Genomic DNA, 243793 nt, shown 5'->3' with positions numbered 1-243793 from the left:
GACCTTCCAAAGAACAGAAGCAGTAATCCAAATGCTCAAAAACCACTCACACCATGCAAATTGCATTTACACACAGAATGCAATCCAGAAGTTAATAGAAACTAAACTTCTGCTTCTTTGGAGTAAATTTAACCAAAAGATCAGAAGATAGAAAATAATAAATGATAACAATAAAGAATTTAATGAATCATGAAAAACTAAATGTATAATCTGATTAAAGAGAGAGAGAGAGAGAAAGAGAGAGAGAGAGAGAGAGAGAGAGAGAGAGAGAGAGAGAGAGAGAGAGAGAGGGGAGAGAGATCCTTTAGCGTAATTTTCCTTAACTCTCTGCACAAGGAGAAGATTCTGGGTTTTTAAGATTTTTTTTTCAATCGGACCAATACCTTTATTTATTTATTTTTCATGTGGTGCTGAGAATTGAACCCTGGGCCCCGCACTTGCTAGGTGAGTGCTCTACAGCTGAGTCACAACCCCAGCCCCAGTTTTTAAGACCTTTGAATAGGACTTTCCTGGAGGAAATTTGCTTTTGAGCACTGTATAGGGGTCCATTTCTGAAAGAAGCCTAAAATAATTGGAACTCCTTGGCCAGCTCCATGGAGAAGTACCTCAGTGGGAAGGCAGTACGGTGGTGGGATATAGAAATCCTGGAGCAAGTTTACCTGGTTCAAATGCTAGCACTTTCATTTATTAACTGTGATCTTTGGTAATTTACTTATGTTTTCTATCAGTTTTCTTGGCTATTTTCTCTTTCTTTCTTTCTTCTTCTTCTTTTTTTTTTCTTTTTTGGTCCTGGGGATTGAACCCAGAGCCTTGCACATGCTAGGCAAGCACTCTACCCCTGAGCTATATCCCCAGTCTAGTTTTCTTGGTTATAAAAGGGGAACACTAGCCATGCACAGAAGTGCACACCTGTAATCCCAGTGGCTTGGGAGGCTGAGGCAGAAGGATTGCGAGTTCAAAGCCAGTCTCAGCAACTTAGTGAGACCCTAAGCAACTCATCGAGACCCAATCTCTAAATAAAATACAAAAAAAAAAAGGTCTGGGATATGGCTCAGTGGCTAAGCCCCCTTGGGTTCAATCCCCAGTACAAAAAAAAGAAAAAAAAAAACTAATTGTACTAACCACACAGATGTAAAGCTCTTATAAGGGTTGTGACAAGGGAAGTACTCAATAAATATTATTACCTGATTGGAAAAAAAAACACTTAATGTGTGTTCATGTGTATCTTTAGGAAAAGAACAAGGCATCTTGCTCACCAGTTTGGGAGAGTGTACAATAAATAACTGGATGATTTGCTATAGTAGCTTTTTTTCTGACTTGGAGAAATATTTAAAAGTAAAATCTTAAATGAGACATATTTCTTGTTGTAGGCTTTTTTTCTCCAGAGAGAGGATTAGAAAGATTTTAAGAGTGAAAACATGAATTGGTGAGATTTAGTGAACAGACAACAAATGACTTCATTGGAGCTATAGTTACTGTAAGTGGTAGACAATGGAAACTAAAGTAAGTTTACTTATTTGTTAAAAATGGAAGCAGGATAATTCAAAAGTACAACATATTCAGTGGAGGGGGCATCTGTTCAAAAACATGTAGCAATTCTACGGCAAGGCAAATGCGACCCAAGGGGCAGGTTCCCAGGATCAGAGAGGAGCAAGAGTCAAGTCAGGAGCTTGGTTAGGAGTTCAGCCACCAAGAATAGTGGAGTTAAGAAACTCAGTTTTCCAAATGAGTGGTGAGGACTCTAGAAATGGCTTCCTGCTTCCGTCAAAGATTTTAAAAGTATATATCTCTTTGTGGACCTCCTCTAACTTGAGTCAGAAAATAAAAATGTATTAAGCACCAACTGTATTCCATGTTCTATGTCATTAAGAAATACGAGTCTTATTTCACTTATTACCAAAGGTTGCCCAATCTCTGCTCCTGGTCACTTTTCTTGCCATGGGAAAGGAAGAGGGGGGCATGTGGCTCTCTAATTTTCCATAAGTAAAGCCTTGTTTTTCCTCTTCTTTTTACAGAAGGCTCTCATCTTTACCAGTGGAGGTTAAAGAGAAAGAAAAGAAATAATTAAAGTACTTCCTTAGAGATGGGAATGAAAGAGGATCCAAGGAGTGGGGGCGAATCTCAGTGGCCCTGGGTTCTACCCCCAACTCCATAAAAAAGGAAAGAAAAAGGGTCCATCGGTTGCTATAGTACAATGGAAGGATGAGAAGATTATTTCGGACCCACCCTTCACCCTCAACCATAATACAAGAATGAGACATACTTTTGCAGCAAAATTATGCAGCTCTTGGGGGCTTCTGCCTTCCATAAAAAGGCTACACTCCAAAGTGATAGACTAGGTTTCTACTCTTATACAAACCACTTCTTGAGATGCAAATTTTTAAAAGGTGTTTCTACAGAAGGATTGCATTAACGTAGCCTTCTAAAATATATCCTTTGAAAGCCTGGGTTAAGACATTCTTCCAGCAGTTTTCTTACTCAATTCCTTTAGCTTTCAGTTCCTCCTTGACACGTTCCAGGTAGTGAGGATCAGGGTAGCCATAACTGCAGAAAGAAAAAAACCTTTTAAGCATCATCACAAATGGTTAATATCATCTGCATTTGAGGATTTCGTATTCAGGGTTGTGAACAATTATGGGTGATGTATAACTGTTCTTCAGTGTGCAGATGTTTTCTCATTTAGCTAGTGAGTGAGCCTAGCTGTCTGACCAGTATCTGTTTTCCAACCAGGCTTTAAAATTCTCAGTTTATTGTAGGCAGCGATTCTCATACAATTATAATCATATGCTATATTTTACAGGGAGTTGTAAGTTGAAAATTCTAGTAGGATTTTCAACTTGGGCAATTTGAAAAAGTCTCAGGATATTTTTCTTTTTGAATATCAAGGGTCTGAGGTATTCTGAGTTTCATAAACAACAATCAGATTTCCTGTAACGTAGCTTTTACCACCATTAGCCTCTCAAAACTAAAACCAAGAGAGTTTAGCTTCTCTGTGGACTGATGAGAAAAAAGGGACAGAAAGAAAGATGATCTTAAAAGAAAGCAAAGGAACACTTCTAGGATCTACCTTTCAAATAGACATGATGCTCAAATTTAATCAACTTAGATACCATTCACCTTGGTTCTGAAACCCTCTTCCCTTGGATGCAAAATTTAATAACTAATACTTTGTAGTTGGCAGGGTAGGTGGTTATAGGGACCAGTCTTTCTCTCTTTGAAATTATCATCCCAGATTAGCATTTCTCATAATACTAGGATACCAGTGCTATAAAATCTCCTTATATCCACATCCTCAAATTGCTGTATTTTACAACCTCTATACTTTGTTTAGGAACCACTATATTTCAAAAGGTTCTCACTTTTCTGGTCCTCCGGACCAGGATGTTTTGTGATGTATATCATTCCATGTAATGACATTTGAGATTCCTAATGTTCGAGACTGCCCCACTGTGAAAATCAGCTTTTGTTCAAAGGCTTTTGAAAGTAGTTCCAAAACCTTCTTTCCTTCCTTATTATCAGGCAAGTATGCAGTTCGCTGTATTCCATTATAAGGCCTTCCTGGGTTTGGATGCTTGTTCTGTATAAAGACAAGAAAATGTCAGGCAAAAACAGTCCCCTGTCTGAATTTTACTATATGCATAGATATGTTCATTTGTAGAGAGAGCAAATAAAAAATCAAGAAAAGCATTAAAGTGTTACTTATATTCTTAATAATTTATATTTCTCCTCTTTCAACTTCACACTGCAAACATTACCTATCTTCCTGACTCCTACTATCCTAACACATATTCTCCATTCATCCTTTGTTGATCTTAAGAAATATACATGTAGGGCCAGGTGTGGTGGTGCACACCTGTAATCTTAGCAGCTCAGGAGGCTGAGGCAAAAGAACTACAAGTTCAAAGCCAGCCTCAGCAACTTAGCGAGAGCCTGTTTCTAAATAAAAAATAAAAAGGGCTGGAGGTGTAGCTTAGTGCTTAAGCACCCCTGAGTTCAATCCCCAGTACCAAAGGAAAAAAAAGAAAGAAAAAAAGAAAATCATGTAGGGCTAGCGGTATGGTTCAGTGGAAGAGCACCTCCTTTGGATGTATGAAGTCCTGGGTTTGATCCCCAACACTGCCAAATGACATGCAAAACAATTCAAAACAAAATAAAAACCCATAAAAATGTGGAAGGAGAAAAAGAAAAATTAAAAATAAAAAGACATGAAAGCTCTACATTATATGCAGATGAAGTGACCTTCTTCACTGTTTCTGTCCCTTGCACATGACCATGAAATAATTCCCTGGGAAATCCATTGTCAAATAGGCAACAGGATAATCCCTCAACGTAGTGGAAAGAAACCCAGGGACCCCAGAAACACTTACCGTTTGTTTGCCTCCTGACATATTATATGTAATGACAATGGTGCCACAGGATGGATAACCCGGAAGTGACTGTTTTACAGTTCTGTGATTCATGGTTCCTTCTGGTTGATTCCCTTTCTGGACACCATAAGAAGTCTGACACACGGGGCAGACAGGCCTATAAGAAATGGCTCTATCTATACAAGGCCTGCAGAATTCGTGCTTGCACTTTGGTAGTACTTGTTTGTCACTCATGGTGTCCATGCAGATGACACAGATGTCCTTTTCCTTCTTGTCTGCTTCGGAGGCCACAGAACTTGCAGAGTCCTTGAATGGAGGTGAAGCTGCTTTTGAATTATTACTATCAATGTCCATGGGTGTTTCACGATCTTTGTTCAATTTCTCTCCAGCTGACAGCAACAGGTCCCCACTCTTTAAGACATATTGTTTTGCCTCTGCAACGTGATTTGGCAAACCAGTCAAAGTCATTGACTCTCGACTCAGCACAAAGTGTATATCTGGATGCCTCTTTCTAAAGTCATCAGCAAACTTAGTCCCATGTAACTGCTGTTTCTCCTTGCCCAAAGTTTTCAGTAAAAGGACTTCTTTTGTCAGCTGACAGGTGGCATGTTGAAAGGCATCGATGAAACTTGCATAAGCATGCACAGACAGATCTATCTCCTTATCCTTTGGATCAAATAGAATGCAGGTTTTCTGACCTTTCTCACTAACTTTACTATGACTATTGTACTTTTGCTCTATCTCTACTATCTTTTGGAGTAACTGAGCTTCTAGAAGCTTATAGTGAGCAGTGTCAATCTCAATTGTGTTCTTCATGCAACTGGGAGCAAATATTTTCACAGGTTTTAAGACAAGAAATTCGGAAATTTTTTGATTGGCAGCTGAAGTGTCATCTTGGGTCCCAAGGAGAGTGAGCACTCCTCCTTGCTCCTTTATCAGGAGCTTGGGAAACCTGTGACTCAACTCCTGTTTGATTTTATTTGCCAACTTCCTATCTTCTAAAAGGACACGTTCTTGCTTTAGAGATTCAGTGGTCTTCTGAAATTCGCAGACAAAAGACTCACGAGCTGCTTCTATGTCCTCTGAATGGCTGGAGGTAAAGTCTAAATAGACCGTATTGGGAGGGATATCTTGAATTTTAGTGTTTACACCAAATCTTTTCTCTATTGAGTCTATTTTACCAGGACAGGTATATCTGAAGTATTCAAATAAATGCAAGGGAATTTCAAAATGGCTGCCTTTTTCTTCTGACCTGGGTTTTGGTTCAGAAGGAAAAAAGCAGCTGTCACAGTCCTGCTGGTCAAGTGGTTTCCTCTCCGTGGTAGAAGGGGAAGATTCCTGATTCCTCTCATTCTCCAGGAGCTGCTCACTTAAGAAGTGATATATTTTCTCAATATCTCTGAAATCACCATACACCTTCTCAATTCCATTGTCACCCTCCAACTTTTTGACTCTGGGGCAGAGAGTGGTTACATGTGCCCTCTGCTCTTTGGAGAACAGGTCACAGTTCAGATCGGCTGTCACAGTAAGAAAGATCTGAAAAATTCAAAGGAACAGGAACAAATAAAATACCTCAGACTCCCAGCCCCCCAGTAGAACGTAGCACTCTTCAGAATGCCCTGAGACTACAGAAATAACCACTAAGCCTTTCCTTATGGGGGGCCACCTGTTCAAATCCTTTACGAGAATGCAGTATGCTACAGCCTAGAGGGTCTCAGGCCTGTCTGCATGTTAGAATCACCTGGGAATTTCAAAAAGTGAAAGAGAGAAAGAAAGAGGGGGAAGGAAGGATAAAGGGCCAGTGGGTCAGGGCTCAGGCTCATCTCCAGAGATTCTTATAAATGGTCTACAGGGGAGCCTGGGCTTGAACATTTTTTAAAAGCTCTATGTTACAAAAGAAACTGGGTTTTAAAGCTGCCCCTGTCTGACTTTGAGGAATGACAGTAGAGAGAGGCATTTCTGTTCTCTGGATAAGTTGCTGTGGTCCTCAGAAAATAGTCTGTGAAAGGAGCCACAAATCTGAGGATAATTTTTTTCTTATTACTATATTTTTCTCTTATTTATCCTTCCTCTTTAAAAAATAAATACTCCGTATGTGTAATATGAAGCGAATTGCATTCTGCCATCATGTATAACAAATTAGAATAAATAAATAATTTAATAAAAAATAATAAAAAAACAAAGAGTTGGGCATGGTAGCGCATGCCTATAATCTTAGCGACTCTGGAGGCTGAGGCTCCAGGAGGATCAAAAGTTCAAGGCCAGCCTTATCCACTTAATGGGACCCTGTCTCAAAATTAAAAAAAAAAAAAAAAAATAGGGCTGGGGATGTAGCTTAGTGGTAAAGCGCTCCTGAGGTCAATCCCAGTACCAAATAACAACAACAATAAATAAAACAAAACCAACAAAATTAAACATTTGACTTCCCACAGAGTTGCTAGGCCCTTCCTAAACTTTGACCTTTTAGAAGCTCAATTATAAGAAAGATATTCTAGTTTACAATAAAAAGGACAGAGGTGAATGAAATGTAGTAGAAAAGCAAAATTTCTAATGTTTGGTTCCCCCTTGAGGTCTTTGCACATGCCCTTTTCTCTGCATGGAACATTATTCCTCTAGAGCTCCAAAATGTTTCCTGAATCTCCTGTTCTTATATGTCTATGGGAACCATCCAGAGTCCAGGCCATTATCATCCTCCACCTGGCCCATTGCAACTTTTCCTAACTGGGCTCTAACTTTCTATTCTAGCCCTTCCTGCACATGTATTTCCACACACAGCAGCCAGATCGATCCCTTAGAAATGTAAACGAAAATGCCCACTCCCCTGGATCAAAACCGTCAGATGACTCTCCTGACATTTAAGTTGAAATCTGAAGTCCTTATCATCATCCCCTAAACACCTGACCTCTCTGAGTTCCCAGCACTCCTTCCCTTGCTCACTGTCTTCCCCTACTCTATCTTCTTTGTAGCTTGTAGAGTTCAGGATATAAGCTTTTGTGGGGCCTGTGCACATGTGCATCCCTTGGCCAAGGCCTAGAATGTTCTTCCTCCAGAAACCCACTCATCTAGCTCCCTTACTTTAATCATGTCTGTTCAGATGACTCTATCTGAGTGGTTCTTCTTGACATCCTATGTCAATAGGGTTTCTTTCATTAATCCTGCTTTATTCTTCTTTCCAAAATGTATAGGCATTTTATTATATTTCTATTTGTTTACATTGTTGGTTCCTCTCACTTAAAGGTAAGTGGTGTGAGGGCAAAGTCTTTGTGTGCCTGGCTGTGTCCCCAGCCCCTATTACAGTGCCTGGCATATAGTAGTCAGTCAATATCTATTTGTGGAATGAATCTTGCATGGCTGACTCCTCATTATGTCTCATGCAAAAATGCCTCCACCACAGAAGAGTTGGCTCTGACTTCTGGTCATAAGTAGAACCATCTTCACCATTCCCTTTCTTGCCTTGGCCCTGTTCTCTCTGAAGCAAAAGCTTATTTTATTTTTTTAGCAGGTCTCAAGCCTCTGAATTTTTTTTCAGGTTTTTACTTGCTTATGGTTTTTCTGTGCACCTCTCCACCCCAGTACCAGCTGCATGAGAGTAGGGACCTTGTCTGCTGTGTTCATCTCTGTGTCCTAGTGCTTAAACCAGTGCCTGACTCATTATTAGTCCCCAGCACTGTCTGCTGGGACAAAAAGGCAGTAGGTGTGGTAACCATGGAGGCACTTAAAGAACACAGCCAGCTGCTTTTTCCAACACTCACCTTTTGGACATAGGAGTTGACATTATTAGGAACAGGACCTTTATTTGGGTGTTTCTCCCCAGATTGTGCTTCAGCTTGTGACTGTGTCAATGAAGAACTTCCAGGTTTTGTTTTCTCTTTTGGCTTCTTAATGGTATCCAGAAAAATGGACACAGGTTTCTCATCAATCGAGATGTGGTGATCTCCTTTTCTCAACACTCCCTCCTTAGCTTCAGTGGAGACATTAAACACACATTCACAGGAGAAATTTCAAATAGCCCTTGGAATTCCCTGAAAATTGGTTTTGGGAACCCCCAAAGATACCCCAAATCCATGGATGCTCAAGTCCCTTATGTAAAATGGTGTAATACTTCCATAAACCTACTTTTATCCTCTCACATACTTTAAATCATCTCAGATTACTTATAATACCCAATGCAATGTAAATCTATGTAAATAGTTGTCTTACTGTATTGTCCAGGGAATAATGTCAGAAAAAATGTACATGTCCAGTACAGATACTATTTTTTTTTTCCTGTAATTAAGACAGTTTCCATCCCTGGTTGGTTGAATCCATGGGTGCAGAACCAACAGCCACAGAAGGCCTGACAGTAATCCCATTATTCTTGCATCTGTACACTGCCCAGTACCTCACTGTAAGACCGTTCCCTGCATGCTGGAATAGCAGTTTCGTGGGGAAATAGGGGGAGCTATTCAGAACTTTGAAGTAGGCAGCTTACATTTTACAATAAAAATGAAAACTTAATGATAATGGAACATCATTGGCCCATTTAAAGTTATGTTTCCAGTCCGCCTTTCAATGATATGGAATAATAGTCATTAAATAATTAAGTTTTTTTTTTAAACAGGAATCCAATGTTTTTCCTCAGATTGTTAGAAATGCATATGTTTTCTGACATTCATAGGAAATGGCTGGAGGGAGCTACATCAAAATGTTCCCATTGTTTATCTCCACGTTGTTTTCTTTTTTGCTCTTTTCTATAGGGAGCATCTGTTACTTTTGTAAACCTCAAAAGTCAGTCAACTGAATCATTATTTACAACATAAAACTGCAATGCTTAAACAACAAGGACAACAACTGCCAGGAACCTGGGGAGGGAAGGGGCAGTACTTATATTTCTGTGGCAATTGAAAAAAATATGTCAGTTCAGAAAAGCACTAGAAAGTACCATCCTTGAGGTAGTCAACCCGGATCAGGGACTGGGCACATCTGGGACTCTAACCTCCACTGTGGGGTTGCAGGAGATGTTGGCAACAGGAACTCCCGGTTCTTACCCCCCCACACACACACACACAGAGAACAGCTCCATACTTTTTCCTGCGCGCTCCCCTAGGTCAGACTGAATTGGGTCGCCCTGGAAACCCGCAGCGCTGCACGCCCCTCATCCCGGGGACGGCCTTGGCACCTCCGCTGCCCGCAGCTCACCTGCCCTTTCTCTGAATTCCACCCGGAAAGTGTCCGGGGCGCTCGGGCCGACGGGCCGGACCGTGCACTCCCCGCCGCCCGAGAGCCGGCTCTGAAAGTAGCTTTCCAGTTTCCTGTGCAGCCGGGGCATGGACTGGGACACCCGCACGAGCAGCGGCGACGGCGGGCAGGGGCTGGAGGCCATGGCGCTCGGCGTGCGGCTCGAGTGGGGCTCCGGGACGCTTCTGTGCCCGACGGGGCAAAGGCGCCTCCCGCCCCGCAGACTGGGGCCTCAAAGTTTCAGTTTCGCTTCTTTGGAAGTCCCTCCCTGTTCCCAGCAGAGCCGCCTCCCCTCTGGTCTGTGCAGTCCGCCCCGCAGCCAGCGTCGGGTAAGTGGGTCCAGTCCCTGGGGGTCCGCTCTCCTGCAGGCTCGAGCGAGGGCGGGCGAAGACGGGGGTCCCCGGGCCAGGCGTCCCCAGGTTAGGATGTTAGCCAGGCAGGGAAAATAAGTTTCTCATGTGTTTCTGTTCTTTTAAACCATTGTTGTTATTGCTGTTTGCCACATGTAATTCGCATTCCGAGTTCACGTTATACTTAACCTAATTTTTAAAAGGAAAAAAAAAGTTTTTAGTTTGTTTATCCGCATTGTTACCTGTGACGTGCTCCCTGCCAGCAGCTCTGTCCGGTAGACAGGCGCTTTTCTGCCCTCTTCCCTTGAGTTGGCCAACAGTACGGAATGGTTGCCGCCCTGTGCAGGAGGGGTAAGAGGTCCCTTAGCTGAAGGGCTGCAAAGGGAGGCAGACCTGTGAACAAGGAAGCAAATCTCTGAAGACCTCCAAGTGAAAGTTTTGAGCGGAATTGGACACTCTCTAAAAGTGTTGAGTGGGGGGCTAGGGAGGGAAGAGAAATGGAGTGCATCTGGGACCAGGAGTGCTGTGGTCTGAAACACAGAGGGCCCTGGGACCTGGAAGGGGAGGAGATGGACAGGGACATGCAAAAGGAAGGGCCTACTCAGATCTGTGCTGTTCAATAGAAATATAAAGGGAGTCACATGTTAATTGTAAAATTCTTCATCATATTATTAAACATATAAAGAAACTGGTGAAATTAATTTTACTGCTGCTATTTAATATATTCAAACTAATTATTTCAGCAGATAATGGGATAATTTATGATCTCTTTGGTCATTCTAAGTCTTTGCCCTCCAGTGTTTTTCTTTTATTTACTTCACATTTCATTTCAGACTAACCACATGTCCAGTGCTTGATAACTACATGTGCCCAATGGTCTACCTTGAACAGCACATGTCTAGATGGTGAAAGGTCTTGATGATAGAAATGGAAGAGTTGGAAACAAAGGAAGCCAAAAACTGATGAGTCAGATTGGTATCTTAGAAAGAAGGAGCTGACAACAATGCAAAGAACACATTTCCAGCCAGGGATGAATGGAGGTAGAGAGGCCAAAGATGAGATTTTTGCATGTGGAAATGACTAGTAATGGCCGGTCTTCATGGACAGCAATTTGGCACTACTATCAGAATTACAATTGCATATGCCGAATTTTTTCAGTACCACATCCAAGAATTTGTCCCATTGATATATTATGTGTTAAGCGACCTAGGTACAAAATTGTTCTTTTTTTAAATTTTTTTTAGTTTTAGATGGACACAATGTCTTTATTTTGTTTTTATGTGGTGCTGAGAATCGAACCCAGTGCCTCATGCATGCTAGGCGAGTGCACTACCACTTGAATCACATTCCCAGGCCCCAAAATTGTTCTTTATAGGCTTCTTTACAGTAGCTTAAGACTGGGAACTCCTTAAATGTCCATGAATGGGGAACAGCATTAAATAACTTATAGTTAAATAACTTATAGTATTTCTATTCAATGGAATACAATAAATAGTGAAAAAAAATGAGGTCCATCTCAATGTGCTACTGTGAACAGATCTCTGGCACATATTAAGTGGAGAAAGTAAAATGTAGAAGAGTGTGTATTAGATGCTACCTTTTGTGTAGAGATGTCCCTAGAAGGATACAAGAGAGGTTGATTGCCTTGGAGGGTGTTTCTTGAGGGAGGTAAGAGAGGACCTTCTACAGTTTTTGCACCATGTGAATACATAAATGTAATATGTATTCAGACAATCAAATGTAAAGTTAGATAGTGCATTTGAATCTTTGGAAAGAGTATACTGCCATAACTCAGGCAAGAGGTTTTGGACCCTAAAGTGCAGCAATATCAGGAAATAAGAAAGTTAGGGACATATTTGAGAGGAACTTAGATGGTCAAGACCCAGAGAGAGATTGGATATAGGACAAAAGAGGAGATTTAAGGATAATTCTTAGATTTCTGATTTGAGTGGGCAAATGTCATATTATTTGCTGAGCTGTGGAATCTAGGAGATAAAGCATGGATTTTTGTGGGGGAGTGGGGAGGAGGATATAAGGGTCAATTCTTGTAGAAACTGTATTTGAGGGGAATATGGGACATCCAGATAGAGTTGCAGGAGAGTAGTAGCCTAGAAATACAGATATGGGAGTTGTATTTACAGTTGGTGAGTTGAAGCCCTGAAGTAGATGAGATTACCCCCTGGGGAATATGTAGAATAAAGAAGTGTCTCTTAGACAGAATCTTGAGGCCAGGTGTGGTGGTACATACCTGTAACCCCAGCAGCTCCAGAAGTGGAGGCAGGAAGGTTGCAAGTTCAAAGCCAGCCTCAGCAACAGGGAGGCATTAACAACTCAGTGAGACCCTGTCTCTAAATAAAATACAGAAAAAGACTAGGGATGTGGCTCAGTGGTTAAGTGCCTTTGGATTTGATTAAAGAGTGAGGGGAGGATGCTGAAGTGAATTCAGGGAAAGGTCTATAAAGGCATAGGGACAAAAAAATACAAAGAGTCAAGAGGGCATAGGAAAAGCTAATAAAGCAGAGTTTCAGGAATCAAAGAATGAAATGCTATAGAAGGGGTCACGCAAAGATTAGGATAGTAGATAGTGCGCCTTGGGTTAACCACATGGAGGACACTGACAGTTTCAGAGGAGTACTGGGGATGAGATGGGGAGTCAGACTATGGTGAGCTGAGCGGGTGGGATGACAGGACAGTCAACTACTCTTTGCAGAAGTTTGACTGCCAATGAGGGACAGAAACACCATAGGAAAGGACAGAAGGAATATAGTGACAACAATAGCAAAACACTGTGCATCTCACCAATGAAATGAAAAACTTCAAGATCAGAAGTCATGTTCAGTTCTCCTATGGAATAGTCTTACCAAACTCCCTCAACTTCAGTGATGGAAATTTGAGAAGGTGTTTGTTGTTATTTAAATGGAAGAAATTGTTTTAGGCAACATTCTCTTTGCTTCTAATTTCTCTGGGGTTAAATGGATTCCAGCTCCACAGCCAAGTCCCTGCCTAGGCCTTTAAGGGCAGGTCTGAAGATAGAGACAAGCACAACAACATCTAAAGAAAAACCCAGCAGCCCAGCAGGTGCAGAAGTCTTCCTTCTTTTGTAAATACAGCAGTGCCCTCTAGAGGCACAAATGCTTCTCGTTCTTGCATTTTAGGTGTAAGAATAATAGTGCTCTGATGCTGTGGATGACTGTACAAAAATTTTCTATTGCAAACACAGAGAGATCACTCTAGGGACCTAAAGATAGCAGAAAGTGTTGACCATTGTATCTTTTCATCATCATTCAAAAAATGCACAGCCTTTAATTGCTGCCTACTTGATGGCAAACATTTCAAAATAATCTTCCCCAGAGGGTTATTTTTTAAAATATTATTATCCAGATATCCCCTATCAAATTAGGTAAAGGATATTTATCGTAAACTCTGCAAGGCACACCCCGTGCAGGCACAAGTATCCTCTTTCTTCAAACACTCTTCAGGGGTCTTCACTTGCTCGTAAGGCTGTTGTTCCTGGCTGTTCTGAATGCTGTGCTCAGTCTCACCATTTTGTTATCATCTTCCTCTTCTACATATGTGAAAACCTGATCCATCCTTCGAGGCCTGGCTCCAGTCTCACCTTCTCCATAAATTTTTCCTGTTCAAGCCCCTGTAACTTTTTCCCTTCTCTGAACTGCCATTATGGTTTTTATTGGAACCTGACCTGAAGAGGACAGAAGGTAAACAATAACAACAGCAAACCAATATGTGCATCTCACCAATGGAATAAAAACTTCTCAAGATCAGAAATCATGCTCAGGGGCTGGGGATGTGGCTCAAGCGGTAGCGCGCTCGCCTGGCATGCGTGCGGCCCGGGTTCGATCCTCAGCACCACATACCAACAAAGATGTTGTGCCCGCCGAGAACTAAAAAATAAATATTAAAAAAAAAAAGAAATCATGCTCAGTGCTCCTATGGACTATTTGTAACAAATTCCCTCAGCTTCTGGTCAATGCTTACTGTGTTGTTTCCATTTATTCCTAGAAGTAGGCCGCCGTATCTGGGAACTGCAGTCTACACTTTGAAACCCAAGAGGGATTAAAGACCCACCAGAGACCTGGATAATGGCCTTCTCCATGGTAAAATCTATATGTATAAATATATAAATGTCTATGCATTATGAACCTTGATCAGTACATGAAGAGTTTTTCCTATAATAAATAACAAGAAGTCTGGGCTCTTCAGTAACAGCTAGCATCTCATTTGGTTTTAATAGCCTAATAAAAGTGTTATTGAATCATTGGGAAATTGGAATTGAAAATATGCTAATTATCAACAATGTTAACTTGAAGATGGATGATTTTTTAAAAAAAATGTCACTTGCATATCATTTGGATTCTCTTCATTCATTCAGCAGTTCATTTTTTTTAGGATGGAGTAAGGAGATGATAAGGGAGGAATAAAAGCAAGGGAATAGAGAAAGAAACATCGTTTGCTAAATTTCAAAATTCTACATGAAGGCCATGTCATGAAATAGGCAATTGAAAGTGGGTCCTTACTGGTGGGTGGAAGATGCAGCTGATGAGGCTCATATCCTCATGTTTTCTGCTCTATCTAGGGAAACTCCAAGACACATTGGAATTGGAGCCTGTCTGAGAGTTTTGGATCTTTTTAGAGGTCTATGACTCTTAGGCCTTTTCAAGTATGAATCCATAACCCTTCATGTCATTTTAAATTCAATCCCTAGGCAAGTGGGATTGGGTCAATGTTTGATGGAACATTTAGTATTTTAAGTGTTTTGGGCACAAAGATAGAAAAATAACCACAGTGACAAATACATGTGTCCTTCTCTGCAAACCCAGCGCTTTGAGCCAAGTTGCTGTTGCTTTGTATGCGGTAGACTGTATCTGGAATCAGTAGCCTGTAGCTGTTCAGCTTAAATTTTGTTTTAAAGTCATTCTCATCTTTCACAGGATGTTGGAGCAGCAACTTCCAATGAAAAATCAGGTAGGATCACCTCACTCCCACTCTTATTTCAGAAAGGCTTTGCTCAGATCTTTTCTCAGTGGAGAAAAGGGAATACGGACGGAGACTGTCTCCCCCACAAGTGCTCAGGTGCGTGACTGTAGGCCCGTGTGGAGATCCTAGCTCATGCTTCAGAAGGAGGACTGTTTCAGAGGCAGTGTGGTACTACCAACTTGTTCCCTTAGGGCCCCCAATGATCCTTTCTTTTGTTCACAGATGTAAGACTCTTCTGACCACAGCCCTGCAGCTGACATTGGACAGAAGGGGTGACCAACTGATTGTCCCCTTGGCTGAAAGAGCCAAATGGTACCTGCCTAATTCTAGGAGTGGCCTATTTGAGATTTCAGATTTCTAATTAGAGCTCAGGCCAGTTAGGTCAAACTACTCACTTGCTGCTTCTTTTGGGTAACTGAGGCCACCAGAGGTCTTTATAGGTGGCTCCAATTAGAAATGCCTGTTGAAGTTATGTATATATGATTACCACATTTTATAAATTTAGGATGCACTTTTTTCACATTTAACATCTCTGAAACAAAGCTACTACACTTTAATTGGCATTATTTTCCCTTTCTCAGAGGCATGCAATAACAATGTTTTGGGCTCCATGAAATACACTATCACAGGTTAGGTTCTCCAGGATCTAGAGTTGGAGATGGAGTTAGTACAAAAGGTTCATTATGGAAGAAACAGAAGACGCTAGGTTGGGTGGAGTGGAGCCATCGAGTTATAATGAAAACCTGACAGTCTCTGGCAGCCTGAGATCCCCTATTAGAGAGTAGAGTTGTCTCTTGCTGAGCATCAATGGCCTTGTTCAGGTTTTGATGGAGAACACTCTGAGAATAGCATGACCTTGGCTAGAGAGCTTAGATGAACCCATGAGGGGGGTATTTAATAGCTACAGGTTGTAAGCTTACCAGATTTCCCACTTTATAATCAAACTGAAGGAGGATCTGAACAGAACATCTTTATTTATTTATTTATTTATTTTGATAGAACTGGGGATTAAACCCAGGACCTTGGGTATGCAAGGCAGGCACTGAACCAATAGAACTATATCCCAACCCCCACACATCTTCTTTTCAGCCATAATAAATAATTTTTAGTCAATCAGTTTTCACATTAATTTTAACTGTGCCATGCAACTAAAGTACTATGAAGAAATACTTGCTGTAGCAGACATTGTCAGTGCTCCCCCTGCACCTCCTAGCCAAGGGACAGCTTTGGCCAATGACCCTTAGAAGCTGGAGAAATATGTCAGCTCCTATAATTTCCCCTCTAGGGGTACAACTCTGAGGCATATAATCTATATTGCCCACCAGGGGAGTTAAACTTCATTTACTAAATAAGACACTCTATTCGCTTTTCTCCTTCATCTTAGTTTCTACCCTCCCTTCCTTAAGCATAACTCCTGGTGTTTGCTAGACTCACCTTTCAAATAAATTATTTACATTCAAATTCTCATCTCAGAGTCTGCTTCCAAAAGGACTCAAACTAAGACACTGACGAAAGCAAAAAAAATTAGAAATGTAACTCCCTGTACTTCTGACTCATATCCTTTCTAATATTCTTACATGCATTTAAAATATTCATGAGCTCTCCTATACACACTATCTTCTCATCACTATACACAGTAGTTACTAATTATGGGGTATTTAGTATATGCAGGCACAAGACTAAGCACCTTATGAGTGTGTCCTACCATTGAAAACTCTTGGATATTGTAATTAAATGTCTGAGTGAGAAGGAGAATCAGTAAGGGAGCTAGAGGAAGTTCATCTCTTTTGTAAATAAGAAACTCCGCCTCCTGGTGTGAAATGGAATTACATACTTTTCGAAGGGTACTTTGATCATTTCTTTATTGTTTATCTTTTCTCCTTTTCCAGAGACTGACTCTCTTGGAAGACACTATAGTTGGCAAATTCCTGTTAATCTCAATGACTTTGAAATTTTAAAAAATAATGAGAGTAGACTGTTTGAAGTCCTCCAAAATAGGTTTGGGTGTATCTCTACCCTGATGTCTCCAGCTCTGGAAGGTAATAGCAATTCTTTGGGCCAGCAAGTCTTCAGAAAGACCCTCGCCCCAGGGCTTGAGTTATCTGTCTGGAAGGGTGACCTCAGCAGACGTGCTGTTGATGTTGTGGTGAATGCAGCCAATGAAGATCTTCTACATGGGGGAGGCCTGGCCTTGGCTCTGGTGAAAGCTGGTGGCCCTGAAATCCAAGAGGAGAGCAAAAGATTCATTTCCAGTTATGGCAGAGTACCACCTGGTGAGATAGTTATCACTGGAGCAGGAAAACTTCCTTGCAAAAACATTATCCATGCTGTTGGGCCTCGATGGAAAGCAATGGAGAAAGGGAGATGCATTGATACACTGAAAAGAGCTATTGCAAATGTTCTGGAGTTTGTTTGTAAAGAAAAGCGCATTAAGACAGTAGCAATTCCAGCCCTGAGCTCTGGAATTTTCAAGTTTCCTCTGGATTTGTGTACAATGACCATTTTAAACACTATCAAGTTTTATTTCCAAAGCAAGCAAGTGGTTGGTAATTTGAAAGAAATTCATCTGGTGAGCAATGAGGACCCTACTGTTGCTGCCTTTAAATCTGCTTCAGAAAATGTCCTGGGAAGCAATGAGCTGGACTCTTGGGAGCGTCAAGAAACCACCCCTCCTTTTAATATGACTATTCAAACTCCTCAGGGCCTGACTCTCCAGATTGTCCTGGGCTACATTGAACTACAAACGGTAAGTTTTTGATTCTATTTTCTTGCACTTCCAGTAGGGGATCCTTGAATTGTTTGATACCTATTAAGAGGTTTTAAATATGTACCATGCATTGCTGTTTAGAAAGCATCTTCTTAGGGTTAAGAGTGTGGTCTTCAGAGCCAAGCCACCTGGATTTAAATACCTGTCTTGCCATTTACTATCGGGGTGACTTGAAACAAATTAGTTTATCTTTTAGCTTCCTTATCTATAAAATGAAGATAACTGTAGTACTTATATCATAGAGCTAGAATCAGTACTCACACAATGCTTGGCACATGGTTAGAGTAGTAATTATAATTATTATTGCTGTTGCTGTTATTGTTAGGCACTATGGAGAATTAGAACAACTTATGATCCTAAGGAACTTAAAATTTATTATGCTCTTTTTATCTAAAAAGTGACTTATTTGGAAAAATCTCATTGTTGAGACAAACCATCTAAACATTTCTGAGGCAACCTGTCAGTAGTGATGCAAAATAACAGTGGACCGAGAAAGATTGTTTCTGGAGATGTGAGTTTTGAATCTGACCTCAAGTTGTGATGGGTATGAATTGGCAGAGGGAAAGCTTTGATCGGAGACCTTCTTGAAACTTGATCAAAGACACACTGAGGAATTAATTGATAGAGGAAATAATGAAGTTGGCCAGAGTGAGTAGACACAGGTGGAGTTCAAAGTCATATTCCATATGGATAGCTCTGTGACAGACACTGTGGAAAATACAAGGTGTAACTTAGCATTTAGCTGGAGTTTATTGGGCACAAAGGCCAGGGCCCTCTGAGGGAGTTGAGGAAGTCAGAGAAAGAGCAAATCTAAGTGGTTCTGGGCTAATGCAGCTCCACTTCTAGGCAGAGAGCACCTAAGGAAGAGCATCATGACTTTCTCCTCTCTTGCAGTCCCAGAGCCTGATCTGTGCATGGATCTAGGTGTTCAGTAAATTAAGGATGGATAAGTGGAAGGGCAGTAGGAGCAAGAACTTCAACAGAAGAAGAGAAGAAATACAAGGCTGCATTTTTTTTTTTTTTGGACTGGGGATTGAATGCAGGGGTGCTTAACCACTGAGCGACATCCCCAACCCAACCCTTTTTTTGTATTTTATTCAGAGACAGAGTCTCACTGAGTTCCTAGGGCCTCGCTAAGTTGATGAGGCTGGTGTTGAACTCGTGATCCTGCTGCCTCAGTCTCCCAAGCCATTGGGATTATAGGCATGTGCTACCACACCCAGCCAAGGCTGTGTTCTTTAATTTCAGTGATGTCTCTTAGGGTCACAATCAAATCGACTTAACCACTAGTGAAACAAATACCACCTATTATCTTTTTTTTTTTTTAAGAGAGAGTGAGAGAGAATTTTAATATTTTTATTTTTTAGTTCTCGGCAGACACAACATCTTTGTTTGTATGTGGTACTGAGGTTCGAACCCGGTCCGCACACATGCCAGACGAGCGCACTACCACTTGAGCCACATCCCCAGCCCACAAATACCACCTATTATCTACAAGAAAATTAGAATAAAGACCAAGGGGACTATATGATTTGAGAAGGTATTAAAACACCAATTCAAAATTAAAAGGAAAGCATCCTAGTTGAATAACTTATCCCATTAACTGAAATTTTAGTGCATTTGTTTATTGCCAGTGGCATTAGAAACCTTAAGAAATTTAAAAGGATGCCAATGCCCCCAAATGGCAAATTTTGATTGCACTCTCAAAAGTAAAACACTTGTTAACATTTATGAGAAGTATCTAAGTTACCCTCAAAGAGAACCAAAGATGTCAGATGATTAGAGGCTTTGGTAGAGGAGAGGACACAACCCTTTAGCACAGATCTGAAAGCTAAGAGTTGAAATTATTTAAATACCACATATATGTATAGTCTTTTTCCAAAAAGATAGATCAAAGACTGGTAAAAATGATTGGGTATAGGATGAGGGAGTGTGTGGTTCTGGAGATCTCACCCAGAAGGAATCCTGCTTTTCATTGCAGATCTTTTTGCTTCATTTGCACTTTCTTTAACCATGTATTACTTATCTTAAAACAAAAACATTAGGTAGAATTTTCCTAAGAAAATTAATTTCTTCTCTGTTTAAAACAAACAACAACAACAAAAAACCTACACAGAAATAGCAAAAAGTGATAGTGGTACAGCAGAGAAGGAAACCATTTATTGATACAACTTAAAAAAAAAAAACACAAGGGGGGCTGGGATTGTGGCTCAGCGGTAGAGGGCTCGCTTAGCATATGCGGGACCCGGGTTCGATCCTCAGCACCACATAAAAATAAAGGCATTGTATTGTGCCCATCTACACCTAAAAAATAGATATTAAAAAAAAAGCACAAGGAATGCTCAGAATCTAGAAACATAAAAGGTGTAATGCAGCAAGAAGCTAATAGATATTTACAATAAGAATCATTTCATCTATTTCTGTACTTAATTTTTGAATAGGACAGAGAGTTTCATGGCAATTAAATGATTGCTCCTTGGAAATAAGAGTTTCTAGGGCTGGGGATGTGGCTCAAGCAGTAGCGCGCTCGCCTGGCATGCGTGCGGCCCGGGTTCGATCCTCAGCACCACATACAAACAAAGATGTTGTGTCCGCCAATAACTAAAAGAAAGAAATATTTTAAAAAATTCTCTCTCTCTCTCTCTCTCTCTCTCTCTCTCTCTCTCTCTCTCTCTCCCTCCCTCCCTCTCCTCTCTCTTTAAAAAAAAAAAAAAAAAAAAGAGTTTCTAACCATTATTAAATGAATTTTTGTAGATTTGGGATCCTCAAAAAACATTTTGAAGGGCCGGGGGTTGTAACTCAGTAGCAAAGCGTTTGCCTAGCATGTGTGAAGCACTGGGTTCAATTCTCCACCCTGCATATAAGTAAATAAAGGTCCATTGACAATTAAAAAAATATTTTTTAAAAAAGCATTTTTAAAAGCTTTTCTGGGAAATGAAGATTTAAATTAGGGATTTAACAATGAATCCTATGCCTTCTTCCCTTTTCAGACAGATGTAATTGTTAATTCTGTAACCCCACCACTTCTCAGAGTGGGACCTGTGTCAACATCAATTCTACAACGGGCAGGAAATGAAATGGAATGGGAATTCAATAAAAAAGTATCTAAACAGTTTTCAGATTCCCAGTTGGTACTGGTCACAGAAGGATTTAAACTGCCCTGTAAATACGTATTCCATGTTCTGTGGAATTCAGCACAACCTGCATCTTTGGTAAGTTCAGAATAGATTTACCTTTATGCAGCTCCATGGTCTAACCAGCCTGTTACATTTCCATTGTTTCATTACATTCATGAAATCTTGTCAAGTGTTTATGGCTCACATTTGAAGCCTGAAATGTTACCTAACCCTTGGCTAAATTTTAAGTAAGCATATTGCAAATGGACACTGAAACACAGAGCTTCCTTATCCTATTCACCCATTCACCTCACCGTACTCAGTGACCCTGTAGACTTTTCCTAAGTAGGCACGGTGTTCACTTCTCCATATTTTTCCTCTATGGATTAAATTCCAGGAGGAGCTGGGATTTCCCTTCTAGCACCACTCCAGTCAAATCTATTACCTGTAGTCTCTTCCTACCTGTGCTGGTGGTGGACATTGGCTCTCTAGCTACTTTGTCTCCTAAGACCCAAAACAGACAAGCTTTAAAAAATAGGGAAAGCCACTCAGATATGGAAAGAGAGAAGTTTAATCCCTTCTACCTTTGTTTATCTTTTTTTCTGCAACATTTCTTGTCCTCTTATGGCTAGACAGCTCTCTCGTCCCAAATTGGTCCTTAGTCTTTCAGGTCCTCCTTTCCACAAACAAACCTCTGTCACAGTAATTCAATATAATGTTGAAAAGTTGATAGACGTTTAAGTCTGCCAAAAGTATTAGTACTTCTCCAGGAGAAATCATATAATAGATCCCAGTGATATTGAATAAATGTTGCTTTTTTTTCTTTTAATCTCTATCTCCTTTATTAAACTTCTAAGAGCTCTTTATGCAGACTTGGAAGTGGCAGGTGAGCAGAGCAAACTGATAATTGAGTCTCTGACCTGGGAAGATGGGCAAGGCTACATAAACCAGCAGAAATCAGTGCCCAAATGTCTTGAATAGCCCACAGTGGCCCAATTATTCAGTTTCTTAGTCCTTTCATTTCTCATTAGCTAACCTTATAGCTGTAGTGGAATCTCTATGGATGGGGCCTATCCTGCCCTCAGAGGAGACATGGACATGATCCTTGGTAGAGGTTGGCATTGTAAAATATGAACAGAACCAAGGAATAAGTAAAGTCTTACTTTTGACTCAGAGTGATTTTAGATTTATGTTTCTCTTACAGATATTGAAAAATGCAATGAAGCAATGTCTGGAAGAATGCCTCAAGCCAAATATAACTTCCATTTCCTTTCCTGCCCTTGGGTCTGGAAACATTGGTATTGGGAAGGGTACAGTAGCAGAACTTATGTTTAATGAAGTTTTAGTATTTGCTAAAGAGCATTTGAAAAAACAACTAACTGTAAGGTTTGTGATCTTTCCAGAAGATCTGGAGACATATAAGGTGAGTTAATATCTTAGAAATGTTCAATGTTCAATCCTCAGCACCACATAAAAATAAATAAATTAAATAAAGATATTGTATCCAACTACTTCTAAAAAATAATTTTTAAAAAAGGCTGTTAAAGGGCTGGGGATGTGGCGCACGCCTGGCATGCGTGCGGCCCAGGTTCGATCCTCAGCACCACATACAAACAAAGATGTTGTGTCCACCGAAAACTAAACAAAAAATATTAAATATTAAAATTCTCTCTCTCTCTCTCTCTCTCTCTCTCTCTCTCTCTCTCTCTCTCTCTTAAAAAAAAGAAGAAAAAAAGAAATGTCCTACAGTTTGTCAGGCATAGTGAGGCACATCTATAATGCTAGGAACTGAGAGCCTGAGGCAGGTGGATCACAAATTCCAGGCCATCCAGCATAACTTAGTGAGACCCTGTCTCAAAAAATAAAAAGGGCTGGGAATGTACCAGCCCTGGTAGAGTGATCCTGGGTTCAATCCCTAGTACTGAAAAATTTTTAATAATGTGAAGGAAGAATAAAAAGGAATAAGAAACAGCTGCTTAAAATAGATTTTCTAGATATGGATTTTGGATTCTGCCTGTAACCAACATTCAAGTGAGGCTTCCCAGGAGTGTGTCTGAGTTTTAGATAGAAGGAGCTTGCTCAGTGCCTGGCAGAGAGTGGTTGTGGACCTTAGTTTTCTGTTTCTCTCTTCATTTCCTGGCCTGTTCCCCTTGTGTAGTGGCATACTTGTTCCAGCTTGCTCTTTCTTGGAACAATTGTAAAGGTTCTTATTCCTTCTGCTGCCCAATCATAAAAGGAGATTTGTAGCATTTGCTAATTTCCATGGCTTAAGCCATCAGTGTGATACCACTGCAGGTCAGGTTGGAATTGATGTTCCCAGTGGATGCTTATGAGCCAGTGTAAGCCACTCCCGTTCACTACTGTGCCTCCTCCACAGCTCCCTGGCAGAATTGTGGCAAATGACCCAGTGAAGTAGCTCACCTTTTTGACAAAATGAATCGTCCTGTGCTTTGAATAAAGACTGACAGTTTCCTTCATGCAGAAGACTATTACTGGGCCTACACAGGTACCCTGAGAACTTTCCGCGGTTCTGCATGAAGCACTATACCCTTGCAAGGGGAATTAAGCGCATTTAGAAAAGAAGATTCGTTCTCTTCAACATACAAATAGAATTGTACTTGGCAGTTCAAGGAAAGTGAAAAGATCAAACACAGACTGAGGGCTCCCCTTGAGGCTAAGCATAACAATTGCCATCATACATTGGTCTGCCAGACACAGTGCTAAGCAGAAGCTGTCTCATTACATTCACCCCATGATAGTGTGATGAAGCCACTATTAGCATTTCCATTTCACAGATGGGAAAACAACTCTGGAGTTAATATACTCACAGCTAGTAAAGGGGCTAAACCAAGATTCCAACTTGGGTCTGTTTGTTTGCCCCCAAAGCCTGTGTTCTGAACCACAAACCAAATATTTGAGAAATATATAATATGTCTTTCAGTTTTATAACTCAGTGGAGAGGATTCTCTTATCCAATAGTTTACATTATATAGTGACGATTCACCATTTCTCCAGGCTTTTTCAACATTACCACCTACATAATATCCACATAGAATTATGAGGTGTGTGCATGCATTTATTTCCACCTGTGGCTTTCTGATAAGCTCCTCTTTTCTTCCTAAATAAGTTTTACAGTGAGAGATGTGTGTATAGAAAGATCAATGGCAACTTACAAAGGTCCTCATGAGGATGTTACTTGATAGGGTCCCTGTATTCCAGAAAATGGATTTGTCAGACACTTAGGCCTGACTTAATCTACACCTAACTCACAATAAAGTGATACCCATTTTCACATACTCATATTTTTCAATTCAGAACTGAAGTGAAGAAGTAGTTCTCAGGTGACTAGAGTACTTGTGTTCATCAGTGTTTCATGATGGTAAGAGTCTTGGGTGGAGCTGAGTATCTATAAAAGGCAATGGATGGTTATTTAACAAATATTTATTGAATATTTACCTTGTGCCAGGCATTGTGTCTCAGAATAAGGAACCCTTTCTTGAACACATTACTGACATCTCCCAGATAAGGTGTTGGTCACTAGTGGATAGAACTGGAAAAATGCTGCCAAATTCTTGCCATTTGACTCCACTTTTCCAAGATCCTTGCAGACCATCTGCTTGTCATTCATACATTATTTCTTCAATGTCATCACTAATGATGAAGTTACAGTTTTTCCTTCACATTCAATTCAAAAGTCTTGCCTAATTTTTCTTTTTTTAAAATTTATTCTTTCTAGATATACTTGACAGTGGGATATATTTTGACATATTATACACACATAGAATAAGTATAACTTGTTCCAACTAGGATCCCATTATTGTGGTTGTACATGATGTGGAGTTACATTGGTCATATATTCACATACAAGGATAGGAAAGATATGTCTGATTCATTCTACTGTTTTTCATATTTCTATCCCCTCTCCCTTCCCCTCATTCCTCTTTGTTTAGTCCAATGAACTTCTATTCATTCCTCTCCACCTCCTTATTGTGTGTTGGTACCACATATTAGAGAGTTTGGTTTTTTGAGACTGTCTTATTTCACTTAGCATGATATTCTCCAGTTTCATCCATTTACTGGCAAATGCCATAATTTTATTCTTCTCTTTATGAGAATGAGTAATATATACTCCTTTGTGCATATATATACCACATTCACCTGTGTATATACATAACACATATCTGCTATAGCTTGAATCTGGAATTTCCCTCAGAGGTCAATGGTTTTTTTTTGTTTGTTTGTTTTTTAGAGAGAGCGAGAGAGAGAATTTTTTAATATTTATTTTTTAGTTTTCGGTGGACACAACATCTTTATTTTTTTTTTAAAGAGAGAGTGAGAGAGGAGAGAGAGGAGAGAGAGTGAGAGAGAGAGAGAGAATTTTTAATATTTATTTTTTAGTTCTCGGCGGACACAACGTCTTTGTTGGTATGTGGTGCTGAGGATCGAACCCGGGCCGCACGCATGCCAGGCGAGCGTGCTACCGCTTGAGCCACATCCCCAGCCCCCAACATCTTTATTTTTATGTGGTGCTAAGGATCGAACCCAGCGCCCCATGCATGCCAGGTGAGCGCGCTACCGCTTGAGCCACATCTCCAGCCCTATACTACATTCTTTATCCATTCTCCTGTTGTAGGGAATCTATATTGATTCCATATCTTGGCTATTGTGAATTGAGCTGCTGTAAACATTGAAGTGGCTGCGTCACTGTAGTATGCTGATTTCAAGTCCTTTGGGTATAAACCACGGAGTGGAATAACTGAGTCAAATGGTTGTTCCATCCAAGTTTTCAAAGGAATCTCAATACTGCTTTCCAGAGTGGTTGCACAAATTTTCTGTCCCATCATATAAATGAACCTTTTTTCCCATATCCTCATCAATATTTATTGTTAGTTGTATTCTTGATAAGTGCCATTCTGATTGGGATGAGGTGGAATCTCAGTATAGTTTTGATTCACATTTTTCTAATTGCTAGAGATGTTGAACATTTTTTTTAATGTATTTTTTGACCATTCATATTTCTTCTTTTATGAAGTGCTTAGTCAGTTCCTTAACCCATTTATTGACTGGGTTGTTTGTTTGTTTTGGTGTTAAGTTTTTTGAGTTCTTTGTATATTCTTGAGATTAATGCTCTGAGGTGCTGGTGGTAAAGATTTTTTCCAATTCTATAGGCTCTCTGTTCACATTCTTGATTGTTTCCTTTGTGGTGCAGAAACTTTGGTTTGATACCATCCCGTTTATTGATTCTTGATTTTTCTTCTTGTGCTTTGGGAATCTTATTGAGGAAGTCAGTTCCTAAGCCAACATGGTGGAGAGTTGGACCTACTTTTTCTTCTAGTAGATGCAGGGCCTCTAGTCTAATGCCAAGGTCTTGATCCACTTTGAGTTGACTTTTGAACAGGGTGAGAGATAGAGGTTCAATTTCATTCTATTACATGTATTTCCAGTTTTCTCAGTACCATTTGTTGAAGTGGCTCTCTTTTCTCCAATGTATGTTTATATCATTTTTGTCTAGTATGAGATAACTGTATTTATGTTGGTATGACTCTGTGTCTTATATTCTGTTCCATTGGTCTTCATGTCTGTTTTGGCGCCAATACCATGCTGTTTTGTTACCATAGCTCTGTAGGATAATTTAAGGTCTGATATTGTGATGCCTCCTGTGTCACTTTTCTTACTGAGGATTGCTTTGGCTATTCTGGGCCTCCTATTTTCCAAATGAATTTATTTAATGACTGCTTTTTCTATTTCTATAAAGAGCATTATTGGAATTTTAATAGGAGTTGTATTAAATATGTATAGAGCTTTAAGAGTATGGCCCCTTTGACAATATCAATTCTGCCTATCCAATAACATGGGAGGTCTTTCCATCTTCTAAAGTCTTCTTCAATTTCTTTCTTTAGTGTTCTATAGTTTTCATTGTAGAGATCTTGTACCTCTTTTATTAGATTAATTCCCAAATATTTTATTTTTTTGAGGCTATTGTGAATGGGATAGTTTTCCTGATTTCTCTTTCAGTTGGTTCATCATTGGCTTATAGGAATGCAACTGATTTATGGGTGTTGGTTTTATATCCTGCTACTTTGCTGAATTCGTTTATGAGTTCTAGAAGCTTTCTGATGGAGTTTTTTAGGTCTTCTAAATATAGAATCATTTCATTGGCTGCCTGATTATTTCTAACTCTATAAATACATTCTGACTTTTAAAATGACCTTCTAGAGAGAGGTGTTTTATTTATTTATTTTTGGTATTGGGGATTGAACCCAGGGGCAATTAACTACCAAGTCACATCCCCAGAGCTTTTTAATATATTATTTAGAGACAGGATCTTGCTGAGTTGCTTAGGGCCTCTTTAAATTATTGAGGCTGGCTTTGAACTCAAGACTCTCCTGCCTCAGCCTCCTAAGCCACTGGGATTATAGGGGTGTGCCACCACACCTGACTGGCAGTTCTTATTTGTTTATTTATCAACAGGTAATGTACCTTATTTGTTTTATTTCTGAGTTCTTGGATGAGGAGGGTGTTATAACCTCTCCAGGTAACTAAATATGGTAATATCAAGGACTTTTTGCTCTGAAAATAATAGCTGAAATGATAATTTATGAAGAAACTGTCTGGGCTGGATTGTGGCTCAGAGGTACAGTGCTTGCCTAGCATGTGTGAAGCACTGGGTTTGATCTTCAGCACCACATAAAAATAAATTAATTAATTAAGGTATTGTGTCCATCTACAACTGAAAAAAAATATTTATAAAGATGTCCTATAGAATATAATGCTAAGTGAAGTTAGCCAATCCCAGGAAACCAAATGCCAAATGTTTTCTCTGATATAAGGAGGCTGATTCATAGTAGGGTTAGGAGGAGGAGCATGGGAGGATCAGAAGAACTCTGGTTAGGGCAAAGGGGAGGGAGGGGAAGAGAGGAGGCATGGGTTTAGAAAAGAGGGTGGAATGAGATGGACATCATTACCCTAAGTACATGTAAGAAGACCCAAAGGGTGTAAATATACTCTGTGTACAACCAGAGATATGAAAAATTGTGCTCTATATGTATAATATGTACTGTAGTGCATTTTGCTGTCATCTATAACAAATTAGAATTAAAAATTAAAAATAAATAAATAAAAATGAATATCTGAAAAAAAGATATCCTATAGATTAAGAAACTTATTGTTAAAACTTAGATGCAAAGCAAAATCTAAACTTTACCTCATTAATAAATAGCACCTTTCAATAAAGTACTACCCATTGTATCAATTTTGAACAAGGAAGAGTACATATTTACAGCTTTAATTCATGCCTAATATTATAATACTTATAATAAGCAGGAAATGAAGGTCTATTGAATGAATGAATGAATGAATGAATGAATGAATGAATGAATAGGTGATTATTTTTTGCCTTGGAGTATACATTCTTCTTTTTTTTTGTACTGTATTTGTTTTTCCTTCCTTGTTGTCCCTAGGTGTTCTAATAGAGTATGGTGCTGCACTTGCTGTTCCCTAGGACTTTCCTTTTATATTTGTGGCAGTGGGGATGAGGATTGAGAGGCAGATGAGGTCAAGTGTGTTTGGTACAGATAAAGAGAGATTTTGGTGACAACGACTATATACCCTGCTCATGACTCTCTGCTTTGTTTTGCTTATTGTAGGCTTTCAGTCATGAAATGACAAAGAATTACAAGATGCTGAATTGTAACATTTACAATGGTGAGTAGGAAATTCACAGATCTAGAAGTAGAGTTTCCCATCATAGGTTCATTCTGTTCTTGATCATCTGAACTAATACAGGAAAGGAGAATAAGCCAATAGTTTATTGTGCTCCTACTAGACACCTGACCTGCTTTATACCTGACCATGATTCTATTTTTGCTTAATCTAATTTCATGATACTGACGGAGAAGTTAAGTTGCAGTAGATAATCCACAGTGGGCTGGGGATGTGGCTCAAGTGGTAGTGTGCTTGCCTGGCATGTTCGGGGCGCTGGGTTCTACCCTCAGCACCACATAAAAATAAAATAAAGATGCTGTTTCCACCGAGAACTAAAAAAAAAAAAAAAGATAATCCACAGTATGGGCAGTTCATTTATAAATAAGTGTTTATAATTTTTTTTCTCATAACAAAGCTGCCCTCCATAAACTGGCTAAGCTAGTAAGACTTTATGCCCCAAATATCTAAATGGGTTACTTATTACTAATTAGAGAAAACACCTCTGAGTAATACCAGATAAATGGGTTAACCCAACACTATCATGATGGAAATTTTAATACACACACACACACACACACACACACACACACGGTTGCAGAGGGAGGGGAGGGAGAGGTTCCAACTCTACAGATTCAGATTCAGAAACTTTGAGTGTGGACCAAGCAGATATTTTTTAATGCTCCCTAATAAGTTTTGCAGCTGATTTAGGTTTGGGATCCCTGGATTAAACCAATTCTGGTTGTTAGTGGCAGGCGAGGGTTAGCTTTGTCTCATAACTTTATTCCTTCAGTGGAATTTGAGTGAACTGAACAGGAATGTTCAATGACCCAACAGTTCTAAAATTGAAGAAGGAGGAATTTCAAGGGTTTTGGCCTGGGACTGTGCTTTTTATCAGCCTATCCATTTGTCTGTAAAATGATGATGATAATAATTGACTATTGTGAGAATAATTGGAGGTTATGTATGTAAAGATAGTCTGTAAATTACAAAACATTAAACAAATGCCAGGGGAACAAAAGATGAATGGGAAGATGGACATACTTCCCAGGTGGCCCAGAGGAGGAGGAGATTTTTTCTGACTGTGAGGGATCAAAAATGGCTTCATGGCCAGGAGTGGTAACTTGGGAGGCTGAGGCCAGAGGATCTCAAGTTCAAAGCCAGCCTCAGCAATTTAGGGAGTCCCTAAGCAACTCAATGAGACCCTGTCTCTAAATAAAATACAAAAAAGGACTGGGGATGTGGCTCAGTGGTTAAGTACCACTGGGTTCAATCCCCAGTACACAAAAAGAAAAAGAAGAATGGCTTCATGGATAAGAATGGTTCTATATTGAGCTTTGAGGATGGCAAGATTTTCAATAGCCAGTGTATGTGTGTGGTGGTGGTGAGGGTGACAGCACCCAGGAAAACCCACAGGAGCAAACCACAAGGAATACAGGGTAGCTAGGTAAGAGGAAGTGTTTTAGATGAGGCTCATGTGGAAAAGAAGCATAGTGACATGGACAAAAGTCTATGTCATTAATCTGATTCAGGGCAAGGGTTGCCATTTGTTTCAGTAATTCTTGAGGGTATCTGTAAAGTAATTAGATAGCACAGGACAATAATTGACAGTCATAATGATTGATCTTCATCTCAGTTACCAAGGAAAGGTTAAACTAGATAGAAAGGCAGAGAAGCATGTTTTCATTAGGATTATTTAGATAATAAATAGTTAAATGTGTTTTGGTGCTAGAGGAGTATCCTTTAGTGGTCTGAACAATTCTTCTTTCTTAATAATGGCAGATGAATGAAGTCCCATCTTGGGTGTTTTAAATTTTCTCTTAAAATGTAATATATGCTCCTAAACAAGGGTTTAAAACAACAAAAAGCATGCGTCCAATTAAAATATTTTCTTACTATTGTCTAAAATTTTAGCTTATAAATGGAAAAAATTCAAAAAAGTAAAACATGGGCTTTTATTTTTATCAGAGAGAGGCCTTCCTTTCCCTCTTACTTCTAGTTCTATCCTAGCTCTTTTTCATAGTTTCTGAGGTGAACCAAGTACAATATCAGGATAAAGATGCTGCTTATCTTATTGTTCCAGGGTCACTAATAATAGGCGTAATTGTGCGAGCACTGGAGTCAAATGTCCATACCTGTTGACTTCATGGCCACCACTAACTGGTTCCATAACCGTGGGCACATTACTTAATGACACTCTGAGTCTTACAAAGTTCTCCTTATTTGTACAATGGGAGTTTGGTCTTGAAGCTTGAATAAAATAATACATGTAAAGTCCTTGGAACAATGCTACAATATAGTAAGTGTTCAACTTACTTTTGTCCCTCAAAAATTGTTCTAAAATTTATTCCTGTAAAGCTCTGAGTTACATTGCTCTACAGATCCTTGCTGACAACTTGATTGTCAGAGTCAAGAATTTAAAAAAAAATTTGTAGTTGTAGATGGACAGCATGCCTTTATTTTGTTTATTTTTGTATGGTGCTGAGGCTCGAAACCAGTGCCTCACACATGCTAGGCACGAGCTCTACCACTGAGCTATAGCCCAAGCCCCAGAGTCAAAATTTTTTCCAGTTTGGTAGATGATTTTTCAATTCCCTCATTGCCGGTAAAGATAAGCATCTTTTTTCACATAGATACAGGTCATTCGTGTTTCCTTTCCTGTGAAACATTTTGCCCAAGTAACTATTGGGTTGTTTCTTTTTCTTAATAATTTTAGAGAATTCTTCATATATTGTAGATAGTGCATGATCTATTAATTTCCTCTCTTTTTTAAAAAAAAAAGAATTTGTAGTTGTGGATGGACAGAATGCCTTTATTTTATTAAGTTTATTTTTATGTGGTGCTAAGGATCGAATCCAGTGCCTTACATGTGCTAGGCAAGTGCTCTGCCATTAAACTATGGCCCCAGCCCTTAATTTCCTCTCAATTAGTCCATTCCCTCCCCGCACAACACTTTTTTTTTTCAATTTGAGTTTCAGAGTTGCCTGAATATCTCTATCATTTATGAAGACTACAGATAGGTGATTAGAATCAGGTTCCCTTTCTTTTTCTGCTAGAATATACCATCTTCAGCAGCAGTAGCTAAGCTTTAAATGCTTGCTGTGGAGATGAAGAAGCAAGATGCCCAACTCTATCCTTTAAGCAGAAGAAGGTCCAAGACGTCCTATTACACAAAGATAAGATATAATAAGGATTTTTGGATAGTAGAATTATAGGCATCTCTTCTTTTCAGTATACTCTGATAATTTTCTAGTTTTCCAGTTATAGGCATATGTTATTTTTATTATCAGAGATGTGGGTTTGTTTTTTAAAATAAGTTTTATGCTAGGCTCACACTGTAATCCCAGTGACTTGGGAGGTTGAGGAAGGTGGATTGTAAATTCAAAGCCAGCCAGAAACTTAGTGAGTCTTAGTGAGACCTGTCTCAAAATAAAAAGGACTGGGGATGTGACTCAGTGGTTAAGCACCCCTGGGTTCAATTCTAGGTACCAAAATCAAAACCAAAAACAATAAATTTCCCTCCTTGAATTGTATGGCTTTCAGAGATCTTTGATTTTAAAATTGGCAGAAGCAAGAGGTTAAGGAAAATTTCATTCATCAGGAAACAATACTTAGTTGATATCCAGATTGAGATCACAAGGTGAACTCATCTGTGAATTGACAAATGCCACATAGTAGAGGCCAGATATGATAAAACCAGCTCCTCCAGAGCTAAACTCTGTGCTCCCAAGGAGGCTCTAAATAATGCATATAGATTGTCTTTATATCCAGTGCAGCTTTCAAAGATAGGTTCTTAATAGGAGCTACTAGTGCTGATAATGGTGAAGATATCCTTGGGGAAAACACTAGCCATGGTGTTTTGTTGTGTACTATTTTAAAAACCACCAACCTTCCATGATTGCTTATGATAGTTCTTTCAGTCCCCCAGGGGACCAGCGAGGAGCAAAGAGAAAATGAGCTTGAAGTGGGGTCTCCTGCCATCGATCTGATGGGATGGAATAAGGAAGAGATGTGTGAGGCCAAAGCATGGATCCAAAGGATACTGACATCCCAGAACATCCACACCATTGAGAACAAGCATATTCTCCACCTTGGGAAAAAGGAACATGACATTTTATCTAAACTTCAGAAAACCTCAAGTGTCTCCATTACAGAGGTTATCAGTCCCGGAAAGGCAAATTTAGAGATCAGAGGAGCCAGGGATGACCTCATTGAGGTGGTTATGGACATTGAACATATGCTCTGTGAAGTTCAGGAGGAAGTGACAAGGGAAAAGGAGCAAAACCTTTGGATCTTATCAGGTGAGTAACTTCCTGTTTAGTTAAGAGTCAGCTCTACCAACTGTTTCTTCTTTTGGGTATGAATGGGTTTGTACAAATGTGGATAAGAAATAGAATGGAAAAAGAGAGAGCAAACTATTCTGGTTCTGTGTTAGGTCGTAAACTTTTTCGTCATAAACTTTTTCTTTTTCTTTTTTTTTTTTAAATGGCAATGGGGATTGAAACCAGGGCCTGGCATGTGCCAGGCAAGTGCTCTAGCACTGAGCTACACCTCCAGATCCTAGGTCATGATTTTTTGTGTGTGGTGCTGGGGATTGAACCCAGGGCCTTGTGCATGCTAGGCAAACACTCTAACAACTGAGCTGTATCCCCAGTGGTCATAAACTTTTATGAAGCAGTTTTGGGCTCTCTTTCTACCATCAGGGTTATTTGATAAGGAATGAAAACATACACACATAACACACATGCACACACTAACACACCCATTGGGTTTACATATAATGACATGGATTGCCTGAGAGGTGAATGAATTGAAAGCCTAGGGTAAAACCTAAGCCAAGCGCAGAGTAAAAACTGCACATCCCTATTTCTGCAAATGGAGCATTTAAACATACACACATTCCACTTGATTGTTTCTTTTATTGAGCCTAATTGTATTTATTCATTGCTGTCAGGATTAGGAACCATAAAATCGCTTACTTGGAACCCTGTCACCAATGAAAGTATTCACTGGTGCTATGAGATACACTTAAATATCTCCATTCAGTGGGGCTAAACTCATCAGGATAATTGTGGGAATTTGGTCTGGAGAGATTTTTTTTTACAGAACCCTGGAACTACTTAGAAAATTATGCCTTTTAAAATGCTACCTGAAGAAACAGCAGATTATTTCATTCATTTATTCAATGACTGCATATTGCTTCCTTGTTGTGTGTATGTGCCATGTATTGTGCTAGGTGCTCGTGATAAACAAGGTGAATATTTTTCCTGCTCAAAGTCTACTTGGTATGGGAACAGGTAAGTAATGATAGAGGAGGGTGAAAGTGCTCTGTGAGCAGTGAGGAGAGGCACCTTACCTCCAGACTTGAGGTGTCAGAGGAAAGCTTCTCAAAGGAGGTGTCATAGATGGAGAACTAAATAATATGTAGCAGTTAGCTAGGCAAAGAAAGTAAGTTTCAAGAATTCAGACTCCAGTAGAGCCTAGATTATATAAGGCCTTATAAATCACATGAGAAAATTCAGATTTTTTCTTCCTGGAGCCGCTAGGGATTGAACCCAGAGGCCCTTTTCTACTGAGCTATATCCCCAGCCCTTTTTATTTATTTTTTATTTTGGGACACTGTATTGTGAAGTCGTCCATGCTGGCCTTGAATTTGCAATCCTCCTGCCTCAATCTCCTAAGTAGCTGGAATTACAGGTATAGATGTTTTCTGTAAGCAAATGGGGGTACTTTGAAGTTTGTAATCAAAGATAAAATCAGATAAGATTTGTATTTTAGAAAGATTCCTGATTATAATGTAGAGGTTGGACTTAGTAAGAGGTTCAAAAACTCAAATGCTTGATTTCCAAGGATACCTTATTTTCACTATGCATCTGTAAAAACAAGTTAGGAAGTGTAATGCCAGATTTGTAGACCTCTAGGAGCCGAATCCGATGCAAGCATACAAGAGTCTTTATTGCAAGCTTGAACCTGGACTCAAAATGGTTTCGGATGCAGTGATCCTGAGGATGAGTCCTGACCCTTAGTTCAATGAGGATTTATAGTTTTTTGGGGGATACTCTATGCGTCACAGCATCACACAGCAAATCATTCCACACCATGGGAAAATCAAACAACAACTCTTAACATTGATTAGCACATTCACTGGTGGGAACAAGTTGGGTAAGGGTGATTGGTTAGTTCAAGTGGTGGATACATTTGAACTGATTGGGTTGCAAGAGTGTATACGCTAAATTGCAAGGTGGCCTAATCATGTTATCAATCACCAAAACTTCTGGGAGGGTCACCTGGCATTTTAGATATGTTCCCTGTCTCACTCTGATTGGTGGTTGCTAGGGGGTTGGTATGGGTCCTCACTTAGCATAACTGAGTCAGGGACACCTGGTGGCACAGATCCCTCCTGTTAAACAACTCTCCTAGGTATGTGCCTAGGAGCGTCTGTGGGTTTTTCCAAGGACAAGGGTCACGCCCCCTCCCTCTGGACAGGCTTTGAGGTAGAAGCTAGTTTCTCAAAAATGAGTCATATCAGTTTCTCAGAAGAAATGGTCAAAGTGGGTACATTTTTAATAAACATTGTATCCACATTCCATAGAAAACTCAGTGTCAAAAAACTTGGACAAAAATAATACATGGAAAAAAATAATAAATGATCATGAAAAAGATTATGATTTCCACTTAGATTATGAAACATAATGGATGTGGATAATTAAACTAACCCCTATCATCAGCTCAGGAAAACAGGAGACAAAGAAACATCGATCTGTATAACTTGTGGCATTACTTTAAATTAACTACATTCATGAGGTTGACTCTTTATCTCAACTATTAACGATTTAGAATCATGAAAGTTGCTTGTTCCACTGAATGATGGTGTTTTTAGTATTAGACAATTAAGCATATTATTTCATAGTAGCATTTCATGCAAACCCACCCTCTCTTAGATTAAAATTTACATTTTTATTAAAATGGATAATTTGACATGCTATCATTACAGGAAACATCGAATATCCATCAGAACAATCAAAGTTTAAAAAAAAAGGAGAGAGGCTAATGGGCTGAGGTTGTGGCTCTCAGTGATAGAGGGCTCGCCTGGCATGTGTGGGCCGCTGGGTTCGATGCTCGGCACCACATAGAAATAAAAACAAATAAAAATAAAGGTAATGTGTCCAACTACAACCAAAAATATTTTTAAAAATAGAGGTTAAACATCACCTCTGTTTTATGCTGTTCTTTAAATCCTTTGTGGTGGGTGCTTCTGACAGAAGTTTTATAGATCTTTGGGTCCCCAGTACCCCACACATGGCCTGGCATATAGTAGGATCTTGGTAAATGTTTGTTGAAGTAAACTCTAATATTATACCTTATAAATTCAATTGAAATAAGGCAAGCTTTTATGTTTGTTTTTTTCCATGTGGTCCACCTGTATATACAGTTCAATAAAGAACTTGTTTGGACAAAACCAGGTTGTCCATTGAGTTTTTGAAAGGAAGGAGAATGGGGAAGGAAAAGGAAAGGAATGGAGGGATGGAAGAAAGGAAAAAGGAGGGGAGACAAGGATGAGGTGTTGCTGAAAGCTCGGTCTTTGTCCTGGATGCCATAACGAGGATATGGTTTTGAGAAAAAAGAAAAATGTTTATTGCTTGGCTAGCAAAGGAGACACATGGGACTCCTGTTCCAAAGGCTATGATTCTACCCATCAGCAGGAATAGGGGGCTTTTAAAGAGGTGATTCAAAGGTGACATTCCATGTGTTCTCTTGGAGTTGTAATTTGCTTGTTTGGGAGAGGGTCCTTTCTGAGATCTTCTGGTACCATCCCCAAAATCTGGATACTTCATTTCTATGGTGGGTGTGTACTCAAGGACAGATAAATCTGCCTCAAATGGGTAAGAAAGGTAATCCTGTTTTCCCTGAGATTAGGGAGGGGGAGAGATTAGGGAGGAGCAGAGAGAGAGAGAGAGAGAGAGAGAGAGAGAGGGAGGAAGAGAAAGAAATTTTCCCATTTTAAAAATAAGTTGCAAAAAAAAAATAAGTTGCAGTGGCAGAGCAGCAGGGGCTATATTCAAAGTATAAAGTGGATCACTGTTACAGAGGAAGGAAGGAAGGGAAGGACACTGTAGACTTTTTTTAAAAATTCTATAGCATTTATTTGCCACATAATATTTATGTAGCTTTATAAAGACGAATTTTATTAAACAAGAGACAAGAGGGCCTGGTGCAATGGCACAGAACTGTAATCACAACAACTCAACAGACTGAGACAAGAGGATCATAGATTGTGTTACCTAAGGCTCGGTCCTAGTCCCCAGTGCCAATCTAATAACGAGAACATGATTTTGACAAAAAGGCTTATTGCTTTGCTAGCAAAGGAGAAACACAGGGACTCCTGTCCCAGAGGCTATGATTTTCCCATCAGCAGGTGTAATGCCAGATTCGTGGGACCCCAATAGACCTCCAGGAGCCGAATCAGATGCAATCACACAAGAGTATTGCAAGCTCCAGCCTGGATTCAGAACCGTTTCCGACGCAGCGGTCCCAAGTAGTGAGTCCTGACCCCTTAGTTCAGTGAGGATTTATAGGTTTTTTTTGGGGGGGGATACTCTATGCATCACAGCATCACACAGCAAATCATTCCACACCTCGGGGAAAATCAAACAACAACTCACTGGCGGGAACAAGTTGAGAAAGGGTGATTGGTGAGTTCAAGAGGTGGATACGTTTGAACTGATTGGTTTAAGCCACGAGGGGTGTATATACTAAACTACACGGTTTCCTAACATGTTATCAATCAAACTACTGGGAGGGTTACCTGGCATTTCAGATATGATTGGTTGTTGCGATTGGTTGTTGCTATGGTCCGAAATTAGGTCTCAAGCATTCTTTGATCTTGCATTGCTGATCAAGGCTATCTGGTCACTGCAGTTTGGACAGGCCCTGCTCTGAGGTAGAGGCTGGTTTTTTAAAAAATGGAGTCACATCAGCTTCTCACCGAAACGGGTTTTGTTTTGGGTACCAGGGATTGAGCCCAGGGACACTTAACCACTGAGCACATCTCCAGCCCTTTTTAATATTTTATTTAGAGACAGGGTCTCACTGAGTTGCTTAGTGCCTCACTAAATTGCTGGAGCTGAGTTTGAACTCACAATCTTCCTCTCAGCCTCTGGAGCCGCTGGGATTACAGGAATGTGCCACCAAGCCCAGCGAAACAGGGGGCTTTTAAAGAGGTACTGCAAAGCTACATTCTATGTGTTCTCTGTTGGAGTTGTAATTTGCTTGTTAATTTGGGAGATAGCTATTTCTGAGATCTTCTGGAGCCATCCCCAAAGTCTGGATTACTTCATTTCTATGGTGGGTGTGTACTCAGGGACAGATAACTCTGTCTAGGGTGGGGAAGAAAGGTCACCCTGTTTCCCTTGAACCATAGACTCTTAATCTTCAAATTTACTTCTTCTTGCTTGGGATTGTTTATGAGTGCTACACATTCCCACTATTCTCCTTGTCTCCTTAAAGAAAGCACTTGTGAAAGTCAGGTTTACTATCTTAGATCCTTACTTACTAGCTTTGTGATATTAGAAAAGTTATTTATTTATCTGAACTTTGATTTCCTTATTTACAAAATTGTGCTAATTATTTCAGTGGTGAAAGTGCTATTGAAAAACCAGCCTCTATCTCAGAGCAAAGCCTGTCCAAGAAAGGGGGCGTGACCCTTGTCCTTGGAAAGACTCACTGAGCACTCCTAGCACATACCCACCCTGCTGAGTTGTTTATCTACAAATAACAGGAGAGGTCTGTTGCGCTGGGTGTCCCTGACTCAGTCAGGCTAGGTGGGGACCCAGAGCAACCCCCTAGCAGCCACCAATCAGCATGAGACAGGGAAAATACCTGGGATGCCAGATGACCCTCCTAGTAGTTTATGGTGCTTGATAACATGTTGGGAAACCATGTAGTTCAGCACTACTCCCCTCGTGGCTTAAACCAATCAGTTCAAACGAATTTCCCCTCTTGTAGTAACCAATCACCCCTACCCAACTTGTTCCCGTCAGTGAATGTGCTAATCATGTTTTAGAGTTGTTATTTGATTTTCCCGAGGTGTGTGATGATTTGCTAAGAGATGCTATGATGTATGTGGGAGTCCCTGCCTTCCCCAAAGAGTGTATAATAAAGCTGCTGCAAACCCTGGACTCGGGGCCTCTCAGCGTCACCAGTTGCTGTGTGCGCGCTGAGGACCGAGCTAGCTCGCAATAAATACCTCTTTGCTGCTTACATTGATTTTGGTCTCTGGTGGTCTTTTGGGGGTCCCAAACTCAAGCATAATACTATGATGATAAAATGAGGTAGAAATGTGAACTGTCTTTGAAAACTTGAAAGTGTTGTAAATGTCCTATTATTTTCTACCATTTCTTCCTCTTTTTTTTTTTTTTTTTTTTTTTTGGTGGTTATGTTGAGGATTGAATCAAGGCCTGTGCGTGCTGGGCAGGTGTTCTAACACTGGGCTACATCCCCGGTCCTTTAAAAAAACTCACTAAGTTGCCTAGGCTGGCCTCAAAATTTTGATCCTCTTGTCTCACTCAGCCTTCTGAGTAGCTGGGATCAAGAGCTTGTGTCTGTCATTGGGCCTGGCTCCTTCATGTTTTTTTATACCTGTCTCTTTTTGCTGAGAAGCATCCTAGCTAGAAATACAAATATTTCCTCTGAGTAGCACAATTATATATCATCATACAGCATTGATTGTGGGGAAAGCATATACTTTTTTTTTCCTTATAATCCTTCAGCCTCATGATCCAAATCATTTGAAGACAAATTTAAAAAGAAAATTTAGTTGTATATATCTTTATTTTTATTTATTTATTTTTATGTGGTGCTTAGGATTGGACCCAGGGCCTCACACATGAGAGGCAAGCGCTTCTACCACTAAACTGCAACTTCAGTCCAAGGACAAATTTTATCCTGTGACTTTTCATTGTATTATAGCTCTTTAGATGAAAAACCAGCCTCTACCTCAGAGCAAAGCCTGTCCAAGTAAGGGGGGTGTGACCCTTGTCCTTGGAAAGACCCACAGAGCACTCCTAGTACATACTACCCTGCTGAGGCTTTTTTCTACAAATAACAGGAGAGGTCTGCTGCGCTGGGTGTCCCTGACTGTCAGTCTAGGTGGGGACCCAGAGCAACCCCCTAGCAGCCACCAATCAGCATGAGACAGGGAAAATACCTGGGATGCCAGATGACCCTCCCAGTAGTTTATGGTGCTTGATAACATGTTGGGAAACCATGTAGTTCAGCACTACTCCCCTCGTGGCTTAAACTAATCAGTTTAAACGAATTCCCCCTCTTGTAGTAACCAATCACCCCTACCCAACTTGTTCCTGCCAGTGAATATGCTAATCATATTTTAGAGTTGTTTTATGATTTTTCCCACCGTGTGTGATGATTTGCTAAGAGATGCTATGATGTATGTGAAGTCCCTGCCTTCCCCAAAGAGTTTATAAATTGCTGTAAACCCTGGGCTCAGGGCATCTCAGCATCACCAGTTGCTGTGTGCGCGCTGAGGACCGAGCTAGCTCGCAATAAACACCTTTTTGCTGCTTACATTGATCTTGGTCTCTGGTGGTCTTTTGGGGGTCCCGAATTCGAGCATAACATAGACAATATGAGGCATATGCTTTAAACTAGCCTATCTCTTCCTTCAAATTTCTAGGAATTGTTTCATTAAATCCCTTTACAAACTCTTCCCTTCTCACAGAGCGCTAAGACAAGGTTTTGTGTTACTCATTTTTAGGACAATGGACTGATCAGCAAACAAAAAACCAGGATGAAATGAAAAAAAAAATCACATTTCTACGATATCCAGCACCTTGTACTGAAGAACTTCTGGATCGAAAGAAACAGTTTGAAAAACATGGTTTGCAGGTTATAAAGGTATACCTAATCAAGGCATAGATTTGGCTTCTCTTGCTATTAATTACTTGGTTCTGTAGCCAGAAGAGAAGCTCGTTTAACAAAGAGTTAAATGCTCAATGGCCCTGAATCCTAGGAGTAAGACTGGAAGAAGGGCAGGCACAAGGGGTAGAGATGAATCAGTATATAGAAATGATGTTTGGCTGTTCAGAAGCATAGATTCAAGATCCAGGAAGCAGTGATCTCCCTATCTTTGATCAAAATGAAAGAAAATAGAATAGTGTTTATCATGCTATAATTGTTAACTATTTCTATCTCTCACTAAGCTATGAGCTTTAAAAGGGTAGACTCTATCGCCAGCTAGCTGGGCTGGCTACCTGAGCTGGGTTCACAGAGCTGGCCAAGAAAATGGTGAAAGAAGCACTCAACACACAGAAATACCTTTTGCTTGCAGGAATCAGGGACGTCTCTTGACCTTAAGGGTCCCTCGGAAAGAGAGACAGCACACCTGAGAGCATCCTATTTTTTGAGGGGAAGACATTCGAGGAAGTTCAATCCAAATAAGGCAAAGGATTGGGTTTCAGGGGGTTGCTTGGTGATGTCTTGTGCTCAGCAGATTGACTGACACCTGGAAAAGCCTGGTGCTGCGTAGGATCAAAGGCAGAGCGATGGAAAAGGACACATACATAACACAGCCCAGTCAGAACAGCAACATCAGTCCAGTCCCCTCATGTGCTCAAATGCTCATAGCTCACACATACAACCCATGACTTGCTCATGACAAGACACTGTGTCTGTTGTCAATGCTTTTGTTACCTGTGCCTAACATCGTGATTGCCCAGTGAAATTTTATTGCATGAATCAATTGAAGAAGTAACAGAGGATTTTGAGAGGTAGAAGTCAAAACTAAGAAAGGATTAGGGGCAGGAGAGACTGTTATGCAACTTTGTATAAAAAGCAAATTGCATGAAAGTAATGTGCATATAAATGCCTTTATAAATTCAAGAGGCAATTGAATAGGTGCCCAGTTTTTTTTTTTCCCCCTTTGGTTTTAGGTGGAGGCAATAGACAATGCGGTTCTTTGGGCTGCCTTCCAAAGAAAGAAGAAAACGATGGAAGGGAGAACTTCTACTAAAGAGCCTGTGAGCCACAGGTTGTTTCAGCAGGTTCCACACCAGTTCTGCAATGTGGTATGCAGAGTCGGCTTTCAAAGTTTGTACTCGGTGCCTTGTGGTAGGTGTCAGCCCTGATCATGTGGAAATTGGTGAGACCAGACATCAGCAGGTGGCTCACCACCAATAGCATTTGTTGCTTTGGGGAGGGGATCATTTGTGACTGCAATTGAGAGGTAGTCTTAGAAAGGGTTGTATTTTTAATTTTCTTTATATCTTTTGTTGCTATGTCTTTTGTTGACGATGGGCTTATTTTGACAATAATGTGAGCAGTAGGATTTTTGATTTACTGGTTTTTTCTCATTTCTGTTTCTGTGTCCTATATGCAGAAAACACTTTGGGGGTCCCCCTCCCCTTTTGGCTTATTTATCTTAATAAAATTATAATCAACACCAATGTATGATCCTCATCCTTTAATTAAAAGGATATTTTCCTAAATTTAGGATAGTTGGTCTTCAGCTGGGCTTGCTGGTGTGTGCACCCATAGCCACAGCTACTAGGGAGGCTGAAGCAAGAGATTGCTTGAGCCCAAAAGTTTAAGACCAATTTGGGCAACAGAGCAAGACCCCATCTCAAAAAAGAAAAGGAAAAAAGGACAGTTTTTTTTTTTTTATCCTCTTATTTCCTATAGCCTGCTAGTGAATGAATTAAGTATAACCTGGCAGGTGAAGTGAATAGTATTTTAGGATCCTTCTCAGAGTCCTCTGTGTAGCTTCCATGTCTCTTTTCAGTTGTACAAAATTAGATAATCTCTATATTGTACCTTTTCCTCTTCAGTTGCTAGTGAAAAATTCTGGCTTTAGATCTGTCCAAAGGAGGCTAAGAACTTAAGTCACAATCATGGATGGGTCTTTAGCAGTGTAACTTGGTTTTGTCTAGTCCATTAAACGTGATCTTTTGGGGCTAGGGATATAGCTCAGTTGGTAGAGTGCTTGCCTCACATGCACAAGGCCCTGGGTTCAATCCCCAGCACCAAAAAAAAAAAAAAAAAAAGAAAAAAGAAAACCAAAAACCATGTGATCTTTACCTTTAAAACTGTAGCATGATTCTTGCCGTGGAGCCAGTTCTAATAGTCTCTGTTCCTAGAAAGCAGAAGATCTAAAAATCACATTTCCTTTGTCCAAAAGAGAACATAGGTAATACCAGGAGTGAAAATTGAATATAGACAATTCCTGGGGTTGGAAATAGATAAATGACCAGGCACGATGGTGCACGCCTGTAATCCCAGCGGCTCTGGAAGCTGAGGCAGGAGGATCTCAAGTTCAAAGCCAGTCTCAGTAATGATGAGGTGCTTTGCAACTCAGTGAGACCCTGTCTGTAAATAAAATACAAAATAGGACTGAGGATGTGGCTCAATGGTTGGGTGCCCCTAAGTTCAATCCCTTTATACCAAAAAAAAAAAAAAAAAAAAGAAAAGAAAAGAAAAGAAACAAAAAAAGAAATAGATAATGAATTTCCACTAAGAATTTTTTTTTTTTTTTGAGTGCAGTCAGGGAAAGGGAAGCAGTAAGTTTCCTTCATAGCCACAGTCTTAAAGCTACAGCTTCCATTTGCTCCTTAAATGGTTTCTCTACACTCCCCATACCATTTCAACTACAACTACTCTCATCAAGATCTTCCTATTTTCCAAATCTGATGAGGACCCTCTTTTCAGTCTTGTGCCTGGCACTGCTAATTTCTAGTCCAACATCAATTTATATCTTTCTTCCCAAAACATCTAAGATGCACACCAAAACAAGGCCAACCCAAAGTCTTACCGGTCTCCTCTTCATCAGCCTCTAGCTCAGGCTGTTTTATTTTAAGGTGTGATGGGGAGGTATTGTACGCACGTGCTCATTAGATAATGATGTGAGAAGTAGCAGGAAGACTATATCGAAAACTCATATGAAAGAGGAAAAGGAAAACATGTCATAGTCATGTGCTGCTGGACGGGAATGTATGAGAGCTTCCTCTGGGAGTGGCATAAGACCCTTGTTTCACACTTGGGAAAAATCTTCCTTGTATGTTGTGGCCCTTGACCATTTTTAGGCCCACTGCCTACCAGGGGGGCCTGGATTGCCTCAAACTTTAGAACATTCTCAGGCTGATGCATCCAGACTTGTGATTTCTTCAGCAATATGGTTCCTTTTTTAAAAGCTTAGCAGGAATGGAGCTTATTCCCTTCTGTTCGACTGTATGTCTTCATAATCTAAGGAAGATCTTGTCTCCATATAGTCTTTCTTTCTTTTCTTTTCTTTTTTTCTTTTTTTTTCAGTGCTGATAGAAATCAGGCCTGTCCATGTCAGACAAGTATTCTACCCCTGAGCTATATCCCCAGCCCTCCATATAGTCTTTAAGCCTCAAGAATTGTTTTTTTCTATTGGCCTTTGTGCTCTTGCCCACCCGCTGCCCATTAGCTTCATGATCACTGCCTAGAGGTCATTCAGAAAGAAAACTGCCTGGGGAGACAGAACCCATAATGTAACCTGCACCAATGGACTCCTCTCTGTAGAGTTGTGAAAACTCTATAAACTGAAGGTTCTAGACAAGCCCAGGAGACACCCCTCTTATCACTACTGAAGCTGTTCTCATTTGGAGTACAAAAGCTTCTGATTTTTTCAGCCTTACAGTGTTCTAAATTGTGGGACTCTCAGTCAATTTAAGTGGTCAGCCATAGGCAGGGGAGGCTTCTGTTAGTAAAACTTTATTTTTTTTCTTTCTATACTTGCATTCCAGCCGGTCATATTCTGGGTTCATCCCTTGCTTGCAGGACTTGGTTGAATGCAACAAAAAGTAGCCTACACACGTGCAGTTCCCTTATTATCGTAATTCATTCATTGCACATTCATTAAGCACATTCCATGAATCAGGCCTTGGGCTGGGGTGTAAGAGATATAGCAGTAAGTGAAAAACAAAGACTTCTTGCCTTTATAATTTATCATTAGTGAGTCCACCCTTTAAATGGTGGTATTCTTCTGCATTCTGAAGGAAGTCTACTTTTTTTTCCTCCACAGTGTCCCCTGGGTGATGGCACCTATTCCCATGGCCTCAACTCCTCTTTCTAAGAGAATGACTTATAAATTTCTCATTCTAACCCCCATTTCTCCTGATGTGCAGGTCTAGATAGTTGACTGATTTGGGGACATTTTTATCTAGCTGTCCCATAGGCATTTTTTTTTTGAATTTTTAATATTTATTTTTTAGTTCTCAGCGGACACAACATCTTTGTTGGTATGTGGCGCTGAGGATCGAACCCGGGCCGCACGCATTCCAGACAAGCGCGCTACCGCCTGAGCCACATTCCCAGCCCCCACAGGCATCTTAAACTGAACTCTTTTCTTGCCCTTGCTTTTCCCTAAGAAATATGCCTTATGTTTTCTTACTTCCTAATTTGGCTAATGCCATCACCATCCACCTACCAGGTCTCCCAAGCATGAAAGTTATTATCATCCTCCATTCTTTCCTTTGCCTCGCCCTCATACTGGTCCACATGATTCAAGTCTCATAATAGTCTTAATCCAGGACTGGGGTTGTGGCTCAGCGATAGAGCACTTACCTAGCATGTGTGAGACACTGGGTTCTATCCTCAGCACCACATAAAAATAAATAAAATAATAGTCTCAATCCACTTCACCTCTCTATTCTAACTAAGATGCCTAAGTATTTCTTCCCTTAGGCTTAGACTATTGTCATTCCCTTGCCTCAAAACAAACCCCATTGTAGTACTAGGCTAGTTATGCTAAAAAATTATATTCTTGCTTACTATCTATATTCCTAGTTATCTATAAAAGACCAAACTCGGGCTGGGGATGTGGCTCAAGCGGTAGCGCGCTTGCCTGGCATGCGTGTGGCCCGGGTTCGATCCTCAGCACCACATACAAACAAAGATGTTGTGTCCGCCAAAAACTAAAAAATAAATATTAAAAAATTCTCTCTCTCTCTCTCTCTCTCTCTCTCTCTCTCTCTCTCTCTCTCTCTCTCTCCCACACACACACACATCTCTGTCTCTTAAAAAAAAAAAAAAAAGACCAAACTCCTTAGTAGAGCATAGGAAAATCCCACATTTTCCACCAGATTCATCACCCCTTGTTCCTTAATCCTCTAGCCATGAGCTTTTTTTTCTTCTCAGAATACTTAACTCTGAAAACCAGAATTCCAAGACCATATTCTCTTAAATAAACGGGATACTTCCAAGCCTCTATGCCTTTGAATTTGGAAGGCCTTCCCTCTTCAGCCTTTTGAGCTACTCAAGCTCCTATTCTTTCTTTAAGAGATAGCTGAAGGCTGGGGATATAGCTCAGTTGGTAGAATGCTTGCCTCATCTGTTACAAGGCCCTAGGTTCAATCCCCCACATCACCAAAAAAAAAAAGACCTAGCTCAAATGGCCTCTCCTGGTTGGCCCCTTCCTCTGTATTCCCATACTTCTTGCCTTTTTATTGCAATATCTGTATGTTTAATAACTACTATAATTTATAGGGGTGGGAATTATTTTCTTTATGGCTCTGTAGCAGAACTTCGCCTAGCTATCAAGCTTCCATGTTCAAAGATATGAAAAACTAGAACTTGTCAATTCAAGTTGAACTTGGTTATTTTGAGAAATTTCTTAGTCCCTTCAGGGCTTGAATTGAGTTCCTGCTATTTTGTCCTTTTTCTCCCTTTCTCTCTGAGACTGATCTAGATGGTGTCAGAGGCATTGTGGAGAGGGTTGCCTGTCTCTTGTTCTACCTGTCTCCATGCCCCGTGTCAGATAAGCCCTGTGGGCTATGGTCATTAGCCTCCACTTGTGCCCTTTGCACTTAGATAGTCTCTGCATCAGCCATTCTGTGTCTCCCCTGAGGAAATTCCTTTTCATGCTATATCTGTGCTTCTCCTGAAGTACTATAATTATTTGAGCGTGTTTATCCTCCAAGCTAAAAGCAGGGTCTCGTCTGGCCACCATGTATGGTAACTAACTCACCTGTTCTGGAGTCTTCCCCAGCATTGCTATGCTTTACTCAGGCATGAGGCTGGATAAGAGAGTGCACCCAGCACTCAGGCAATGTTCTCTTCTGTTCTGGGAATCCTGCGAGTTGTTCTGTGATTTCTATTGTTCAGCCCTATCTTGACTCCCAGGGCTCTTTTGAGGGAATGGGACAGTGAAATGAGCCCCTTCTCAAAGTTCCCAAGAGCTCCAGTTATATCTTTTATGATTCCTCTCTTTCAATAGCTGGAAGGAAGAAATTTTATTTGTCCTGAAGTGAGAAAATTGCTCTTGGATTATCTTATATTATTCTGTCTTCTTACTATTAGTAAATACTACATGCTTCGAATCCTTCAGATTTTTACCTTTTTTAATTAAAAAAAAATTTTTTTTAGTTGTAGATGGACACAATAGTTTTTTTTTTTTTTTTTAATGTGGTGCTGAGGATCAAACCAAGTGCCTTACACATGCTAGGCAAATGCTCTACCATCAAGCCAAAACTTCAGCCCTAAGAAGAAACTCTTGAGAAAGAAAATCTTTGATTTTTTTTTATCTCAAAATATTACCTTGCCACACAAAATTATACTACACTCTATTTGTTTACATGTAGGAATGTCCAGGCGCCTTTGTGAAATTTTAAAATCAGAAATCATATCTCAGTCACTTTTGAATTCTAGAGCTATACTATTCAATATGGTAGCCACTAGCCACGTATGGAACTAAGCATATTAAATATGGCGTGTCTGAATTGAGATGCACTTTAAGTATAAAATACAGGATTTTTCAAAGAATTATTACAAAAGAATGTAAAATATAGTTTGATATTGATTAAATGTTGAAATAGCATTTAAAATTTAATGGGTTAAATACAATATGAATTTTGTCTGTTTCTTCTTACCTTTTTAAAATGTAACTACTAAAAAATTTAAAATTATATATGTGGCTCATATTGCATTTTTATTTTTCAGTGCTGGTCTTGAGCCTAAAACAATATTAAGTGTAGAAAAAAAGGGAAGGAAAGAAGAAAGGAAGGAAGGAATGATAATACAGAATATAGCTTTTCAAAGAAGTTTTTTTTTTTCCTCTCAGTAAAGTTATTATTTTTTTCAGTGCTGGAGATTGAACCCAGGGCCTCTCACATGCTAAGCATGTGATCTATTCCTCCCAGGACCTTTAAGCAATGTTAGAAAGGGCATTGCACAGGGATTACCTTGAGATTCAGAATCTGACCCTCAGTCTCTTGGGTGTCCTTGAAATATTACTGTAAAGGTAATGCAGATTAAGGGGCCAGAGTTGGGCTCAGTGGTAGAGTGCTTGCCTAGCACATGTGAGGCACTGGGTTTGATCCTCAGCACCACATAAAAATAAATAAATAAAATTAAGATACTGTGTTCATTTATAACTAAAACATATATATTAAGAAAAAAGTAATGCAGATCAAAAACAATATACTAGAATGGAGAATATTCATTTTCAGTGGTTGGAATCAGGCCTATCCTTCTGAGTATCACAGTCTTCAGAAAGCCTGATGAGTGATGAGCATGTGGAGGATTCTTGGTCAGTTATTTTGCCAGGTCATGATGAGATCTGATGACCACACCTGCCCTGTAGTACAGAATACCTTACTAATGATTAGAATCTCTGTATCCCTCAAATTCAAGGTTGCTTTTCCTAAATAATGAGGCATTAACATTTTATATGCTCATCATTCCCCTTATTTTGACTTATTTTTCTTGTAATGTGTCCATGACTTTGACTACTCTTATTAGATGCTATTTTTCAAGCCGTGTTTTTCCAGACAGTACTGGGGATTGAACCTAGGGGTGCTTTAGCACTTATCTACATCCCCAGCACCCCTCCCCCTTTTTAAATAATTTTTTTTTACGTGTTGATGGACCTTTATTTATTTATATGTGGTGCTGAGAATGAAACTCCGTGTCTCACACATGCTAGGCTCTACCACTGAGCCACAATCCCAGCCCCCCAGCCTCTTTTTTTTTTGGTTTTGTTTTGTTTTGATTTTGAGACAGGGTCTCACTAAGTTGCTGAGGCTGGCCTTGAACTTGCAATCCTCCTGTCTCTGCCTCCCATGCACCACCTTACCTGGACTGAAGCCTTATTCTCAAGAGTTGTTACAGTTTATAGCTTGTAGAAGTCAGGCAATGTTCTAAGATAAATAAAACTTTCCATTTATTATGTTAGATGTCAGATGCTTGGTTAATGTTGACTTGAATCATAATTTCTCTGAATCTCAGATTTTTTTATCTTTGAAATAGAGATAATAATTCAAATCCTAGATTGATTGAATCTAATCAGCATAAAAATTCTTGGAAAGCCAAAGACTTCTCTAAAAACTGTAATGGTGTATTCAAATATATTCTATTATTATGTTGATATCAGTGATCTTTTGTCTCTGGGAACAACGTGGCTACAGACTTAGGGACTTGGAACAAGGAGGAGGTGATTATTTGAAGGACTAGAGAGAGAATATATTATAGTACCCAAATAGGCAATAACATTTGCCAGATCATAATAATCTTCTTTTTTCCTTTTCTCAGACTCAGAGTATGGAGCTGGCATATACTTCATCAAGAACCTCAAAAAACTAGCAGACCAAGCCAAGAAAATCTCTGATACAAACGAGCTGATCTATATATTTGAGGCTGAAGTACTCACAGGCTCCTTCTGTCAAGGTCACCTGTTAAATATTGTCCCACCTCCATTGAGTCCTGGGGCCATAGATTTTCATGACAGTGTGGTTGACAATGTCTCCAGTCCTGAAACTTTTGTTATTTTTAGTGGCATACAGGCTATGCCCCAATATTTATGGACTTGTATTCAGGATTACTCATCAAGACCAATGTTATTTTCTTCAAAGCAGCCTTGGAGGAAATTCTCAAATGGCAGTCCTGTTGATTAATCTCCAATTCATTTTAACAGCAGGCATGACCTTGCACTGGGTGATCTAACCAAATAATGACCACCAGTGATTCAAAGAGTGGTTTGAATATGTCAAATGAGTTATCTGTTTGGACTGACTGAGCATCAAGAAAGTACCAGCCACCTACTAGCATCTTAGAGCCTTAATCTTTGCCTTTATCTCTTGGGGTTGAAGTGGATAGATACCAACGAAAACATTCTTAGGACTGTTCCTCTTCCTTGCAATTGTTCTTTTGTCACCTTCACTGTAGGTAACAGCAAAAATGTTTTACATGTAATGAAGAGATTTTTCCACAATATAATCTAAGCCTTTTATTTTCTAAAAGGATGACAGTATAAAATATTAGGACAGCAGAATAATTTTAGACTTTTTTAGAGAGTCTTATAAAGTGCTTTGGGTATCAAAATAAATCACCTTTGTCTGAATAATTGACTCTGGAAAAATATGTGCAAAATGAAATAACTTGAAGTGGAAGGATATCAAAAGGATGATATTCAATTTGGATTTAGCCGTCTCAAGCAATGCCACTCAAGCACCATGTAGCCAAAATATTAATTCACCAAATATTTATTGATCACTGGAAGTGTTCTTGTTACTTTATGGGTGCTAGGGATATGACACTGGACAAGACAAATATTCTCACAAACTGTTTGGGCTGAATAATCAGGAAAACAGATATGGACAACTTAATGAGTGCATTTAGATATAACAAAAGGATGGTTATAGAATCTTTGGGAAAATCTAAGAGGAAAAAGAACACATTAATCAGATATTGGGAGGAGGACTCCAAAAGAAATGAAAATTTAAGCTAAAACCATAAGAAGTCTATCAAATCGGGAGCAGAATCATAAGAGTATTTTAGATAGAATAGATCTTACAAAGGTTGAATCCACTGTGACTATTGACTGTGCCCAAATTTGACTTCAGAGTTCTATTTGCAAGTTTGAGGTCCGTTAACCTCACCATGAATCTATTGCATACTTTCAAATTCATATTTCGCTGTACTCTCAAACTTTCCTGAACCTTACATCTTCAGCCTCTTGCATAAAACACTTCCTCCTCCCTAACCTCCATTCTCCTTAAAAAAGGTAAGCTTATTGTCTCATATGGTACTGTCCTTGAATCTGGGTAAGAGTGGTTTCTGCCTTGGACTCCTGATTTTCAAAGTCTGTTTTCTTCTGCCCCTTGTCTGAAAAAATTCATTCTGGCCTCTTCCTCCAGTGGGCCATCATCACAAGGTGAAGTCCCCCATGGGAGCCAAGAGAATGGATCCACCTGGAGTCTGTATTTACTCTTAGGCCACCCAGAAGGTACCTGGAACCCCACATTTTCTGCTTAAACAGTGCTGAGTCCACTTCCAGGTCTCTTTCTTGGGTCTCTTCCCAAGTATGGACTATGCCACAGTCTATATCAAGAGTGGTCTGGGGATGTACCTCAGTGGTAGAGCACTTGCCTAGTATACACAAGGCCCTGGGTTCAATCTCCAATTAAAAAACAAAAACAAAACAAAACTTCTCAATAGATAACTACAGAGATAGATGTGGATGTGGGGGCTGAGGTGTTCACATGCATGTGTATAAGGCCTGTAATGCAAAACTGAGAGGACAGATAGTCTTTGAAGAGGCCATAAGAATTGCAGAAAAGGAGAACTGACTTCAGTGTTATTGAAGGTGGCAAAAAATCTTCAAAAACAGAAAATTTAAAAAAAGAATTTCTTGAAAATAAGGGTTTCCCCAAACCTAGAAAAAGGCAACAAAGTTTAACAAAACTTTCTGAATTTCTTTACTCAAACTATAAACTTATTTGAAATCTAACTCCAATTTCACAATTTCATATTATGTTTGTGCTTAAAAACCATTTTCCCTGCAGAAAAGATGAGGACATGCAATGTGATCCTAGTGTTTTTAAAGTGAAGGGAATTTCAGATACAGAGAGCCTACATAGTCAATTTATAGATGCAAAGAACTCAATTGACAGACTGTACACACAAAGTGGATGGATACTTTGGAGTGCTGGAAATGAACTTCTGCAAGTGAAAAAACCTTCTGTGCTAGTAAATAAAATCCTAAGTATTCTATACTCAAACACCCTTGTTGAGAGAAAATCTAGCTTAATGTCATTACTTTGTAACTGACAACAGGAATCAGTGCCATATAGGCAGAAGAGCAGAGCTTTAAGTCAAATTAATTTTGTTTGTATTCAGTTTTACCACTATATTAAAGAAGGCTTCAGACAGTTCAGGGAAGTATTAATGGAAAAAGAAACAGAAAGTATAAAAATAATCATATCATGAGACAAAGAAACAAATCATTTTTAAAAATTTACTGTAGGTAATGTCTGTTTAATTAGATCTATTGTCTTCTCCTCCTCCTCCTCCTTTTTTTGTATTGAGGATTGAACCTTGGGCCTCATGCATGCTAGGAGAGTGTTCTATAACTTAGTGCATTCTCAACCCTTATTAAAAAATTTTGAGACAGGTTTCACTAAATTGCCCAGGCTGGCCTTGAACTTGTGATCCTATTGATTAAGCCTCTGGAGTAACCGGGATTACAGGTATGTACCTCCATACCTGGCTACATGCTACTTTCTTCTTTAAAAAATCCTCACATTGGGCTGAGGCTGTAGTTCATTGGCAGAGCGCTTGCCTAGCATATGTGAGGCATAAAATAAAGGCATTCTGTCCATCTACAACTACAAAAAAAAATTTTTAAAGTATTTGTGCAAATCATTTTAAAAATTCCTCACATTTTACATATCTTAAGAATATAGAGGGGCTGGGGTTGTGGCTCAGCAGTAGAGCACTCGCCTAGCATGTGCAAGACACTGGGTTCGATCCTCAGCACCACATAAAAATAAATAAATAAAATAAAGGTATTATGTCCAACTACAACTAAAAAAATAATATAGGGCTGGGGATGTGGCTCAAGCGGTAGTGCGCTCGCCAGGCATGTGCAGGGTGCTGGGTTGGATCCTCAGCATCACATAAAAAAATAAAATAAAATAAAGGTGTTGTGTCCACCAAAAAAACTAAAAAATAAATATTAAAAAAAAGAATATAGAAAAATATAGCCTACAAAATTTAAATATGCAATAATGAATTAAATTGCTATACCAGAGGACAAAAACATTATAAAAAATATTGTCATATTTTCTCACACCTATTATTTACTTAATTGGTATTTCTATTAATTATTACTTCTTGCCACTTTTAGTGCTATTGCTATTTTGTTTAATAGCATGTAACAGAATATATGATTTCAAGTAAATACCTATTTTTCATATTTCTACGTTCAAGTAATAATATCAACACAGTTTATATTATTTTAAATTTCCACCTCGATTAGGTTGGCAAACATTTTAAAAAGTCAGGCATTTCCAAATGTTAGCAAGGGTGTGTAGAGAAGAGAATCTTATGCTGTTTGTGGAGCATAAAACTTGGTACAACCACTTCATGAAATAATCCAGCAATATTTTATTATATTAGTTTACTTTTGCTGTGTAACAAGTTGCCATAAACCTAGTGGCTTAAAACACATTTACTATTTTTTAGTTTATGTGGACCAGGAGTCCATGTGCAGCTTAGTTCCTCTGCTCAGGGTCTAACAAAGCTACAATAAAGTGTAAGGCCATCTGGAGGCTTGACTGGGGATGAATCTGTTTCTAAACTCTCTCAGGTTGTGTTGGCAGAATTAATTTCCATGTGTTTTATTTAAGGACCCTGGCTTCTTACTGGCTCCCAGCTAAGGGCCATTACACTCAGGGCCTACAAGTTATCTGTGCTTTCCTGCTACCCTGCCCTGTGTCCTTTTCCATAAGCAGTTGACAACATGACAACTTGCCTTTTCAAGGCTAGCAGGAAGACTGCTAAGACAAATTCATATATAATGAAATGTCACCATGATAGTACAATCCCTTCATCTTTGCTGTATTCTAAGTCCCATCCGTATTCAAGAGGTAGGAATTACATAGGACAACACTATGGGACAGAAATCATGAGGGGTATCTTAGACATCAAATATGTTGTGTTTGAGAATATAGCAGGTTCCTTGTAGGTAGTAGATGTATAGGGATATTCATAAGAGCACTATGATAAAAATATTGTTCTACACTTTTTTTGAGGGGGGAGTACTGGAGACTAAATTCAGGGGCACTCGACCACTGAGCCACATCCCCAGCCCTATTTTGTATTTTATTTAGAGACAGGATCTCACTGAGTTTCTTAGCACCTCGTCATTACTAAGGCTGGCTTTGAACTCAGGATCTTCCTGCCTCAGCCTCCTGAGCTGCTGGGATTACAGGCATGTGCTCAGCATATTGTTCCACATTTAAAAAACTTTTCAAAATATAAAAACAATCTAGCTAGTTATAAAACACCACATGTGGTATGATAACATTTTCTATTAAGGTAATATATAGAGGAATTATGCTTTGGGCAATGGCCTTCTTGTTTTGGCCCAACACTGCCACCACTAAGAACAACTGGAGAAAATAGAAAAACATGAATGCATTTAAGAAGTACCCAGGAAGTAAGAATTTGGTGGTGCAAGAAAAGGGTGCCATGAAAAGTGAGCCTGTTTTCCATCACTTTTCCAAACCTGGGTTGACTGCTGATTCTAAGAACAGTGGCTAAAAAACTGAGTAGCACCTTTGACTGCTCAGGACTGAGGAGGCTCTGCCAAAGAGGACAAGCCCTAGTAAATACCTGAGACTTAGATTGGGAACCTACCTTGGAGTAAAGGTGAACTGAGTAAAGTCCAGCTCTGAAAAATCAGTCTTAGCTCCTGATTGGAATAGGGTGATGTGTCCTGAGCACAGCTGTGGCAGGCATGCTTGCCTCTAGGCCTCTCTCATAGAACACTTTTTTCCCCCTTTCTCCTTTCTCAAACTCAACTCTGATTAAAAAAAAAAAAAAAAAAATCCATGGTGTGTTTATTAGAACCATGGGTGGGGGAATGGTCATGCGGGGTTGGGGAGGGAGAAGGGCCCAAGGGAGGGAGGCGGAGAGAGGGAGGGAGGGGGAGAGAGGGAGGGAGGGGGAGAGAGGGAGGGAGGGGGAGAGAGGGAGGGAGGGGGAGAGAGGGAGGGAGGGGGAGAGAGGGAGGGGGAGAGAGGGAGGGAGGGAGGGGGAGAGAGGGAGGGAGGGGGAGAGAGGGAGGGAGGGGGAGAGAGAGAGGGAGGGGGAGAGAGAGGGAGGGGGAGAGAGAGGGAGGGGGAGAGAGAGGGAGGGGGAGAGAGGGAGAGAGGGGGAAGGGAGAGAGAGAGAGAGATAGATATCGAGATCGAGATCCTACGCGTACAAATGCGTTAATCTACCCCATCTCTTTCACCTTGTTTCTTGGTGTTTTAAAGTGATTCAGTAAAACTACCCCATTTGTGAGACTTTCCCATCACCTCTGCTTGGCTGGCTTTAGTTTTGCTTTTTTTGAAGCCACGACTCCATTTGCTTCTCCCAAAAAAACAATTCCATCAAATTTAATAGTAATAATTATGGAACCAAAATTTTCGTTTGAAAGCACTAATTGAGAGTAACACAAATATATATGTTAAAAATTAATTCTTAATGATTTCTGATACTACTTAAAAAGTATCAGGCAAAGAGGATGGAAAGAATTAAAAACCCAGAGGCTTCCTGCAACCGGGCTGCAAGTGAACCCTTTGGACACGAGGCACTGACGTCACTTTTTAAATAAGCCCTCAGCCTTCAATCACGCCATCCATCATTCATCTAATAAACATGAACTATATTAGGTAACTACCACGTGAGGGAGGTGAAGGGGATCGACCAGCCTTGGGAGAGCTTAGTAAAGACAGGTTTATAGACACCACTTTCCCACCCTTGTCCACGGACTGTAAACCTAAGCCAGACCCTTTCCCTGACCCCAACTCTTCACTAAACCGGCGCTAACCTCTAGCAACCGCTAGGGAAAGACCGTTGGAAGACTACTTTTCCCGGCAGGCTCTGCGGCGGGCGGCGGAGGGGTGCGCGCAGGCGCGCAGGCCGGCCCCCGCACGCAGGCGCACTGCGCACGCCGGCTGAGCTGGTCTCGCTCCTCGGTGCGCGGCGGCGGAAAGCGAGGCCTGAATACTGCTGAGGCGCGGGCCGGCTCTTCGAGGTTGTGCGCGGGAGAGGTACCGTGGGCGAGCGAGCGAGCGCCTCACTCTAGCAGTGGCACCGGGATCGGTTGCCTCGAGCCGGTGAGTGGGGGTGCCCCCGCGGCCGCGGCCCCTCCCCCGCCCGCTGGCAGATCCGGGTAGTCTCCGGCGTGAGCCTGGAGAGGCCCCCGGACGAGGGCCGGCGCCGGCAGTGGCTCGAGCTTGGGTGCCTGGGCCCGGACGCTCGCAGCGCGTCCGTGCGTCACGGCCCCGGCTGTCCTAACGGCCGTACGGTCGGCGGAGGGAAGGTGGGGGCGGGGAACGCTGGTGTGATCGCCATCAGGAACGCCGGTCGAGGCGGGGCGGGGCGGCGGGGTGGAAGCGGTGCCGGGGACTGCGGGGCGCCGAGGCAGCGGGGCGGAGAAGAGGCGAGCGCGGAGCCTACGCCGCGGCTTGACCCGGCGCGCGCGGGCGGGGGGCGGGAGTGGGCCGCGCTGAGCTAGTGCTGCTCTTAGGGAGGAAACAGCAGGGGTGGCTTGTAAAAATCCTAACCGCGCTGGAATGGACAGTCTGGGGAATTCACAAGTTAGAGCCCGGACCGGTGTTTGGACCGAGGTGTAGGGGGCGGGGTGGAGACCGTCGGCTGCAGTTTACAGATGTCATAACAACCTGGGCCCAGAGCGGCTGACGGGGGTGTGGTAATTATAGGAATGACAGAACTAAGTCTGCGCCGAGCGTGTGTAAGCAGTGATGCAAAGGAAACAGCCAAGTATTAGATTAAGCTCGAAGTGGGAGGAGAAAACTGAAGGCTCACTGGAGTCAGGCAGGTCATGAAAGGATGTTTTATGGTTGAATGGAAGTGCTTCTTGTTCCACTTTTAAATGAGAAGTTTCAAAATGATTGATTTTTTTCAGGCTTCAACTCAGATTCGGTAAACACTCATGAAATACTTCTGAAACTATTTAAAAACAATCACTTTTCCATCCTCCTTAAACAATTTCTTCAAAATCTCTGTTGGCATTAGATGAGTAGGTAATTTTTGTCTCCTTTTGTTACTTTAAGGCTTATTCTTGATAGTTTTTCCTTAACTTGTTCTTCCCTACTTTGGAAGTGATCCACAAGTTATTCTTACCTCCGTTTTAAAGATTGAAGATATTAAAATTTATTTTTTTCAAGGAAAAGTTTATTTTTACTGAAATAATTATTCTTGGAAGGGACTGTTTTATGTACATATGATTTTAAGGGAGTGAGAAGGTAAGAGAATATTTATTGAGCGCCTTTTCAAATAATGTGTTAAATACATATATATTAAATACTTAATATTTATAATAACTTAGAAGTAGTTGTTAATTTTTCCTATTTGACAGAAGAAGTAATTTCTGTAAAGTCATCCAGCTCTTGTTGGAACCGACCCTAGAACCCAGAGTGTACTGTTTTAATAATTATTTCTTCTTTCTTTTGTTATTTCTTGGTTTTACTTGCTTTATTTAATTCATTCATCCAGTGAATGCTTATGGAGTGATCATTTACCTGAAACTTGGGATACAGCCATGATCCAGACACACTGGCCATGTCCTCATGGAATTTATAATGTCACAGGGAAAACTAATAAATAATTCGAATGTTGTCTGCATGATACCTTATCAGTCATTATAATTGAGCAGAAACTGTAAAAAAGCTCTTTACAAAGAACAAAGAAAGTTCAAATGGAAATAGACAACATAAGTTTTGAGGATCTTATAATCCTAGGGGAACAAAATATATATTCATAAAAATCCAGAAGTGGGACTGGGGCTATAGCTCAGTGGTAGAGTACTTATCTAGCATGTATGAAGCCCTGGATTTGATCCTCAGCACCACATAAAATAAATAGAATAAAGGTATTGTGAAAAAAAATTGTTTTAAAAAACAAAAATCCAGAAGGGGCTGTAGCTCAGTGGTAGAGTACTTCCATAGTATATCTGAGGCCCTAAGGCTTGATGGACCCTCACACCCCAGGGTGCATGGAACCTGAAGCCATGAGGACAACTAGAATAAACTAAGTGACAGAAATAAATGTATCACCTGAAAGCAGTATACTTTTGTTTTATTTTTTCTAAGGTCTTATGTAAGCTTATTTACTTCCTAAGATATAGTGTTAGGCATCTTATCTAGAATCGATACATACCAAAGGGGGTCCTGAAAAAAATTTTTCTTTATTGCCATCCACAGCACTGTTTATAATTTTTTTTTTAAATTTGTCCTTCTAAAACAGAGACAAATTCTTAAGACCCTAGGGCTAGGCTTTTATTTTTATTATTTTTTATATAAATGACTGCCTTTCATTAGGCCATTTTTTGTTTTGTATGCTGGCCCGTTTCTTTTTACACTTGGGTTGTCAGGAATCTCATTGTGTGTTCAATTTTTGTAATTTTCCTTATTTTATACCAGATAATCTGGAATTGCTCTAATTTGTTTCTAATGACTTTGTTGCCATTGTTCTCTGTTGCTCTCAATTGTTTTGTCCTTTTTTCTTTTTCCATACATGTGAGAGTGGGATTATATCTTATTTTTTCATCCCCTGGGTGTTTGTTGAATTAATGATACAATCTTACTGATTTATAATGTCTGTGCTTTTGGAAATGTGTATGAGTACTGTATATAAAATCAATTAAGATATTTTGATTGGTCATGCAAGTAAAGATGGGTGACCTAGTGATAAGGACAGTCTTCTAATACTCTTTGTTTTAAGATATCTTTGTACTTTGTAGGGATTATGAATTTATCTGTATTAATGGAAGAAAACATTGGGAATGGTAAACAGTTCAGTTAACTGTGTTGGGCTGCTTTTTTTTTTTTTCCTTGTTTCAGTAAGTAGGAGGTACCCCCAGGCCAGCTGGGGGCCAGATAGGCTTACCTTAGAAATTTTTGAGGTTGTGCATTGAAAGAGCAAAGATGAAGACTGATGGGATGTACAGTTTGTTTTTAAATAAGTTAATGACCCTACAAAGGAGACCTCAGTGAAAAAAATGGTTCTGTCCTAGTGTAGACTAATTGGGACAATTTTTTGAGAGCAGGCAATAATCCAGAATGTGGATAATGGGGATAATCTCTTTCATATAACAAGAATAATACTGCCCTTCATATACAAAGATAAGTCTGCTTACTCATCATGATTGATTTTCCAGCATGAAGAGGGATATGTGCTGAGTTGTCCGTGTGTCTCTATCCTCTGTGACCAGCAAGGCAGCTTGGGGTCACAATGGGGGTTTATAGCTGGGAACAGAAAGACTCACAGAAAGTACCTAAGTCTGTTAATAGGTCAAGCCCTACAGATGCTTTCACTTAATTACCTTGCAAAACCACTCTACAGGTGGTTACATAGACAGGATGATTAGGTAACTTGCCCTACTTCAGAATAAGTGGTAGAGTTGGGATTCAAACATAGGGCTGTTTGTATTATGTTCACATCAATAATTAAACTTGATTTTATTAGCAGTTCAGTTTTTCCATCAGAAAAAAATAGAAGTAATTTAACATCATGAAATGACACTGTAAAGGTCTGATTTACTAACTGAAAGATTGTTCAAGTTCCTTGTTTTATCACCATTTTAAAAAGTGGAATTTAAAATTAGAGTACTGTATGCCAGGCACAGAGACACATGGCTATAATTCCAGTGGCTTGGGAGGCTGAGACAGGAGGATTTTGGGTTCAAAGCCAGCCTTAGCAAAAAGTGAGGCACTAAGCAACTGAGTCAGATCCTATCTCTAAATAAAACACAAAATAGGTCTGGGGATGTGGTTCATTGGTCAAGTGCTCCTGAATTCAATCCCCAGTACCAAAAAAAAAAAAAAAAAATTAGAGTACTGTATGAAAAATGCTGCTGTCCCTTGTTGCAGCTTCTACACTTTAGATGCTATCCTTAAGCTGTTTCCTCCTATGTTATTTATAACTCACTTTCTCTGTGCTTTCCTCCCCTTCCTCCCTCTACCTTCCTGCTAATCAGTGAACCCAGGGCCTTGGGCATGATAGGCACATTTACTTGCTCTTTCCATCACTGAGCTTTACCCTAACCCCTGTTGATATTTCTTGATACAACAATTTTAAACTTTATCTGTTGATTTTCTTCTAAGCAAAGTGTATTCCTTGGTGTTTCATAAATACCCACCTCACCCAAACACACGCCCACTGCCTCTCCCCTCTTCTCAATATAGTTATCACAGATGTTTATTAAGTCAATAATCAATGTTTACGGTATTATAACTTTTTAACTAGGTAAATATTCACAACAATCTTTCTTGGGTACTATGATATCATTTCCTCTCATCTTTTTCCTGGGAGTTAATACTTTTATTTTTGTTTCATTTCCTGAGACAGGTATCCTGGAACCCTTTGGCCTCTTTAATGCAGTCTGGACTCGTTACCTTTTGAGCGTGTTTCACAGTTGTTATCCTGGGATGTTTCTTTATATCATTCTTAAAATTCTCTTTTCCTTTCTCCTGTATAAGATCTCCTGTTTCTCATGCTTCCTCACCTTGGTTTATTCATTTCCTTAGAGTAAATGTAGTAGTTTTCTGAGGCATGATATGTGGGAATAAGAACTCTTGAGTTGTTAGTTTGAACAAAAAAATCTTTATTCTGCTTTCACATTTGATCAGTAATTTGGCTGGGTATAAAATTCTATGTTGAAAATAATTTCTACTCAAAGTACTCATTTGTATTCAAAGTTTAGAAGTCGTTGCTTTTCTTTCATTGTTGCTGTTGAAGTCCAAAGACAGTCCGATTCTTCTTCATTTGTATGTGACCTTCGTTGTCTCCCAATCTCTATAAGCTTTTTGGATATTATTTTTTAATTCTTGAAATTCCACGATAATGTGCTTGAGTGTGAGTCTTTTTTATTTAAGGGCAGTCAGTGGACCCTTCCAAGCTGAGAATTCATGTTCTTTTACTTTGGGAAATTGTTTCTTTTTTTACTTGACATTGTTTAGGATCTTTCTGTTGAGGGGGGTTGTGTATGTGTATGTAGTGTGTCTAATATGGAATTTCATCTGCCACATTTTACTTTTCATTCCCTAATAAATTGATGCCTGAGTTGCTTTTCTGCAGTGACATACCTTCTTGTACATCTTTATGGACCTGTGGGAAAGTTTTTTGGGTTTACAGTCTCAGGAGTGTGATTCCTGCAGCATAGAATGAGACAATTAGGGGCTGGGGATGTGGCTCAAGCGGTGGCGCTCTCGCCTGAGACAATTAGGGGTTGGGGATGTGGCTCAAGCAGTGGCGCTCTCGCCTGGCATGCGTGCCGCTCGGGTTCGATCCTCAGCACCACATTGAAACAAAGATGTTATGTCTGCCAAAAACTAAAAAAAATAAATATTAAAATTCAAAAAAAAAAAAAGAATGAGACAATTAGTTTATGTGCCTACCAGTAGTACAGGAGGGTTCTTGTTTGCCGACATCTTTGCCTCTGCTTGTCTTATCTTTTTAATCTTTTTAGTCTGATGGGTATAAAGTATTTCAATTTACATTCTCTTAATTATAATTTTGAGCATCTTTTTGATGATTGTTTATTTTGGGTTTCTTCTGTTTTTGGTATGTTGAAGTTCCTTGTGGAACTTTGTCTGTTGATTTTAAACTTGGAAAATATTTTCTCTAAGCTTGTCATCTTTCTGTTCATTTTGTCTTTGATTGAATATTCAAAGTTTTTATTGTTTCTTTGATAATCTCTTCATTTTCAACTTTTTGTTCTGTCTTTTTGGAATGTGTGTTATTTGGATATTGGACTTCTTAGGTGATTTAGATTTTCTTTCCTTTCCTCTCCATTCCTTAGTCCTTTTTATTTTTGTTTTATTTCTTATTGGTATATTATCATCCCTTAGGTCTTTCTTTTGTTTCCCAAGAGATTTCCTTCGTGTTTTTAGTCCTCTGTTGAATTTTTAATTTCTATCCACATTTTAAGTTTTTTAGAGCTCATTCTTATATTATCTATATTGTTTCATAGATGCTATAATCTTTTTTGTGAATGTTAATGATCAACTTTATTTTTTGTTTTGTTTTGTTCTATTCATTGCTCTATTTCTTCTGAGTTCCTGTGATTCCATTGCTGTCTTTTTTCTGTGTAGAGGCTTTCCCTAGATGTCAGTAATCTTATGGCTGTGCCAAAAACTGAATTGTATTCTCTGTAGGTGTGGCTTGTTGAGGGTGAACAGGGTTAACTGGTTGCCATTTGCAGGACACACTGATGTCTTTTCTCTTGGACTGATCAGTTTTCCTGAGAAAGAGAGCCTTTAGTCTCTTGCCTGGAAGATACACACTTGGCGGCCATATTTTGAAAACCCTTTTAGAAAAAGTTTTTTTTTTTAAATTTTTTTTTTTTTTTTTAAGCAACAAGGATTGAACCCAGGGGTGCTTTACAATTGAGCCACATCCCCAGCTCCTATTTTTATGTTTTATGAGTTGCTTAGGGCCTCACTAAGTTGCTGAAGCTGGCTTTGAACTCGATCCTCCTGCCTTAGCCTCCTGAGATGCTGGAATTACAGGCATCTGTCATGTTTCGGGGCCAAGGAACTGGAGTTCTTAATTGTGTTCATATACTCCTGTTTTCTTTCTTTTTAAAGAGAGAGAGAAAGAGAATTTTAATATTTATTTTTTTTAGTTTTTGGCCGACACAACATCTTTTTTTTTTTTTTTTTTTTTAAAGAGAGAGTGAGAGACAGAGAGAGGGAATTTTTTAATCTTTATTTTTTAGTTTTTGGCGGGCATAACATCTTTGTTTGTGGTGCTGAGAATCGAACCTGGGTCGCACGCATGCCAGGCGAGCACACTACCACTTGAGCCACATCCTCAGCCCCTATACTCCTGTTTTCATTGTGGTACCTCACTGAGTTTATGTTATGTATGTATTTATTAATTTTGGGGACCTGGGGATTTAACCCAGGGCTTTATGCATGCTAGGCCAGCACTGTACCACTGAGTATCCCTGACCTGCTTGGAACACCATTTTAAATTCTCCTTTTCATTTTCTTTGCAGTAATTGTCTCAACATCTGGAGGGGTTAGGGAAGAGTGATTATCTGGCTATGAAGAATATGGGAAAAAATCTGAGTATGTGATGGTTGTTTAGACTTTCAGCTGACTTCAGTTTTTAGCCCCAGTCCTCACTTTACCCTCTGAAATATCTGGGGGATCTTCTGTTTGTGAAGCAACCTGCCTGGTGGGCGGTGTAAATCATTTGTTTCTTAATGACTCTGCCTTTGCAGGTGTTTTATTTTCAGAGTTCTCCACTTTGCTAGTAAAATGTAATTTGACCAGTAGTTTTATAGCTTCTAAAATGGCTTATATATAAATCCACCATTTACTTTTTACTTTCTCCTGGCTTTAGTTTTTGATATTAAGTGCTAATCTTATATTTCTACAAAATGATATATAATTTGTATAATGGAATTAAGATAGATAGCTTTTCATCCACAAATACTATTGCAGATATTAAATGTTCAGAATATTTAGGGTGTGTTTGAGATTTACTGACTGTATAGGCTGACTCAGCATACTGTGAATATATAATATCTTGATTATAATAAAAATAGAAAAAATCTATAGTCGGTGTATTTGGGATATAGATTGGTGGAGGATGGAAATACCATTAAATTGAGATGAAGTGATCTTATAGGACAAAGAAGTTCAAACTTGATCTAAGAAGTGGCAAAGATGTAGGTTCTTATACATTGAAATAATACAGTGATAAAAGTATTGAGGTTAACCTGAGAACTTTGGGGAAGATAATTGAAAAACAGAATCTGAGGTTGGATAGAGTCATTTAAAGCTGGTACATTTATCTAAGTATATAGGATGACCTAGAACAGATTGATAGCAGTGGAAATTGATAGGAACAGATAAATATCATTTTGGATGAGATAAGCAAAGTTTAATAACTGACTAAATGGACATGAGGGAGAAAGTACAAAATCTTCTTTTGAAAAAAACAATATATTTCAGTTTTAACATCAGGAACTTTTTTTTTTTTAAATCGTTTTATTTATTGCTATTTTTGGCTTTACTTCTGTAGAAAAGAAGAGGAAAATTGGACATCATGGTTTTTATTTTAAAGTCTTCTGGGTCCTCAAAGTATTTTGAAAGTTATTGACAATAACCTAAAATGTTAATGACTTAGGTGATAATATCCCAGAAATGTGTGCTTAGGATAAGTCAGATTAATTTTCACATGCTATTTGTTTTTTCTTATATAGATTTTATTTCCTTCCTTTTTCATCAAAGCTCTTGTCAGTCCAACTTCAGCCTGCACTTTCAGATATATTTTGCATTGTACAGAACAGGTTCTTTTATATTGAATTTCAAATGCTGATGTAAATGAGAATTGATGATTTTTAAAAAGAAAACCCCCATACTTTAGGGATCTAGTTGCATTAAAAGAGATAAAATGGAAATACATATTTAATTCTGGATCAAGAAGACAGAATATTTTCTTAATCTCTGTATTGACTGTGGTTTGAAAATCAAAGGACTTTTTCTTTTTTCTTAACAAGACAAAAGATTATTTAGACCAATGGTTCTCAGATTCTTTGGTTTTAGAATTTCTTTTTATTCTTAATGAAAATTCCAAAGAACTTTTGCTTGGATTTTTTTTTGTTGTTGTTGTTATCTCTTAACATTTATTTTGTTCGAAATTAAAACAAAATTACGCAACACAGGCATACACAAGCACATTCCATTGAATGTCAGATGATGATGTCATCATACATCATGAAGTCTTTGAAAAACTTGTAAGAAAAGGACATTTGACAACTTAGTAATATTAGTATGAAAATATTTTCATCATGAGAAGTGTATTTTTTTGTGTACGTTGTTGAATATGTAAAAGTTGACTTGTAAATTCTTTGTTAGTGTGTGATGGGGAGAACAGGTACCTACCCTGGTACAGCATGCAGCATTTTAAAGAATAGCTTGACAGTTTCAAAACCGTAAATGCACATACATTTGGTGTCAGTGTTAGAATTTACTCATGGCTATAATTGCACAAATATGCATAGATGCACAAAAAATATGTTATAGCATTGTTTGTCATAGAAGAAAATTGGAGATAAAATTGTCAGTCATGTCTAGGGTCTGTAAAAATTAGTTATGATATTAGTAACCATAGTTTAAAAATTAGTTACTATATTAGTTGAAAGCTCTGTAGGATTGACAGACAAAGTTGGGTTTGATCCCTAGCACCCCCCCCAAAGTTCCTACAATTTTCAGCATAACAAATAAGGAGCTCTGTTCTGACCCCCAGTAAGTAAAACTGAGGAAAATTATAGTATAAAGCCTCTGGAAATGGTGCTGGGACATTCAGAAGTGAAAAATGAGGGGGAAAAGCAAAAAAAAAAAAAAAAAAAAAAAAAAAGGGCAGAAATGAAGGGATAGATGATTCAATAATAAGACTGAGGAGATGTTAATACCCTACTTTCTGTAATCAGAATAACTAGGTAGAATCATAACAACTAAAGTCATTAAGGAAACAACACCACAAATGAAAGATAGTAGTTTATTATCTGTGCATGGTACATTCTAATACTGTCAGTGGAAGTTTTAAACCACATGTATACTAAACCCTGAATACAAGCTGCAACAGTTGTATGACAGCTGAGATAGCCTCTAAGTGAATAATGGTTAGATAGCATACATAGCATTGGTAAACTGGATGAACATAGGGGTTATTAACCTTCCTGACAAGACAGTAGAATGGTGTGAGATTACATCAGTAATTAGAATGATGTGCAGTTTAAAACTTATGAATTGTTTATTTCTATAATTTTTCTATTTAATAATTTTGGACCATGATTGGTCACAGGTAACTGAATACTCAGAAAGCAAAACTGCTGCAGATGAGGGATGGACTATACAAATCAGATATGAAGAAGGACACATTATATGTGACCTTATAAAAATTAGAAGAATTATGAAGAAATTGAACCATTTTATCCCAATAAATTAAATGACTTTAGTATATCAAAACTGTCTCAGTAAGGAATAGACTATGAAGGCATCACAAAACTACCTACAAAGAAAAGCCTAGGCCTATCTGATTTCACTGCTGGATTCTACTAAACATTTAAAGAAGAATTATTACTAAATCTTCACAAACTCTTCCAAAAAGCAGAACATGAAGGAACACCTCCCAACATTTTTTTAATATATATATATTTTTTAAGGTGTAGATGGACACAACATAATGCCTTTATTTTTATGTGGTGCTGAGGATCGAACCTGGGTCCCGTCTGTGCTAGGCGAGTGCTCTACTGCTGAGCCACAATTCCAGCCCCCTCCCAACTCATTTTATGAAGCTTGTATTACTTTGATACTATAGCCAGAGAAAGGCATTTCAAGAAAACTACAGACCAATATTACAAATATGAACATAAAAGTCCTTGTCAGAATACTAGCAAACTGAATTCAACAGCATATAAAAAAGGTTTATACATCATGACTAAGTGGAATTTATCCTAGAAATATGATTGATTTTAAATCAAAAAATCAATTAATGTAATAGTAAAACAAAAAAAAAATGCTGTCATCTCAGTAGACACTGGAAAAAGCATTTGATAAAATCCATCACCTTTTTCTGATAAAAACAGTCAACTAGAAATAAAAGGGAACTTCTCAAAAAGACTAAAGTCCGTCATTCCTATTGATGAAATACTGGTTGCTTTGCTTGTAATAATCTGGTATAAGACAAAGATATCTGTTCTCTCCACATCTATTTGATTTTGTACTGAGGTTTCTAGCCAGAGAAATTTAAGAAAAAGGAAGAAACAGTATCAAGGTCAGAAAGGAAGAAGTAAAGTTCTCTCTCTTTTTTTTTTTTTTTTTTTAAGAGAGAGTGAGAGAGGAGAGAGAGAGAGAATTTTTTTTTGATATTTATTTTTTAGTTCTCGGCGGACACAACATCTTTGTTGGTATGTGGTGCTGAGGATCGAACCCGGGCCGCACGCATGCCAGGCGAGCGCGCTACCGCTTGAGCCACATCCCCAGCCCCAAGTAAAGTTCTCTTACACATGACATGATCTTGTATATCCACTAAAAAGTTAGCACTCATATAGCAAAATTGTAGTCTATAAGACTAATATGTAAAAAATCAGTTGTGATCTATAGGCTTGCGATGTACAGTCTGAAAATGAAATAAAATTCCATTTATGATGGCATAAAAATAAAATATTTAGGAATGAATTTAACAAGTCTAAACTTGTAGAAAGAAATTAAAGATGATCAAAATAGAAAAGTATCCTATCTTAATGAGTTGGAATTTAACATGCCTAAAGTGCCAATATTCCCCAAATTGACAGATTCAGTGCAGTTCTATTAGAATCCCAGTTGGCTTCTGTATAGAAATGGAGAAACTGATTTCTCAAATTCATGTGGAATTTAGGAATTCTTAATACTGAAACAATCTTGAAAAAGAATTTCAGTAGGAAGAATCACTCTTTCTCATTTCAAAATTTAGTATCCGGCAGTAGTAATCAAGACGGTGGAATTGACAGGATAACACCGTGTGTGTGTGTGTGTGTGTGTGTGTGTGTGTGTGTGTGTGTGTGTGTGTTTTTGCTGAGGATTGAACCCAGGGCTTTGTGCATGTGAGGCAAGCACTCTCCAACTGAGCTACATCCCCAGCCCAGGATAACACATATTAACATATAGGTCAATGGCATAGAATTGAGTATTAAGAAGTTAAACCATGAAAAAATATATATATATAATGATGGTCAACTGGTTATCAACAAGAGTGTCATTATATTCTCTTTGAGCAGTTTTAACAAAATACCAGAGACCAGGTGACTCATAAGCAACAGAAATTTATTTCTTACACTCTGGAGGCCAAGAAATCCAAGATCAAGATGCTGGGAGATTCTGTATTTAGTGAGAGCGTGCTTCCTGATTCATAGATGGATGATATTTTCACATGGCAGAAGAGTCAAGCAAGCACCCTGGGATCTCTTTTACAAGGGCAATAATCCCTTTCAAGAGGGTTCTATCATCATGACCAAATCATACTGGCCCCACCTTCCAACACCATTACAACAGGAGTTAGGATTTCACATACAGTTGAATTTTGGAGGTATACAGATGTTCAGTCTATAGCAGTTGCCAAGACCATTCAATGAAGAAAGAACAGCTTCACCAAATACTGTTGGGAAACTGCGGAGCCACTTAAAAAAGAAGTTTGACTCTTATCTCTCACCATGTAGAAATCTAACTTGAAATGGATTACAGACTTATATGTAAAAAATAACATATAAAACTCTTAGAAGGCAACATAAGTAAGGTCCAGGATTTTTTTTTTTTTTTTTAAAGAGAGAGAGAATTTTAATATTTGTTTTTTAGTTTTTCGGCAGACACAACATCTTTGTTTGTATGTGGTGCTGAGGACCGAACCTGGGCCGCACGCATGCCAGGTGAGCGAGGTACCGCTTGAGCCACATCCCCAGCCCCTTGATTCTTAATATTATGACACTAAAAGCATGGACAAGAAAAGAAAAAGATTAATTTGGACTTCAAAATTAAAAGCTTTTGTGCTTGGAATGATACCATTAGGAAAGTGGAAAGATAACCTATATAATAGAAGAACATTTACAAATGACAGTTATCTGAAATGGATAAAGAATTCTTACAACTCAAAAGTAAAAATAAACCAATTAAAAAAGGGACAAAAGAATTTGAATAAATTTTATTTGGAGATATTACAGTTAGCAAATAATTAGTTTGAAAAGATGCTGTATTTCATTAAGTCTTCAGGGTATTGCATACCAACACCACAATGAAATATTGCTTCATATGCACTAGAATGGTTAGGTTAAAAATCTCAATAGCAAAGTGTTAACGAGGATGTAGGGAAATTGCAACCTTCATGCTGCTGATGGGAATTTAAAATGGTAAAGCCACTTTGGAGAAACAGTTGGATAGTTCCTCAGTTGATAAACATATTACATACTTCAGCATTTCCATTCTTATGTATATAGCATGAGAAATAAAAGTTTGCATATGGGAAAACTCATCTACAAGCATTTCTAGAAACATTTTTCATAATAGCCAAAAGGCAGAAATAGCTCAGATGTCCCTCAGTTGATCAATGATTAAATATAATTGGATATATACATAGAATGCAGTATTTTTGAGCCATAGAAAGGCCTGAAGTACTGATATATGCTACAGTGTAAATGAAAATAGTTTTGCCAGATATTGTTGGGAAACTGCATAGTCACTTAAAAAAGAAGTTTGACTCTTACCTCTCATCAGTTAATTGAAGGAAGCCAGTCATAAAATATTGCATATTATATGATTGTGATCACATGATATGTCCAAAATAGGAATGTTAGTTAAATGATACAGTGTTCTTTTTAAGGTGATGAAAGTACTCTGAAATTCACTCCAGCGATGGTTGCACACAGCTGTGAATACAGTAAAAAAACAAAAACAAAAATAAAAAACAAAAAAATGATGCATTATGTATTTTAATAAAACTTTTAAAAATAATCAAATCATTTCTGGTGTCTCTTTGGGGTGAGTTTAGGCATGTATATGTTTAAGACTGAGCTTGTGGAATAGCAAAGCTTATGATAGTTAACAGTAAGCTCAGCTGCTCTCTCTCCACACTTGTAGAAATCATGACCACCCCAGGAAAAGAGAACTTTCGCCTGAAAAGTTATAAGAACAAGTCTCTGAATCCTGATGAGATGCGCAGGAGGAGGGAGGAAGAAGGACTACAGTTACGCAAGCAGAAAAGAGAAGAGCAGGTAAGTTCTTGTTTATTTCTTATAAAGAACTTAATGTTCCATATTAAGAAGGAAATCTCACTCCCATTTTTATTTTAATGTTTAATAAAAGTTTCCCTTCCCCTTCTATAAAATCAACATATTTTGAGGATAGGGAAGAGAAGGTACTGAAAAATGGATAAAAAAGTGGGTCAATCTCTCTGTTTCCTATTTTCTCAGTATAACTACTATTTAATATTTTGGCCTATATTTTTTCATAAATTAATGTTTCCTTCTTAAGATTTTGTACATGGATTGTTTCTCAAATGACCAAAAAACATTGCTTCTTGTTATAAACTTTAATTTGAAAATTTATAAACATAATACAAAAATAAAGAGATAATGAAGCTTATAAACCCGTACCTGCTGCTGCCTTTTTTTGGGGGGGGGGGGTGATGCTGTGGTTGAACTCAGGGCCTTGTGCATGCCAGACAAGCACTCTACCAGTAGAGCTATATCCCCCCAAAATGTGGCATTTATACACAATGGAATATTACTCAGCACTAAAAAATAACAAGATCATGGCATTTGCAGGGAAATAGATGGCATTAGAGCAGATTATGCTAAGTGAAGTTAGCCAATCCCTAAAAAAACAAATGCTGAATGTCTTTTCTGATATAAGGGGGGTGACTCAAAATGGGATAGGGAGGAAGAACATGAGAAGAAGATTACCACTAAATAGGGAAGAGAGATGGGAGGGAAAAGGAGGGAGAAGGGGAATTGCACGGGAGATGGAAGGAGACCCTCATCGTTATACAGAATACATGTATGATGTTGTGAGGAAAAAAAAAATCTAATATGTCCCATTAGACTGGGTAGAGAGAAGTGATGGGAGGGGAGGGGAAGGGGGTTTAGGAAGGGCAGCAGAATAAAATAGACATTATGTATATCCGTGACTGTATGACCAATGTGATTCTGCAACCTGTACAATCAGAAAAATGAGAAATTATACCCCATTTGATTCAAATGCATGAAGTGTCAAGATCATTGTACTGTCATGTGTAGCTAATTAAAAAAAAAATAGAGCTATATCCCTAGCCACACCATACCTGCTTCCTATTTGTTTACCTTTATATTCCTTTAGTTTTAAAGTAAAATTTCAGGGAATGTATCTTTTTATTCCTGAATGATTTCTGTATTATTCATAAGAACATTTATGACATTGGGTTTTTAAATTTTTTTCCTTTTTTTAAATCATTTTTAACCTGAGAACATCTTATAAGAGCATTGGGACTTAGCCTCACTGTATCTTTAAAAGTGCTTCGGACTAGGCTGGGGTTGTGGCTCAAGTGATGGAGTGCTCGCCTAGCATGTGTAAGCACTGGGTTTGATCCTCAGCACCACATAAAAATAAAACATAAAGGTATTGTGTTCACCTACAAAACTCAACACACACACACAAATGCTTAGGACAAATGGTTCATCACTTTCTTTTTCTTTTAATATTTATTTTTTATTGGACACAATATCTTTATTTTTATGTGGTGCTGAGGATCAAATCCAGGGCCTCACGTGTGCTAGGCGAGCGCTCAACAGCTGAGCCATAACCCCAGCCCGGTCTATCACTTTCAACAGACATTTAAAGGCCTAAAGCTTAGGTGACTATTTTTTTTCTTTTGCTAAGAATAGACTTTTGAGTCTTGAAGGACCTTTTGACCCCCACATTATAAAAACTTCATAAAGGTGAAGGCATATAAATGAGTGAGAACCCCTCATACCTGAAAAATAAGATAATCTGTCATAAATATTTTGCAGTTACAGTGAAATACTCATGTGGTGCTGCGGATGGAATCCAGGGCCTCGCACATGCAAGGCAGGTGTTCTGCTGCTGAGCTGCCATCTCAGCCCCAACACATACTCTTGAGAAGCACGGCTCTAGATAATTTAGGTGAAATCGAAGAGTACATTACAGTCTCAGTTTTTTATTTGTTAGGGTTGTAGATGTTTGAATCAAGCACTTTATTGTTAGCATTATCATCATCATTATTGATAAGGGTATTTTGTAATATTATGAAAGACTTTATATTGAGTATAGTGAATAAAGTTATAAATTCTATCTTATCATCATTGACAGTAACTATTCATAAAAGGGTTTCTTTTGGATTCTTATTGCCTCTCTGCATCTGTCTGATTGATGGTGGATTTATTATCCTTTTGTTTGGATTAATTTAGTAGATTCTGTTTTTGTGGTAAAGTTCCTTTTCTTTGAAATAAAAAAACGTATTGTTATATACTTATATTCACCTATATAAATGTGAATGTATGCATATATGCAGGTGAACACAGGTACTGATCTGAATATAATCTCACACATAGGGATTGTCTTTAGTATAAAGCCATTTGAAGTTGTGGTAGTTGTACTCTATCATTAACACAGTGTTTTATTTTGTTTCTTCTTGGCAATTGCTAGTTCATACAATTAAACGCTTATAAAATTTACATTAAAAATAAAATTTTCATATTAATTGCCTGAAGGTAGATGCTCAAAGTACTTAGTATATCAGGTGGCAAGTATGACCTTCATACATCTGACTAAAACAATTTTTTATTGGAAGTTTACCATATTTATTGTATGAGATCAGAAATTGCAATAGGGCTTTTATTAGTTTCTGGAGACTGCTCTATAAAATTTTAATTTTGTCATTTCACATATACTAACTTGTATGGCCAGAACTAGTAAGAGTAAACAGGCTTCCCAATACCAAAACAGTACTTACTTCACGCCTAATTTCTAAAATAGTAAACATCAGGAAAACACAAATTCATTCAGGGACTGTTTATCTTTGCACAATTGCTTTGTCATCTATCTGAAAAAGTAACTGGCTTACACCAACTGAGCAGTTAGATTTGAGAGTAATATAGGAGTGGATGCTGCCAAATATACAAAAGATATCCAGCTTTTAGGGCTATCCCTTCAGTATATAAGAACTTAATATTTGTTATCCAGCAGCACTGTATAAATGATCTTTGTGCAATTGGCAATGACAGACCAAACTAAAGTTTATTTTTGGTAGAGCATTTTACTGTTTATTAATGCATTTCTAATTGAGCTCTTACTTTCTCTTTTTCTACAGTTCTAGGGATTGAACCACTGAACTATTATTTCTAGCCCCTTTTCATTTTATTTTATTTTTTTTAAAGATTTTATAGTTGTAGATGGACAGCATGCTTTTACTTGTTTAGCTTTTTATGTGATGTTAAGGATTGAACCCAATGTCTCACATATGCTAGGCAAGCGCTCTGCCACTGAGCTATAGCCTCAATCCCTCCTTTTTATTTTTTATTTTAAAACAGTGTCTTGCTAAGTTGCCCAGGCTGGTCTAAACTTGGCATTCCTCCTACCTCATTCAGCCTCCTGAGTAGCTGGGATTACAGCTATCATGCCCTGGTGGTAACTTGTAATTCTTCACATACAGAAAGAACACTTTGTGTTTACTAATAAAAGTTTTTGAGCTACTTAGACTTGCTGGCTCAGTGTCAGTGGGTAACACAAGTGTTGCTAAAAAGTTCATAAAAAAACAATGATGAAGAATGGAGGCTTTCTTGATATTAAGAGTTAGAAGAAATATCTTCTGGAATAACCAAGATGATAAACTCTGGATAGCCAGTATTTCCCATTAATTATTTGACAGACTAGGCAACCTGTTGTCTGTACATAAGTGTATGCAAATCATGATTTTTTTTCCAAAAAAAAAACCATTTTTACTTGGAATACTTTGTGTACCAAGTTGAAAAAGCCCAGTAATGCTAAAATACTTGGAAATACTTGAAATAATTTTTCTGCTTGCTTTCTCAAATAAGCCACTGTCAGCTCTCTTCAGTGTTCAATGTGTCTTCAACTGTTAAATTTCTAAATAATATGTGTATATTACTGTATAACTTTTTCAATTTGAAGTATTATCTATTGATGTTCTTTTGTGGTAGTTGAAGATTTAAGTTCTTATATAACTTTCAATTTTTCTATTCTCCTAGTACAGTAATATTTCATTATGTATGTGTTATTCACAGCTAAGTAGTACACTGTGGTTACATTTTCTTTTTTGTACTTTCTTTTTCTTGGAATATCCTCCCCCCACTCCTTTATTAAACTAGTTTGGCTTTCTTCAGATTTTTGGACTAAATTTTTTTTCAGTTCTGAGTCTTTCCAGAGCTTTGTGTGGTTTATGGACTTCTCAACAGTAATTCCTCCATAGACTTTTTAGGTTTGATCTCCCATTATAGTGACTCATGTCTTTTCTAAGCCTGCCTTTTATTGTCATAGATATGGTTAGGGGTTACACGTGTCTTCTGATTTCAATAAATAAGAGTAATTTATGGTTTTTGTCTTATGATTACAGGGTGGTGTTTCTGAGGGTAGGCAGATAGAAAGGACTGTTATTTTTAATTGTATAACTCATCCTGAAAGGCAGATTGTTTTATTTTTTGTTACTAGTGGTATGAAAATTATATTGATTTAGAAAAGAAAAGTTGTGTGATCTATTTTAATTCTTCTGTTGTAAATAATAGAGCTGTATGATCTATTTAATTGTATGTGAATAATATATTGTTGTGAATAATAGAGTGTACAGTTCTAGAATAGTGCACTGGATTAATTTTAGTAATTTTGAAGTATGGATGATAATAGTTAACTATAGAGTATTGTATGTATGTCAGGTAAACACTTTATGAATTAATTCTGTCAGCCAAACTTCAAGGTGAGTTATTGTTTCCTTTTTTAATGATATTTATGTGTAGATTGAGCTTGTGAGCCACAAATGAAAAATTTAGATTTTATTGGATGAAATTCAATCCAGGTGAATGTCTTTAGATAATCTCTGTGATCCTGGGAAATATATAATATTTTTATAAAAAATTGAAAAGGGAAGGATTCATTACTGACATTTGTCGTAGTTTTTGTTTTTTTTTTTTTTCTTTTAATCTCCCCTTGTGGTTGCAGCAGTTCAGTGGAAACGACCTTGGTCATAAAGAATAATACTGTTTGTCACGTGAAGGAACCTTTGAAATCATCTACACCAGTAATGTCCAAATTGTGTTCTGTGGAACTTTCTCTCTCTCTCTCTCTCTCTCTCTCTCTCTCTCTCTCTCTCTCTTTCGTTGTAGATGGACACAATACCTTTATTTTATTTGTTTATATTTTTTTGTGTGGTGCCAGGGATGGAACCCAGTGCCTCATGCATACTAGGCAAGCGCTGTACCACTGAGCCACAACTCCAGCCCTTCTGTGGAACTTTTGAGATTCTGAATGTGTCTCCTCCTAGTTTTGTTTTCTCTGAGAAATTTGAAAGCTAGTATGGTAGCCACTACCCACAGGTGGCTATTGAGCATTTAATATGTGGCTTATTCAGATTGAGATGTCATGTAAATAAAAAAATTACACTTGAGTTTTGAAGATACAGTAGGAAGAAAGAATATGAAGTATCTTTTCTTTTTTTTTTTTAAAAGAGAGCGAGAGAAAGAGAATTTTTAAATATTTATGTTTTGGTTTTCGGCGGACACAACATCGTTATTTGTATGTGGTGCTGAGGATCAAACCCAGCGCCGCGCATGCCAGGCAAGCACACTACCGCTTGAGCCACATCCCCAGTCCATGAAGTATCTTTTTCAAATTGACAACATATTGAAACCATATTCTGGGCATGTGAATTAAATATTATCAAAATTTTTTTAATGTGGCAACAAGAAAATTTTTAAAATTTCATTATATTTCTATTAACAGATGTAGATCATCTGCTGTATAACAAAACTCTGGAGTTTGAGTGATTTGCCTAAGATTATATAGTAGATTAGTGGAACCAAAAGCCTCTTGCATCTGGATTAATGCTCTTTCCACAGGATTATGTAGCATTAGGTTGATCTAATGAAAGTTATTTGGTGACTCCTTGTGGCACAAATCTTGTGTTCATTTTGCAGGGAAGTATTAGAAAGAAAGCATATTTAATATTGATGGTCAAAACAATGTTTGGAGTACTTAGCTCACTCCTTATTAGTACTGACTATTAAGTGAAATCAGTCGTACCTTTTGGAGACTAGTAATACATCTCTGATTCTGTATGACCCCAATTCACTTACAGAATTATTTTATTATAATGGTTTTTACATTTACTCATGATGCTGGGAACTTTTCACTCGAACAGTTGCATAACTTGCATTTTCCCCCAGCATTCTATTGCTTCATGAATTGTTTTTTCAAATTGAATATGCCATACACTTCTTTCTTCTTTTGTGCTTGTTTTGTTTTGTGATGTTAGGGATTGAACCCAGGGCTTCTCAACGGTAGGCAAGCATTCTGCCAGTGAGTTACATCCCCAACCCCTTAACCTCATTCTTAACTTTCATCAAACTAGTTTTTTAGGAACTTTATATATGTATGTATGTATGTATGTGGTGCTGAGCCTCAAACCCAGAGCCTTGCACGTGTTAGGCGAGTGTTCTACTGCCGAGCCACAATCTCAGCCCCCATGAAAACCAGTTTTTGTTCGTGCTTCTTTTAGGTAATAGAAGTAACTGCATATTGGTCAGCTTTTTTCATTGTTCTTCCTGCTGTTTTGAAACTGCTACTAGAGTTTCTATCATTGCATTAGTATCATTTAAGATATCTTGAAAGTAATTGTGTTTTAAAAACAAAACATTTTATTGTATTTTCTGTAATAGACTTTTCCTCCAGTAGTTTTGAATGCTGTTGACTTAGCTTTGCTGTTCCAAGTCAGTTATCAGACCAGCAATTGTATTTTTCATGACCAGTTGTAATATTATACTAAAGACACTGTCTAAATATTTATAATGTCAGTAGATAAAATTTTTAGTGATTAAATATGATTTTGGGATCATGTGTTTTATTTATGTATTATATATATAATATATATATAATATATATATATATAATATTAGTTGTAGATGGGTACAATAGCTTTATTTTATTTTTATGTGGTACTGAGGATTGAACCCAGTGCCTCACATGTGCTTGTTGAGTGCTCTACCACTGAGCTACCATCCTAGTCCTGGAATTGTGTACTTTAAATAATCGTAAACTAAATAAAAATGAGGGGAGAAATTCATATAAACAATAAAAAAAAGTAAGGAAACAATTTATCTTTTTTTATTTTTTAAATTTTTTTGGTAGTTTAGATGGACAGAATGCCTTTATTTTATTTGTTTATTTTTATGTGGTGCTGAGGATCGAACCCAGTGCCTTAGGCATGCTAGGCAAGTGCACTGCCACTGAGTACATCTTTTTTTTTTCCCCTAAATCCTCGCCAACACTTAATTGGTATTTGTATTCTTGATTTTAATATGACAGCAGAATGCATTTTGATTAATTGTACACAATTGCAGCACAACTTTTCATTTGTCTGTACACGATGTAGTGTCGCACCATATGTGTAGTCATACATACACCTAGGGTAATAATGTTCATCTCTTTCCACCATTGTTCCTGCCCCCATGACCTTCTCCTCCCTTCCCCCTTCCTCTCTCCCCTTTGCCCAATCAAAGTTCCTCCAATTTTCCCATGACATCCCCCTCCCCATTATAGGTCAGCATCCACTTATCAGAGAGAACATTTGGCCTTTGGTTTTTTGTGTTTGGCTTACTTCGCTTAGCCTGATATTCTCCAGCTCCATCCATTTATCTGTAAATGCCATAATTTTATTCTCTTTTAACACTGAGTAATATTCCATTGTGTGTGTGTATAGAATATACATACATATATACATATACACACACACACACACACACACACACATATATATATATATATATATATATATATATCACAGTTTCTTTATTCATTCATCTATTGAAGGGCATGTAGGTTGCTTCCACAGTTTAGCTATTGTAAATTGAGCTGCCTCAAACATTGATGTGGCTGCATTACTATAGTATGCTGATTTTAAGTCCTTTGGATATAGACCAAGGAGTGGGATAGTTGGGTCAAATGGTGGTTCCATTCCAAGGTTTCTAAGGAATCTTCATACTGCTTTCTAGAGTGGTTACACCAATTTGCAGTCCCACCAGCAATGTATGAGTGTGCCTTTCCCCCACATCCTCGCCAACACTTATTGGTATTTGTATTCTTGATAACTGCCATTCTGACTGGCATGAGATGAAATCTCAGAGTAGTTTGGTTTGTATTTCTCTAATTACTAAAGATGTTAAACCTTTTTTTTTATATATTCATTGATTGTGTATCTTTTTCTGAGAAGTGTCATTTCAGCTCCTTAGCCCATTTATTGATTGGGTTGTTGAAACAAATGATCTTAACTAAATGTCATGCTTGTGGCAAAGCCACTTAGAGAGTTGTGTTTTTTTTTTTTTTTTTTTTTTCTGTACCATGGATTGAGCCTAGGAGTGCTGACCATTGGGTGACACCCCCAGTCCTTTTTCTTTTTTATTTTGAGACAGAGACTCTTTCAGTTGTGGAAGCTGGGTTTGAACTTAGGATCCTCCTACTTCAGCCTCCCAGATTGCTGGGATTACAGGCATGTACCACTATGTCTGGCCAGAGAAGCATTTTCAAATATGTTTTTAAACTCTATGAATTTGATTTAACTATCTGTATTGATGTATATCCTAAGAACCAAAGTAATTGTAAACAAATCTTCAAAATTGCTTTTAGCCATCATAAAATTGACAATTATCATGAAACTGTATATATGTATGTATGTATAAACTATGTTTGTGTATGTATAATTTATATGTAAATCAAAGAGGTTAACTAGATATGAATTGGTAATAACACTAGAAAGTCATTTTTTTTTAAGAAAACACCAGCTCTGTCCTGAAAGAGCCTAGAAATAGTGAATTACATTTAGTAGGGAGCATTCCAGCAATCCTAAGACTTAGTATTCAGAAATAGTTAGTATTTCCCAAAAGAACCAGACTCTTTGAAAAAAAAAATAACTTATTTCTAATCAAAAATAGGGAATACTCAAGATGAACTGTAATTTTTATATAACATAAAGAAGTTATCTGAGATTACTGAAATTATATCAAAAGAGTCAGGAGTTAACTTGAACAGGCTTCTTAGGCCAAAAAAAGGGGGGGGGGTATTTTGAGTATCGGAAAGGATACTATAAGGACTTCTGCTTTTGGCTAAAATGGGTAAGCAGAGCTTCCATTTACCTTCTTACCTCAAGTAACAAAGAATCAACAGTTAAAATACATGAAACAACAGTTCTATAGCCTATGTATGTTGAGATAGAGTTTAGAATATGAGAAGTCCAAGGCATGGGACGGAGTGTCAGAAAAGAAGACTTGTATATAGAAGCTTGGAGATCTTCAAGGTGTTTCCTCAAGTATTCAGTAGAGTATACTGGTCAGCATGTGTGACTGAGAAAACTACCCAAGGTTAAAGAAAATGCTGTTGGAAAGGATATAGTGCCCGGTGCTTATATTGGGCTGGGAATAGTTCCTGGTCCCACCAGCCACTCTAGGAAAACTCTTTACTTCATGGAGAATTAAGTATTTACGAAAGTCTTGATTTCATTAGTGGAAATTAGCTCTAGACTTAGCACTACTCACACCTACATAACAAATCATAGAAACAAGGTCCAAAAGCATCAAAACGTTTTAATATAACTTAGCTGCCTGCCAGAATAGAGATCAAGAGTATTTATATGAATACAAAGTATTTAACAAGGTAAAATTGGTAAGTCTAGCATCCAAGATAGCCAAGTATACAAATAAGCAGGAAAATATACCTGTAATGAGGAGAGATCACTTGAAACTGACAGATGGTAGACTTAGCAGAGAATGACATTAAGGTTATCATAACTGTATTTCCTATGTTGAAAGAGTTAAGAGACATGGAAATATTTTAAAAGACAATAATTAAACTTGTGGAGATGAAAACTGTGAGTCTGAGATAAAAATTATACAAATGGGATTGGTGACAAATTAGAAATTGCAGAAGAAATTGGTGAACTTCAAGGCATAGGAATAGAAATTATCTAAAATGAAAAAAAGGTAAAAAGAACAACCACTCCTTTGTACAAACATGCAAGGGGGGAAAAAGACTGTAATTGAGTTATGGGACAATTTCAAGAAAATTTATGAATAATTGGGGAGTTTCCAAAGGCAAAGAGGATAGAAGAGGAAAAAAATATTTGAAGAAATAACATCTTGGGGCTGGGGTTGTGGCTCAGTGGTAGAGTGCTTGCCCCTGGGTTTGATACTCAGCACCACATAAAAGTAAATAAATGAAATAAAGATATTTTGTCCAACTACAACTAAAAAATAAGCATTTTTTTAAAAGAAATAACATCTTAAAACTTTTCATAACTAATGAAAACTGTAAATTCACTGATTAAAGAAATGTAAATAATCACAAGAAACACGATTAAAACCACATATAACTAAACTACTCAAAACCAATCCTAAAGAGTCTTAAAAACATAGCTGGGCATGGTGATACATGCCTGTAATTCCAGTGGCTCAAGAGGCTGAGGCGGGAAGATAACAATTTCAAGGCCAGCCTCAGCAATTTAGCAAGGTCCTAAGCAACTTAGTGTGGTATCCTGTCTCAGAATAAAAAGGGTTGGAGATGTGACTCAGTGGTAACATGCCCTGGGTTAAATCCCCAGTGGTCCCCCCCCCAAAAAAAAAAAACCCCACAAAAACACATAAAGAGCACCAAAAACATACATTAAAGAAAGGACAGTTTTTTCAACAAATGGTGCTGGAAAAACTGGATATCCAAATGTAGAAAAATGGAATTAGACTTTCTCTCATCATGTACAAAAGTCAAAAATCAAAATCCGTCAAAGACCCAAATGCAAAACCCAAAATTATGAAACTACTGGAAGAAAACAGGAGAAACTCTTGGGAAAACTACTTGTTTTTATTCTCATGCAACAAGAATTTGGGGCTTCTAAGATCTCATAAGTTGTAGTGATTTCTCATCACTGACAAGCATTCAGTTCTGCAACTCTAGCTGGGTATCTTGGAATTCGAATTGGATTCTGACACTGTCCACCTGGAGATAGTGTAGGATCCCACAGGTTGAAGGCTCATCTCTAAGACTTGCTTGTTCCCCTCTCTACTTTAGATGCTAAGTTGTTTAACTAGTGCTTCAACTTCCAGTTATAAATCGGGGTTTCCACACTTCCTTCCTTGGGTTTAATTTATTTGCTGGAGCAGCTCAAAGATCTCAGGAAAACCTATGCTGGTTTATTATAAAGAATATTTATGAAGAAATGCATGGGACAAATAAACCAGTATGGGAGAAAGGGTACAGAACTTTTTGTTTCCTCTTCAGGCACCTCCATGTATTCAACTAGCTGGGAGCTCCCTAAATCCTATTCCTTTTGGGTTTCTTTGCAAATCCAATGCTGATAAAGTGAGTTCAATAACCCAGGCTTGTGTGTTTTAAATTCTCAGCCTCTCTGTGTAGCATTCTTCCATGGTATGGGGCAGGAAGCCTCTGGAATGAGGATTCTGTGACCTACTATCAGAGAAGGGTAGTAGAGAATTTATGGACAGCTCCAAGACAGAAAGGGGAAGGAGAGATTAACCTTCCTGTGACCCTTCTTGAGGAAGAAAAAATCTGGTTTCTGTGGGCTGCCTCAATGAGGAAGTTATGAGTCAGAAACCATAGAGTTGAACCAAAATATATATATTATACATTGGTAAAAAATAAGTATGTAAAAGATGCTCCATATCACAAATCGTCAGGGAAATACAAATCAAAACCATGAGGTATCATCTTATTCCAGTTAGAATAGCTATACTGAAAAAGACAAAAAGTAATATGTTGGGTGGGGGATATAGCTGAGTTGGTAGAGTGCTTGCCTCAAATGCACAAGGCCCTGGGTTCAAACACCAGCACCACACATATGCAAAAAAATAAAAAATATTAAAAAGTAATGTTTACAAGGATGCAGAGAAAGGGGAATTTTTGTACACTTTGTACACTGTTGGTGTGAATGTAAATTAATATAGCCATTATGGAAAATGCTATGGAGGTTCAAAAAACTTAAACTATACCATATGATTCATTTGTCCCACTACTAAGTATATAGCTGAAGGAAATGAAATAATTATATCAAAGAGACACTTGCACTTCCATGTTTATTAGAGGATTATTTACAGTTGCCAAGATACAGAGTCAGTTGAATTGTCCACTGACAATTGAATGGGTAAAGTGGCATATGTACACAATGGAACATTATTTAGCCATAAAAAGGAATGAAATTATATAATTTGCTGCAGCATTTTATATTGAGTGAAATAAACCAGACCCAGACAAATACTATTTTCTCTTGCTCATAGGTGAAAGCTAAAAGTTGATTTTATAGAAGTGGAGAGTAAATTAGTGGCCATTAGAAATAAAGAGGGTAGGGAGATAAGAGATAAAGATTGGCTAATGGGTACCAAAATACAATGACATGGAAAAGAATTAAGTTCTAATGTTTTATAGCATAGGAGGGTGACTATAGTTCATGAGAATTTATTATATATTTTGTAAAAAACTGGAAGAGAGTTTCCCAACACAAAGAAATGATAAGTGTTTAAGGAGATAGAAATTCATATTGTTCTGATTTGACCACTCAAAATTGAATATATGGGTCAAGTGATCAACACTATATATAACAAATATGTATCATTATTATATTTGATGAAGAAAATACACAAAAACAGGCCTATTTCCATATAAGAGGGCAAATAATAATGGTGACATCAAATTTGTTACTGAAAAACCAATAGGAGCCAGATTTTGGTGGAGAAATATCTTTAACAAAAGAAATTGTCAACTTAGAATATACCTGGCAAAAATATTTTTCAGAGATGATTGTGTAATGTAGGCGTGTTCAGAAATATAAAAATTGAAAGAATTTACAATTAGACCCACACTACAGGCAATGTCAAAGGCATCCTTTGGACAGAAGTAGAATAATAGCCACCATTACACTGAAGTAAATGCTAGACATCATATGTATCTCTAAAGGATAAAGACTTTTTAATTTAAACCAGAATAGTGTTATACCTTAAAAATAAACAGTTCCTTAATAACAAAATGTCTAATCAACGTTCAGATTTCCTACATTGTCTCATGATCTTTTTTATAATTTTTGAGAACAGAATCTAAACAGTTTTTGTCTTGCCTTTGGTGACATATTTTTAAGAGAGAGGAGAGAGAGAGAGAGAGAGAGAGAGAGAGAGAATTTTTGATATTTATTTTTTAGTTTTTGGCAGACACAATATCTTTGTTTGTATGTGGTGCTGAGGATCGAACTCGGGGCCGCACGCATGCCAGGCGAGTGCGCTACCTCTTGAGCCACATCCCCAGCCCATATTTCTTAAACTCTCCTCTAAAAAGTCTTTATTTATGGTTAACATCCTACATAATATGAAATTTACCCTCTTACCATTTTAAATGGACAGTTTGGTAGAATTAATCATGTTGACATTGTTGTGTAACAGATATCTAGAACTTTTTCATCTTGAAGCTATTACAGGGCTAGGGCCTTCTGGGAAATTGAGGCAGTGAGAGGACAAGCCCTTAAAATCCCGGTTCTTATGCTCAAGTCAGAAAGATTTCAGACGTGTTGCTTGGAGTAACAGGCATGAATTTATTAAAAGAGATGGAAAAGCAGAAAGGGGGCCACTCCCAAGGAAGAGAGTCATTCTTCTCAGAGAAGGACAGCATGCCTCTCCTTGACTGTAGTTTTATTGGGGTCCCAAGGAAGTTTCCAGAGTCCTACCCAGGTCCACCTCTTGACTTTTGAGTGACAATAGAATGACATGAGACTTTCAAGTCCCCACTGCTTTGACCACTCTAGATCACTTTGGCCCACATTGACATTCTAATTGGGACCCTACAGGTTCCAGTGTTCTTATGGTTGGGAGGAATTAATCCTTCTCTTCTTGAATTCTGGAATCTGGTCTCTGTAAGGGTTAAAAAAAACCCACTTCAGGATAACTTATGTTCCTCTTCTTGAAATTATTTTGGGCCTCCATATTTCTCCTGCAGATAATGGTAATTTGCTGAGGAATGTAACATATCCTGTCCACTTAAGCCAGGCAGGGATGTGGGCGCTACATTGCTTTTCAAAGGTAAAAGCAGGTGGGGTTAGCACAGTGGTCCCATTTTTTTTAGAATTACTCCTTTAATCTCATATTCCCACCAATCATGTCTTCGTCCCCTATAAAAGCTATAGAACATTAAAGAACTATTCCTAATTTCTTCTTCCCCAAGACCCCTGACAACCACTGTTCTACTTTCTGTTTCCATGTTTGATTATATGACAGTTCTGTTTTGATTTTTTTTTCCTAGCAATTTCTTTACTGTTTTCTGTAGGAATTGCACATTTTATGTTACATCCAGCAGTGTGTGAGGTGTTCCATTTTTTTCACATACTTGTCAACACTTGTTTTCTGTTTTTTGATAGGGGCCATTCTAATGATTTCTCACCTTTTTTTTTTTTTTTGTATCGAGAAGTAATGTTGACCAATTTTTCATATCCTTAAGGTCATTTGTGTATCTTTGGAGAAATGCCTATTCAGCTCTTATTTTAAAATTGGGTGTTGAATTGTAGGTTTGTTATATATTTTGGTATCCAAATCCTTATCAGATATATGATTCACAGTCATTTTCTCCATTCTGTAGGTTGCCTTTTCACTTTATTGTCTAATGTGCAGAAGTTTTAAGGTTTAATATAGTCCTTTTTGTTTATTTTTTTCATCCTTTGGGAGTTTGATGTCATATCTGAGAAATCATTGCCATATTTGGTGTTGAAAAGATTTTCTCCTCTAAGAGTTTTGTAGTTAGACTGAGGATTAAACCCAGGGCCTTACACATGGTAGGCAAATTCTTTATCAATTTTAATCTATTTTGAGGTAATGTTTGTATAAGGTTTATGGTAAGGATTCACCTTCATTCTTCTACACATAGATGTCTTGTTTTCTTGACACCATCACTAATAACTTTTGCCACCCCATTTTTCTGTTTTCTCATTTATTCCTTGGAAAGATGGTGTTAGAGAAGACATTTTCCTTGTGGAGCCTATGAGTCTGAATGAGTATGCCATTTAAAATGTTCCTTGGCTCCCATATTTCATAAGAACTCATAGTTAAATATAAAGACTTGGTTAGATACAGTTTTTTTTTAAACAAGGAGACTTTGTAGGTGACACTCTACTAGAGCATCACCTTTTTTAAAAATTTGTTTTAATTAGTTACACATGACAGTACAGTGGAGCATCACATTTAAAATCATTCTCTTTTTGTGATGTTATTGATATTGCTAACATGATCTATCTACTATAAAGAGACCCCATCAGCCTTTCACCACAGATTTTAGCAGCTTTTGATGATCACTGCTAAGGTCTACTACGTTAGTAGTAGCTGTAGTGATAATTCCCTCTACTTTTATTAGCTTGTACTTTTAAAAAAATATATTTTTAGTTGTAGATGGACACAGTGCCTTTATTCATTCATTCATTTATTGGGGGGTACTAGGGATTGAACTGAGGGGCACTCGACAATTGAGCCACATCCCCAGTCCTATTTTTTTGTATTTTATTTAGAGAGATGGTCTCACTGAATTGTTTAGCACCTTGCTTTTGCTGAGGCTGGCTTTGAATTCGAGATCCTCCTGTCTTTTTGCACAAACTGCACCTGGCTTTCAGGATTCTTGAGGATATAATGAAAAGCACTTTTATTAGGCTGACTTTGGAGAGAATATTTTCTTTGCCTATGCAAATTAATCATTTTTTTTTTTTTTTAGTACTAGGGATTGAACTCAGGGGCACTTGACCACTGAGCCATATCCCCAGCCCTTTTTTGTATTTTATTTAGAGACAGGGTCTTATTGAGTTACTTAGGGCTTCTCTAAGTTGCTGAGGCTAGCTTTGAACTCCCAAGCTTCTGGGATTATGGGTGTGTGCCACTGTGCCTGCCTCAATTCTTTTAAAATAGGATTCTAGTACTCTTGTCACTGATTACTGGAGAGCTTAAAAAGGTCAGAAACTCCAGTCTACTATTCTTGAGAGTTAAAATGGAAATATTAGTCATTCTTACCTTGTTTATATTCTCATTTTTCCTGATGTATTGTTAAGATGATCTTGTTGCTTACTTTATGAGGGAAATGGTCAAGTTTGCCATGTCCTTTTCCTTTCCTTTTTAAATTTTTTTCCCCATGTCATGTATTGTCAGGCCTCTTATATCATCAAGTATTGGTTATACATATTGTGATAGTTATTTGTATTAGATTATAAGACTGGAGCAATCTACAATTGTTCCTCATCAGTTAAGGTGAAAGTAGTACAAACTTCAGGGTTTTTACAATGACTTCTCAAAGAGTTCCATCCCCTTTTCCTTTTAAATCAAGTGCCTAGTATTTGGATGTTCAAGTCCCTTGTGTAAGAATTACATTAGTAACAGTCTTTATTTTTTCAGTTATTCAAGCGAAGAAATGTTGCTACTGCAGAAGAAGAAACAGAAGAAGAAATTATGTCAGATGGTGGCTTTCATGAGGCCCAGATTAATAACATGGAGATGGCACCTGTAAGTAAAATAATAACAACAACTCCTTTTGGTGTTTTTGTGATAAATATAATGAGAGCTATCGAGAGCGTGCGCTTGCGAGCTTGTGCGTGCTCTCTCTGTCTCTCTCTGCTAGAGATTGAACCCAGGGCCTCATGCATGCCAGGCAAGCAACTTACCACTGAGCTACATTCCCAGCCTTTATATCTCTTTTTGAGTTTAATAAAAAGGTTAAGTTAGATAGCTACAGAAATTACTTAGCATTTCATTTTGAAAGAAACTGCATATTTATTCTTCATGGTTTATTAAATGTTTATTGTATTTTGGACCGTGTACAATTAAACAAAATTAAGTTATAAAGATTAATTCAGCTATAAACTTAGAAAGAATATAGCTAATGCTGTCATCATTTTTGTGGTAGTTGCTTTTAGAGCTTTCACAAAGTTTTTCCAATTTTTAAAAAATGTGTATGAAATGAATACAGTGTTATAGACTATCAGCTTGGGTTCTTCAGAGAAAACCAGTGAGAGAGAAAAGACTATTTAAAGGAAGTGGCTCACTTGATTGGAACTGGCAAGTTTGAAATCTGTAGGTGGAAAAATTAAAGGAAGAGTCGATGTTGCCAGTCCAAAGGCTGGATTCCTTGTTTGGACATTCTTTGCTCTTAAGGCATCAACTGAGAGCATGAGGCTAATCCATATTATGGGGAGCAATCTATTTCATTCAAATGTAGTGATTTAATGTTAATCACATGTAAAAATAATGATATCTAACATCTAGACTGGTATTTGACCAAATAATTGAGTACCATAACTTAGTCAAGTTGACAGATAAAATTACCATACTCTATTTCTTGTCAATTTGGTATCTATATGTATTTTCCTGGCACCATATTGTGTCTCAAAGACATAAACAAAAGTTGTGTCTCCACCTAAGATGATACAATTCTCTTGCATATAGCTAAAAATATACCAATCCTTTCCCCTTGGGTAATAATGGTATCCTATAACTTAGATACCATGTTGTAAAATCTGCTTGGCTTTTAAGAGGATGAGAGAAAAGAAAAAGATAGTTGCTTACTATATATACATGTTTGAGTGTAAGACATGGTCATAGTAGTCATTTAGGTACCTTCGTTTATTCAGAAATTGGTCTTGCATCTTTGAAAATAGTTGCTTTTCTGACTTCCCAGCAGAATGCTTTATACATTCCCTAGTGGGAGTTCTTAATGTTACATATTATTTACCAACCATCCAACATTTACAACTCAGTTGTTGGTTTCTTAAAATAAGAATTTTGTATCATTGTGACAAATGATTTTGAGAAGAAAGTTAGTTGCTCATACTGGGCATGGATTACAACAGGAAATGGAAAAATAATAAAGCAAGAAAATAATGGGAAACTGCAAAGTTTTAATAAAGCAAGAAAGTAGTTTTAATGAAGAAGCAAGGAAATAAAAATTTTATTTATTTTAGGGTACTGGGGATTGAAATCAGGGGCACTTGACCACTGAGCCATATCCCCAGCCCTAGTTTGATTTTTTTTTTTTTTTTTTAGAGATAGGGTTTCACTGAGTTGGTTAGCACCTCACTTTTGTTGAGGCTGGCTTCAAACTCTCGATCTTCCTATCTCAGCCTCCTGAGCTGCTGGTATTACAGCTGTGCACCATCATGCCTGCCAGGAATTTTAAATAAGTTTAAAAGTCAGCTGTAGATTTTGACAGTGGCTAGAATCCACAGTCTATTTTTTAGTAAAGATTTGTTGAGCATCTACTATATGTTAGCCAATAGTGATCAAATGGTAAAATGGAGAGAGTCTTGATTTGAACATTACACAGTGTGTACATGTAGTAAAACATTACATGGTATCCATTGATATGTATTAGTTAATCCCCCCATCCTCCCCAAAAAGTGTGTGTGTGTGTGAATCTTTGGATTTCAAGGAGAAATATCAGGAAAAATGTCTAGTAATGATGAGATGTGCATGGAATTAAAAATAGGTGGTGTGAGAGCAGCTGCTTCAAGTTTAGAGGTCTTGAAAAACTGTCTTTCAGAACTTAACCTTTTAATTATCATAACAAAGAACAACCAGTCATGTATTAAGCAAGGAGACAAAGATTTTTACTACTGACATTATTTTTTCACTATTGTGAGATTTTAAATCAGAATGAGAATTTGGCTTCATTGCATTACTAATCTTACACATTTTTGCATGTAAAGATTTATCTACTTTTATGTAATTTCTTGAGAAATGTGACAAACTAGGTAACTTGGCTATAATTTATCCTAAGCTTTATGGTCCTGTGAATTAAGATAGTATTTTAAATTTGCTTTTTGTTTGTGTTCTCAGGGTGGTGTTATTACTTCTGACATGATTGAAATGATATTTTCCAATAGCCCAGAGCAACAGCTTTCAGCAACACAGAAGTTCAGAAAACTACTTTCAAAAGGTGAGCTCTGCATATATTGAGTCTCTTTTTTCATCTTTTTGTAAAATATTCTCATAATTTATTTTCACATCACAGATAATTTGTTTTGGAGTGTGTTTTATCAATAGAAAATAGAGACACACACAGACATATAATTGTGAGCAGTGCCTTTTCATTTTCTTATTTATGGGACTACCAAGATCAGGAGGCAGCATTTTTGAACTAAGTTATTATACTAGTAATCAACATCTTATTTTAATTAAAACTAAAGCTCCACCTTATTTATAGAAAAACTTAAATAACATTACTTGAAAAAGTAATAATTGCCAGTTTTCTTGTTTACAGTTTTACCAGTGTACCACTGAAAATATGGGTTTAATAGGTGGGTAAGATTGTACCCATTTTTGGTATTATTAATGTAGATCAGAGTATCATACTTGTTGTACACATGGGCAAGTAAAAATAACAATTGTATTAAAGTGTTGATAGCAAATACTTAAATTATGGTTATTTAGAGTCATTAGTGACTTAAAAAAATTGTACATCCCTTGAGATTAAATGTAATAAAAACCTACCATCATAATTTCTTTTGCCTGAACAATGTATTAAATATTTGAAGAAGTACACCTTTCTACCCCTCTAAAAATGTGTTTGTCTATTTTCAACAAGCTGAGCCTTATGATTTTCTCACAATATAACTTTTTTTAAAAAAAAAATATTTATGTTTTAGTTGTAGTTGGACACAATACCTTTATTTCACTTATTTATTTTTATGTGGTGCTGAGGATCGAACCCAGGGTCTCACACGTGCCAGGCGAGCACTCTGCAGCTGAGCTCTAGCTCCAGCCCATATAATATAACTTTTTAAGGCCTTTTGCCATTCTTCTATTTTCCTGCTTGTAATCTAGTTTGCCAACATCACTCTTAAATGATAATTAGAATACAGTACTCCAGATGGGTTCTTATTACTATAGAATATGGTGAGAGATTACCTTCTTTTTAAAACTATCCATTCCAGGGATTAATTCTAGCATTAGTTTTCTGAGAGTCATGGATTAGTAATATTTCATTGGAATTTCAGCAAACTAAATTTCCTACACTTTGTTAACTGTAATTAATTTGTGTGGGAAATTATGTAGACTTTAAAAGACACAGTTCATAAACTAGATGTTGTGGCACATGCTTGTAGTCCCAGTTTATTCTTGGGGAGGCTGAGGCAGGAGGATCACTTAAGCCCAGGAATTTGCTGCTAATCTGGGCAATTTAGAACCTGCCTCAAAAAAACAGAGGGCTGGGGATATAGCTCAGTTGGTAGGGTGCTTGCCCTGGATATACAAGGCCCTGGGTTCAATCCCCAGCACCAAAAACAAACAAAAAACCCACAACAGAAAAAAGTTGCTGAATTTTTGCTTTATTCTTGTTGTTTTATTGCCAATTTTTAATGTATTCTTTTTGCATATTATTTCTATAATTCAGCATATTACAAGTAATGTATTGTTACTATCACATTTGTTTTTTATATTTATTAGAGTGGTTGATAAAAATGTTGAACCAGATAGGGTTTATCATTAGAGCCTCCTCCTCCTCAAATCAACATTGCACCATTAGTCACTTGAGAGCCTCCTGTCTTAGCCTTCTGATTATAGGCATGGTTTATAGGCATGTGCTATCACTCTCAGCACATTAGTCACTTCTTTAATAAGGCTAAGGCTCTCCAGATAGTACTGTGATCTGCATTTTTCAGATATTACCACATACATTCTGTCAAAAACTCAGATCTCTTCCTGAAATTATTAATCTGATTTGTCTGACTTTGCTTATTTACTCACCCAATAAGTAAATAAGTTGAGTGTCTCCTTTTATAAGATAATGTTTTGTCATAAATGAAAATGAGATTAATTTGATAAATCAATTGTAGTGAATTTTTGTTGGCTTCTCTTTATCACTGCACTTGTTAAATTAAATCCTTTAAGCACAGAATCCTATAATTCAGCTTCTTAAGGTAATATATAATAACAGACTGAAAGCTCATATATAAAAAAGGGGCTAGAAGACAGTATACTAAAATACTAACAGTAGTTGTCTTTGGAAATTTTTTACCCCTTATGTTCAAAGTTTCCTAAAAAGTAGAGGCAGTAATTTTGATTTTTGCAAATTTGTAGGATTTGGGGGTGAAGTTTACCCAGCATCTCAGAAAACAAAATCAAAGAATTCTGTTCACTCTTTTATTTCCATATTGTGTGAAACCTTTAAAAACTACCCTTGTCCCAAAGTGTTCAAATGCAGTTTCACTTTTTTTTTTTTTTTTTTTGGTTTTGGTGGTTTTCCAATATGAAAGAGCTGGTAAATGAAGGGAGGAGTATTATAAATTAATGTTAAATTGAAAAGTTCTTGCACTGAAGTCAAAGGATTGTTTTTCTTCTTTCCTTTCATTTTATGGGGAAACAGAACCTAATCCTCCTATTGATGAAGTTATCAGCACACCAGGAGTAGTGGCAAGGTTTGTGGAATTCCTCAAACGAAAAGAGAATTGTACACTGCAGGTGCGGACCATTTTCATTTCTTGCCTCATAACTTAGTTTTCCTTGAACTTTTATTATGTAAACGATTTTTTTACATGCTTAACCTGTATGAAGAGATTGAGTTTGTTGATAATGAAATTTATGACAACTGCATTGCAGGCTTCTTTTCCAGCTTTGTTAACATGTAAACCCTTATTACACTCTTTCAAACTTATGTTTCTAGTCTTTAAAAAAGTTTTATGATGATTGTAGATGATAAAATATTTGTAGATTATAGGTAATCTAATAGGGAAACCTTTGCTGTAAAGAAACCATTATAAACAGGAATCAATATGTGAGCAACCTAAAATTTGGTTTTGAGGAATTTGTAGATTATATTTGTTGGCTTTCTCAAGATGGTAAGGGCAGGGGATATAGCTCAGTTGGTAGAATGCTTGCCTCACATGCACAAGGCCTTGGGTTCAATCCCTAGCAACACACACACACACACACACACACACACACACACACACGTATTACATACAGGGTCTGATCATATACTTGATAATCCTGAAATCTGATTCTGATGGTCCTTCTTTTACCCCAGAAGAGCTGACAAGGAGAGATATCTTTGTCAGGAATTATACTTTCTGGTATGTCAATTTAATCTTTCGGTATTGTGCTGTAGGAATTCCAAGAGGGAATTCTCCAATTTCTGGATTGAATAATTTTCACAGTAAAAGAAACCACTGTCAACTGACTAATCCTTGGAATTATCTTAAAATTTTTAAATAGTGTGTGTGTGTGTTTTTTCCCTCCTCAGTAAAGTTGGATTTTTGGTAAACTGGTGATTGGTCATAGCTAGATTTCCTTGAAGTAGCCAGCTGAATTACTACTTGTGTCATTAACTATACTTGTGATTTCTGAATTTTCACTGAAGTATCGAATCTGAAAGACCCAGACCCTTTAGAGAGACTCTGCAACTATAAAATTTGTTAGGTACCAAGTAGATCACAAATTGGAATTATTTTTCCAAGTAAATCTTTGCCAATAACAAGTTAATCATAAAGATAATCCCTTCCCACCCACCATGGACTTTTTGCCTTAAGACTGGTGCCATGTAGGGACTGGGACCTTTTAATGCTTTGTTGATATTTTCTTTCCTATCGTCCTGTTTTCCTATCTCTTTCTGTTTACATCATTATTGCGGTGATGAGTTTCTTCCAGAGGAAAAACAAGAAATCCAGAAAAGGTAGAGTACTTTGATGTCCCATCAGTTTTTCTTCTCCAGTTTGACATATATCAATCCCTGTGTTTATTTGAATTAAGATTCTGTTTTGCTAGCTGCCTCCTGGATTGTGATTCTGGTCCCCCATATAAGGCCAGAATCACCAGACACCTAAAATATCATGTTGACCCTGAGAGCAAGGGAAGAAAGAGACTTTTCTCAGAAAAAAGGAAATCCAGAAAACCAACACTGCAGAGAACAGAGCCTGAGCCCCTAAGCAAGCTACCAAGCAAATCAGAGGGACCAAATGAGGAGCCTTACTGCAGTTTATCATTTGAAATTCTTTTAGGAAAAGGGAGGTAGGGAAAATTATCATTTGTTCATGCTGAAAAAAAAAAAAAGTTTCTATCCTGACTGGGAATGAGAATAATTGAGAGATACTGGTTTTACTCCTGGATCTGGCAGTTTTTAGTAGGTGTTTGCAGAGGTTCAATTCTTCATGCATTAAAGAAAGAAAGTATAACCTAAAATGAAAAAAGAAATAAGTTGTTGCTTAACTCTGCATTGTCCTATACTCTATGAAAGTCTACATGTACATCATTTTTTCATTTAATACCTTAATCCTGGAACACACCTAAAGATGAAAGCCTTCAGAAACATCTAATTTGTTTCTATCTAAATTTCTAGGTACCACCCTCTGCTAACTAATAATTAGGCTGAAATACTGAAAAATTATTCCTCTGGAAGTGACCACCTCATGATTTTCACCTGAGCTACTCTAAAACTGAGAAAAAAAAATATTAAACCTGTTTGTTATCTAAGGGTTGTCATTTCCAGGTTTCTTCTGTGCATATTTAAGCACAACATGGTATTCTTTTTCCAGTGTAAGTAATGGGTAACCTTGACTTCCTCTGAAGCAAGAGAAGCAAGTTTATTATTTAGGGAGACATTAGAGCCAGGAGACTTCATGGTCTGCCCTGTCTTCAAATAATTAGGTGTGCTCTGGAAAGCTCGTACTCTTACCTGTTTTCTTGGAGAGAACTAGGGTGTACATCCTTGATACTACTGCCCGCTTACTAGAGAGATGAACAGTATATCTTTGGAATATGATTTTTGCCATTTCTCTTCCAGAAAGAGAGTCAAAACTATATAGAAAAATCAGTGGCTCAACCCAATGATAAACTCTGGAAAATCTTAATGTCTTCATTCCCATTCTGTCTTCCCAAATTGGTGAGACACCTTAAACAAGGCAGCTAAAAATGCCTGCTTTGGGTGTGGCTACTCAGTTACTGACCTGCCCTCAAAGTGGAGGTGAGCATGGGTAGAATCTAGGATGTTGGCAGAAAGCAATGCCATTAGCTAAGAGCATTTCTCAAGCTCAGTGACATCTAGGTCTTAGAGGCTTTGGCATGAGACTGGTCTGCTTTATGGTATGTTCTGTGGGCCCACTTTGTTTTTTTGAATCCAGGTTAGCATCTTTGTACTGTCTTTTACAGTGCTAAGATGTTCATTCCCAAACCTTATAGAAATTTATTTAAAAAGTCTAGAAATAATTAAATTACCTCTTGCTTAAAAGCACCAGACAGGTACTCCTGTAAAATTTGTACATTTGAATTAGGTTGGCTCAGTTTCCCTTTTTCTGCCTTTCTGTCCCCCTTAATGTGAGAAACTGCAGTAAGCCTTCATCCTCCTGTGACTTTCCCCATCTTCATTGATCTCTCTACCTTTCCTGGAAGGTTGCTCAGATGACTCAGGCACTGTTCTCTGCAGAGTTTGATATCTGGGTTTATTTTTCTGATGTGAGCCTTTCTTTTCACTTGCTCTCCAGGTGAGCCTGGCATTTGCTAGGAACCAGAGTGGAACCGGCAAAGTGGCCAGCAACAGAGTCCTGATCCAAATGGAGAAAGGGAACCAGGCGTACCTCAACCTGGAGTGGGAAACTTGATAGGAGGTCAGAAGTACTTCAGCTTTGGATTCTCATTTTCCTTATTTAAGGAACTGAGCGCCAGAAGGTAGAGACTTAAGAAAGGGGAGAGAGGAAGCATCAAATCTTCAGTGTGCAGCCTTCAGTTGTAGCCTTATTTAGCAAGATCCGAATAGTGAAAAATAGCAATTATCACTGCATGATAGGTGATTTTCCTTGTGTGGTACCATTCTTGGAATATTAAGAATTCAGTAGTTTAAAACAAGAGGAAGTGAAGGTTACAGTTTTCTTGGTCGTCTTTTTTTTTTTTTTAAACTTCAGGTGGCATCATTTATTAGATTTCTTTCCCTCTCTTTTCAGGTTACTGATTTTTTTTTCTTGTTGTATAATTAAACTTAGTTTTCGTCTACTTTTATCATAACTATGTATTTTTATTTGCCATCAGTTCTGGGTTTTTCCATTTCATAACTTTCAGGTTATATTCTAATCTAGCACCCAAAGCTGACACATTAAAAAACAAAAACAAAAAAACCTAAAAATCTCATGGAAAAACAGCTTAAATTACATACAGACTGTGATGAAAGGGAAGTTATATGGTTCAAAGCACATCCAGTTTTTAAAGAATATTCTTACATGTTAAGCATATTTGAAATCTGCTTCTTCCAACAGTAACAGGGTTTTATAGTTAGGAGTTCTTCTGACAAGAAAGACACACACACACACACACACACACACACACACCGTGATAGAAAATTTAACACATGCAGCTTTAGAGTTTTTAGAAGGTTAAAAACACCAGTGTAATTGGCACCCTTTGTGTGTATGTTTTTTATGGCTTATTAGTGCATGAGTAGGGTTGTCTTCCGTTGTCCTCTAATTATAGTTATTCATCTACTTCTGTCCTGGATAACAATAAAACTGCTTTTTGATTTCTTGAGTCTTATTTTCATTCAGAGGCTAGATCATCATTATGTACTTCTTAGTAGTAATCATAACTCTTTGACACGTTCTACTAAGATACGCTTGTTTCTAATTTTTTTACCATCCATGTTCAGACTGTTTTTCACTTCCCTAGTCACTGTCCCTATATTTAATTTAATTTCTCCATTTTATTCACTTGAATAGCTTCTGGAATTCCCTTTTATTTCCGCAGAGATCTTTGGAGCTTAACTCAGCAGTTTGTACTCTGACAAACTTAGAATTATTTAGTATTTTAAGTATTTTTTTCTCACTGATAACTTTAATATAATCTTTGTTAACCCAGGTCATCAGCATTTCTTTTGCATCAAAATCTTAATGCCATCCTTTTCCTCTTCTTTATAGTTCTCATTCTCTCCAGATAGCTTTTCCTCAGACTTCATTTCTTTTGATTTGATCTCTGTAGTATCTGATGACTAGTCACTGAACTTTGAGCCTGCCTAGGTAGGACAGTCTGCTTTTATACTGATTTAGCTAATCAATTTTTCTAGTAAAAAATTAAAGTACATTTTAGGCAAAAAAAAAAATTTTTACATAAATAATCTGGCATACCTCTTTGAAATTTCTTGCCCTAGTTATCCAAACTAAAAGCAATTGAAATATTCTTATGCCAGTGTTACAGGTATGTTACAGGAAACGTAGCATACTTGATTAGGCAATAGTAATCTAGTCCTTCTCTGGCTGACTGTATATATTACTCAAATCATTAGTCACATAGTTGGAACTTTTTCTGATAGCTTCTTCATTCATAACTAGAAAAAACAGACATCTTAACTTCTTTGGGTTGTTAAGAGGATCACCTCAAGAGTATGTGAATAATTCTTTGAAAAATATAAAGTACTGTACAAATGTAAAGTTTAATTCAGACAGATTAAAAAGTGTTTGAGCATTGCTTTCATTAGCAATTTAACTACAGAGATGAATCTGTAAAGTGGTTGGGAGTCATCCCCATCTGCCCCCATGATTTCATCTGTGTCTCCTGAACTTTGATTATAACAAAACATTTTCAGATATAGTTTATGTTCTGTTTAACTGTGGTACTCCTAGTCTGGGCCTCCCCACAGGTATAACATTAGTGTCTGGGTTGACTATCAAGCCATTTTATCACACCTGTGTTTGTCACTTTCATAGGTTTTTTTAAACATCCCTTTTTAAAATGGCTTCTGTGAATTTGCTGTCATTCATACAGCTTTATACTGTGCTGGTCAGATTGACTGCCCTCATCTCCTGTCTTCCTCTACCCCCATGATTGATAAGTTTTCCCTATGACTGTTGTTTTTTTACTTAATCCAGAAGCTTAGAAAAAGTCAAATGTACATTTTTGATGTTGTTATTGATCTCTTATTTAAAGAGATGTACTGAATTTTTTCCTGTGTATATACTTTATTAAAGGATTAAAAGAAGATAAGATGGGGGAGGGAATTAACTTAAAATCTAAGTAAGAACTCTTAATTAAGTGGAAATGCAAGCTTCACTCTTGGATTTATCAATATTAAACTGAAAAATCAAGTTACTGTTATAATTAGTAATATGCTATATTTTTTGTTGGCCATGATTTTCTTCAAATCTTCTGTTTGCCATTGCTGTAACATTCTATCACCTTTTCTAAGTTTCCCTTTTTTTCTTTTCCTATTAAGAATGTTTCTACACCTTGGTTTGGGTTCTTTTATGCTTGGGAATTATTAATTGGGAATTATTAATTATTAATTCTATGCCTGTTAACTCCTTTTGGCCTACTTAACATCACATCTCCTGCTTTTCATTTCATTTTGCCTATCTTACACACACATTTTTTTTAATAAATTGGATTATGTACACAGTAAAAGGCCAAAAGGAACATAGGAATAGGGCTTTTCGGTTAAAGTTGTTTTTCCTATCCTCGTTTCCCAGTCATCTAGGCCCTTTCATTGGATGCATTAAGTATTTAAAGATCCTTGTAACTCCTTCTGGAGATATACAATAAGTATATTAATGCATATATTACTTTTTAACCATTTTAGGTAATATACCATAATAATATATACCTAATGTCATAGTAATGTATGCGGTTTTGCATTTCATTGTTGTTGTTTTTATTTAAATATTGGGAGATCATTCCATATCGGCATATGAAAAACTCCCTCATTATTATGGTCTCATGTTAATCTTGATCTGACATTTTAAGACATTCTGAACATTTTTCTAGACTGAAGAATTTCTTCTGGAAATTCTTTTGAAATTAAAATGGAATTTAACTGATAGGTGATACATGAAAAATGATCTCAGACTTATTTTATTCATGTACAGAAAACTTTATTGTTAAAAGTAAAAAAGAAGTTTTAAAATTCTAATAAGATAATGAAAATTATTTTTATCTTTATAGTTTGAGTCAGCTTGGGTACTGACAAATATTGCTTCAGGAAATTCTCTTCAGACCCGGATCGTGATTCAGGCAGGGGCAGTGCCCATCTTCATAGAGTTGCTCAGCTCAGAGTTTGAAGATGTCCAAGAACAGGTAAAAAAAAAAAAAAAAAAAAAAAGGAAAGCATATGAAAGAATAAGTTTGCCATTTTCTTGGCCCGAGTTTGATTACTTGGCCATAATAATTACAGCAAATGTTCTAGAAATCCAGCCTTCAACAAAATAGAAATTTGTTTTAGTTACTATAGGCACAATTTCTTCTAGACACATAAAACTCTTTTCCCTTTTCACCCTGACATTCTTTAAGCCCTATAGATATAACTTTTTAGATCATGTAAGCAGTTACTGATATAAGAGCTTCTCCTTGTAGGAATTGTAGTGTTAGTATCAGAATAGCAGTGTCTTTGCCACTTTTGAAGTAAAAGACATAGAAAATATGTTGTTTTAGTACTGTCAACCATATAAAATTGGTAAAGATAAATCACTACTAAATGATTTTCTTTTAGAGTTTGAGGTATAAATTGACATGTTCTAAACTGTTTATATTTAAAGTGTACAGTATGATTCCCGTGGAAACATCATTGCATTTAAGATAAATATAGTCAGCTGGGTGATGGCATGCACCTATAATCCCTTTGACTCAGGAGGCTAAGGCAGGAGGATTGCAAGTTTGAGACCTGCCTCAGCAGTTTAGCAAGGCCCTAAGCATCTTAGACCCTGTTGCAAAATAAAACTAAGAGTTGGGGATATAGCTCAGTGGTAAAGCACCCTGGGTTCAATCCACAAGTGGGGGAAATAATACAACTTCTGAAAATTAATAAAGTTACTTGCATTTTGATTGCTCTTCAGTTTCTGTTTACTGTTTTGTGTTCTAAGATTAAAGTACATTTTTAAGTCAGCTGAGTAAGCCATTTGAATCTCTGTTCCGTACTAAGGGCTGTGTGGAATGTTACAGAGGGATGAGGATGGGGTCCTCTAAGAAAAGAATTGATTTTTCTCTTTAATAAGCTTTAATTTATTTAATAAATGCCTAGATGCCTATATTTCCTTTTGTTTATTGTACATTTTAGAATATTTTCCTTTTCCCCCAATGCCACAATTGTTTCATGTTGACTTCCTGATGTGTGAATTTTAAAATATCTGTAGTTAGTCCATGTGTAATATGTTGATTGCTTTATAATTTTATAAGGGATTAATGTGATCTGCTGGCATCTTTTTTGAAAAAATTTTGTGGGAATTAAAGTACACAATAGTCATTAACAAATACTTCTTTCACAGGCAGTCTGGGCTCTTGGCAACATTGCTGGAGATAGTACCATGTGCAGGGACTATGTTTTAGACTGCAATATCCTTCCTCCTCTTTTGCAGTAAGTCTCTATTTCTTTTTTTGAGTAACAAAACATGGGAAGTACCTTAGAAAGCATTACATATTTGAAAGTCATTTTTGGATTTCCACATATATTCTTGTTAACTCATTTAGGCCATTTCTTCAGGCTCCAGATTTTAACGCCAGTTCCAAACTTCTAAATTAGTTGCACTAGAATTTATGAAGTTTTATTTTGGAGAAAAGCCATTTGAATATATTTATTTTATCAGTACCAGTTGAGTATTTATCTTATGCTACCAGAGAATTAATATCTGCTACATAATTAGCTGTTGTGTCATCATACTTGTAGGTTATTTTCAAAGCAAAACCGCCTGACGATGACCCGGAATGCAGTATGGGCTTTGTCTAATCTCTGTAGAGGAAAAAGCCCACCTCCAGAATTTGCAAAGGTAAGGAATGTGCTTGTAGAAAATTGGCAGAAAAATGCAGTTAAAAAAAAATGTACCAACCAGTATTAATGAACACAAAATGATACTTTTTGATCAAATTTAGCATGTTAGAATTTTATTGGTTTCTAGAGAAACAGTTTTTGGTGGTTTTTATTTTGGGGGGATCCCTCTCACTGTCTGTAGAAAGCTTCAAATTCATCTTAGCATGTGCGGGGCGCTGGGTTCGATCCTCAGCACCACATAAAAATAAAATAAAGATGTTGTGTCCACCAAAAACTAAAAAATAAATATTAAAAAATTCTCTCTCTCTTTAAAAAAACAAAAACAAAAACCTTAGCTTATTTTATTCATAACAAGTTATCTAAAATACGGAATTTCCCAGCTTTGGCATTTTTGAAAGCTTCTTTATGTCTTTAGTCTTCAAAGTATAGGTTTTGATAGAGACTCTCAATCTTCAGAAGTGGTATATGTAAAACTTTTCTTCCCGAAATAATTTTTCTTAGATTCTGCCTACCATCAGCAAAGTAAAAATTGTAGGACCATTGATAGCATTCCCAAAGCTGGAAAAGCCACCCAGCCCTTTGCTAGTCAAACTCTAGAAATATAAATCTTACCCCAAGTCATCAAGTGTCTGCTTGTTAGCCTTCTTGGTTATCTTACTTTACTTCTGACTTGCATTCTTTTGAATTTCATTATCATATTATCTTCCTTTAACAGGTTTCCCCCTGTCTGAATGTGCTTTCCTGGTTGCTCTTCGTTAGTGACACTGATGTACTGGCTGATGCCTGCTGGGCCCTCTCGTATTTATCAGATGGACCCAATGATAAAATTCAAGCGGTCATTGATGCAGGAGTATGTAGGAGACTGGTGGAGCTGCTAATGTGAGATATTTTTAAGAAAGTGCTTTTTTCCCCTTGCAATAGTTTCCTAGATATAATACTTAAATATTAATCAGTTGTTTGTTTTACCGATTTATTGGGCTTTGGACTGCTGTCTTTTGTTTATTTTTGGGGGGTCGGGTGTTTCCGTTTTTTCTTACGAGATTTATGGAGAACCTCATATTCTTTTGTTATAGTTACCCTTTAGCTGAAACTTTGGAAAACTGATCTGTGTAATTCTAGCCCACAGTGGATGACCTATTGTGCCACTAAAAATATGCCACTAAAAATAGTCATTCTTGGGGCTGGGGATGTGGCTCAAGGGGTAGCGCGCTTGCCTGGCATGTGTGCGGCCCGGGTTCGATCCTCAGCACCACATACCAACAAAGATGTTGTGTCCGCCGAGAACTAAAAACAAAACAAATATTAAAAAAAAATTCTCTCTCTCTCTCTCTCTCTCACTCTCACTCTCACTCTCACTGTCTCTTTAAAAAAAAAAGTCATTCTTCATCGTCTATCCCATTTAGAGTTTAATCTAGACTGGGATCAGAGTTTTGAATCTTTATTTCACTCCCTTTGTAATGCTTTTGATGATGGGGTGAAAGATTTGCTTGTGATATAATGATTTGAAATTAATTAAATTTCTAGTTAAGACTATAGAAGAGGGACTGGGGTTGTGGCTCAGTGGTAAAGCACTTGCCTAGCATGTGTGAAGCACTGGGTTCCATCCTCAGCACCACATTAAAAAAGCAAAGGTCTTATGTCCGTCTACAACTTTAAAAAAAAAAAGGACTATAGAAGAAAAAAGTAGAGTGAAAAGACAACAAAGAAATGGTATACTTATAAGTAACAAGACATGTAACGGAAATACAAATAGATATAAAGAGACATTTTCCCAGACACGAGATGTGGAATGGATTAGACAAGTATAATGTATAGAAGACAAAACTCTGGGATTATAGCCATAGATTGGTTGTAGATTAGTAAAGTAGTACTATTGTGAGTTAAAAGCAATATGATGTTGTAGGAATTACAAAACATTCAAAATCTGGGAATTAATCTTTGCATCCTTTAGATATTAGATTATTATACATTTTAATCTTTTGAGCCACCCATCTTAAATGTGAAGGAACTGACAGTTTAAGAAAAGTGACTAGTATCATTAAAGAAGAAAGAAAATTGGACCTTTAAGAAAAGATAAAGGGTATTGACTTATTTACCCTAAAATCCAGACTACATATTTATATTTTCTATTTTTATGTTTATCTTCTATTTTAGACATATAAATCTGTCTTCAAATATGTAAAACAGGCTTTATGAAGGGTTTCTTTTGACCAGTAGGCAGCTTTTAGTAGGTTTAATAAAGTTTAGTATTTGAAAATTTTTAAATTTATTCAACTATTGACATGTCAGTTTTGCCTCCTTTTAAAATTAATTTATTGAGACAGGTGGATTGCACATTCGAAGTCAGACTCAGCAACTTAGGACCTAAGCAACTTAGCAAGACTTTTTCTCAAAATAAAAAACAAAAAGAGTTGGGGATAGGGGTTATAGCCCAGTGGAAAAGTACCTCTGGGTTAAATCTCCAGATGCAAAATAATTATGTTAACTCTTGGTCCCCATTTATCTCAGCAGCCATAAAAGATAAAGTAAAGAGGAAGTAAGCCTATAGTAAAGAATGAGAGGGAATGCTTGGACTCCATGTAATGAAAGTCTGGAAAAGATTGCTAGGAATGTTGTGTAATTTTTTCCAAAAATTCTGAATACTGGGGAAGACGGCTATTCTAAGGGGACATAAAACATTCTGTCATCATGGTAGGGTTCCTTTAATAATCACATTGGTACCTTTCTGTTCTGAAATCTTATTGCAAATTATTTCTTTTGAACCTCAGCCCTAAAGAAAAAAGATTATGGATAGAACTACTGGCTAGGCTGTAACATTTCTTTCTTTCTTTTTAATTGTTGCAGGCATAATGATTATAAAGTGGTTTCTCCTGCTTTGCGGGCTGTGGGAAACATTGTCACAGGGGATGATATTCAGACACAGGTATGAATAAATGGTAATATTTTTTTCAAAAACAAATTCTTCAAAAACAATACATTGAACTATGTGATTGTTTCATTATAATATTTAATACAATATTTTTTGTAGCCGACTGATACTTAGTTTTGCTAATGTTCCTTTAAAATGTTGGCTTTAGGCATCTACTTGCAAAATTTTTTAGTATTTGTGTTGACCTCTTACAGCAATTTTGGGTTCCCCTCTAATTAAGATTTATTTAGTTGGGCAGATTTGTTTCCTTCTACTTGTAATTGAAATGGTTTTGGGGAACACCAGAAGCCTGTAGTAGCCAGCCTCTTTTTCTCTTTCTTTAATCTTAACATCATCTTTTCTGATAGTTGCCTCCTTTGGTACATGACAAGTCTTCTATGTAAGGAAGGTTCTTCCTTCTGGTTCCTAGTATCCATTTACTTTGATATCAAGACACATTCTCAGTGGATTTTCTGGCCGGTTTTTCTTTCAGATGTCTCAGATGCATTGATAAAAATGTCTTAAAATTATCAGGCTTCTGAGTGTTGAAATTTTGCTTCTTTGCTTTATCAGCCATCTGTTCCTCCCTTTATCAAATTCTTTTTCCTGTTTTCGTTTGTTTGTATGCATTCATAAACCTTATTTATAATTTCAGTGATCACTTTTATGTGAATGGATTGAGAATTAGGAATTACGATTTATCCTTAGTTTGCTCTTAACTGGCTCCACCTTTTAGTAAAGCATTTAACGTTTTTACTTTTCTAATTTCTAAAATTAAGGAGTTTAGATTTGTTTTCTGATGTGTTTCGCTTGTAATATCTATTTCCAATTTATTCTGCCCTCGAAGGAACTAATTTCCTACTGCATAGTGAATCTCTGCTTCTGTTTCCTGTCTTGGTAAATGGCACAAACAGTTGTCCATGCCAGAAACCTGGGCAGCACCTTGATTCTTCCTCTCTTCCACCTGCCAGTTTCTAAGTCCTATTTATTACTCCATTTTTGTTTACCCCTTGCAGTGTTTAGTTTAGATATTTTAGACAAAAGAAGAAGAAAAGAATATATGATTGAATAAAATTTCTCTGGAAGGAAACAGGAAACTTACATTGGTTGTCTCTGAAGAGAAGTGGATGTTTTGGATTCAAGAATAGAAAGGTGTCTTTTAACTATTTAGTCCTTTATACTTCCTGAAGTTTGAACCATATCAGTGTATTTACTTTTCAAAAATAAATGTTTCTTGGTCTGAGGATGTGGCTCAGTAATGTAGTGATTTCTTCTCATTGTGAGGCCCTAGGTTTATTCACTGTGAGCACTCCCCCCTCCCAAAAAAGTTTCTACATCTCCCACTCCTACCACATACTCTTATGTTCTAGTCATGTTTGTTCTTGAACTCTTATCTCTGAGCTTTGATACGTACTTTCTTCTCTGTGCATAGAACACCTGCCTCCATCATCCACCCATGCCAGGAATGCCACTTCATACATACCCACACTCTGCTAGTAAAGTTTTCTTATTACTCACTTTTTTTTTTTTTTTTTTTTTTTTTTTTGTGGTGGTGGGGTGGGATACCGGGCATAGAACTCAGTGGCACTCAACCATAGCCACATCCCAGTCCTATTTTCTATTTTGTTTAGAGACAGGATCTCACTGAGTTGCTTAGCGCCTGGCCATTGCTGAGGCTGGCTTTGAACTGTGATTCTCCTGTCTTAGCCTCCTGAGCCGCTGGGATTACAGGCATGCGCCACCATGCCCAGCTCATTTCTCACATCTTAATAAAAGTTATTTTCTCTGGGAAGCTTTGATCCCACACTTTTCAGTTAGGTCCTTCTTATTTTATAAGAGCACTAATCACACTGTATTGTAACTGTCAAAGTTTTGGGTTGTAAGATGTTGGAGGTAGACTGTCAGTCATGTTCATTTGTAGAAAATATTTATTGAATGGAATGAAATTCTGAATCTATAAATCTAGTTCTGACCTCTTTCAAGTTGCTGTCTCATGTCTCCAGGTCCTGTTAGATATTTTTTGTATGTCTCACGTTGTTTCCCAGTGTATTCTCTTTCCCCTCCAAAGCAAGTTCTAAGTTCTGATTTTTTTTTTTTTTTTAACATTTTTAGTTGTAGTTGGACACAACATGTTTATTTATATATTATTTTTATGTGTTGCTGAGGATTGAACCCAGCGCCTCACAGGTGCTGGGTGAGCAAGCACTCTACCACTGAGCCACAATCCCAGCCCCAATTTTTTCTATTTTGATTAATTCTAAACTTTGTGGTTATTTTTAGTGTCCTCTCTCTCTGTTTACCTTGTATAGCAAATTACCAAGTCTTGTTGATTCTTACTGTTGTTGCTAGATTCACTTATGATTACCATATTTTGGTCCTTGTCCTCACAAAGGTTCTCTCTTCCTTTTTTCAGGAAAAGGTTTTTGACATGCCCATCTGATTTATCTTCCTACTATCCCAAGTTACTCTATTTATTCCCCCTAATAATAGCTTCATCTTTCCTAAAATAGTCTCCTTGACATCATTTATTTTACTGTTAGAAACAATGAGCTTCTTTAATGGCTATGAGATGAAGGACCTTCTCATTCTTTCTAGTTGGCATTTAGAACTAGTATTATTCCTACTACTAGTCTGTTCTTTTGTTCTCTTTTTTGGGCCTTTGATGGGGGTACTAGGATTTAATTCAGGAGCAATTTACCACTGAGCTACATCCCCAGCCTTTTTGTTTTTTATTTTGAGACAGGATGTCACTAAGTTACTTAGAGCCTCACTAGGTTGCTGAGGCTGGCCTTGAACTTTTTTGTTTTCAATTCTGATTTGTTTTTCAGACCACTTCTGATTTGTTATATGTGACATTAGAATGCAATTCAATTCATATTACACAAATAGAGCACAATTTTTTATGTCTCTGGTTGTACATAAAATAGTCACACCATTTGTGTTTTCATACATGTACTTAGGGTAATGATGTCTGTTTCATTCCACCATTTTTCCTACCCCATACCCCCTCTTCTCCCTCCCCTTTGGTCTATCTAAAGTTCATCTATTCCTCCTACACTGCACCCCTGCTGCCATCCCCATTATGAATTGGCTTCCTTATATCAGAGAAAACATTTGGCATTTGGTTTTTTGGGATTGGCTTACTTAGCATTATATTCTCCAACTTTATCCATTTACCTGCAAATGCCATAATTTTATTCTCTTTTAAAGCTGAGTAATATTCCATTGTGTGTGTATATATATATACCACATTTTCTTTATCTATTCATCTACTGAATGGCATCTGGGTTGGCTCCACAATTTATCTATGTTGAATTGTGGTGCTATAAACATTGATGTGGCTGTGTCACTATAGTATGCTGTTTTAAAATCCTTTGGATTAACCCAGGAGTGGGATAGCTGCGTCAAATGGTGGTTCCATTCGAAGTTTACTGAGGAATCTCCATACTGTCTCCAGAGTGGTTGCACCAGTTTGCAGTCCCATCAGTAATGTATGAGTGTGCCTTTTTCCCCCCACATCCTCGCCAACACTTATTGTTTGTATTCTTGATAGCTGCCATTCTGACTGGAGTGAGATGGAATCTTAGAGTGTTTTGGAGTTGCATTTTTCTGATTGCTAGAGATGTTGAACATTTTTTCATGTGTTTGTTGATTGATTATATATCATCTTCTGAGAAGTGTCTATTCAGTTCCTTTGGCCTTGAACTTTTGATCTTCCTGTCAACCTCCTGAGCCACTGGGATTATAGGTGTGCACCATCATGCCTCTTTTTTTTTTTTTCTTAACTGTAGTTTGTAGTACAGGCTTTTCTATTTCTAGTTTTTAGGCCCAGCATCCTCCCTCTTGTGTGCATTCCAAGGTTCCTTCCATGAAGTTTTTTTCTTGACTATTCTTCTTCAAGTATTCTGTTTAATTTCTGACATGTTTGTTTTCCAGACCATTTCTTTGGTAGTTTTTAAATTGCTTGTGACATCTCTTATACTTTTTTTCAAGGTTTGTTTTGATTCAGTGTAAAAAATATTTTTTCATTATAGGAAAATTATCAAATGAAAGTCACCCGTAACTCTACTATCTGGTGTTTTTATTGTATGCAGTCATATGTACTGCTGTACAGTTTAATATAGTGCTCTTTTCCTGGTGTTCACTTAACATTCTGTTACAAATCTGTAATTTCCTCTGAGTAGATATGTGGGTTATTTTTTTTTTTTTATCTCCCTTGCCTTTGTGAGCTATTTGATACCTGGTTCCATGTTTTTTTATCCTCATATTCTTTAAGTATGTATTAATTCATTAAGTATGTATTGGTTATACTTCATTAAGTATGTATTAGTTCATTGACTGTAAGATACAGAGTTAGCAGAGAATTTCAAAATCTGAGACTACTGTTCTTATCACTTAATATGTTTACCCATCCAGAAGACATACCTGTAGAGACAGGAGCTGAATGAGAATCCTAATTACTAATAATTACTAATTCTAACATTGTGTTTTATTAAGTATGACTTTTAGTAGTTGTGAAAGTGTACGATGAAGCTAGTTTAATAAGTCTTAGAAATTAATTTTTACTAATAGTAAAAATTACTTATTTTTTAGATTTCAAGGGGAGGTGTTATTTCTGTATCTATATTTTTCCTAAAGTAGCTCTGTGAATTAAAAATTTACTTACATTTGGAACAATACAGTAAGTTAAAAGTTTTTAAACTTTTCCTTTTAGGTAATTTTGAATTGTTCCGCTCTTCAGAGTTTATTGCATTTGCTGAGTAGCCCAAAGGAATCTATCAAAAAGGAAGCATGTTGGACAATATCTAATATCACAGCTGGAAATAGGGCACAGATCCAGGTAATCTCATAGCACCTTTATTTCTTACACTGTTAGTGATTGGTAAGTTTTTTGTTTTTTTAAATTCAATCTTTAAAATATCATAGTTTTTATTATTGCTTTGAAAATCACTACCTTCTGTTGCTATTTCAGAGTCTGCTTCTTATTTTCTTCTTTCTAGCTTACAAATGCTTATTCTTTTGAAACTTTTACTTAGGCCTTGGTTTACCCCTTTGTTGTTAATATTTGATGACTTACCCAACATCCAGAAAAAAGTATATTGTATTTTTGAAATATTTTAATGGACTTTATGTTATACAGATTGGCTTTACTCTTGCCAACTAAACAGTTATTTAAATGGTTTTTTAAATGGTTATCTACCCTTTACCTTTGCTTTTCTATTACTGGGAGAGTAACCTAAGAGGAAGACAAGCGGTGGGCTAATGTTCAACATGAACTGTGATCAAGGCTGCCATAATGGTTTAGAATACAGATTTGGAGGCTTATGTATCAATACAATTAAAAGTTTAAAAAAAATGATGAAGCTGAGGCTCAGAGAACTATAATAGTATGCTCAGGTGCATCTCCAGTAAATGAAAGGACTAGAATTGGGTGTCTTTCCACTGACTTCCTTCTGTTTGCTGACTTCCTTCACTGGTATCATAGAAGATGTTCTTGACCAAGAAAGCATTGTTGAATTAGGGACTGAGATTCATAGCTGTAGCAATTTATAGTGTGCCTCTGAAATTTCAGCTGTAGTTGATGGCCTGTTATCACCTGGCTCGTATATACCAGTTCTCAGTTTCTTGATTAGGAGAAATTATGGAAACATACTTCAGGTTTTTTAAGCCTATGTGGAACATGAAAAAAGCAATTTGGGGCAAACTATTTCAGTGTTAATATGTTAAGTGGGGTTGAATAAAAGTACAAATAAGGGAATTGTGGTAATTTTATTGGGAGTAGTAGCTTGGAATATGATGGTGACAGTGATCATAAAGGAAAAAGAAAAAATAGTCTTGGAATGTTTCAAAGTGAGAATGATAAGAAAACTTGGTAACTGACTGAATTTAGAATGAATACAGAAATAAATAGCCTTTGTGAACTAGAAACATTTAAATAGGGACCCGATAGGAAAGATGATGTGTTTGAGATGAATATCAGACCTACAGTAAGTTGATGGCTACCCTGGGCTATAGCTTCAGTGACAAGTGAAGGACTGGAAAATTAACAGCACACCAGCAGGAATATATGCAGTGAACAGAATGAGAGTAGCAGAGGAACAGAGAATCGAACTTTTATAAATTGTTACATGGGATAGAACAACAGAGGATAATAAAAAAGAAAAGAACTAAGGGAGATTTTAAGATTTTTAGACTCCGTAGAGGCTGTCATCTATGGTACTAGGGAGTAGCTTAACAGGAACAATGAGGATTGTACTCCTTCATATCTATAATTATTGTGTGTATATGTGTCTGTGTGTGTATACACATATAAACGTGTGTGGGTATGGGGGTATGTATATGTATATATTTATTCATTTATTTATTTTGCAGTCCTGGGGGTGGAACCCTGGAGGACTTTAAACCTGAGCTACATCCCCAGGCGCTCTTTGTGTGTGTGGGTGTGTGCGCGCACACGCCAGTATGATGCTGGAAATTGAACACAGGGTTTCATATGTGCTGGGTAGTAGCCACTTTACCACTTCCAGCCCCCTTCCAATTTATTTTTAACAGGGGAAGGGTGTCATTAATGAAGTAAACTTAAAAGTTATAATTAGTATTAGGAATATTTTTACAAATCTTATTTCCTTTTCCAATTTTAATTTTTTCTTAATTTCAGACTGTGATAGATGCCAACATCTTTCCAGCTCTTATTAGTATATTGCAAACTGCTGAGTTTCGGACAAGGAAAGAAGCTGCTTGGGCCATCACAAATGCAACTTCTGGAGGATCAGCTGAACAGATCAAGTAAGTACTAGCCAGCATCTTGTAAATTTAAGGAAAAATCATTGCTGTTTTTATATCTTCCCTCCCCAATATTACGTAGAATGAAAAAATAAGGGCTGGGGATGTGGCTCAGCGGTAGCACGCTCGCCTGGCATGCGTGCAGCCCGGGTTTGATCCTCAGCACCACATACAAACAAAGAGGTTGTGTCTGCCGAAAACTAAAAAATAAATAAATAAGTTAAAAAAAAAAAAAGAAAAAAGACTACATTTGAGGAATAAGGTGAAAGATGATTGTATTAAATAAGAATGCTGGGGCTGGGGATGTGGCTCAAGCGGTAGCGCGCTCGCCTGGCATGCGTGCGGCCCGGGTTCCATCCTCAGCACCACATACCGACAAAGATGTTGTGTCTGCCGAGAACTAAAAAATAAATATTAAAAATTCTCTCTCTCTCCCTCTCTCTCTCTCCCTCTCTCTCTCTCTCTCTCTCTCTCTCTCTCTCTCCCCCCCCCCCTCACTCTCTCAAAAAAAAAAAAAAGAATGTTTAATTCTGGCCTTTTGAATTATTGTTCATTTTGTCTAATTAGACTCAAATGTGTATTTAATTTCTTACACCTGTTTTATTCTTTTTTGCTGAAAATAATTCAGGGATAAGAGAAATAAGGCACAGTCAAGGTTTGATGAAATAGAAATACTTACAGGTGAGCTTCAGCTTGCTGTGGAGCTACTTGGTCAGAAGCATCTTAGATAGTCTGAGTTATTACTTGTAGAACGCAGAGCCCAAATATAATCGTTCACCAGTTCTTGATATTTCTACTTCAGATGTCTTAATGGTAGAATTAGATCATACTTGAAATAGAGATATGTCTTAGAATGAAGTACCATATTCGTAGAGGCAAGTATCTTCTAAAGTATTTTGGTGTTCAGTAAGAAGAAAAATTTGTTGTAGCTTGAGACTTAAATGATTTCCTTGTTAGTAATTTATAATCATGGTCTCTAGAGAATGCATAAATAAAATGGGAATCAGTTTTTCAAGGGAGCATTAGGCAATTAAACATTAAATTCTGGACATCCAATGAAAGAAAGTGGAAAATGAAACCTTTCTTTGCCCCACCCACTCCCTCCCTTTCTTCCTTATGGAACCCAGGGCCTGGAATACACTGGGCAAGGGTTCTATCACTGAGCTATATCCCCAACCCTTTTAAAATACTTTTTGAGCCAGAGTCTCCTTAAGTTGCCATGCTGGTCTTGATCTTCCTCTCTTCCTGTCTTAGCCTACCAGGTAGCTGGATTACTGACTGGTGTGTGCTACCACACGCAATTGCCTTAGCTTTCCCAATGGGGAGTTCAGATGAAGGGATTATGGTTCCAAAGAGTGTTAAAGCATTTGCCACTTCCTTATAAATGATACCAGACAAACATAGCTACTTTTATATTGTTGCCATGTGGACTATAGGCACTCAACACATGCCTAAAATCTCTGTTTGAAATTATAAAATAAAAATTACTCTTAACAAATTGCAGAAATTGTTTAGGTAGAGAAGATAAGAAATATATGTCTGAAATAATTTCTTTATAGTTCTATTATCTATATAGATAGCTATTTTGATGAAGTTCATCATAGACAGGCTATTCAGGTGTAAGGCTTTGAATGGTCTTCAGAAGCATAATTGTCTTTTTAAGGTCTTTTTCAAACCCTGGCTCAGGGTACTGTGATTTTAACTGAGCCACACAAATGAGAATAACATGAAGTAATTTAAATTATTATTTTCATTGCCCCTATGCCTGATGCACTTTCTTTCTTTTTTTTTTTTTTTTTTAAAGAGAGAATTTTTTTAATATTTATTTTTTAGTTCTCGGCAGACATAACATCTTTGTTTGTATGTGGTGCTGAGGATCGAACCCGGGCCGCACGCATGCCAGGCGAGCGCGCTACCGCCTGAGCCACATCCCCAGCCCTGATGCACTTTCTTAATGAAAATAATTAAACATGTGCTTCTAAAATATTGCTAGTACCATTCTATCTTTCATTATAAATTACTTTGGGAGTATTTTGCTCTTATAGAAGACTAGAGTTGCTACAGTTGGTTTTTAAAATTTGGCATATTTATAATAATAAAGTTAATTATTAATCTAATAGCAGTTTCTTTGTACCCAGATGAAGTGTTATCTTAAAAGACTGTTGAAAAAATATTAGTCCAGGGGCTGGGGATGTGGCTCAAGTGGTAGTGCGCTCGCCTGGCATGCATGAGACAATGGATTTGATCATAAAATAAAAAAATAAAGATTAAAAATAATTTTTTAAAAATATTAGTCCAAATTACAGAAACCAAACTGACTTTATCACCGATAAAATAAGTTTATTAAGAAATTGCTGGGGCTGGGGATGTGGCTCAAGCGGTAGCGTGCTCGCCTGGCATGCGTGCGGCCCGGGTTCGATCCTCAGCACCACATACAAACAAAGATGTTGTGTCCGCCGAAAACTAAAAATAAATAAATGTTTAAAAAAAAAAAAAAGAAAGAAATTGCCAGGTTGTCTTCCATATTGGGTATCTCATCTTGAATTCTGACCAGCAATAAGTTAATTGAGTTTCTCATTTTTCTTCTTGAGAGTTCTTTGAATATTTGTGATGGCAGTCTTTTTATTAAATATGTGTTTTGCAATTATTTTCTTTCAGTCTGTGGCTTATCTTTTAATTCTTACAATAGAATATTTTATAGAGCAGGAAATTTTAATAAAGTCCAGATTAATCAATTTTTTTCTTTCCATGGATTAAGCTTTTGGTGTTGCCAAACCCAAGGTTGCCAAGATTTTTTCCTATGTGATTGTCTTTTTCTTTTTACTTTTTTTGGGGTGTGCTGGGAATTGTCAGTTCTCCAACTTTGTTATCAGTGTTGTGTTAGCTATTCTGGTCTTTAGCCTTTCCATATAAACTTTAGAGTTGGTTGGTATTTATAAAATATCTTACTGGAATTTTAATTGGAATTATCACATTGAATCTATAGATCAAGTTGGGAAGAAGCGACATCTTAACAATATTGAGTCTTCCTGTCCATGATCATGATGATCATGGAGCATTTCTTTGTTTATTTAGATCTTAAGATTTTGATGTTTTCCTCATATAGATCCTGTACATATTTTGTCAGATGTGTACTTCTTTAATGCTACTATAAATGATATTGTTTTAAATTTCACATTATAGTTGTTCATTACTAGTATATAGGATAGCAGTAGAATTTTATTAACATTGTACTATCCAACCATACTTACTGCTTGTTAGTATGGGAGGTTTCTTGTTAAGTTTCTCTTCTTTTTTTCCCTCATTTCTCCCCCGCCCCCTTTTAAAATAAGTGTATTAGCTAGGACTTTAGTGCAGTGTTGAGTAGCAGTGGTGAGAGAGTACATCCTTGCCATGTTCTCAGTCTTTTCCATCATTAAGTATAGTGTTACCTGTACAGTTTTTGTTGAGGTTCTTTATCAAGTTAATAAATTTTCCGCTATTCCTATTTTGCTGCATCTTTTAATTGTGAATGAGTATTAGATTGTGTTAAATTTTTGCATCTATTGAAATGATCATATGGTGATGTGATTGATTACTTTTTTTTTTTTTTAATGTTGAGTCAGCCTTGCATACCTGGAAAAAAATCCCACTTAATGTATAATTCTTTTTACATATTGCTGGATTTTATCTGGTAACATTTTGTTGAGGATTTTTGCATCTATGGCCTTAATAGAGATTAACTTGTAATTTTCCTTGTAATGTCTGTTTAGTTTATTAGCAAAGTGAGTTAAGTGTTCCTCTGCTTCTAATTTATGGAAGACATTATAGAATACTAGTATCACTTTGTCCTTAAATGTTTGGTAGAATTCACCAGTGAAATCATCTCATTATAGTGCTTTCTATTTCGGAGGATTAATTATCGATTAATACATTTTAGTCTATTCTTATTACCTATTTCTCCTTGTGTGAGTTTTGATAGTCTCTTTCTTTCAAGAAATTGGTCCATTTCATCATCTAAGTTATCATATTTGTGGGCATAGTTATTTGTATTATTTCTTTATTATTGTATTAATGTCCATGGCATCAGTAATATTTCTCTGTTTTACAATATTAGTAATTTTGTTATCATCGTCATCTTCCTCCTTTCTCTGTTTTTGGTTTGTTTGGATAGAGATTGATTTTCATATATTTTTGAAATTGAAAAAGCAAAGTAATCTGAGAGAGAAAGTAGAAGGTAATAGAGTACACTAGCAGTAAGTTCCAAAATGACACTATTCACATCCACAGAATGCACCTGGATTCATTCATTCATTATCTCTCCCTTTCTATACATAACTTGGAAACCAGAATGATACAAAAATGACATTAATATATGCCGTGACTGTGATTTTTTGTGTGTGTCATAGGAGTAATTATTACGATTAATCCTAATTACCTGTTAAATTGTCCCTGAATTGGGGCTGGGTATGTGGCTCAAGCGGTATCGTGCTCGCCTGGCATGCGTGCGGCCCGGGTTCGATCCTCAGTACCACATACAAACAAAGATGTTGTGTCTGCCGATAAGTAAAAAATAAATATTAAAATTCTCTCTTCTCTCTCTCTCTCTCTCTCTCTCTCTCTCTCTCAAAAAAAAAAAAAAATTCTCCCTGAATTAAATGAACTATCAATACTAGCTCGAGAGTTAGTTTTATTCTCCTCCTAGTCTTCTCAGAACTTAGTAAAATTCTAATCACATTTGAATTATTTGGCCTCCTGGGTTTGTGCTGGCTTTTAGAACCAAAGGTTCATGTTTGGGAAGTGTGGCTTCCTATAGAAACAAAAAGACAGTCTATTAGAACTATGCTATTTTAATTAATTAGTTGCTTATATTCAAGGTAGGAAATAATTTTTATTTCTTACAGTCCAAAAATTGTGAAGAGAAAAATTGGAGAATTAGTTTTGGTTAATTTTTTAATAGCTTTTTTTTTTTTTTTTTTTTTTTGGTGATGAAATGTATAATTGACTGGGTACCTATTTTTATTTCTACAGTGAATTTGAGGATGACTCACCAGTTTCATAACAGTTTTACAAATTTAAAAATTTTGTTTTGACTAAATTGTTTTTTGTATTAATTTAGGTACCTAGTAGAACTGGGTTGTATCAAGCCGCTCTGTGATCTCCTCACTGTCATGGACTCTAAGATTGTACAGGTTGCCCTTAATGGCTTGGAAAATATCTTGAGGCTTGGAGAACAAGAAGCAAAAAGGAATGGCACTGGCATTAACCCTTACTGTGCTTTGATTGAAGAAGCTTATGGTAAGATGCTTTGAGTGAAGAAGATTGTGGCCAAGAATTAATTAGGTCATAGATGCAGTCCAATAATAACATTAATATTACTAGGTAGTGGAGGATGTGGTGACTGTTAAGGAAATTGCTATTTCTACAGACTCTATTGCTTACATATATATATTTAAGAAGTCAGTTTATAATATTAGCTTTTAGATATAATTTAGCAATTTTTCAGTGTCATTATAAAACATAAGAGAATCTTCATTTATATCAAGAAGACATGGTAAAATATAGTTTATTGGAAATTCCAATAAAGATTTTTCTTTATTCTTTGTTCTAGGTTTGGATAAAATTGAGTTCTTACAGAGTCATGAAAACCAGGAGATCTACCAGAAGGCCTTTGATCTTATTGAGCATTACTTTGGGACCGAAGATGAGGACAGCAGCATTGCTCCCCAGGTTGACCTTAGCCAGCAGCAGTACATCTTCCAGCAGTGTGAGGCGCCTATGGAAGGTTTCCAGCTTTGAAGCAATACTGCTTTCATGTTCCTGTGTCAGACCAGGCTACCCAGTCGAGTCTTCTTGTGGAGCCCACAGTCCTCATGGAGCTAACTTCTCAAATGTTTTCCATAATACTGTTTGCGCTCATTTGCTTGCCTTGCGCACCTGCTCTCTTACACACATCTGGAAAACCTCTGGCTCTCTGTGGTGGAATACCCTTATGATAATAGGGTAACCAGAATGGCCCACTTTAATGGAAAAATCCCTAGGCTTTGGAGATCCGCAATTATATTAGAGTCATGGGAATATATATATATATTAATGTGGCTCCCTTTTTTGTGGGGGAGAAAAAAGGACTCTTCCTCATTCCCTTTAAAGTGGGAAACAAATACTGACATTAAAAGATAAAACTAAACCTTTATCTTGACTTTCACACAACTACTTGTGACAAGGGAGATGTTTAGACTTGTTGTGTACACTTCAGAGTACTTTTCATGAGTTCTTCCACAGTGAACCCTTGGATTATCTGGTGGCTTTTTCTAGCCAAATTTGCATTAATTCTTACTAAGATTGGATGGTTTTCTTTCCTCTATTGGCACCATTCTTCAGATATTAAAATTAAACCATCCACTCCCTTACCTTCAGCCTTCAGTGAATGCTTTCTAGTTGTCAGGAATGCTGAAGAATTAACACTTTGACTCTTAAATGTGATACTGGTTTGCAGATTCCCTTAAAGCAGAAAAAAGAGGAGCACGTATTAATTTGTATGGCTTTTGCTTCTCTTTGGTCTTATGTGACTTAGGATTTGGAAGTGGTTCAGTTCTAATGCTGGTATGAAGATTTAGAGTTTTTAGTAATCAAAAAACATATCCTATAATTCAGTTAAAAAATAAGGAGGGAAAAAAAAGGACTCTAACCTTCCAATTTTCTCAGACTGAACCCAGATGACTAGAGGCTGTGTTTCTGCATTACAACAAATATTTCAGGCTTTGTGGTCCTGATCAAGGTCCTCAGTAAATTGGAGTTAACCCTAGGTGCTTTCCCCCTCTGTGACTGGCAGATAACACATTATTTTAAAGAATACTTAAGAATTTTTTTTTCTTAGTCAAGTGCAGCTTGATTCTGATATACTCCTGCTGCATATATGATCCCTGTAATGTAGCATTCTTAAGAAAAACAACCATTTTCTCAACATGACATGCTTAATTCAAATAAGGGCAGTGATCTTTTTTCTAATAACCTCATTGTTCCCTAACAATTTTATTTCATCTACTAGTACCAACTCCCACCCTCACCCCCAATAAAAATGGTGTCCACCTTCTGACTCATTTAATGATGACTGCAATCTATACCTGCAAATGGCGCTTCCAGTACTGTGTTCACTGATCCACATTTGTGCTTGGACTGGAATGAAAATATAAGCTTAATTGCCAAGATAACTGCAACTGAGTTCAATACGACTTCTCGGTGCTAGTTGGCCATCTTGACTCAATGTTGGGATATACTATCAGAGAAGATTTTCTTGATGATGATTCTGTTCAAAATGAATTCTGAAGGAAAAGTTGCTGACTTCTATTTCAGAGCATACCCTTTTAAACCTCTTTAGACTAATCCTCTTCTAGAATTCATAACCCCAAAGTGTAAAAACTATCTGGAAGTTGCCCCTGACAAGCTATTATACATCTCTGATAAATCCTGCTGAATGTAGGAGATTTTCAGAGCTTTCATACCTCATCATGATGTTATTTAAACAGCCAACTTATGTGACCTGATTTAAACTTTTAAAAAGCCCACTTCATTCAAACTAGAAAGATTCAAAGACAAAGGACATTTATCAGCCAAGAGTGACGCATTCTTCGCCTCTAGTCTGTAGTTGTGTCTGTGCTCGGGGATGGATACGTCTGATGTCTGTTGTTATTGATGGAGCAGCCACAGCAAAACTAGTCAACTCTCATCTATACTGTTACTTTTTCTAGTGCTGCTTTGTGCTGAGGAACTTTTTAGTTTACTGCACTTGACTTGTAAAAGACTTTGATTCTTTGTAATTTTAGGGATAAATTAGGTGGTTAATTTAAAGAAGAACTTTCAATGTTGCCTTTACATCACATTAAAATATAACTTCTTTCAGAAGTATAATAGAAGCACTGATTCATAGTAAAAATCTCATTTTTAGCTTTGATTTTTTTTTTTTGTGGCCGAGTTTTTTAAATTGTAAATTACTGGTAACATGTCATTTCTATAGGATGTTTTAAATTATGTATCTTCTATTAGATAGATAATTTTTTTTTCATTTTATAAGCCAATTTGAATGGAAAAGAATATAAAGCACACCGAGTGTATTGCCACATTAGTAAGAGTAGTATATGGTGGGAATTTTTGCTAACAATAGCAGGTGTCTCAATGAATGAATTAAAACAAAAAAAGTCCATTTAACTGATGTGATCTGTTTTGTTTAAAACAGAAGAATTTATCTTGCTGTGGTCCTAAAAGTTCATGAACCTTAAGATCTGAATTAAGCTTTTATTTTTTTAAGTATAAAAATTGAAATTGACTCAAGTTATATCACAGCATAATTCACATGTGCTGGTACTTATTGATAAATCAGCCTTTTTGGTATTAGAAATGGCATTTTAAGGGGTAATTGTAAATCCTATTTTATTTCTCTGGAAGATTCTATTTAGTTTGACTTATATTTTTATCACAAAAGTGTGTTACTCATTATAGAAGTATATTGATTTCAACAAAAGAAAACTTTTTAGTTTTATATGCTGATGAGGAAAAGTGGCTGTTTTTCCTCCCCTGACCCCTTCCTTCAAACTTTGAAAGTATACTCTTTCTTTCTTTTTTTTTTTTTTTTTTAAATATTTATTTTTTAGTTCTTGGCAGACACAACATCTTTGTTGGTATGTGGTGCTGAGGATCGAACCCGGGCCGCACGCACACCAGGCGAGCGCGCTACCGCTTGAGCCACATCCCTAGCCCAAGTATACTCTTTCCAATGAGAACTTTGGTGGGGAGAGAAAAGTCTTCAGAGAATTTGGGGTGTAAAAGCACCTGATATCTGAAGGACCAGCAGATATATAATGGTTGATTGGAAAAATACCAGGGAATGTAAAGATGGTGGACATAAAGAAAAGATTGAGGAGACAGAATTCTCAGTAGAACACTTTGTTGTCACTTATCAAAATCCTTTTTAGTTATTGCCTATGTCAGTAATACTGCTTTTGAAGACTGTTGCCCCTAGGATTGTTTCTTCATATACCTGATAAAACTGATTTGACTCTGGGATGTTTTCAGCCTTATTGTTACAGAGGAAAAATTATTCCAGGTTGCTGCTGATTTTGCCTAACAAAAAAGTATGTAAGTATATTTCATCAACCAGATATGGCAACTAAATCCTCTTGTCAATGACTGCCTGCAGGCAACTTTAAATTATTTCTGTAGTTCAAAATAAACATTTTGGCTGTTGGATTCCCCATCTTGGGGCATTATTATAAAAAGACTTTCTTCAGGTCAAAGGATTTATTTCTGTTTATTACTTGAGTGAAATTGTCTTATCAATGGCAAGTCATTATAGTTGTTTTAGGGATTGAAGCTTTTTATGTAAATTGGAAATTGTGATGTATTAGAAGGGGCTCACTTTTAGAAAGAGGCATTGTTTGCTTTCAACTTACATTATATGCTACCTCCTACATTCCAGATTTGCTCATTTGTAGAGATATGTGTGCCTATATGTGAAAGTCTCAAATTTAAGTATTTTGACGTACTAAATTAATAGGACCATTTCCTTCTATTAAGTGAACAGATTAAGTAAATATCTGTCCATTTGGGAAATGTTTTAGGTTACCTTTTCCTATCAAAAAAGTTAATTTTTTAAAAAGTAATTGAAAGCCAGATCTGACAAGTACAGTAAGTAGGCTGTAATGTGAAAAATATACCATAACATGCTTTATTGTCCCGAAGAGGACAGGTTTTAAGAATGGATACCTGAGCATCAGAATAATGTTTGGTAAAGTAAGGTATTTATATATGAATTAAAATTATCAAATTATATTGGGTATAAAATACATCTGAAAGCTTGAGGTAAGCAAAGGTAAACTTCTAGATGAAGTTCCATTCTGTTTTTAATTAAGTGTAGGTAAAGAAGTCTGTTTTTCTGAAGGTCAAGGCAAAGGCACTTTGTCTTTATGTGAGCATCTGTTATGTTATGGCTAAGGTCTTTCCCATTTTCTTAATCCTCCAACTGGTTTTGAGGTGGATAGTTATCACTGTATTATAGATGACAAAATAAGACACATAAGAAATTACTTTGCTCCATGGTCACAATCCTTAAATACTGACTGTCCAAGGGAGGAGAGAAGACTTGCCAAGTTCTATCTTAAAGAAAGCAGTGGTTGTGCTGTTCTGTGCCCAGGAACTCCACAACTAGACTTTCAGGAGCCACAGGTGGACAAACCCATTTTGTAGGACCATTCTTCCTGACTTCTTCATCATTGGCTTTCTGGCTCCCTTAGAACAACTCCATCTGATGTAAGTTGCTTTTAGTTTATACAGTCTGGTGTTGTAGGCCCACTCAACCCAAATATCTTTCCCCTCGTTTGGTGCTAAAACTCTGTACATCAAGACAAGTACAACAGAGGTTTATTAAAAAAAAAAAAAAATGGCAGCCAGATATGGTGGCATACACCTGTAGCCCCAGCACTCAGGAGAGGTTGGAGGATTGCAAATTTAAAACCAGCCTCAGCAATTTAGCTAGGCCCCAACCAATTGGTGAACCCTTAACTCAAAATAAGGGCTGGGGATGTGGCCCAGTGATTATGTGTCCTTGGATTCAATCCCTACAAGAAAAAGGAATTTACTAACATAATTGGGAGATTTTCCATTCAAATGCAAATAAAGGGAGGTGTTGACAGAAAAGGAAAACCTTTGAAATGAAGAATTACTCCCTGAAGCAGTGCCATGGATGTGAACTTAATACAGTGTCCTAAAAGAGTATCATCCCTTTGAGGTATCATTTTACTGTATTTTTGTTTACCTTATTTTGGCCACTGCAGAGTGTTCTAACACTGATTTTGGAAGGGCTGTAATGATTCTTTGTACTTGAAAGCAGTCTGTCAGGCCATGGGTGAGTGCCTTGCACATAGTAGACATCAATCAATAAATCAAGGAACATGCATTTTTGTGATGTTAGTAAAGGGTACTCAATTACAAAAGAAAATTCAAAGCAACTCTTTTATGCTATTGTTTGAAACTAGGATTAAAAACTTAAAGCAAGCGTCTCAACATCTGTTTTATATGTAGTTGCTTTTCAGAAAACATAATATGACCTGAAGTTTACAAAAGCAAATTTGCTAAAGCCAGCTTGGGTGATTGTTGCCCTCTTTCACTTGAATTTTGGAAAAGTAATTGTCTCTAATTTCCAATCAGTATATGTGGCCATTTTTGTGATCATTGATATTTTTGCAAAAAATAAAATTATTCATGACACTTTTTTATCAAGATCCACTTAACCTGAGGAAACCAGCAGAGTGCAGTGGAGGGTCCATAGTAAGAATCACAATACCTTATCTACCATTTGGGTTTAGGATTATTAAAATAAAGTGATGGGTACAGAGAAAATGAAAACTCAAAAGATCACAGTGGGAAGAGAATAGCACAGGATTTGAGAGAAGCCTGGACAGGCCTGGGTGTAAATTACCATATAAAAAGTGTGGAATTTTCCAAAATTAGGTTAATGGTTTATGAGAAGAGACTGCTCAACTCAGCAGTGACTGTACTAGTTTATTAGGGACAGTTCCAGTTTAAATCAGTGGGTCGTTTTAATATGTTGTATTTAAGTGTCTCCTGTTCATGGCAACATTTCTGTTTAGAATATTTGCAATTTGGTAAGGGGCAAGAGGAATAAACCTTTCAATTGAAGATTTGAGACTTTAAATTGTGAAACTTTTATGGTAAACTTAAGTTGGATTCCACAGGCAGGAAAATTTAAAATCACCTGTCTGATGAGAATTAAGGGAAAATGTTAAAAAAAAAAAAAAGGTGGGGGTGGGGATTAACCATGTGAGAGAATCTCTTCTTAGCTCACATAAAGTATGGTTTCTGACACTTTGGATTTACTTGTGTCAATATTCCTTACTCCTCCACTCTAGCCATCAATTTCCTCATTCGAAGGAATTCAAACTGAAATTCTTAGTTTTAATTCATAAGACTACATACAACATTACGACTAGTTATTAATATTAGAAAATGATTAATGAATAAGTTAACCAAAATCATAGTTGTATTCTTTATCATCATTACACAGCTTCCTGATGTTGTTTGTAAAAAATCAAAATTCCAGATCTCAAAAGTGGGTTTAGTTTTATCAAATTTTGGAGAAAATTCTTTTTGTTGGTTGATGGTTGATTTTGTGTCAGGCATTTAACCCAGGAGCAGATTACCACTCAGCTACATCCCCAGGTGTAGGGGTGTGTGTGTTTGAGACCAGGGTTGAACTTGCAATCCTGTTGCTGGGATTACAGGCCTGTGACACTCTCCTAGCTAATTGGCTTAATACTCTTAACACATTCTTAATTTTGTCCCTCTCCCTCATGCTTGTGGTATCTGTAGCGGATTAAATATATTCTAGCACCAATACTCCATTGAGCTTTTGTCAAACTTAGCTTATCTGTTTTAGTAGTTTCCCTAGTACATAAACAGTGATTGGGAAAATACAGATTTTCTTAACATTCTTTGAAACAAAAGCTTGATTTTTTTAAAGCTCAGCTGCTTTTAAATTGACCGTTTAATGAGCTAACAAAAATGGAAATAGATGCTTTGGTGGCACACACCTGCAAACTAGACTTAAGGAAGCTAAGCAGGAAGAGCACAAGTTGGAGGCCAGTTTCAGCAACTTAACTGAGACTTGTCTTCCTGTGTACCCTCTTCAGTACCACAAATAGATGAGTAATAATGTTTTAATGATGTTTTTACTATAGTTAGCCAGGTATGCCTGTTGTGCCTTATGAAGGCAAAACTTTCACATGTCTAATAAAGTACACAATAGGAGACCATTTGTTTCCAAATGAGTTTTAATTTTCCACAGAGAAATGTATTTGCCCCCTGACTTTAGCTTGGTTACCAGGAAAACCCTTTACACAGAACAACACCTACCTCAATCTCTGGTAGGCACCCCTTGGGACTGAGGATCGAACCTAGGGGCTCTGGGCTACTGAACTTCAGCTTTGATCCTTTTTATTTTTTGAGACAGGCTGTCGCTAAATTGCTCGGGCTAGCGTCCAAATTATGATCCTCCTGTTTCAACCTCTGAAGAAGCTGGGCATAAGAAACTATGTTCAGTTCCTTTCTAATTGAGCAATCACAAGGATGGAGAAACTAGTCCGTTTACAGTTTCTTTGTAAACTATTTAAAGTATTTATTTATTGGTACCGGGACTTGAACTCAGGCACACAACCACTGAGCCACATCCCCAGTCCTATTTTGTATTTTAGACAGGGTCTCACTGAATTGCTTAGTGCCTCGCTTTTGTGGAGGCTAGCTTTGAACTAGGAATCCTCTTGCCTCAGCCTACTGAGCAGCTGGGTTTACAAGCCTGCGCCACCACACCTGGCTAAGAGAGTATCTTAACTAGTTTACATACTTTCATGGTCATGATAATTTCTTAAAACTATGGAAAGCTCTCAACAGCATATTTAAGAATAATCTTATCCATTTCTTACCCCATTGCAACAACCTCTGTCCTTCTCTGAATCCCCTTTGAAGAAATAGGAACTCTTAGACCAAAAGTGCTCACACAACGTTTGCTGGGTTTTCCCATTGACTTCTAGACTTATAACAAGACTTGTTCTTTATCCTTTTTCTAAAGGTTTAGAGGGGAAACTTTTTGAACCAGAAATCTTAAAATCTGGGCATTAATTCTTCTCCACTCAATATGGCATAATGGTCAAATAGGCCCTAATGCCACCAGGCAGGAGCAAAACCAAAGCAATCTGCAGCGAAGGCGCTTGCACAGAGTCACGGGCGAAGGGTAGGTCAAAGCTCCATGCATTTCAGAAATGTGTCTAGTTTGGGTAATTTATGAGCCAAGGGTGGGCCTAAGTCTTTGACTAAGGGGCATCAAGAAACTCATTTTTTCAAAAAGAAATGCATATTCTTTTTTTGGGGAAAAAAAAAGACCCACTGAATCCCAAACTGTCAAATTAGGTCTGGGAAACATTCTGTTAAGATTCCCTCTCTTCCAGGAAAGGATTTGAATTTGCGGGTCGTGAGCGAAAAGGACCGGAAACTAACATGGCGGCGCAGGCGCAGGCGGGCATCTCCTATTGGCCACGTCGGTTCGGGCGTGATTGGGGAGGGGTGGGTCCCTTTTTGCCCTTGCGCCCGGCTTCCCTCCCACTCTTGTTTGACGCGGCGTTGAGGTGCTGGCTGTTCGTATTGCGGAAGGAACCTTGGCATCCCCAGCCTCTAGTTCCGGTGGCTACGTAGGTTTTTAACTTACGAAACCTTGTGTTTGAAGTGGTGGTTCGTTCATCCTCCAGTACTTAGTCCCTCAGACTGGAAGGGTGGCTCTGTTCTCCAACCTTCGGAGCTGGGTGGGGGAGGGGCGCTTGATAAGACTTTTTGTGCAACCCCTCTCACCGCCTCCGCTTGGGACCGCCCTATACCTTAACCAAACACCCAACTTTAGTACCAGGCCTGCCGGCAGCGCCAAAATCCTTTTGATAATATTCGCGAGTATTTGACAGGGGCGACTTAAGTATTAGAAGCCGTGCTGGTGATTCTGAAATCGTATTAATTAAAACCGTGTACTTTTAAAATTGCGATTTATTTATTTTTACTGCATGGGTTAGGGCCGGACGTCAACCTACTATATTGGGGCTTCCGAGCCATGGCGACGAGGGAACCAGAAGATGCCTTGGCACAGTCCACCCTTCCCTCTTCTGCCAGTCACAGCAAGGAAGCGCCTGAAAAACCTAACTATGCTCTCAAACTTACTCTTGTGGGGCATACGGCAGCAGTATCATCAGTTAAGTTTAGTCCTAATGGAAAATGGCTAGCAAGTTCTTCTGCTGATAAACTGATTATAATTTGGGGAGCATATGATGGAAAATATGAGAAAACACTATATGGTCACAATCTGGAAATATCAGATGTTGCCTGGTCATCAGATTCCAGTCTTCTTGTTTCTGCCTCAGATGATAAAACTTTGAAGATATGGGATGTGAGGTATGGAAAATGTTTGAAAACACTGAGGGGACACAGTAATTACGTCTTTTGCTGTAATTTCAATCCGTCATCCAATCTCATCATTTCAGGATCTTTTGATGAGAGTGTGAAAATATGGGAGGTGAAAACAGGAAAGTGCCTCAAGACGTTATCTGCTCACTCTGACCCGATTTCTGCTGTTCAGTTTAATTGTAATGGGTCCTTGATTGTGTCGGGTAGTTATGATGGTCTCTGTAGAATCTGGGATGCTGCTTCAGGTCAGTGTTTAAAAACACTTGTTGATGATGATAACCCTCCTGTCTCTTTTGTAAAATTTTCTCCAAATGGCAAATACATTCTCACTGCAACTTTGAACAATACTCTTAAACTGTGGGATTACAGCAGAGGCAGATGCCTGAAGACCTACACTGGTCATAAGAATGAGAAATACTGCATATTTTCCAGTTTTTCAGTTACTGGTGGAAAGTGGATTGTGTCTGGCTCAGAAGATAACCTGGTTTACATTTGGAACCTTCAAACTAAAGAGATTGTGCAGAAATTACAAGGTCATACAGATGTTGTGATCTCAGCCGCTTGTCATCCTACAGAAAACATCATTGCATCGGCAGCATTAGAAAATGACAAAACAATTAAACTGTGGATGAGTAACTACTAAAGCCAAGTTGGCAAAAAAATTATTTGAAAGATAGTTTTTCTAACTGGTATGTTTTAGTTTTTCTAACTGGTATGTTTTTATTTCTTTTAAAAAATTACCTTCAATTATAAGACTTACAGATTTATAATTCAAGAATACAAGACAAGACAGTTTCGAAAGCAAGTCTAGAATCTACCTGGGGCTTCTGACTCCTAATCTTGATGCCTGTTAGGAATCTCAGATATATTTGTCCCTGTACAGGTTTCTATTCTGTTCCTCTTACTAACTTTTGTAGAGGCTTGGTTTACTTGGGAAATATTTCAATTAGACAGCATGTCTGATTGAGGTGGGCAAGAAATTTTAAATAACAACAGCATGAGGCTAGGGTGGTAATAAGAGGACTGCAGATACATGTCACGTACCTCCGCACTTTTAGTGATATGTGATGGAACATGAAACAGTATATAGAATTATGTCAGTAACTTGGGGAAAGTAATTCCTGATTTTTTAATTAAAGGACCTCTGCCTCATTAGATAGTGCCATCGTGTGATGGCAACCTATGCTACACTTGAGTGGTGAGACTGCGGTCCTTTAGGATGTTACCTATTAGCTCACATACTTCAGACTCATTGTACAGAAGTTACTTCTTGCGCCATCACTGCCTGTCTCCTTCCAACCTCAGTGGACAGAAGAATTAGATGTTCTTGCTTTTTCTATAATTCCTAAAACTCAAAATACATTATTTACCAATTTGTCATAATGTTTTCATGGGCCATGTTTCCAGCAGATAATGAGCTCTGTGGGATCAGGAAGTTTTGATCCCACAGAGCTGATTATTCACCTTTGTATTCTGTTTGATGAATGACAATGAATGTGATGCCACAACTTCCTTTATTCCTTGCCTCCTTTCAATAGGTTTTAGTAATAAATATCTAATAATATCATTATTGATTAAAAAGTGTCTAACCCTAGCCACACATATTAACTTTATTCACACAAAGCTTGCAGGAAATATAAGGTAAAAAATATAAAGTAGAAAATGGTTTCTACCATGCAGACATGAAACACATACAAAAAAAAAAAAAAAAAAAATCTAGACATTAAGCAAAAATTAGTACAACAGTAATTTTAACTGAAAGCAATAAAGGCAAAACTGTCTTGCTTCTTTTATATTTTATAGCACCTCATCTATTGCTCATTAAATTGTATTTGACAAATTCTGAGGAATATATTATAGTGACTAGTAGAGTGCTGAGAGCTTTCTGAAGAATAAGTTACTAGTCAGGTGTTAGTGTTAAGAGGTTGATATATGGGGCTGGGGATGTGGCTCAAGCGGTAGTGCACTCGCCCGGCATGTGTGCAGCCCAGGTTCCATCCTCAGGACCACATACAAAGATGTTGTGTCCGCCAAAAACTGAAAAATAAATATTGAAATTCTCTCTCTCTCTCTCTCTTTTTTTTTTTTTTTAAAAAGGTTCATATATGAGAACATTGGAAAGAGTATAGTGTTAGTGTTAGAGGCAGGTCTGAAATTGTGGCTAAGAAATTTATATTTAACCCATAAAGAACAGTCATAGAGGGCTAGGGTTGTGGCTCAGTGGTAGAGCACTCGCCTAGCACTTGAGAGGCCCTGGGTTCGATCCTCAGTACCACATAAAAATAAATAAAACAAGGGTATTATGTTCAACTACTTCTAAAAAATAATCAGTATGTTATTAAATAGAGAATAACAGAATGAAAAATGATTGTGTGAATGGTAACAATTATGAGCCAATGGTTTAATGAGACATTTTTAATTTTTATTAAAATAAACCTACAGGAATCACATTTAAATGTTCTTCAACAGTTAAAAATGGTTTCTATGAAGAAAGGTTAACTACTTTTAAAAGAAGTACTACATTAAAATCTACCCAAATTTAAAACATTGGTTTAGGAGTCTCAAAATAATCAAGAAAAATGAATCTTCTAAAATGTATGAGAAACAATAATGCTTTTTTTTTTGGCAGCAGGGATTGAACTCAGGGGCACTAGACCACTGAGCCACATCCCCAGCCCTATTTTGATTTTTAGAGACAGGGTCTCACTGAGTTGCTTAGGGGCTCGATTTTGCTGAGGGTGGCCTTGAATTCTCCAGCCTCAGCCTCCCAAGCCCCCGGGATTACAGGTGTGTGCCACTACACCTAGAACAACAATGCTTTTTGATAACTTTGCAAGTGATATCTAAAAGGAAGCTAAAGTTAGACTGCTCTAGAATAAAGTATACAAACAGATAACATCAGATTAAGAAGCTATAATATGTTAGATTATACCTAGCGTTTTATTAAACAAAGCTCCCAAACAGCAGCATATATTACTTTTTTTTTTTTTAAAGAGAGAGTGAGGGGGAGAGAGAGAGAATTTTAATATTTATTTTTTAGTTTTCGGCGGACACAACATCTTTGTATGTGGTGCTGAGGATCGAACCTGGGCCGCACGCGTGCCAGGCGAGCGCGCTACCGCTTGAGCCACATCCCCAGCCCACTTTTTAATTTCTATTATAACTGAGGAGAACTAGCACATTGGGCTGACTATAATGACTTGACATCCATTAATACTAATGAGGCATATTGAGAATAAATGAAGTGGTTATCATAGAAACCATCATCCATATATAAGTGAGACAACTTGGCATCCCAAAGTCAAAACTAAATGAGATGTAGGCTCATCTTTCACACTAAAAAGAACATGAGATTTTCATAAGGAATTTAGTTTCTCAGGCAGCAGGAAAGGAATCAATTGGGAACCATTATCCATGGAGCTAGGAAGTGACTGCTGTGGCCCCCAGCAAATCCATGATGCTAGAATTTCTAAGTCCCCCAAACTCGGCCAGACCACTCTCATCACCTTGCCAGGACATTTTCAAATAATGTTCTCCAAAGAAACTCCATCTTTGAGATCCCAAAGTTACAGTGAGGTCTGGCTGCTTCTCAGGGCTTTCTCAGGAGTCAGCCTCCCCAAAGTACCATAGCATTGTAATCACCTGGGCAATGTCATCTGATCCTCCTTACCCTTTAGAAGTAAGTACCAGAGGGCGAAATACAGAATGAGAAGCCATTCTGGCCGCTGGAGAGAAGTCTCTTTAGTAATGGGAACAAAAGTAATAAATCAGATATCTGATTCTAACAGTTAATATTAAGGTTGAAGTAAGTTGTCTCATTTTTAAATTTTTTTCCAAAAAGCTGGGAGACTGCATTTTACTTGGATTAAAGCCATAAAACATAAAACAAGTCTTTAAGAAAATTTATTTGTATATCTATAGCGGAAAATAGGGAAAGAGTATAAGTCTGTGCAAAACATATAGTGATGAAGTGGAGCCTCACCATATCCTTTAAAATACAGGCTTGCTGCAACATTATTCCTGGATTTTCAAAATCCAGCCAGGACGGATGCTTCTCTGCTACTCTGTTTTAGCCTTCATGGCTGCTTCCTCTCTGAGACGAGCTTTCTTTTCTAAGTTCAAGCTTGTTAAAGACTCATTTCTTTTGGCAGCCTAAAATGAAGTAAATTTGAACAGGCAATTATGTCAAGTTAAAAAGAATGTCATTATCTTACAGTGAGGACAGCAGGGTCCTCCACACGCGTTCTATATCCTATGATGCTTCAGACTACAGTAGCCTATCTGAGCACAAGATTAGTGTACACCTCTCCCTTTCTGGCCTCTTTCTATAGGTTTGCAGCTTCTTTTCCTTACATTTTTCATTCCCTTGTTTTTCCCTTTTTCTTCCCTTCCTCTCCACTTCTTGTTGATATTAAGTACCTTCTCAATTTCCATTTTTTCTCCTTTTACTGTTCTTTGTTGCTACATTTCTCCTTCCCAACTCTTCTAGCTCCTTACTGGAGCTTACTTACATAAACAGATTAGTATGGTATCGAACATGAGAGGAACTCATGTACATATGGCTTGGATGATACGAAAAGAAATCCCTAATAATTGCTTCTGCAGTAAACAAACTCAATAAGTTTAAACAAATATACTAAAGCAGTACACTTTTCTGAGAATTCTGAAAACCCACATGTCCTCTTCAGAAGCTTCTGAAGGTTTCAATCTGAGAACTATGCATGAGAAATCAAAAATGGAGACAGGGAAAACTGAAGTAGGACAGCATCAGTGTTTTCAAGAGAACTGGGCCTAGGTCAGCACTCTTGCCCCTTTGTGCTCCTGTGAGGTCAGCCTAAAATGGGCAGTGTTTTCATTTAACTGCAAGACTCTAAAGAGAGCCAAAAGTTCATTTCCTTTTACTCTGAAGTCACTGAGGATAAGGAAATAGTTAACAATGGGTGTGTAGAAGAATCTTTTTAGTATCTGTTAATAGTTATAAGACATCTCTTCCAACATGGAAGCTGTAACACACAGTACCAGACATTAAAAGATAGTTTTGACCAGCACTACTGAATACAAAAATAACTAATAAGATAAAAATAACTAATAAGATAACTAATAAGATAAAAAGGTTTGGTAACATGCAAATTTGGATCTAAATTTTTGCTTTGATACTTTGAGTTTGGGAAAATTATTGAGCATCTCTTAAGTTTCAATTTCTTCCTTTATTAAAAAACAGTAATAAGAAAACTATATCTCAGGTTCTGAGGATTATTATGGTGAGTAAAGGAGCTTAACAGTTTACCCTTCTACATGGTAAGCACTCAATAAGTGGGAAAAATTTTACTGTACTTCCATTAGGCAGCTCTGTTATAAGGGAGTTGTGTAGCCTTGGGTAAGTTACTTAAGCTTTCCAGGCTAGTTTCCTTATCTATAAATGAGTACCTATCTTACAGTGCTGCTGTGAGGTTCAGATGAGACAATAATAGCCAAGTACCTGGAATGCAGTAAGAATTCAATTAGCAATAGCTGTTAATTATAATCTATTTAAAAAAAGATTTCTAGATTTTCATTCCTATGTGCTACTTAGAAGCAGTTCCTTAAACATATGACTACATTTGGCTGAGCCTCAAATAAAGAATCATGATAAGATGTTCACCATGATTAAAGCAGTTATAGTGAGGATAAATAAGTCCATGTACTAACGGTGCTTTATAAATATGCAAAGTGCTATAAAATGCCACTGTCCTATTTCTTGTTTCATGTTATTTATGACAACTATGATAACACTTTTTTACACAAAACTAATATTTCTTCTTCATGCCAAAATTAGGCCTTGCTATTTATCCTGACACAATAGCTCATATTTGTCCCACTTTGTCTTTTGTTTCCTATCATTTCTTGTGTAGAAAATAGCCTCTTCTTGGGCAGTAAACACAAGGGTCAATCCCTGCTTTCCTCTTGATTCTTCATGAAGAGAATTCAGACATAGGGGAACCCAGTCTCACCTTCTTGCCCTCGATAATCATCAGGATGCATCCTGCCACTGTCAAGGCGATCATTATATAGCTAACCTTTACCCGAATCTTGTTCTTTGCAGCATCAAGCATCTCAAACCTAATAATACAATGTGATCAAGAGACAGTGTTAGTAACTTTTCTATTTCTGAAGTTGCAGCAAAATATCAAGTTCTGTGTACCATAGTTCAGAAGTTTGTCTATAAACATTTAAAAAAGGAGGTAGGAACTGGAGATCTCATAGATTCTTTGGGAGGATGGGCCATTTTCACAACTCATTTAACAGCAAGATAACAAAAATTTAATTCAAAATAAGTAAGAAAGTAAGAAAGAAAGAGCCAGGAACAAAACAAACAAAAATAAAAATTAAAAAAAACCCAACCCCCAAACCAGCAAGGCATATTAAACTACTTTTGCTATGGTGAGCCCCAATTTTGGCTCTCAGGTTTCCAGCAGCCATTACTAAAAATGAAACCATTAGTTGATTCTCCTTTGGGTTCTTAAGAAAATATGTGATATAATGATTGAAGAATGCCTTGGTAATAGACCCTGCTATGAGCTTCCAACACAAAGTACAATTCGGAAAGAAAACCAACATGAGAAAGTCAAACAATGTGCTCTATATAATCTGTCTTTTTGCTCCGTCTTGAACTAGGAATAGATTTGAGAATATCTGAGCCTGTAGAAAGATCCTTTAAGTGACAATCCCTTAATGTTTATCTTTTAACTAATGATTTGCTAAAACTGAGTGAAAGTTTGCTTTGGCAAGTGCCTGGAGTGTAGTAGCTCTGCTAATCTGTCCTCTTGAGTGTACACCCATGTGCCCCAATAGAAAGTTGGGGGTTGGATCATCATCTTGGATGAAAGCAAAGGGGCATAACATGGAAGAGTCTAAAGAGAAAGCCACTCTATCTTGGTTATTTTGTAGGTAGACAGTGGTTCTATTGCCTGGATGCCTGTAGAATCTCAAGGCACACAGCATGTGGAGTCATAAGGGGGCCCAAGATAAAGAATTTCTGGTCTCCTCCAAAGTATACACAGTAAGTAATCATCTTTAGATGATGGAATTGGAGTGCTTTTTAGCTTTTCCTCCCCCACATCTTTAACACAAATTATTTTGGAAAATCAGATGGGGAAATGGTTTTTTAAAAGTGCTCGGAAGAAGGCACAGGGCTTGGAATGTTGCAGGTGGATAGGAGGAGGACCCTTAAATATGATATGAGCTGGGAACTATAAGGCAGCAATGTGGAAGGGGTTCGCTAGGTACCAAAACTGGGCCTGCAGTGGTAGAAACCAAGAACAACTTCTAAAAGCAGTGAATTACTCAAGAGCATCTGAGATCACACTACTACCCATTTTGGCTGTATTTTATGTTAACTGGTATGTCCCACTGAAGTACTGTGATCCTCATGTACAGTGATATATTTTACATGTAAAGGAACATTTAAAAAAGTAAAATACATTTAAATAAGGCCATGATATTGTTATTCATCCCATAGGAAGCAATAAGGTTAGGCAGTACCTGTTCAGAACTATCAGCTCAAGGATAAATGGTTGCCCGAGTTCAGGAAAAAGTCTTTTGGAATGAATCACAGACAATTTTTCAGGCCTGAGGTGATCCTGGAACCAACTAAAGGGCAGGCTGGGGAAGGCGTTCCATAGCAAAGCCTATACACCATCAGTTAGAAAAATGTGTAGCAGCTAGAATATTCAGAAAGAAATCAGAGCACAGACAAGAACTTGATGAAGTCACTGTTATTTCTCGGGTGCTCTTATTTTCCAGGAGAGTACACTATCACTTAAACTAATACAGACAAGGGGTTTTCTGCTGAAACAACCCTAGTGAAAATAACGTGCTAATCTGACTGACAGAAGCAGAAGGGCTCTACTGCTAGGTGCAGGGGACACAAGCCTATAGTCCCAGCTACTTGGGAGGCTGAGATGGGAAGATCACCTGAGCCCAGGTGTTCAAGACCAGTCTGGACAATACAGTGAGAGCGTATTTCAAATAAATAAGTAAAAAATTTAAAAAATTTAAAATTCTTTTTTTTTTAAAGAGAGAGTGAGAGAGGAGAGAGAGAGAGAGAGAGAGAGAATTTTTAATATTTATTTTTTAGTTCTCGGCAGACACAACATCTTTGTTGGTATGTGGTGCTGAGGATCGAACCTGGGCCGCACACATGCCAGGCGAGCGCGCTACCGCTTGAGCCACACACATCCCCAGCCCCTTAAAATTCTTTTGTAAGAGAAAATAAATACTATCTTTTTGGAAAATAGTTCCTGAATAAACCCAGTTCTTTTTCAATCACGAAAACAAGAAAGCCTCAGAAGAGTTTACCACTTGAAAGAACTTGTAGGAACTTTGTGTGAAGTCTGTCTCTGAGTAGGATGGTGCCCAGAGAGGAGCACGCGCGTACTTCTCAGAACCCCTTTTGGCCAAGATGCCTACTAGTCAGGATGTTTGGGAACACTGCTGCCAAGTGGTGTTGATTCTGACACCCAAGGGATATTTGGCAATATCTAGAAATTTTTTTTTTTTCACCACTAAGGGAGTGATGCTGGCTTCTAAAGGTTTTGTAAAAGCCAGGGGTGCTGTTAAATATCCTCCAACACACAACTCAGGCCCTACAGCAGAATATTCCATCCTAAAATGTTAACAGTGCTAAGTTTGAGAAATTCTGGGTTGGAGGACACTGTGCTCCATTATCTACGAAGTGAAAAAGTCCAGGATTATAGCCAAATCTATGTTTAAGGAAGTTAGTGACAGTAGGGACTCTTTTTTCCTCAGAAAAAGAATGTATTACACTGAAACTCTTCTATGCCTAACTCTTGAGTGGATTTTGTAGAATATATAGTTACTGTCACTGGTATCAGCATGATTTACCAAGATTAAATATAAAAACTTTAAAAAGTAAACATTATTGTTTAGTCACATTCCTGTAACTAGAAGATGAAGCTAAATATCAGCTTACTTTGGAATATCTGACAGACATAAGTTTTCTAGCACTTTTTTTTTTTTTTTTTTGGTACTAGGGATTGAACTCACGGGAACTTGAACACTGAGCCACATTTTTTTATTTTATTTAGAGACAGGGTCTATTTTTGTATTTTATTTAGAGACAAGGTCTCACTGAGTTGCTTAGTGCCTCATTTTTGCTGAGGCTGGCTTCAAACTTGAGACCCTCCTGCCTCAGCAGGCGTGCGCCACTGCACCAGGTTTCCAACACTGTTTTTATTCTAGATATTTTCCAAAAACCAATTAGCAAAGTGAAAATATTTCTGAATTTGGTTGAAAGATTTTAAACAGTCGGGACTCAGAAGTTTTCCCTGAAAACAGATCAGTGAGAAACACAAGCTAATTACAACACTGAGTTCAGCACTCACGAGATAGTCTCTGGGATTTCCTCTTCCTTTTTGAAGCGACCTGACCATATCAGGATCTTTCTCTCCCAATCTGTTGGTTTGTGTAATGGCACTCTGTGGCTGGAAGTGTCTGTGAGAAAAACAAGACAAGAAATTTTACTTCAGATTATAACTCCCAAATTTAGCAAGAGAAAAAAATGCTATTTGTGCTTTTTTGCTATTCACTAAATAGAAACACTGAGAAATTTCAAGCTAATTAGAGCTTCGTTAGAATGAAATTTCTTAGAAAGCTTTGTTTTTCTTTAACTCTTTTTTTTTTTTTTTTTTTGTGGTACTGGGGATTGAACCCAGAGGCCTTCTACCACTAACCCCAACACTTTATTTTTTATTTTTATTTTTTAAAGAGAGAGTGTGTGGGGGGAGAGAGAGAGAGAGAGAGAGAGAGAGAGAGAATTTTTAATATTTATTTTTTTTTTAGTTCTCGGCGGACACAACATCTTTGTTGGTATGTGGTGCTGAGGATCGAACCCGGGCCGCACACATGCCAGGTGAGCGCGCTACCGCTTGAGCCACATCCCCAGCCCCCCAACACTTTATTTTTGATCCAGGAGCTAAGTCACTCAGCATGGCCTTGAATTTGTGATCCTCCTACCTCAACCCTCTGAGTCCATGTGATTATAGGTGTGCACCACAGGCCCAGCGAGGATGCTTTGTTTTTCAAATGAGATTCCAAAATGCCCTGAGGATTGAGGTAAAATAAAAGCCGTATTTCTCCATACAAACACTAACTACTGAAAAGTAAAAGAACACCGTGAACAAAAATATGAAGATAAGGATGAACTAAGAAGGGAATAGTAAGGAACTTTTCTGAATCCAGCAGAATGAATCTGTAAGGTAAGATCAGGTTATAAAACTTCTTGACCACTAAACTAAGGAGTTTACACCTAGTTTGGGAACTATGTTTTGTTTTGTTTGAGATGGGGTCTCACTATGTTGCCTAGTCTGGTACTGAACTCCTGGGGTCCAGGGATCCTCCTGAAAAACTGGCACTATAAGTTGTGCCACCACTCCTGGCTTGGAAACTATATTTTGAAGCAAGGAAAAGATTAATGTTTTAATCTACATAATGGATGGAAGAAAGAAAGGGGGTAAAAAGTCAAAACAGGATCTGTAATATAAGGATGAGGTTATAATGTTCTGTCAGTGTTGTAACCATGGGAAGAAAGGTCAGTCTAAGGATGACTGAAATTATCTGGACACTGATTAAGACAAAGAAGGAATCCCAAAAACCCTCAAATTTGGAGGACTAAGAAAAAAGTAGTACTGTTAGTCAAAAGACTACAGAAGAAACAACAGGAAATGAAAAAACACAATTACTGTTTTTTAAAAAATTTTGTATTTGTTCTACTTAGTTGAACATGACATCAGAATGCATTTCAATTCATCATACACAAATGGAGTGCAACATTTCAATTCTCTGGTTGTACATGCTGTAGGGATGCACCATTCGTGTAATCATACATGTACCTCGGGTAACGATGTCCATTTCATTCCACCCTCTTTCCTCTCCTCGTAACCCCTCTCTGCCCTCCCCTTTGCACAGTCCAAAGTTCCTCCATTCTTCCCATGTCCCCCACTATCATAGATCAGTATCCACTATCAGAGAAAACATTCCACCTTGGATTTTTGGGATTGGCTTACTTTGCTTAGCATAATGTTCTCCAACTCTATTTACCTGTGAATACCATAATTTTATTCTCTTTTAATGCTCAGTATTCCATTGTGTATCTGTACCACAGTTTCTTTATCCATTCATCTATTGATGGGCATCTAGGTGGGTTCCACAATTTAGCTATTGTGGAACTATATTCAGCTGCTATAAACATTGGTGCAGCTATATCACTATAGTATGCTGATTTTAAGTCCGTTCTTTGAGTATAGAACAATTACTGTTTTTTAATCTTATTTTATTTTTATGGTGCTGGGGATTAAACCCAGGGCCTCACATAGGCTAGGCCAGGGTTCTACCTCTGAGCTTTATCTCAAGCCCCATAAATCCTATTTAGATTTGTTACGTATGAAGGAAATTTATGCCATCTGAGTATGTTTCATTAATAAGACAGGAGTAGAGAAAAACATTTGTGCAAAGGGTGGCCAGTGAAGGTGGTAAAGAGCAGAGGACCAAAGACTCAGCCTTAGACCATGACCCAAGAAAAGGGACAGAGGAAAAAGGAAGCAGAGGGAAGTGCCAAAGAGGCAGATGAACAGAAAAAGTACCAAACTAAAGACTATGAGAGAAGCATAGATATGCCGGAGACTAGAGTCTCATCCCATCTTTCATCTACTACTTACATTGCTCTTGCAGGTCCATCCCCTTGATGGCTACACCTCATGCCTATCACCATACCTTTGTTTATGCTGCTGCACCTTTCACCTACCTAATCAGAAGTCCACAATAAAAAGAATAGAAAAGTTACCAAGAAAAAAGTACAGAAAGAACCAAAGGCAAGAAAAGAGGTCTGGAAGTACAGAAATAGTGCTGCTGTAGTATTATCTTTTATTTTTTCCAGCACCTGACACAATTTTCTTTATAGTTATTAAATTTTTGGAAGTAATATATACCGGATAGATAATTCAAAAATATATATGTTTAAAAAGAAAAATTTAAATCTACTCCTAATTTTATTATCATGTCATAGCTATTTTATTTATGTGACATTTAGATTTACTTCTAATTTTCCCATTAAAAAAAAAAAAATATATATATATATATATATATATATATATATATAGAGAGAGAGAGAGAGAGAGAGAGAGAGAGAAATGTCTTTATACTCCAAGCTTTTCCCACAGTATAGTGATTATTCCTTAGGACAGATCCTGGAAGTAAAATACAAGGTCAAAGGATAAAAACATTTTTAAGTACTTAACAAATATTCTTTAGGGATGGTTCATTTCCATGTAGTAAGTTCTGGACTTCCATGAAGCAGCAGTAGATAAATATCAGTTTTTATATTATATAGTAGTGACAGTGACAAGGATTTGAGTTAGGGATGTGGAATGTATGTGGCTACAGTTAATACCCAAACCTTAGTCTTGATTCTGCTATATCCAAAATGTAATTTCTTGATTTGGCTTTATTTTTGGGATTCCTTAAAAGATAATTTCTAGACCATTATTTACTTTGATACATCTGTACTACTAAAGCTCCAATTCCAGCCCTTGAAGCAAGAAAGAAGAAAATGGCAAATGTAGAAATTATTGTGCCTGTGAACATATACAATATGGGAAGCTTAAACTACAAGTTTGGGCATGATGTAGGACCCTCTAAGATTACATCTCTTTTAGGTTCTTTTGATTCATAGTTGTCCAACTCTTTGAGAGATACCTATTGCTTAACTACAAAACCAATAAAAACTTACAGGATGGCGCTTTGGGAGTTTCCTGTGGTTTAGTGCAAAATCCATTTACTTGCTTCAAATCAGAGTTTCTGGTAAACCTTAGAGATGAGGCAGCATCTTTTTTATATAACCTAAAAAAATTCCCTAGAAAAGAGAGAAAAATATTTTCAGAGAGAAAATTTGATGTTTTCTCAAGATTAGAAATGCTTCTAAGTTGTATGTTTAAAAATAGTAGCTCATTTAGAAAATTAATATACTATATGTAAGATACATAACTATTTAAGGTGCTATGCTTGGTGTTGTTTAAAACTATAAATGCTTTGCTGATTAGGAAATTAAGAATCTCCCTGAAGACCTTAAAAGAGCATGCTACAGGGATACTGCCACATCGATGTTCATAGCAGCACAATTCACAATAGCTAGACTGTGGAACCAACCCAGATGCCCTTCAATAGATGAATGGATAAAAAAAATGTGGCATCTATACACAATGGAGTACTATGCAGCAATAAAAAATGACAAAATCATAGAATTTGCAGGGAAATGGATGGCACTAGAGCAGATTATGCTTAGTGAAGCTAGCCAATCCCTAAAAAACAAATACCAAATGTCTTCTTTGATATAATGAGAGCAACTATGAACAGAGCAGGGAGGAAGAGCAGGAAGAAAAGATTAACATTAAACAGAGACATGAGATGGAAGGGAAAGGGAGAGAAAAGGGAAATTGCATGGAAATGAAGGGAGACCCTCATTGCTATACAAAATTACATATAAGAGGTTGTGAGGGGAATGGGAAAATAAACAAGGAGAGAAATGAATTACAGTAGATGGGGTAGAGAGAGAAGATGGGAGGGGAGGGGGATAGTAGGGGATAGGAAAAGTAGCAGAATACAACAATTACTAATAGGGCATTATGTAAAATTGTGGATGTGTAACTGACGTGATTCTGCAATCTGCATTTGGGGTAAAATTGGGGGTTCATAACCCACTTCAATCTAATGTATGAAATATGATATGTCAAGAGCTTTGTAATGTTGTGAACAACCAATAAAAAAAAAAGAAGATAAAGCAAAAAAAAAAAAAAAAAGAATCTCCAACATAAATGTTTCATCAACTATAAATTTTTATATAAGTAATTGTCACATATGTATTGTTATGATGACTCTGGTGGCAACACATGTATTATTATGGCATCCAGCTTGTTTAGGTAAAAGAATAGCAACCTCCTAGAAGTGGTAAATGAAGTCATCAAGTATAGTCATATATAAATACAGTTTTACACATAAATATGTAGTTTTATATTAACTTATAAAATATATGTAGTTTTTATGAAAAATTTAAATTCAAAGCACATATAAAAAGTATTACCAACTTCTACATGTTCATCACCCAGTTTCAACAATTATCAATACCTGCCAATAAATATTTTTCACCTAAATGTAATCATTCTCTACCCACTATTGGATTACATAAAGCAAATTCCAAACATTATATTATTTATTCAATAAACACTTGAGTAAGCATCTCAAAACCACTTTCTAAAATCACATCCAGAATACCATTACTATAACTGAAAAATATTTCTTTAATACCAATACATTATGATCAAATGATACTACGATTTCAATTTCTCATATGGGCTCATGGGTGTTATCATTATTGTAGTGGTGCTAGGGATAGAACCCAGTGCCTCACTCATGCTAGGCAAGCGCTCTAGCACTGAGCTACATCACCAGGTCCCCCCCTTGGTTTGTTCCAACTAAATGCACACATTGAATATGACTGATGCTTCCTGAGTTTTTAAAATCTACAGGTTTGTTCTCCCTTTATAACTTTCTTTTGGGGGGACAGGTAGGAGTCATGTATTTGTTGGAAAATCCTACAGAGCTTCCCTCATTTTAGATTTTGCTGAATGCATCACCACCATGTGATTTCTTGAAGACAGATTTTTGAAGGATATGAGATTCAAGAGGATTTTTTTGCTAGATGATGTCATAGATAGTATTATGTACTTCCTATGAAATCACCTCTTAGGCCGAGGTGGTGGCGCATGCCTGTATTCCCAGGCTGAGACAGGATGATCTCCAGTTCAAAGCCAGGCTCAGCAAAAAATGAGGCACTAAGTAACTCAGTGAGACCCTGTCTATAAATAAAGCACAAAATAGAGCTGGTGATGTGGTTCAGTGGGTGAGTGCCTGGAGTTCAATCCCTAGTATCCAACCCCTGCAAAAAAAAGTGTACACTGGCTTGGCATGGTGGCACACCTGTAATCCCAGCAGCTCAGGAGCCTGAGGCAGGAGGTTCGAAAGTTCAAAGCCAGCCTCAGCAACTTAGTGAGGCCCTAAGCAACTCAGCGAGACCCTGTTTCTAAATAAAATATAAAAAGGGCTGGGGACGTGGCTCAGTGGTTGAGGACCCCTGGGTTTAATCCCTAGTACCAAAAAATAAAGTGTATACTGCCCAGCATGGGTCACCTGTAAATCCAGTGACTCAGGAGGGTAAGGCAGAAGGATCACAATTTCAAGGCCAGCCTCAGGAACTTAGCAAAATGTCACAAAATAAAAAATAAAAAGGGATAGGGGATGTAACTCAGTGGTAGAGTACCCCTGGGTTCAATCTCCAGTACCAAAAAACAAAACCCAAAACACCCAAAAATATGTACATCAACTTTGTCTCTTTGTGATATTAAAATTTATGGGTAAAGAATTGGGAGGCTGAGTGAGATAGGAGATTACAAGTTCAAGGCCAGCCTCGGTAAGTTAGAGAGGCCCTCAGCAACTTAGGGAGGCTCTGTCCCAAAATAAAAAAATAAAAACGGCTGGGGATTTGGCGCAGTGGTTAAGTGCCCCTGGGTTCAATACTTGTACAAAAAAGAAAAAATAATAAATTGATGGGTAGATGCTACCAGTCTGATTCACCCTTTATAAGGTTCCTCATCAACCTTTCATCTAGTGTTTTTTATTTTTTGGCCAGGAAAGGTGACTGTTTCATTAGGGAGTTACAAAATGGTAGTATTGGGCTGGGGATGTGGCTCAAGCGGGTAGCGCGCTCGCCTGGCATGCGTGCGGCCCGGGTTCAATCCTCAGCACCACATACCAACAAAGATGTTGTGTCCGCCGAGAACTATAAAGTAAATATTAATGATTTAAACCTTTAACAAACAAACAAAATGGTAGTATTATTTTTTCACATTAATATTTGATTATCCTAAGGTATAAGTCACCAATAAAATGTTAAGATTAATGCTTCATTTTTTTTTTTTTTTTTTTGGTACTGGGGATTGAACTCAGGGGCACTTGACCACTGAGCCACATCCCCAGCCCTATTTTCTGTTTTATTTAGAGACAGTGTCTCAATTAGTTGTTTTGCTGAGGCTGGCTTGAACTCCTGATCCTCCTGTCTCAGCCTCCCAAGCTGCTGGGATTACAGGCATGCACCACCATGCCCGGCTAATGCTTGATTCCTTTCCTTTATTTTCCAGTTTTCTAATTAGTGAATTGGGTTTCCTTGCAAACTTTTGTTTAAAATTAAAGAATATGCATTTTAACACATGTGATATACTCCAATCTGTTTCAGTTATTATTATATTAATGCTCAAATGTTCTAATCTTTAGTCATTGGGAACCCTATGAGACTGGCTCAAGTCCTTTTGAACATTATTGCTCAGTGATCACTGATAGCTTCCTCATCTCTGACAAGATGTTCTGGGCTCATTTTGAACATCCCTTGCCCCTGACCTGGAATCACACATTCCTCCAAGGGGTTATGTTTCCTTTAAAGAAGAAATGGTACAAATTGGTTTTTAGAGACCCCTATAGGTAGTCTCGTGGTTTGTCACCATTTCTAAGCCTTTATAGTGAACAAATCAAGGAAACATTCTCTTCTCAAAATAATACGTTTAAGAAATTAACTTTCAGTGTGAATCACTGAATCAATCAATAATAATCAGAATTTACTGGGTGCAGTGGCGCACACCTGTAATCCCAGCAGCTCAGGAGGCTGAGGCAAGAGGATCCCAATTTCAAAGCCAGCCTCAGCAATGGCAAGGCGCTAATCAAATCAGTGAGACCTGTCTCTAAATAAAATACAAAATAGGGCAGAGGATGTGGCTCAGCAATTGAGAGCCCCTGAGTTCAATCCCCAGTACCAAATAATACCAATCACCACCATCATCATATTAAAAACAGAGAAAACCAGAAAGTTTTATTTTTAATTTGTTCCAATTAGTTATACAGTTGAATACATTTTGGCACATTGTACACAAATGGAGCATAATTTTTCCTTCCTCTGACTGAACATGGTGCAGTGTCACTCCGGTAGTATAATCATACATATATATAGGGTAATAATGTCAATCTCATTCCATCATCCATCCCATCCCCACACCCTCTCTATTCCCCTTCCTCCCCTCTGCACAATCCTAAGCTCCTTCAGTCTTCCTCCCACCCCCATTTGGATCAGTATCCACTTATCAGAGAAAACACTTGGCCTTTGTTATTTGGGTTTGGCTTATTTCACTAAGCATGATATTCTCCAGTTCATCAATTTACTGACAAATGCCATAATTTCATTCTTCTTTGAGGCTAAGTAATATTCCATTGTGTGTATGTACCATATTTTCTGTATCCATTCATCTGTTGAAGGGCATCTAGATTGGTTCCAATTCACAATAGTTTAGCTATTGTGAATTGAATTGCTATACACATTGATGTGGCTGCGTCACTGTAGTGTCGGGAGCCGCTCTGGACAGGAGCTATGTACATACCTTTTTTTGAAGAGTTTGTGGAAGATTAATTCTAATTTTCCTTTAAATGATTGGGAAAATTCACCACTGAAGTGATCTGGGCTTGGGCCTTTTGTTGTTGTTGTTACTGTGTGCTTTTGCAGGAAGTTTTAAAACTATTCAATTTCTTTATTCAGTATAGAGCTTCTCAGATTTTCTATTTCTTTTTTTTTTTTTTTTACTATTTTCCTATTTCTTTTTTCAGTAATTTATGTCTTTTTAGACATGTGTCCATTTATCTATGTAATTTTTGGCATATAATTGTTCATAGTATTCCCTTGCATGCTGTGTATTTGGCCACAGAAATGCTTGTTGAGCTTAGTGGTCAGCTAATTAGAGACTTTAAAATGCCTCCTACAAAAATAAATAAATAAATAAATAAAATGCCTCCTACAAATTAGTTTGTCAGCCTTTGCTGAAGGACTCTTGAAGGTGCATTGAAGCAAGTCTTTTAACCATAGGAAGGCAGCTTACAATAATAACTTAGCCTTTAATTCCTGCTTGCATAGAGTCTAGATATGAGTCAGAGGTGAAGGTTTACGGATTTCTCAGGTCTTTCCTAGAGCACATTCACAATCTTGCAAATATTCCATCCCAGAAATATGTCAGATCTTTTCAATGTCAAAATGGAAATCTATTCCCCAGATTTTGCTTTCCAATTTTTCAACTGCTTCCTTTCTGACCCAGTGGGTATTGCCTTCCTATGTTATACTAAGTAAATGCTGCCATTTTCAATAAAAGCCTCAGGAGAAGCTGTTTGCAAACAGGAAGATCTAAGTCAAGTGAAAAAGAAAAGTCCTTTAAGTGGAAGTTCTTAGGGAGTCATCACGGAGATCAGACACTAAGCGTTTTCTGGAACTGGGGCTTTGAGGAGGTCCAAACCCATTTTACCTTCTTCAGTGTCTGCCAGACTGCTGATATTTGTAACTATTGGGATTTGTGAAGCTGAGAGGAGACAGGAATAAGGCAAGTTAAAACTTCACAAGAGCCTGGCATGGTGGCATGTGCCTGTAATCCTAGCAGCTCAGGAGGCAGAAGCAGAAGGATTGACTTCAAAGCCAGCCTCAGCAATTTAGCAAGATACTAAGCAACTCAGTGAGACCCTATCTCAAAATAAAATACAAAATAGGGCTGGGGATGTGGCTAAGTGATTGTGTGCCCCTGAGTTCAATCCAGGGTACTCACCTCCCACACCCCTGCAAAAAAAAAAAAAAACCCCAAACCAAAAAACTTCATAAGACTTGTTCTTACCATGATTCAGTAATTTTTTTAAATAAATGCTCCTCAGATTGTCATAGCCCCTGGTTATTTTTCAGAGTTATGAGACAGCTGATTTTTTTATAATTTCTGGCAGTGTTTTCCTTGCTTTTTTGTAGGAATGGAATTTTCAGAGGTCCTTACCCTGACACACTGGAAATTAGAATCTCGGTGTAAAAACTGGAAGTTAAACCATAGTCTGATTTCTTCCATAAAAGACCTTATTCATTTCCATTTTTTTAGTTATAAATGGACAATATCTTTTTTATTTATTTATGTGATACTGAGGCTTGAACTCAGTGCCTCATGTGTACTAGGCGAGCACGCTACCACTGAGCCACAACTCTAGCCCCTCATTTCCATTTTCTAGGTCTGTGATCCCTGAGAGCTCTGCCTGGGTCCAGGTAACCACAACATCAGTGCCATGTAGGGGAAGCAAGTGACACCATAAGGAAAGTAGATAAATTATAATTGCTCTCAGCTTGCTTCCTTATTTTAAATGTAGCAATACTTACTGCACCAGGGCTGACTGGAAGGTTTAATGGAAAAACATACATGGGATTATCTGCCAAATGCTTGAAACACATCAAGCATTCTATGGTTAAGTTCATTTTTCAAAATTACTAGTTTTTGTATATAAAGTATACTCCAAAGTCTCATATGTTGAAGGCTTGGTCCTCTTAATGCCTCAATGTTCAAATTATGGCATTTGAGAAGTGATTGGATCAGGCACTAATTTCATGAACAGATTAATCCATTGTTAAGTTCATAGCTGAATGGGCCATTAGGAGGTGGGGTCTAGTTTGGTGGAAGCAGGCCAAAGAGGGAGGGTCTTAAAGAGGTATATCTTGTCCCCACCCAGCCTGTTCTTCCCTTTCCCCCTGCTTCCACTTCCCAGTTGCCATGAGGTGAGCAGCTCTGCTCTACCATACCTTTTTGGCCATGATGTTCTCCCTCACCACAGGCCTATAACACGGAGTCAGCCAACCATGGGCTAAAATCTCTAAATCTGTGGGCCCAGATATATCTTTCCTCCAAGATATTTTTCCTCAGGTATGTTATCACAATGATGGAAAGCTCACTAACACATTACTTAAAATAGTAATCTTCAGAATTTACAGGGCAGTTTTTAAACTTTATCTCTAAGGTGGTCAGAATTTCTGGCAATGATAATTATGCAGTTGTGAGGACATGAGAAACAAAATCCATGAAATTCTTCAACAGTTCTTCATATCTCTCAGGATTAAGACAAAATTATTGAATGCTGTGATTCTCAACTAGTGCATATCAGTCACTTGCAATTTCTCAATCAACAGTTCTTGTGGTGGAGGTAGGAAAGTTGCTTTTCTTTCTTTTTTTTCTTTAGATACTGGGGTTTGAACCCAGGGGGCGCTCTACCACTGAACTGCACACCCTGCCCCTTTTGCTTTTTTGAGAAAGGGTATCACTAAATTGCAAAGGCGGTCTTCAGACTTGGAATCTTCCTGCTTCAGTCTCTCAAGTTGTAATTTCAGGTGTTCACCACTGTACTGGCTGGGAATTTACATTTTTAACAAGTTCTTAGGGGATGCTGCTACTATTAATTTTAGACTACACTTTAAGAACGACTAGGCTTTCTCTCCTAAATTGTGGTAAAATATACATAACAAAAAAATGTATCATTTAAACTACCTTTCAGTGTCTATTCAGTGGTGTTATATACATTTACATTGTTTAAACACTTCTAACATCCATCTCTAATACTTTTTCATCTTCATCAGAAAACCACCGTTTTAATGTGACCTACAAGGCACCGTCTCACACTGTGCTATCCCATTCCTTCTCTGTGGCAGGCACTTAGAAAGGAGCAAGGTTAACCTGCAGCATGCTAGAAGGACTCTGCTTTCCAAATACAAAACAGAGAAAGAATCAACAATTATTTCCTTAGATAGTTACCCTTTTCCATCCCTCTTAATTAGAACAAAGGCAGTTTAGGGGAATCGAATGGAACAGAGGCTGTTAAGAAGAGAAGACAAACTGCCACTGAGTGCAGTTTGGGTAATAATAATAAAGTAAAAAATAAAATCACAAAACAAAACCATATAAACATGTACACTTACTATCAATTATATTGAAGATATGCATACTGGAGATATTAATTCAAAAATTAATAATTGAGGGGCTGGGGATGTGGCTCAAGCGGTAGTGCGCTCGCCTGGCATGCGTGCGGCCCGGGTTCGATCCTCAGCACCACATACCAACAAAGATGTTGTGTCCGCCGAGAACTAAAAAATAAATATTAAAAAAAAAATTCTCTCTCTCTCTCTCTCTCTTTAAAAAAAATTAATAATTGAATACCTACTATATGCCAGGCACTGCTTTAAGCAAAATACAAAAAGAATAAAAATCACTGGGCACAGTAGCACATGCTTGTAATCTCAGCAACTTGGTAGATGGAAGCAGGAGCATCACAAATTCAAGGCCAGCCTCAGCAACTTAGCAAGGCTCTAAGCAACTTAGCAAGAGACCCTGTCTCAAAAAATAAAAAGGAGTGGGGATGGAGCAGTGGTAAAATTCCCCTGGGTTCCATCCTCAGTACTCCTCCCTAAATAAATAAATAAACAAATAAGTAAATAAAAACAAGCGATAAAAACCTGAGCCAGAAGGACTTAGATTCTACTGGGGAAAAAATTGCATTATGTCAGATTCTGAGTGCTGGGGTTGGGGAAGAAGGTGGGTTTGAAGTGTTTGTATGTCTAGAAAGGGGATGGACACATGTGAAATTTTAGTTAAGGGAGCCAGGGAAGTTCTCTTTGAGAGTGTCACTTTTGAAGGAAGTGAGGGAGCTAGTTATGCAACTATTTGGTGGAAGAATATTTTAAGCAGAAAGAACAGTAAGTGCAAAGGCCCTAAAGTGATTTTAAGGACAAAGAGAAGAGTGGAAAAGAGCAAATAATAGGAAGAGAATTAGAATCTGAGGTCAGAGGTACGTGGGTAAAAGTGGCAGGCAGAAACTTGAAGACATGAGAGGTTTACCTAGATCAGAAGATATCTCCCAACTTTCTCTTACTGCATGCCAATAACTTTTACCTCCCTAAAGTAAAAATATGATTAAAATATATGCAAATACGATCTAATTATAATCAGACATATGACCAATTTAAGAATAATGTTAAAAATTTATCATTAAAAACAGTCATGAAGTACTTGTGAACTTGGTTTTTATTTTATAACAAAATGAAAGTATAAACAAGCTCTAGTATCATCAAGACCTTTTCTATCTCTTTGAGATAGAACATATTGCCCCAAACATCCAAGACAAAATTTTCCATCCTCTGGTAGATCACAATTAAAAACATAGGAACCCAAAGAAAAATAGCCATTTAACCTTCTGGCTGTTCTTGCAGCTTGTCTCTGACTGACCAGTTCCGTGTCCCCAGGGCCCTAGCAGGAAGTCAAGTTAAAGATTCATAGCTCTCTAAGGCTATGATTAGCAATGGCTGGCTAATCTTAAGGGTGGAGGTTCTCAAACCTTAGTATATGTATAAGAATCATCTGGAGAACTTGTAATAAAGATTACTGGACTGGGCTGGGGTTGTGGTTCAGTGGTAGAATGCCTGCCTAGTTGTGAGAGGCACTGGGTTCGATCCTCAGCACCACATAAAAATAAAGAAACAACAACAAAAAGATTACTGGACCACTCTGCCAGTTTCTGATTTAATAGGTATGGACGGAAGAGGTATGGTTCACACTGTCCCAGGTGATGCTGATTTTGCTTGTGTGGGTTCTTACAATTAGAAAAACAGTGCCTTACAAATATTATTGCTAGCTCCTGGCTGTATATGGCTAACTGAGATGAGGCTGGCTCAAGTATTGCCTTCTTTCCTGGTAGTTCCCTTCTTTCTACAAAAATCCATTCCAGCCTCAGAATGGGCAGTGGACAGGAGTGAGAATGCTCCCCACCTAGACTATTTTAAGATACTCCTGGAGAACAGTAATGCAACATGGGACATGACAAATCTTTTGAGAATCAGTGAGGATAAATGAAGGTTCAGTAAATGCTGGAGAAAAAAGGGGAACTTTGGAAGATTATCAGATTTAGTTTTGCTTAACCTACTGTCAAGATTAGCTGCAAGTAACATGTTGCTATGAAGTTTGGCAGTATTTATTTTTAAAAAAAAATTTTCAAAACTATACATTACAAAGATCCTTAACATATAAAAATTTAAAACAACAACCAGGATGCTGGGGAATACGTATTTCCTAGCTCTAGAGACTGGAAGGGCCTGGAATCCGTAACACTTTAATAGCAATGCTACTGTCCAGTCGGCAGAACTTAGTTTCTAAATACCTACTTCCTAGCAAATTGAATCAGGGCTCCTTAGAGAGTAATAGCTGATCTACACCAGGACAGAGAAAATATAAGAGCCTACAGCATCTTTTAGTACCAGAACGTAAGGAAGTATTCAAAAAACAAAAGGATAGAAGCATGTGAAGGGACACAGAAACTGATCTAAAAGAATCTAAACTAGACTTGAGAAAATAATGTTATAAGAGACTATAAACCCACATAAAAAGTATGAGTCCATAGTAATATAAGTAACAAGATGAATAAATGGGTAGAGGGGATAAATTTTCTTACATAACAACTATCTGCAATATAGTATCTTGGATTGGATCCTGAAAGGATATATGGACATCACTGATATAACTGATGAGATCTGAATAAAGTACTTTAGTTAATAGTAATGAACTAATATTTACTTTCTTAATTTTGACAAATGTACCATGGTTATATACAATGTTAACATCGCAAAAATTGGATGAGGAGTTTACAGAACTCTGTACTCTCTCTGCAGCTTTTCTGGAAATTAAAATCATAGGTACTTGGTTACTAATGATATCTCTTTTTAACATATATTTTATATTTTAAAAATTTAGAATTTGATGTTATCTCTACAAAAAATATTATTCTCACTTGCACTCCAAAAGAATGGGGTGGGGCACAGTAGGAAAAGGGAACAACTCCAGGTAGACCAAGAGTGTACAGATGAGGGTCATCTGACTAGTGTACCTTGGTGAAATGAGGTGGGAAAATGATGGCATACATTTTGTCACACTCTAAGGCCCCTTGATATCCTCACGTGTAGCTGGCATCACCTGGCAGCTTGTTGGAAATGCAGACCCTCACTTCCTACCCAGACCTATACAATCTGCATCTTCATTTTTTATGAGCTAGCCAGGTGACTCATGAATATTAGATTTGGGTATGGAAATGGACACCCTTATTCATTCAACAGTTGTTGAGTACTTACTATGTGCCAGACCAATGCCACATATTCTAGAATAGTGCTACTCAGCCTTAGCTAGGAGCTTCACAGAAATGCAGATTATCTGGCTCACGCCAAACCTTCATACTTTCTGAGACTGGGAAGTAGAAATCTGTTTTCATAAGCTCTCCAGATCCTAAAGTTTGAAAAGCACTGCTCTTGAAAAGTAAACTTCAAACTTTGCATATTGGACTCTCCAGAGTATCTTAAAAAATAAAATAAAGCTCAGTGCACAGGCACAACATAGACCAATTAAATTCAACTTCTGGGAGCATATTTAAATTCCACCTTGGGCATATTTTCAAGATTCCCCAATAATTCTAATGTGCTGCCATGTTTGAAAAAAGCTCCTCTATAACACAACCATTTGTAGTCCCTGCTGAACACAGGCTATATTAATGACCAGAGTACATCTGCAAAGCTTGATACCTTTGTCTCTGGATGGATTAATCCCTCTTTTTAATAGTTAATTTATGGAAGAAAAAGCAGCTCTACCTGAATTCTAACTTCTACACATCCATATGTAATCCATTATTCTGGAAGTTTGGAGTTCCTGTGGAATGCATTAAAATATGCCCAGTTTTCAGATTTTACAGAGCATGCACTCTCTAACACACTACCCAGTACTTGGTGACATGCAGTGAACTGTCCTACAGTTGTCTTACCTTCTCATCCCCTTTGGAAAAAAGAGATTCTGTTTATGTCCCTCATCTACAGCACCTGCCTGCCCTCATGGGTGAACATGTGTCTGATTATCCCACAAAGAATGACCATAGCCCACACAGCAGATCCTATCACAGAGATGTGAAACTGTTCAGCCACTTCACTCCTTTTTATAATGTTCCACACTACCATGACCTTGGCTGGAAGAAATTATTTCTGGGGCAACAATTCCATTCCCATGTCCCATGCAAAGAGTTTTTAATCAATGTAAAAACTTAGGAATTTCTCCAATTAGCCCACAAATGCCTATTTAATCCTTTAAAAATTGAAATAGAATATGACCAGTATGTTTGCTGTCATAGGAAAGGGTAAATGTGAGGAAGAAACTTGGAAAATGTGTTTTGTGAATCACAGTCAATTTTAACTCTCAGAAGAAAAAAGCCAAATGTATTCTTACTCTGGGGACATCCAAGTTCCCATGCATACACTAATCAATACTGTAACTTTGTAATTATGATAAAACTGCTTAACAGACCTACTAGAAGAAATGATTAATGTAGTTTATGGAAGGTGAAGCTTTCATGCCCACCAGAACTCACGTAGAATTAAAAAAACACTGATTTGGTCCCACATAAAGCAGACTATAAAGGTTGACCACAAAAACCAAAACCAAAACCAAAACCAAACCCAAACCAAACCCAACCCACTAACAACAAAAACAAAAAAGGAGCTGGGGAGGGGGGTGCTGGGGATATGGCTCAAGAGGTAGAGCACTCGCCTGGCATGCGTGCAGCCCGGGTTCGATCCTCAGCACCACATACAAACAAAGATGTTGTGTCCACCGAAAACTAAAAAATAAATATTTTTAAAAAATTATCTCTCACAAAAAAGGAGCTGGGGCTGTAGCTCAGTGGTGGAGAGTACATGTGAGGCACTGGGTTCGATTCGATTCTCAGCACCACACAAAAAATAAATAAATATTGTGTCCATCTACAACTAAACATACGTATATTTGTATAGATACATTTATATATATGTGTGTGTACCCCAGATGAAAAAAAAAACTCTCAAACATTAACTTGTTCTGAGTTTTTTTTTTTTTTCTGATCAGACCTGAATGGATTAAATCTCATGTCTGCAAATCTGAGAATGGATGGACATTTTTCTGGCTTCAAACACTGATTGCGGTGTTCTGCTGTGTGACACTGACTTCTGGATCTGTCTGCCAGGCTACCCAAGTTGTGTGACACATACACTCTACCTCCATCTTTTTTCTCAACCTTCCCTGCAATAAGTTTCATGCTGATGTTCTGGGACTCCAAATCTACTGAGATGACACTGGCCCTACTTATTCTGGCTGTGGATGTTGTGACCATCCATGTTTTCCCACAGTAAGAGTCCTTTTGTCTGTCACACACACCTCAAAGAGTTTTGCCAAATAGGCAGTGCAGTTTGAACTGAGAAATGAGGGGAAAATGTGGTATTAGTTTTTTTGTTTGGGGTACCAGGGACTGAACCCAGGGCACTAAGCCACATCCCCAGTCCTTTATGTTTTATTTAGAGACAGGGTCTTGCTGAGCTGCCGAGGCTGGCTTTGAACTCATGATCGTCCTGCCTCAGTCTCCAAAGCTGCTGGAATTATAAAAAGTGGTGTTTTAGGAAGACAAATCTTGGCACAGAACATAGGGCAGGCCTGGGGGGAGGGAAGAATTGGTTAAAGGGAGCAGAAGACGATGATATGGATATGGAACTAGGTGGTGTCACAATCCTGTAGTTTGACTGGGTAATATAAAGGAGACAGGATAGCTATAAGAGAGAAAATGAGAAAAATAATAGGAGGAAAACAGAGTAACTCAGTTTTTATGGGGGTGGTTGGAACTGCCTTATTACCATTTGGAACATTGTTTCTATAGGGAAAGAAAGAAAACCACAGGATTTAAAAACAAAGATTTATAAATAAACCTTTGTTACCTGGATAGTTTTCAAGCTTGGGGGAACTTAACAATTCTACTGTGGTAGACCTATTCCTTGATGATCTTTTCTCCTCTCATCAGTATTCTAGCCCTTTCCACAATGGCTATTTGAAACTCTCCAGGCATAGTTGTTGATCCCAGACGTGTGACATATACACTCTACCTCCATCTGATTTTTCATCTTTCCCTGTAAGCTGGGAAAATCACCAATCTTCCTTCATTGTGAATGAGCGAGCCCTTCTATCTGTGATGGCTCTCCTGAGGGACACTGCACCAAACCATCACAACCTCTAGTTCCTTACTATCCTCTGCCTTTTACTTGCCAAAGGTCATCACCCCATCTTAAATAAAAACAAAATAAAACAAAAACCAGCAACAAAAACCCTCATAAAATATTTGCTCATTATGGAAAATTTGGAAGCTAAAAAGAGGTACAAAAAAAGTTCTGAAAGCACTTACTACCCAGAAATAATAACTTGGTGTATTTATTTCCAGACTTTTTTTCCTATTATCACACATAATGCACATTTCTCATCAGAAAAATACTATATCTTACTTAAGTCACAAATACTATTCCCATATATTAAAACAAACAAACTTCTGAGAGCTGTGTAATATCCAACACACAGATATAACCTGAATTTAATTTGCCCTACAGCTAGAATTGTTCTCAATTTTCACTATTATATATAATGTTTCAATGACTAGTTCTTTTTTTTTTTTTTTGGTACCAGGGGTTGAACTCAGGGGCACTCAACCACTGAGCCACCACATCCCTAGCACAATTTTGTACTTTACTTAGAGACAGGGTCTCACTGAGTTGCTTAGTACCTCTCCATTGCTGAGGCTGGCTTTGAACTTGCAATCAAAGTTCTCCCTTTAATTGCCTCAGCTTCCCAAACTTCAGGGATTATAGGTGTGTGCCACTGTGCCCGGCTTCAATGACCAGTTTTCTAAATTTTGTTTTGTTTTTGAGATGGGGGTCTTGCTCCGTTATCCAGACTGATCTCTGACTCCTGGGTTCAAGTGATCCTCCTGCCTCAGTCTCCCAAGGAGTTGAGACTGCAGCCTGCTACTATGCCTGGCTCTTCTACATTAATCTTTGATGACATTCCTAATTATCTGTTTTCTTAGAATCTTGCCAGTGGAGGGTTAAAGATTAGGCTATATAAAAAACAAACTGCTTTCCAGAAAGGTGAAATCAAGTTATACTTCTACCAGTAGATATCAGGTATTTCTGTTGCATGTCATAATAACACTGAGGTTCCACTATCTTGGACAAAACATTCACCTGTTGTCAACATCCTATAAATAAAATACTAAAATTCCTTTCATAGCTCAAGTGATTTAATCAATAATAGGTATTATTTTACCTTCACTTTACCACCCACGCTGCATTTCATTACAAGGTTTCTCCCCATCAATAGCTTCACGAAAATTGCTCAAACACTATCGATCCTGTTTCACCACATGACTATGTGTTTTAGACTCACGGGGAGCCCATTTTACTATACTCTTCCCACCTTCATGGCCATTTGACTGTACTGATCTCATTTTCTATGAGGATTCAACCCTTTCTTATGTTACACATCACCTTCTTTTACTTCATGTCTTATTTCTATGTCTATCTTCTTTAATGATTTCTTTGTCACTTTCTATTAAACTATGACAGGTCTCCAAGATTCAGTCCTTACCACTATTGCGTGCTACCGTAGAGGGACTCCTCCATTCTATTTGTATTTTAAATATTTTTTTAGTTGTAGATGTAGTTGGACACAATATCTTTATTTTATTTATTTATTTTTATGTAGTGCTGAGGATTGAACCCAGCGCCTCACATGTGCTAGGCGAGCACTCTACTGCTGAGCCCCAGCCCCAGGCCCAGCCTCTCTTCCATTCTATTTTAATAATCAGCTCTACACCAATGGTTCCCATATTTTTCTGTCCTATCTCCTCTGGTCTTTGACAAAGGGATCCCATCATCACCTACAATTCAAAGCCACCTACACCAAAAACAACACACCTTCTCTGCCAAATAAACATAAATCTTTTAAGTTATTCTTGATTACTTCCCCAACTTCCTTATTTCTGACAGTGGGGTAACACTTCTATACTCAAACGCTTGTCTTTTAAGTTCTACCTTACATTATTCAAAGCCTCCAAACTTTTGTTTCTTCAAGACGTTTTCTACATACAATCCCTTTTTAGCATTTCCACCATCACTTCATATATGGATTACACTTATACTGTTCCAGGTCACAACAATTTATCTTGTATGCAGATGTCTTGATAATTTTCCAAAGATGTTTCTTTGATGACTTCAGCTTGAAGACTTTTTTTTTTTAATTCAAATCAAACAAATTCAAACTCCTCATAAAGACCTAATACCTCCTGATCAAAATCCAAGGTAATTCTTTCTTCTTACTTTCTTCCTAAGAACCTGTCCAGATTCATTATTGCCTCTATCTTTGCTCATGTTACTCCCACCTCCTCCAATGACAAATGTCAAATGAAGGAAGCCTTCAATTTACAATCCTACCCTTACAAATCTTTTCTTTTCTCTGTATTCCTGAAGCCAGTTGTATACTGGCTCTTGGGAAAGGCTGGTGAGAAATCCTGTTCTATAATGTTGCCAGTAACCCTCACCATAGCAGATTTCAAGCTACCAATGTAACACTTCAATTCTAAAATTAAAAATGGGAAAAGATATGCACATATGCACAATGTTGGCAGGAACTGGCCCCAGGACACCACAGCAGTACTTTCCAGAAGTTAGTATATATTATTTTGTATAGGTTGTCTGGGTGCATTGTGTAGATTGGTTTACTCATGGCAATAAGCTAGCCCTAGGAAAAGGAGCAGTCTATTCATGTCAAGCACTTTCACAATATAACAGGGCACATAGTGTGTGCTCAATAAAAACCTATTGGTAAGACCTGAGGGGTGTGATAAGCAAAGCCAAACATGGGAGTGGCTACGTAGGCATATTCTCATTTAGGGTTGGTTAGCAAGAACAAACAAAAAAAGCAATGAAGGAGCAGAATACTGTGGAAATAAAATCAGAATGGGAGCTAGGAAACACTGGTTATGTCACAGCTTTATGCCTGTGTGTGACTCTTAGCAAGTGAATTCCTTTCTTGGGTCTTTAATTACCAAATGTGTAAAAATTAGGGAACTGGACTACATGAGATATCTTTTGACTGTAAATGCTCTGAGACGTGGGTTCAACTCACAAGAACACAACCCACAATCCACTGCATTGGGAATAAAAATGATTGTAATAAATTCATTTTAAAGTCTGACAAGTCAATGGAGTTTGAGGTAACAAAATTTTCTGACTGTGTGAAGGAACATTCTGGTAAGGCCATTCCAATATTCTGATCTAATAATCACCCTATAGAAGAGATAATATCCTTAAAGCTGCATCTACTTCATTCTACTCTCAAGGGAAAAGAAGTATGAAAACTCACTTTATATCTACTTATTCCAAGATATTTCCTAGAGTCCCTCATCAAAATATTATGTATGGCCAGTACTACGAATTTTTCACTAATATGACCTGAGGATTTAGGAAGAACAGAATAGACCCAGTTAACCTCAAGGAATCCATAGCAGTGTGGGTCAGGTGCCATTTAATTCCTATTCATTCACAATCAATGCAAGCTTTGGACCCTTTTTCTCAAAAACAGGCATATAATCATAAAACTTGAATAAAATTCAGATGTTCACAAGACCTCTCATCTGAATAGGTGTCCAGAGTACTGCAAGTTAACCAGACCTATCTCTACATATACAAAACAATTAACAAATTCAAGCTCATAAAAGTCTGTATTGTTTGCTAAAGGAGACCAGCAAAAATTTCTAATGGAAATAATTAATGTAAAGGTCCATGGTTTCAAAGATTGTTTTAGTTATTTGAAATTTTATTCACCTAGAGGACCTTATTCCTGACAAAATCTGGTGTTCAGGTTACTATGGTCATTGACAAGAGTAGCTTATTCCAAATAGTATTGTGGATAAGTCAAGTGTGCTTCAATTATGTTTCTATTTGATCTGCTACTCCTTTGGTTATGGTTGCTTATCATCAATCTTCTTTCTTGAAAAGCCATTTGCACATGAATGTGTATTTCCATTTCACAAATAAATCTGCATTATATGACTCTTCCATTTCACATTAATGAGACCCAATTGGCCATGGCAAAGAGCACAAATTTCAGAAGAGAGGGCACTGCCTTCAGCACTGTAGTTGTTTTTTTTTTTTTTTTTGCAAAGTGATCATGGACAAGTCACTTAACCCTCTGAACTGTTTCATTTACAAAAAGGTGAGAGGCTAATAAGACTTACCAGAGAGGGCTGCTGCAAGAAATTAACCAAATAAAATAATGTATGTTAAGCATTTAGCTATAAAATAGGCAAAATAAAGCAGATCCCATGATAGTGCTCACAAAAATATCACATGTTCACAGACCATTTATAAAGAACTGCTCACATAACCCCTCCTAGGTGTTTCAAGTTTTTCTATCTGAAGTAAAATAAATAATTCTTTGATGGCTGAAGGAACTGTCTTAGTTAAGTTCCCAATAGTAAAGTTCTAAAGCATCATATGCCTGAAGAGAGGCTTTGGAAGTTCCATGATGCTCTAGTATAATAATCTCAAGACACGAAGTAAAATCAATCTGAATTCCGACTAATCAAAAACACTTTCACACAGGCTGTTTTATTTATTTATTTTTAACAAAGCATTGATTCTTTCCCTTGTCCTGCTAAAAAGCTTCACAATATTTAATAGAATATACACAAAAGATTTTAGGTGAATTAAATCAAACTAACAAAATCAAATGAAATCAATACCAGTATTTGGATTTTTCTTTTTTTGCATTATAGGAAGTGATAATCTCCAGGTGCAACATATTTTCCATTCTATTCTTCACTGAAACACAAGATAAGCCATGTAAAGCATTACCCTTTTGATTATTATACTAGAGCATCATGGAGATGCAGGCTACATACTAAGCTTGGGAAACGTACACATTCAGTATTGGTTGGATGTGCTGGAGATACAGGGCCTCTCAACACAGCACAATTTCTTTTCTTTTTTTTGGGTCACTGTTTCATTTACATAACAATGTATATTTGCATTCTTTCATTAGCCAACTTTGGGGTTATTCTTCCTTTAGAAATTAAACAACTTTTACTCGTGGTTGTGACCATCAGCTCTGGAGACTGAAGCAGGAGGATTTCCAATTCAAAGCCAGCCTCTGCAATTTAGCCAGGCGCTGAGCAACTCAGTGAGACTCTGTCTCTAATAAAATACAAAAAGGCCTAGGGATGTGGCTCAGTGGTCTAGTGCCCCCCGAGTTCAATCCCTGGTACCCCTCCCCTCCCCCAAAATGAACAACTTTTAAATAATCTTGTACCATGGAACAAAACAAACGCTCATTATATCTCATCAAAGTTCATAAAGGTGAGCAAGAAAACTGTCCTGGCACCTACAGGAGTGAAGATGCCAACACCAATTTCTCAGCCCTACAGTAATACCAAGGCTCTCCTGGTTTAACCAAGAAGAGGAATTAAGTTCTCAGTTCCTAACTTCAAAATACCCACCACACAAATGTCTACCGAGAAAACGAACTGCAAGTTCTACATGTACATAAAACTTTCATCCAAGAAATTCAAAGCACTTAGTTGTGAGACTGCTTAAAAGTCATGTACTCCTCCTCCTTTTTTTTTTTTTTCTTGTGGTGCTGGGAATTGAATCCAAGGCCTTGTGCATGAGGCAAGCACCCTACCAACTGAGCTATATCTCCAGCCCCCCCCCCCTTCCTTTTAAGAAAACATTCACTGAGCCTGGGGTTGTGGCTAAGAGGAAAAGCACTCGCCTGGCATGTATGGGGCACTGGGTTTGATCCTCAGAACCACATTAAAAAAAATAAAATAAAGGTATTGTGTCCACCTACAACTAAAAAATAAATGTTAAAAAAAAAAAAAAAAACAGGGCTGGGGATGTGGCTCAAGCGGTAGCGCGCTCGCCTGGCATGCGTGCGGCCTGGGTTCGATCCTCAGCACCACATACCAACAAAGATGTTGTGTCCGCCGAGAACTAAAAAATAAATATTAAAAATTCTCTCTCTCTCCTCTCTCTTTAAAAAAAAAAAAGAAAAAAAAGAAAACATTTACTATTATTCTGTGGGATCTTAAACCCCTTTTCCATTCAGACACTTAAACCGTGGGAAACTCCAGACTCAGGTGGTCTGATAGCAAGAATAAACTCTTCTGATGATGGGGAGAGAGGCGGAGAGGAAAGATCAATTAGACTGATAGGGAAGGTTAAGGTGGAAAGCAAAAAGTTATAGGAATACCAAATGCATTAAGGTGCTCAGAAGAGAAGGGAAAGGAGGGAGCAAGAACCCCTTATGTTGGTGGAAGCTGGATAAATAGAGGGCCAGGTGCCAGTGTACTGGGTTAGTCTCCAGAGTCTGCTTAGCAGCAGCTTGCTCAACCCTAGCTCTGTCTCATTACTGACACTAACAAGATGGAATTCCAAACCATCGTGCATCAAGAAACCCAGCAATTCCCCGGCCTGAGCCGCAGGATTCCCTCTTCCCCAGCCCATTCTGAGTCTCACCAGCTGCCAGGCGCAGGCCGCGGAGGCTCCCCATGGCCGCCTACTCCGCCAACCACACGACACCTACCGCGGCAGCGGTGGCGCTGGTGCGCTCAAAGTCACCCCTCGCCGGTGTGGGAGGGACGCGGGTGGAGCAGACTGGCGGGCCGATGGGCGGGGTGAGGGGCGGAGCCAGCGGGGCGTGCGTGACGCGCGAGGCATGTGGGACGTGCGCGACGTGACGCACTGAAGACGCAGGAGATTCACCTCGTCCCGCCCCAGGGCTGCGCGTCGTGCCCCGAGTATTAGGCGGTGCCTGTGAAGTGTGGGGTCAACTGAGATGTTTGCCTTATTAATACAGAAAAGTTAAAGGAAAAAATGTACAACGTTTGCGAACTGTACGCTTCGGAAATACACTAAGTAAATCAGTATTTCAATATGCCGTTTTTCCGGTGTTTTCAATGAATATATGCTATTATCAAAAACACAGTTTGGACTCAGTGCCTACTAGAGGCCCCACGTCTTGTTGGCTTTTGGGGAATTTCAGAGGCCAGTCTGAAAAGTCAACATGTTGCTAACATTTTATTTTCTATTTACCAATTGAAAAAAATATATTTTAATCATTTCCATCACTTACCCACCCACGCCACCAGAAAAGTCCTTGTTTCTTGACCCCGTTAATGATCCCAAATTATTAATGAGCATGGGCTCTTTTGCTCTAGGAGAAGTAGACGCTACAAGGGAAGGATGAGAAATTGACTTTCCTCCACATTCTCTAGGAATTCTCTGGCCTCATTGGTGTGGCCAGAATAACTGTTCTCTTTTGTGAGAACGAGATCGGAGTAAACAATCTTTTCAAGCTCTGAGAAGGGGAACATGTTGAAGGGAGGCGGTTAGAAGGAAAAGCAGGGCAGCAGGGTGACAAAGTTCGACGTGGATCACGAAAACTAGCCTTAAACTCAGCTTTCTGCTCCAATTATTTTTCGTCAGGCGGCGCCGCGGACACCTCTGCTTCACCGTGATTGGCCTGTGTCGGGGTCCTCGCGTTCGTCCAATATGGCGGCGCCCAGTGGCGGTGTGAACTGTGAAGAGTTCGCCGAGTTCCAGGTGATGGGGTTTTCCTCATGTAGCCAAACGTGCTCCTCCATTTGTCTCCAGACTCTGATCCCTGCTCTAGCCTGGGAGGTCGTATGGATCCGCTGTGGATAAAGCGGGTGGTTGAAGGCTTTTTTCCTAGCCATTGGAGGTCATGGGGGGCGCGGGGTTTGGCCTTGGGAACGAAGCTGCTCAATGTGGGGTTAGGGGTGTGTGTGTGGGGGGTCATATTTCTCCCTCTGCCGCGCAGTTTTGACCAGGAAGCGTCGGGCTAGTCCGCGGTGGTGAAATAGAGCTTGAGCTCTGTAAGTAGGCATTATAACAATTCTGCCGCAGTTCCCTGAACTCAGTTCCCAGCCTCTGCTATTTCTCTCCTTTTAAGTTAAGCCTTTGTGGGAGAGAAGAAAGTGGAAGACCGCTTATTTACTTGATAAACTCTTGGCTCAGTTTCCTTTTTTGGTGAGACAGAAAGCTTGGACGCCTGGAGGGAAGATTAATTCTGATTCATACCCGTTCTGGTGCTTTCCTAAAGCAAAAAGGCTGTATCTTTATATTAGAACACTGAAGGCCCCAGGATTATTTATTAACGCTTGAATTAAAGAACAAGTATCTCTAGATTTTGATCAAGTTGCTGTGAAAATTATCCGTTCCAATGCAGGCATAAATAGCTGCAGAGTTAATTTTAAAAATCGTGACCTTAAAATATTTTAAACTAAAGATATTGAGAAATCACTTCATGTGCCATTGATCTATCTGTAGTAAGCTTTGTTCTTAGAAAGATTTCTATGTAGATAGTCCTGAAGACATCCTCAACAGATGAAGTTGTTGACAGCATTTGGTCAAAGAAATTTGTATGGGGTCTTTCCACTATTATCTGCACCATTATTCATTTCATGTGCTTCTTAGACTAGATCAGCCCAATCACAGCAGCCAACCTCAAATGAGATCAGAGTGCCCAATAAGCATAAATACTTGTCAACATTTTTAATAGGATGGACAAAGACTGTTGAATTCCAAAGTATAATACATATTTGAGGTTAACTGGTTTAGTTGTGACCTTGGTCTTGTCACTTTAGTACTATGATGTAACTCGTGTAATTGAGCAGTGGTAGCCTTAAGGTTTATAAGAAAGAACATTGATTCTGTAGTTAGATGTTCTGGGTTCTAAAATGCCACCCCTGCCCTCCCCGCAGCATTCAATTCCCAGTCAGTACATATCCACCACCCCATTCTACCCCTGCCAAAGAAAGTTTTGGAGTCTGGGGGTATAACTGAGTGGTAGAGTGGTTGCCTTGCATGCATAAGGCCCTGAGTTCAATCCCCAGCACTGAGGGGGGTAGGGGGAAGGAGTTATTTATTCCACTTTTGAGACAGGGTCTCTATATGTTGCCTAGGCTGTTATCAAACTTTTGAACTCCAGTGATTCCCTTGCTTTAGCCTCCCCATATGCTGGGACTGTAGGCAAGCACCTCCATGCCAGGCTAAGAAAGTTATTTGTTATTGAACTGTGGAAAATAAGGTCCTGAGACTTGAAATAATTTATCTCAATCCATAAGAGGTAGAACTCAGAATAAATGCCTAAAATGACAGTTTTGCTTAGTGAGGTGGTATACACCTGTGAACCCAGTGATTGGGCAGGCTCAGGCAGGGGATGACAAGTTTGAGGTTGATAAGTTTGATCCTGTCTCAAAAAATTAAAAGGGCTGAGGATATAGCTCAATGGCAAAGCACCCATGGGTTCAATCCCCAGTCCTGCAAAAAAAAAAAAAAAAGAAGTGTTTTTTTCCTTCTAGGCCATCTTCCTAAGCCTGTTACTCATTGTAGTTCATAGGGACAGGAAGTCCTAGAAAAGACATTTATTGAGTTTGTTGTCTTAGGCAAGGCTACTGCTAATATAATAAGCAAAAGCAAAGGGAATTTGTCATACTTTTAAGACATCCAAAGGATAGCCAGGACTCTTTGCAGTTCAATTCAACAATCTTATTTATAATAAACATTTTTCTTTTGCAATGCTGGGAATTGAACTCTGGGCCTAGGACATGGTAGGCAAGTACTCTACCACTGAGCTATACCCCTAGTCTACTAATAAAAGCATTTTAAAATCTATGCATTAAAAATAAATAAATAAATAAATAAAATGTCCCCTGTTTGCAAAATGATCCCCTGCTGAGGGCTACTGCTTTAGAGAAGGAGTTAATTTAGGAAAATTTGGGGTAGAAATTCCCAGCTCAGAGGACTTAGGTGTTGGCTGCTTAGCTGTGGTCTTGTCAGCCATTCATCCCCTTGAAGTTTCATCTTTCCTGAACACCCTGTGTTCTATAGCTGCTGCTTTTTGGCTTTTCTTAACTCACACCTCCTATCCTATAGTGTGAGGGTGATCATCTGTTATTGCATGCCTCTCAAGTACCACCCTGCTCCTTCTCTCCCTATTTCATCTTGAGAGAGAGGGCTTCCCTGGTGCCTCTGTTTAAAGAACACTTTGATTTCCTTTTGGCTGGCCAGATAAGATTTCAATGAGGCAAAAGCTAACATATATTTCCCAAATATTCCATTTTCTGTGTGTGTGTGTGTGTGTGTGTGTGTGTGTGTGTATCACAAAATTGGTCTCAATGAGACCTGAGGAAGGTTTTTAAGATAGTTTCTCTAGAACTTTTCCAAATGTATAGTTTATAATACCTTAAGAATATCCTAAGTTATAATTCAGATGATATGGCTTACCAGAGCTAACTTTGGCATATCATTTAACCTCCTTGAAAATGGATATTAACATTTGCCCCACTGCCTCAGAGACAGACAATGTAAACAAGAGCATAAGTGAAGGTGCCGCCCCCAAAAAAGTGTAAAATTTAAATGTAATATTTAGGTTTAGTTGAGTTTGGTAAAATTTTTTAAACATGATTGACTTATATTTGCACAAATTGTTAATTAAAGTTCATATTTTTAAGACTATTGATAATCACTGTATTTTGCATGTAAGTATCTTAAGAATGGAAAGCACTATACTGAATATTGTGGAAGAAAAATAGAAAGTCATGTTTTGTTGTTTTATAATATCAGGGATTGAACCCAGGGTTGCTCTGCCAATGACTTACATCCCCAGCCTTTTAAAAAAATTTTTAGACAGAGACTACGAAGTTGCTGAGGCTGGTCTAGAACTTATGATCCTCCTGCTTCAGCCATCTGAATTGCTGGGATTATGGGCATTTGCTGTCATACCCAGCCTCGTGTATTTTTTTATTTAAAAGATTAGCTTGGGGGACTGGGGTTGTGGCTCAGTGGTAGAGCTCTCGCCTCTCATGTGTGAGACCCTGGGTTCGATCCTCAGCACCACATAAAAATAAATAAACAAAGATATTGTGTCCATGTATAAGATTAGCTGGGGCTGGGGTTGTGGCTCAGTGGCAGAGCACTTGTCTCGCACATGTGAGGAACTGGGTTTGATCCTCAGCACCATGTAAAAATAAATAAACAAAATAGAGTTATTGTGTACATCTTTAATTAAAAAAATTTAAAAGATTAGGTGAATTTTTTTCAAAATTATGAAAATGTTCAAATGCTACAGAGAAGTTAAAAGAACTGTAGAATGAATGCTCATGTATCCACCATCTGTATTGTACAGTTATCAGCTTTATTTGCTTTTACCATATATCCATTTATCCATCCCTCAATCTATCATTCTACCTTATTTTTTTTAGTGTATTTCAAAGTAAGTTGCAAATATCAGTATACTTTGCTCCTAAACATGTCAGCTTGCATTTTATTAACTAGAGTTCAATATTTGTTTGCTAATTCAGAGGGGTAAATTTTGCATACAGTGAGGTACACAAATCTTAAAGAGTTCTGATCAAAGAGTTTGACGTTGACCTACACCTGCTGCACACCTTCATCAAATGCTGTTACCTCCAGAAGTTCCCTCTTGCCCATTCTTAGGTAGTTCACTACCACCCCTGCAGCTGTTTTTTTTTTTTTTCATATTTAAATATTTTAAAGTTTAGGAGGTTTTTAAAGAATTTTAAATTTTTGTAATTATTTTTCCCCCATTGTGAAAATTAAGAATTAGCAAACTCCTGGAAAATATCTTTCTAAAGTGAAATAAAAGTTTTAAAGAATGTTTAAAATTGAGTGCCTACAGTCCCATTTTAATATTCGTTCAACATTTGTGTGTACTGTATTTGTCTGATAGGGCTGCCAAAACAAAATATTCACAGACTGGGTGGTTTAGGCAACTCCCCCCCCCCCCCCCCCGACAGTTCTGAAGGCTAGAAGTTCAAGATCAGGGTGTTATGGGTGGTTTCCTTGAGGCTTCTCTTCCTGACCCGCACATAGTCACTTTCTCACCCTTATTTATATCTGTGCACAGATAGAGAAGGAGGATCCCTGATGGCTCTTCCTCCTCATATAAAGATGCCAGTTTGATTGAATTAGGGCCTCCACTATTATGACCTCCAGTTTATTTATTTTTTAAAGAGGTAGGGTCTTGCCATGTTTTCCAAGCTGATCTGGAATTTCTGGGCTCAAGCAATTCTCCTACTTCAACCTTCTGAGTAGCTGGAACTCCATATGTGTTCCACCAAGCCTGGCTGTGAACTCCATTTCATCTTCATTACCTCCTTAAAGGCCTATCTCCAGGGGATTAGAGTTTCAACCTTAACTTGAGGGTTGGGAGTGGGGTGGGACACAATTTAGTCCATACCAGATACTTACCAGCTACCAGGCACTTGGAGAAATGCTAGTGGACAGAGTATCAAGCAAGGAATATAGAACATGTAAAAGAGACCAAAAATATGAATAAAATGGTAGGAGAGTTTAGAGAAAAATAAATCAAGAGGTGATAACTGAGTTGGATCTTAGTTTGATAACACCAGTAGAATTCTAGGCCATGGTAGTAGTATGTTGGCTAAAAATTTTATGTACAGTCATGAGTCACTTAATGAGGGGGTATATTCTGAGAAATGTATTGTTAGGTGATTTCATTATTGTGCAAACATAATAGACTGTACTTAGACAAACCTAGATGATATAGGTTAATCACTTATGGCATCTTGATGCAATCAAGAGATGCAGTAAAAGTACATATATGGGCTGTTGTAGGTAGGAGAAATATACCTTAATATAACAATAAAAAATACAGTATATGTATATATGTATTTTTTCTTCCCTGAGGTACGAGGGGTTGAATCTAGAGACTACCACTGAGCTGCATCCCCAGTGCTTTTTTTCTTTTTCTTTTATTTATTTTATTATTATTATTTGTTATTGGGGATTGAACTCAGGGGCACTCAATCACTGAGCCACATCCCCAGCCCAATTTTGTATTTTATTTAGACACAGGGTCTCACTGAGTTGCTTAGCACCTGACTGTTGCTGAGGCTGGCTTTGAACTCACCATCCTCCGCCTCAGCCTCCAAAGCCATTGGGATTACAGGCATGCGCCGCCACGCCTGACCTTTATTTTTTATTTTGAGACAAGAGCTCACTAAGTTGCAAAGGTTGGTTGCAAACTAGTGATCCTTCTGCCTCAGTTTCGTGAATTGTGGGATTTCAGCTGTGTGTCGTCATGCCCAGCAACATATCATTGTTAGATATTATGTACTGTACCTAATTCTGTGTATTGTACTTATATATAACTGGGAGCACAGTGGGCTTGTTCACAGCCGTATCACCACACACCCGAATAATTGTGTTATGACATTACAATGACTACAGCATCACTAAGTGATAGGAATTTTTCAGCTCCACTATGATTTTATGAAACCACCGTATATTGTGATCTTGACTAAAACGTTGTGTAGCACATGACCATGTTGGGGGGAATAGCAAATCACTTGCTAGAATATAGGACTTGCACAGGGCCACATTGTGATTATACAAAGGTTAGAATCAGAATGTGGGAGACCTTAAATGCCAAATGTGAGAATGGGGGAATCATTTTTGAGCAGAGTGGGTGAGATAAACAAAGAGGCACTTTAGGAACATTCATTCTCTTAGAATGCTTAAAACTGAGGCCTAGAATCCCTTTTTAAAATTCATTCAACATTTATTGTATACTGTGTTAGTCCGCTAGGACTGTCATAAAAAAATACCACAGACTGGGTGGCTTAAGCAACAGAAATTTACTTTCTCACAGTTCTGGAGGCTTGAAGTCCAAGAACAGGGTACTATCATGGTTGGTTTCTCCAACTTAATTTCCATAATATAGTGGCTTTATACTATTATCTTCTGAAATTTAGAATCTAAACCTTTGTCCAATTTTTTTGGTTTAGATAGCAAGGTTCAAAGGACTAAACATGGTAAGACATTTCGAAATCCAGTCCCAAAATTCCTCACTGGACAAATCTCTTACCACCACCCATATTCACATCTGATTGTCTTCCTATCCCATCTCCATGTGTGATAGGCATTTAAGTCCTACTGTCTAGCCACATAGACTCAACTTCCTTTTTCATGAACACATCATGCTTTTTGTCATTTCTGTGCTTTTTGTTGTTGTTACCACTCTGAAATCCCTTCCTCTTGACCCTATTGGAGACCCAGTTCCTGTATCACCTAGACAAAATCAACTAAGTATTCCTTCCTAGAATATTTAAGTCTTGGTGTTTATATTAGGAATATTTGCTCATTTGCATATGATGGGTTTGGTAATTAGATAAATACTGAATAGATTCTTTTTTAACATTTACACATTGGTGCTCTGTTCCTGTCTGAAGGGTCTGTCAGAGACTCCTATAGTTGCAGGCAGTCTGTGTTTCAGAATTGGGGTGTAGGGAAGGACACAGTGTGAGATTGCTCTAAAAGCAGGGTTTCAAGAACAAAATTTGCCTGGGAAAAGCATCTTGTGAATGGGATCTACTTCAGGTACTCAGGCAAAGGGGACGGAGAGAATGTTATGTGAGTTCTAGTATACTTGGTAGTTTCGCTTTCTCACTCCTTATATGCCCTAAAAACTGCCCCAAGTAATAAAAGGAATTTATCTAAAGATTAATCTTAGGAATAGATTATAGTATAATTGTATGGGCAGTAGAAAATTTTCACTAGTCCTCCCCACTAAATATGGACACACCTTCAGTATGTAAATTGCCTTCTAACAGGATGAGATTTTTCACCCCCAGAGATAAGAAAAAAATGCAGTTCAGAAGGCACCTGAATAATTTTTAAAGGATCAACCTAAAATGAGAGAATTCATGATTTATCAGATCTCTTCATGTTTTAGGAAAGATCCGAGGAGAATCTGGGAGCTGGGGGTAAAGGCTGAATGGTAGAGTACTTGTTTAGCATCAATGCAAGTGGCCCTGGGTTAGATGCCAGCACTCCCACCCCCCCACCTCCTCCCCTCCCCACCCCCGCCAAAAAAAGGAGAAGTTGGGGATACTACAAAATTTGAAGTTACTTTTGCTATTGTTTGACTTACTGCACAGAACCACTGAACTATATTTAGGTATTACCTCTGTGGACATGCAGTTTATTATGTGTGATGTCTATTCAGGGATGTCTTCTATATGTTTTCTGTAAGGGGGAGGCAGGGGGAAAATGCTTTGGGGGTTAGGCATTGTATAGGTAGTCGGTAATTCCCTATGAATGATAGAAATGATTTTAAAGACAACACTTTTGTGCCTACATTCACGTTCATTTGCTCTCAGTCTGTAAGGGCCACCTAGCCTTTTCCTTAGACCCTCCTGGAGTTGCTTTAAGAGCTCTGGTATTTTTCCCACTGAAAGGAAACATAAGCCTGCTGAAATGGTTTATAGTTCTTTCCTTCCCTTCTCTTTAGCCTTACATCTTTTTCTGAAATCTATTTACAGCTTATAATTCTCAGCAACCTCTGAACAAGTCCTTTACCAGTTTAGAGATTGTTGTTTTATTTTATATATTACAGTACTATCCGGTAGAATCTTCTGTGATGATGGAATTACTCCACATTTATGCTATCAACATAGTGACATCTCGCTCTTCAGCATTTAAAATGTGCTAGTGCAACTGAGGAATTAATTTTAAATTGTTTTATTTTAATGACCATATGTGACTAGTATCTGCCATATTAAAAGACAAGCTGTGGATCATACACTGGTAATTCAGTAGTACACAGAGAAAAATCGATATATTTGATAGTCCACATTTGTAGGTTTTATTTGTAAGACTGCAAAATTGATTCATTACCTAGTTAATGCAGGAAAACTCTCATTGTTAAGTATGGACTTTAGTAGTATGTCCATATTGTTTTATTGAAGGGGAATTTGTTTGTAGTGATTAAGGTATAGCCAGTGTTGAAACTCATAACTGGTTGAAGTTCAGAGTCAATAAAAATTGGGAAATGTTAAACTATGTATCTTTCACCTGGATTACTGTTACCAGTTTCCTAACTGATCTCTTCTACTCTTGTTTCTGCAATCCATTTTCCGTTCTTAACACCTAAAGTCATTTCAGGACCCAAATATGATCATGTAACTCCACTATACTTAGAACACTTTTGATTTTCTGGGGTTCTCAAGAAATACTAACAACCTATAATATATCCTATAATAGTGGACCCCATCTTGCACCATGTTTTCTCTCACTCTGTGCACCTAGGCCAAATCAAAATTTCAGTCATTTAACATTCTGTTAAATAGCTCTCATCAAGGTCAGACCATGTAATTCTTTTTTTGAGCGGGGGGTACCAGGGATTGAAGCCAGTAGTGCTTAAACACTGAACCACATCCCCAGCCCATTTTTTATTTTTTGAGACAGGGTCTTGCTAAGTTGCTCAGGGCCTCACTGAGTTGCTGAGGCTGGTTTGAACTTGCAATCCTCCTGCCTCAGCCTCCCAAGTTGTGGGATTATAGTCGTGTACCACTGTGCCTGGCCAGTCCATGTGATTCTTGACTTCATAATAAAATTAAGTGGAATTTATTATTCCCTCTTAAACCTTGTTTTTCTCGACTTCTTTGATATCACAGACTTTCCCCTCTACTTTTAGGCACTAGTTTCTTCTTCTTCTTTTTTTTTTTTATATATATATATATATTTACTTTTTAGTTTTAGTTAGATACTATATCTTTTTTTTTTTAAATGTGGTGATGAGGATTGAACCCAGTACCACTGAGTTGCAACCCCAGCCCACTAGTTTCTTCTTGATCATTGGTCCACTTCATTCCTTACAATCTCCCCAGTGACCTTTTCAAAGGTCATGACTTTTCTTTTCTCTCTCTGGTTTTTTTTTTTTTTTTGGTGCTGGGATTGAACTGAGGGCCTTGTGCATTACATGCACTCTACTGACTGAGCAGTATCTCTAGCTCCTCAAGTGTCATGACTTTAAATAACATAAATTTGTTCATGTAATTCTAGCCTGAGCAGTGTCAGACTATGTTTAACTTTCTCAGATACTTTAACAGATAACTCAAACTGAACAAGTCAAAAACAGAACTTTTTTTTTTTTTTTTTTACAGTTTTTTTGTTTGATTGTTTGTTTGTTTGTTTGTTTGAACTCAGGGGCACTCCACCACTGAACCACAACCCCAGCCTGTTTTTGTATTTTATTTAGAGACAAGAGTTTCACTGAACTGCTTAGTGCCTCACTTTTGTTGAGGCTAGCTTTGAACTTGCAATCCTCCTGCCTCAGCCTCCCAAGCCAACTGGGATTACAGGCATGTGTCACTGCAACCAGCCTTAAAGTATTTTTTGACAAAATTTTAAACATGCTAGGGGCTGGGGATGTGGCTCAGCAGTAGCGCGCTCGCCTGGCATGAGTGCGGCCCGGGTTCGATCCTCAGCACCACATACAAATAAAGAGGTTGTGTCTGCCGAAATCTAAAAAATAAATAAATAAACAAATAAATATTTTTTTAAAAAAATTCAAACATGCTAAAGAAAAAAATAGTACTTTGAAAACCCCTGTATATACAACTAATCAATTCATGGCCATTTTTTTTTTCCATCTATTCAGTCAGTATACTACTACCACTTGCCTCCTCTTGCCATATTATTTTGAAGCACATTCCAGGCATCATATCTTTTTTTTCCCTATAAATATTTTCAGTAAAAGATTATAATTTTGTGTGTGTGTGGTGCTGAGGATTAAATCCAAGGCCTTGTGCATTCAAAGCAAACACTCTACCAACTGAGCTAAATCCCCAGCCCAAAAGATCATAATTTTTAAACACAATACCAGGTAACCTCTAATTAACTGTATATATCCTGTGAGTTAAAACAGAACTCTCGATTTTTTTCAGTCCTTCCAAATCTCTTCCTTCCCCAGGCTCTCCCATCAATTAGCAACATTTCTATATATTCAATTGCTCAGATCTCAAACCTAAAGTCATCCTATTTTCTTTTCTCATCTATCACTACCAATTCATCAGCAAATACTATTATTTTTATCTTCAAAATAAATCTTGAATCCAACTACCTCTCCTAATTCTACATCTACCACTTTATCAAACCATCTTTATTTCTTTACTAAACCACCAAATACATAGTCTCCTAAATGATCACCCTATTTACATTCTTCTCTTCTACAATTCATTCTTCACACAGCAGCCACAGTTATATTTTTACATCATTCACTTATCTAAAACCCTCTGGCCTAATTTAGAACAGAATTGTATTTGTTGCCAGAGTCTATATTGTCCTTCATATTTGGTCTTCAAATACCCTAAAGTTTGTTCTTGCCTCATGATTTTTTACTTATTCCCTTAAATCTAGTTGGTTCATTTCACATCATTCAGGTTTCAACTCAAATGTTAACATCTTCAGAGAGGCTTTTCTTGATCTGTCCACCTAAAGCAACCCCCAGCTCTAGCTGGTCTCGCTTTATCCCATGGCCTTCACTTATGTAATTTCTCACCATACTTTTCAGTATGTAAGATTGTTCATGGGGAGTATTTGTTTATTGTCTGTCTCCTCCTTCAGGAATTTGCTCAATAGGAGCAAATAAGCCGTTTTTCTGTTTTATTCACCACTGTACCAGGTGTTTAGAATGGTGCCTGACACATAGTAGATATTAGTAAATATTTTTTGAGTGAAGAGTTAATAAATTAATGAACTCTATTGTGCTGTAACTACTACATTATTTAAAGAAGGAAGCTCACTGAGGGTTTAATAGCCAAAGGAAACTATCCAAAAAGATCAATTCATTTTAAAGCTGTTTATTGTATGTGTGGCACTGGAAGTCAAACACAGGGCCTTGTATATGCTAGGCAAAGCATTTTTAGTAACAAAGGCAAAATGCTCATGGTATAATGTCATAAAGCAAGATTTGATTATATAGTAACCCAATTTTTAAAATATATTCACAGATGTAAAAAAAAAAAGACTAAAGAGACATTAAAATTGATAATGGGGGCTGGGAATATAGCTTATTGGTAGAGCCCTTGCCTAGCACATGCGAGGTTCTGAGTTGAAACCCAGCAATGCAAAAAAAAAAAAAAAAAAGGTATATATTCATAATGATTGACTTTGGATGATTTTTGTTTAAAAATTTTTAATGATATTTCTAAAATGAAGGTAGTACTTTAATAATAAACGTTTTTGTTTTAACAAATGGTTGAGGAAAAAATGAAGGAGGGGTTTTAGTCATGGATGTAAGTTTGAGAAAAGAAATAGGATTGTATGTTAAAGGAGACACTGAAGCAAAACTGCTTTCAGTACGTGCTTACCTTGAATGTTAACTTAGGTATTTTCAACATAATATTACATAATTCTCCTTTCTTGATGATTCATGGTGATCTTGTTTTGTGTTGTTGGTTTTTGCTGTTGTTTTTCTGTAAATTTAAAACAATAAAACAGAAAAGGGTATACTTCTAGAAACGTATCCCAGAGTTTATGATAAATGAAGACAGAATGTAGCTGATGCCCATCCTTTCTAATAACAAGTGAAGAGTGGGAAGGGACTGTGTTGTACAGGCAGTACTCAGCAGCCTTCTAAGTTCCTTGCCCTTTTGTTATTATTTTTCTTTGGTTTGCATTTTGAAAATTGGATGCTTTTTGAGGGGCAGGGGAAACTTCAGGAATGGGAATCGGGGTTACTAAGAACAGGAAAACTAATTCCTACTTGTTTGTGAAGAAGAATCCCATGACAAGATTTGATCTCTAGTAGCATGTTTTGTTTTATTTATTTGTATCACAAAAATAATACACGATCGTAGTCAAATACTAAGAAGCTAAGAGGGTAGAGATTAATTTATTTGAATTAATTACTATATTTTTTTAGAAGTTTTCTTCCTAGAAACCTGTGTTGCAGTAATCACTGAGAGGACATAGAGCAAAACAGTTACGGTGGTGATATTGGAGAATGTGTGGGAATCAGGATCAGTAGAACCTTGTTTGGCTGTGTTCTGGAGATTGGGAAGAACACACATTGTTTGCTGAGTACCATGCCTGCAAATGGGATTTAAATTTGAGCAAAACAGTCTTACTCCTTAAGATGACCGTCTGTAGTGGAGGCAAGAAGACAGGTTTGGTGCCCGCTTTTAGAATTACTATTATATAACTTGACTGTCAGCCTTGTAACAAAGATTTTCTTAGGTTGTACTATATTTGACTGGATTCTCACATTCCTAAATTAAAAAGCTATTAAATGTTTAAGACTTTTGTTTTCTGCTTAAATACTTAATTTTTATCACTTACTCCATTCAGGTTATATTCTTTTATTTTAAATACATATAGGAATTACTCAAGGTGATGAGGACAATTGATGACAGAATAGTACATGAATTAAACACTACGGTTCCGACAGCTTCCTTTGCAGGGAAAATCGATGCCAGCCAAACCTGTAAACAACTTTATGAGTCTGTAAGTTTATCTTTTGAGTCTCTGTTTTGTGCTTCTTCTATGACTTTCTTTCAGGCAAAATAAGAAATCCATATCTAAACTGTGAATAAACAAATGATATCTTCATGTTTCTTTGCCCATACCTGAGGGTGTATAAGGATTTTGATCTGGTTTCTATAAATTGAATTTGTGATCTTATGTGCAAATCTGTGAAGAGATGGTTCTAAAGAATAAGAGCAGTCACTATTTTGACCTCTTCGTCTGCAGTTTTTCACTTCCGGAGACCTGATGCACAAAGGGGTGAAGGGGAAAGTACAATAGTAAAGTAAGACAGTAACAAGAGCAAGGATGAGAATGAATCAATCCAAAAGCCAAACAGATGATGTACAGAATAATTAAAGCTCTTCACACCGTTTATATCTTCTTTCCCTCACTCATGAAAAAGTGAAGTAGAAGCCTATGGCAGATGGGAGAGAAGGAAACCACAGATAAATTGTCTTTTCTTGTGGCTCTGGTTCTCAATTATTTATTTTTTCATGACCTCCTTTATTTCTCTTTTAATTTCCAAAGGCAGAATGAGATACTGATATAGCTAAATATTGTTTTATAGTTTAATATATCCTTTCTTTAATTTGGAAACTCTTCAAATGTCGCTTGCTATGTTAAGGTCTGCTACCACTAGGTTACTATGTTCATAGTTATATAAAGAAGGTATTACTTAAAACCTAAAATGCATTTCTCATATATGAAGAATGTCAGTTCTGGACAAACTTATTGTTGCCTGTTAAATTCATAGCATTAATTTCTAATACTTTTGTTCTCCTGTTATATTAAAGTATGTCCTTTTATTGAGTGATCAGGTAAGTCTTATGGTTTTAGAAAATTGCAAGGTGTGGACTTTAAGAGTAGAATTCAATAATTGGGAGTAGGAAGGTGGGTCCAAATTCTATTTTACCATAAAGTTGTTTGATAGTTCACTTAGTTTCTTTGGGTATCTCTGACTAAAGAACTAGAAATTTATGATCACTTTGTGATACTCTCCCCATATCTCTCTACTATTTAGTCATTTCCATTTAAAATCTTCTGTTAACATAAGATTTATAATGTCAAGATTGACAACATGGATTCAGATCTAGATTAAACTCTCCTCTGCTACTTTCTAAGCTGGGTAACCTTGATCATGTTATATGACCTCTCAGCCTCAGTTTCCTTATTTGTAAAATAGTGTGGTGGTAGAACCTAATTTATAGGATTGTTAAGGGATTATGTGAGTTTAATATAAATTTCTTATTGCACTGTGTTTTGCAAAAAATTGTTGGTTATTATTATTATTATTATTATTGTTATTATTATTCCATGTACCTTGTGTCAGGGATCAGGCCTATAGAGTGCCCAGCTCATAAGTATCTCAAAGTTCCCTTAAGTATTGTTTCAGTGGGGAAGGAGAAGTCTGTGAAGGTACTTACATTCTCTAAGGGCAACACTTCCAAATGGGAGATGATATGTAAAGTTATAATGAAGCACAAGTTTTAGAAATTCCAAATCTTAAAAGTGTATTCATATTTAACCATTTCAATGCAATCCTTGTTATTAGAGAATATTCCCTTTAATCTTAGCTTTACATTCTTTGTTTTCAAGATAAATATAAAAATCATTACTGAATGATAAAGTTTATGCACTTAACAGTACTTTACAAATGCATACATTTGGGGGTTTAATTAAAATTCAGTTGTGATCAAACTTGACCATTACCTTGCTAATCAAATTGGAAAATAGTTATATAAAGAAGGTATTACTTAAAACCTAAAATGCATTTCTCATATATGAAAAATGTCAGTTATTATTAGATTTGGTACACGAAGATGACTTTTTTAAAAAATATTTTTTTAATTGTTGATAGACCTTTATTTTATTCATTTGTTTTTATGTGGTGCTGAGAATCGAACCCAACGCCTCACACATGTCAGGCAAGCAGTCTACCACTGAGCCACAATCCCAACTCAAGATGATGGTTATTAAAGAGTGCTGTCAGATGTTGTTACTTTTGATCAACACACACAATTGATGCAATTATTAACCTGTGCTTTGTATATAAGTTTTCTTCATCAATATTTAACACTTTAAAACCTTATAAAAGGCTCTAATAGGCAAATTTCTTTATAGTAACAAAGACCTCTATATCACTTAATTTGTAATTTATTTTCCTTGTTGAAAATATGAAACTGAAAAAAAAATGAAGAGAGGAAAAATAACAATAAGTGGTCCAAAGGGTGGATGTAGGGTAGGGGAACCAGTTGATGGAACAGTGGGGAGAGACAGGGACACAGAAGTAAAGGAGACTGAGATGAAAAGCCCAACAGGGGAAATGCAAGAAATACTGGGGGCATACTGAGAAAGAAGATAGCCCAGGATGCATAACTTCCACCCTCTAAGGTGCTCTCTTATCTGTTTTTATGTGATATAGCTGATGAAACACAGTCTTCTATGGATTCAATTTTTATACCTTGGTTTAGAAAATATGAAATTTCTGAAGTCCCAAAATAAGCATTTTTTTAACATTGAAATATAACAAATTGACATGATTGTTTTTTCCCTTTTTATTCCTCTGTTCTTTTAGTTGATGGCAGCTCATGCTAGTAGGGAAAAAGTTATTAAAAATTGTATAGCCCAGACCTCAGAAGTAGTAAAAAACCTTCGTGAAGAGAGAGAAAAGAATTTGGATGATTTAACGTTATTAAAGCAACTTAGAAAAGAACAGACAAAGGTAAGTTGAACACAATGTACATTTCTCAGGCAGAGTTTTTCCAAACATAACCTTCAAAATAAAGGCAGTTTTTAAAATGCACAATTCAGAGTGAGAGATGATTACTTTTAAAAAAATGACCAGATTAATGCTTCATTTTTTAGTGGACTTTGTTTTATTATACTTAGGTATTAATTGGTAAATTAATGTTCATTTCATAAATGGATTCAGTATAGCAGCTGTAGGCAAAATAAGCACATAATCATGTTTTATTCCCATTCCTTAATTTGTTCCTCAATGCTAAAGACAGAGGCTCAATATAGACCAATACCAAACTTACAGAAGAGTTGCAAAAATGGTGTAAAAAACTCAATGTATTCTTTGTCTGTTCCCCTTTTATTTACATTTTGCCCCACCAGCTTTACAATTCATTCTCTTTACCTTTCCTTCTTCCCTTCATTTTCCCCTGCCTCCTTCCTCCCTCCCTCTCATACATCTGAACACATAGCATATTCTTTCCCTGAACGATTTTGAAAACAGGTTAGACATATTGTACCACTTTATCCACCACTCCTTTTATTTTTGTACCAGGAATTGAACCCAGGGGTGCTTAACCACTGAGCCACATCCCCAGCTGTTTTTATTTTTCATTTTGAGACAGGGTAACACTTAGTTGCTTAGGGTCTCTCTGAGTTTCTGAGGCTGTCCTCGAATTTACAGTTCTTCACAGGGAATTTTTCTCACATGACCATTGTCTAGTTATCAAAATCTTGTTTGTATATTAAGATGGCACAATAGGTAATTTTCAGACCCTTATGTGTCAGGAGATAGAAGATCCAGTGTGAAATAGAATCAGTGTTATCATACTAAGCAGTTGTGAAATTTGTCCTTTGTTGAGTAGATGTAGCCCAACTTCAAAAAGGGGACCTTGTCATCTCTCTCAAGCTGTTAATAGAAGGAAAAGCCCTATTCTTGTGGTGCACACAGGGGAGGAGGCCAGGCTGCTGCCCTTTCATGGTTCAATGTGTCTCCCTGGATACTGGTCTCAGCCAATGTTTTTGTTGCTCTTTTTGTTTATGACTACTGCTTCAGGTCTGAGTTTCATAACTGCTCATTCATCAGGCCATGGTGGATTCCTCAGGCAGTGAACTTAAGCTATAATGTTCATCTTTCCCCACCCTTGATGTTCATGTAGGCTTATAGATTATTTATGTAAAACCGGTCAAAGTCTAGGGAGCTTTGGATATCGTATTTCATGAAGATGCTAACAAAGGAAAGTACACAGCAGGATTTTTCAATCAGAAACTGAAAAATCACTCTTTGCATATTAAGTCAAAGAACAGAATGACTCTTGTTAGTGAAGAGCAAAGTGCAAAACTGAACTACTGTGTACTTGGGAGAGATTGTGTCACACAGTTTGCTCAACCCTCATATCTGGGTTTTTTTTTTTTTTTTTTTTGGTACCAGGGATTGAACCCAGGGGTGCTTAACCACTAAGCCATATCCCCAGCCCTTTTTGTATTTTATTTAGAGATAGGGTCTCACTAGTTGCTCAGGGCCTTGCTAAATTGCTGAGCTGACTTTGAACTCACGATCCTCTTGCCTCAGACTCCTAAACTGCTGGGATTAGAGGCGTGCTCCACTGTGCTCAGTTTCAGATCTGGTCTTTATGGCTTTAGGGCTGTGAAAGTCAGCTGGATGATGGCTGCAGGGAAGAGTTTAGAAAGCAAACCATGAGGTCTGTAAGGTTTACTTTTTTAGCTGGAGAGCAGAGTGCTAGAGAGCAACCATGAGTAGTACATAAGCAATAAAGATGTGAATTTTAAAAAATTTTTATTTTCAAGTTGCTGTGAAGATTATGAAATCAAAAAGAGCTTTCAGGGATGCTCCACCTCTTCATTTTCTATATGAGGAAACCAAGATTCAGGGATAGTGACATCTCCAAAAGTCACAAGCTTCGTAAGTGGTAGAGCTGGGACTTTAATCCATCTCTTCCAACTCTGTATTCAGTCAATTTCTTTATGTGAAGTTATGACTAATAGCCAAATTCTGATTACTTTAGTGAGTCTTTTTTTTTTTTTTTCCAGTTGTAGATAGGCACAGTACCTTTATTTATTTTTATGTGGTACTGAGGTTTGAACCCAGTGTCTCACAATGTGCTAGGCAAGTGCTCTACCACTGAGCCATAACCCCAGCTTAAGCCTCTTTTATTTATATACAGAAATGCTAGTGTAAGGGGCTGGGGCAGTGGCTCAGTGGTGGAGTGCTCGCCTGGCACGTGTGAGGCACTGGATTTGATCCTCAGCACCACATAAAAATAAAAATAAAAAAAAGGTATTGTGTCCACATACTATATATATATATATATTGTATGAATATATATATGTGTGTGTGTATATATATGTTTCTTTATTATATATATATAATAAAGAAAGAAAAGAAATACCAGTGTAAAACTTCCCTGCCCTCTATCTGAATCCTTAACTTAGAAAAAACACCTTCCTTGCCGGTGAAGAGCCAAATTCACTGAGTATTTGGGAGTGATTGTATCACACAGTTTGCTCAGCCCTCACATCTGGTAGTTATGCCTTTAGGGCTGGAAAAGTCAGGATGATGCCTGCAAGGAAGAGTCTGAAAGCAAACTGTGAGGTCTGTAAGGTTTACTTTCTAGCCTGAGAGTATAGAGGGCTAGAGGGCAACCATGAGTAGTATGTAAGCAATGAGGTAACTTCTGTCACCTATTAGTAGTGGCCTTTAAAAAGGAAATGTACCTGTTTAAGACCCAGAGCCTCAAAACCATCTCAAGCAACAGTTTGTTGGTGGCACTGATTATAATTATAATACAAGGTAATGAATATCTGCAATGTTGTAAATGACGGGGTGTGGGGGGGTATAGACTGTGAGGCTTTAAGGGAAAAATTCCCATCTACCTAGTAAATTAATTGCTCTTTACAACATTGTAAATTAATTGCTCTGAAACTTCTTGCTTTTCAGTCTGTAAATGGGGATTCATAACTTCATATTTTTGTTTGTTTTTTTGAGATGAGATTTCACTATTTTGCCCAGACTGATCTTAAATGATTCTTTTACCTCAACCTTTCCATTTGCTTGGACCAGCATGGGCCACTGTGCCCAGCTACTTAATAACTTCTTAAGCTTCATTTTTTTGGTGAGGACTGCCTTATAAAATGTACATAAAAGCTAGCATATTGGTTGGTAGACAGTAACAGTTCCTTTCCTTTCCTTTTCTAGTTTTTGGGACTGTTGCATTACTCCTCTTTATATATCCTATCACCAATGGTTTCTACCATTTGTTTGCCACTACTTCAAGGCACAGGGAAAACAGATGACTGCCATCTTCTGTGTCAGTGCTTTCTTCTATTGGAGAGTTCTAATTGTTGAAAGAATTTCTTATATATTGCAAACTGTGTCCTCCTGTAATGTGTAAATACTGCTTCTTAATCATCCTTCTGGAGCTATACAGCCTAAAACCCTTTTTATACAACATCCCTTTAAACATTTAAGAAGTTAGGAAGACCACCCTGATGACATATTTTCACATTCTTCAACTGAATCCCTCCCCTTTTCTTTTTTCTTCCTCCTCTTCTCCTTTCCTCCCTCCTCCTCTTTTTTTAAGTTGCTTTTTTTTTTTTAAATCACAGTGAGCAGCTATTTATTTGATTATTCCCAAGGAGAGGAATATGGGCAGAGAGGACACCTACATTTATTTTTCAATGGTCAATTTCATTAGCATTAACCTTTTTTGTTGTTGTTCTAATCAGTTATATACGACAGCAGAATGCTCTTCAATTCAGTGTACACAAATGGAGCACAATTTTCACTTTTCTGTTTTGTACACAAAGTAGGGTCACACCATTCCTGCAATCATACATGCACCTAGGGTAATGATGTCCATCTCATTTCACCATTAAGGTTGCTAATTTTTCCAGGCCCAGTAGTGCACACAGTTTGCAAGGAAGAAACCAGGGAAGCTAAGGCAGAAGGATCATAATAAGTTCAAGGCCAGCCTCAGCAATTTAGTGAGGCCTTAAGCAACTTAGTGAGACCTTATCTCAAAAAAACAAAAGGGCTGGGTATGTGGCTTAGTGATTAAGCACTCCTCTGTTCAATTCCCTGGCTAAATGAATGAATGAGATTGAGAGCGAGAGTGGAGCGAGAGGAGGGGAGAGGGGGAGGGAGAGGGAAAGACTGGATAGTTCATTAAAATCTGAAACTGAGGTTGCTTAGGAGCTTCTTCAGGTGTGATACTGCTCCATAGTACAGGTCCAGTGTCAGAAACGCAGTCCTTCCCATCATGCCATAGTTCTAGCCATATGGGCCTGTGAACATTTTGACATTCGTTCTTGAGTCTAGGAAAAGAGTTTATAGGAGCCACTGATCAGAATCAAGTTCCTCATTAGTGTTTGCATTGCAAATTCCTCAAGCCTCCGGCCTAAAGTGTTTTCCTAATTGGTCTGTGTTTGGCTTAGGTCTCAGACTCATGGTTGCCCAGATCTTATCTCACTGTCTGGCATTTTGCTCTTGACTCTTGTCTGAGTTGGTTCTCAGCTTTAGTCTGAGAAAGTCATTCTGGTTCTAAACTCCAGAAGCTTCAACCTTCAGCCTGTAGTTCATGCTTTTTTCTCTTCTTCCTTCCCTGCTCCCTCACCTGGTACTGGGGGTTGAATCCAGGGGTGTTATGGCACTGAACTACATTCCCCGCCCTTTTTATTTTTTATTTTGAGACAGGGTCTCACTAATTTGCTGAGGCTGGCCTTGAGCTTGCAATCTTGCCTCAGTCTCCTGAGTTGCTAGTGTGTGCCACTGCACTCAGCTTTTCCCCCATTATTTATTTATTTATTCATTCATTCATTTATATGTGGTGCTGAGACTCGAACCCAGTGCCTTACACATGCTAGGCAAGCACTTTGCCACTCACCCCCATCCCCAACGCCTGCATTCAGCTTTTCTCCTAATTTTTAATTATTTTCAAACCCTCTTCCTGAAACTAGCTAGCTGCTAATCCCTCTGATCAGATTTGACTAAGAGTATTATGGGTCCTGTCATCTGAGCCTGAAACTGAATGAGAAAGTTAGACTTAGCATTTTAGTCTTAGACCTGTTGCTTTGTGATCGAAGTGTGGAGATTCATACCTTTCTAAATCACTTGGATATAATGTTTTCTCTTTTTCTCTCCTAGTTTTCCTTCTGGATTCTTTTTTCTTAATTTTCTATCCAAATCAGCTGGCCACTCTCTTTTTTCACTCTGTTGTTCAAATCCATAGTTGTATAATCAATTTCTAGAACTTGAATTGTTGGATTCAAGGACATGTGAATGTACATTTTGATAAGTCCTGCCAATTTGCCCTCCATAGAAATTGGAATAATTATACCACTCCTGAAAGTATGTGTACAAGTGTATCTTTTCCCACTTGCTCACTGTTATTAGGTTTTATCAAACTTTTTCATATTGTTGTTTGTGTATTTCTTTGTACCTGAGTAAGATTGAACTTTAAAAAAATATATATTTTGGTGTGGGGATGTACTTCGGTGGTAGAGCACTTGCCTAGCATGTATGAGGCCCTGAGTTTGATTCCCAGCCCTGCAAAAAGAAAATATGGCCTTTTTTATATCTTCTTTGAACTGTTTGGGCTTTGGGTTGTTTTTTTGTTTGTTTGTTTGTTTTGGTTTTGGTTTTGGTTCCAAGGATTTAACACAGGGTGCTTAACCACTGAGCCATATCCCCATCCCTTTTTATATTTTATTTAGAAACAGTGTCTCCCTGAATTGCTTAGGGCCTTGCTAAGTTGATAAGGCTGGTTTTAAACTTTTGATCCTCCTGCCTCAGCCTCGAGAGCTGCTGGGATTACAGGCATATGCTACATCGCTGGGCTTTGGGATTTTTTTTTTTAATATCAACAGCTTTTATTTCTTTCTCTTGCCTTGTATTTCTTTTATTTTTATTTATATATGACAGCGGAATGCATTACAATTCTTATTACACATATAGACACAATTTTTCATATATCTGATTGTATTCAAAGTATATTCACACCAATTCGTGTCTTCATACATGTACTTTGGATAATAATGACCATCACATTCCATCATCATTTCTAACCCCATGCCCCTTCCCTTCCCTTCCCCTCCAATCCCTCTGCCCTATCTAGAGTTTGTCTATTTCTCCCATGCTCCCTCTCCCTATCCCACTATGAATCAGCCTCCTTATATCAGAGGGCTTTGGGAATCTTTAAAAGCTCTCACGGTGATTGATTTTAATATGCAGCAAAGTTTGAAAACAATTTTTCTTTTAAATTTTTTTTTCACAGTTTCTATTGGGGCATTATGGTTGTACAAAATGATGGGCTTTTTGGTTACATATTCATACATGAATACAATATAATGATGTAATTTGGCCATACCATTCCCAGTATTTCCCCTTTCCTTCCCTTCCTTCCTTTTCCTAGTTCCTTTCCTTTATTCTACTGATCTCTCTTTGATTTTTCTGAGACCACCTCCCTTTCTCTTCCTTTTTCCTCTCTAGCTTTCACATATGAGTGAAAACATGACCCTTGACCTTGTGAGTTTGGCCCGTTTCACTTAAAATAATGTTCTCAAGTTTCATCCATTTTCCTGCAAATGATATAATTTTATTTTTCTTTATGGCTGAATTAAACTTCATTGTGTATATATACCAATTTTATTTATCCAATCTTCAGTTGGAGACACCTAGGCTGATGTCAGTTCAATAGTTTGTATAGTGTGATTTTGCGAGCAGCAGCCAATTTTGTTGGGAAAACATAATAAAGTTTGGTTTTAACTCTGTATGTTGCATAACTTTATTTTTTTTTTCTTTCATGCAGTTGAAATGGATGCAGTCAGAACTGAATGTTGAAGAAGTGGTAAATGACAGGAGCTGGAAGGTATAAAATAGTGTCAATTATTGCAGAGAAATAGGAGGGAAACTGAGCTAGCAAAGGACAGTCAGGGTGAAATGAGTGCCAGGAGGCTGTAAGAATAGAGAACATGCACTAATGAGCAGCTGAGGACTTTAACTTTTTTTGGTGGTGGTGGGTGGAGTGCTATTGTCTTGTACATAGAATCATCTTATAAAAGCTTTATAGGCAGATGGTAAAATTCTGTGATCTGTCATGGTAATAGAATTAGAGATATTACATGTCTCCTAATACTAATTATGGGTATATTTAATATTTAAAATTTTATTCCAGTAAACTGAGAACCTTCAAAGAGATTATTTTTAAAATTAGCCATTTGTACATAATTCCTTTCCATAAAGTTTCATATCATTAGCTACCCTGTTAGTTTCTTGCCCTCTAATATATTTGATCATGACTTTTTAATTTTATGTAGCTTTACTATTATCTGGTAATTGCTTTTTACTGCTTGTAGGTTCACATGTTCTTTTGTACCACCCCTGTGGTTCTGATTAGGAACTAAATTGGGGAACCAGATCGCAGGAATTTACGTATAGTCAAAAACCACGAGTTCTGACTTTATTTGTAAACTTCTAATATGAAAGATTTCCAAAGGGCAAAACCTATTAAATCTAAAAGAATGAACTGAAAATTCTGTTTTATCTTTTGAAATTAACTAATGGAATAGGTTATAACCCTTATAAGAGAGAGGCTAACTGAACCAGAATCCAGAATTCAAAGCCATGGTTATTACTAGGATCATTTTGCTGTAGTGCTAGTTAATATTCATGGAGTCCCATTAGATATAATTACATAGAGCATATGAAGCATGGAAGAAACATTTGTATGAATAGCATACCAGCAGGAAAAGAAAATAATTGTGTTCTTGGCTTAACTGTTGTCTCCCTGGCTAGGTCTACCTTGGGTTTCAGGCCTTGGCTTCTGGTCATTTGGGTTGGCCTCTTGGATTCCTAACTCTTGCCATTTAGTAAATGTTTTTCCCTCTTCATTTCCTTTTCTTTGATTGACTGTTTCAGAACTAGTCATGCTTTTAAAGATACACAAAAGCAAAAGGAAGAATATTTAATCACTAAACATATTTTATCACAAGAGAAGTCATCTTCTACCTACTATTTGTAACTAACATATATAGCATGTTATTTTTCCTTTGTCATTTAATAATTACATCAATCTTGAGGGGAAAAGTAGACTGACAACATGCTGAGTCATGAATAAATTGCAAAATACAAAATAACTTTTTTTGCTTTATCTCATTTCTTCATCCTGTCCTCTTGACCAAAATTTACTACATCTGTCCTTTCCATCAACATAATAAGATTAGGCTACTTGAAAGATTTTGTCACCATTTGTCTGGAAATATTCTCTGGTAAAGTAATATTTATTCTTGGAATAGGATGGAGAGGGGCACAGTGAATATCTATCTTGTAAAACCCAGTACAGAGGATTATGATATATATAAAATGTAGTAGGAAGGGTGAAACATGTTTTGATTTGATATCACAGATGCTCTTGACTTATGATGGGGGTTACATCCTAATAAACCCATCATAAATTGAAAGTATCCTTACAATAGTTGAAAATGACACTTGACCTACCAGACATTATAGTATAGCCTATCCTAAATTAAGTGTTCTCAGGATACTTATATTAAACTACAATTAGTTGAGCATTGAGAGAATTGTTCTGCATATTGCTAGCCTGGGAAAAGATCAAGATTTGAAGTTATGGTTTCTTCCAAATGTATATTGCTTTCACACCATCATAGAATTGAAAAATATCGCTAGACCATTTGTAGTTGTAAAGAGAATAGGTTCTACTTTTTCACAAAAAGTGATGGCTTTACTTGTTTCGAAACAGAAAATGTAGCTCTGGTACAATAGCCAGCAAAAGTGATTAGGAAATCATATAGGAGGATTTGGAGAGGCTCAGCCAGTTGTTTATATCATCCCAATCAGTGTGTCAGGGGCACTAGTTTGAAGCCTTTTCTGGTCTGAGCTTTGGAAGTGTCAGGGCTGGGAACAGGAGTGAAATGAATTTTAAAATGAAACAGTCAGAAAGTCATAAACTTTTTACATGTTTTCTTTTAACTAAGATATGCATGCTGAAAACATGTACAGTTCAGACAATGTTAATCAAATGAGCATTCGTTTACCTACCATTCAGGTTTAGAAGTTGAATAATACCATGTAGTACCTTAGAAGCTCCCTGTGTAGATTTTTTTATTTTTATCACAATCAACAGCAGCTAACAGAAGTAATTTTTTTTTAACCTGAAAATTTGTTTCTTAGCATACGTGGGGTATAGAGGTAAAATCTGAGAAGAAATTCTTTTAGGTTTTAGCAGTTTCTTTTTAATTGGACACTTAAAATTTTCAGACATGTGTTCAAAATTTTTAGTTTTTTCTTAAAATTTTTACATATTAAACCATATGCAGTAAAAATTCTGCCTTTACTCCCTCTCTCCTAAGCTATCTTCTCCTCTCTGAAAGCATAGTACATGCTTTGATATATTTGTACCTTGTTTAATTTTATGTGTATATATTTCCCCCTTTGCTACACAACTGAAATATACTGTTCACACTTAAGTTTTTCCCCCCTTAATGTATCTTGGAAATCTTTTCAAATCAGATCAGCTTTTTTTAGGTACCGGGAATTGAACCCTGGGTACTTAACCAATGAGCCACATCCTCAGCCCTTTTTTGTGTTTTATTTAGAGACAGGGTCTCACTGAGTTGCTTAGGGTCTTTCTAAGTTGCAGAAGCTGGCTTTGAACTCGTGATCCTCCTGCTTCAACCTCCTTAGCCACTGGGATTACAGGCATGCACCTGGCCCTTTTAAGCATTTTTAAGATTATTTCATTGAATAGCTGTACCAAAACATATTTAACAGTCCCATATTGACATTTAGTCATAGAGCATACTTTTAGCATTTATGATATGCTACTTGTTTTGCATTTTAGGAAGATAAACAAATCAATTATATAAATCCATAGAGTACAGCCATGTTTTCCTGGCAAGTATACCTTCTTATATGAAGGATGGAAAAGTACAACAAATATCTCAGTAACAAAATCTATTTAGAAAAAAAGCTTTATTTTATTTTAAACTTAAGTCCAAACTATGTCTGGAATATGGAACTGAAATGTTTGTGAATTTCTAAATTAGTAGATTCTTAATTTTTCTTAATGTAATTAATTATGTAATTTAATATAAAAATATTAAAATTACCTCATGCATGTGTATCAAGTCCTTTTGTACACTTATTACCTAGAAAGTCAGTTTGGCCTAGTGAGGCAACACCTCTGTTTGCTAACTCTGTTGGCTTGGAACAAAAATGATAATATCCTCCTAATCAAATTTAATTCCAGATATGCTTTATGCAGAAATGACTTTCATTTCTTTTTAAATATCTTAGGTGTTTAATGAACGCTGCCGAATTCACTTCAAGCCTCCAAAGAATGAATAAAGAGAGATCCTTTTTTTAAAAGAAGAACCAGGTCATCTCATGAGAGCTAAGCACGACAGACATCAACAGGGTGGGCTTCTTAGGATGATTTCTGAGCCAACAGTCCAAGACCTTTTGTTGATTTCAGCTCCACTTAGCCAAGACCTCAAGTCTAAATAATTCTGATAATTATAAAATAATCAATTGCTATTTTATACTGATTCTGTAAAAAAAATGTTTTATAACTATTAAAATAATTTTCTGACTCAGTGTACAAATTTATTTGTTGGTTTTCCAAGTTGAGACAGTCCTCAGAAGAGAATTTGCACATAATTTCAACATCTGAGTAGTTATATCTTTTGGGTTTTTATCAATTTGGCATAAATATGGAGCTCTTTGGCCACTGATGAGTTTATTCTTACATTTATCATTTATTTTTAAAAGGGAGTTTTATAAGCTGAATGCTATCCAATGAAGCTTTCTCTTAGTATCTTAATTTATCTTGTTTTTAGATACAAAAACTAACACTGGGTGGAATTTTTGACACTGAGAAAGAAAGCAGTAAAACACATTGAGAAAAGGCTTGCAAGGGATAGGGAAGGGTTTGTGTGATATTCAATGAATTAGATTATTCTGTAATTTTGGAATTTGATTATTAAAGAAAAACACTGGCTCTGGATTGGTATAATTCAGTAGTAGGTAGAGCAGTGGCCCAGCATGTGGAAGCCCTGGAATCAATCCCCAATGCCTCAACAAAAAGAAAAATACTTTGTAGTACAGGATGATTATATTAGCTTTGTATTGCTAGTTAGGCTTAACTGGTTAATATCACACCTATTTGGTGTCTCACAGTTCTACAGGTCAGAAGTCCAGACAGGCTTGGCTAGACTAGGTTCTTTGCTTAAGGTCTCACAAAGCTGAAATCCAGCTAAGAGCTACATTGAATCTTGGGTTGGAGTCTGGAAGAGATTTTACTTCCAATTTCATTGAGTTTGTAGGCAGAATTCAGATCCTTGAGTTGTAGACCTGAAGTTCCCATTTCCTTGCTGGCTGGCAGGCACCAACCACTCAGCTCCTTGAAGCCACCTACATTTCTCCAAACAACCTCTATTTCAGTCTGGCAGTATTATGTTAAATCTCCTTTTTGGCTACAAGCCAGGTAAATCGTTTTTAAAGACTGTATGTGATTAGGCTGACCGTGATCCTCAATTTATTATAATCAATTATATCTGCAAATCACTTTTGCCTTGTTACAGTCACAAATGTGATGTCTCACAGCGTGAGGGATTAGGGTGGGACATTTTAGGCAACCAGTTTAGGATTCTGCCCATTACAATAATCTGAACGCAAGCCACTTGGCTCTGGTCTGTTAGATTGACCATCTGGATCTCTGATAGGCCTGTGTCTTTATTATGTTGAACGTCAGATTATGCACTTGGAAAAATGAACAAAGTGCTCACAGCAAAATTCCAAACATGGACTTTTGGGTCAGACGGTGTACTGGGGAGTCTAGACTATGTTTGTGGAGACTATGGTATTCCAACAAGATAAATTCCCTGAAGGTCAACAGTGAAAAAGATTTTCTATCAAGTTCATGTGTTATCATTTTTTATATATATATTTTATTTATTTATATGTGGTGCTGAGGATTGAACCCAGGGCCTCGAATGTGCTAGGTGAACACTCTACCACTGAGCCACAACCCCAGCACCCGCCCCCTTTGTTTTTTTGGTATTGAACTCAGGATGGCTTAACTACTGAGCCACATCCCCAGCCCTTTTTGTATTAGAGACAGGGTCTTACTGAGTTGTTTAGGGCCTGGCTAAATTGCTGAGGCTGGCTTTGAACTTGCAATCCTACCCCCTCACCCTCCTGAGCCCCTGGGATCACAGGATGTGCCACCCCTGGTCAGATTACCAGTGTTGATGATGGATGCAAGAATGAAAATAAAGATCTAGCTGGTTGTGGCGGTGCATGCCTGTAATCCCAGCAGTTTGGGAGGCTGAGGCAGGAGGACCAGGAGTTCAGAGCCAGCCTTGGCAATTTAGTGATGCCCCAAGCAACTTAGTGAGACCCTGTTTCTAAATAAAACTCAAAAAAGGTCTGGAGATGTTGCTCAGTGGTTAAGCACCCTTGGGTTCAATCCCTGGTGCCAAAAAATTTCTCATGCTGCTCAGGAGAATTCAGATCCTTGGGAGGGACTCTAAATGACCTTTCTGGAATTATAGGTCTTTTTTTTTTTTTTCCTAAAATACCCCTTAGGTAATCCAATTACATTGGTAGGATGCCTGAGTCATCCCATGTAATAGACTATTATGACAAATGTGCAATTATGGCAGTGTGGAGCACAGTAATATGAATGAATAGGTTTAGTTTCCCAAGAATGGCATTTAAAGCCTCAAACATGAAGAAAGAAAATGGCACATTGCTCTCCAAGGTTGATCTGCTTGCTGAAACAAAATGTCTTGTGTAATTACTGCCTTACAATGAGTTGATTCGCTTTTGTTGCTCAAAAGATAGGATTTAGATACACTCACAAGAATCAAAATGTGCGAAAGTTCAGGAATAAATTTGGCTTTTCCTTGGCAAAGCAGAAGATAGCCATATGAAGAAACAAATGCATTGCAAATTTTTAAAAATATCTGAATGGCTAGCATATTTCCGATATTATTTCCACTATTTTTACGTCATTGAACAAGATGTCAAAATAACCTGCTCTGAAAGAGCTTACACTTGGCTAAGGGAGAGAATAGTAAAGATTTAAGTTATATAGTGTGATAAGATGCAATAAAGGTTCATGCAAAAAATAGATAGCTCTGAGCCAGGCATGGTGGTGCATGTATATAATCCCAGCAATCAGGGAGGCTGAGACAGGAGGATTGGAAGTTCAAGTCCAGTCTGGGCAATTTAATTTTGTGAGACCTTTTCTCTAAAAGGGCTAGAAATGTAACTTAATGGTGAAGTCCTTGCCCAGGAAGTGTGAAACCCTGGATTCAACTCCCAACACCTAAAGAAAAGAAATAGATTTGGAAGTCAGGGATACAGGTGAGGGGTGGGTTGCAAATGATTGTTTTCAGCTGACTGGAGAACATAATGCCCTTGTCTTTGAAAAGACAATTTAAAGATCGAAATATGCCAAATAAGTGTAGTAATTAAAAAGGGAATTTTTCTAATAAGTCATTCTTTTATATGTTGTGCTGCAAAGGTATCAGTTCTCAAATGGAGTGATAAGGTACTAATGTTACTGTAGTAGTATAATGCCTTACATTATATGTTATATATGCCTTACAAGTTCAGAAATAACTTGTAAACAGTAGATGAATCAACAGTGTAGTCCCATTTTAAATTTAAAAAAATGAATTTTCTATCCAGAGTTAGGTGATCTAATCAAACATGGTAGAGATTACTAAGGTGACTTGTTATTTCTATGTGTAGTCTTGTAGAATACCCTTGATTAATTTGATTGATCCTTAAAAAATTCCTTTTATTGAGCTTAGACATGGAAAAATAAGGAAAATGCAGTGATCACTTAAGCATTTCCAGAGCAAACCTTATTTTATCCCACAGAATTATGTTGAGGAAGAAGTCCTCAATGTAATAAAAGGTTTAAGCAAAGATAGCTATCAGCTTCTTAATGAAGTGGCCAGCTGAGGGCACCCCTGTAAAAGGGGAGAGTACTTGGCCTAGGTGAATTTGCAATTCCTGGTGCACTAAAGAGGTATAAACTAATCCACTGGTACTTGAAAATAATTGCTATAGGTTGAATGATTTTTCCCACTTCAGTGTAAAATCAGCACTGTTAAAATGCTGGTTTATCTCTTTCTTCCAGTTTGTCTAGAGCTGGCACTGTGGTTCTCAGCACAGTTCTTGGAATAGATAAAACACTGTAAATTTCCTACTTTTTCTATATTTCCTCCCCCTTACCAATAGAATCCTGATTTTGTTTAGAGTAGTACTGTGCCCAGCTTCCCTTGCAGCCCCAGATAGTGATGAGACCATTCTGACCAATGCAGAATACTGCTGGGGTATTCTAAGAAACTTTTAGAGTGCTAAAGTCATTGTTCTCTCCTCCTTGCCTCCACCTTCTTTATAGAAACAAAGTATCCATAAAACAATGGGAAAGCAATTCACAAAATAGCAGTAGTTAATCAGTACCTATTAATAATTACCTTGAATGTGGCTGGATTATATTATCCAGTAAAAAGAGTGAATAAATAGATTAAAAACCAAGACCAACTATAATCTGCCTACAAGAGACTTGCTTCATTTTTAAGGACACACACAGACTGAAAGTGAAAGAGTAGAAAAGGTATTCCAAGCAAATGGAAATCAAAGGAAAGCAGTGGTAGCAATACTTACATCAGACAAAATAGACTTCACGTTAAAAACTGGTAAAAAGAGACAAAGGAGGACATGTAATGATAAAGGGGTAAATTGATAAAGAAGATTTAACAATTATACATGCATTCAATAATGAAATGCTTAACTATATAAAGCAAATATTAAAGGATCTGAAGGAAGAAGGAGATTGAAATACAATAATAGGAAGGGATTGCACCACTTTATTGAACAAATCATTCAGACAGAAAATCAATAAGGAAATATTGGGCTTAATGCTCTAGGACAAATGAACTTAACACATATCCAGAACACCCCATCCAACAGCACCAGGGCATGCCCTTGTCTGCAGCACACATGGGGCTTTCTTCAGAATGCATCATATATCTGACCACAAAACATGTCTCAGCAAATTTAAGAAGATCAATAACCTATTAAGTATCTTTTTGAACCAGAACAGTATGAAACTAGAAATCAATAATAGGAGGAATTTCAGAAAATCCACAAATGGCAGTTAAGCAATGTGTTTCTGAACAACCAATGGGTCAATGAAGAAATTAAAAGGGAAGTAAGAAAATATCTTGAGACATTCAAAAGGGGAAAAAAACAATATACCAAAACTTGTAGGATGCAGCAAAAGCTTTTTTTTTTTCCTTTTTCTTTTGGGTGATGGAGATCAAATCCAGGGTCTTATTCATGCCAAGTAGGAGTCCTTCTACTGAGTTACACCCCTATCCGCTAGCAAAAGCAGTTGGTGTGTGTGTGTGTGTGTGTGTGTGTGTACACTAGGGATTGAAACTACAGGTACTCTACCACTGAGCTATCTATATCCCCGACTTTTTTTATTTCAAGACAGGGTCTCACTAAGTTGCAGAGGTTGGCTTTGAACTTGTGATCCTCTTGCCTCAGCCTCCCAAGTTGCTGGGATTGTAGGCATGAGCCACTTTGTCAGGCTAAAGCTAGTTTTTGAGAAGATTAAAAATTAACAGATCTTTAGCTAGACTTCCCGAGGGGGAAAAAAGACTCAAAATTCACAAATGAAAATAAGAACATTATAACTAATGCCACAGAAATAAAAAGTATTGTAAAAGACTACCCTGAACAATTATATGAAAAAAAAAATGGGTGTCCTAGAAGAAATGGATAAATTCTTAGGTTTATACACATAACCTACCAAGACTGAATCATGAAGAAATAGAAAATCTATTAATAGAATTAACAGTCTAATAATAGAAAATTGAGGATACTGACCCAGTAATAAATTCTCCCATGAGAGAAAAACTCCAGACTTGGTTGAATCTAATAACAACTGTCCACAAACTTTTCAAAAAAAATTGAAGTAGAAAACTACAGACTTTTTTTTTTTTTAATGAGACCATCCACTGGTACCAAAGTCAGACAAACTCATTACAAAAAAAAGAACACTACAGGTTGGGCATAGGCCAGCTAGTGTGAGCTGGGAGCTGAGAGGACCCTGCTGTGGTACAGGTGGTGCGGGGCAGCCAGAGCATCTGCAACCAGGAACTGCACCTGCACCATTTTCTATAGCTGTTAAAGGAATAGCAGCACTTCAGTAGCTGGGGAGCTGAGGGAAGCCTGATGAGAAATACTTGTCCACTGTTGGAGAAAATGCAAATGAATCCAGCCATTATGGAAACTGTATGAGCATTCCTCAAAAAAACAAAACAAAACAAAAAATAAAACTATTTGATTGAGTAATTCTACTCCTGGCCTTGCCCATATTCACTGCAGCACTATCCCCACTAATAGATTATGGAATCAACCTAAGTGTCCATCAGTGAATGAATGGCAAAAGAAAATATGATATGTATACACAATGGAATACTATTCACCAGGGACAGCAGGGGTGCAATCAGAGGACATTGTGCTAAGTCAAATAAGCCAAACACAGAAACGAAAGTATCGCATGCTTTTTATGTATATGTAGAATCCGGAACAACTGGACTCCTAGAAGCAGAGAGTAGAATAGTGGCTACCTGAAGCTGGGGGTTGGCAGGAAATAGGGAAAGGATAACCAAAGGGTCTGAAATCTCAGTTTTACAAGAGAATTAAGTTTGATTTGGGTGTTTAAAAAAAAACAAATCTAATCACAGCATGATGAATATAGCAAATAATTGAGTACTGCATGTTTTAATATCACGAAAAGAATAGATCTCAAATGTTATCACAAAACACATTAAATGTTTGAGGGAATGGATGAGTTAATTGGTTGGATTTAATAATTCCACACTGTATTCAGAAGTCACAACACTTTGTACAGCATATGTATGCAACTAGAGTTTTCAATATATAATGAAAATGTGCTATCTGCTAATATGTTTACAGAATAAATTTTACATTATTCCATTAAATAGAAAGCGGGATACAATATTGAAATATGCTAAAACATGTATGAATCTTGAAAACATCATGCTAAATGAAAGATGCTAATTACTAGTTACAAAAGACCCTATATGTGATTCTGCATGAAGTGTCCAGAATAGGTAAATCTAGACAGAAGGGAAAATTAGTGGCTGCTTAGGGATGATGAAGCAGGAAGTAGAGCAGATAGGGAGGTGATAGCTAGAGGGTACGGGTTTCTTTTTGAGATAATAAATATATTCTAAAACTGACCTGGTGACATTTGTACACACTTGTGAACATTCTAAAAAACCACTGAATTGTACACTTAAATGGGTGAATTGTATGGTATGTAAATTATCTCAAAATGTTATTAAAAAAAGAAGTGCCAATTAAATGGAACATATGGTTTTGGACTGGTTCTTTTTGTAATAAAGGACATTATTGGGACAACTGGGGAAATTTGAATGGTGTCAGCAGAGCATCAGTGTTAATTTCCTGATTTGATGGTTGTATTTCACAAATGTAGGGGAATAACCTTTTTTTCTTTTTTTATTGATTTTTTAAAAAATAAATGACAGCAGAATGCATTACAATTCTTATTACACATATAGAGCACAATGTTTCATATCTCTGGTTGTATATAAAGTGTGTTCACATCAATTCGTGTCTTCATACATGTACTTTGGATAATGATGTCCATCACATTCTACCATCATTGCTAATCCCTTCCCCTCCCACCTCTCTGCCCTATCTAGAATTCATCTAATCCTCCCATGCTCCCCCTCCCTACCCCACTATGAGTCAGCTTCCTTATATCAGAGAAAACATTCATCATTTGTTTTTTGGGGGGATCGGCTAACTTTACTTAGCATTATCTTCTCTAATGCCATCCATTTACTTGCAAATGCCATGATTTTATTCTCTTTTATTGCTGAGTAATATTCCATTGTGTATATATGCCACATTTTTTAATCCATTTATCTACTGAAGGGCATCTAGGTTGGCTACACAGTTTAGCTATTGTGAATTTTGCTGCTATAAACATTGATGTGGCTGTGTCCCTGTAACATGCTGTTTTTAAGTCCTTTGGGTATAGACTGAGGAGAGGGGATAGCTGGATCAAATGGTGGTTCCATTCATAGTTTTCCAAGGAATCTCCATACTGCTTTCCAGACTGGCTGCACCAATTTGAAGTCCCTTCAGCAATGTATGACTGTGCCTTTTTCCCCACATCCTCGTCAACACTTATTGTTGTTTGTCTTTATAATGCTGCCCTTCTGACTGGAGTGAGATGATATCCTAGAGTAGTTTTGATTTTCATTTCTCTAATTTCTAGAGATGATGAGCATTTTTTCATATACTTGTTGATTGATTGTAGGAGAATAACCTTTTTCACTAGTACATCATTATTTGTACTAGTGAGCACTAATATTTATGACAGAGAATCACCATAGATAACTGACTCTCTAACATCTGGGGAAAAAAAGGTTTATTGCAGCTTTTCTGTACATTTAAGATTGTTTTAAAATAAAAATATGTTTTGTGAAATACCTGATTTAATTTTAAAGTATGAGAGTGGAGATGGAATGTTGGGCTCTCAGTAGCCACAAAGAATAAGGAGGCTGAGTATCTGATAGCCCAGCATCTTAAGGGAGTAGGGACAGCACCATTCTTTAGCCAATTGTGTTAGGCCTGACTTTTTTACCCCTATGTTTTATTTATTTATTTTTATGTGGTGCTGAGGATCGAACCCAGGGCCTCAAATGTGCTAGGCAAGCGCTCTACCTCTGAGCCACAACCCCAGCCCATAAGTTTTTTTTTTTTTTTAAGAAAAATGTAAAAAAAAAAAATCAAGAAGAAAATAAAAGGCTACCACATTACTTTGGAATAAATGCTATTAATAGTTAAGACTAATTTCTTACAAAAGCATATTTCTATAATGAACATTATTTTAAGAAAAAACCATGTAGAAGTTAAAAAAAAAAGTTATATCATACAAACACTAAATAGCAACCAAAACAAACTGTGGTACCTGCATTAGTAGCAGACTTCAGAATAAGGTCTACAACCAGAGAAAGAATGGAATATTTCATAATTATAATGAGGAAGTTCACTGGGAGAACATAATAGTGACAAATGCTTATGTACCTTAGTAATCCTTCGAGTGGAGGTAGTACAGAGGCCTGGCTAATTTTTTATGAGGTTTCTAACTGATGTCAATTTACACGAAATTTCTACCCTAAAGTAATAACACTGATTTTGAGAAAGAAAAGGTCACTTATATTTAATACAATAAATGAGTAAAAATTGAAGAAATAATGTATTTGAAAAGGAATATTTCTTTATTGATGGTTTACCAGTATCATTAATCAGTAGCCAGAAGACAGAATCAGATCCCTTTTGGAATGTCCTGCTAAAAGCCAGTCAGTTCGTCATCCTTGCTTTTGTTAGTCTGGTAACCAGTAAGTACCAACTTCTCATTTTGTCCAGGAAGACCTTTGAATACTTTCAAGTGCATATAAGTATCATCACCTACTCGCACCTGAAAGGTATAAGACAAAAAAGGAAAAGGAAATTTATCATATGTATCTATACAATGGAAAAGAGTAATGGATCTAGGAAGACCTCACTGCACTATGCCTTTCTGGAACAGTGCTTCTAGACCTGGGCCAGTGTTCCTACACTCAGCTTCCATCGTATTTTATGAGAAAGGGAACACTAATGGCATTACAAGAAGCTTATGTCCTAGTTTTATTTTGTTATATATTTTTTATTATAATCTGGGTACAAATAACAGAGTATCATTTTTCCCCCAAAGATGCACAGAGCAGAAACAGGGGGCAGCCTATATTTTTGGTGATCCTTTTTTTTAACTTATAAATTAAGATACTTTGTGTGCCACATTATTTGATAAGAAAGAAGACAATCAGAATTGCTGAAAAACATTAGAAAATCAGAAATGCTGAAAAATTTTGGGTTGTATGTTTTCCATCCCTCTACTGTATTAGAACCTACTTTTATAAACACCCACTGAATGTTTTAGGACTGAGCGGGAGCAGGGTGGCCAGCCTCCCTTGTAAAGTTGAAGCCATCTTAAAGTCATTGATATCAAGGTTGAGATGGTAGTTTGGCCATGAATCCAGGACCTGGAAAACCACAGCAAGGATTTCCACTTTGTTTCTTGGTTGAGACAATAAAAGTTCTGTCTAATATGGTATCTATTGTGCTCTTCTATCCCTTTCTACTTTAATTTTAACAAATGCCATTTATCAAAGTTTATTATGATACTCTAAGATGGTGAGGAGCATTTTATACACCTGAGTATATTTACTTGTTATTACAGACCTGCATTTGGAACAATATCCATTTTACAGATGCAGAAGCATATAAAGAGATGATTATTTTCTATAAATCTCTCAGTGAGCAAATGGTAGAACTCAAATTCAAACCCAGATCTGTTAGATTCCAACATCTTTTCACTCTACAGTGTAGTTTTGTTAAAGCACTTATTTTATATTTAGAACAGGGCATCAACCTTTGCAAGCATTATTAGGGGTAGCACAGCCGGTGCTCTGGGTCCCAATCCTGGCTCTGCTCTTACAGTTCTATGACCTTGGTTAGTTACTTTACTTAACCAGGGTTCAATATTTTCATCAGTGGTACAATAGAAGCAGATAATACTTTCCCATAGATTGTGGAGCGCAGTGACAGTCATTGGGAGACCAGTGTCTGAGACTGGGGTACATGATGACTTCATAGTTGTGGTATGCTTGGTGCCTGGGAAAGTTTCTGTGCAAAGGTGCAGGATGCCTGGTTGCTATGGTAATGTCCTTCATGGGGAGGCTGTGTCCTAGAGTCTTACAGCCTCCACTTTGCTTTCAGGTACACAGCTCCTGGGAATACAGGAATCCTCTTACTAAAACAACCATAATATTGATAGCTCTCTGCCCGCATAATAGTAACTTTAAACAATGGACTTTTCCTGGGAGCTACACAATGCTCCTAACATTGCACATTGCAACTATAGAATGTAACTGAGAAATAAGCTGAATAATGTTGCCAACTCTGTAACTTTCATGAATACAAAGAATAATGCTTGCATAGTCCTAAATCTGATTAATGAGACATATATAATAAAGATTGCTGGTGTAATTCTTTAGACTTGCTTCTCTATCAGAGAGCAGCGCTCTACCCAATCCCAGCTGTTTATCTTCAAGATCTGAGTACATGAGTCTTTATTCTTCCAATCTCCCATCACCCGTTGCTGGAACCTGCTAGTTTGATCACGCTGGTCGCCGCAGTAGATTGAGAATATTAAATGAAATGGACATGCCCGGCTCTTGGAACAGTGCTTGGCAGAGTGTAAGCAGTCAGAGATTATTATCCACACTGTTCAGGTTAGGGATTAAGGTTTAGAGGACAGCCTTTAATCACAGGCTTTGACTAGTAGAACGAGTGGAATAATGGTTCAAACCCAGGATGGTCTGAAACCAAAAGCTGTGATCCTTCCATTCTATTACCCTGCCTCTTGATAGGAAGGCAAGACACTGAGGGATGGTGAGGTCACTGGCAAGATCTTAAATCTAGAGAATAGCTCAACTCAAAGGAATCAACAGCCATACTACAGGAAGTAAGCAGGGAACTTTGGATAGGACAGGGTGGCAGGGTCAAGGGAAGAGACTTTCAAGGTCATTTTTTGATGAGCTTTTAAAGGAATGTATAAGGGAGTAAATATGTGATATTTATGCGTTTGTATTAATCCTAACTTATTAAAATGATCTTAGTTTTGATGGAAAGATTCCTATCTTTGAAAAAAAAAAGCATTTTTAACTGGGAAACTTTCTTTTCCAGCTGTGAAGAAAGGTTGAGAAAGGACAAAATGATGGCATTGTTTCTGAGGATACAAAAGGGTTTCCCTCACATATGTCTCACCTGGGTCTGGTATTTGCCAGGAGACCAGATATGGTAGGACTGAATTGATTCGCCTATATAACCCAGTATCACAACCTCCTTCCTTCCTTCCTTCATTCCTCCCTCCCTTCCTTCCTTCCTCCTTCCCTCCCTCCCTCCCTCCTTTTCTTCCTTTACTTCTTTCCTTTTGTACCAGGAATGGAACCCAGGGGCACTTAACCACTGAGCCACATTCCAGCCCTATTTTTATTTTTTATGTTGATACAGGGTCTCACTAAATTGTTTAGGTCCTTGCTTAATTACTGAGGCTGGCTTTGAACTTGCTATCCTCCTGCCTCAACCTCCCAATTGCTGGGATTATAGGTGTGCACCATTGTACCGAGCTCATAGTTTTCTTTTTCGGGGGGAGTGGGTACTGGGGATTGAACGCAGGGGAACTCAACCACAGAGCCACATCCCCAGCCCTGTTTGGTTTTATTTTAGAGACAGGGTCTCACTGAGTTGTTTAGCGCCTCGATTTTGCTGAGGCTGGCTCTGAACTCAAAATCCTCCTGCCTCAGCCTCCTAAGCAGCTTGGATAACAGGCATGTGCCACTGCACCTGACTAGCCCATAACTTTCTTATGCTGAACTGACTAGTTCCACGCATTTTATTTACTGTAAATATTAATTTTTTATATATTTTAAGTAGTTTTTTTGTTGTTAAAGAAAAATAAACCATACTGTGTCCTGGTTAAATGGCTAAGTAAAGAATAAGTAAATACACTTGAATGTCTGCTATTGTTGCTGTTCTAGTGCTGGAGATTGAACTCAGCCTCATGCATGCTAGACAAGTGATCTGTCACTGAGCTATACCAGCAGTGTAATTCTTCTTTAAATCAGAATTGTCATCTTTTTAATATGTAAGAACAAGAGTGGCTCCCACATATATCCTTGGCTGGCTTATTGAATTGGTTCCCCTTTGGTAACATTGAAAGGATTTTTAGCAAGGTGTGATGGTGTACACAGGTGGTCCCAGTGGCTCAGGAGGCTGAGGCAGGAGGATGGTGAGTTCAAAGCCAGCCTCAGCAATTTAGTGAGGCCTTAAGCAACTTAACGAGACCCTGTCTCTAATATAAAGGGCTGGGGGTGTGGCTCAGTTGGTAGAGTGCTTGCCTAGTATGTGTGAGGCACTGGGTTCTATTCCCAGCAGCACATATCAGTAAATAAATAAAGGTCAATCAACAACTAAAAAAAAAAATTAGAAGAAAAGTCTTCCATTAGAACTGGGTCAATGCATCACTTAATTTTTTGATATAGCTATAAAACCAATATTTTAAATATGCCACTGCTTATTTAAGTAGTTTGATCTACTTGAGTTGTAAAAATAATTATTTAAATTATATTAATCAAAATACTTAGTTAAGGGCAAAAGTGGTGTGCATTCTTTTCCTAGATAATGATTCAAGACATTTTAAAGATCCATTTTATTTGGACATACAGAATCATAAAGCTCTAAGGAACATACCCTTTAAGACACCATCCGGTTTGGCCCCAGGCCTTTGGGCCCTCCTACCATAAACCTGAAGCAACCAGGGCCATGAAATAAATGTGTTCTGAACATCTAGGAACTGTTTTCCTATACAAGTTCTAGAAATTAAGTTAAGAATCAATATATGCAAGCTAAATTCACAAGGAAAAAAGGAGTTTAAATACAACACCATTTGCCAGATTTGAGAGTCTTCCACTTGTAAGGTATCGTGGTAGGCATCTTCACTTAGGACAGCCAGAAGCAATAAAGTATATGTGAAATTATTATGTGAAACAAGAAACACCATAGCAAAGAAGAAATATGATATTTTTGAGTGCTAAAGTGAATATTGAACTCTAACCTTAATGTAGTAATTTATTCCAGCCACTACTTGAGTTTTGTACTCTACAGCTTCGAATTGTTCATAAGACTCATTTGTTTTTTCTTCAAGCTGTGGTTTAACCTTAAAAAAAGAAAAGAGGAAACAAATTACTAAAACTACATTGGCTTGATTTATGTGATTTAAAATTCTGGGAAACTCATGCTCCTAATAGTCCTCAAAGATGACAATGAGATCTGTGAGCTGTTTCCCATATTTCAACAGAAAACATTTATCTTTAAGATTACATGAATTAAACTGGGTGTGGTGGTGCATGCCTGCAATCCCGGTGACTTGGGAGGCTGAGGCAGGAAGATCACAAGTTCAAGGCCAGCCTGGGCAATTTAGCTAGGCTTTGTCTTAAAATAAAAAATAAAAAGGGCTACAGGACTAGGGATATGGCTCAGTGGTTAAGTGTCTCTGGTTTCAATTCCCAGTGCCCCCCAAAAACAAAAAACATTACATGGATTAAAATGTCAAACTTTGTTGCTTTAGGCTGAATGAATATCAAATCTATGTGGTAATTCAATATAGGAACATTTTGACTGGGAAAGCTCCAACAGTTATATATGCCTTTGATTAATTAAAAAAAGGAAGAGCAATAATTATTACCTCTTCTTTAATATTTATTTTTTAGTTATAGGTGGACACAATATCTTGATTTTATTTTTATGTGGTGCTGAGGATTGAACCCGGTGCCTCACTCCTGGTAGGCGAGCACTCTACCTCTGAGCCACAACCCCAGCCCAATTATTACCTCTTTTTAAAAATTGTTTTGAAATAATTTCACACTTAGAGTTGTAAAAATAATATACTGAATTCCTTTATAGTATTTACAGTATCCCCTAATGTTACCATCTTACATATCTATAACATAATCATCAAGACCAGAAACCAACATGGTATAATACTACTAAGGAGTCTAAAACCTTATTAGAATTTTGCCAGTTGTCCCCAAAACGTCCCTTTTCTGCTCCAGGATTCGACACTGCATTTAGTTAGCACACCTCCCTGGTCTCTTTCGTTCTTTGGTCTTCGTTATTGATCTTGACACTTTTGAAGAATACTGAACTGTTGGCAGAACGTCCCTCAATTTGGGTTTGTCTGACCCTCTCTCTGTTAGTGGTCTACATCTGTCGGTAAGGATGGCGTAAATTAATGTGCTCTTGCTGCATGTTTCCTTAATGCTGATGGTAACGTGGATCACTTAGGATATCTGCCAGTTTCTGCCACAGTAAAGTTACTGTTCTCCCCCCATTGTAATTAATATAAATTTGGTAAGGAGACATGTTCAACTATACTATTTTTCATCAGATTTTCATCCACCAATTTTATCATCATTTGATGTTTCTCACCAACAGCAATCTTTCCTGTGGTGTATATCTGTTAACTGGAATTCTACTGGAAGGAAGACCTGTTTACTTTTTCCTATTCATTTATTCAATGATTATTTCTATTAATATGACTTGTAGGTATTTCTTTTATTTTAAAAGTTATAATTCGTTATCATGTTTTTGTTGTTATTGTTGCTTCTCAACATGGCTCCATCGTTTCGTGAGCACTTCCTTACTTTCTGACTTGAGATGCTTTCCTCATGAAAGCATTTAATGTGCAGCCAGCTTCAGTCAAGCCCCCCAGGTATCTGGAGTTCTGCTGAGGCCATCCTGTCCTTCCCAGCAGTGGGCAGATGTTTTGAGTCCTTTGCTATTGGTGTCTCTTCATCCAGCAGAACTCTTTTTAAAGACGTAGACATTTGCAGACTCTGTGTTCTCAGACCACTTTTGAAGAGCCACTCTATAAACTACCACCCTTTTCTCCTGTGCCCTTCAGAGTCAGTGGGATAAAGATGATTGCATTGTTGAGTTGGAAAACAAAGCTCCAAAGTGGAGAAAGGGGAGAAGACACGCAGAGAAAACACCGAAATGACAAGAGAGAAGCTGACCGAGTGGGACAGGGGGTTTGATACTTTAGGTTCCCCTGGTTCTGACCCTTTTGAGCTGACAAAGGCAGGGTGACCAATGCTGGGTACCCACTGAGTTAGGAGCTGAGTTGGAAAGGGTTTGTCTCTATACTGACTCCCAACAGGATTGATTTAACATCATTTTACAAATAAGGAATTTGTGAGGAGAGCTTGATTGCTTAAGGTTGAAAAATTTCACAGTCCTAGTTATTAAAGTTTTTGCCTAAAACTAAAGGATCTGATCTGTAGTCCTGGTTTTCAGTCTTCTGCTCACTTTTTTTTCCCAGCTTGCATCATAATTTTGTTTTTAATTGGTTGTTCACAACATTACAAAGCTCTTGACATATCATATTTCATACATTAGAATCAAGTGGGTTATGAACTCCCATTTTTACCCCAAATACAGATTGCAGAATCACATCGGTTACACATCACATTTTTACATAATGCCATATTAGTGACTGTTGTATTCTGCTACCTTTCCTATCCTCTACTATCCCCCCTCCCCTCCCCTCCCATCTTCTCTCTCTACCCCATCTACTGTAATTCATTTCCCTCCATGTTTGTTATCCCATTCCCCTCATAACCTCTTATATGTAATTTTGTATAACAATAAGGGTCTCCCTCCATTTCCATGCAATTTCCCTTTTTTTTCTCCCTTTCCCTCCCACCTCATGTCTCTGTTTAATGTTAATCTTTTCTTCCTGCTCTTCCTCCCTGTGCATCATAATTTTTAAAATTTCTATCTGTTCTATGAACAGATCCAAATTTGTGACCTTTCTATGATATGTGCAGATCATAAGTCCAGAGTTTTCCATGACAGAGCTCATGCCAAGTGCTCTGGTTTATTTCCTTGGTGCCGTGGCACCTGTCACATGGTGTGCTCTGGTTTTCTGGTTCACTGGATGTGTAATCTGCAGCCTTCTTCTTTCTCACTTTCCAGTAGAAAAGATTTGCACGGTTCAGTGTTAGATGCTGTGGACCTGTGTGATGAGATTTGAGCAGGGGAGTAGGAAAAGGAGCAAACGGGGGAGCTTGTCAGTGAAACCTTGAAATTCAGAAGGATGGACACTGGGAGGATGAAAGCCAGCTGTGAGTGATGGTCAGGAAGCTGGTATGGACAGATCTTGTGCTGAACCTAAATTGGAGTTTCCCTTGCTCAGCCTGCCATGTACATTAGTAGCCAAGACACTGGAGGGCACTGTGTGGGTTTGGCACTTGGCTCCCAGTCAATAGAAGGAAGCCATGAGGGAGGAGCACCTGGTAAAATAGATTTACTCCAGAGTTGTTCAAGCTTTCCTTAGTGCTGCAAAACATAAATCCTGGTGTGTTGTTCTGTTTTCTAGGATCTGGAGATTGGATCACGTGGCACCCAACATTCAGGCAAATTTCCCTAATCTGTAATAATTCTTCAGAAACACTTGAACTATGCAGAGAATGGATACAGATGACAGTGGTGTCATGGATGGGCCATATGTTGGAAATTTTTACTAGATTTTTTAATTTAGAAAGGAGAGTGTGGGTAGTTGTGTGAAAGAATGGTGGGACTTGTAGGGCATGTCTTGTGGACATTTGCCGTCTGATACATTTTGAAGAAAGGAGGGACTATGAGGTCAGGCACCCAGGATGAAGAACTGAAGTCAGCTGGCTCAGAATGGAGGGACTGGCTGAAGAAAGGAGGACAGAGTCTAAGACTGGAGGAGGGGGTGAGATCCAACTGGGAAAAGGTAAATTGGGGCACCAGATGCTTGCAGTTTTCCAAGAAGGGAAGGAACTGAGACATCCTGTTGGAGGGACCATGGGAGGACAGAAGGGATTGAGAAACTGAGGAGACCAGAAGGTACAGGTTTCTCAAAAATGAAGAACAAATTGGACTGAAGGCATGTGCTAGTCCCAGGGTGTGAATTCGGAGTTGTGATGGGTGAGTTTTCTGTGGTTCTCATCTTCTTTGAGCAGAGATCTCTGACCTTGGAGAAGAACCTGAGGAGGAGGTGGAGGCCATGGGAGCGATCTCTAATTGAGGCCTGGAATGCCAGGAGCTCACAGGGTCATGGAAATCAGGGGTGGAGGAGTGTATGAAACCACCTGTCATGGAAGCGTGACCAAGTGGGCCCCAGCTTGTTCTGATGGAGATGGGAGGGTAAGTGCCTGGAGGATTCTGGTGTGGCTGAATGGCAGGTTCTCTGGGTGTGGGGCAGTGGGAGAGGTGACTGATGAGGAGGAGGCTGAGGTGGGAGAGGGGAACATAAATCTGTGGCTGGGGTTAGTGAGAACCAGGATATGTGAATTCCAGGGTGTGTCCAGGATGGCATGCAGATATGTTTGTGTGGTGTACTGGCATACAAAAATCATGTTTTGTGTGTTTGCCAGGAATGGTGTTCAGCAGGCTAGTGACTTGAAGGTATGTGGTGGGGTGTGGTAGGCATGAATATTTGTATGTGTAATAATAGTCCTTGTTTCCAAAAATAATTATTAAAATAAGATTTCTGTCCTTCACATAAGCATACTCAGAGTGAATTCTAATCCAGTGTTATTTATATATGATTCAAGATAATGGATCTGGAGGTTTCTGCTCTTGGGACCATCCATTGGTCCTTTATTACATATATCATGGCTTTTCATGGTTAGGTTCATGTATGGCTCTTTATTTCATCATGTATTTCTCTTACCTCTATTCTGTTTTATAAATTTTCCTGGGGCCAGGGACCATTTATTGTCCTGCCTGCCAGAGCAGTTCACACAGTGTCGTCTACATAATCAGCACCTTCTGAATGAGATGACCATTGTTGTTTTCCTTTATGACAACTTGTCTCCCTAAATAGAAAAGACTGAAAGAGCAATGACTGATTATCAACTAACAGAGAGTCTTGGAAGAGAGGTCTTCCAAGAATACTCAGACCCAACTTCTTCCAGAGTCTCTCAGTACATAATCCATTCCGTCTCTATTGTCTTGTCTTCTGCCTTCAAAAATAAATCCTCTCAGTTCTCAGCCCTTGGTTTGACTTTCTTTCTGAACTCATCCAACATCCCTCTTTAATTTAGCTGTCAGCTCCTGGCATGTGCAGTTGCTACTTGTCTGTGCCACTTTGCTCTCTCCTGTGATGACCTTTCCCTTCTTCTTTCCCTCCCACTCCAGTGGGCTTCTCCCTTTACTTGGTATTCCACTAAGAAGCTCCCAGATAAGGAGAGAGGAACCTCAGAATCATCAATTATTTTAAAAGCTGAAAAATGCTTGCATTTTAACAGGTGATTTTAAAAATAGAAATGCACTTAAAAGTTGAAGGAACAAAACTACAAAGTAAGCTGAGCACAGTGGTGTAATTCCAATGACTCGGAAGGCTGAGGCAGTAGGATCATGAGTTCAAAGCCAGGCTCAGCAAAAGCAAGGTGCTAAACAACTCAGTGAGACCCTATCTCTAAATAAAATACAAAAGAATAGGGCTGGGGATGTGGCTCGGTGGTTGAGTGTCCCAGAGTTCAATTGCCAGTACCAAAAAGAAAAAAGAAAAGAAAAGGAAAAAAAAAACCTACAAAGTAAACAACAGGCAGTGGAGGTCTTCCCTGGAACCCCGTCACATCACAGTAGGTGTTTGATGACCAACACCTACCCACTAGCCTAGCCCTGCCTGGGAACACAACCAGTTCTATCATCTTGGAGGAGTTGATTGAATGTCCTCACTCATCGGTCCTTTCAATAACATCTGCCTCTTGGGGTTGTTTGTAGGGCAATACTTGATATAATGGATGTGAAAGTGCTTCCTAAACTGTACAGTTTACTGACTTCTTAAACCTTCCAACACTAATCTGGACATTGTCCCTTAAGGCTATCTCCTACCACAGAGGGCAGATGAGAGACAAGGGAGAGTTTAGCAGCTGAGGAGCTGCACCCAGACAGTAAGTGTTCACCTGAAGGTAATAAGGTCAGGAGGATTGACAAGCAATCTCTAACATCCTTGCTGGTCCAAAGCCTAGGATCATGAAAAGAACTTAATTGGCTAATGTTCTAGATATCTGGGCTTTCCCCATTGCCCTTTAGCTCCTTGAGGTCAGGGGCCATGTCTTATAACCTTAATGTAGCATCTATGATATTTAGCACAATGCTAGACACCTAGGAGACACCCAAGAAACACACCTACCGAATGCTTCATCCATGTGTGTTTCTCATGATGATTTCAATGTGAGGCTGGAGCCTGCAGTGAGAAGGCCAGTCTGCCCTGCTATTCCTCCCCTGTGTGTTTCCTGCACCCCTGAAGCTTCTCCACGTGCTAATGCTGTGTGGAGGAAGGGGCCCGTAGTAAAAAAAATCTGGACGGAGCCTAATTTCTTAATCAGGTGACTCTTAGCCACTTTGATGGTTTCATCGTCTGAAAATTGGACATAATGCCCTCTCTACCTCCCGGGTTATAAAGATCAAATGCAAGATCGAATGGAGGTCAAGGCTTTTAAAACTTCAGAGCACCTTTATGGGCTGAGGTAGCAGTGTTAACACCTATTTCCCATGATACCTCTGACAAAGTTGGAGCCTGAGGTACACAGCAAGAAACACACTGTCGAATTAATTTTGTAATTTAAGACAGGGCTCATGGATGGTGTTGTTAACAATGCAAGGCCTTCCAGTAGCTTCTTATTTTTTAAAAGATTATTCTCACGGGGTTCAGTGGCACACACTTGTAGTGCCAGCTACTCAAAAAGCAGGGGCAGGAGGATCGCTGGAGTCTGCAAGTCTGAGACTAGCCTGAGCAACACAGTGGGACCCCATGTGTCTCTCTGTGTCTCTCTCTATCACACACACACACACACACACACACACACACTTAAATTAAAAATGGTAATGAGTCTAACTAAGATGATAGGCTTTTAAACATCATTGGAATGTTCTATATCTTCTTTATTTCCAATTTCTATTGTTCCCTATCTCCTTATAGCTCTGCTTCCTACAGAGTCTCAGGGGATTTTGGGGATTCAGGGATGATTTCACAAAAAAATTTGAATAAACAATTATGGTGTCTTACCTATGCATATTTCTTTTCTTTTTTTTAATTTTGAGTCGTGTTTACACACATTCTTATTTTGGTTTAGATTAGTGGGGCAGGAGACTTTTCCAAATGAAATTGAGAACTTTGATTTTGGTACCCTATTTTAAAAGCCTCATCTCCCAGGGGCCCTGGAGGATAACATATACCTCTGGTCTTGTAGGAAGGCGAGGTTGGATAGCAGCAGCAGCAGCACCTGCAATCCTGGTAGGAATGCAGAATCTCAGGTCCAACCCAGACCTCCTGAGTCAGAATCTGCAATTTATCAAGACCCATAGGGACTTTCAGGCACATTCAAGTTTGGGAACACTGATATGATACAGGGATTCGAATAAAAGTATTAATGACTTAGTATATTCTCCAAAAAAGAAAAAGGTCTAATGTTAAATAAACAAACTTCTGAAAAAGAAATATTTATTCCTAAAGAATATGAGTGCTAGAATTCCAGGTATCTGGACTCTTATAGATCTCTCAGTGCCCTAAAAAATAAACTATCCTATCTCTACCACTCACAAAGAAAGCCGATCTAGTTTGCCAGATAATGTCATTGAATGATGATTTGGAGGAAAAAAATAAAACAAAAACAAGCATTAGAAAATGAGGCAATAAATTACAAACTTAGGTGAGAGCTAATCAAACACCACTTAAACTATATCAGTTTGCTAAAAACATTTAGAGTTCTATTCTTACCATAATCAATTTGGTGGCCTATAAGATCCTGGAATCACCATATACTATATTATTTCTTCCTAATTGAATCATCCTCTAACTATTAAAGGACTGCAACACTGTCTATTCAGGCAGATGTGAAGGAAGTCTGTAATTGACTGCCTTTACAATATTGTTCTTCATTCAACCCATTTAAAAATCATCTCCCTGAAGTGCATTTAAAGTCCAGTATATGAAATTGTCAACAGCCTTAGACTTCCACTACCTGTTGTTTTCACTGAGCAAGATTGGAAAAATTTCATAAATAACTGAATTAGTAATCTTAGAATCATACATTTAAGTAAAAGCCTTAGAGACATGATCCAAAACAAATTGTTATTTATCAAATGGGGAAACTGAGACTCTGACAAGCAACAGTGACTTGGTGGAGGTCTCTCTGGCAAGTGTTGGGATTATTCCAGATTTTGTCTGAAAGCTCAGTGTTCCATTTTTAGCTGCATGAAAGCTGGATAAAGCCACATTTCTCACCAAAGCCCTGGTTTTCTTGTTCACCCACACCTTTAACACAGGATCAAACGATGAATTGAGATTTATATCCAACTTTTTCCTGAAACGGCACCAACTCACCTCATTAGCAATCTCCTGGATTTCTTCAGTGGCAGGTTTGGCCTCAGTCAAGCCTCCAGGTATCATTTTGGCTAGTGTCTGCCAGGCAGGGTGCTGGAAGCCAAGTGCTCAGGTAAGTGCGGAGACAAGTTTTAACAGCAACCCAGCAAACAAGCTCCGCCTATAGAATGTGTTCACTCCCACAAAGAGTAAAGAGGCGCGGGAAAAGGAGTTTCCCCCGAAGCTAGTTTTCTTGCTTTCTTGAGAGGATCTGTTGAGTGGAACTGGGAAGGATGCGGGTGGGGGGACCAGCGTGGGCGAGCGAGCTCGGGAGTCACACCGCAGCAAGCCTCAGACTTGCCTCCCTGTGTTCTCGGTACACATCCTGATTCCATCCGGTTGCGCCCTGTGCAATCCGACATGCGAAACCACAGTCTCCAGATCTTTTAAAACCTCCAGTGTAAAATTTTATATTTTTTTTTAAAAAGAATAGTTTCAAATAACGTCCAGGCTGGTTGTTCACAATTTACTTGAATTTGTGAAGACAATAAAAGGATCTGTAGGGAGGACTTCATCTGGATATGTGTACTTCACTTCTAATTTCTAGAAACATTTCAATTACAGAAAAGCAATAGCAAAGTACATTTCTATTACTCAGAACTAAAGATTTTAAACATTTTGTCTTATTTACTTCACGTCTTTGTTTTTCTTTTTGTAGTTGTTTTGAAGAAATGAAATATTACACCCACCCCAACCTTGCCCTCCATAGAGGTAAGTTATTGTGAGTTTGGTACTTTTCTAGCCCATTTTTATGCTTTTACTTGGTGTTTTAAAATAATAATAATGACAATAATAATAATTTATTAATTAATAATTATTAATAATTATTATTATTTGTACCAGGGATTGAACCCAGGGGCACTTAACCACTGAGCCACATCCCTAGCCCTCTTTAAAATATTTTATTCAGACACAAGTTCTAAGTTACATAGGATCTTGCTAAGTTTCTGAGGTTGGCTTTGAATTTGTAATCCTCCTGCCTCAGCCTCCACAGCTGCTGGGATTACACAGCTGCTGTGCCACCATGCCTGGCCTATTTTAAAAGTTCAACTTAAGTTGTTTGCTTACCATATTTTTTGTTTTGCTGTTTTCTTACTCTACATGTTTTGCGAAGTCTCCAGTTCCTTTCATGACTGTCTGCTGCTGTCTGCTAGATCTATTGTTCTGACTGCTATATGGCATGTGCTCATTCTCCTATTGATTAAGATTTTGGCTGTTTCTATGGCTTCACACTTATAAAGAAAGTTGCATTATCTTGCTTTGTACCTGTGTAGGAATTTCTCCAGACAACGTCTAGGAGCGAAGTTGCCGGGACCATGTAATAAATAGGAACCAAAGAGTTTACAGTATAAGGAATTCTTTATATACTCTCCATCACATGCCTTCACCCAGCAGATTGATGATGACATGATGCTCCTTCATGAAGCCACAAGCCATCTGAAGACTTTGGCTCAGCTTTCCTAGGCCCCGGCTCACAGACCACCCTGAACAGCCTCTACATACATGCAGGTTCTATTCATCTTCCTGTGGCCTTCCCAAGTCAAGTCCTCTCAGGGGCAGGCCCCTAACTGTTCTCAAGTCCTCAGCCCATTTCTACCTCCTTGTTTACCTCGTCTAGGCCTTCTTTAGGGACCCTCCCTGGTGGGAGGGTCCAGGGTAACCTGCAGGTCTGTTCCTTTCCAGGCTTGATGCTCTGTGTTTCTCAGCTCTTCCCTCTTGATTCTCTATAATTTCTTTTAGAATTAAAAACTTCCCCCAAGCAAATATTCTTTTGTCTTTGCATTTCTACTATAATAGTTCTGATTCTTCTCTGGTTGTGTGGATGCTTCCAACAAACAAGAGAAGAGTCACACGTGAGGAAGTACAGAAAATAAAAGCACAACAATTACATTAAACATTTAATGGGTTAAATGTACACCTTTAAAAAGTTTTCATACCTTTATTTTATTTATTTAATTTTATGTGGTGCTGAGGTTCAAACCCAGTGCCTCACCTCACATGTGCTAGGCAAGCACTCTACCACTGAGCCACAACCCCAGCCCTAAACATTTATTTCTAAAGTACCTCTAAGATTACTCTTTGGGTTTTTCTTTTTTGGCATGTCTTTATGGAGACTGTCTGTATGGAGCTAGACATCCTCATGTATTCTGTAATTCTGGTCTGTGGGCTCATCTTCAGTGGAAGTTACATTTTATGGGAGTTTTGTCCTTTGTGGGCTGAGTCACAGGATTTCCCTTTAAGGTAGCTGCACAGCCCTAGGAGGTAAAAGGCCTCCAACCAACTCTTATGTTACTATTGACTTTGGACTCTGAACCATGAAGATACTGAAAATCTGGGCTCTTCTCCAGCTTGTGGGATAGGCACGGGGCTCTGGACTTCCCCAGCCAACTGTGCTCTCCTGTTGTCAAGGATAGATGGGTGGATGCACTCATGCCCAGCCCATCATTCCCACCCCTGGTAATGTATCCAAGAGAATGAAGACATGTCCACAGGAAGACTTGTGTACAAAAGTTCATAGCTGTATTATTCCTCATAGCTCCAAACTGAAAATGACTGGTGAATGGCAAAAATCAATTAAGTGTGGCATATTCATAGCATAAAATACTGTTCAACAATAACAGTAATAACAGTAACACAATAATAACACGTTCAATAATATATGTGAACTCCAAAAACAAATCGATGTGAAGTGGAAATCAAACCCAAGAGACTAAGGGGTTGAGTTATATTATTCTATTTATGTGAAACTCTAGAAGATGCAAAATCATAGTGACAAAAAGATCAGAGGTGCTTGAGGCTGAGGGAGAGGGAAGGAAAGGACGGCAGAGGGGTATAAGGAAATGTTTCAGGAAGATGAAACTGCTCCATATCTGGACTGCAGCAGGGTTACACAGCAGGATATGTTTACCAGAATTCATCAGTTGTGCCCTTAAAATTTAGACTTTACTGTATGTAGGTTACACCACCCAGAACTGGAATAAAATGGTGCTACCATTTGAACACTTTTATGCGTGTCTTGGCCTTACTTTATCCTGTTTTCTTTAATGTGTTCCATTAGAATATTAACTACTGCTGAATGACCATATGCTGAATGACATACAACCTTAAAAACAGTTATAAAAGCCCCATTTGAAGTGTGTGCTCAAGGAGAGGACATAGTTTATCCTTCTGGCACTCCATGTGGTGAAGAAGGAAAGCAGGAGGTAAGGTTGGTTGAGGGTTGGTCATGAAGAATAGGTGAAAGAGTTTTACACGTTAGTTGTTTGGTAATAGAGGCCACTAAAGGTTTGAGCTGTGCAGAAACTGTTTATGATTTAGGAAGATATAACTGGATGCAATCTGTAGGCTGGTGTGTTAATGAAAAATATTGTCTCTTTTCTCCTATCATACTCAACACTCAGCACATCCTGGCCATCAAACTGTGTGGGACACACAATTTCCAATAGATCTGATGGGTATCCTATAATTCAATTCAATTCTGACATTAATCAGAGTTCGTGTCTGATTCCACAGGTGAAGGGCACAATCTCTTGAGGTTGTCCCTCACTTCAGATACCAAACACACAATCCAGGTTGTGACCAATACTTTGAGCCTACCAGCTATAAATCAAAGTTTCCATGACTCCTGACTCGGGTTTAACCGTTTGCTAGGACTCAGAGAAACACATTGGCCAGTTTATTATTTAATAAAGGAAAGGATAAAGGATACAGATAAGCAGCCACATGAGAATGAATCCTTTAGAGTTCCTGAGTGTGGGAGCTTCTTTTACCATAGAATTGGGGTACACCACCTTCTCAGCACATGGAGGTTCCCCAATCCAGAAGCTCTTTAAACTCCATAGTTCGGGGATTATTTATTTATTTATTTATTTTTATGGAGGCTTCATCACATAGTCATGACTGATTGCTGACTCAACCCTCAGCTCCTTTCCCTTCCCATATGATAGATAGGGTGTGTGGTGGAGCTGAAATTTCCAAACTTCCTCTCCTGGCTTAGTCTTCCTGGTGCCAGCCCTCCTCCAGGAGCCCACACCTTGCCTCACTAAAACACAAGTCACTCCTTCCACCCAGGAAATTCTAAGGGATTAGGAGCTCTGTGTCAGGAATCAGGGGCAAAGACCAACTATTAGAACAACAGATTCCCCTAGCACCCCCAGCTCAAATTATGACAAAGTTTTTAGGAGTTCTGTGTCAGAAATTGGAGAGAAATATATATATATATATATATTTCTATAAATCACAATATCATGGCCAGATTGGAGAAGATCTTGGAGACAGATCAGTAAGGAAGTTAATCACAATGGAACAATGAAAAGTTAATGAGAGCCGGATCCAAGGCTGGCATGTGGACCGAGGAGCAAGGGGATCCATACCACAATTTACGTTAATAATATTAGGAGGGGGGAAGGACAAGGGAAGGGGAGTCGTCGGGAAGCTGACAGGTGTTTTGTTTGAGTGATCAGGACGATGATTTTACTATTAACAGAATTTGGGACTGCAGGGGGAAAAGCAGGCTTAAGTAAGGAAGTCAATACTGAAAATGTAAAAATACAATTGGGAAAAGAAAACTACCTTTCTCCTTCCAGGTCAATGATGGGGGAGAGTGAAGATCTTTGCAAAATAATTTAATCCAAGCCTTAAGAAGATAATGTGGAAATCAGAAATCACAGGCCTTGATATTTCATTGGCCTTGTAGAAATTTAATTGTTAATAATATTTTATAAAAAGTCTTATAAAGTAAAAAATGCTGCACTGGTATTACCATAGCAGTAAAGATGAGGAAGGCGAGAAGGTTGGAGAACATTAATGTACCAATAATCCTTGGGGCACAAAGAACAAAAGGCAATGCTATGTATATGAAGGTCTTGTTTAATTTGAATCTGTCCCATTTTAGTATGTTGACAAAAGTAATTTAAGTTTCTGTCTTGTTACTTTGCTAAGAAATGCAAGAGGCCAGGTGTGATGGCACACTGTAGTCCCAGTGATTTGGGAGACTGATGCAGGAGGATTGCAAGTTCAAGGCCATTATGGACAACTTATTGAGACCCTGTCTCAAAAATTTAAAATAAAGGTGGTGGGTGGGCTGACTTGTAATTCAGTGATAGAGCACCCCTGAGTTTAATCCTTAGTATTGAGAGAGAGAGAGAGAGAGAGGAAAATCTTTCCCATAATAGTTTAATAGATGTTAATAACTATAAAATATACTTTTTTTCAATTATGGTCTAGGGCAGAAACTTTTTGTATTACATATTTAATATTTTTTTCTGAGAAGAAATTTGCTTTCTTGATAAAATACTTTGCTTGATAAATACTTTAGTGGGATTAAGGCTTGAGCCTAGTTATTTTCTCACAAAATCAGAGTTTTTTTTCCTATAAAAATCCTGATTAATTTAAACTTCCTAAATCTCCCTACAACAGTTATGGATGCAGCAAATTATTATTGCTTTTGTGAAATATTTATTTTTGCAAAAATGCAAAATTATATATTCAACTAAATGGAATTCTAATAGCAGCTTAGTTCTTATAAATTTCTTTGTTGGGCTGGGGATGTGGCTCAAGCGGTATCGCGCTCGCCTGGCATGCGTGCGGCCCGGGTTCAATCCTCAGCTCCACATACAAAGATGTTGTGTCCGCCGAAAACTAAAAAATAAATATTAAAAAAATTCTCTCTCTCTCTTTAAAAAAATTTTTTTCTTTGTTAATGTTGGGGCTTAGGAAATGATGTCTCAGGGCTGGGGATGTAGCTCATTGTTACAGTGCTTGCCTGGCACACTTGCGGCCCTGAGTTTGATTCCCAGGTCTGCCAAAAAGAGAAAATAATAGCCCAAAGTACAGTGCTTTAGCATGCTGAGGACTTTGAATGAAAGACATTGGAAGTGTCTCAGAAACAAAGTCTTTTTCTGACCTTCTCTTGCCCTTCTTTCTCCTGCTCTTCCCCCAAAGCAGGCCATGAAAAATGAAAAATTCCTCTTTCCCAATGTGGGTCCTGGACACTTGAAGCCCTTTTTTCCTAAAGACATTCACAAGGCCTGGAAACATTGCTCTAATCATCCCTGCCTTTCTGCATAAGAGCTGGCCTTAAATAAACTCTCTGATCTACCTTATTTGATAGTAAATCCCAAGACTCTCATTCCAGAAGGGGTCCTGCCTGAGACCAGGGAGGAAGGAATGCTGTACAGACAGACCAAGAAGAATATGAACAGCAGGCCTGGCTGGGTTTCCTCCTTCTGTCTGTTACCTTTAGATGACACCCTCTCTGTCCAATCCCATTTCTGCACAACTGTCCATTTTTTCATTGAATCTAAGCCTAAAAAACGGACTGCTTTCCCTGGATCTCTGAGCCTTCATTTCCAAAGGCTCCTGGGTCATGTCAAGTTTGATTTAATAAATCTGTTATGCTTTTCTCTTGCTATCCTATCTTTTGTTATAGGAACATAATCCTAACTATAGGGAGGAAAGGTCTGATCCCCATCTGCCCCTATACTATAAATTGTTAAGGTTTACAAATTGTAAAAAATTTGTTAGAATTTATAAATTGTTAGTTTATACTGGACAAAGATTTTAACTGTGTCTCCAACAAACTTTTAACACTAACATTTGTTTATCTGTAGTTTGCTGCACAAAGAAGAGAATAAGTGGAGTAAGATCCAAGACACAGTTCTACCTGAGGTTGGCAGAGGGAGGAGAGGTGGATGACGTATTAATGAAATACTAAAGATGAAAACTAATGTGGAGGACTATGGTGGGGAGAGGCAGGAGACCACGCTACTGCAGTGCTTTGAGGTCATCAGGATCTGGGCGGGAAGCAGTGACTTTGGCTCTGAACCATTTCTGTACTTGGTCATGGCTGTAGGTTGACATCATTCTGCATCACGATTAACACTCCTTCCCAGTCTCCTGCTTTCCAGTAAAGGGCACTTCCAGACACACAGTTGCTCAATCCAGAAGTCATGCTTTTTTTCTTATTTCCAAATCCAATCCATAAGACAATTCCACCCTTGTTGAAAAGTACTATGTGTCATTTGTTCTTCCCAAAGCAATGATCTTGTAGCATAAATTAGATGGGGCTCTACCGCTGGATAAATTCCATTAATATAGTCCCACAATTTTAAGAACAAAACAAAACAAAACATCTAAACCTCTTATCACGTGCTACAAGACCCTGCGTTTTCAATCTTTGCCTAATTCCTCAAACTCGTCCCATGACAATTTCCCCCTGAAAACAATCTTTGTGCACTCGCCTCATCTGGGATTCAAGGAGGCAGGCCAAGCTCTTCCCCATCTCAGACTCTGGGCACTGTATATTTTTTGAGTCAGGAGTGGTCCTTCCCAGATTCTTTCTTTCTTTTTTTTTTTTTTTCCTTTGGTACTGGGGATTGAACTCACAGAACCACATCCCCAGCCCTACTTTGTATTTTATTTAGAGTCAGAGTCTCACTGAGTCGCTTAGCGCTTGCTATTGCTGAGGCTGGCTTTGAACTCAAGATCCTCCTGTCTCAGCCTCCCGAGCAGCTGGGATTATAGACGTAATTTTTTTCAGGATATTTATTAAGGTTAATATACAATTTTTCATTTGTCTTGGAAGTCCTTTATTGTAAAGACAGTTGTTTTGTCTGATGACAAACAGCAGCTACAATGACTATTCTGGGCCTCCAGGTTGGATAAATTCCATTTCTTCTTGAGACACAGGTTTCCTTCTATATTTCAGAGATAATTTTTTAAAAATATTTTTTTTAGTTGTCAATGGGTTTTATTTTCTTTATTTCTATGCAGTGCTGAGAATTGAACCCAGTGCCTCACACATGCTAGGCAAGCACTCTACTACTGAGCCACAACCCCAGCCCCTGAGGTAATGTTTTTATTATTTCTTCAGTGTCTGGTGGACCTTGATGCATCAGCAAATCTGGTGATTTACTCCCCTTAGAATGCTTGACATTACAGGTAAGTGAGATGGAAGCCCCGTTGAAAGCTTCTGTTACATTGAGTTTAGGATGGTCTCTTCGGTCAGGGAATATTATTAATGGTGTATCTGGCTTGACTACCTGAACCACCCTGCTGGCAGATGCCACTTTGCTGCCCATCATAACCCCTGAGAAGGGGTAGCTTCCAGGCCCTAGATTGTTCTTATCCATCATATCTCAGCAGAAATATGACATGCTCCCAGGACTTCTTCCACTGTCCACCTCTTTATTGGGTCATCTTTTTGTTACTGACACTATTCACAAACTGTGATTTTATTTTGGTTATTTTTATTCTAGTTATTTATTTATTTGGTTATTTTTTTGGTTATTTTTATTTTGGTTATTTGGAATAACTGCTATATTCCCAGAGCCCAGAGCCTTGAACCTTGAGCCTAGAACAACACTTGGCAGATATCAAACAATCAATAAATACCTAGGGAATGAATAAATAACTGCCTATTTACTTTCCTTCTACATTAGGCTTTAAGTGTGTGGGGGTGGGGAGAGGAGTCCAGCGCCTCCCCCCCCCTCCACCATTCTTACCCTGGTGCCTGACACAATGTCTAGCACTTTGGTAATGCTCAATAGGTATTGATTAAATGAAGGCACACACTCAAACTCTCCATCTGGAATGGATTATAGGTTTATCCAACAGAACCCTTATCTAATGTGGAAAGTGAGAGTTAGATGTCTCAGGGGTCCCCTGGGAAAAGACGATGATAGAGCAGAAGACACAGAGAAATGAGGCTCTAGCTCCTGACACCTGCTTTAACTGGAGCGGCTCTTATTTTTTTGATAAACTGTGGTTCTATATAAAAAATAAGTTAAGGGTTGGTAGTTCCTCCATTTTTTAAAAAGTAAACCCATTGATTTAGACTAACCCCTACCCCAACTTTTATTTTTTGCCCCAGATGAGGATTCTGAAGCCAAGAGAGGAACAAAGAGTCTTGCTCAAGTTCACATATATAGCAAGGCTGGGCAGAAGTCCAGGTCAACTGAATTCATCTCATGTGGTACTCTCAGGCCTGTCCAGAGGACCATGGGTGATGACCAGCAACGTAGGATGTGGCTGAGAGAAAAGTCTGGTTCTGAATATGTACTGTGGGGCAGAAGGGCAACTGTCCTCCTGGATTGATTTTTGAGCATAAATAGAATCCCACGGGACTCAAACAACCGCTTGGTCAATCAACCAGCACTAGACATGGGGCACCTCCTGAGCAGAGCCCTGAGCTGCTGCTCCCATAAGCAGATTCACGTGAGCCTGATGGGAAGTTCCAAAGCATAAGCACATTTGAGAATTAACAGACCAGTAAGCGCTGATCATTGTCCCATAGGTAGGAACCTCCTGGGAAATTCTGAGTTAGAACAGTGATCTCAGCTCTACCTTCTATAATGTTCAAAAGGAACGACAAATATATTAAAGGCAATATGTTTTTAACTCGTGAGTCAAGTTTGCTTATAGGTCAGTTGTACAGAGTTGACATTTCTGAAATGCCACCCAAGTGGGGACTTCTAGGCCAGCTCCTGCATGCCCACTTAACCCACAAGGTGTCTGTTTTATGCAGGAAACATTATCATTGAGTAAACACATTGTTGTTGTTTTCTTTCCCCTCCTTGTTCAGAAGGATCTCACAGTTCACAGAGGAAGTGGAACACGTGAACAGTGCCTACAGTTATGAGAAATAGCATGAGTTGAGAGAGCAGATGGCAGAGCTGGGTTAGAAGAATGATGAATTGTTTTTCAGTTCTGAGTTTCTCTTTTAAATATTTTTGAAAAATTTAACAGCTTTTTTGAGGTATAACTGACACAAAAAATTATACCTATTTAAAATGTTTAATTTAAAAAATGTTTACTTTGGTAACTTTTTATATGTATGTATGTATGTGTGTGTGTATACACATTTGTAATACCACAATCCTTACTAAAAATTCCTTCATGTGCTTTTATAATTCTTCTCCAATACCTCTCCACACTTCCTATCCCTGAGCAAACACTAATCTACTTTCTGTCACTATGTCCATTTCATATAAATAGAATCATACTATTTGTACTTTTTTTTTTGAGAGAGAAAGAGAGAGAGAGAGAGAGAGAGAGAGAGAGAGAGAGAGAGAGAGAGAGAGAATTTTTATTTAGCTTTTGGTGAACACAACATCTTTATTTTATTTTTATGTGGTGCTGAGGATTGAACCCAGCAAGCGTGCTACCGCTTGAGCCACATCCCCAGCCCTGTTTGTACTTTTTTTTTTTTTATGGCTACTTTTACTGGACATAATAATTTTCAGATTCATCCATGTTGTGTATATTCATAATTCATTTCTTTATTGTGTTGAGTAGTATTTTGTTGAATGGATATACCATAGTCTGTTCATAAGACAAGGCTTTATATGGTTTTATTTCTTTGATAAATACCTAAGAGTGGAATGGCTGGGTTATGGTAGGTGTATGTTTGCATTTTAGAGAAATTTCCCCCCCTCCCCTTCCTTCCTTTCTTCCTTTCTTCTACTGGAGATAGCACCCAGGACTTCTGCACGCTAATCAAGCACTCTCCCACTGAGCTATATCCCCAGACTTTTGTTGTTGTTGTTGTTATAGCTCTCTTCTCTGCAAAAGCTCAGTGCAGTGGTTTTCAATTGCCCTCAGGGACTGTAAAGAGCTCCCCTGGGGCTGGAGGAAAAGGGTAAGAGGAAATGGGGAAAGGAAAAACAGTAATCAGCCAAAGGGGCTCTGCTTCAAAACTGGAGCCCAGTGGCTTGCGGGGGAAGGGGAGACACTGGATGTCTCAGAATTCCTACAGGGGGAGCTCTCTATTCTTACAAATTAATTTTCTTATTAGCCCTTCCGGGTGGAAACTGAAACCCTGTGACTCTGTTAGGCTGACTTCTCACCTTGAACAAAGTGTTTTTGTTCTGCATTCAGAGAAAGGAGAGATGGTGCAGCTAGGTGGGTGTCAGGAGGGCCACTGGGCACTCTGGGAGACCCTTCCTTTTGTGACTCCATACTTGCAGGGAGTTGAGTGAACATGCTGACTGCTTGCGGGGTTTGTTGTTGTTTTTGAGTGGGGTGAAGGTTGGCACTGAGGTTCATGTCTGAAATGATACAGAGCAAACCAGAGAGAAGACAAGGGAACCAAGAGTGAGCCCTCAGAGCTCAGCCCAACTCTGTAGAGGGCCAGGCACACTGGGGGAAGGTAGCCTACCTAGATCTCTGTGCCAGGTAGTTCCTAGTTCCTGTCTGCGTTATATAGGTTTTGGGTTTGTGCATGAGAATTTTTTTTCCTTTTTTCAATTTTGAAGCATGGTTGCTCTGTGTTAAAATGCACAGGTCAGTGGTATGTGCCTAAGTTCTGGCAGTTGTTTGTACCCATGTAATAAACTGTAGTGCATTTCCCATATCCCAGGAAGACCCTTCAGGACCCTTCCCAGTCAATACGATCTGCTCAACCACTAGTTTTCATCTGCTGTAAAACGTTGTATAAGTGGAATCATACTCTCATGTGTTCGGCATATCCTTTTCAATTTGTTCTTGTTGGGATTTATTAACTTTTTTTACCCACTATAAAGTATTTTAGTGTGGGAACATATTATTTTCATAACATAGTATTCAGGAACATAATATCCTGCTGATGGGCATTTGGGTTATTTCCATTTTTCAGCTATTTTGAATAAATCTGCTATGAAGTCATATCTCTTTGGTATCTACCCAGCAGTGGAAACCCAGGGATACAGAAAAGGTGCTTATTTGACTTAATTAGAAACTGTCGACCCAGTGTGACCATACCACTTTAACTCCATTTATAATACCGAGGGTTCTCGTTGTCCCATCCTCCTCAACGCTTGGTATTGTCAGTCTTTTTGATTTTAGCCATTCTTGTAAGCATATGATGTCTCACTGTGGTTTTAATTTGCATTTTCCTGGTGAGTAATAAGTTTTGGCACTTTTCATGTGTTTATTGACTGTTTGGATCTTTTCTTTTACAGAGTGACTATCAAGTCTTTGGCCCACTTTCCCCTTTTTCTGTGCAGTTGTCTCCCCATATCCACAGGTTTCACCTCCACGGATTCAACCAACCACAGATGGAAAATATTCAAGAAAAAAAAAGCTTTTATACTAAACTTTTGGGGGTTCTTATTCCATAAACAATACAGTATGAGAACTATTTACATAGTATTTGTATCATATTAGGTATTATCAGGAATCCAGAGGTGATTTAAATGTGTGGAAGGGTGTGCTGAGGTTGCTGAAGTCACTTGCAAATACTATACCATCTCATAAGCATCAGCAGATTTTGGCATCCTCAGGGATCCTGGAACCAATTGCCTGATGTTACCAAGGGGTGACCATACCATGGGAAAGTTCTGTATATATTCTAGTAATGAAATCTTGTCAGGTTTTGTGTGTATGTGTGTGTGTGTGTGTTATAGTTTAGATCTTGAAGGCACATGTGTTGAAGACTTGGTCTCCACCCCACAGTGTTACTTGGTGGCAGTGGGACCATTAGGAGGTAGGGTCTAGTGGAAGGAAGTCAGGTTATTAGGGGAATGCTCTTGAAGGGGATATTGGAACCCTGGCACCTCCTCTTCTCTTTGTTTCCCAGCTTCCATGAGGTGAATATGCCTCTTCCATCATGTGTTTCCACCATGATGCACTGTGCAGCCAATGGCCCAAAGCAACAAGGCCAAAGGACAACAGATTAAAACCTCAGAAACCATGAGCCAAAATAAACCTTTCCTCCTTTTAAGTTGATTATTTCAGGTGTTTTATCACAGTGATAGAAAACTGACTAACCCAGTTTGTATATATAATGTTTTCTTTCAGGCTGTGATTTGCCTTTTCACTTTCATAATGGGTATTTTTTTTAAATATTTTTTTTTAGTTGTAGCTGGACACAATACCTTTATTTTATTTATCTTTATGTGGTGCTGAGGGTTGAACCCAGGGCCTCACACATGCGAGACGAGTGCTCTACTGCTGAGCCACAACCCCAGCCCCATAATGAGTATTTTTTGATGAATGAAAATATCTAATTTTGATGAAATTCATTTTTTTCTTATAGTTAGTGCCTATGACATATTTTTAAAGATATCTGCCAGTTTGGGGATTAGCTCAGTGCTAGAGTGCTTACCTAGCATATTTGAGACCCTGGGATCAATCCTCAGCACCACATATACACATGCACACACATACACACTCACAAAATTGCCTTCCCTTTACATTTAAATACATGACACATCTTGAATTTATTTCTGTATGTTGTGTAGGTTGGAATGTGGGACTAGTGAAGTCAAGTTTTTTTTTTTTCTTTCTTTTCCTTACAGATAGCTACTTGCTCCAACATTACTTACTGAAAAATATAAAACAAAACAAAATCTTTTCTTTCATATTGAATTTTTTGGGGGGATACCAGGGATTAAGCTCAGGGGCAGTTGACCACTGAGCCACATCCCCAGCCCTATTTTGTATTTTATTTACAGACAGGGTCTCACTGAATTGCTTATCACCTCACTGTTGCTGAGGCTGGCTTTGAACTCGCCATCCTCCTGCCTCAGCCTCCCAAGCCACTGGGATTACAGGCATGTGCCACCCTGCCTGGCTTGTATTGAATTTTATCAATGCCTTTGTTAAAAATAAATTAACTATATAAGTGTAGCTCTACATACTTAGTACTATTAGAAATCTTCCCTCTCCCCTGTCAGGGCCTGATAAGCCAAGAGAAAAGGGGAAAAGGAGGCAAATTTCAGGGCTCTTGCCAAGGAAACCTAGACCCAGAGTAAGGCATGTGGAAGGAAATAGCATATAGTTCCTACATTTGTCCTTCATGGACACCTGAGAATACATTGCCATTACAGATATAGTTCTTCTATGGGTGAAGGCATTACATTTTAGGCTTGTAACCAGGTGTAGATTTGGGGACTGTTGAAGACAAAGCTGGAAGGCTGTCAGATTTCTATCCTCCCCGATTCCCTTAGGTGTCACCAAGCTCATCAATTAACACTGATGCTTAGGAAAGAATCTGCAAATCTTTCACAACATGACACAAATGAAAAATCCCATGGATATTTATATTTTGCCTGAAATAAATGCTTTGCCATGAAGAAATATGATGGTGAAATTTTATGCATGAGATGAGTAAATATGATTTGAGAAGTTCATTTGTTTGTATGAATTGCCCTGGGTGGGTGATCACTTTACCATTTTTCATGTGCGGTAGGTGTTTCCTTGATTCAAAAACTTGTTCTGACTTTGTTAAACCACAGGCATCTAATTCTATTTCCACGTACTCCAAGGAGCTGCTTCATTTCCACATTCTAAAGTTGGCCAATCTGACAATTTAGAAGTTGTTGAATAAGGGAGGAGATAGTTTTATTTTATTTTTATTTTTAAAGAGAGAGTGAGAGAGGAGAGAGAGAGAGAGAGAGAGAGAGAGAGAGAGAGAGAGAGAAAATTTTTAATATTTATTTTTTAGTTCTTGGCGGACACAACATCTTTGTTGGTATGTGGTGCTGAGGATCGAACCCGGGCCGCACGCACGCCAGGCGAGCGCGCTACCGCTTGAGCCACATCCCCAGCCCAAGGAGATAGTTTTATAATGTGGGAAAACAATGTTGGATTAAGGAGTTCTATAGAAGAGTTGAGAGCTTAACAAAAAATATATCTAATCATTCCCAGATATTTACATTTACTTAAAATTTTTTCTTGATTACCCTATTCAAACACACAATTTAGAGATTGGTCTGTACATTAAATCTTGTTGAATGATTCTCCTTCATTGAGCTGGTAGTTATTTTTCTTAAAATATAATATACGCATGAACTTATGTCTCTCAGCCAATCACATCTTGATAATTGAGCTCATGGCATTTAGCTACTTGGAATTTCCTGGACAGTTTTGACTTTTTTGACCATGGGAAATTCTTGAAACTGCAAGACAAACCTTCCTATTGTAGAAAATAACAAAGATTGTAGTCAAAACAAGAAAAAGAAAGAATTTTTCAGACTGCAGAGGGATCTGGTTTTCAGTGGGGTTGCCAATAATGGGTAGGCAGTGAGACTCCAAGAAACTCTCCCCAAGCAAGTTATGCGCTTCTGTCAGTTAGAGGTTAGGATCTTGAGTGAGTTTGGGGTGGAGAACACTATGGGGAGGAAGGCTGGGATTAGGATGTCAGGAGGTCTTTTAACCCACAACTGCTTTTATGGTCCTAGACTTGTCTAAATTCAATGAGGCATGTGCAGATGTGCTGAGACTGAAAATAGGACTAACACAACTAAAGCGAAGAAGTCTTGGGGCAGTGCCTCAAGACAATGAATGAGTCCCAGAAGACTAAGGTATGGGAACGTAGTTGGGAAATTTGTAGAAGTAAGGTATCAAACACATCTTTCAAGAGTAAAAATGTCAACAACCCATAGCTTTTCTTCCTTCAAAATGTGAAAGCTGTCAGAATCAAAATGGAGTCACTTCTGTCAAACCCTAAACAAAGAAATAAACAAAACTGGGAGGCTACAAAGGGTGGAATCTCATGCTTATGCCTGATAAAGTATAATTATTCCCAGGAGACTTTGCCAGAACCACAACCTTGCACAAAGGGCACTGCGACCTCACCCAGAAAATACTTCTGCAGGGAAGTCTACCCAACAACTGCCTGTCTAACCCTGACTAACACCACTCTTGTTATTGATCCTTATAGCCAAGGATTATTGTTTCAAAATAACTTATGTAATTCTTTCCATTTTGCCTTTAAAAACACCCTCTTGCCCAAACCTCCTTGAATATGCATGAAGTATACTATGGCATTCCCACAGCAAAACTACTACCTTATTAATCTTTGGAGAATCTTTCTGTTTGTTGTTTAGGTTGGCATGAGTATAGCAGCAATTATTTCCCTTCTTCTTCTCCACAGGACAAGGGAACCTGTAGTATCAATAATGCCACTGGTTGGGGGGGAACTCTGAAAATAAGGCAGAGATACTTCTGGACACTCAGGGGCATTCAAACCTTGGCTCAGTAGCCTGGTCTGTGAACTGAGTTGTGTTTTTGCTCTTTGAGGGCAGAACAAGGAGTCCACTCACCCAGGGTACTCATCAAGCAACCTGACAATACTGAAGCTGGCACAGTCAATTTTTATGACTAAAAAAAAATGCCAGGGTGGAGTAATAATTATGCAAGCAACGTTGTTGCTCCTGTTCCTAAGAAGAAAATTCTTTCTGCCAGACACTCACAGTGTGTCATAGGCACCTCCCAGCATGGTTCTGTGTCAGCTTAAGCTCTAGGAAGAACAGGTCAAACACTTACATGTGAGCATTGGGCAAATCCTCTCAAGTCTTCTTGATAAATGTTCATTTATGAGTTTGGCTTTGACATGAATCAATTATGTTGCTGGGTGAACTTAAAAGTGCTCTGGTAATGTGGTCTGGGGACCATCTACACCAGAATTACTTGGGATGCCAGTTCAATGCAGATTCTTGAACCTATCCCAGGTTTATTAAAGTAGAAGTACTGTTAAGAGCAGGCCCTAGAATCTGCATTTCAAAAAAAACCAGAAAGCTCTCTCTTGGTGATTTTTGTGTGCATTAAATTTGGAAGCCCAGTAGCTTCAAATGTTCGTGTCCCAAGCTTATAGAGGCAGCTGGGAGGTGAGAAAGTAGAAATCTGGAAGACCAGTCTATTGTTAGTGGAAGCCATTTCTACAAAGAGAAAACACATGAAAGAAATCCATGGCAAATGCTGAGGCAGGTGTTGGCAATATGATCTATTCATACTGAGATAGATGCAGGTTGATTCTGGATTTTTGTTGTGGTATATCCAGCATATACTACATGGGGACCATTAATGTGCCAGTCATTAAACTGTTTGTCCTAGCCTAATGCCCTAATCCCAATCCTAACTGAGGATTCTGTACCAAGGTAGATGAAGCTATTTAATCAACAGGGGACAGATGGTGGCAACAGGACCATCACTTTGTCAATCAAAAGCAAGGTATCCCCAGAAATATATACAATTATTATATGTCAATTAAAATAAAATAAACACATTTTTAAAGGTGCAAGCTGATGTTTCTCCACAGCTTGTAGAATGCTATTACCTTGTGTGCCATTTCCATTTTAACCTTTCTGATATTCCTTTTGCCCTGCACTGACCCAACCACCTGAGGAAGGGTAAAGACAGAATTAAATTTTATAACTTCTCTCATTTTGTATCCAGTGTCCTCTGGAAACATTGCATTTTTAGACAAGGCCTTCTAAAGACTGACATGGAGTATTAACAACCCAAACCTTACATTGAAAGAATAAAGGAAGTCTTGGCATAATACTTCTGAGATGCTGGAAGCCTCCAACTTGAAATTAATTGCACAGAAACCCAAAGGCAGTCTTGCCAGGAATTGCTCAAACATGCTAAGAGTTGAGATTTCACAAGGCCTTTTGATTCGCCCTTCCTTGCTGTTTTCACAGGTACCGTCCCATCCATCTTTCACACCCTGACTTGCTTATTGCTCTTGCCTCCTAGCTGGGCCCCATCTTTCTAGTTCCTCCTGAAAGCCAAACTCATTCTCATACACTTAAAAAAAAAAAAAAGATGTTGCCTCGTATCTTGGGTACTTCTTGCCTTCTATCAAATCCATTCTAAATTCTAAGAATAGCACTTGAGTATTCAAGGGCCTTTTTTTTTCAGATTCACTTTTGCTTCCATCCCCTTGTATGTACAATGCCCCTCGATAGGAATGTCACACTTCTTTCTCTCCACCAATCTACATCTAGTTCTGCTTTCAAAAATTGTACCACCCAGAGCGGTCCCCCTCAGCTCTGGGCTTGCACTACCTATTCCTATTACTCATGTTGCGTGTACGCTTTCTGTTCATCTTCTCAGGGTCTGATTATAGTCTCCTCCTTGGCAGAGGCTGTTGTCTTACCTGTAAGCTATCATATCTGCTGCTTATCAAACACATCGTATTGTATTTCCTAAATTATAAAACACAACAGCTGCCCAGAAAATATGGGAGCAAATTCATAGACCTCACAACTTTCTTCTGGGAGAAAGTGACAGCTACCCCATTTGGACTTCTGGAGTCCTTGAAGGTCACTGGATGAGCATGTCAAGGTCAAGTTTTCTGTTTCACGGTTGAAAAAACAGAATCAGCTAATGTTCACAGTGCTTGTTAATTGAAAGATGGAAAACTAGACTTAGCTATGAGTTTAAATGGTCTTCTCTTAAAACTACAAAATAAAGGAAACACTGGGAAGCCAGGAGATCAAGGTTATATGTTCCCTGATGATCATCTGGGCTCCAGTTTCTCTGCATGCTGGCCAAGGGCTAGTGCAAATGCTTTGGCAGCTTGATTTAGTTGTCCTTATAGTGAGGTATTTGTAACCAGTCTACTATTGTGAATTTAAGCCTACAGCCTGGTATTTGTTCCAAATCAGCACAGTTATAGGGCTGCTAGGTTGCACGACTCCAGGGCATTATTCACATTGTATTAAAAATGGAGCTCAAGCTTGTTGGATGTTTTTCCTAAGGAAACTTAGTTGTTTTTGAGTAAAAGAGATATGAAAAAGGCAAGAAGAACCCATGTTTAGCATTCATGAGGCCCTGGCTTTAATCCTCAGTATATGCACTCAGAGAAAGAAAATTTTTATGGGATAGGTTTAAATTCATTTCTGTTCCTAAGAAAGGACTTGCTGCAGGTATATAGATAGCACTGTAGTTAATAGCATGGGCTTTGTAGTTGGAGATGGCTGAGTTCAAAGTGCTATGTGGCCATGTAATAGGAAGCAGAACAATTTACAATTATTATATAATCTAAACAAGTTAAGCCCTTCCTCTCCAAACGTGTCATGTTTGGGACAGTCGGGAGCAACCAGCAACTGAACAATAACCATGGGCAAGTTATTTCACCTTTCACAGCACTGGTTTTCTGGTCTGTAAAATGGAAATAAAAATATCCACAGAGTTGTGAAAATTACATGGAAAATGTATGTATTGATTCAGAAAAGGTATGGATTGTGGTGTGTGTGTGTGTGTATGTGTGTGTGTAGCATATACATATATATATATATTTGCAAAAATCAAAACTAGTCATATTTTCATTTGTAGATATCTTGAAACTACAGCAGTTATTCTCACATTTTGCATCCTCAGTTTCGTCTTGAAGGATCTAAAAATGCAAAGAAGGAATGGAATAAGACAGGACAGAAGAATGTTTTTGAAGTTTTGAATTAATTTGAAATTGATGAGATAAAATGTCTCCTTATAACCAAACCAGGCTAAAAAATATCTAAGCACTTTTTCCTTCTTTCCTTCCTTAATATAAAATGTGATCTTAAGAGACAATGTTGGGTGCTCTCTCTGTTGCAGGGTCTTCTTCTGAAAGACTCCTCATCTTTTCTCACACTTCTTCTTGGCCTCCTTCCATGTTGTGTGTCTTGTTCCACCCACTTCCTAAGTCACACGGATGGGTGGTGGTCTCCACTCTTTCTTTCCTCGTCCAGTAACCACCACCTCTTGTCAGTTACCTCAGCTCTTCCTCCTCCCTTCTCCTCCCTCCCGCTTCCCCCTCCCCTCCCCATTCTCCTCTTCCTCTTCCTCCCCCTCCTCCTCCTCTTCTTCTTCTTCCCAGTATTTATATTTTATTTAATTCTTCATGATAACTTTGATCCTAAGTTATAATGCCACTTTATTTTCAGAAAATGAGGAAATCAAGGTAGAGAAGGTTTAAGAAATGTTTCTGGATAAGCCAGAAATTTGGGCCACATTCATGTACCCAAACCAATGGTATTTAAAAAAAAATAAATAAGCAGAAGCTACAGAAGATAAGTAAATATTTATGAAATGATTTTATATTTTCTTGCAAATACCAGGTTTAACCTCATTTGACATGTGTGGCATGTAATAGGAAGCAGAACAATTTACAATTATTATATAATCTAAACAAGTTAAGCCCTTCCTCTCCAAACATGTCATGTTTGGGACAGTCGGGAACAACCAGCAACTGAACACAAGTCATCATCGGGAAGGAAATTCTGGAAACTGGTAAAGCCTTCCCATCTTATTCAGTCCAGATACTGAAGAAAGTAGCTCCATCCCCTTCTCTCAGTCTGTCCTGCATGTCCTAGGTTCAGGCCAGGGTTCTCTCTCCCTTGAATAAAAGCAAGAGCTTCCCCTAACCTTCCCTTCGGCCTTACCCCTCTTCAATTCATTCTTCACACAACAATCCCAAATATTCCTTCTCAAAAGCAAATCTGATCATATCGTTTTCTAAATTAAAATGCTTAGGACACAGTTCTCACTCTTTAATGCAGCAACAAACCCTTTCTGATTTGGCTCCTGTCAAATTCATCTTGGGCTCTCTCCCCTTGCCTCTAGCTCATGGTGGAACACTTCCTTGAGCTTCCATTTGCTTGGTGGGTGCTTTTTTCTCCTTTAGGCCTATTATGGCTGAATTGTGTCCCCCCAAAGCCCTTGCCCCCTCAGAGTGGGGCTGTATTTGGAGGTGGGGGTCTTAAAAGAGGTGATTAAATTAAATTGAGACCCTTAGGGTGGACCTTAATCCAGTATGACTGATGTCCACCTAAGAAGAGGAAACCAGATCCTTGGGTTCATACGCGTGATGACTGGGTGTTCACACTCTTGTGTGAGATGTGCCTCGCTCTAAACCTTGTCATGACATTGGCACATTACCCGTCTGATGTGGAAAAAAAAAAAGAAGAGGAAATCAGGGCACCAATACACCAGGGGAAGACCATGTGAGGACACAGGGAGAAGAGGGGCCACAAGGCAAGGACAGAGGCTGCAGAAGAAACCAACCCTGCAACACCTCGATCTCTGCCTGCCAACCTCCAGAGTTGTCAGAAAATAAGTTTCTGTTGTTTAATAAAATAAGTTTCTGTTTAAGTCACCCAGTCTGCGGTACTTTGTTGTGACAGTTTTAGCAGACTAGTACCTAGTCTAAGCCAAGGTATCATTTCCCCTGGGGCACATCCCGCATGTCCCAACATCTGTGTGCTTCTGTGGGATATGCCCGTGGCACTTTGTAATCCTAATTGCTTATTACAGCTCTTACCACAGTGGGTCGGAATTGCTACTTTGCTTTTTAAATTTTTTGATTGTTTATTTTTCAAGTTTTTTTTCCTTAACTCTATTGAAAACACAGATCTAATTATTGTCACAGAAGATACTATGTCTGTTTTGTTCAACATGTCATCCACAGTGTATAGTGTAGTGTCTTACATATCCCAGGAAATTCATAGAGATGAATGAATGAATGGATAAATTGGGGTGGTCAAAATCCTGAAGGTTAAATTAAGGTTAACCAAAAGTCAGTGAAACCTAGGGACACAGGTTGTCGTCTCAAGTTTTGGTTAAAAAAAAAATCAGCCAGGTGACAAATTACAAATTGCAAAAGCACCTCCCTTTGCTATTCTGGTTACATGGCAGCCCCCACACCAACAGAAGATAGCACTACTGAATTGATACAAAACATTTTGTAACTCCAAATGGAGCTAAAGAGAACTGAGTACAACATCTCAAGGTAATGTGGTTCTAAGTAAAATCAAGCCCAAATGCAGCAATAACAGGAGAGTTCTTAAGCTTCACATTTCTGATTCTTCACCAGTTATGCTTGGGACCAGGACCATTTATTGTTCTGAGAACATAACTCTACTTTATATGACCTGAAGCCTTTCAAGAAAGTAGAGCTGTTTGATTTCCCATGAGAAAAATGGAAAGTGAACCAGGAGACAGAGGGTTGAGTTGGGCGCTGTGAAGTCTGAGACAAATAGTCAAACCAGATTTTTATCCAACAGGTTATTGATGACTCATAAAAACAATAACCAGGGCACATACCTGTATGACAAATTCAGGTTAATTGCTTGGAGGGGACAGTATGATTGTTGAACAGTGTCTTTTTAGGATCCAAAGTGAGTAGACATGTGATTTGCAAGATGCTGTGTTGAACACATTTCCCCCAAGGCAACCAAGAAATTTAATTAGCACAAAAGAATTATTTGGTGAGCAAAGAAGCCCAACCAAAGTGTGAGATGATCGCCAAAGATGTTTATTTTTTAATTGTCCTTGATGTTGAAGATTCTTCCTCTTGTTTCTTAAAATTCTTTTTATTGAGGTACATTATATACATAGTGCAACCATCATAACCTCAATAAATGCTTTTAGCTTTTAAAATGACATTTTTCTGACTATAAAGACAATAAATACATTGTAGAAATATTTAAAAATATGGAAAGAAAATAAAAATTATTAATAATCCCATTTGTAATCCCATCATACAGATTTCCTTCTAACATTCTAGTGAAGCCCTTCTCAATATTTTCTATGGACTATCCTCAAATACTACCAAACCTCCATATCCACAGGTTCAGCATCCACAGGTTCAGCTAGCTAACTGCAGATTGAAAATATTCAGAAAAAAACCCCAATAACTGCATCTGTTTTGAGCACGTGGAAATGTTTTTCTTGTAATTATCCTGTGAACAATCAGTATTAACAACTATTTACATAGCATTTACACTGTATCAGGTATTAAAAGTAATCCAGAGATGATGCAAAATATGTTTCTCATCTTTCTGTGGGGTTCTGGGAACCTAGAAGGATACCACAAGTGTCCTTCAGGGTAGAGACTCTGCTGCTGCACTAAACTCAGCCAAAATGCAGCACACCTTGCTCCTCACAAAAATTAATGGTACTCAAGCTTCAGCAATACTTTATTATAAAGAATAAAAGAAATAAAAGCCCAAGTTAAAGATCAGACCTCTAAGTAGGATTGGTCATAGGTGGGGCCTCAGGTTCCACTCATGGACATCCACTGCTATAGCAAAGCAGAGAGTATTAATGCAAAGACTATGAGGGGATCTCAGTCTAGTCACTCTAGGACACTTTGGCAAGAGAAAGCTGTTCCCTAAAAAGATCCACACAGAGTAGTCTTCTAGACATTTATCCCAAGTGATACATAAAACCCAACACAGGAATACAAGGTAACAATGCCTCCTAAGGCTCATAATTTACCAGCAACTGACCCCAAAGATATTGAAGTAGATGAAAAATCAGATAAAGAATTCAAAAGTGGTTATAAAATGATCAATGAATTCCAAGAGAACACAGTAAAACAACTGAATGAATTAAGGAAATTAACACAGAATATGAATGATAAATTCAATAAAGAGATATAAATATTGGAAAAGAACCAAACACAAATCTTAGAAATGAAAGACACAATAAATCAAAAAAAATTGCAGTTGAAAGTCTAGCTAAAGATGAAAAAGGAAAAGAAAGAGGGGTGGGGAATCTCACAAAAATTGAAATGTAGCTGGGGGTGGTGGTGCACACCTGTAATCCCAGCAACTAGGGAGGCTGAGGTAGGAGGAGTTCAAGTTCAATGCCAATATCAGTAACTTAGCCCCTAAGCAACTTAGCAAGACCCTGTCTCAAAATAGGGGCAGAGGTAAGGTGCCCCTGGGTTAAATCCCCAGTTAAAAAAATTTAGAAAAGGGGCTGGGGATGTGGCTCAAGCGGTAGCGCGCTCGACTGGCATGCGTGCTGCCCGGGTTCGATCCTCAGCACCACATACCAACAAAGATGTTGTGTCCGCCGAGAACTAAAAAATAAATAAATAAATAAATATTAAAAATTCTCTCTCTCTCTCTCTCTCTCCTCTCTCACTCTCTCTTTAAAAAAAATTAGAAAATATATCAGTCTAATAGAGCAAAGGAATCAAGAGGAGGGAGGAGGGCAGGAAAAGAGAAAATACTGGGGAATGATACTGGCTAAATTATGTTGTTATGTCATGTAATGTATGAATATATAAAAACAAATCTCACCATTATGTACAACTGAAATGCACCAATAAAAATACATAAAAAATGTATAGAGGAAGATGCAGGTAAGTTACATGCAAATAACTTTGCAATCTTATATGAGGGACTTGAGCATTTGAAGATTTTGGTGTCCTCAGTGTTCTTGGCACCAATTCCCCCATGGATACTGAAGGACCGCCACACGAATTTTATAAAATTGTGATTGTGTAGTTCATATTGCCTTTATTATTTTTATTGTCAACATTATCATTTATTTTTCTACACCTTGACATTAAGCAGCTGCATACGATTTTTATCATGTGATCTCACTCTACCTGAGAATGGCCACGATAGAACAGAATTAGTAGGAATGAATCTTCTAATTTGTTTTTGTAGATGGGGTGAGGATGGGTAGGATTGGGTGAGGAAGGCTGTATCTCAGTGGTGGAGCAGTTGCCTAGCATGTGTGAGGCACTGGATTCAGTCCTCAAATAAATAAAAAGAAAGCAGCAGAAGACAGTAAGACTTTCTGACTTTTGTTTTATGAAATTAAATTCTAGAATGCGGAAAGACTAGACAAGGTGTCTATCTGAGATCCAGATGAGACTTGAAAATGTTGTCCCAACTAAGGAGAAGGGAAATGATCAATGTACAGAACTCTCTAAGGCCTAGAATGAAGGAGGGAGGTAGCCAGAGGGGAAGTGCATGGAGCTGTCTCTAGGCATTCTTCATCTGTCGCAAAGTGTTAATCATCTCCCCTGACTTCACACACTGAACAGGCTCCCGGGAGAGGAGATGTGACCTAATGCTGGATGGCCCCTGGTTCACTGTGGGCCCTCAGAGGTCATGTCCCCAAGGCTTCCTGCTCTTCCAATGAGGCTCCTTAACAGTGAAAGCCTTCTTTATGGAAATGGGACATTTTACCATCCCTGTCTTCCAGGAGTAGTGCTAAGGCTGCTGCTGGTCACTGCTAGCTTCTTTCTCTCCTCTGATTTAGAGAGACATTTTGCACAGACCAACTGTAAGTGAAGATTCCTAACATTCTATTCTTGCAGCTGTTCTAAACATGGTCATGAAACAGACCAGATCTTGGTTGAAAGGTGGATGTCTCACAATTTTAGGTAATCAGAGGAAGCAGGGCAAATGCATGGATTCTTGTTCTCTCTCATACTCTGGATTCTACGTGGAAGAAAGAAAGAACTGAGGGGGAAGTCAAGCTTTACCGGGAACTCTCTGTTCCATGAAGTCAGTGTAAGTTAGCCATCCTTACTTAAAGCAGAGTTAATGGAAGACTGGCATTATTTTACAGCAGAAACAAGAAGGAGGTTTTTTAGGGACTTTCACACTGGGAATTTTTAAGCCTAAACAAATGAAGACAGTAATTCTCAGGTGTATGAGGACAATTCTGGGAATCTCTTTGCAGTGGAAATATATATATGGAAGAATAAATATAACTAACTCATTTTAAAGTTATATAAGCTATATGAATGATGTGAAGACCCTGTAATTCTTATCTAATGGGAATGTAAGGGGATAAGGCTTGAGAAACTACTTTAAGCTGTAGAAGAAGATGCAAGATGGTGTAGAAGAAACATAGCCTTCGTATTAATTAACTAGGGAAATCCATAGCATTTTAATCTTGGAAACATAGACCTGGAAGGGAATTCAGAGAACTACTGGCCCAGAGGTTGTCAAACTACAGTCCCATGAACCAGATCTAGCCCAGCTGCCTGTTTTTTCTTATTCTATATCCTTTGGGCTGAAAGTGGCTTTTACATTTTTAAATGGTTTAAAAAATCAAAAGAAGATTAATAGTTTATGGATTATGAAAACTATGCAAAATTCAAATTCTAGTGTTATTGAAACAAGTTTTGTTGGACTATACCCATTCTCGTTTAGTTATGTGTTGTCAGTTGCTGTTTCTGTAGTACAGTGACAGAGTCAAGTGGCTGCAGAAAACAAAGCATGGCCTACAAAGCTTAAAATATTTATTATCTGCCACTCTACTGAAAGAATTGGCTGGGATTACAGGTGTGCACTACCATACTCAGCACCCCTTTGTTCTCTTTGTTCTCAGTTTCTTTGCCTGATCTCGCTCAAGGTTCAGGCAAAGAAACTGAATTCCTGAAAGTATAACTTATTCTTTCAAGTTCAGCTGGCTCAACAGTTGTAGGTTCTTAATATTATTAAGGAAATTTCCTTTTCAGTCTATGGATTTTTAGTTGCTGTTACTATGTCAGCAGTTCTCGCCTCTCTTTGGACCTCTTCTAACTTTAAAGTTCTTTCCTGATAGAATTTTCTAGAATATATCCACAACTATTTTTGAAAAGGACAGTGTATGTTTTGCTTTGCTTCTAGTGTCCTTTTAAAAGATATTTGGCCTTTTGCTGGTTTGTCCAACTAAATTATCTTGTGGTGTTCCTGAAATGCCTCTATAAATCAGTTTTCCAGATATAATTGCAGGGTGTAATCACTGAAGGACATCAGACACAGGATGTATGGTATTGCTACCAAGTGCCAACTGAGCTATCAAGGACTTATCATAGTATCCCAGGATGCCATGGTTGGAAGAGAACTTAAATCAAACACTTCATCATTGCTTGAAGCGATCATAATCCTGGCTAGTCAAGTGTTAGAAATAAAAAGAGCGGTTTCTTAATAGACAAGTTTATATGCTTACTTGTCACTTACAAAATCAGATATAAAGAAATGGAAACTCATGATGCAATGTGGGGCTCTCCTCAAGGCTTTTTGTGTTATTAATCATTGATAAAACTAACAATGTTGTTAGACTATATCACAGTGTTCTACCTCATTCTGTGGTTTTCAATTAAGTACACAGCAGAGGTATTTTAAAACAACTTAAAAGCCCTTGCAGCTTGCTGTTACGTATTTTTTTTACTAAAAGCAAAGGGATGCTGAGTATGGTAGTGCACACCTGTAATCCCAGTGACTTGGGAGGCTGAGGCAGGAGGATTGAAAGTTTGGGGCTAGCCTCAGCAATTTAGCAAAATCTTGTCTCAAAATAAAAATAAGAAAAAGGAAAAAAAAAAGATCTGGGGATGTAACTCAGTGGTTAAAGCGCTCATGGGTTCAACCCTGAGTACAAAAAACAAACAACCCCCAAACAAACAAGTAAGCAAAGGGGTGATATAACTCTGCTTATGACCTGTCTAGATGGGAGACCATTTACCTTCACAATCTTTTTCTTCTCTTGTAATGGTAAATTGTGTGTTTCTATCTTGTCTCTTTTTTGGGGGTTTTGAACTTTTTTTCTTTTTTTGGTGCCAAAGATTTAACCCAGGGGCACTTAACCACTGAGAAACAACCCCACCCCACCCCACCCCCATTTTAAAAAATATTTTACCTAAAGACAAGGTCTCACTGAGTTGCTTACTGAGACTGGCTTTGAACTTGCAATCCTCCTGCCTCAGCCTCCTGAGTCTCTGGGATTATAGGCAAGCACTACCGCGCCTGGATGGTTTTTGATCTTTGTTTCCTAAAAATAATTTATCAGTTAGGGATAGCTCTATTATCTGTGATATACACTGCAAATATTTTTCTTTCAGTGATTTGTTAGTTGGCTTTAATTTTGGTGTGTTTTTTCATGATGTGACAATTTAAGAAAAATTTTGGGCTGGGGATGTGGCTCAAGCGGTAGCGCGCTTGCCTGACATGCATGTGACCCGGGTTTGATCCTCAGCACCACATACAAACAAAGATGTTATCTGCAGAAAACTAAAAAAAATAAATAAATAAATATTAAAATTCTCTCTCTCTCTCTCTCTCTCTCTCACACTCTCTCTTTAAAAAAAAAAGAAAGAAAGAAAAAATTAAATAGTCAAATTTATCAGGTTTTTTTTTTTTTTCTGAAACTGGGTTTGGAGACATAGTTAGAAAACCTATCCTCACTCTCAGTTTAATCATTGATAAAACTCTCAAGAATTCAGCACTGGGCTGGGGATGTGGCTCAAGCGGTAGCGCGCTCGCCTGGCATGCGTGTGGCCCGGGTTCAATCCTCAGCACCACATACCAACAAAGATGTTGTGTCCGCCGAGAACTAAAAAATAAATATTATAATTCTCTCTCTCTCTCTCTCTCTCTCTCTCTCTCTCCCTCTCTCTTAAAAAAAAAAAGAATTCAGCACTGATTTATTTTGGTATTTATATGGTTTTGCTTAATTTTTTTTACATTAGGTATCTTATGCATTGGGAGTCTATTCTTAGAACCTGAGACATGGATCCAATTTTATCTGTTTTAAAAAAATGGCTATCAAGTTGTCCTTACACCATATATTAAAGAACCATATTTGTCCCAGTGATTTTCTAGATGCCATATTTTTTTAATTGTATTCTAAATTTCCATATACACTTAGGCTTAATTCTGGACTTTGTATTCTATTACACAGCTCTGTCTGTTCATGTGCTAATACCAAACCTTCATTATGGAGATTTAAATATATATTTTAATATCTAACGGTGCTACTTTTCTTTTATGGCTCTCTTTTGTTTATTAAAAAGCTATTCTTGCACATTTTTTATTATAAAGTTTACTATCAACTTATCTAGTTTCAAAACAAGCTTACGGGCATCTTTATGGAAAAACTTATTTAATTTGTAACCTCAGTTGGGCAGAGCAGACTTTTTTTAAACGTGAGTGATCTTATCCAGGAACATGCAAGGTCTTTCCAATTGTTCAAGTCTGTTTTGATAGTTCAGGAGTGTTTTAAGTTTTTCCTCATACTGTTTTGCATATTTCTCATTAATTGTATTCCTTGGATCTTATCTCTTTTGTTACTATGATACACAAGGATTTCTCCTCTATTATATTTTCTAACTGGTTACAGTTAGTGACTCCAAAGGCTATTGGTTCCTGTGTATTATTTTTGTGTTCTGCTAACATTAGAATTTATTTTTTTATTTAATTTGTGTGTGTGTGTGTGTGTGTATGTGTGTGTGTGTGTGTTGGGCGGGGGGGGGGGCAGGATCTTTTTGTGCTGCCCAGGCTGGCCTAGAATTCCTGGGCTTAACCACTCCTCCTTTTTAGCCTCCCCAAGTAGCTGTGATACAGGTGTTTGCTGCTGCATCTGGTTTGAATGTTTTGAAACATCAGAAATACATATGGGGTTTTGTGCAGTTTATTTTTTCAGAATTCACCGAAATTATGTTTTTTTCTATAGCTATCTATTAAAACAGTGAATTATAGTAATTCTAATAATGAAAGACTCTTGTATTCCCGGAATAAATCTCATTGGACATGTTTGGATCCTGTTTACTTATATTTTATTTGGTATTTTTGTACAATGTACACAAGTAATATTGTTCTGTCATTTTCTTTGGATCAACTTAGTCATGTTTAGGAATCAGTGTTAGAAATCTGGACATCACACATTATCAACAATTAAGGGACTGTCTGCTCTTGGAACATATGGTAGAAATTTCCTTTGAAATTGAGCTTAGTGCTTTTTTGTGGGCTGTTTTTTGATAATGTTCTATTTCTTAAATGGACATTGGTCTGCTCATACTTTTTATCTTTATTGAAGTCAATTTTGTTAATCTGTATTTTAATAGAAAACTACCCATTTAATCTAATTTTTCAAATAAATTTGCATAGTGACATACAAAATAGTTGTTTATGATTTAAAAAATATTTTAAATGCTTCAGTGGTTACTTTCTTTTGGTCATTTATTGTTTTGTTTGTCTATTTTGTTAGTTTTTTAGAGAATGAATATTTTGATATATTAATTAGTTTTTTTATCCTCTCTCTTGTTAATTTTGGCTTTTAGATTTATTATCTCCTTCCTTTCCTCTTGTTTCTATTTTTCTATCTTTTTGAGTTATACATTTAATCCATTTTTATTCTGCAATTTTTCAAGGCTATAAGTGTTTAAGATCATGATTTTTTTCTCAAATCACTTTTAAATGAATCCCATTGATGCTAATAAATGGTGTTTCAGTCATTATTATTGCAAATTCAATAATCTTGGGAAAAATAACTTACATTGTCTCTTTCATTCAAAAGTTGTTTAAAAGGAGGCTTCTTACATTGAAGGTACAACAGCCTAATTATTTAGTATTTGTTTATTTTTGAAGTACTGGGATTGAATCTAGGTCTTCATGCATGCTAAGCAAAGTGCTCTACCACTGAGCTACACCCCCAGCCCAGCCTTTTTATTTTTGATTTTTCAACTAATGTCTATTTTTATTATACTGTGATTATCTTAAAACTCTTTTATCATAGTATCTGTACCACCCTTCCCACCCTTCTACTTTCCCCCACTGATTTATTGGAGAAATCTGATCCTTTATTTCATGTGATCTTCCATATCCTGAATTTGGCTGCTTGCTTCCTCATGATGTCATTTAAGCTGTTTCTTCATGCTTCATGTTTCTATATTTTGCTCGTAGAGACTTGATAAGATTCGAGTTTAATGTTTGAGGCAATAATACATTGAGAAGATGCCCATTGTAATTATCATTATGCATGTAATGTCTTGCTCCACTTGAGTGATGTGGACACTTTTCAGTGGGTTTAGATGAGTCAGCCTGATCTTCCCTAATAAAGCTCACCATTAATCTTTTAGACAATTGTTTTAGCATTAATGTTGTAGCCTTTACCTGTTATTTCATTAGGTCCAGCAAAATGCTGATGGTTCTAATCCTGACATTCCTTTTGCTATTCGTAATGGTGGGTGTTTTTAGTTTATTTATTTATTTTTAAACAGTTTTATTGTGGTATGAATGATGTATAATAAAACACACATACTTAAAGTATACAGTTTAGATGTATTTCTATGCCTATATCTACATTATTATGTAATATGGTGCAAAATATTATCTATTAAAAACTGAATTCTATGAAGAAGAAATTTCCATCAGTATTTGATTATTCTGAAATGTAGTTCACATAAAGATAGACTAAATGCTAGCTTCTTTCTCTTAATTTGTCAATTTACAAGTAATGAGAAATTATACCAAAGAGCTGTAGTAACAAATACAGCATGGTATTGGCATCAAAATAGACATGAAGGCCAATGGAACAGAATAGAAAGCAGACAGACAAATCCACAAATCTATAGCCATCTGCTATTTGGCAAAGGTGCCAAAAACATATATTGAATAAAAGACAGCCTTTTAAATAAATCTTGCTGAGAAAACTGGATAGCTATATGCTATATGCAGAAAAATGAAATTAGACACCTCCCATACTATACAAAACTCAAACTGAAAGGGATCAAAAACTTAAGAATTACACCAGAAAACTTACAACTGCTAGAATAAAACAGGGTCCGCACTCCATCCTATAGGTATTGGCACCAACTTATTAACAAGACGCCCAAAGCATAAGAAATAAATCAAGAATCAATAAGTGGGATGCTATTAAACTAAAAAGCTTCTGCACAGGGCTGGGGTTGTGGCTCAGTGGCAGAGCGTTTGCCTTGCATGTGTGAGGCACTGGGTTCAGTTCTCAGCACCGTGAATAATTAAATGAGTAAAATAAAGGCCCATTAAAAATATTAAAAAAGAGAAAGCGTCTGCACAGCAAAGGAAACAATTAAGAGCAAGAAGAGAGAAACTACAGAATGGAAGAAAATATTGGCCAGCTACCCCCTGATAGAGAATTAACATCCAGAATACACAAAGAACTCAAAAAACTTAACACCCCCCAAAAAAAATAATCCAAGCAGTAAATAGATAGAACTGAACAGAAACTTCCCAATAGGAGAGACACAAAAGGCCAATAAATATATGAAAAAATGTTCAACATCCCTAGCAATCAGGAAACTGCAAGTCAAAACTACACCAAGATTTCATCCCACTCGAGTCAGAATGGCAATGGTGAAGAGCACAAACAACAATAAATGCTGGCAAGTTGGTGGGGACAAAGGTACCCTTGTACATTGTTGATGGGATGTTACAGACTATACAACCACTCTGGGAAGCAGCATGGAGATTCCTCAGAAAACTAGGGATGGAACCTCCATATGATCCAGCTATTCCACTCCTGGGTATTTCCCCAAAAGGTCTAAAATCAGCATACTACAGTGACACAGACACATTAATGTTTATAGAAACATAATTCACAATAGCTAAGTTATGGAATCAACCAAGATGCTCATTAATAGATGAATGGATTAAGAAATTGTGGCATATCTATACAATGGAGTGCTACTCAGCCATTAAAAAGAATGAAATTATGGTATTTGCTGGTAAATGATTGGAAATGGAGAATATCATGCTAAGTGAAATTAGCCAAACTTGGAAACTCAAAGGTTGAAGGTTTTCTGTCATATGTGAAGCTAGTACAATAAAGGAAAGGGTGAGGGAAGGATAAGATTACATAAAAATCCAGTCAATAAACAAATGAAAGGAAATCTAATAGAGTAGGAGAAGGGGAGAAGGAAGGAGAATGGGAGGTAAAAGGGAGAGGTAAAAGTGGAAGATCATGAACCAAAATTGATTTCTATGCACGTATGAGTTTGTCAGGATGAACTCAACTACTAAGTATAATACTCTTAATAATAAATATAAATAAATAAATAAATTATGACTCCCAAAGTTAATTTAAAAAAGAACAGATAATGAGTTGGTACCTTGAAAATTTTGAATAATGACAATTAAGACTTTTTAAAAAAATTTTTGTGGGGTGTGGGAGAGGTTTGGGAGGATGGCAACGAATTTGTCAATATTTATATAATTGAAATGCTTCATCTATACTTCCTTTTTTAATTGATGCTCATATTATCTCATCTTAGGCTTATGAGAGTCAATTCAAGGTGGGTTTATTTTATTTTATTTTATTTTAGTTGTAGATGGACATAATATCTTTATTTATTTATTTATTTTTATGTGGTGCTGAGGATTGAACCCAGGGTCTCACACCTGCGAGGAAGTGCTCTACCACTGAGCTACAATCCCCAGCCCTCAAGGTAGTTTTTATGTCTTTTTCTTTTTCTGTGGCAGGGCTTGAACCCACCGCTTTGCACATACTAGACAAGTGCTCTGCCACTAAGCTATACTGCAGCCAGCTCTTATGCCTTTTCAATATAATTATAGTAGTCTTTGATTCTTTGATAGTGTCTTTGCTCTTTGAAACCTGATGTCCTAGATTTAACTGTACCTATCTTACCACAGCCCTGTAATCAACCATTTCTCTAAGGGATATTGGTTACTTTTAGTGGAGAATGGCATATAAAACTATGGGCTATTTTTATGTTTTAAAAAAACTCTTTAGTCCATAGTGGTCTGGGGCTGTGGCTCAGCGGTAGTGCACTTACTTGCCTGGTATGTGTGAAGCACTGGGTTCGATTCTCAACACCACATATAAATAAATAAATAAATAAATAAATAAATATAAAGGTCTATCAACAACTTAAAAAATATTAAAATAGCCCATAGTTTGGTTTAGTTACTAATAATATATATAATATATAATATATATAATATAATATACTTGTAATATACTAGTATATATACATACTATATTAATAATAGTATATAAAAATATATATACTAATAATATATATCAATGACACACATTATTAGGGCAATGTTTTTTATATCAATTATCCAAGACAATGTTTGTCTTTTTTAATATTAGAGCTACACAATAATTTGTAGTTATTTAAACTAACATTATTCTAATTTGCCTATCGTGTTTACTTGTGGAATCTATACTTACTTACCACAGAAACTATTAAGAAAGGACCCGAGAGCCAAATCAAGACAAGTGGGGACTCGACTGAGTCCTGTAGGTGGTGTGAACTGGCATGGACCACCAGGGATTATGTTTCCACTTCTTGTCTATAGAGTCAGAGGTAAAGGCATGGCCTGATTTGTAGACAGGGACAGTTGTATATGCTACTCTGTAAATATCACCCACTCATTTGGAATCCACAGCCATTTGTTTTAGCCAGAGAAACAAAGGCAGCTCAGAGAGGATGCAAGAGGGGCCAGATAAATTAAAGATGTATTCATTTCCATCTTGCAGACCCAGAAGAAGGAGGGGAGTCTGAGTGAAAGAATAGATTATAGTTATTTCTCATTCTAGTTCTCTCAAGCCAAAGTTCATAATAGGGGAAAAAGAGGGCATAAGTTGGATTTTGAAATTTAAGTTTTAAACTAGACTGAATTTTTAATAAGTGAAAATGACTAGAAAGACATAGAGCCTCCTCAGAATGTTGTGAAGGGATGGGAAAGAGAAAAACCAAACCTAATCAAAGGTAGTAGTGGGAGAAAAGCAAATCTACTTGGGTTTGTATCCTAGAATGTTCTGAATGTCTAATATATATATTCGGTTACCATAATGGGAGAGTCAAAATATTATACATCACGATAAGAAATAGAGCTTAAGGAAGGAAAAGTTAGAAGGAATTTCTCCACTTTCCTAGAGGTGGCTATAATCTTCCACACCATCTCACCTCAGGCTTTCCCTGCAATTAAGTTGTGTTCCACTGGGTGGTAGCAGATATCCTGGTTATGCCATTCACCATAAGATTAAACCACAAAATATTTTGAACCCAGAGATGCTTAACTACTGAGCCACATCTCAGCTCCCCCCTCCAACTATTTTTAAAATTATTTTTTAATTTTTTTAGTTGTTGATAGAACTTTATTTTTATTTATTTATATGTGGTGCTGAGAATCCAACCCAGTGCCTCACACATGTTAGGCAAGCACTCCACCACTGAGCTACAACCCCAGCCCAAATTATTTTTTATTTTGAGACAGGGTCTCACTGTGTGGTTTAGGGTCTCACTAATCAAATCACAATTCTTACACATAAATTCAATTGTAGGTTTTTTTTTAATATCTATCTATCTATCTATCTATTTATTTATTTAGTTAGTTAGTTAGTTAGTTTTCGGCGGACACAACATCTTTGTTGGTATGTGGTGCTGAGGATCGAACCCGGGCCGCACGCATGCCAGGCAAGCGCGCTACCGCTTGAGCCATATATATCCCCAGCCCCTCTATTGTAGGTTTTAACTGTGTACTTTTTAAATGAAAATTAAAAACACTACTTGAGTAGTTTCATAAGAACTTTAAATTATTAGGTACTGTTTTAATACAAATACAAATCAGTATTGGTTGATGATATATGTTTTTAAACATCTAAAAAACCGTTACATAAAAGTACCTTTTATTCCATCTCTTCTAACTCTATTCTTATCTCTGGACTAAGATGCCACCCCTTGATTCTCTCTTATATTCTCTTGTGTGATATGCAAATAGGAAATGATATAGTTCTGGGACTTCAGTCAAATTTGATAATGTGAATTTCTTAAGTTTCCTTCTACTACTGGCTATAGAGTATGGAGATTTAGGGAATAACTTCTGTGTTTGCTTCTTTTAGTTGTCCATAAGTTTCCATTTTTATTTTTGGAGTTTCACTTTTGTCTCTTCTATTGGCAAAATCAAGAAATGAAAATCTCTGACCTGCTGAGATAAAAAATTCCCCTTCCACCAAGTTAGGCTTTATTTGGAGGGCAACAATTTTCCACTGATTCATAGAATGATATCACTTTTTCCCTTGAGCTTTCTAACTGGAAACTTATTTCAACTACTTTACATGTGCTGGTACTTATATTAACACAAATTTAAGTTGCTTCAATTAGTTTTATTTATTTTATCTTACTTTTTTTGCAGTGCTGTGTTTATAATTAATTTTAAAAAGAAAGTTCTATTCATGAGAACATTTGCAAGGCAAATTATTGAGTTTTCTGAGCAAGAGTTAATAAGCATTTATAAATGGGTTTATTTTAAAATGAATTCCCTCAAGTTTTTAATGAAAAAATTTCTAAACATTCACAAAAAATAATGTGGCAAACATTCCTAGATCACCACTCAGATTAAACAATTATTAATGTTTTGCCACATATTTTAATATATCTATAGCTATACTTTTGTGAAACATTCAAAAGTAAGATGATGTGAACATTTACTCCTAAACTGTGTAGCATGGCATTTCCTGAAGCAGGAGGATTGCAAGTTTGAGGTCAGCCTGGGCAACTTAGCAAGATCCTGTCTCAAAAAATGAAAAGGGCTGGGGATGTAGCGAAGTGGATTTGATCCCCAGTACTGCAAATAATTATTATTAATAATAATAGCAATAATAATAGTTACAAAATTACTATAAACTTAGTGGCTTAAGACAAAACAAATATATTATTTTACAGTTCTGGGTCTCCCAGGGTTAAAATCAAGGTGTTTGCAGGGTTGTATTCCTTTGTGGAAACTGGGGAAAAATCGGTTCTTTGCTCTTTTTAGCTTCTAGAGGCCTCCTGTGATCCTTGATTTATGGTCACTTCCTTCATCTTCAAAACCAGAGAAATAGCAACCTCAGATCTCTGTTTGACTCTGACCTTGACTCTTCTACCTCTAGGGAGCCTTGTGATTCCATTGGACCCACCTGAATGTTTCAGAATACTTTTCCTATCTCAAGGTCGTCTGATTAGCAATCTTAATTCTATATGCAACCCAGTTCCCCCTTGCTGTGGAACATATTTACGGGTCCTGCAGGTCAGGATGTGGGCATCTTTGGGGGCCATTATTCTGCCCACTGTAGTTAGTGACCTGACAATTTTAAGTTATTCACAAGAGTCCTTTAATACACTATAAGTTTATATATTTGCTTGTTTTGCTTTGGAATCCAGTAATAAAAGGCGATATGAACCGGGAAGAAGTATTAAAAGGATTTAATGATAAAGTTACATTCTAATAGACAGGTAGTTGCACAATTTGGTACTGAAGGATAGGGCTAATCCTTGCATATGACACATCTGAAGTCATGTGTTTGACATGCTAGTTTTGTTTCAAACACTTTGTGAGGAAGTTGGCTGTTTCTTTGACCTTAGAGAATCCAAATGAGTTTAATCTTATAATCCGCTTCAACTTAACATTTTAAGTTTTAGTCATCTTCTGTCATTTTGAGGAGAGTCACAAATACCTCCCTGTGGTTTATCTGCACTAACCAGATCTGAGGAGGACCATGCCATTGTTGTCCAGACTTGGGTGGTGTCAAGGTTTAGCACTTTACTAAAAGACTGTACTAAAAGGTGAGTCTCTGCCCCATTCATCATCCACAGGCCTTTGAGTACTGACCTCTTTTCATGATATATATACATTGGTCTTCTTGAAGGAAGGTGTGGAAGGGGTTTGGGGGGTGGGGCTTGTGCTGTGGATCAAGGAAAGTGTGAAGGCATGGTCTTGAGTAATAACAGTTGTTAAAAAAAAAAATCAGCCAAGCATCTGTGAAAGATGGAAAAGCAGACTCTGTATCCAAGTGATTAGAGAAACATTCTAGTCCTAAATTTAATTACAAAAGGCAGAGGATGTAAGGGAGGCACAATGGGGGAGGTTAATTAATTAACAAGCTACAGGTGGAAAAGAATGAAAGACCATTTCACATTCTTTTGTTGTTGTTTGTTTTTCTTTTTAGATATACATGACAGTAGAGTGTATTTTGATATAGCATACATACATGGAGTATCACTTCCCATTCTTGTGGTTGTGCACGACATGGAGTTACACTGGCTCTATATTCATATATGAACCTAGGAAAGTTCTGTCAGATTCATTCCACTGTCTTTCCCATTCCCATCCTCCCTCCCTTCTCTTCATTTCCCTTTGTCTGATCCACTCACCTTCTATTCTTCCCTCCACCCCTTATTTTGTGTTAGCAGCCACAGGACATTCTTGAATGTATGTTCACACCTTAACTGAAAGCTGCTCACAGTCCCCTCTGTGCCACAGTCTCTTGATTTACAATCCCTGCTGACCTTTGTGGACTGCCCTCTATTCCTAAAAATGTTTGTGCAAAAAGAAAGTCTGTACAAGTGCCTGGTGACTATGCAAGACACAATTTATCGGGGAAAGAGTACAAGAGATTAGCGACAGCTCTAAGAAGGGTTCAGTGGCCACAGGCTGAACAGACAGCACCTCAGGCCCTCATGGTGCTTTGCCAAGCGGTGCCTCCTCTTCTTGGCGTGTGGTCCAGTGGTCGCTGGCTGGATGAATGGCACGTATTCTTTCCACAGTGCCTCTGTTCCATGCCAGTTGCCACTGAGCAGTGACATCATCAGCATTAGCTTGCTTAGTTTTCTTATATGACCTGCATCCCAAGGAGTAATTGTCGTGCTGA

The 243793-nt window shown here is 37.8% G+C and overlaps 8 protein-coding genes across 18 annotated transcripts; 4 read left to right on the top strand and 4 right to left on the bottom strand.

The window, feature by feature from the left end:
• Positions 1-298: 298 nt before the first annotated feature.
• Positions 299-9885, bottom strand: DTX3L (deltex E3 ubiquitin ligase 3L). The gene is made up of 5 exons (XM_081302814.1): positions 9546-9885; positions 8120-8328; positions 4368-5903; positions 3360-3577; positions 299-2544 (listed from the first exon to the last, which is right to left on the bottom strand). Exons 1-5 carry the CDS (start codon positions 9727-9729, stop codon positions 2475-2477), a joined length of 2217 nt encoding a protein of 738 aa, XP_081158940.1. The 5' UTR covers positions 9730-9885; the 3' UTR covers positions 299-2474.
• Positions 9817-50914, top strand: PARP9 (poly(ADP-ribose) polymerase family member 9). 7 transcript variants are annotated; one of them, XM_081302808.1, is made up of 13 exons: positions 9817-9913; positions 13955-14049; positions 14884-15025; positions 16819-17675; positions 20687-20908; positions 22017-22235; positions 28459-28516; positions 32434-32814; positions 36930-37052; positions 40287-40426; positions 40860-40970; positions 41461-41638; positions 49076-50914. In XM_081302808.1, exons 2-13 carry the CDS (start codon positions 14035-14037, stop codon positions 49435-49437), a joined length of 2808 nt encoding a protein of 935 aa, XP_081158934.1. In that variant the 5' UTR covers positions 9817-9913; positions 13955-14034; the 3' UTR covers positions 49438-50914. The 7 variants fall into 7 exon arrangements, with proteins under 7 accessions (XP_081158934.1, XP_081158933.1, XP_081158935.1 ...); XM_081302807.1 differs by having other exon boundaries at positions 36927-37052; XM_081302809.1 differs by having other exon boundaries at positions 14884-14917; positions 36927-37052; positions 49076-50911.
• A 4533-nt stretch (positions 50915-55447) lies between these two features.
• On the top strand, positions 55448-117782 carry KPNA1 (karyopherin subunit alpha 1). The gene is made up of 14 exons (XM_081301165.1): positions 55448-55653; positions 69184-69317; positions 85731-85838; positions 88167-88266; positions 90694-90788; positions 97239-97370; positions 98555-98643; positions 98953-99052; positions 99770-99933; positions 101899-101977; positions 106677-106802; positions 108621-108748; positions 113844-114022; positions 114336-117782. The coding sequence occupies exons 2-14, from the start codon at positions 69189-69191 to the stop codon at positions 114521-114523; spliced, it is 1617 nt and encodes a 538-aa protein (XP_081157291.1). The 5' UTR covers positions 55448-55653; positions 69184-69188; the 3' UTR covers positions 114524-117782.
• Positions 117783-117818: 36 nt separating this feature from the next.
• WDR5B (WD repeat domain 5B) lies at positions 117819-151222 on the top strand. Of its 4 annotated transcripts, XM_081301169.1 has the most exons (4): positions 117819-122976; positions 123346-124422; positions 130661-130772; positions 149620-151222. In XM_081301169.1, exon 2 carries the CDS (start codon positions 123384-123386, stop codon positions 124374-124376), a length of 993 nt encoding a protein of 330 aa, XP_081157295.1. In that variant the 5' UTR covers positions 117819-122976; positions 123346-123383; the 3' UTR covers positions 124377-124422; positions 130661-130772; positions 149620-151222. The 4 variants fall into 4 exon arrangements, with proteins under 4 accessions (XP_081157295.1, XP_081157292.1, XP_081157294.1 ...); XM_081301166.1 differs by having other exon boundaries at positions 117819-124422; XM_081301168.1 differs by lacking the exon at positions 149620-151222 and adding an exon at positions 133704-135781 and having other exon boundaries at positions 117819-124422.
• FAM162A (family with sequence similarity 162 member A) lies at positions 127620-157262 on the bottom strand. Of its 2 annotated transcripts, XM_081301172.1 has the most exons (6): positions 157107-157194; positions 144472-144531; positions 136518-136640; positions 133117-133225; positions 129724-129832; positions 127620-127885 (listed from the first exon to the last, which is right to left on the bottom strand). In XM_081301172.1, the coding sequence occupies exons 2-6, from the start codon at positions 144479-144481 to the stop codon at positions 127793-127795; spliced, it is 444 nt and encodes a 147-aa protein (XP_081157298.1). In that variant the 5' UTR covers positions 144482-144531; positions 157107-157194; the 3' UTR covers positions 127620-127792. The 2 variants fall into 2 exon arrangements, with proteins under 2 accessions (XP_081157298.1, XP_081157297.1); XM_081301171.1 differs by lacking the exon at positions 144472-144531 and having other exon boundaries at positions 157107-157262.
• Positions 157263-158075: 813 nt separating this feature from the next.
• On the top strand, positions 158076-184330 carry MIX23 (mitochondrial matrix import factor 23). Its single transcript, XM_081301170.1, has 5 exons — positions 158076-158192; positions 170820-170945; positions 173542-173688; positions 180530-180589; positions 184036-184330. Exons 1-5 carry the CDS (start codon positions 158142-158144, stop codon positions 184084-184086), a joined length of 435 nt encoding a protein of 144 aa, XP_081157296.1. The 5' UTR covers positions 158076-158141; the 3' UTR covers positions 184087-184330.
• An 8850-nt stretch (positions 184331-193180) lies between these two features.
• Positions 193181-205921, bottom strand: CSTA (cystatin A; the record flags this gene model as incomplete). Its single annotated transcript, XM_081302278.1, has 3 exons — positions 193181-193309; positions 197549-197650; positions 205856-205921. 3 exons carry the CDS (start codon positions 205919-205921, stop codon positions 193181-193183), a joined length of 297 nt encoding a protein of 98 aa, XP_081158404.1.
• A 7612-nt stretch (positions 205922-213533) lies between these two features.
• On the bottom strand, positions 213534-213999 carry LOC308653603 (alpha-ketoglutarate dehydrogenase component 4-like; the record flags this gene model as incomplete). Its single annotated transcript, XM_081302229.1, has 2 exons — positions 213731-213999; positions 213534-213591 (listed from the first exon to the last, which is right to left on the bottom strand). The coding sequence occupies exons 1-2, from the start codon at positions 213976-213978 to the stop codon at positions 213534-213536; spliced, it is 306 nt and encodes a 101-aa protein (XP_081158355.1). The 5' UTR covers positions 213979-213999.
• Between the last annotated feature and the right edge of the window lie 29794 nt (positions 214000-243793).

This window comes from Spermophilus citellus (genome assembly GCF_964194105.1).
Source record: "Spermophilus citellus genome assembly, chromosome: 7".
Classification (NCBI taxonomy): domain Eukaryota; kingdom Metazoa; phylum Chordata; class Mammalia; order Rodentia; family Sciuridae; genus Spermophilus; species Spermophilus citellus.
The sequence above is the reverse complement of the archived record's forward strand: the minus strand, read 5'-3'. Positions and strand labels throughout refer to the sequence as shown.

What these genes read in the sequence shown, in the direction of transcription:
- DTX3L (XM_081302814.1), bottom strand. Translation starts at nt 9,729, where the DNA reads ATGGCCTCCAGCCCCTGCCCGCCGTCGCCGCTGCTCGTGCGGGTGTCC. An exon ending in TCAACTCCTATGTCCAAAAG is followed by an intron (nt 5,904 to 8,119) that starts GTGAGTGTTGGA and finishes TGAATTTTTCAG; the next exon opens with ATCTTTCTTACTGTGACAGC. An exon ending in TGTCAGGAGGCAAACAAACG is followed by an intron (nt 3,578 to 4,367) that starts GTAAGTGTTTCT and finishes GTCTTTATACAG; the next exon opens with AACAAGCATCCAAACCCAGG.
- PARP9 (XM_081302807.1), top strand. An exon ending in GAATTGTAACATTTACAATG is followed by an intron (nt 28,517 to 32,433) that starts GTGAGTAGGAAA and finishes TAGTTCTTTCAG; the next exon opens with TCCCCCAGGGGACCAGCGAG. An exon ending in ATGGTTTGCAGGTTATAAAG is followed by an intron (nt 40,427 to 40,859) that starts GTATACCTAATC and finishes TTTTGCTTGCAG; the next exon opens with GAATCAGGGACGTCTCTTGA.
- KPNA1 (XM_081301165.1), top strand. Translation starts at nt 69,189, where the DNA reads ATGACCACCCCAGGAAAAGAGAACTTTCGCCTGAAAAGTTATAAGAAC. An exon ending in CACCTCCAGAATTTGCAAAG is followed by an intron (nt 99,053 to 99,769) that starts GTAAGGAATGTG and finishes TTCCTTTAACAG; the next exon opens with GTTTCCCCCTGTCTGAATGT. An exon ending in GAAATAGGGCACAGATCCAG is followed by an intron (nt 106,803 to 108,620) that starts GTAATCTCATAG and finishes TCTTAATTTCAG; the next exon opens with ACTGTGATAGATGCCAACAT.
- WDR5B (XM_081301169.1), top strand. Translation starts at nt 123,384, where the DNA reads ATGGCGACGAGGGAACCAGAAGATGCCTTGGCACAGTCCACCCTTCCC.
- FAM162A (XM_081301171.1), bottom strand. Translation starts at nt 157,140, where the DNA reads ATGGGGAGCCTCCGCGGCCTGCGCCTGGCAGCTG. An exon ending in CGGCCTGCGCCTGGCAGCTG is followed by an intron (nt 136,641 to 157,106) that starts GTGAGACTCAGA and finishes TCTCTTTTCTAG; the next exon opens with GGAATTTTTTTAGGTTATAT. An exon ending in GAAATCCCAGAGACTATCTC is followed by an intron (nt 129,833 to 133,116) that starts GTGAGTGCTGAA and finishes TTGTATTATTAG; the next exon opens with GTTTGAGATGCTTGATGCTG.
- MIX23 (XM_081301170.1), top strand. Translation starts at nt 158,142, where the DNA reads ATGGCGGCGCCCAGTGGCGGTGTGAACTGTGAAGAGTTCGCCGAGTTC. An exon ending in AAGAGTTCGCCGAGTTCCAG is followed by an intron (nt 158,193 to 170,819) that starts GTGATGGGGTTT and finishes AAATACATATAG; the next exon opens with GAATTACTCAAGGTGATGAG. An exon ending in TAAATGACAGGAGCTGGAAG is followed by an intron (nt 180,590 to 184,035) that starts GTATAAAATAGT and finishes TAAATATCTTAG; the next exon opens with GTGTTTAATGAACGCTGCCG.